Below are 238,219 nucleotides of genomic sequence, written 5' to 3'. Positions count from 1 at the left end.
TGAGCTATTCAAATTTTGCAGTTGTTTTAAAGGCATAATTAAGAAAGCAGTACTTACAAAGAAATCTAAAAGTTAAATTACTTGTTTGTGCCTGTGTTCATTGTTTATATGTGCAGTATGTTGTTTGTCTTTCAATGGAATTAGGTGACTGGAAGGAGATCATGATTTCTGTATTGGGTTACCTCTAAATCTTTCAAAGTATAGGAGTACCTAGGAGAGATTTATATGCCTCAACTGAGGATGCAGGCAGCAATCAAAAGACTCGTATGAGCCAGATTTGAGATTCACTACATCTCAAGGTTAAAACAGCATCGATTCATTTTCCCTTATATTCTTGTGGGAAATCTAAATCAGACTGCCAATAGCGCTTGCTGTTTGGAAGGTAACGATCATTTATTTCTGTTAATGCAGCTGTCTAATTTTTGTTGCTCCAAAGCAACTGTGAGAACCTGGTATTAAAGGCTGTTACCATCTATGCTTAACTTTTATTTGGCTTCAGGACGGCCTGTTATCTCAGTATGTGGTGTCTGTTCCCAAACGGCAGTGTATAGGACAGGACATTCCTGCCTTATTCAAAAAACATACTACGGCATTAGAGACTGAGAACACTATTTATACTGGGAACACCATATTCACTACTTGCATGAATAATTGAGGAGAAAAAGCTCAGGTTTTGGTTCAAGAGATAGTGATTTGGATATGGAATATAGGCAAATGCAGAAAATAGTGCCACTGAATGCCCTCGTTTCCTTATGACCATCAGAAATCATGCTGTTCCCTAATTCCATTCTTATCTTGAGTAAGTACACTTTTTACTGCATTTAGTAACATTAAGTAAAAAAAAAAAATCTGAACTTGTTTTCTGAGCTACAGATGATGTGTCTGCTTTTTATTGCAAATTAGTAATTCCGCCTAGGGATTCAGAATTACTTGATTCCTGTCTTTTATTGCTAGAATTTATCTATTGAACCCATAGATTTCAACTTACATGTATGTGGTCACTGCTATTTAAAAAGGGAGTGGGAGGAGGATTCATATTGTCTAGGAATATGAGGAGGACGGTGACTGTGCCTTGTAAGTGAAAATATGGGCTATTATTAAAATGTCCTATTCCAAAAATGGAATGTGATGTGTTTAAGGAACATCATGGTTATCATGGTTTATTAAAGACCACTTTCTTAAACGTGTGGTCAGTAAACAAAAGGATCCTTGAGTCTGTAAAACAAATGAATTAATGCTCTGTGGATGTTCTATTAAAAAAAAAAAAAAAGAAGAAGAAAAGAAAAACTGTGCGCCTACCTGAATGGAAGCCTGTTTACCTCTAGAAACTAGAGAGATTTTCCATCTTTCTAAAAGAACCCTTTTTTGTAGGGGTTAATGATGCACGCTTATTGTTACAGGTTTCATGCAAACCATCTCTTGGATGTTCACCACGAGAGCAGTATGACTTAGCTAGATTACTGAAGTAGTATATTAAAGAAAAACTTTTGTGCTCAAAAACATTTAAGGAATGAGAACAACCAGGTTTGCTCAGCTTTTTCTGTCCTGTGACTTACTCTGCGATGTTTTAGGGGTTTAGGTTATTGCCTAGTCACACAATTTTAGAATAGGTTTATTTTCACTCAAAAATGAAGGTGAAAAAAGTTACATATGGTAAATTTTTTCTCTCCCCCCCCCCCCCCCCCCCCCCCCCCCCCCGTTTTTTCCAATTTTTTTAGTTGAATGCTGAGGAACCGGGTGTGAAAGCACATCCTAACATACTCACCTGGGTTATCAGGGAGGAAACAGAGCAAGGTGCCCTGAGCAAACTGTTAGGCCAGAATGTCTTATTTTCTAGTAGCTGTGATGTAGCTAAAATCTGAATAGCTCTGCATAATACACTTTGCAAATATGTTATAGGTAAGTGCCATTTTTTTCCTTAGGCCTAATAAATATGTGAAATACTAGCTTAAAATATGTGCATTTACTTGCTTAGCCTAATTTATGATAACTGCTTCAGAACTAAATACAAAAAACATTTGTGCCAAAGAATGCACGTTTTTCAAGCTACAGAGTAGGGTGGGGAGGCTAGTACTGATGGTCAAAATACTTTGATCACTCATTAGTCCTTTCTTCTAGACGTGATCACTGTGGTACTAGAACCGCAAGCACAGTGAACAACGTGAATGCTTTTCTACCATGTGTGTTCTGGACTTTGTGCACTGTTTAGCAAGAACACCACTGTAGGTGCCAAACAATTCATGATCTTTAATAAACCCTAGCAGAGGAAACCTACTTTTACATTAGCAAACTTGTATCTAATGAGATAGAGAAACTCCCCTTTCCATACTTCTGTCCAATATATGTTGCAGGATAAGCAAACTTGTTGTGTTGTTTTATCAAAGGTGAGTGTGACCAGCTCCTGGATCACAATGAGGCAGCTTGAAGGAGAGTTTGATAGAATAGGAGATTGTAAATATTTATATACTTACTGTCTGTAAATATTTAAGAAGCCTTAAGGTCAAAATTTAGCAGCTTCTTGACTGTTTTGCTTTCTGAAATCCCAAAGAGAATTCATTCAAAGCAGGAGATCCTTGAGCTCTTTTCACTATACATACTTCTAACTGTCATAGTGGTTATCAAATGATCAGTTCAAAATCAAATGCGTTAAATACACATTTCAAAAATGACTGAAGACAACCAAAGCTAAGAATCTCAGATCTCCTATTCCCCACGTATTCTTTCAGCAAATAAAATGCAACTTAAAAAATGAGGAACTAGAACACAAGGCTCACCAAAAGAAACGAGCATGTTAACAGGTCAGTCACTCAACTGCCCTTCCTTAGATGAAATCGTAATAGCCAATAAGACTATGCAAAATTGTAGAGCCTAAGAATAATTTACTTTTTCAGCTATGCTTAACCTAAAATTAGTATTTTTTTGGAATCTTCTCTTCCAAACGTCCTCGCTTCAGTAAAAGTTTGACTTTGCAATATAGTTTTTACAGCACTTAATCTAGTTACTGCTTTGGAAGAAATAGTGTATGTTACTCATTTAGCAGCAGGAACCTATCATCTGGCACAAAGTATTTATGTAAAAATCTTACAATCCATCCCACAATTCCTTATGTGCTTTTCACATCTTCTCTTGTTGAATGAATTTATAAACAATGTGGAAGATGTCTCGAAGTCAAAACAGTCTTGAAATGACCTCTCCCTTAAATAGGTGAAGTTAAAATGCATAAATAATATATAGCATAGTTGTAGATATTCATTGCTGAGCATTTGTAAAGCACAACACCCTGCACAGCAGGATGGAAATTAGCTCTTAATGCTGTGTAGTTTTTCACAATCATTTGATTTCCTCTTCCTTCAAACTAGTTGTTCCATAGATTTTCATAACAATAAAATTCAGTTACTCTTAAAGTTTACAAAAAACTTGAGATTTTGAATGGAATTACAGAAAACTAGCCAGTAAATGGTTATGATGTAAGAGTTTTTTGACACTAAGGAAAAAAAAAGGGACTCTATGGAGAAATCAGAACATCACCATATACATGCTATACTGCTCCATACATGTCACATATGTTACTTCTGTTAGTTTCAATCTCTAACTTTTCTTTATAATGGTCTCCTCATTTCAGTTTGAGGCATGACACAATTTTGCAGAGCCTGTTACAACAATTTCTGCATTTCTCATTGAAGTAACAAAAATGTAATTCTTCAGCAGTCATCAGCAAACATAAAAGAAAGAAACTGCAACTCGATGTATTTTTTACTCTGCATGATCAGAGCATGATTTCACTCATCCCATTTAATTGAATTTCTGCTAAGTACAAGGGAAGCAAACACCCTTTTGAAATTCACAGCTAGATTTAATAATAAAAGCAGAAATTGAATTGGCAAATGTATGCCAAGAAAGCGATTTAAGATACCGCTAGCCGGGACCCCAGAAAACCAAAGGATTATAAATTAAAATGAGAAAATTCAGCTGAAGTAAGAAATATAATTTTCCTAATACAAAACACCTTAATACATTATGATGAGCTCTTATGTTTGCAGGGTAGTTCTGTTACTTCTGGTAGGATGCAAGTATCCAAGATGCATGCTGAGGTTTATAGCCTTTCAAACGAAGTGCTTTAGTTATCATTTCAAATGTGAAACCTAATAGGACAGTCATGTCACAAGCAAATAGTTGAAACTCTAGGAAGTTCATATGTTCACCAACTCATGTTAAGATATATGCCTTGAAAATCTAGATAGTTGCACTCTGATTTAGTCAAATATCTGTGCTAGTCCTTTTCATACCATCGTCCATATAGAGCAGCTGTCAATAGGCCAGAAGATGTTCTGGTTTTGCTTATGAAATAGTGGTTATTTTTCCAGCCCATGTGATCAGCAAAGTCCAAGGTAACACCAGATGTCAGCAGTAAAGGAAAGATATAAGGAGTACTCATATTTGCCCATAGCTGGAAATCTATCAAAGCAGTGGCATCTGTGACCTCCTGCCCACAAGTGCTGAACTGGAGACTGCTGCACTTTACTAATGCACAGGCCTGAACATAGTATGTGCCATGCACTGTATGAAGTCCATCAAAAACTCCTAAAGCATATAATTCATCGGTAAAAACAGCTCTCTGATAATTTAAGTAACAACAGAGGGTGTTGGCACAAACCTTGAGCTCTCCTTTGTTTTCCTGTACAGGAACAAAAGTAAAATTGTCATACATCATTTCTGCATAGAATAGGGGACATGACTCTTCATTTCCCTTTTCTGATACTCTGCAGGGGGCCTCATGTCCCTCCTTGTCGCAAACTTGATCATCCATAGAGGCACTTGTAAACACTGTGTATGAGTGACCTAAGTTCTCTCTGAACATTTTGTTACTCTCCAAATTTGTTTTGTTTTCTGGGGTAATCACAGGGATTTCTGCTACTATGAGTTTGCCACCATAACTTTCCATGTTGTGATAGATGAATGATTTGACTGGAGTGTATATACCACTCCCTGTCATGCCCAACGTAGGGTGGTGGATGTTAGCTGCTAAAATATTGATATTGAAAGCTGTTGCAAAAGCTTGTTGAAATTCTACAGCAGAGAGGAGTGGGAGCTGGTTCATCCAGGCAGTTGGATATACAATTTGTTTCACATTGTGTTGTCTGACAAGGTTCACTGCAGGCTTGAAGAAAAGTATATCGAAGCAAGTGAACATGCCAAACTTGCCAGCAAAAGGAGTATCAAAGAGAATATAGTCAGCCTCTGGAGGGGCATCAAAAGCATATTCAAAATACAGATTGTATTTGCGGTATGTAGCTACGAGCATACCATAGTCATTGAACACCACATTGGTATTGAACTGGTATCTTCCATCAGAGGGGCAGTGAGGATCAATATGCTCACAGGGTTGCTTAGTTCCTAAGTTTGCCACAAGGAATATTTTGTTCTTCAACGCCATGCAGCTTAACCGCTGAATAACCTGGATAGACAGTTAATGAAAACATAAGTGCTTCAGAATATGGAAGGGTAACTATTACTTAAGCAAATATGACATATTTATTACTTTTCAAATTATTTTCTACTGAACCCTATTTCAGCTTATCTCTGAAGTTTAAATATACTGCTCATTTTGTAGTGAAAGCTATTGAGACCAGCAGCATTCTAAATTAAAAAGTGTATTTCAGATACTGATTTCAAAATATCATTGGGTTTTACTTCTGGAAAAGTGGAAAAAAATACATATATAAACATACATATAAGGGTTTGTATTTTCAGAAACTTCTGATTGTTGTGAGAGCATCAGTGGCTGAAAAACAGTAGGTGAACTGAAAACTTTGACAAGACAGCGTAACTTATCTGTGTTTGAATTTAGAAAAGGAAATGTCAAATCGTGATCATTTGTACCTGTATTTGTTTTGTTACTGAAACTACATGTTTTATTCTAAATTAAAGAAGAAAAACAATGCAACTGATTAATAGTCATAACTTGTAGATGCAGAGCTACAAACCAATAGGTTTTGCTTAGTTACAGAAAAAAATACTAAAAGTTACAGCCTTTAGTGCTATTGCGATGTTTCTTCCAAGCTGTGGAAATCTGTACATTGATTATTATTCATTTTCTTTGAGGGTAAGGGTGCCCAGTACAATGCAGGACGGTGCAGCCATCGGGAGCTAACTCCAAACAGGTAAGTACGAATAACCTATTACAACTTAAGACATGTTGTTAAGGTTCATCCTCCAAGCTAAATAATGCTGCTAAGCAGCTAAGTCCTCAGGGAGAGACCCAAGCCTCCCTCAATTTTACTCTGCACTATGCCATCCAGATGTATCAGCTACCTGAACAGTCACACTGAAGGGAAGTTTTTGAATAGCTTTTTAGGATACGATGGAGTACCATTGCAGCTTAAAGTTATATTTTGTGTGAAAGTTGTATCTTTTATTTTCTATAGTTCTGCTGAAATGGGAAGTTGGCATAAGTAGTATAATGAAGGGGAATTAAAACATATTGCTGTTTTGTCATCTTTTAAAGAAAGCAGAAAAGGCATATTACCTTACAATAGTGTCTTAAGTTATTTTTTAAAAATCTTTCCATCCATGTATTCTATGTCTTGATATCAAGCTTGTCCAGGCTAAGTACAGTAAAACTCGAAGAACTCCGTACTGCAAACTTCAAATAGGATCTGAATGTCAAACTAAGTTCTTGATTCCTTGCACATGATCACTGGTAATAAAGATCCGTATGTCAAAGCAGGTCATCAGTTACACCTGAGATTCACATTTGCATGCCAATTCTGCCTTCTTGATAAACAATCACGCATATACGTACGTTCATTATATTGACTACTGTGGCCTTAATAAGAATAAATAGCTTGTGTTATTAAGGATAGTTATTTTCATTTCAGGTTCAGAAGAGTAGGTGAAAGTACTATTTTTGTAACTTGCAGACCACGCTTTCTGTGATCACACTTGAAATCTGTGGTAAATTGCCATCTAAATCCAGTAATTTCTACTGCATTACAGCAGGGCTCCTGAGCCAGTCTGGTTACTTGTGTTAGTGATTTTACATGCAGTCACAGAATCAGAATGTTCTGATGTCATTAAAAGAAGATACTAAAATTGAATAATGAGAGTGCATCAAAAAGGAAGATATTACTCTGTTATTTTATATAAAATAATGTTATTCAAAATAAAACTCCAAACTACTAGCAATGTATCTCATTAAATAGATATTACTATTATCTAAGCTTTGGGGTGGAGGAGATTTAGAAGCCTAGATAGCTCATAAAGTTAAATAAGTTTCTGTTCTTTCAGATATGTACCTAAAATCCTCCTCTGTGAAGAATGAAACCAGTATAAACTGAGAGTCCATGAAAACAGCATCTGACACTATGAATTGCTATATTTCTTGCTTAGTTCCCTTAAAAAGAGTTAGTCTTCCTACTTGCAGTACAAATCTAGTATTTACTACACCACTTCTCCACAGAAAATACTCCTCCATTTACCTCTGTGTCATTGAACAAATGTGGCTCTTTGCATGGATTCCATTTCACAGAATGTGAAGGCAGAAAAAGATCTAAGTAAGGATAAATAGATCTTCTGGTGAAGTTGAAGCCATGGATTCCATCCTCAGGAAAAACAATGATCTGTGCCCCCTGTATGTAAAAAAAATGGTATGTTTTATAGGGATAGTAAAAACAAACAAAAAAAACCCCTAAATGCTAGCAATGAACGAAAACAAAAGGGGATCTCCTTAAGTAAATTTTGGGGCTAATGAAAGTTAAGGATAACCCAAGTATGTTTTGACCTGAATGTTGTTTGAAAATTTCTTTTCTTCCTTTGACAGTGCAGTATTTATAACTACGTGCATCAGAAAAAGCTTATTTAACGTGACATATCTTTAGCATAAAAAAAAAAAAAGACCGTATTCTAAGGGCACTCAAGTAAAAGCAGCCTTCATCCAAATTCTTACCAGAAATATTCTCCATTATCCTGTGTCATAAGAATGCCACCATTCAGATTAAATTGTAATCATTCAAGTTAAAGAGTAGTGACGTTAAAATTTGTTTTAGCTGTCCAGTATTACCCAATTACCCAATTACCCAATGAACTGTGTCCAAGGTGCAGTAGAACTGTGCAGACTCACTTTGGTCAGAAAGGGTTTCCTCGCTTAAATTACATATAGTTGGATAGGGTACTGAGAGTACTGTTTTCAGAAACAGCTTGAATGTAGAAGCAAGTTGCATTCCAGCAGCCTGCCAGGGCTAGGCTGCTTCTATCTAAAGTTCATTGATGCCTATTCCTAAAAATATGGTGAATTTCTCTTAAATCAGGCATAGCATCAGCCACTCAAATTGCAGTAGGTTTCAAAAGTGTATCTGTGCCATGGCTTTCGGTAGTTTGTCATCTTGGATGCAGTGTTGCATAAAAATAGTTGTTATGCTTCTAGTCTGTGAGGCCCAATCACCTGACTTCTCAGAAAAATATCCACATTTTCAAATTACATAAAAATGGTAATTCTTCTATTCCAAAACAGCAGATTTGTAAACTTGTAAGTCAGTTCTCTGCATAAGGATGCTATGGCCTACTTTCTCTGACTAGCACTCTTTGTTTTTTCCTGCGGAGAGAAGGAAGCTATGCATATGAAAAACCAGAAATAATAGTCTGCCTCCTCTAAATATATTTAAACAGAGGACCATTCCATGAAGAAAGGAATGGAAAACTTCACTTCCACAAAGCTGTTAATGGTGGAACATTGGTTTCCAAAGTATTTAACCTCTTTCAGTTTTAGAAACATTCAGGAATTTCCATTGAGCGCACTGGAATAAAATCAAAAATAAAGACGGCTGTCTGTATGACAACTTTTCAATAAAAGCATTCCATTTAAGAAAACCAGATACTCAGACAAAAATAGAAAGTCAGTTTCTCCATACTAAATAACTACAGGCTTGTTATTCCAAGCTTCAAATAACCCATGTTGGGTAAGCTGCTACTTGGCCCGATTTTTTTCAAAGCTGCTGGCAAGTCAGAATGACTGAAAAAACAGACCCTATGTATGTATATAAATATGGCTTTAGTTGCCTGGGAACACAAATGTGGAAAATTATCCTCAAATAGCATTTACTCTATGTATACATAGAGCACAACTGCTACCAAGCTGCAACATACCTGTCCTGCAGCAGCCACTACTTGCTGTTCATAGATGTCTAGGTTTCTGCCCATTAGTTCCAATGCAGATTGTCGATCAACGAGAGCTGTCGGGTCAGGGCTCAGTATGGACTGGTGTTCATATACAGCAGCAACATAATGTCCCTCCCTCTTAACTCTGCCCGAGACAACCTGATAGCAAAAAAAGCAGACAGACAGCTTCCAGCACAGTTCCATCATGATGCATGCCATAAATCTGAAACAAACAAACAAGAAACAGAGAAGGAAAGTTGAACAACAAATTATGCCTAGCATTTAAATTTAAGATTACATGTGGATAGTAACTGAGACTTTCAGCTGTATTTGAACTGTGTTCTTTTTTAAATTTCTGAGCAAACACATGCATTATCATTTTTAAAACTTTCTCCAGTCTGTGTTGGTGCTTTAAATAACTGCCCTCCTTAAAAAACATTTATATGGATGTGTGTGTATGGATGTGTGTGTATATGCAGACACATATATATACATATATAGTGTGTTTGTGTATATATATGTGTACATGTGTGTATAGACATCTATATACACACACACTCTCTCTCTCTTCATATACACATATAGTTGCACTGATCTATTCTCCCTTTATAATTAACCTTATCATTCATTTATAGATGTATTGCACCATATATCTAAACACCTTTGAGAAAAATTAAAAGCAGCTCACAGATTTGCAGTTTCTCCCTATTTGGTGATGGGGGTATATTTATAGAGTAGTATTTTCTAGAATTACTTGGACACTGTATTGTCAAGTGGAAATGTATCTTATTTTATTGATATTGAAACAGATAATTGCCAGATAAGTTATACTAGATAATACTTATGCATTCATCTATTTTTCCACCATGGAAATGCCTCTCCTGATGGATTATGGATTCATTCTATTCCAACTCTATGTATGTAATAAATACCAACTAGTTTGTTTCACACCCTAAGATTTTTTTAAACTTCTATAAAAATGTAGACTGCAGTTCAGATCCACATTCTTCCTACGCAGTGCATATAGGTAAAAATACTTCCACAGTAATAATAATAAAACAAAAATCCATGGAAATTGCAAAAACTTTCATCACTGAGCTTTTCTTAGGTTTTCATTCTTCTCCTGTCTGGTTCTCCCCACATTACCCCAATAGCAGCCTTGAAAGGCAGTGGAACAGAACACATTAACTGTATTTATACTCCTACTATAAAGCTGTGCAACAGAAATAAATGAAGATTTAGTGAGTCTGGAAGGCTAGAATACTCTCTGCAAATAGGGTCCCCCTATAGACTTTTTGACTTCTCAAGATGGGAAAATATTTATGCAGAACAAGCATTGATTGACTCAATGTCTGTGCAATACTTATGAAACATGATAGAAATGCCATGTTCTTCAGAAATATTATTCAGATTAATAAATACACAATATAAGAAAACAATTTATTGCCATGTGTTACTAGGATCATTAAGAAATTACATTTTGATCAGTGAAGTTGAAAGAGGAAGCAAAAGGTACGCTGATACTATGTACTGATGGCCACAGTCTGCAAGTTCAGTCAGTGATTTTTGAGTTGTATTTGCTCTTTGGTAACTCTAATCCAAGAAAAAAAAATGTTCCAAAACTTTCTCAGTGACTTTCAATCTCTTTGTGACCTACAACTCCCTAAATTTTTCCAAAGTAAATATAGACCCTGAAGATACAGGTATGAAGAGCTTTTCCTAGCCTCCATTAGGAATGCAGAGGGAAGAAGAGATCAGTTCTAAACTAATCTCAGTTTTTTTTTTCATTCTATATATGAATGTAGTTTTCTGCCTCTAAAAGAATGTCTATGGCAAGTTAACGTGAAATCTCATTTCTTAAATTCCAGAATGAAAAGCAGCTAATATGCAATCCTCAATACTCCTGTCCTTGCTTTTCTCTAAGTGCCAACAGCTTGAGTATCTAACAATGAAAAAAAAAAAAAGTAAGTGTGAGGAATTCCATTTAAAAAGCTTTTGGTAAGTAATATCTTACTTTAAACCACTTGTTTGCTCACTTCAAATGCTACTTGCAACACTGGTCTGATAGCAACAGGATCCTGGGTAGGACAGAAAAACCCTGATTTTAGTGGCTCTGTTAGCCACTAGGGCAGAAGACTTGTTTGCTCAACCAAAAAATGATGTATGTAGCTATGTATCTCATTTACAAGAATTCAAGTGTAACTTAACTACTAAATGCCGCTAAGCTCAAACATATATTAATTTTCATTGAGCTTTAATGTACCTACGTTACCCAAAGCACAAATAAAAACAGAATAAAACATTATCATCTCTGTAAATAGTTACGTTAAACATACTCAATTTATATAAATATTTTTGAGAAGTGATGCACAATAAACTATTTTTGCTATTCTGCATGTTGAGGAAAATATTCAGTAGTTACAGAGCATGATTCGGTAATGTACATCAAGAACAGAAGATCCTATTTTGCCCTACGCAGCTTTCTAACTTTGCAAATGAAATCCAATCAGAATTCTGCTATGCAAAGATATATGCAATGCAAAGAATATAAAGCAATAGCGCAAGGGAGAAAAGAGGTGGGAAGTCTCTTACAGCTAAGAATGCCACTGAAAATAAACACGCAGTGTTGCATTTTACTGACAAAACTGTCATTTCTATTTCTGTCACCCTTCAGAGCCAAAAATGCCTATTTACGTTAGGAATGGATTCTAGACAGCCATTCCTCAGCAACGCTGTCAACTAGGATGTAACTAGAATTCTTCGTTACTAGTGAGAGAAAAGACTGAAGGGTTTCAGATCATTGGATGAATTTGTTACACATTAGAAAAGTATCTTTTTTGCCTTTTTAGTCAAACATACTAACATGCAAACTAATACTTAACAAGCTACTATAAAATGTTCTACTTTATAGACATTCTCAGAAAATCCCCATTTCTAACACATGGTTTATTTATTTTCAGCTTGCTGGAAGCATTCAAGAGCCTAACTTGAAACCCTTCCTCTTTCAGACGCAGGCTATACAACCTTACACAGCTGAAACTTATTTACGAAGCTAAAATAATCTAATAATTAAAATAATTTCTCCTCTAATCTCAGTACACTGGTCAAGAAAAGCATCCAAATGTTAATGTTTCAACAACTTTGGAAATTAAATCAAGACAAATTTGACAACTCTCAACATACATAAATGTATACATAAAGAGAAGCAATATGTATCTTGCTTACTAGCACTTTTATACTTAGAAGAATCCAATAGACTATAAAAAAAACCACGAGTAGAACAGCACTTCTCTATGTCCTCTTACAATTAACAGTAAATGGCTGTTAAGTTATATTAACATAAACACTACTGGCTACTAAACATTAAATTTGCTCTTAAATGGTAAAACAGTTAAAGTAGTCACTTTTATACTGAGCTATATCCATGAATTACATGATGTTGCTGCCAGTCATATTATATATAGTATGTATATAATGAATATATAACAAAGCAGCCTATCTACAGATCTAAAAATATAGTGAAATATTTTTTTCTCTGATCTTTCTGTCTACTCCTTTTTTATGATGGACTATATCCCATTACAGAATTTTACTACAGGAGTTTTAAGGTTTTTTTACCACCACAATCCTAGCTCCACGTAAACAGGTATTTTTACATTTCCATTTCTGAAAAATGTTTATTCTACATGTAATGCATTATATAACCTTGCTCTAGTTTCCTTCTATCCAGAGAAGCAATCCATTTGTAAAGTGTTAGCCATTCTAATACAAACAGCTTTAGAAAAAGTTTTGTACGTTTCACAAGATTACTGCCTGATGCTGTACAAGCATAACTGCACTCATCTAGCCCAATTTTAGCCATTCTTACGAAGGAACTACCGCCAACTGCCGTTTCCCGGCAAGTGCAAGCTCAGAGGGCGGAGAACGGGTATCGCCAGGAGAAACGGTGCACGCGATCCTTCGCTTAGGATCTGGTGAAGGAAGATGGTTGGAGTATCTATTTACAGTTCTCTCCTCACGTATGTAGGCGTCAGGTATGTTCACCTAAGAGCCGATATTCCGCTCCCCACCCGGCCGTACACCTCACGGCAGCGCAGCGCAGCGCAGCGCCGGCCTGGCCTTGCCTCCCCCCCCCCCCCCCCCCCCCCCGTTCCGAGCCAGGCCGCGCGAGCCGCCGCGACCGTTGGCACCGGCGCTTAACGGCCGCCCCCGCGCTGCGCTGCGCGGCGCCGCTCCTGCAGCGCCCCCTGGCGGCGGCTCCGCGGGGAGGCGGGCACGCACACCCCCGGCTCGGATTGGGTGCGCACTCTAGCCAATCGCAAGCAGCCGCAACCTTCGCCAGTTTCCCTTGCCGACTGAGCCAGAGGTGGAACATCCGCGGCCCTTAGGCCCGCCTCCTCCACCGCCTGATTGGCCAGGCGGCCTGCCTGTCAGCCGCGCCCGACCTTCGCTCTCCGAGCGGGCCGGGGCTGAGGGGTTTTGTTGCGCCCGCTTCTTTGCGGCCGGCTCCGGGGATCTGGGGCGGGCGGGCTGAGCAGAGCCGCAATGGCTGCCGGGAGCGGCGCGGAGGGAGAAGCCGTCAGCGGCGCCCAGCTCATCGCCGAGTCCCTAAAGGCACAAGTGAGAGCGCGGGGATGGGGACGGGGGGCTCCCTCGGGGAAGCGGGCAGGGCCCGGCGGAGCGCGCTCCGTGGCGTGGCGGGTAGCGGCGCGCGCCGCGGAGGACAGCGCCGCGGGTTCGGATCTGCGCCCTGACCCGTGAGGATCCCGACTCACCCTCGGCGCGAAGCGGGCGCGAAGGGCCTGGCGCGGGGGGCGGTCCCGCTGCCGCAGCCCAAGGGGCGGCCGTTACGCCGCAGGGGAGGCGCTTTGCTGTTGGCTTCGCCCGCCCGCCTGCGGCGTTTGGCCGTTAACAGCGAACGCGAGCGTGTTTGTGCCGCTGTGGGCGCGTTAAACTGACGGACCAGCGTTGTCGCGGAGCGGTGCTGACCGATCTGCCCCGCTTTCACCACTCGCGCGGTGGCTCCATGCGCTGCTTTTGCAGCTTCGCAGCTATCTGTTGTCTGTAAGTTTGAAACAGTGCAGAAATGAGCCTGGTGTAACCAAAAAGCCTTTGTATTTGGACTACGACACGCTAAAAGTTAGCTCAGTTACAACAAGAACGAACGTTGTTTATCAGCCTAGGTCTGGGCAAGTGTTGTACCATTCGTTTCTTAGGGCTTTTTGTGTGTTACCTCTTCGTGAAACCGTAAGAACATGAAACCCAATTAACAATTTTCAGAAGCAGCAAAGTTGAGATGGCCTGCAAGCTGTGAAGCTGCCGCAAAGGGCTGAGCTACGAACTCCGGTTGTATAAATTCCCCCAGTGGGTTTATTCAAATAAAATTCATCCAGTGGCTTCTGATAAGGAAGCAACCTGCATGGGATTTGTGGGTCTGAGTACTGAAGGAAGAACATCAGAATTTTCCAAAGGTGAATATTATTCCTTTAGCCTGAAGGTTGAGTCTTCCTTTGCTTGGAGCTGGGTAAGAGGAGATCTCAGGATATATTTCCTTAAAGCAAATTGTGTTTTCGCCTGCTCTGACGTTGAATTTCTAATGAACAGGTAACTTTACAAAGTTTGGAGCTTTACTTTTATATGAATATATAGGTTGTTAAGACTTTTAGGTTGCTTATGTAGTTAGTTTAGCCATATTTGATGTCTTTTTATTAAAGTTATGTTTTGGAAATAATTGTGATTTCTTTTGACAATTTTCTTTTCAGAATATTGAATATATGTTTGGCATTGTTGGTATTCCCATCACTGAAATCGCAATTGCAGCCCAAGCAATTGGAATAAAATATGTAGGAATGAGAAATGAACAAGCTGTAAGTATGTGTCTAGTTGGAGTAATCATCCTTTCTTTTTTTTCCTCTCTCTCTTTTTTTAGAATAGAAAAATGTCCAATTTACATTTTCTTACTAGAAAGAATGTAGTCTCTGCCAGGTAATTTCCAGTTATTATTTTGAAGACCCTGTAGAGAAATACTTAGAGTAATTATGGAATAAAGGAGAGTGTTGGTGGGTTGGCTTACAGGTTCTTTTCTTCTTTTCTTTGTCTTTCCATTTTCAAATGCCTTTCTCCTGTAATAAGGGAATTGCAACTTTTTTCATTCTTAGGTGCCCCTTTTCCCGTTCTCTAATACAGGAGAAGGCTGGGTGAAAATGGTGATGAGAAGAATGTGAGCAATGGCTGGGGTGGTGAGGGGATCAGTTTTATACGTTTCAAGTAATGTATTGGCTGATGTTACCACTCACTTTTTGTGCAGGCTCAGCCAGGATTTTTCCTTTCTCTGGCTATCTTTCCCAAGATATTTCTTTCTTAAATCTTTTTTTTAACTGTCACATCTTTTTACTAATGTCTTTTCTTCCAAAATGGCAATATTATTGTTCTGTCTCCAATTAGTAGTATTTTGATTCATTTTTTAGGGCTTTCTTAGCTATGAAGCTGGTTCTTTCCTTTTTGCTTAGAAACATGTTTAGCTCAGGAGTTGTTATCTAGTGGCCTTAAATGTTTAAACATCAAAACATGAGGATTTCTCTTCTTAGGGGAGTGGAATAAGATGAACAAAAATATATCCTGTGTTGTTTTTTTTTTTATTTTGTTTCTTGTTCTTGATGAAGGCATAGAGTTACTGCTTGGCAGATGAAAAAGCAAGAATGACCTTTGGTCTTTTACAGTATTTTCAAAATGCAATTAATATTCTTACACATCTCATAGTTTTAACTGTTGTGTTAAAATTCTAGTTGTGTGGTCTGACTGTGGAGGACATGTATACAGCTGCCTCCTTTATTGGTAAAGGCAGCTGTGTATGATCTAAAATATATGGAAAACACAAAGTGTTTTCCAGAGGTTGAGTTTCTGCCTCATTCTGGGCCAGGTGTAGCAAATGCCCATTTGCAGAATAAACTGCTTCACTAGAAGGAAGAGGTCAAAAAACTGGTAGTAATAGTAGGCTTTTAACTTCCTTTAGTTAATCTCTTGTGAATTAGAACACGGTAGAAATTTGCTACAAGTAATTTCACCCATATCCCATGTGCCCTTGCAAAAGAGAACAGTTCTGTTGCAACTGGGAGAGGTCTGTGTGTGCATCTGTGTATGTATATCAGGTAATTAGAGATCACTTTACTGGAATGTTAGCCTGGTAGTGCAGGTCAGTTTTAAACTTCAAACAAAACCTTTACTAGATTGATCTATTAACAATGTATATTGCTAACAGTTAGTTCTTAATCATAGTTAATTGTTACCGCTATATATTGAAAGCAGTGGCTGCGCCCCTTGTTGCTTCTAGTCTCCTGGGTGGTCATGCTCAAGAACTCTTGAATAGGGGCAGCTGGAACCAAAGTAGGTGACTTCTTTCTCCACCCCTCAATTTGAAGATCTTCTCTTTTTATAAGATGTTTCAGTCTCTAAATAGTTCATAGCCCTTGGCCTCTATGCCTAGACCATAGACTGTACAATATTGGATGGGTATTATTTTTCCAGGCTGAGATAAATGCTTTATTCTATTGTGCATCTGCTTTGAGGGATTTTTTTTTCTTGTTTAGCTGCTGCTTTTCTTAAAGCAAAAGCAATCTTTTCCCAACTCTCAAACTTGGATTTTTTCAGTGACCAGTAATTGACTGTCAGCACTGCTGATTGTTTTGGGGGCTCTGCTTTCAACCTGTGTCCATATTTTCAAGACCTATGCTGACTTGCCATGGTTAAACTGTGCATCACAACTAAACATACCTGATACCAAGTTCCTGTTCATACAGTAAGCTTTCCTAACAAGTTGAACACAAGCCTTACAGGCCAGGCCTGAAACATTTAGTGTAACTTACATTTAGTATAAGGCTGGAGGCCTTTTAGAATTGATGGCAGTAATATTTTTCATGGGCCACTGGATACAAAAATGCTTGAACAGTTTTTACTAATTATGCTGTATTAGTTTGCTTATGTTTGAGTTGAGCATCAGCTAATTTTAATTAAACCATGCTTAGTGTGGTTCTACTTTTATGGGAGCAACAGGTCTCTGCTTTGGCTGCAGTTCTCATCCAGTGCTCACATGAGTGATTGCAAGTTTTGAGTTCGGTGGCTACATCTGGGCTTCCTGCATTTTTTCTAATGTTGATTGTGGTTGTTAGCCTTTTATATGCCCAAGTCCTTCTTGCCTCTGGAGAGATAAGGATCTGAATCCAGCTCATCAACTGTGCTGTGGTCTTAACAAATGAGAGCCATTACTCACATTTTAGTGGAAGGGGAAGCAAGATTTGAAGGTGGGGAAAAAAAGTTAGGTACTTACTATTTGCAGTAAAATACTGACACAATTGTTTACGATATGCTCTAAATACAGATAGCACTAGTCACTTTACTTGTTTGCAGAATGAAGAAGTAAAGATTTTAATGGCAGTGATTGTACATGAACCAGAATTCCATGGGCTGCTTTATTCTGCCACTCAGTTTTAAAATGTTACTGCCATAGAAATTTGACACCATGCTTTAAGACCCATTAGCAAGATTTTTAGTAACACTGACTCCGAATATTATCACAGATAATGTGACTCCAAACATTCACACAGAAATGTCATCAAATTGTTACCTAATTCTTTAATATCAGTGACATTTTTCATCTCCATGTCAGAGACTTATGAAAAGGAGATTTTCTTCTTTCTCCCTCTCCCTCTCCTTCCCTCCCCCCCACTCCCTGTTTGTGTTGTTAACAATTCTCTCTATGCTGAAAAGCAAAGAAGGTGTGCTTATTAGTACTCTACTAAGCCCCACGTTTTTACCCTGTGACAGTTGATTTGTATCTGTAGGAGTCTGAGGATACTCAGGACCATTCCTCCTTCAGTATAACAGTGTATTATAGGTCTGTGTTTTCACTCAATTAAGCTGAGGTTGCTTAGCCAGCATGCTTTGTTACCTAGAACTAGTCATAGGTTTAAGAAGATGCACAGTAGCTTTGCAAGTTTCCTGAGGAGCTTCCGTGTTATTTGTTCCTCCTACTGCAGCAGTACTTACATAAAAATAAAAAACAAAATCCCAACTCTATTTCAGAATGAAAGAAGTAGGCTAGAAGGCTGAGCACTTACTTAAAAGTGGGTAGGCAAAATGGCATTTCCCCTTAAGCGTTAGAACTTGCTGGATTCAAGACAAAAGTGTGAGAGTAATAGAAAGGGAGTTGGCAATGTCACGTGTATGAATCCTTTGGAAACTCTTAGGTCAACTGTAAGTTTCTGTTCATCTTCTTGATTGCCTATTGTGTTGTTATCAGATATTTATTACATCCGAATGATGAATGTTACAACAAGGATAGTATAGAAACATACACTGTTGATAAGCTATGTTAATACATTTTTTAGATGTTGTATGTTATGAAAAACTATTTGAAATGCAGATTTTCTTAAAAATGTCATAGTAGCTAAAGCAAAGTACGGTATCAGAAATGAAGTGAGAAGTACTGTAGCAACTTAGCTTGTAAAAGACAATCCCAGATCTTTTAATACATCTTTCAAGTATGCAGTTCCATACCTAGTGATTGCCAGTTTTCTGTAGGTTGCCTTTCTATGTAAATCCCTCTTCCATGTTAGCCTAGAGGTCAACAGAAGATAAATATCTTATGTTATTCCATTCATTTTTATTTCCATTCTGGAGGGGGGGGGTGACTGGTTTTGTTTTGTTTTGTTTTAAATCATAAGTATTCCTGATGTAATACCTTGGAGCAACAGGAGCCTGAAATGGGGAGATGAATTTTAGGATTTTTCATACAAACCTTTCTGAACCCATATTATAATGCGGAGAGGGAAATGTGCTTCTACTTGAAAATAAGCTCTAATGAACAGTGAAAAATCTGTACCTACTTATTTTCTGTGGTATTGTTGAAAGTTGTTCATAACATATCATGGGTTTTATAACGATAATTGTATAATTAAATTCTGCAATATTTTCAATAGGCCTGTTATGCTGCCTCTGCTGTTGGATATTTGACTGGCAGGTACGTTTCAGGAACCTAGGAACATTATTCTGTTTTGATGCTTTTTTTTTTAATGCTAATTTGAAAATAATTGTTGCCACAATTATCAATATTTCTTAGAATCATAGAATCAGTAAGGTTGGAAGGGACCTCTGGAGATCGTCTAGTCCAATCTCCCCACTCAGCAGGGTCACCTACAGCATGTTAGACAGGGTTGCATCCAGGCGGGCCTTGAAGATCTCCAGAGAAGGAGACTCCACAACCTGTTCAGGCAACCTGGTCCAGTGCTCCGTCACTCTCACAGGGAAGAAATTCCCCCTCATGTGCAGGTGGAACTTCCTATGGTTCAATTTCTGCCCATTGCCTCTAGTCCTGTCACATGGGACAACTGAAAAGAATTTTTCCCTGTCCCCTTGACACCCTCCCTTCAGGTACTTGTACACATTGATCAGATTCCCCCCTCAGTCTTCTCCTCCCCAGGCTGAAGAGGCCCAGCTCTCGCAGCCGTTCTTCATAGGGCAGATGCTCCAGCCCTCTGATCATCTTTCTATTATTATGACTCAGGGCACAAACTAGGTTGATGTTTAAATACATAAAATGTTATCAATCTTGTTGCATTTATTTACTTTTCCCTTTTAATTTCTAAATAGTGATTTAACACTGTTGGTATGAAGGGTGGAAATGAAGCTACCATTGTCTGTTGCAACTTGGTGAACCTGCTGTACCTTAATCTTATCTGGGGATATTATTCAGCAAATACTTATTAATACAGGGACTGAGTACATGTCTTCAGTCTGCCCTATTCTCTTCCTCTTAGGAAGCATTGTGCGGCCTATGATTTGTGGGATGCGCTTGAGTATTTCATGGATCATTTTTTGAAGTCTGCCCCCTTGCAAATGCAGACCAAATGATGCAGATGATCCTTCCTTGTTCTGTCTTCTAGTATTGCACCTGTAATACAGTTCCGTAGTTTTTCTTCTTTCAAATAATCCTCTGCAGTGAAGCTGATTTTTCTGATACGCTATGTAAAGATTCTCTAAGCCTTCTAAGGAATATTCAGTAAAGATAATCTTCATCTTATCATCTAGGATAAGTGCTTCCACCTGCGAATGAAATTATAACACAGAAAATTTGCATTGAATCAGATGCATTTCTTCCTTTGTGAGCTTTCCTTTATGATAACTAGTGGTAAAGTGGAATAAAGAAAATTGAAAATGTAGGTAGCTTACCAAATTCCATATAAACTCTCGTTAATGGAGTAGAAGGAATAAAAGAAAAAAGGGGCTATATGATCACGAGTGGCACTTTACAACTGTTGACTTGCTTTTTCAGTAGGACTAATATAGTTAAATATAATTTCTGGTTACCTTGTCTTTTTTAGTCCTTCATACAAATCCCTTGTAGTTGATGCATTTTTACAAGATGAATAAAAATTTAATATTTTATACTTAGAGTACATCTTACTAATTTTTGTTGGTGATCTATTTGGTGTTCCATGTGCTTACTTTCCTTTTTTTTTCTTTCTGTTCTTTCTTTTTTTCTCTCTCTCTCTCTCTCTAGACCAGGAGTATGTCTTGTAGTCTCTGGTCCAGGTTTTCTACATGCCCTTGGTGGGATGGCAAATGCAAACATGAACTGCTGGTAATTTAACTACATTTTGTCTTTAAAATTCCAATAACTGTTTGCTGTTATTTGCTGCAGATGTTGACCTCTGCTGTATTTCAGATAGGACTTTTTTTCCTCTCTAGTAACTAATGAGAAATGAATTCTTTGTTTACCGTAAAAGTAATTTGACTTAGTTTTTTATATCCTTATGGATAAAATTCTTCTTTTTCTCATACCACATTATGCATATATTGGAAAATCTATCAGAATATCTAATTACATGGATACATTTAAAATGAAGGGGTTTTTTAGCCTGTAATGCTTTATTGATATTTGAAGTGTTCTAGTAGTTGGTCTAAATTTAAAAAGCTACTGTGCTTTTCAGTGACTGTTTTCGCTTTTATATGTGAACAAATTGACAACGTATTGTTAAAATCCATTCTTATTCCCCATACAGGCATTTTGAGAAGTAATTGGGCATTGAAATGATGACACAGAGTGATAGCATTTACTCCCACAAGCCTTCACTGACACAAAGCAACTTTAGCTGGCCTGCCATTAAAAGCTGTTCAAAGTACTGTATGACGTATTTGGGGTGGAAGCTCCAGTAATGTAACTACATGTGACTTGGAGCATTAGATTAGCAGTAGTTGATTAATGAGGGTTAAATAATGCAAGTTCCAACAAGTGAAGTCTCTCACTCTTCAGAAAAAAAGTTCTGATGTTCCAGCTGTTTTTTTAAAAAATGAGTTACTGGCTAAAATCTTGCTTTTCCTATATGACTTTGGATAAAACAGATTATGTGAAAATTTTGCTTTTAAACAGTCATGTATTTGGCTATAAGGGAAAAGCATTCACAGCACTTGCTTATTGATTTGCAGGGGATAGTTCCCTCCCCTCACAAACTTTTTTATCTGATAACTACCTGACTTTAGCTTTTTAAGTTTACCTGACATTAGCTTTCATAAACCTGTACTCTTGGCAGAAGGTGAGGGAATGACTTAACTGGTTTGGCAGATTTTACAATGTAATGAGAACAAGATTGGTTTTCACTGACCAACCCACAGTGTTTGACCAATCATTTTTTCATTAGTCCCATCAGGCTTGCATTTTGTCTGCTACACGCCAAAGGGAGAGAAGTGAGCATTCACAAAAGCTAAATTTAGCCTCATAATCTAATTTTCCTTGGCTTTTTAATTAGTCAGTGGAGAAGGAGGCATCTTCCAGTGGGTATTTGCGAATCCCAAACATGCTTTACTTTTGGCCAGTACTACCATGTAAGCAATGGTGCATACACTTCAGGGAAGAAGACTCCGTTGTTTTGTTTGTTTGTTTGTTTGTTTTTTGTTTTTCCCTGCCGAGTTAATTTTGCCTTTTATGGGTTTACTAATCTGTTTCACTAAGCAGCAGGATGCATACTTTGGCACACAATAAGGAGTATGGCAAGGAAGGGGAATGAGTAGCCTAAGGAAAAGTGAGAGAGAGGATCACTTCATTCAGGAGCAGCACTGACATACTGATGTTTAATGTGATGGTGAAAATACAGTACGTGCTGAGAGGTTTGGTTAGACCAATCTAATATGCTGTCTGTGACCAAAAAGAACGTAGGCCCTTACCAGCTCTGCTGCTTTCTCCTGCTCGTGCAGTCTTGCTGCTTCTCCTTGTGACAGGTCTGGGAACAGTCATGGCCAACTCATCATTCTGGCAAAAAGCTAACCCAGCAAAGGAAAGTAAATAATGTTGTGTTACATATGCGATATAAATCAGCTCGTGCTGCAGTCCGGCAAGCATCAGAACCTGGGCAAGGGGAAGTGGGCTGTACAGCTGGGAGCAGAAGCAGTGGGTTTTTTTGATTTTATTGCCTGAGCACAGGCTGGCTCAGTGGAGGAGATCTTATTTCGCACTGGAAGCTTATCACGGTGGGCTGTTGGACATGTAAGCCTAGCCACGTAGGTAGTTAGTGAAGCCTTGGTAAACTACATTTATGATGGCAAAACCATTCTGTTTTTCTTGTTAAAAATGACTTACAGTGCTGCCTTCTCGCCAGCACCGTTATGAGAGAAAGCTTTTGTATCTCAGTATGGTGGTGAGAATAGACCCCAGACAAGAGTTTGGGATAATAGGAAGATTTCAGTATAGTAACATGGTGAAATGCTGTTGTTTACCTGAGGTTACAGTTGAAATTTTTTCTCAGTGTATTAAAAGTTCTTCTGCAAGCACATAATGCTTGCTATTCTGATTAGTTTAATTTAAACTACTTGCAGTAATAAGCACTGCTGTTAATAAAGTGTAGAGTATTGTGCCTGTAGAACAGTATGATTATTTCATGGAGGGGAGAAATAGGGAGAAAATTCTTTGTGTTACAATTTATTATGCACACTTTCAAAGCAGAACCAAATCTTTCAAGGTACAGTTGTTGGGCTTGACTTTATTGAATAGAGCATTCTTTTTCATTGCATTTCAGTATTGGGTAGTATTTGTTTTGTTTTGTTAAATCATTTGAATGTAAAATTTGAAAAAGATAAGTGAAAGGGGCATAGAGTTCATCACTGTGAAACAGGCTGGTGATATATAGGTATTCATAGCATTTTGCTGAAGGGAGAGAAAAAAAATACTACTATCAGCAGAGTATACACCGAATGCACTTTCCATGAGATTTTTCACAGAAGTAAGACACAGACTGCAGTTCTGATGTCAATGTGTCAAAGGATTAAAACTGAGATTTTGATTTGTGGCAGAGAAATGGCTTGGTTTTGAAGCTTGAGTCTATATCCAGATATTCCCAAGGATTATGCTTTGAGTACACACTAGATGTTTCAGCATAACACATTTTACAGATAAATACATTCAAAGGAAAAACTGTATATAATGAGAAATTGCTTAAGAGAAAAAGCTTAGACATATTTTTCTGTCTAAAAAAACCCAGTGTTTGAATTTAGTGTGGATAAATAAGTAGATAAATAAGCCAAATTTCTGTTACTGATGGAGCATTTAGCAGTGGTTTTCATTCACTGTGGGAGGATAATCTAATGTGTTTTATGGAACTGATAATAAAAATACATGCGTAAGGAATGTATATCCTGTATTGTTAACCAGTACTGTTTATACATACGTATAAACTAATTTATGAACAGGATCACTCACAAGCATGTTAAATTGTTGTTTATCTCTTTGGTCTTCATATCTTCTGTAAAAATTGAATGCAGGGAGAAGTGCTGTAGAAAACTCGGCTAATTTGTGCTAAGTTCCAAATTGTGTACAAAGAAAGTCTAATCTTTCTGAAAAGACTGATTTCCTACTGTTTTCTAGCTCTAATGTTTGTGTACTTTATATTGTGTCTTATAAACAAGTGTCCTAGTACTTTTTAAATCGATGGAATACTGTCAGCTGTTGTTATTTCTCTCAAACCACACAGCCCGCTGTGTTATCACACTTTAATTAAAAATGTTAGGCGTATGATTGTTTTTTGAATTTTCATGCCACATGTGGATTTTCTTAAAATGACTGGACTGTCCTAAAGCTTGTGACCCAAAGGCTGTTAGGAAATCCACCAGCTGACAAACTGATACTTATCCATTCCTGTATGGTGTCAGTCACTTTCTATTCCCGTTGAGATCACTGGATGCTGAAAGTGTACGACATCCTAAGAGTCTATAAGCAGTACGTTTTAAGTAAGAGTTTACAGATGTAGGGGAGAAATTATTGCAATTAAATGTATATATTTTTTTAATGCTTTTCTAGGCCTTTGATTGTTATTGGAGGCTCTTCTGACAGGAATCAGGAAACTATGGGAGCTTTCCAAGAATTCCCACAGGTACACAGACATATAGTTTTCTTCAGAAAAATTTCAGGTAAATAATTAGTGATGTTTGTTTGTTAGTAGGAACAACAATCTCCACGCTAACATTTCCAAACAGCGCTTACAATACTGCTGATATGCTCCATCTACTGGTTTAAAATTGAAGCTGTGTAATGCAACCAATTATTTGGAACATATTTGTCTGCGCAGAGTCATGCTAGAATTCATACTTTATTTTAGGTTCTCAGCTGGTATAAATTGATGTTGCCTGTCTGTTCTGAGGTAGAAAAAAGCAAAGTAATCTTTCCAAGAAAATAAACACCCCTTTATGAAAAAAGTACTTAAAGCACTTATTCCATTGAGTACAGCTTTGACAGTTTCTACCAGCTGAGGAACTGCATTTTGCCCACTTCTTGTATGGCAATCTTTTTGTTTTCTTCATGCTGAAGTGAGACAGAAATGAGCAAAACCGTTTAATAAAACAATATACTGGTTATATGCATTTATTCATTTTAGGTTGAAGCTGGTAGGCTGTACAACAAATTAACTGTCCGTCCAAGCAGCCTAGAAATTATTCCTGCTGTTATTGAAAAGGTATGAAAAATAAGCAACAGAACACCAAGTAGTTGTCTTCCTTTGTGTGTGTGTTTTGTGATGGGGTTTTTTTGTTCCCCCCCCCCTTCCTATAGCTGTTGCTGTAACCAGTTTGATCCTGTAGATGTTAGTAGATGATAGCTGATTGAGTAAATCTAACAGCCAGCAAGATGTTTCCTGTGAGTTGTGTTATGGAACAGGTTAGAAGTAGATTTTGGTCCTGTCTTACTTTTAACTGCAGCATTTTTCTGTTAGCTTCAATAAAAGCTGGAGAGATTTTTTAAAAAAATGCTCTTCGGAGAGGTGCAAGAAGGAGGAATGCTTTATCATGAACTTCAGCTCTTTTACCTATGAAGTTCTATTCTGTGCTCTCGTTATGTGACAGTTTTTATAGGCAGTTTAGTGGGGTGGAAGGAGTGGAGAATGTTGGTGCATTTGGTTTTTTTTTGAGACAGAGTGGAAAAAAAGAAACACTGTCATCAGGTCTCTCCAGGAAGCGTTATAAAAGACTCATACTTCTGCTATGGCTACACTTCAGCCATATCAGCCTAAATTCTGCATCCAGCAATGCTGATCCAAAAGTGCAACTTAAGCAGAGTTATCTATTATCTACCTATAATAGAAGGGCTGAAATCAGAAGTAATAGAAGATGGAGGCAGAATAGAAGATAGAAATTCAGCATGAAAAGTTTGATTTAGTAATTCCAGATACAACAGCTGATAATGCAATAAGGAAAGAATTTATAGTCTAATACTGTGCATCCACTGGAATACTTCAGCTGCCTATAAGGGGAAATGTAAATGGCCATCAAAGCTTAAATTTGTTGATATAAACTAGTTCATGGGATTTTTCCCAGTGGTGGATCAGCAAGATGAAACAGTGTTCCTTCACTACAAACTGAAGAGTTTTCTTTGTTTTTTTTAAGTATAAACATTTTATTAACATCCTTCCAAACAATAGTTAAAACTGTGGTCGTTTGTTTTCTAGGCCGTAAGGACCAGCATATATGGTCGTCCAGGGTCCTGCTATATTGACATACCTGGGGATTTTGTAAGTCTTCAGGTGAATAAGAGCTCTGTCAAGTACGTGCAGGTTATATCCATTATTTTTCAAGTTGTTGAATAAAAGAAATTTTAGTTTTAAGTTACTTCTGAATTTTCTTTTACTGTTAAGCAAGAACAAGAGATTAAATTATCTGACATAAGGCTGAAGTGATAGTACTTGAAATCCAGCCTTTAGATGTAACTTTCCATCATAACATGTCATGTAGGTTATAGTTTGTAATGAAATGTGCAAAAACGAATGAAATACTGTGATGCTAATGCAATGATGCCACTCTAATTTCTGAGACAAGTCTACTTGTAACATTAGAGAGAATAAAAGATGAACTTGGAGTCTGTTTTAAAAAATAAACCCTGTTCTGATAAATGCTGTGAATAACATTGTGTGAAACAACTGTCTAGTTGTATGCTAAAGGACAGGTTTTATCTTTTGATGTTTCTCATTTTTAAAAAGCCTCTTCTATTTTTCTCGACTTCCAGGTACGTAGAATGCTGCCTTCCACCTCCCATCAGCATGGCTGAGCAATCTGCTGTATCCAAAGCAGTGTCTATCATTGCTCATTCTGAGCAGCCTCTGTTAATCATTGGCAAAGGTAGCGTACCTTGATGTAGCATTGAACTGTACGGATGTGGGACAAGAACAATCACCAAAGTGGTTTCTTTTCCCCATAAACATTAGCCATCTCCTTTTCACTTTCTATAAAACAGCTTCTTTAAAACTTGGTGTTAAAATGTACTCTATTTCTAGAATATTTTTATCTCCTGCATAAATGTTGCTTTTTTTGTCTAGACTAAGAGAAAAGTCTGTTGATTGAATGTGTGTGTTAATAGAAGAAATCACATAACCCTTGTCTTTAAGCATAGAGCAGGTTTCCACAGATCACTTCCAAAATTCCAAACAAATTCTTTCAAAATATGGAAGCGATATTGTCTGTGTTTTATCTGTCTAATGCTTTCTGGCACCTATAGCAAGAATCAAATTGTCTAATCAAACATCACTTTACCACGTGGACTTACTAAAAGTGCCAGACCACCAATAGAGGAGGATGTGAAGCCACACAGCAGGGATTGATGCTGTTACTGTTATTTTATGAATTTGAGATTGTATTCTGTCAGTGCATTTTATTCCTGAAGGAGGTGTTCCTAAAGATGAAAGATAATTATTCTTTCTGTGGTTCACTTTTTTTTTTTTTTTTTTTTTTTTTTTTTTCCTTTCTTGAGGAATGGTAGTTACTATGCCTTTTCTGTTAGAGAGAAAGGTTCACTAGGAACAGAATTAAAATAAACAACTTCAGTCAGGCCATTGTCCTGCAGACCTGACTGATTATGAATAAGTGGAAGGGAAATGGAAGGATGTGTATCTTGAAGAGGGAAATTCTGCATTTAACAGAGTGAAATGTTTGTGATAACATGGATCTTATCCTTGATTAGGTAGAAAGCAGATCAGGAGGGGTTTTTTTCCTCTCTGGCTTTTTATACATGAACAAAAGAGTATTCTGTGATATGGAAAGGTAGAAAACTCAAAAATACAAAAATAGATTTGCTGGTGCTAGCAACTAAGAAATGTATTTTCTTTAAATCTACTTAACAAAAGTACATATACTTTCCACCATATTTTGTTGCCAGATGGTTTTTGAAAGAAACAGAAGTTTATTTTTCAGAGTTCAAGACTCATTGCACAGAGGCCTGTCACTTACTCTAGAATTTCTGGGCAACTTTAATTCACCTGCCTTGTACTGAAGATAGCATCAGGGTAAATGTATACATAAACATATTATCTTCACCAGCTCTTCTCTGAACCTTCTTTTTTTTTCATTAAGGACTCATAATTAGACCAGTTTGGGCAGATTGTCATGGAGCATGCAATACAATGTCATGCAGAGGACAAGCAGAAAAGTATGTGAAGCAAAGGCCCTCTCTTGTTACTACCAGATAACCTTCTGCTCCAGAACAGAACTTCACCAAAAAAACCTGTCATTTAAAATGAGCAAAACATTATATTTTTCCCTATCCTGCCTCTTAGAAATGACTAGATAATTTCAGCTGAAGTCTTGAAATACCTTCTGTCAGAAATGTCAGAAATTTGAACTTAAATATTTAATATTTAGCATACTATATTTTGAGTTCTCCAGAATAAAAGTTGGTAGGCAGTTCATAACAGGAAGTAGTACTCTGTTTGCCAGTAATGTAGTCACTTAGGCTAACTGAAATTTAAGTGGGTGCACTAGGTTTCTGGGATCATATTTTTTTCTTGTTTTAGGCCTTAGTCCAGTAATGCTCTTAGCCATGCTTGTATTTTCAAATATATGAGTGTTTAAAAATCACTAAGACTGTTCACGTACTGAAGTGATGCAAATATGTAACTGCCATGTTGAAACATGAATTACAGGAGATCATAGTTTGAGTTAATATTAAACAGTCTATTTTGTTCCGTTCAGGTGCTGCTTATTCGTGTGCTGAAAACAATATCAGAAAGTTGGTGGACCTTTGTGGGCTGCCTTTTTTGCCTACACCAATGGCAAAAGGAGTAGTTCCTGATAACCATCCAAACTGCGTAGCTGCGGCAAGATCCATGTAAATATAAAGCGAGGCTTTTAATTCTAACATCTGGGAAAAAACTAGGAATTGTGGTGTTTTACAAATACCAGGGAAGACAAAACACATACAGCAAAAAGTTGTTTCAGCTGCATTTTACAGCTCAATTTAGAGCACTGAAGATGTTGCATGGAAAGAGACAACAAATACAAGTGGATTACTTCTGACATTGCTTAGAGTGCTGGCCAGGAAGATATTTTGTCTGAGAGATAATATTATAAAACTATGAAACCTATGGCAAGTAGATGTATCAACATTGTTACTGGGCATTTCATAACATGGAATACTACCGATAAACAGTTTATATTAAATATTTAACTTAGTGTATTAGACAAACTGTTAGCTTTTTCTTTTAATACCATAAATGGAAGCATAAAATGCAGCACTGTACTTCAAGTTAGGCCACCTGCTCCCTTATCCCTGTGGTGCTGGCAATGTACTGTCCTTTAATGGCAATCCATTTAAAAAGGAAAAGAAGACACCTCAAACTACATTGAAGGATTTGTTTAAAATGATGTTTATAAGAGCCTGTTTCTGGCTTATGGGAAAATTAATGTGAATGAACTTCTTAAGAGCCCCCATAGGTATGAGTATGTGCGAAATCCCCTTGCAGATGGAGCATTTGTGTACTTAGAGGTTAAAACATTGTTGAGCATCATAGCTTTATCACTGGTAAGCATGTCATTAAGAAGAAATGAAGAATGAAAGAATATACTAAATATTGTGTACCCAGCTGGAAGCTAAATTAACAGGAGCTAAACTGAGAGGTCCAAGACAATCTTTAATCTTGCCAGTGTTTCAGTCGTGAGTCTTTAACTTAAGCATCTTTATAGCATCTTGTTATTCTTCTGGAGTAATGGATCCTTTCCTAAACACAGTACATTAGTAAAATAGTAAAAAATTATTTTCTAGACCTCCAGAATTCAAGAATGGCTTGATGAATGACTGATATGAAAGAATTTGGGTTGTTGGAGCTAAGCAAACAGCTCAGAGGAAGAAAGAATTATTTGTATATTCCTTTTGCATTTGCTGTGACAATTAAGATTACTTCTAATTCTGAAAAACTATTAAATTTAACAATATTTTCTGCTCATCTGATTCTCTTATTTCCCTTTATTAGGGCATTACAGCATGCTGATGTAATCATATTACTTGGTGCCAGGTTGAACTGGATTTTGCACTTTGGCCTTCCACCAAGGTTTCGACAGGATGTAAAGGTTGTTCAGGTAAGTAGGAAAACCACCATCTCTTGAAGGAAGTCCTTTGTGTTCTAGCATTGCCTAGAATAATTAGTGATTTTAGTATCTGCTGTTTCAGGTAGAAATCGTGTGTGCATATGGACAGTGCAATACAATGTATATAGTTACAGTAGTTCTGAAGAAATCATTCTGAATTCTTCTTTTTGTTTGTTTTACTACTTTACTTTTTCTGAAAATGTTTACAGAATTGTTCCAGCTATCAAGGACTTGATGCTGCTATAATGAGGAGGGCAGATATTCTGTGTAGTTAACTAATACAGGATTAGATTTGTGATATGTATGTTCTCTGTAGAGTGCTGGAGTTCCATTGATCAGATTTTCTTGAAGTTGTGAAAGCCTTTATACTGTTTTACTGTTCTCTCAGCTGGACTTCCTGAAATAAAATAACCTTCAGATCCAGAGTCAGTCATTCTTATAAGAGTCTTATTAATATTAATGGGAAGAGAGAAAGAAAGTCTGTTTGACTAATTAATGTATTTGGCAATCTGCCAGCTCTTAGAAGGACAAGTTGTTAAATTGATTATCTTTAAAATTCCTCCCTCAGAGTCTATGATCCAAGAACAATAGTAGATTCAGTGTGCTGACTGGCCTGTTTTCAGTGAACTTAGTGTCAGCTTCCAAACTTCACATATATTCCAGAAGAATAACATAAATTTTTAAATGAGAATTCCTCCAATTTAATACTAACTCTGTATCATGCGTTAGTATTAAAATACTAATTCAGTTCACAGTCTGTGAGACCCAACCATAAAATAGAATTTCACATAACGTTAGAGGTCTCAAGTCAGTGATAAGGAAAATTGAGAAGTTCCCTCATTGCTCACCATCTGCTTTCTATTTTTTTCATGTAAGTCAAATTCTTACCATCAAATAACATTCACAAATTTTTCTCAATAAGAAAATAACTATTTTGCATAGTCTCTCAAAGTATACCCAGACCTAGGCTTTTATTTCTCATACAAATGTCACTAAAACTCACTACTTCCTTCTCCTTGTTGATCTAATATTACTCTATGCTGTGTGTAACAGCACAAAGGAAGCAGGTAGTCAGTTTTAAGAATATACATTAACTTTAACTAAAATGAATATATAACATAGGGGGGTTTTTTACGTTGAATAAAGTATTTCTTGATGACACTTCAGTGAAAAGCAGAGGAAGTTATCTATGCAGCCAAAATAAAGCATAAGGCATTATTAGAAAGTGTTTGTAACTACTTGAACTGAAAAAAAATTCCTTTTAATATCCGAGTTAATGGTGGTCTGTCTTTTTGAAATATAGATTGATATTTGTGCAGAAGAGCTGGGGAATAATGTGAAGCCAGCTGCAAGTTTATTAGGTGACATAAACACCGTGACTAAGCAGGTAATGTAATGTCAGGTGCCCTCCTGTTTTGACCTTGGTTTTCTCTGACTTACATAAAGAAAGTTACCAACTTCAAAAAACAAACAAAAAAAAACTCTTCAAGGAAAGACACTTTTCGGGCAGCTTAATCATGCTGTGCATCCAATATAGTCCCAGATTAAATGTTAAAGATTGTTTGGTGTTACTGTTATTTGGCTGGGATCTTTCTTGGTGCTCTTGATGTTTTTAGATATGTTGAAACAACATGCAATATTTTAATGCTTTCTAGCTTTTAGAAGAATTCAGCAAAAGACCATGGAAATATCCTTCTAGTTCACAGTGGTGGAAGAGACTAAGAGAGAAAATAATGAACAATGAAGAAAAATCAAAGGTAGTGTTACATTAAAGAAACAAGAGGAAGTTTTTTTCCCCTTAACAGATATTAACATTTAGTCAACTTCAGCGCTGGTCTGTTTCCAAATTCTTTACTTACTTAGAACATTCGTGTCACCCAGACTTGTAAATTCTATACCATTCTGGTATAGATTATATCTATATTCTGTGCTTTGTCTAAGTGTGTACTCTGTGGAAGCTTGGGACTGGGTTCACGGAACCTGTAGTAGAAGACCACATCCAGAGCTGCTATGCTACAGTCACTGACTCGTGAGCAATAGGCATGTAGTCTGAGTGGAAGTATAATCTGTATTAAAAGTAAATAGCTGTTAAGGCCAAAATCCCACACAGAGTTAGCAAATGCTTAATTTGTATAAACAAGTTAACTCAAATTCTGCAAGCTCAGATGTGTGTTTGCAAGATTGAAATCTAAAATAGATTTGTCCTAGGAGATGATGCTTTCTGAATTACCTCCCAGTACGCAAGCGACAACTCACTTAGGATAATTAACATTCAAACCAATGTTTGAATAAGTTCATGCCCTGCCCATCTCAGTTAAGCTGAGATATCAACAGTAGATTCCTGTTGATAATAGGCAAGCCAAGGGAGCTGATTGCTGACACAAGCAAGCCTCTGATAAATACTGAAAAATAGATAGGTACAATAAGATTGACCTTACTGGCTTCAAACATTGATGTAGTGCATAGTAGGCCAATTCTTCAACCTTAGTTAGGAGAGTGCATTTTAATTTCTGTAGTATTGTTTACATAGCTCAATTCTATACCTTATCTTAAATTATGTGCACAGGAGTTAGTAATATTTCTTATTTTTAAGGAATTAGAACTACAGAAATCGCTGCCTATGAATTATTATACTGTCTTCTATCACATCAGAGAGCTGATACCCAGGGACTGCATTTTGGTAAGTGAGGGAGCAAACACCATGGACATTGGACGCACTATGCTTCCGAACTATCATCCTCGTCAAAGGTGAGATATTTTCTTTGTTGTGCTGACCCAGTGGGCTAGATTTGTATGTAGAATGTTTTTACGTATCCAAGAAGTACAGTGGTACTTCTTTGTAATTATTTTTAATTCTTTTTAAAGAATTTAAATAAAATAAATGTTCTGTATGTTGTTGGCCCTTTAGTAGAGGGAAGGATTAAGTCAAGTTGTCCACTTTATACTAATGTCCAATATCATATTGAATTCTCTAATCTAGATGTTTGTGCTCAAAGTGAATGGTAAATACAAGTAAAAATGAGAAAAAGAATTTTTTGGAGTCTTACTGTGAAATCAACATTTTTATTTGAAATGTAACACCTGTATAGGGAGAACTGGAGATGAATCAACTCCTTCTGAAAATTAGATTTTATACTGAGGACTTGCATGCCTAAAATGTAGGCACCCAAATTTAGAAGTGCTGGTATGTTGCTGTATTAAAGCTAGACCACAAAGAATGATTATAAGTAGGAGTAGCTAAGTGCTGTTTCTTGACTGGGGAAAAAAGCAAGTTCTTTCAGCTGAGGCGAAACTTCTGATCTGACTGTGAAGCTTAGAGCCTTCTTATGAAAGTAACATTTACTGTCGTAAATAAACCTAAAATTTTTTTGTGAAGAATAAAACTTATTTCCAGTGAAGTTTGGAGAAGAGTTTTCTCTTTTTTCCTTTTTTAAATAAGAACACTGACATTAATGATTGTCTTTTCAGATAGCATTGTGTATATATGTGTATATATGAAAGCAAATTTGAAAAGTTAACCCTAGAATAATCTTGTTCTTTATGTACTTTTGTATCCATTATGTGCTTCTGACTGAAATGATTTAACTTAATTACAGCTTGCAATTTGATTTCAAAATTCGAACAGAAGACTAGAGTTTGAATAGTGTAATTTAACTGATGGCTTTCAGACTTCTAGTTAAATTTTCAGAAAATTAAATACAGAAGGATTTCATGTAGTCTGCCTATCTCTACAGTAATTGAATGTGGTTGAAATACTGTTACTATGCAGGCTAAAAGCACACTAGAATACTTCTTTCTTTATTGTAGTATTACTTGTGTAATAGAGTTCCTGCTAATAATGCTTTTATTTTAATTAGAGTTCAAGTATGTGTATCTCAATTAAAACATCTGCAATGTTGATCGAATGTTTGACTGAAAACGCAGCCTTTATAGGGAAGGAGCAAATACTATAATAATAATCATATGTACATTTGATATCTCTTTATACCAGTTTTTTTATGAATTGGTGTTTGTATGTGATGAATTCTTAAAGATAAGTCATCATGGATTGATTGAACTGTATAGTTTTTTTTCTTTACTTAAAGGAATAGCAATTCTATGTTTTCTCTTCCAGACTGGATGCAGGTACGTTTGGAACAATGGGAGTCGGGCTGGGTTTTGCTATAGCCGCTGCAATGGTGGCTAAAGATAGAACACCTGAGAAACGAGTAGTCTGCATAGAAGGAGATAGTGCTTTTGGATTTTCTGGCATGGAATTGGAAACTATTTGCAGGTAGTTGGGTTTTGTTTGAGAAAACCTTCTTTGTTTATTGCCATAATCAAGTTAACTGGAAGACCAGAGAGACTGTTGCTAGACAGGGTGTTCTTTAAAAACCTCATGGAAAACAAGCCAAAACGTACATGTAGTCATTTTACACATAGTCATAATAATTTACGCATAGTTAGTTGATATTAAAGGATTGTTTCCTCCAAACTCGAGAATAGCCCATCACAATGAGCAGGAAATTGAGCAAAGGGGGCAGGAGACCTGCATGGATGAGCAAGGAGCCTCCTGGCAAAACTGAGACACTAAAAGTGAGGTATCCAAAAGGTGGAAGCAGAGACAGATAACCTGAGAGGAATATAGGAATATTATCTGAGTATGCAGGGATGGGGCTAGGATGGGCCAAAGCCCATCTGGAGTTTAATCTTTCGAGAGATGTCAAGGACAACAAGGACTTCTATAAATACATCAGTAGCAAAAGAAAGACTAGGGGAAAAGGAAGACTAGGGGAAGTATGGGTCTGCTGCTGAATGGTGCAAGGGCCATGGTGAAAAGACTCAGGGAAGGCTGAGGTATTGAATGCCTCTTTGCCTTACTCTTTAACCTGAGTCCAGCCATCAGGAATCCAAGACCCTGCATACCAGGGAGAAAGTCTAGAGAAAGGAAGACACTCTGCTGGTGGCAGAGGATCAAGTTAAAGATCACTTAAGCAAACTGGACATACATGGTGCCTGAGAGTACAGCCACAAGTGCTGAGGGAAATGGCAGCTCTCCATCGTGTTGGAAAGATTATGGTGATCAGGAGACATGCCTGAGGACTGGAAGAAAGCAAATGTCACTCCGGTCTTCAAAAAGGTCGAGAAGCAGGACCCAGGGAACTACGGGCCAGTTAGCCTTACTTCGATCCCTAGGAAAGTGATGGAGCAGCTCGTCCTGGACGCTGTCTCTAAGCACATGAAGGGCAAGGAGATGATCAGGAGTAGTTAGCATGGATTCGCAAAGGGGAAATCATGCTTCATCAACCTGATAGCCTTCTATGATGGAATGATTGACTGGGTAAATGAGGGACAGCAGTAAGACTTTTGACAGTAAGGCTTTTGACACTGTCTCTCATACCATTCTCATATACAAGCTGATCAAGTGCAGGCTGGATAAGCAGACAGTGAGATTAATTGAAAACTGGCTGAAAAGCAGCACTCAGTGGGTTGTGTTCAGTGGAGCAGAGTCTAGTTGGTGGCAAGAACATAGTGGTGTCCCCCAGGGGTCAATACTGGGTCCCAACTTGTTCAATTTATTCATCAGTCACCTGGGTGAAGGGACAGAGTGCCTCCTTGGCAAATTTACAGATGATCCAAAACTGGAGGAGTGACTGATACACCAGAGGGCTGTGCTGCTATTCAGAGGGACCTCGACAGGCTGGACAGTTGGGCAGAGAGGAACCTCATGAGGTTCAACACAGGCAAGCGCAGGGTCCTTCATCTGGGGAGGAATAACCCCATGCACTAGTACAGGCTGAGGGCTGACCTGCTGGAATGCAGCTTTGAGGTCTTGGTAGACAAGTTGACCATGAGCCAGCAATGTGCCCATATGGCCAAGAAGGCCAATGGTATCCTGGGGTGCATTAGGAAGAACATTGCCAACAGGTTGAGGGAGGTGATCCTCCCCCTCTCCTGAGCCCTGGTGAGGCCATGTCTAGAATACCAAGTCTAGTGCTCAGTTCCCAGTGCAAGAGAGAAATGGAGATACTGGAGTGAGCCCAGCGAAGGGCTACTGAGATGACTGAGGGACTGGAGCATCTCTCATATGAGGAAAGGCTGAGAAAGCTGAGACTGTTCAGCCTGCAGAAGAGAAGGAGGGAGGATCTTATCAGTGTGTATTATCTCAAGGGAGATTGTGAAGAAGTCCAAGCTAGACACTTCTTGATGGAGCCCAGTGATAAGACAAGAGGCAAGGAGCACAAACTGAAACATGGGAAGTTTCGTCTAGATCTAAGGAAAAACTTTGTTACTGTGAGGGTGACTGAGCACTGAAACAAATTGTACAGATAGGGTGTGGAGACAAGGTCTATTCCTTGGAGATGATTAAAAGCTGTCAGACATGGCTCTGGGAGGCCTGCTGCAGGTGACCATGCTTGAGAAGAGAGTTTGTACTTAGTAGTCTCTAAAGGCCCCTTCCAATTTCAGCCATTCTACGATTCTGTGATTTTTCCTCTATCTACTGTTCTGACGTAATGTATTACCAGTGTTTCACATTTCCATCATGTTTCATGTGGAAGTGACTTTTTAAAGTCATGTTTTTTTATTATATTTTTAATGAGAAGTAAACCTTTATAACACCTTACAGAAAGGTGCAAGTATCTTAACTCTTTCAAATGTCTCTTTTTTGTAGATACAACTTGCCAGTCCTGATTATTGTAGTGAACAACAATGGGATTTACACTGGTTTGGATACAGATGCCTGGAAGGAAATATTAAAGTTTGGAGAGCCTGCAACATGGTGAGTGTCTTCAAAGTATGTTCTGTTAATTAAGGAAGAAGTAACCAAACTGATCATTCTGTGTACTGTTAATGTTTCCTGATCCAGATTAAGATTTGTCATGAAGTGAACTTAATCCTCAAATAAGTTCATATAAATGAGAAGTAGTTACCAAAGGCAACCAACCTATTTACAGGTTATTGTTTGCACAGCAGTATAGCAGAGAGATGACTCAACTAGTTTTGTCAGGTTCCTGCAGCACTACAGGCCCCACAGTTCAGGGTACATGGTGAGCTAAACTCCACAATGATGATAACCTAAAAATTACTTGGCTTATGTTGTCATTTTACAATGAGCTTCCGCTTTTGGTGGCAAGATCTGTGTATGAAGACAGCTTGGCTAAAGCCCTGCTCAAGAGTATCTACAGAACATGAAAGTCAATAGTGCAGTAAATCTGTAATGCTATAAACATAGCTTAAGCAGTATGGGAAACAAAGTTTTCCCAACGCAGAAGACTTTATCAGGCCAGCACAAGAATCATCTCATGCTTTCAAATCAGTGCTGAAATAATTAGAATTGGTCATCCTGGCAGTTCTTCAATGCCATTAGTCAGAGTTCTCCATTTTGTTACAGTGTACCGCCTGTTTCTCTCCTGCCAAATTCGCACTATGAGCAAATTATGTCTGCCTTTGGAGGTAAAGGATACTTTGTTAAAACACCAGAAGAACTGCAGAATGCTCTGAAAGCAAGTGTGGCTGACAAGCAAACACCTTCTCTTATAAATGTAATGATTGATCCACAGTCCGAGAGAAAGAAACAGGTATGTATCTGTTTTACTTTGCTTTTTCGCAAGCTTCATGTAGGCAAGCCTGTTAAATCCTCCTGAAGCATCACTAAAACTACTGAGAAGTCAGAGATGATTGTAAGGCAAAATTTTCTCTGCAAATATGGGAAGATAGGAGAACCAGTGCCTTTACTAGTGTAACACCACATGTTTTTCTTTTAGTTTTTCCACTAGCCCTTATTAATGCATAGTGTCTTTAATGACCATTACCAGAGTTGACAGTTGTTCTTTTCCTGATGGACCAAATAAGACAAAGAACATTTTTGTGAACAGTCTTTTATTTCCTGCAGATTCCATCTGGTAGTTAATGCATATTTGTATCCCATTTTTCCAGTCTTTGTCTGTTCTGACTTTGTTGTTGTTGCTGTTCGTTTGTTTTAGTTTTGTTCTTTTGTTTCTAGGAATTTCCCTGGCTGACTCGTTCTAACATGTAACGGAAGATGAAGAGAATGGTGATGCAAAGCAATGCATTAAGCAAAACTAAACTGGCTTCAGGGAGTGGAGCTGGTATAGCTGTATTTGATATAAACAGTGGGACAAATTAGGATTTATAACTTCATTTCAGCATTTACAGATTACTCTGATATCAGTGATTGTAAAATGAACAAGACACATTTGAATGTATACCAGGCTTCCTAGCAGATTGCACAGAAATATGGGTGATAAAATTGCTTACTTTTTCTTTCACTCAAAGTGCTACACATCAAGGTTTGTGAATTAAAGTCTTGGATCTTGTAGAAGAAGGAACAAAGCTGAGGAGTTTACACTTTTTTGAAACCATAATTTCTTGGCAATCTGTAATTACAGTAGCTTCATTTTTAATTAACCATCATGCTACTTGTTAGCTTAACCTTTAAGGACCAAAGGTATCTGACTGTGAGAGTGATTGGCTTCACTGTGCATTGAAGCCAGTTGGCAACACAATCACTTCATAATTTTAGGTTGCTTTCTCAATTGCTCTTCCATGAAAATGGCAGTATATCAAAAATGCAAACTTTCTGAATTTCTGTTGATTGCAGTAAGGTTTTTTTTTATGGTCTATTAACTGAGACTTGTACTTGCATGGAAAAAATACCTAAATTTTTGTATTTGAAGTTTTAATTTTTACAAAGACACTATCACCCCTGTAGACCGAAAATAGGACTGGCCTTAGTAATGAGTCTTCCAGGATTGATAGATTGTAAATCTTTATAATCAGAGGCTTGAAAAAAGTGTTAGGCTGGAGCTAAATGTTAGTTTGGTTGGCATCACAAAGCAACAGCCAGCCTTCAGGCTGTGTCTGGCTAACTGAGCAGCAAAGGTTCTTCCATATAATGCGTTTACTATGTAGAAACTTTGAAATCAGTAAGAGAACTTGCACTGACTGTGGTGCAGAACGGATGTAGATTGGCCTGAGGTGGTATCTGCTCCTGCATTTTCATCTGTCATTGCCTCTGACATTCTGACTTACAGCTCTGAACTTGAAAGCAAAGCAGCTCTTTCATCGCTTCTGTAGTAGCGTACAACAGCTACTTTTCAGTATAGTGCTAAGCAGGTTACTTTATATTTCTTGTTAAATACACTGGAAGGCTTTTTTATTGTTACGTGTGTTCAAGGGAAATTCTGGATCTGATTGATTGACCTGTTTTGTCAGTTATTTTGGTGATATTGAATGTGAATTGTGGAAGGCACTTGAAGGAGCCAAGGAAGAGAAGGATTGGGTCGGTAGGCGATCCTGGGCTGCAGTTAGGTTTGATGCAAAAAAAAATGGGCTTATGGGAGGTTCTTGCACTTGTGCCTGGGTCTGACAGGAGGCCATGGGTTACTATTAGGCAGGGGAGTGTCTCTGCACACTTGTACAGAAAGACAGTATCTGACATGAGCAAGAGTACTGTGGTCTGGTGGTAATGCTCCCCACGGTATGGGTTGGAGTTGCTATGTGGCAGTATGAATGCTTGAGCCATTAAAAGTAATATCTGTAGGAAGGGTAAGAAGTACAAAAAGATAAAACCCATATAATGGATTCAATTCACAAAGGAGTGCAAGACCATGGAGCTGGCAGTGTTTCTATGTTCTGTGGAGGTCCTCTGCAAGAAATCTAGAGTGAAATTACACATTGGATCCTCTCACAGATTTTACTTGTTTCATTCTTTTTCATTACAAACAAATGAATTTTAATATGTTGTAATGATTAAACACAATACATTCTAATGATAAAAAATGACTGTAAGAGATAATGTTGGTACTGACCACAGGGGAGATCATTTGCTTTGGTTAAACAAATGCAGAAATTCTTGTTTTATACTTGAAAATCAATAAAAAGTGATTCTCATCCTGTGTCTCCTTTAATTTGGATTTGTTATTTGTTGCATTTGGATTATGTTACCGTTTTGTCAGCTACTGGAAATGACTTGATACTGTGTTTGACACCGTGGAGATGGAGCTAAGAGTGTTGTTGAGCGGACAAAAACAGTATGAAAATCAAAACAGTTTCAGAGATTAGAAGAGACAGAAACAAGAAATGAGGAGTATTAAAAGGAGTAAAAAGTTACAGAGGTCAAAGATCTGGGGGGTGCTGACCCATATGACTAGCCAACTTGGTAATGTTTTCAAGGCCAAAGCACATAAATAAAGGTATTGTACAGTCTCACAAAACCAGTGTCAGGAGGAGGAAGATGATTGGGCTTCAGCTGAGGGAAGGCGTGGGAGACACGTTGGGTAGAATTTGCCAAGAAGCTGGTGTTTAAATATGGCATAGTTCTGAATCTTTACCTTAGGTTGGCTCTCAGGTAAGTAAAGAATATAGATAGATGGATAGATACAGATATAGATGATATGTAGAGATACCTATCATGGGTGACTTCCCTCAATGACTAGTTCAGTTTCCATGAAAGCTTTTCTTAGAGACCTGTTCGATTCAAGTGGTCGGGACACCTGGAGGTCGTGGCCAGCAGCACTTAGCATCTCCAGAGACAGGGCACCAGCATGCATGAAGAAGGTCAGATCCTGTGACCAGCAAGCTGTACAAGAAAAGCATTACAGAGGTGTTCAATGCCTGTTGCCTACTGCATAATTTAACTGTGAAACTGCAGCAGAAAGCAGCAGCCGAGACAAAATTGGCAGGTAATTGGAGATAAAATAATGAATAAAAAGTAGGATTTGATAGGTTTAGGTTAAAGTACTCACTATTTAAATCATTTTGTTTCATCTTTAGTCTGTCATATTTTCTGTAGGTTGTCTGCCCTATAAATATTGGGGAATATGTAAAGTATGCTTGCCTTCAGCTGTTGAAGGCCTTTCAGCATGCATCCATTTTGTTGAGGGTTCAGATGTGTAGTGGTCTTGATTACTTTTTTTTTTTTTAACATACATGTAAAAATACACTTAACCAGCAATGAATCTCCAGGCCTGTCACTCGCACCATCTTTGTACCCAAGAAACCAGCACACGCTGGCTGTAACCTATGTTAAAACTCGTGTTAATGCGCTGACTGACTTCTACCCTGACCGCATCATACCTTTGTATGTTAGAATCCCCACTGCAGCTCTTTGTACTGTGTAAGGGGCTTGTCTACTCCCAGTGTAGAATAGAGAAGAGCGCTCAGCACCCCATCCTTACTGATGCATTGAGATCAGATCAGGTATCATGAGCTGATCATGATGACATACAGGCAATATGAGTTTTACCTATTTACTTAGTTATCACTGAATACTGTGTAAACAAGAAACAGCTATTCTGAAGCCAACTTTTGTTGTTTCTTTTGATTATGTGATTGAAACCAGATGGACAAGACGTAGAGATCCTCAGAAAAGCAGACCCTTCTAGCTATTTATGGCACATGCTAATATAAATGAAAATGCTTTCAGTGTCTGTTCTTTCCAGGAATCTCAAGGCTGCCTGAAATAGTGCAGAAAGAAATAAGAGAGATTAATAGAATGACAACTTGCTTGCTTGAGTCAATACTCCAAGAAAGACTTTTTTTTTTTCTTTTTGGGGGGGGGTCTTCATGGGCGGGAGGCAGAGAGAATAGAAGTGCACAACTAAAAATTTTGTGTACAATAGTTTTATTCAGAATTACTTGACTTTTTCATTTGTGTCAACTCTAGCTTGTCTGAGCAATCCAACTAGGAAATAGTTGGGTAGTATTCTCAGGCAAATTCTGTCTAAACTAGATGCAGTGAAGAGATGCCTCTGAAGAAAATTCAAGTTACTGTATTTTGGAGTTGAAGAGATCCATTTGGGTTGTATAAATGACCAGGGGCACATGACGTTCAGCAACTTTCATGTGTTAGAAGTTCTAACTCCTTATGTAGCTGATGGGAGGTTTGCCTGTAGTTCATAATGATGATAATGTTTCCAAATGAGGAAGACAGTGAACACTCATCTAAGCCCTTTTACACCCAAAATCTACATAGCAATATACAGGGTTTTTTTGTGGTTTCTGCTTCCAGAAAACATTTGCTGTGTTTACATGTTTTTGTGCAGTGACTACCTATAGCTGTTGCAGCATGAAACTTAACATAACCCTCAAGCCTGCCTGAGGTCCCAAGTGGTCAGGCATTAAATTGTCCCTTCTGTTCTCTGTTGGGCGGCTGCAGGATATACATTTACTAGCTAATCTTGTTTGGATACCCCTGTATTACCTTGCAGTTGCAATGGTTTGACTGCAGTGTTGACATACCCTCAGGCATTTATCCAAGCTAGACTTCACAAAGTCTGGATAAAAGTTTCTCTCTGATGAAATCAGCACATTAAAGGTAAAAGAAAAAAAGTTGGCACTTCTGGGTTTGAAGAACTTATCATCTATCTCCTTGACACTGTGCATGTACCGCATTTAAAAGGACTTGGCTCTGTGAGCTAGTGGCAGACTTGCAGGTACACCTCAGTTTTCATTAAAAGCAGCACATTCTTGCTCCAGCAAGGAGACACGGCTGGAATTTAGGTGTGGAAGACCTCATTAGCTTTCTGCTCACTCTACAGAAGCTGTGATATTATTCAACTGCTCACAAAATAAAGAGAAAATATTTTGGGAAAAAAAAATAGTATTTCAGTCCTATCAGGAATTTTAAACTGCCATAGTTAAGTAACTAATGCTAGGTCTTATTCTGCACAGTTGAAATTAGTGAAATTAACTATGTTAATGAATTTAGTGCAAGCAGGAGCTGATCTTATTCAAAGTTTTCATCCCTCCGTGCTGAACTGGCACTTGGCAGAGATGTCTTAAATACAAATGACTGAACCTTCAAAAGTGGAACTTTTTATAAAGGAAACACTAACACAGCCTTAACTATAGCTGCCTAATTTTGCAAAGGGATCTTGGAAAGTGCATTTGTCTAGTTTGATTAGGCTCAGCTGTTATCCTCTATTTAGAAGACGGCAACCCTGGCATACCGGAATGATTAGGCAATGTGGAGTGCCCAACCATTCTGCATGCTGCCACAGCAACAGAGTGCTGCTGGACTTCAAAATTCAGAGCACCATAAAAAGGCAGGGCCTCTCTACTTATAAGGTGTGGTGCCAGAGAAGTCTCATTTATACTGCGGTGGGATTTCTGCTTGTTGTGTCACTGCCAGCACTTGTGGCCATCTATTTGCTAAAAACTCCCAAGTAAACTCAGCAACAAATTGCTACTTCTTCCTTCTGTGACTTACTTTACCTCTTCTCGTCTTTATAACCTTGGTGCTTTTGTCAAGCCTTTAGATAAACTGGTGAGTCCTCTGCTACTGCTCCCCAAGTGGCCAACAACTCTGTGGCTGGTTTTGCATTCTGCAAGACATAAGATCCTTAAATTTTCAGTGTTCAGAGGAATCTACGAAAGGGGAGAAAAAGAAGCTGTGAGAAGATGAGGTATTGCACTATTTTAAAGGCAAGGTGACTTCAAGCTTTTCAGGCACTGACTCAGCAAGGGACAAATGCACCTGCTTGATTTCAGTAACAGGAATGGTGGCTTTAGGGACTTAACTTACATGTCTGAGGTTACATTAATGATTAAGTGTTTTCCTAGATCAGTTGTGCTCTGGACACCTATCTGTCATGCATCCTCTACTAAAAGCTGCAGTGCTGATACTTAGGGATGTTCTCCTAGATATATACGTGCTGGTGTTCACTTACATTTTAGTGATGAATCAGGCTGTAGCGTATTAGAGAATCAGGTACAAGATGCTGCAGTGCAAGCATCCATGAAGCTCTCTGGACTAGAGTGAGCATTAAAACAATAATGTTAATATTCTTCTAGAAAAAATGTTCACAGAGAAAAAAAATTGCTTTGTGGTGTTTAATTGATTGTGCTTCTTGGTAGGCTAAATCACTTCAGTTAGGAGTCATGAGAGCCAATTACTGCCAGATATTCTTTTGTCCTATGCCTCCAGCAGCATCGCAGTGATACCAGTGCAAGCAGCGAGTTTTGCAGACATTTACTAATAGAAGTAAATAATAGCAAATAGACAATCCAAATGAAAATGAGATGAAAGAATTACCCTGAAGACTATTTCCATCCCCTCTAGAACTAAATATCAAGAACAGACAGGGTTATAGCTGTCTATGATTCACCAGCCTAGGAAGCTAATGGCTATTTATCCACTTAGCCACTAGCAGTAACTGTAGGTCTTAGCTGGGCAGCATTCCCATTCTCAAAGCTATTGTGCACATGGATTTCCATGGACTTCCTCTTTTTCTAATTGGAACTTTTTTCCATGAATAATTCTAGGATTTTGTGTGTTCGTCTAGGACTTATAATTATCTGGCAGTCCTGGATGCATCTCTTGCAGACTGCAAGTGTTTATTATGACTGTATCATATCCAAGAAGCATCAAGTGTCCTACACATGCCCTGTATGATGGTCTGCTCCTATGCACCAAATAGCCATCTGGTAGCTGTACATCTTTGGGAGCCATCACACTTTCTGCACGTTTTATCAACACATTCAGCAAGTCCACAGGATTCCTGCCCAAGTGGATTTTACAATATGTGCACCGTAGGATGTTTCCTGGAAGCATCGGCTTTCTACATGTCTACTGCGTATTTCTGCCTGGAAAATCTCAGCCAGAAGTATAGCAGCGCTACCATGGTACAAAATATTTTACAATCTCACAGCAAATGCTATATAATTTGCTGTCTGAAAGACAAGGCAGATGAAACAAACAGGAACAGGGAAGGAGAGTAATGTTATAAAGGTCAGTAGCTGAATTACTGTGTTTTAATTGTTTTACTTTGCTGTGCCTTTCAACATTAAAAGGTCACAGTAGAATTAGTTCTTCTGATAGCTTTGATGGAAATCACTTGGTGTTAACCCGTAATCTTTAATCATGTTTGTAATCCTTTTACACTCCAGTTTGTTCCATTTTAATTAATGGAAAAAAAAATCATGCATGAGGATTACCAATAGGAAAAGAAAAAGAAAGATGGAACCTTTGAAACAGGCCTAAAGATTCGAAGCTTGTGGCTGGATCTGAACTTTTTAAAAATGAGGTGAGAGCTGTTGGGCTGCTCTGGAAACAACTTACAAAAGGTGTAAAAAAAAATGAATCAACTTTCCTTGCCAGTTTTGCAATTCTTCAAATACGTAGTATAGAAAATAAATAGATGAGGCCCCTAACCTGGAGGCCGCTGCTGTTGTGCAATATTCAGCATCCAGGAAGTAGTTAATTTGCAAGGCCGGTTGCTTTTGGAAGTTGCTAGGCAACACTGTCCTGTCCTCAGGATGTGTCATCCAGAGGGTATGCTGAAGACCTGCAAGCACTGTCTTGTGTCGAACAGAGCGACTGCACCGTGACCTGATACTCTTGCTGGGTGACCAGTGTGGGTGGAGCTGTGAAATGCATTAGAACTTTCTTGTGTAGTCGGATTCAGTTCATCACAAAATTAGCGAGTCTTTTCCTAGTAAAGCTCCAAAATTAACTCTAAATAGATGAGCAGAAAAACCATGAAACCATTTTTTATGAAACCAGATTTTGTTTCTTTGCATCTGCAATCTTTTCTACTTCAGCAGCTGCCTTTGTACTTACAGAGAATACCTTCTTCCAAAGTAACATTGGCTGTATTGTCAGATTAAATCTAAACATTAGACATGACTGATGCATGCATGCAAACAACAGGTACTTTTGTTGTGAAAAACAATTGTTGCTGAATGACTAACAAGTTTTGCAAAGAAAACATAATTATAAAGGATCTTTTCCATCTCCTGCACTAATCAAGGGAACAGAGTTCTGTACTACTTTGCAGACATAATTTGTTATTGAATTATTGTATTAACATTGAGTTACTGTTTTGCCTTTGCCCCACTCAGCAGAAGAGCTTCCAGTCTTTTGAACTAGAAAGTCTTGATTATCCTTTTAATTAAAACTGTGTTCATGCAGGACCTTGAGATTGGTGATATTTTAAGTATATAAATTTTCCCTTGGGTTTTAAATGAGGGACTTGTCAGCCAAAAGTGGATAGAACTGGGAAGAAGCCTTCTTTTTAATACAGATTCATTACTTCTTCTGCAGAAAAGATAGGTTCATAAATTCTGTTTTCATGGTAGGATTGATCAGTAGGTTCTTCAGTCCATTTCTTCTAAGAGTTCAGATCTCAGCAGAAAAGGTCACGCAACAGCTATTAGAATGGGTAAACCGTTGAGATTTTTTTTTTCCTTGCATAAAAATTATTTGACTGTTGACATTTTCTTAGTTGTTGTGGTATCAATTCAGAATAGGATTTTTAAAAGCACAGTTAATTCCTGTAACAAAATGGTGGAGGTCCTTGTCTTTGAACATTAGACTTAAGATGACATTTGAGGTTCTGGGGTTCTGACTGTGGAACAGTTTTTTTTTGAAGTCAAATCCTTCCTACCGGAAATAGCGGAAAGACCTTCAGGAGGATTTGTTGGTGTTACCCAGTTATTGCTTTGACTAACTATTGAGTTGGTCGTACATTTTCAGAGGAATTTCCTTTGAACACAAATTGTTTTCCAGTTTCCATCTAGGCTTCTAATTTGGGAACAGTCCATTGCTTATAATCAGGTAACTGGACATTACATACTTTGGGCTTGCTGTGATGAACTTCCCGAAAACTATGCCTTTCTTTCAGAGTTGCAGCACGCTGAGAGAGCTACTGGCACTTATTAATCCATGATCATACTGGTTGAAGAAGTGGGCCAAGCTAACATCTTCCTTAAAAACAGTGAAATGCAAAAAAATTAACAGACAGTGGAATGAAGTAGATCAAACTAGATTAAAAAATAAATTCAGTTATACAAATTGTTGTGATACAGGAAAGAGATTTTAGAAAGCACTATTGTTGCATTAAGCATGTCCTCTAAGGATAAGGGTAGAAATGTCTGTCTTGCAAATAGTATAAGACAGATATGATTGTTCCTACCAGCTTGTTCTATTTAGAAAGTTATTTTTTATAATGTTTGAAATATATTGAAAGTAAAAGCCAGGACTGTTTGACTGGAATTGTGCAAATACATCACTCTGGCCTTTATTAATTGTTAAAATACTCAGTAGGTGTTAAGATGAGTGGGGACTTGTCGTTGTTATATCAGTGAATACTTTTGTCAAATGAAAAAATATCAATTCTATAATTAATCCAGAAGGTTTCCATGTTTGTCTTGGGAGGGAGAATAAATAGCGAGCAAAGAAAGCCATCTCCGTCTGGAAGGGAGGGAATAATGAAGGTTTTCACACAGAAGGAGTACCTTTATTTTCTAATGGAAACTGCTATCAAATTCCGAGCAGAAAGGCAATGTGTGAAGGACCCTTCTCAGACCTTCCCTAGTTCTGTACTAGTTTCTCTGTTAGCAGAAAATTATTTACAAAGCCTAATGGGACTAAGGCAGAGAAACACTGTGCTTTTGGGCAGGTGACAGAGGCGCGCATTGCTTTTCAGAAAATCGAAGGTTTGTTTTTTTTCCCACACTGCCGCGTGGTGTTGCCTGTCACCGCCCCCAGAGCCGACCGCGTTTCGGTCGCCCCGTGATGGCACACGTATTGTTTCAGCCACCTGTTGCCCCCTGTCAGAAAACTCTTTGCGTTTGTATGATGCCTGGCACTATCAGCGGCACTGTCGTTTGCATTTCAGTACTAAACAGTAGTTGGTTATGTCTGCTTCGTGGAGCCCTCGTGGCACCGCTCAGGCTGAGCTGCGCCGCGTGAGTGAATGCAAAGCGCTACTAGGTACAAACAGATGTTTGGTCACTGCTCATCTCTCTCATTAGGGCAATTAGGGACCTGTAGAAGATGATCAATCAGGGGTTTTATCTATCCCGACGGCAGTGTCTGGTTGCTTGTACGGAGGGACGCTGTTTATAGTCCACTTGATAATTTCTCTCTTTGCTGCTCTTTGTTATTATTCTCCAAAGTGCCATTTTGCTTCTGTTAACAAAAACAGAATCCCCCACGCTGCGTTTTGAACAGCCAGTGTCCACAATAGGGGCAAGCGATCCCGGGTAGGAGTTAAATATAACCGTGTCTAGTGTAAGGAGAAGATTTAATGGGAAATGGTTGGCATTCTTCCTTCCTAAAGGCACGGAGAGAAAGAGAGAGGGAGAGAGACGTACACACACACACGCGCACCCCCCGCACAGACGGGGAGGCAGAGAGGAAAGAGGAAGAGAGCAGGCAAGCCCAGGCGAGAGGAGAGGAGAGGCGGAGGGAGAGCCCCAGAGCAGACCTGCGTCTCGAGCTCGGGATTTCGCAGAGCGCGGCCAGCATGTTTGCCCCCAGCCCTGCCGCCTGGGGATTCTGCCTTCAGCTTGTCTTCTGCTTTGCTTTATCTCAGACTTCGTACGTTGACAGTGTCTTCTCAGTTTCAGCAGGTAAATCGCTTTAAGTCTTGTTACTTTTCTTCGGTTGGACCTGTCCTCTGCACTCCAATTCCTACGTTTTCCAGTGACTGGGAACACAGGAGAAAAAAAATATTTCTATTGCAGATCTTAGCAAAGGATTTTTATATTGCAGACCTAGACTGACACATGTTAGGAGATTTTTGTTGCATAGTTGTTTTCGCTTTTTGCTTTATTATTTCTGATTTTATACCTCTCCCTTCCTTTCCCTGTTAGAAATAATAGACAACATCCTCAGCTGCGCTGAAATGCTTTTTTTCCTGTTGGCTTCCGTGGTGCTGTGCTGATTTGTGCCGCTGGAGGATCTGGCCCAATTAGTATATTACTTACATGTCTGCATGGTTCTTTCTATTTTGGATGAGCTTAGGTAGATTACAGTAAAGGAAAGAAAATGAGTCTCAATGTATATCTGCTTCTATAAATAAAGTTCTGACCTCAATGAGTGCTGCCGGACTCCCGGCTGGACGTTAGCAGAATAAACATCATGCGCCCTGGCTATGCCACTAACAAATACTCAGATGACTGACATAGCAAGCAAGAGTCTACTGCATGGAAAATCCCTGCTAGGCTAAGGCAAAATGAATTAATTGACAGCTGAGCCAGGGCACTGGAAATCCCACTTAGTAGATTTTCTAGTTTAATCAGCAAGACTTTCCCCTAACCACGTTCTGTGGGAACGAAGGGGAAAGGTGACCAGAACTCTGACTCTCTTTCATAAACTTCCATCATTTTATGGCAAATTACTCTCCCCCACCTTCTTTCTGCTATTCTTTATCTGTCAGTAGAGACGCTTCTAACTAAAATCCTAGATTCCTTCAGTGGGATGGTTCAAGTGAGATTTATAGGTCTGGGTCTGCTATACCTTCCAATCCTTCCTATGTCTGTAATATCGAGAGAGTGACCAAAAGGCTGCAGATTTTAAGACTACATAAAATCAATCTCACAGATGGATTTAAAGATTCTCTCTCTCTCTCTCTCTAATTTCTGTGGTGACCACAGAGCCAGATGGATTTAAGGCACTTAGGAAGGAACTGTAATCAGCAGGCTTGCTTGCATGTGAAGATAGATTTCTCTACCAAATAACAATTGTATGAGTGATTTCTCCTAGGACATTAAAAAAAAAATTATGTGCATTATAATAGCACAATAATTATCGTATAATTATTAAAATTAAATAAATTAAATTTTAATTTAATTTAAAAATTTAAAATAATTATTTAATAATAAATATTAAAATAATTATTATAATAGCCAATTATACCTCTTCATTCCCAATGGTTTGACCAGCCCATTCATTTTAGGATATTCCTTTTCACATAATAAGGCTCTGATGGTCACAAGAGTAGCGCAAATATGCTTTGGGGAAAAGCCCTATAGCATTTAATAAGAATGCAACCATTAGAGTTCTGTAGCCATTTTAGGTAGCTTTAAGTTAACATCTAGATAACATCTAGAGAAGCCTAGTGTTTGAAGAAGTACATCATTTGAAAGACAATTTAATCCATTCTTTAGAACCTCTAGAAACAAATACTTTTCTACTAGAGTTCTATAGGATGCTAAAAGCATTTACATTCGTTATCATTTCTGTTCAGTCGGTTATGCTTTTTCCATGAGGTTAATATTAGCTAACGCTGAGATATGGCAGTCATCAAGATGCTATCTGCACTGGCATATTTCAAATTGCCTTGTATTAGCATGTAAGTTATTAGATCTGAAAAATTATTTTGAGAAGCTTTACATTTATTTGAAGCTAATAGATTCTGTTCAGATAAACAACATGTTCACATCTCCATCATTTACAGGGCCTGGGCTTTCTCTTGCAGCGAATTTCTCTTATGGAGCGTACTTGTTTGTCTAGAGAAGCCATTTAAACTGTTCTCTTTAAAAATACCAGTCCAACAATAAGTAAGTCCTTCCTCCTCTGAGGGGAAAATTCCTGCCTCTGCTGAAAACATAGTAGAAGAGGCAAATAGGAAGGAAAACTGCATGGGCTGCTGTTGTTCCCACCGCTGCTTTTGGGCAGGAGGGTATGTTTGTACCTCAACTGAGATTCCACTGTGCTAACAAGGAGGTAGGGAAACTACTCGAGGCCCAAACTCTGCCCCACCACGCAAGCTGAGGCAGAGCAGTGGTGGGGCACTGAGGCAGACCGGGTTGGGCGTCTTGTCGCTGCGGGTTTTGTTCTGCATGATGCCCCACACGGCTCTTTTCTGCCTAAGCCCCACAAAACCTGCCCACTGTCCTTTGTAACCAGAAAGCTCTTAGCAGGGCTTTTATTACAAACGTATTGCAGATGTTTGCTTGATGAGATGTGGGAAAATAACATCTAAGGGGTGATTCAGCCATATTGTCACAACTACATTAGGAGTTAGGCTGCATTAGGAGTTTTACTCTGGTGAGCTCTTATGTACCTGTGTGTCAAATACTGCTTGCTAATGGGATCAAGAGATTCTTTATTTTGTATGAAGTCATTTAATAAAATAAAATTCCTCAGTGGTTTAATTGCATTTGCATTTCACAAAATATCTTCTAGGGAAAAAGCAAAGTTCTCTATTTCCTGGTAGAAATCTCACAGTAGGTACAGAGGTACAGAGGCTGAATCAATTCCATTTAAGTTATCAGTTATTTTAATGGTTTCACAAATGTTCTTTTCTGTGGCTGTCAGCTTGGCTTATTATTTACATCTGGCACCAGGACTTAATTACACATTTAAAGAAGAGGTTTTAGCACTACACTTGCAAACTCTAAAACTAATCACATTCAACAGCAAGGATGTTACTAAGCAATGACTTTTATTCCCTACAGTTGTAAAAATACATCTGGCTATTTTCCAGATATGCCTAAAAAATTCTGATCTAAAAGTAGTTTTATTTCTGTCCTCACAGATCTTTCCATAGCAACAGGTCACAAATGAAAATGTTAGCAGGTCACAAGGCAATAACTAGAAAGTAGATATAAACAACCTGCAGAGGAAAAAATATTTCTTGATGATATACAATAGTTGGGGAAGGAATAATGATCAGGATCATTTTCTCTTTCTCTGCCAACTCCATCATTTAGTCCCACCAGCCTCAAGCAACATGGCATCACTATTCCTAGAAGTTTTTAAAATGTGGGGTCAGCATCAAACTGTCAGTTTTCCTGGTGCTGAAACATCATTTCTGGAGGAAATGTTTCAGGGAATGATATTACAACACATTCAAGCATGTGACCACGGTCCTGCATGGCAGCAGGGACCTCCGAGGGGTGTAACTCAAGGCTCTTGGAGACAGCAGGTTTGTTTTCAGGGCAACCTGTCATATCCCGTCCTGAAGATATCATATTTATGATGCCCTTTATTATTACTTTTCAGAGCTCTGCTATACTAAGGTTTCTGCACTGTCCACTTGAGCATGAGATCTGAGTGCCTTCACTACTGTAATTACCTACTGGAAAAAATAGGCATGAATTTTATATTCATTTTTAGTAGGGTTAAGTGGACCAAACTGCATCTGGTAAGAATGAGATTGAAACAAGCCTTCTGCTAAATTCAGATTGCAGAAAGACTCTCTACCTTTCCCCCTCTGTCCTTCCCTCCTTCTACTGACATGTACTGAATTTTTATGAGGTTTTACAGGGAAATGGGAAAGAACTTAAAACACCAGCAGCAGCTGGAGAAGAAAAACAGTATCTTAATACTTATTCAGACTCAAACTTCCTTTTATCTGTTGCATAAAAGAATCACTTGATTGAACTTTTTCCTGCAATCAATATTGATACGCAGCCCCATGGAATGAATACAGTTGACTAAACTAAGTTAAGGGAATGAAATGGGACTGTAACTTCTGAACATTACTGGCAGTATTGCTAACATTATTTTTCTCCATTGCCTATTTTACTCATTTTTTAAAGAAAACAAGCACCATGTTTCACTGGGTACCTGGCACAGCCTCTCCAAATCTGGAAGGTGCAGTGTTCTCCTATGACCAGATCTCATATCAGCTCAGCTTTCTTGTGGTCTAATGTTGTTGAAGCAGTAAGACCCATACCACAAATACAGGCGCAGTGACAGGGCATCTGAATTGTGCAGACAGGCAGCCAGCTTCGACGGGAAGCGGACGGCAGGGCACTTAACTGCTGCCTGGTGGCTTGGTCACCCCTCAGCAGAGGGGGAGACTGGGTTAGATGGGTGCTGGCAACCTGCAGCCGCAGTGCCTGGGGTCTGCCTGCGGCACGCAGGTCGTGTGCCTGAAGCTGTCCAAGTGCAGCGTGTCACTCCCAGTCCCGGGCACCCGGAAAGAACTTTTAGGCATGCTGAAGAATTTTAAAATTGTGAGCAAATGAACTATGTTTTGCAGTTTGATTCCATAGCACTGTAAGAATCAGGGTCCTGGTCCTACAAAGAAATTGTACATTTTTTGCAAAAGGCATATCTGACTCCATCAGCAATTTCTTCCTCTAATGAAACAACCTGTAAGAATGCTATATATTGTCAGAAAGGATAGCAGAGATGTCAGGTGCATACTTCTAGTCTCTAGGGAGAGTGATTGTAAACATTTATTTTTGTAAAATCACAAAGGAAAACAATGATAAGGGGAATAAGGAACAAGGAATAAGAAACAGGAATTAGAAACATAAACAGGAATTTAAAATTTAAAAGACCAGAAACAAAATTTGGAAGATTCTCAAAGACACAGCTAAAGGCTACTGGGAAAAGCCTGAAGGGTGACTAGCAAATAGAGGTGAATCTTTTGGGAAGCAAAAAGTTTAATCCAGATAAGGAAGCTTAGCTCTGTCCTGGAAAGTCAACATGGTCCCAGAAGGGTATCTAAGACCATGGATTAGAAGGTTTGTCATGGAACAGGCCCAAGCAGGAAACCTTGATCAGACTAACAATTCGTGATGGAAATGGAGCAGTGGCAAAGACTACAGCTTCATTATGAGAAGGAAATCAAAGTATCACTGACCACTTTCCTGCATAGGGAACTGGCTGGACAGAGGGTTTTGGACTGGACTTGACATTTAAAAGTTTTGTGTCTTGTGGCTCACAAGCCCAGAAGGAATGCAACAGATTCTATTAATGCAAAATCTCTTTAGCTTGAGAGAATAAAAATTTCATTGGAAAGGATAATTTGGCTATTTACACCTTACAGGCCAAGTGAATAGCTGGAACGCTAAACCAAAAAGAGGGCCGTCTAGTAGTTACCTTGAATGGCCTGATTGTAAGACGATAAAGACGGCAACTTTTGAACAGCCTTTGAAGAAAAGCTTGGACTGGTAGAAAAAAAAATAGTCTAGTAAGTTGTGTTTAGTATTGCATTTCAGGAAGTGGATCTTTAAAACAAAGAAGGTTGCGTGAAAGAAACATCCAATTTGAGTTTATCCTTAATTTCTCCCCCAATAAATACAGCCTGCAGTAATCCCAGGTTAGTTTACCTGCTCAGTTGAGTGTGATAGTACTCAGGAGTGAATTTGCTTTGGGATCCATAGACCCTCCCCCCTCCTTGTGACTTGTGGTGCAAGGCATGTGCTGAGACCCGTGAGAGCAGAGCAGCCAGGCCACGTGCAGCCCGTCCGCTGGCACCCTGCTTGCGCCCGGCTTGCTGCCGAGCGGGGCAGCCCAAGGGAAAACATGGCCCAAGCTGCAATAGGGAAGGAGGTCCTGTGAAATTTGCGGTAGATCAGTGAATAAACATCCATTTATATTGCAGGGTGAGGGACATGGAGAGGACACCAGAGCCCCTTGAGGAGGCTGTGGCCCTTGCAGTGGTGAATGGGAAGAGGAAGCAGCTGCTTGTGAGGGAGCTGGATGCCCCCGTATAAGTTTGGTTCTGTCTAACACACAAGAGGGCAAAGGACTTCTGACCTGCTTGTGTTACTGAACAGCAAGACACTCAGTTTGTCAAAAGAAGTTAATTGACTCTAATGCAAATGAAGGGAAAGTGTTCAGTGGGATGAGCTGGTTAGGGTGAATACCATGAATGCGAGTCTTTCACTCACTTGAGGAAATGCAGACAACTAGGTCAAAGGACCAGGTATTCCCTGCATTTGGTTTAATATGAAGGATCCAGCACCAGTTACCTGGTTGGCTTCATGTGAAGAGTTGATGAGGACAGAGGGATCCTGAAATGTAGAAGCCAGGTTTGGTTGCTGGTCCCCAAAATACAGGAAGCTTGCATTAAACCAGTGGTCAGGTCAGATTGCTTTCTGGAAAAATATTTATGTAGTAAGTGGCAAGGCAGGTGTCTAACTTCAGTCTGTGGAAGTCTTTCAATTTCTATCAACAATCCAAAACACCCTAAATTAGCTTAATCCCAATGTACTTGCAGGCAGTAGTGGACTTTAGGCCTCTGCCCCTATTACAGGCAGTTTATCTGAGGATTTGTCAATATTACCAAACCTCTAATAGTAAAGGAATTGCCTGTGACTTAGCATTTTAGGCTCCCTGTTTTTCAAAGCCCATTTCGTGTTGGACAGTGGGTGGTCTGTGCTGGCAGAGGAGCACCAAGAGAGCGATAGCAGGAATTGCAGCAGGAGATAAATTATTGTGTTACTGAAAATAAACTATATTAGTCCTGATTAAATCTACAGAAAAAATGTTATCAGTGCTTTTGCAGGAGGAAGTTTGAGATCAGGATGGGCCATGCAGCCTTTAACGCTTAATGCTAGAGTAGAGTGTGGTTGCAAAATCAGTTGGCAAATTCAACTGTAATGCAACACAGGATTCATTCAGCATATGTCTAGGAGAGCTGGCTGGGCACGCAGGGAAAGCTTGAAAATCACAGAATCACAGAATGGTCGAGGTTGGAAGGGACCCCTGGAAATTAAAGATTAAAATGATGCGTGGACTGTAAGGAAAAACAGTAAAACCATATATACCAAAATGTAGTAAAAGTTTATTCCAATGTCATAGCCTGCCTTGAAAATTGACAGACACATTCCTGGTGAACATCTGATGAATGACTTGTACATTTTCATTCAGTAAAATACAGGCAGAAGATAGATAGAGTCATATCATGTGCTTTTTCACTACCGTACATAAGGATCCCTCAGTGGCTGTGAAGGGTGTGTTTGTGAGGAGCATGTTGTTCCACCTACTTGGGCCTCTGAATCCCGGGAAAGGACAGGCAAGCTTTGCTGATAGTGGATTAGTACTTACATGAGGTGAAACTGAAGTACTACCAGAAATTCTTGTGGATTTTTTGTACCCCTTTTTTCCATCTGTGAGAGCTACCTGCAGATCAAGAAACTCTGAATTCAGAATGTTTTTAACACCACATACTGTTGAGATAAGAAAATAATTAGCTAATTTACCCTCTACCTTTGTAAAAAGTACCAAGGAGTATAGAAACAGCAAACCCAGGTCCTCTGGATGCTTCATAAAACACCAGTCAGAGAATATAAAATGTGCCTTAATGCTGCCTCAGACTAAGTAAGAACACCAAGAGGACCTACAAAATTTGGACTGTGGTGTAACCTTGAGGCCAGATTTGAAAGGACTCTCATCTTTTCCCCAGGGAAAATTGTATACTCTCAGATAAAATGAAAAGCTTATATGTTGTGTGGCACATAGGGAGTGTTAAAAGGTTCTCAGTTGGTTTCACAGTCTTAGGAGTATGACACTTACACATGAAGGAAGGAAATTTATGCTTTGCTTTGGATTTCTGCTTTGGATGAAAGGTGTGTTGAATGTGTCATAGATCAGTCCTAAGATTAAATGCAAAAAATAGTGTGGGAGGCTTACAGACCTATTTCATGCTGCAGCTTTGTAGGTAGGAGAGAACTGGGAAAGAACTTCTAGGAGGACTTGTATGAGGGAAAGATCAGAAATAGAAGGGAAAAACAAACTCAGCAGGAATTAACAGAAGCAAATTTAAATGTTTCGTTTCTTCCTCTCTGTGCTCTAAGGAATCATCTCTTTAATGGAAAGGAAATTGGGGAAATGCTTTCTGAATGCATGGGATAGTAATTGTGAAAAGGGAATTGGGATGAGAAGATGGAGAGAGAAAGACTGTAGCAGAGAGCTTGAACTCTGAGGGGAAAGAAAAAAAACAGCTGTTAACCATTTTTTTCCAGGAAGTGTGTATGCATAAATAAGTGTCCCTGAAAATCCACACAAATATAGAGAGAAGCTTTGTCTGTAGAAGCCAGGGCTATAATTTCTGTTTTCTTCTCCCTGGGGAAAGGAATCACTGGATTTTTTCAGCTTCTTGGAGTGACAAAAGTACAAGTTTTTACAGTATCATATCAGTACAGGGTTATTTTGTGTGAAAGGCAGGAAAATAAAGTCAACTGGATTGTGAATCTATTGAAAGAAGGGAAATATGAGGAATTAATTTCGTCCATGGTGTCAGGGTTTCAAGGTGGAATTCAGGCACATTTCTCTGAAGTCCCTCTGAGTGCACAGCAACGCCCACGTTACCTGTGACTGCTTGAACATGCTGTGGACCAACATCAAAGTCAAATATAGCTTTTGAGCCGTGCCAGCACCGACAAATTATGATCTTGCGATTGCAGAAACATGGCACTGATGTTTCTCTACCTTGTCGCTACTAATCTTACAGCCAAAGTAAGCGAGATCCGTGTGGCAGCAGATTACGTACAGGAGTCACCTTGTATTAATTAACCTTTAGGATTTCAGGCCTTGTAAGGCCTGTGTTTAGTTCTCCAGTTTTAATGCTCAGAGTATTTTGTAACTTTTTTTTGGAGTGAAAAGCCATTGTGTTTTATAACCCAGTTCATAAAATGACTGAGATAGGATACTGTGACTGAAACTCGGTTTCTGGATTTGTAATTGAGCCATTCATAACTTTAGAGGAGTTCCTTCTCAGTTTCTCATTCACTGCAGGAGAGCATGGAGTGTTTTTAACTTTATCTAGCAGTGTCTAGAGCTCTGGAGCTCTGCAGATGAAAGGCAATAGAAGCAAAATTGCAGAAAATAGCCCTGTTTGTGGTTGTTGTGATTTATAAGCCACGGCTTTATTTATAAATGTTTTATAATGCACTGAAGTGTTCCATCCTTCAACTTTTATTGGGACTTTTATGTTCTCATCAAACTGGAGTCCAAAGCCAATCCAAGCATATAGCCCTCTCTTTTCGTGTCCTGATTTCGGAATTTTTCTTACCTAATGAATCTGAAGGAAGAGCATATAATCTTTAGGCAGGTACATTGCCCTCATACATGCACATATACACACATTAAATTCCTGGAGTATTTGCATATAAGAAGTAAAATTCCTTTTTCTTGCTTATAGTTTTTACACGCACCTTAGCTTTGCTGAGCCTTGCCACTCCTGCAGTGTTTTCTAACACTAACCTGCAAAGCGGCAAATGCCCTCCAGCTCCGGCCACCCTGCAGAGGGCTCAAGTAGGGCCAGCTCCCGGGGAGCCAAGCTGGCAGCTGAATGTTAGGTGGGGATGGAGGACAGGACATTCCTCCTTTGGCCAGGCGAACACTGCAAGCCGCTGTCTAGGCAACCTGCCAGTGTTCGTGCTATTGTCAAGCTTTTTGGACAGCAGCTAATTTAAAAACCCTTTATTTATTTATTTATGATGACTGTTTCTGAGCATGAGCCAGCTGTTAAAGTATACCGAATTACTGCCCCAACTGGTAGCAACTTTGGGGGTTATAAATTGGGTTTCTGGCACAGTACATTTTCACATTTGTATTAGGTCATTTTGGCTGAACAGACTCCTGAAAGATTTTGGCTGAAATTTTCCATTTTCTATCAAAAGGATGGGGAAAAGATTTCTGCTCAGCTTTGATCTGTTCCATAAAGAATCTGAAGCCTCATTTCAAATAGGAGGAAACCAGAAGCTGGTAAGGGCTGTAGTGCCCTGTGTGCTTCATCATGCAGCTCTCACAGGAACCTCCTGGGTCACCAGAAGGGCTTCTACCTCCTTAGCACAGATGTCATCACATGAACTATAGCACTTGATATATTTACTTTATTTTTTAATATAAATACATTAAAATTAAATTACCTGGTGCATAGGACCACGAAACCTAAGTTCAAAAGATCATGGAGAGCTTCAGACTATTTGTTAATTTGCACATTGTTACAACTGTAATATTGGATCAAGAAGCTTCCTCGGGCACATTTTTAAAAAGCAAATACATGTGTTGCCAATCCTGGCTTTGGTGTTTTAAAGGAGGGATCTGAAACAGGAGAGGATAATAGTCGCCTTTGCTCTGTAAATAGAGGATTTTGATCTAGAGTTCTGAAAAGGCACTTTTTACAACAACTGTATAAACTTGAAAGGGAAAGAGTACGTTAGTCACCTTACAACAAATGTGTAGATTAATACCTGTGGCATGGTGCCATGCTTGCAGGAAGGGTCAGAGGCACCCGAATGAATGAAAATAATGCGGGGGAAAGTCTCCCTTTCAGATGGATGACCCCACGCTCATTGATGTGCAGGTCTGCCCAGGTTGTGTGTTATGAATTCCCACCATCCGGGTGGGAGAAGCACCGGGAGGGAGATGTCAGGTACCAGAGGTCCCCGCCGAGGCGCAGTGCGGGCAGGCTGGCAAAGCCGCTGCCTGGGTGAGAAGCCTTTGGATGGCAGCTTGGCAGCTAGTTGGGACATGCTGGGTGAATGTGGCTGCAAATAGTAAGGGGGAGGCATGTTAAATATTTCTCTTCCGTTGCACGTCCTTTTTTTTCTGACAGCGTGGTCAATCCAGCTAGCCTACACCTTTGTGATCTTAGGATAAAACTCCCTTTCATGATTTCCATGTCATTTTTTTTCTGCAGTGAGATCCTATAAACTGAACACTGAGTAGGAGGCAGCTCTTCCCTGTAGTACCTCCGCTGCAGCCGGAGCGTTCTGGTAGTGTTTCAGGTCAGCCCTAGGAGGGCAGGGGGAGCACCCCGACCCTTGTGTCGGGGGGACTCTGTGTGGGCAAAGGGGTCCCTCTAGCTCTGTGCTGGTGTGGTTCAGATAAGATTTTTCAACTTCTAGCTAAAGCCAGCAAAAAGCAGCCTGCAAGAAAAAAAAAAATAGTACAATAGCTTGTAGTGCAATAATAAATAGTGCAATAGCTTATCTAAAATATATTATTTTTGGAGCAATCATTATCGCTGTACTCACAGATTTATATAAACATTTCCTGGAATTATATTAACAAATAATCTGGACTGTAATAACAATTGAAATTTTAAAATGCTAAAGCATTTCTATTTTAAAGCCAACTATGTTAATTTTATGTTCTCTGTGTTCAAACACCACTTAGACAAGTCTTATAAGGACATTTTAATTTTGTCTTCCTTTGTTATTGAATACTTTCCTTGTTGCTAAAGATGTTGAAAGAGCAGTTTCCATACAAGATGTGCAAATGAGCTCGCTGTGTAGGCCGGGTCTTTACATTTCACAGAAAACTATGACAGTCCTATTCTTGGGCTGAGATTTTTTCCACTCATGGGGATGAGAGTATCATGAAGCTGTATATAGCAAACAAAATTAACCTGGAGCCTAATAATATATATGGTTCTTGCAGGGTACCTGTAAGCCTATCAAAGTAATCTTTTTGTAATAAAAAAACAAGCCAAAACTATAATAGTTTTACACCTTGGACCTATCACAGCTACAAAATCCATACTAATAAAAAGAAGTCCTTATAGGATGATTGTGTTATAGCATTCATACCTATAGTCGCATTTATATTTTGCTCCCTCTTCTGCTGTAGTCACCTCTTAGCATGGGAGGTCCTCAGGTCTAGGGCCAGCCTTTCTTATATATCTACTTTACAAATACATCTTCCAGAACATAACCATGTTTCATGATGGAGCTCTGAAATTTTAGCTACATACGTCCTTACGTAATTGATAACTGTATACTATAAAGTTATAGCAATAATTATATAACATTTGTTCTTGCCTCTGCATATGAGATCAGTATATGCTATCACCTTTTATAGAAACCTCAACTGTGGTTCAATCTTCCTGATAGTGTTACAGTGTTGGAATAGGACTATAAGGACTGTAATCAATTGCACTTTTGCTGTTCACTGTACTACCTATAGAGTTTTCACAATGAAAACTGCCTCAGGGAGTTTCAGACCTTGCTTCCAAAAAGGAAAATCCCAATATTATATAACCTATGACTTTATTTATGAAATATGAAGTATCCCATTAGAGCTTTATATGTACATCTGTATTTAATCTTCCTTTGCAAAATATTCAATGAATTTCATTTTCATCTGTTAAATATTTTTTAAAGTAGCAATACAATATAAACATTTTTCTACCATGGCAGACAGTGGTCTCGTAGCAATTATGTCATATTAGGGCAGATTTTGATTTCCTTATTCTTGATGAATGGTAATAATCCTATTGAAAGTTAACTAGCTCATGGACTAAGGTATTACCAAGAAAGCCTGATGATATTGGAATGTGGCCTAATATAATAAAATGGTCACATTTTATATGCTTTAAATTACAAATTGTCCATTGCTTTAATAATATGCAATTTAGTCAAATATAGTATGTTCAAATACAATCCTGAAATTAAGACAACCACAGCAGTATGTGCAGCTAAATTGAAGTGACTTCTTTACAGCTACGTAAAAGTGACTGAATTCAGCATAAGCCAGTACAGAACCTAACTGTACATTTTATTTTATTTTATTGCTTGTGCAAAGGGATACAGGAATTGGTCTTGTTAGTGTTTACTTTAAAGCTTTAAATGAAACAATATAATCTCTATTATAAAGTCTTCTACCTTTTTCCTTAGTTGAATCTTTCTGTTGAGTTTCAAACCCGGCAGGAAGCATTCAGGAAGACTCTTAATAATAGACCTTTTCAGACTTTACATGACTTGTCTCTCAGAGGAATCATCTCAAATAGTATTTTGAAGAAGAAGAAAAATCTGGATAATATAAACTACCTTTCAATTCTGCTGCCAGTAGGAATCTCAGTCAATTTTTGCTGAAGAGATGAAAGAAATACCACTTCATAAAAATATTCTTGTTAAGAAAAGTAGTTGAAATGAAGTTTATGAAATTCATTTCCTTGGACCTCGTGCCTGGCTTGTGTTTACAAAGTTTGATGTAATCTGGCACCAGTGGAACCAGCTGTAGCAGGTCTCTGTTCTCAGGTGACTGCCTACCAGAGCCATCTCTCCGACTTAATGAACAAATCTGTTACTGAGACAAGATGAAATAATGAAGCACCTGCTGTCTTGCTTCTTGGATAGCCACTTTGGTAGATCACATTCATGTGGACAGCTATTTTCTCTACAGCAGGACTGAGGGAAATACTGTCCTAAGTAATGGGGGACAGGTGAACTGGATAAAATATATTTACTGGGGAATTAAAAAAACAGAAATCTCTCTGTTTACCCAGGTAGGTAAAAGCACTAGCTGGAAGAAGTGAGTATATAACAGCGTGCCATGCTAACACTTCAAATGTGGAGATAAAGGAGAGATTTGGACAGAGAGCAAGTGCTTGTTCTCCTGTGCTCTGACTAGTCTCCACTGCTGAAGCACATGAGAAATAGTCCTGAGTGAGGGCTTAATATATTAAAATAGTCATATTTTATGACAAGGGCATGTAGCAAGCAGTAATGCAGAATGAGGCATGGTGGGAGTGGATTCACCCAGTGGCTATGAGCAGTAATTATACTGCCAGGTACCTCACACACGCTCCCCTTTTAGGCATATCAAACTACTAGTCAAATTTCAAAACAGAGTTGAGTTTTCCTTGGATTTGCTCATTTAACGAGATGGCTAAATGTAACCTTGGTAGGTGGTTTCCTCAGGAAAAGCAGGGATTGCATTACATGGTATAGTATGTGAAAGAAGAGACAGTCTTTGATTCAATGTATATCAACCCACAGTGCCTCAGAGGTTCATCTTAGCTTGAGATGTAAGTAATATCCTGCCTGCATTTGATTTGCACACAAATCTAGCAATTTTGCCAGGTTTGTCTTCTCATAAACTTAATTTGGAGATTTTCTATTAATATCAGATACTCTACCATGGGCTTTTCTTCCGACTGCATTTGGCTTCCTGCCACCCTGCGGTTCACAGACTTTCATTCTAGCTGCCAGTAACCAGAGCAAGAATCCAACAAACATAAATAAATAGTCACAATGCTTAGCAAAACCTTTGCAGAAGTCCCCCAGCCTAATTAGAGATCTATTTCCCAAAGAGTACGTAGATTCAGAAAGAAGACAATGTAAATGCATCATCTTCAGCTCTTTTCTATGATTCTTTGGTCACAGACGCTTATTTTGTTGATGGGAATTTTTCTCTTAAAAAGGGTAAATACATTGCAGAACACAGCTGATAGCAAGCCTTACCCATCAGTCCGTGGCAAAGCTCCCAGCTAAATCTAGGTTGACAAGTCTTTATTCAGCGATGATTCATAAATCAGAAGTAGGCAACCTGATTTCAATCTCATGGGGAATCTGAGCAAATGTGCTGTGGAGCAACTTCCCACACTGTTATTACCAAAGTGCCTGAACTGATTAAGTCCACCGGGAAGGCAAATGGGCGGAAGCATGGAGTGCTTCCTGCTTGCATGCTGTCTCTAATGGGAACTTAGAATATACTGTTTCTATATTCTTTTGGAACAGAAGAAATAGTTTAATGTAATTTGGAGTTCTCCTCCTCTTGAAAATACTCTTTGTTCAGCTCTCATTTTTAAGCCTCCTCTTCACTCTCCATTTACGTCCTTCATTTTGTTCCTACCATTTATCACCAGGCTTTTCCCTCATATCTTACTGTTGTCTTTCTAGCTTCTTTTTCCCTCCTCTATTCGTAGGGGGTTTTCTAACTTCTGTTCCTGTTCCCATACTCTTCTGTGATGAGGGCAGGAAGTGGGGAGGGAGGGGAGAGAGAGAGAGGAAGAATATATTTCAGTCTATTTTCTAGCATTGTCTACCTGAAGTTTTCTAAAATAAGCCTTTGTTGTAGACATGCTAAGGTCTTAAAACTGCATAGCCTTCCGCGTAAGAATGATCTTACGAACTTAAAAGACTACACAGATTCTTAAATTCCAGTTTGTACTGCCACGTCAGGATGGACACAGGATGTAGAAAAATCCCGTGGCGTGGAAGCCCATTTTATTCTGTAGGAGGTATTTGTGGTGTAGCAGACAATGGATGAGTGTTTGTATTGAACAGATCTCCCTTGTTTGGAACAGAAGAAACGACTCAGCCCCAGAGCGTGCTGCCTCCTCGGCCCCCCGCCACCGCCGCTGTTCCCACCACCGTACTTCAGGCACAGCTGGAGCACAGTGAGTATGGCCCCAGAGCCTTTCTCTTTTACCTTTTTGCAGATGACTTTTAATGCATGACAAAGTCTGAAGTACCTTGCTGGGCAGCGGCCGAAGCCGTCGCGTGGCAAGCCATCCAGCTGAGCGCTGGGGTGACCTCGCTCTGTCTGGGCTGAGTGACCACTCAGCCTCCCCCTCCGGGGCTGAAGGAAACGGATCAAGGAATGAGATGAGGCTGGGTTTGTTCAGACAGTTAATTCTGTTAACTTTAAATATTCTCTTTGCTCTGTTTTCAGGACTTTCTTAGAGTACGTAAATCCTGAAATAAAGAAAATGGAAATGAAATAAATCTAGAAAGGAACAGAAAGGCCATGCCCTACCCTACACAATTAACTTTTCCAGCATGTACCTTACACTTGGGTCCATTTTGCATTATATTTACCTTACACAGTAGAAGTGAAGATTCTGAAATCTTGCTGTGGATTGTCTTCCTGGCATTTTACTTTGCAGAAAAAAAATGTTTTTGAGTTGCTGATGTGGCCATTTCACACATAAACCTATGCACATGCCTGTTTTATATGATATGTATCCATGCACACTCGTTCATACATACATCATCCAGTATATAATGGGTTTATAATATATCAGTTTGCCCACTTCCATTTACTATGATGGATCTATTAATTCTGAGATATTTTCCGTTCGAAGATAAAGAATTTTTCTGCCTACTTAGTAATTCCTATTTCTTAATTCTCCTAGTCATTTATCATATGCAAATATTGTGATTATTGTTGGTGTTATGCGAGTAATGACTAGAAATACGTCTGACAAGAACAAACCCAGGGAAAAGTGTAGTATAAAAACCCTAGTTGTCTTCAGAGAGATTAGGACTGAGCTCAGGGTGCTGTTCTCACCAAACCAAAAAATAGTTGCCTTCCCCTTTCTCATCCTCTCTGCACCCTCTTCCTTCATTTCCACAGAAAGGACATCCAGCAACAAACTCTCCTTAGGAAATGCAGTGTACTCCTACAGGCCTTTCACCGAGGATGAGTTTGGGACCAGGACCCCAGAGATTCCCTCAAGCAGCCCAGAGAGTAATCTAGGCATAAAATGATCTTTGATATCATCTCACCATAAAAGCATAATATAATGCTAAATAGTTGCTAAGAGAGTGGCGACAATGTGAATGTATTACTATCAGTCTCTGATTTGGAGTTTATAGTTAGATTTTTTCTGGAAAATGGAGTTTTGTCTCAGTGTTTGTCTGCATTTCCAGGGGACGCTTCTTTAGTCACAGGACATAACTATGCCACTTTACTCCTGCAAGCCACTCCCTCAGCGTGGAATTCATCTCACCTAATTTAGAAGTCAAAAAATAAGATATTTAGTCCAAGTCTGAAGTCAGCGGGGAACTCTCCATTGATTTTCAAAGGAATCAGCTTTGATCTGCTGTCAATAAAGGTCTCCTGGTTAATACCTACTGGAGTGAAGTTCACTCTATATCTCTGCTGAGTGTAGTTTACATTATTAGAGCAAAGGTGCTATTTTTGGAGAGGAGTTGCTACTTGTAAAATGTGACTGAGCAAGCAGGTCAAGTCCAAGAATAGATCTGGGTCCCACGGTGGCTTAGAGGGGCATCCTATAGCCTGACCATGGCAAGCCTCTGGGACAGGATATTCTGTTGAAGTGATAATGTTTAAGCATCCGTGAAGATAACCTTGTGGCAAACCATAAGCTTCTTTTTAAGGAAGTGAATAAATTCTCTTCAGGCTATAGTGTTTGATGACTGTTTATTTCTCTGACTGGCTATGTATGCTACATGTTCACAGATAGATTTTATTTTATGCAGAAGCTGCTTGCCCTTGATGTGAAAGACTTCTGTCAAGAGCTCCAGATAACAGAGTCTTCCTCTATACCTGAATCATTTTGCCCCTCAGGGCCTCCTGGCCCCCAGGTAAGTGATACATTCCTAATTAAACCACATTTTACTCCCACTAGTTCTAAAGACCTTACAGCACTTTTAAACATGTTCCATAAATGCTTTTTGCCACTTGATAAACATCAAGGTATGGCTTAATTTTATCTTGATATGAGTATGCACAACTCGTGTGCACTATTTACTCCTGTATTCTCCTCCCTGCCTTGCATACTCCAGTCTGTTTCAAGTTTACTCTCAATTTTTATGGAGTTTTGCGGTGGGAAGCATCAGTGAAAAATCCCTTTGTTGGTTTCTTCTTTACTTTAGACTCTGCTGCCTTTTGTGTGAGGAGAAGGAGCCTGTGGAGTTTATACATAAGAAAGAGGTGCAATGAACCTGCAAGTCAGTGGAGTACATCCCTTGTGAGGCAAATGCCTCAATGCTGACCAGAGGCAAAAAGGGGCTTCACAGAGGGCAACAGGGTAGGATCCAGGAGATGCAGCATCTTGTAGCCTGACCTACAGTTTCTGCTTCTGACTAGCTACATGGCCTTGAACCAGTCCCTTTGAGCTCCCATTTCACTTTTCACCCTTTGTCTGTGTAGACTGTAAAGAGGGAGGTTAGAAGTCTTCTAAGGAAATGCTTTAGTTCTAGAGCAGTTGTTTTTGCAAATGTCTCCATATGTATTCTGGAGAATTACCACCCATTTGCCTTTTTGTTTCCATTCATTCCCTCCAAAGAAAAATCAAACTTTTAGGGAAAGATAATTCCAATTCCTCCCCAGCTCTCACTGTAGCCTGCTGGAGGCATAGACAGTGCATCTATGTGAAACTCCTGGTGCTTTGGGATAAGGGATCTTCTTCAAGGCTCTGGGTGCTATTACAATACAAATAACAGAGGCACAGGACTAATGTTGCAGCAGGCTCTCGCGGAGCGGAGCTGCCGCTGAGGCTTCTGGAAGCTGAGAAGTTAACAAGTACCCACACACCGTTTAAAAAGCAAGGACAGGACATCACAATAAAGGTTTGATTACGTGGTAAAGAGCTTAGCTTTAATTATTGAAACGACAATAATTATAAGATATTCATAATTAGTCTAAAATATGCAATCTGAAAACCATGAAGTCTTATTTTATGAGTTTTGACTTCAGTATTCTGCCCTTTTATCTTTGCTGAGACACAAGATGAAGCAGACTCATTTAGCATGTGAATTATGAAGGGCATAGAGACATGCAAATGGACATGATTGTCCTGTCTTGGATTGAGAAGAGTCTTCTCTATATTATGAAACAGTCCCGCAGTGCAGCAGGCAATGATCCAAAACTGCAATAAGTATGAAAGAAGCAGTAGTTATTTCATTTTTCACTGGATTGCCTTTTTTTAAAAAAATCATAGTATTATCTCTGATTAAATTGAAAAAACAGTAGTTTTCATTGTACTGTCTATAATGTCCTTTGTTATAAATATTAACCTTGCAACCAAATGATCTGTGATCCCTCCAAGAACATACTAAATATGTTGGGCTGACAGATTTTATCACAGTTGCAGACAGTAAGATTGGTAGAACATGGCTTTGGAATTTTTAATTACAAATTGTGGGAATGTGTTTTATAAAGGGACAAAGTTAGATTTGGCAGTCCTCTGGGTAGTACGTTTGTGATGATGGTCATGTGAAAAAAAATGCTGCTACTAAAAAAAAAAAAAATAAGAAGTACTCCTGAATTATTTTCTTCTATAACTTGCATGACTTTCATCGGAGTTGAACAAAACCTCTATTGTTAAGTCAGAGCTGAGTTTTAGCATTTTTTCATAAGGAAGAGAGTTACATTTGTAATGATACAACTCAAGAGTATAATTCCTCCTACATGTAACCTAAGGTAAAACGAAGGGAGTAAGATAAAGCCTGGCTCTGACTCCAATAGGATACATTCAAATTTACACTATTGAAAATCTAAAATAACTCTACTGACTAAAATAGCAGGAAATAATTCGCAATTGAGGGTACAGTTTGCTTCTCTATACATAAAATTTACATGATGTTTTGGATAATATAAGACAGCCAGGATCCAGTACTGGAGTGATTTGTATGGTGAGGCTAGTGCTCCTCTTATGAAGACTCAGGAAATTCCCCTTATTCGTATTAAAAAAAAAAAAAAAAAAAAAAAAAAAAGTCTGTGAACTGAAGCATTCAAAAAATAAAACTCTTTCTGATTTTTTCTGAGCTGAGATTCAAGGTCTCCCTGGAGTAAGAAGTCTCCTGAAAGGAGAATCACTTTCATTTGAGAAAGAGAAATATATTCATGGTTTTGGGCTTAAGGAGGCTTGTGAGGCCTAATCAATCACCACTTCAAAGGTGATTTTCTTGATCTGTTTTAACCATGGCTTCTAACTTATGTCATCCTTGTCTATTATTTATGTCCAGTTTCCCAAACTCACCTTAATTCCATTATAATTTCTGGAAAGTGAGAAAAGAGTTTCATAATATTTGCAGTTTGTTATTTTTGAAAGCCAGGATCTGTGCTACCTAGGAGGTGTAGATTCATATTTTCTGAACTCACCCACAGAAAACAGGTACTCTCAAATTCCCCTGAATAATTTCTGTTTGGGCCAGACTAAAACTGCAGGAGAGTGATACTAGCTCCAGAGGAATTCAGACTTTAGGCTAACTTGGGGATTTAACTAACCATTTAATGGTTTAGGATTTGTTTAAGCATGAGAAGGAAACAAAATTATTGAAAATTATTTTAGCTTTGTTTTCAAAACGCTTAAACAGCAGTAGTAATGGTAATTGTATTTCAGAGAACAGAATCTCGATTTTACAGTTATTACTCTGTGGAAAATGTCATTCATAAATGTAGAAAAATACACAAAGCAAGAAATGTTTGGGAGTGTTTTGCTATTTTTATGAAAAGGCAAATGAAACGTGATTTGGGAAAAGAATTTTCAAAATAATGTTCAGAGGTGGATTTTGGCATTTTGATCCCATTTTTCTGCAAAAAAAGTCAGTGGTACTGAGAAGTTCTCCACATGCCTATAAAATGTTGTAGGTGAGGTACGACCAGCCCCTAGCCTTCACAGCCACTTTCTCTGCCCAGGATAACGTATGGAAGAAGTGTTGTAACCAAGTGGGAAAGAAGTGGGGACAAGGACAGGAAAAGGGTTATGAAGTCTTATTCAGGATGCCAATAAATTCATTACAGCATTTTTTATATTTTTAGACAAAAGATTCAGGAGCAGTCACAATTCTCCGTGTAGTGCATTGCAGCCCATCCCATACATTTTATGACGTGTCCCTTATCCTCCCTTTAGCTGAGCTGGTCTCTGGTTCCTTTGCCAGTTGACACCATGTCTCCATGTCCCCACAGTCACTAATTCCTCAAGTTTCCAATAACTTATCAGCTTTCCTTTGCCCTCAGCTCTTTCTCTTGCTAGTTTTCGTTGTCTAGAAAATGACTTTTTATGTCAGTACAACTGTGCAGCCTGCCATCAGCAGTGACACAGCTCTAGCATTTAGATGCAACATGGAAACATCATGTCCAGGCACCTCGACCTCATGCGTTCACACCAGTCCCAGGAGACACATCTAGGTCCACGAGCCAAGGGAAGGCAACAGCCCACAATTTCTTCCCAAAATAATTTGATAACAACATTCACTTTTCTCCCTAGGGTCCACAAGGAATTCCTGGTATAATGGGACCAAAAGGGGAGAAAGTAAGTACCTGTTGTTAAGGAGTTTGGTATGTTTTTGATGGGACAAGGAAAGAGATAAGGGATTCACATTGTGGTTTTTTCTGCTCTGCTTGGTCAATGGCAGGCCTTAAGGATGTGTGGGGATTTGCATAAATTTGAACTGGATGCTGTGGATCAACTCGAGGCTAAAACTTAAAGCTTCATCTCCCACTGTTCATTTTCAAGCTTAAAATATTTTTTCTGGCTTTTCATGATAACTGCATATGTCTGCAGAGGGCGTTAAGGGAGCAGCTCAGAAGCACGAGTGAGTGGTTGTGCTGGTGCAACAGCCCCTGGAAACCCTGTCCCCCAGGGAGACGGGGGAAGCAGAGCTCGCCTGGGCAATGCACGCTGTACGGGTCAGGTAGCTATGAAAAGCAGTCTGCATGTTTAGTTACAGCCTGAGGCCTGCAAAGCATTTACTCCATAGGGAGGCTTAAACAGCTTTGTACCCAAAGTTGGGCATGTAATTAAATATATAAGGAAGTGCAGATCTAGAGCTAAGAACGCAGGAAAGGTTGAGGAGCTCTATTAGATCAGCCCTTCTCGTTTTGCCTTGGAAGCAAAGTCTTGGACACAGAGATATTTCCAGTTTTGCTTGTAAATGGGTTGGCTGATGAGCCGCTGTGCTTCATGTGTGTCTATGTAACTAACATATTCCTTTCTCCGACAGGGGGAGATTGGCAGGCCAGGAAGAAAGGTATGAAATAAGGTGCTGTCTCAGACACCAGTCTAATAAATAGCAACTGTAACTCAGAAAACAATTGAATAAAAATTAGCTAATGTTGAAGTTTAACCTGCTTGTACTGCTTCTACTGAAACTAGAGCTGTGAGATGGGGAGCTCAGGGCCCAGGGCTGGGAAGCTGGGCCTGGGGCTTTGGAGAGCCCTTGCAGATGGTCTAAATTTGATAAATTCCCTTGGAACGTATGGCTCTAAGCACAAAATTAAAAAAGAGCGGGAAATAACCTGAACTATAACTTTGTGGACAGGGGAAGCAGCATACAGGAGCTATCAAAAAAAGTGTGTTAAAAAAATCCAAGCAAAATCAAATTTTTTGCCTGTTCCAATGGCAAAACAAGGTTCAGCTGACTAGCCTAGAAGGAGGGATAATCATTAATGATTACACTTCCAGAGTTTTGGCACCGACACAATATGCTGACTATAATCCTATGCTGGGTGACATATGAGCCATGATATATTGCCAAAAGTATGTGTCCCTACGTGTGATGAAACAGAATATGTTGTCTCAGTGGCTAAGTGCTTCCATTTAATGTAATTAATTTTAAAAGAAGACAGAAATGCAGGATGAAATCAGAGATATGCAGGGGTTAGGTCACTAACCAGGAAAAGAAGTGCTGTTCTAATAATATACAAAAGATTTTAACAGCAAGCACAAATCAGTAATTCAAATTATTGTGAAATATACAAAGAAAAAGAGGTATTATTCTTTTAAACTAAATTGCAAATGTCCTACAGTAGACAAAAATATTCCCTGTATAAATTCAAATGTTCAAAACAGTAACATCACAGAGAGAGTACTCACGTACAAGAGAGTGCAAATCTACAACACTGGAATACTTACTTTTCTAACAAAAACTAGTAAGTCCCCAAAAGAGAAGTTGTCCAGATATACACTGGGAATAAAGCAGTATAATTAGAATCACAGAATCATAGACTCAGTAAGGTTGGAAGGTGCCTCTGGAGATCATCTAGTCCAACCTCCCTGCTCAGCAGGGTCACCTAGAGCATGTTAGTCAGGGTTGCATCCAGGTGGGCCTTGAAGATCTCCAGAGAAGGAGACTCCACCACCTCTCTGGGCAACCTGTTCCAGTGCTCTGTCACTCTCGCAGGGAAGAAATTCCCCCTCACGGTCAGGCAGAACTTCCTGTGGTTCAATTTCTGCCCATTGCCTCTTGTCCTGTCACACGGGACAACTGAAAAGAGTTTGTCCCCGTCCCCTTGACACCCTCCCTTCAGGTACTCGTACACATTGATGAGATCCCCCCTCAGTCTTCTCCTCCCCAGGCTGCAGAGGCCCAGCTCTCGCAGCCGTTCCTCATGGGGCAGATGCTCCAGCCCTCTGATCATCCTCGTAGCCCTACACTGGACTCTCTCCAGTAGCTCCATGTCTCTCTTGGACTGGGGAGCCCAGAACTGGACGCAGTACTGCTAAATTCCTGCTAAAAGCTGTGTGGTTTATGTGAGGCCACTCTTAGCCCCAAATATCATGATCAGATTTCTAGGGTCATATTGTTCAATAATATAAAGCAGCGTGTGTGGTACCTTAACCTGTACCAGTTTAGGATCTAGTCAAAGAATGATTTACAAACAGTAGTTAAAATAAATAAGTACCTATATATATACACACACACGCACACATATATATATATAGCTAGCTATGTAATTAAGTAGTTGATAAAGAGCTATACTATACTAGTATACTACTAGTATAGTAGGCTAGTATAGTATTACTAGTATAACTAGTAATGTAAGAATACTCATAATGAGAATAATAATAAATAAGAATATCTTAAAGTTTTGGTTCTGTTCTTAGTGTAAAGTGGATTCATGCTAACAATTATGTGGAGGTCTTTCTGACTTTGATTGTATTAAATGAGAGGACCTGGGTTTTTAGGATGATTATTTTGACTGCAGGTAGATTTCCTCTGCCTTTCATCTATTTATTTGAATAGCTATCACTTAATATTTCTAGGAATCCCTGTTTCCTCCAGTAGCATCAATAAAAACTTTATTGTAAATAGAATATTGTAAGTATTTCTTGTATTAAAAACAGTAAATAAGTATTTGCAGTTCTTTTTGTGGAAAGATTGTATTCCCCCCATTTCTTCTGATGGCAGTGGAGGCCTATGTTTTGGAATGATGTTAAATGAGTTTGTAGTTACTGTTGTTTTCCATTCAAGGGTAGACCAGGTCCCCCGGGCGTCCCTGGAATGCCAGGACCAACTGGATGGCCTGGACCAGTAGGACCCAAGGTAAGATTAAAACACTTTCATTCCCCCCAGAGAGTGGGTACAATTTTCTTTCAGGACCCACAGAGGATTAGGCAAATTCACAGAGGATAATCTAATAAATGTCATGATCTTAACACAAAAGTTGACTCAGAAAGTTTCTAAACTACTGTCTACTAGGATGCTGTAACAGGACAGGACATTCTGTGCTTGTCCTGTTTCTTATACTCCCATGCAAAGATCTGGCCAGTCTAGGTTAGGATGCTGCATCTTTGGCCTAACCCCACTAGCAGTTCTTATATTGATTAAAATACATCAAAGGAAAATTGAAAATCAAGTCTCATGAAGACTCATTGATAGCAACAGATGTCTTCCATACTCACAAGAATCAGTGTTTCCAGAACAGTCATTGTGTTCATGACTACTCTTTATGATTATCCTTTTACCTGAATGTGTTCTTCTTGGCAGTATAACTGTGTGTGTCCATGTGATCAAGGGAAAACACCATGGGAAGAGGATTAAGACTGTTTGGATACTGGTCAGATATTTTAAGCACAGTTCCATAGACTTACCCGATTGTCCCTATAAAAGTTTTACATGTAATACTGTCCTTACAACTTGCCATTGCTACTGCTGTAGGCTTGGCATCGGTGTCATATGAGCAAGCATTCATTTTGGTGGCTTTTCATAGTAAAAAGCAAAAGAAATAGCAGGACATGTTTTACTATAGCAGAGTGGTTGCTTCATCTGCATTTATTAGAAAGAAGTTACAGGACAGTCCTTTACTGAATATTATCTTATGCAAAAGGTATACAGGTCTTCACAGGAGCTAAAGTATATGAAATTTTTCCTGGGATATTTGATATAGCTGCTTATCTTCAATCCATTATTTGAACAGGCAAAAGGATTGCATATGATGTTTGCTTTGGAAACTGCATTTTCCAGCACATCTGTGATTCTTCATTTGCTCCATGAGGGTTGTGGCACCATCTCGGAGGGCATGATGCAGTAGCTCTTGCTGGAGAATGATAGTGGATGACTTCTGAATTCAAACCACTCCAGAAAAGCAGGCCTTTAATCTCATTACAACTACGTGAGATGAAGAACACCATATTGTAGTGTGTGGGAATGCAGGCAAGCAGTAGGAATATATGTACTGAAAAGGAGCCTGTGTTCACTTTAAGCCAGGAGATGGGAGTCAGTGCTCCCCTAAAAGCATCATATGCTGTGTTTTCCCACCATGGCAGCTGTGAGAGCAGAAGTAAGGCTTCCTACCTTGTTCCCTCGTGGTCTGAGTACAGAGCCATCAGAAAACTGGTTCACTTGCCTTTTCCTTACATAACTCCTAGTTTTATTTATGGAGTCTTCCCAGTTTTGTGCTGTTTTTTCTTCCTACTCTTCCACTTTTACCATCTCCTCTGATCCGCATCTCCTCTGCTCTTCTGATCTTTATATATGTCTGTTTCCTAGATGTCCATCCATGCTGGATGGAAGCCAGCAGGTGTCTGTGCTTGCTTCGCTAGATTGTGTCCTTCTTTCATTTCTCTTCCTCTGATTTTTCCAAACTCCCAATATCCATCTTCACTACACCAATTCTTTACATCATCTTGCTGTAAATCTCCAGTGAGCTGTGTTTTCTTCTCATTCCTATCTCCATGCTTTACATTTCTTCAGCTGGTTCTCTTTACTTGTCTACTCTTTCTTAGACTTAGTCTTAGTCAGTTCCCATCTCTTCTGCTTTGTTTCTTCAAGTCTTCTCTGAACTTCTGCCAAAGCAGCAGCCAATATGAAAATCCTGTTCACCACTAGGACAGCGAAAGCCAAAGGAGAAAGAGAGCCAACCATATTCTGCTGGATAAGGCTGCTGCATTTCTTCAGGAACTACTCCGTATTTCATCTTAGATAATTACTGGCAGCAGCCAGACAATTTGTTGCAAAACCTTTTGGTGATTTACTGGCTCCAAGCCACTGTAAAGCATACGGTGTCTCAGGTCAAATATGAGAGTAACCAGTATGTCACTCCAAGCCATAAGGCTTGCAACAAAATACCTTTCTTCTCTGTAACTCAGTGGAAGTGACATAGATACAGCAGGCAGAGGCTTCAAGTAGAAAAAGATGTACTGCTGCTAATTTGCTTGAATGCCCTTTAATAGCTTCTGGCAAAACTCAAGCACAAGTTAGAATCATAGTTACACACCCAAGAAAACGCAAATAGAAGGAAAAGTATCAGAGAACTTGGGCAGAATATAATTGCAATATAGACTTCTGCTATAGTGCTACACCAAGCATTGTAAAAGTCAGACTTGTCTCGTGTATTCAACACAAAACCATTGAACTATCAGACATTCAAATATGATCTCATCAGGGAGCCACAATCAATAACTCTCTTTATTGACCCCTTTAGGGTGAAAAGGGAGATTTGGGTGTGATGGGATTGCCAGGTACAAGAGGACCAATGGGCTCCAAGGTTTGTTAAACAAACGCTGCATTTTCAGACATCTGTTTCTAATGCTCTGCTGACAGCTGCTTCCCTCATGAATTTGTTAGAAAGCATTTATCAATATATATCTTTTTTAGTACAGCTAAAAAGATATGCTGTTCTTCGAGCAAGATTATGTTGTCTGTTTTGGCTTGGCTGTGTTCTTATCTTTTCATGAAAATGCTTTAGTGTAAGTTATTATAATGCATAAATTCTTTTTAAAAGCAAAACTCATATATAATTGTATCCTCCTAGAAACTGGAGCTCTTAATTATATCTGCTACATTAACTCATGACTCAAATGTTTTTCACTTACCTCATAAGATTGTGGAGATCCTTTTGGTCCTCTGTTAAAACTATACCTCTGTACTGATTGGATAGTAAGCACGATTTGGTCTGGATGTCCTACTATCTGCATTTGTCTATAGAACAGCTTCTGCCTTTGCAAATTGAGGCCACAATATTTTACAGAACTTCAAAAAATGTACAATTGCTTTATTCAAATAAAGCACTGAAAACAAGAAATGAGTACTGTAGTTTGCTGCATGTTTCTTAAAGAGAAATTTCACAGTAATCTTCACATTAGAAGCTGACTTAAATGTCTTTTAAGGATATCTTCTATAAAGGAAAAAATAAGAAGAGGAAAATTATTGCTAAAATATTTTTAGATTATTAGTTGTGGAGAGTAAGGCTTAATTCATGTTCAGTTACAATTTTATTCTCCTTGTTTAAATTTGACAAGCAATATCATACCTGCTGGCTTTACCTGGCTTTTTCATGTTGGCTTATTGGCTGAGTTGTCTTGCCTTTAATTCATATTTTGTAATTCAATTTCAGTGCACTCTTAGAAGCTATAAACATTTGTTTGCATTTAGAAGTTGATGAAGTTAATTATTTGTGTTTCACTTTTTCTTCACTTTTAAGAATATGAACTTGCTTCTTGGGTAATTCTGAAAATGTGGAGCATTAAAATATCTATCATTCCCTCTAGGGTTTTCCTGGAACTAGAGGAGAAAAGGTCAGTATGACAATAATAGAATAACATATAATTTCACAATTGTGAAACAATTGGGTAAACAAATTAACTCTAGAAATGAGATAGTTTTGATTGAGGGAAGTTTAAAGGTCCCATTAAAGAAAAATGAAAACAGGTATGGAGAAGGAGCACAATCTTGAGGCTTATGTTGGGATGCTAAAGGAGCAGGTCTTACATCCCGTCTTACTGTGAACAATTTACTACAGTGCACCTCCCTACAATTCCCTATCTGTAGAAATGGGATAATAATCCTTAATTATTGTTTTGGTTTATTTAGGCTGTACATTCTTTGGCACAGGGATAGTGTTTACTGTAGTGGCATACAGACGGACCTGAACTTGGATGAAGCCAGCAGAGGAAAAGAAAAGATCAAGTTTGGAAATATCATGCCCAAGAAAGCACAAATTTAGAGTAATTAGCCAGGGAGAGTGTGTACTTTCTTCTACTAGCCTTAATCTTGATTCTGTTGTAGTGTCAATGAAATTAATAAGAAAGCATTTTCGCGTATCTGCTTTTTACCATACTCTGAAGATATTCCAGTATGCTGCATGGTTCCAAATAATAGCTCATATAGGATAAACATTTGTTGTTTCCATGTGCAATGTAGTAACTAAGCCTTTATCACCCTGTTATCTCTCCCCAGGGGTCCAGAGGTGACACAGGTGACAAAGGAGTCAAAGGAGACCAGGTACTTTTTTCTTGTTTTCAAGATGACTCTGAGCTTAAGATAAATGAACACTTGAAGTATTTTTAAAAGGAAGAGGGGAGCCTGGAGGCATGTTCCTGGGATGGCCAAGCTGGCAAGGGGGGGAGGTGGCCCCATATGATGTGGGGCAGCCTCTCTGCACTTGTGACACCCAGTCCCAGGTCCCAGGCAACCTAAACCTGTGCAGTCCAGATCCATGAGAACTTTCCAAGATGTTTCTACTTGATGACATTATATTGCTGTGAAAAAGAAGTGAGATCAGTGACGTAGAGGTTCTGTTAACTCCAAAAGGGAAAGTAAATTCCTCTTGACATAAGTGAAGACATGTCATTCCCGGAGAAAGGCTTTGGTGGTTTTTCAGAAGACAGGGTGACATGCAGACAAAAGCACAACCAGTGTGCCATCCTCAGAGGAGATGAGGCAGATGGTGGAAGGCCACACAGGTGAGCACTGTTACTATACCAAGGGCTTTGCAGTAAAATTCCCTTGTAATACCTACGCACTATTACCCGCAGCACTGAATTACAACTCAGGGTTTTCACAGATATCTATAGATTGTACATGACACTTGTTTTTCTTCCTTAAAAGCCTAAACTAGTACTGCCAGTCTTTGTCAAAGATCACTCCACATATTTTAATGATTTTTTTTTCTCCTTTTCCTTTCTAGGGAGAAATAGGTTCCCCTGGAATGCTGGGTCAGAAAGTAAGTGCACAGGATGTATTAGCAAACTGTGTTAAGCACTGGCATAGGGTCAACAAATGGCTTCAGAAATGTCTTTCGCTATAGTTAGAAAGCATAAAAGCATTGAGACCTTGCTGTGGACTTGACCAATACTTCAGGCTTTTTATCTTAGGTAAAAAAAATATGTGATTTAGCTCAGTTTGATATTGTTATTTTCTCGTTTCCAGAACATTGGTTTGGAATTGTAATCTTTTTCCTATTTAACATATTCAAAATCTCCATTATAGATTAATGACTGGCCTAGTTGTTCTGACTTTATATACACAAAGCTAATAAACATTTCCTTTATGATACTCTCAATCAAAATGGTACTACTATAAATAGCAGTGGCAGTCCTGACCAGTTTAGATTTCACCATTATTCTGTACTAGAAAACCAGGATACTTCCAATCTCCCTCACACTTTGCGGCTTTTAGATATATTCCTGCACACTCTGGTGCTTTTCTGTGCATTCAACAAAAAAGCAATCATAATTCAAACTTTTATCTTGTTTTATGGATAGAATTTGTAAAGGAGGATCGTTTTATGGGATAATCATATCCTATCTCTGAAATTAGGCTAAGAAAATAATGATTGCTTCTCAGAAGGATAGGAGATCAGCAAATGAGCCACCTTTCTTCTTGGTAGATATTTTATTTCATAGATCTTAACAGCAAAGCGAACTGTTGTCAAAAGGATTAGACAATTTTTCTAGCCAGCTTCTCTCAATAACCCTAAGCCTTCTAGTATGCTTCTGATCTCTCCATTTAGCCTCCTCTTTAGTAAAAGGATTTTCAGGGAAATTTGGATAAATTGCAAGAGATATTTTTGATTTAGCCTTTATTTTTAAATATTGGATTATAATTGTGAGTTTCTCAGAAACAAACAGTGCCAGTATGATCTAGAGGAATCATATGAATTAAAGCACAGTCCATCTGCTATGTAGTATAAGGCACATATAACCAAGATAGTGTGCATTTTTGTACTTAACATCCTGCTTCCTTTTCTCCACACCCACAAAGGGCGAGATGGGCCCGAAGGGGCAATCTGGAGCACCAGGACACAGAGGACCTATAGGAAGACCAGGAAAACGAGGCAAACAAGTAGGACCTTTTCCTTGTAGTTTTCTCTTTCCTTGATTTGTGTAGTTGTGCTTTCTGTTCTGTAGCAGTGTCTTGTATTTTGTCACAGTGGGAGCAGGCAGAAGCATTGTAACCTTCTTGTGCATGCTCAGACTGCGTAGGAGTTAAAACCTAGATTTTAGGACTGGAACTCTGCCTGCAGCATTCAAATCCCTGGCCATACATCATTAGGAAAGTAGCATTTTCCCAAGACTGGTAACTAACTGGTTGAATCTAACTTGTGGAGACTCTGAACTCTCCCCTTTGAATCCTAAGCAACATTGAGTTATGTTCCTGTTCCCAGACAGTAGCTCCAACAAGGTGGTCTGTGATGACCCCGGAGTCAGCGTGAGGTGCAGCTCTCAGAGAGCGCAGGACACAGCGTGGAGTGCACGGAGCAGCTGCGGTGCTGTATGCACTGCACGTCCCTGGCCCTGCAGCTGGCTTGGGGAGCAGGACTGTTCAAATTCACAGGCTGCAATGGCAACATGAGGCTACCCAAAATTCATCACTTTTCAGCCTGTCCAGGAGACATCTTCAGCCCCCAATAGAATAGGTTCCTGAGATGAAAGAATAAAGGTTTGTAGGGAAACACTGGATTTCTGGGGCTCTGAATGAGGGAGGGAATTGAAGCAATTTTACTGAAGAATGGAGGATACTTCCTCGCTCACTCTTCACAGCTTTTAGATATATTCCTGCACACACTGATGCTTTTCTGTGCATGCTACAAAAAACAACCTCGTTACTGCAGCTCTAGGCAGATAGACAGATTTGGCCTCTTGCAGGGGACATGTCTTTGCCTATGTCCCCAGCTGTCCCTGAATTTTCTCCCTGGCTCACCATTATGGAGAACTGTACTACTTCTATTAAGAAGGACATCGTTTGTGTGTATCAGCAATAGCACCTTCTACACTAAAAATGACATACTGCAATGTGTCAAACTAATATGTGGTCTGCAGCAATGAAAGTCACTGGTCTATACTTCCAAACCTCAGTCCTTTAATACATTTCTTCTTTCTAACATACGCATTAAGTGTTCATGTAGTGTCCTTTTAGGTCCTGACCTCACAGCTTGGCCCAGCTTGAGGGCACTTTCTGTCCACATTATGCAATTTGGTTCAGTCAGGCTTTGCCCAGGCCCCAGGGATGATTTATACAGATCAGACTGCAGAGCTGCAAAGCCTTAGAGGTGACCAAAACATATTGCAAAGAATTAATGTACTAAAACATCCTCTCTGATTCTTCCTTTTCCTCTGTTAATACTGATACAAGATTGATTTGTCAGTCTGACTTATTTATACGACACTTCTCACCATCATACTGCATGCCAGGGACAGATTCGTCTTCTCTGAGAAAGGTCAGGATGAACACATAATGACTTGAAGGAATGGTAATCTTGTGAGGAATCTGATATGGAGGAGGACGATGACAAATGGCTCTTATTTAGGTTCAAAATAATTATGCTTGTGGAAATGACTTTTTAGAATTTCGGGTAAATTGTGCAGACTGTGAACTGTGTGTAAATTTTGTACTGACCTCTCTAACACAGCATTCTCCAAGAAGGCAGCAAGATTAGTGTAGTTACCGATTCAGGTGACCAAATATGCCTCTTCACTTGCATATTTCCTGGTGTAATTATTTTAAGCAATGGTATTGGGAAAAGTGGAGGGGAAGCACTCGCAAAGTCCAGCCTGATGCTAAGGAGACCAGCCATCGGGGCTCTGGACTGCCACCACTGAGGAGCCAATGACTGACAGTGAAGGAGTCTGCTTTGGCTACAGTGATGCTGGTTTTAATGTACACCAGAGCCTGTAGATGTGGTGGTTAATAGCCACAGCTGAAAGCACCTTAGCTGCAGTCTGATTGCATCTAGTATTGCAAAGGGAGGCACTCACCTGCTTCACTGTTGCTCTAATCTGCCCGCTGGCATCTGAACTGAAAGAACACCCAGCACGGGGAGAAATTAAAAATTGAATGTTAGGGAACCAATAATAAATCATCAAATATAAGGAATGTATGTATAGTATAAGTCTGCTAGGTGATCCAGTGCAAATATTTTTTGTCCTCGAATAAGCAGATTTTACAAGCTTATGTGTGCTCTCTAACATTTTTGCCAACAGTGTTCACCTATCCTGCCAAAAGGCATGTGCACAGATTGTCCTTCTATAGCACAAGGCATGGAGAAGACACAGTGCCTACAGATCAATTCCAACACTGGGCATATGCTTTATCCTTTCTTTTCTGAAAGGATTTCATATTTCATCTTAGAAGTTTTGTTTCATTACACAGTATCTTAATCAAAAAGTGGTCACATAAGACACTTCATAGTTTAAGGCAACAATCAGTGTGAGAAAGAAACTATGGTCTGGCCCTAAATTAGAATTTCCAAGCTCACACCTCAGGACACAAACCTCTTTCTGATGCTCTGAAAATGATTTCAGCATGATTTCTGTTTGAAAAATGTGTTTCCCTTTCTGTAAGAGGTGAACTAGCTATCTTTTTTCTTCTTTTTTAATCCCTCGAAAAACTTGAAAATGACATTTGAAAGCTCTGCTGGTCTGGTGGTTGCACTGAAGTGCTGCACTTCTGTAGTTGTTTGTTCAACTGAGACGATAGTTTCCATCAGCATGGAGCCATTTCCTGCGTCTTGATCCAGCTGACATCCCTAGATGAAAGCAGCTAAATTGGGAAGGTGTTACTTCCTCTTCCAGCTTGAGATATGACTTGATTATCCCATTGACTTCTTCAACTCTGCTCGGCCTCTGGGCCAGAGCCTCAGAGCCCTCACAGAGAGATAAAGTGCCCTCAGGAACTGATGCAAAGGAGCGAGTTAGGATTTCAGCATTGACCAGGTTAGGGCAGTAGATGATGTTACTTGGAAAGAAAAGGCAAAGGAGTATAAATATTGTCCATGGGAAAAGCTTCTCTGAGTGCAATGGGTGCATGTGAAAAGAAACAGGACAAAGGTATTTAATAGAAACCTCAGTCGTTGTTTAATCTGTCTGTGCTAAGCAGGAGAGCATTTAGCAATCATTCCTCCAAAACAAGAGATACAGAAGTCAGGTAGCTTTCAGTCCAAGTGGCATGGGATTTTCTCTGCCAGGTCTTTATTCAGTGGGAAAAGAGATTTCCCATAAACTTTTTCAGGGGCTACCAAACCTTGCTCTGCCAGTTTTATGTGCTCACATTGCATAATGTAAGACGCAATTAGCAATCAGCATCGTGGACATTCACATAAATCCTGGAGTGTTTTAATGGCACAGAGCTAACCTAATAGAATTAAACGAAGCAAATATTCAATTAGTTCTTTATGGACCATGGCAAAAATAACCTTCCTCTGTTAAATGGTGCATGTGACATCCAAATGTATTCATGGGATACAACGTATTGTGTAGCACTGAATTATTTTAGTGTATATTACTATGTACGCTTAATTACTCTGAAATTAGATCTGTAACAGCCCATCATTCACATGTGAGTGCACATTGACCTGGAATTATACTGTCTTCAAGGAATTCATCTCCTTTGGCATTTAAGGAAAGCTAACATAGCACAAATCATTTCTGTTATGCTAAAAAATATATGTTGTTACATAAAAAGCAAATTAGATATTTAAACTTCAAGCTGTATAGTACTCTTCTGAAATCTGAATCAGTTTTGTAAAACTGAGAAATCAAAGCCTCAGATAATATAAGAATAAGAAAATAAATACAGTTATTTTTAATGTGTGACAATATTAAGTTAAGGAGCAAAAGCAGGAAGGTGTTGAACAATTCCAAGATAAAGATTTCAAATGCCTAGGGTGATGGCTGCACAAACAAGCTCCCAAGAAGTTAACTGGGGAGCTGATTTTAAAGAATATTAGCCTTTCATGGCAACTGTATGTAAGCTCCTTTCCCATAGATAATTTACTGCATTCTGATTGAGTGGCCAGAGGGACATTGTTCATCAACATGCAGCTGAGCAGTTAACACGCACTAGCTTAAGCTTTGTGCAGCCAAGCCCTAGCTTACCTTGCAATGACTTATTAACATATTTGAGGGGATCGGAGATATCAAAGAGATACAGGAGTCTAGGTGCCTGAAGTACTTTTGAAAATAAAATGTCTGCCTCAAAGCATTAGGTTCAGAAGTATTAGATGCTTCTGAAAAAAATGCATCCTAAGCCTGGGAACCATCACCCTTGCTGACACTGTATTGACATTGCTCTTTTTAGAGATAAAAATGAATTAATTGCTTTCTGTCAGCCCTGCAAAGTCAAACTACGCTCTAGAAGTCAAAGCTACTTTCTTTCCGTGTTGTGTATTAACACAGCAACTGATGATTTTCAGGATCCACTATTTCAGCTCCACCAGCCCTTTCTCTCTGAGCTGCACTGCCTCCTAGATAACTACCAAGGATGAAAAGATTTCTTTAAAAAAAGGCCATTGAATGACTGAAGTCAGAGCAAGGTGGTCCCTGACTCCACACAGTGCAGATCTACTGGTACCGTTCACATTTTGGGGAACAGGAGCCCATTTTCTATCTCCGTGTGGAAGAGGACAGCACACCTCTCTGCAGGGTGATGGCTCTGGAGTCCATGCTATGCACTTGTTCCAGTTGGCAATTTTTTCTGCTGTCTTAAAAGGGAAGACACTACTGACTGGAGAGGGGGAGAGGTTGCACGTTATTAATAGCTTAACAAACAGTGTCTCTTCTCTTCTAGGGACAAAAGGGAGACATTGGACCTGTGGGAATCATGGGTCCACCTGGAAGGCCTGGTCCGTCAGGCCAGCCAGGCCCCCCTGGACCTTCCGGATCAGGTAAGCAGGGGATCAGGTAATTCTAGGCACTGTCCCTCCTCACCAGTCCCTCCTGACTGGTCACATCTGCCTGCATAGGCAGCAGGGCTTGCTTTGCTTCTCCACTTAGAGTGAGGAAATTTCTTCAAAAGGCAGGTCATTCAAACCTTGTCCATTGTAAGGGATTTTATACCTTACTTCGAAGCCTTCCTAATGGCTTTTGATGTTTCAAATAAAACTGAAACATGTGGTTCCTTGTGGGAATGTGTTGGATGAGGAGGATGAAAGGCTATCTGGCAGCCTTGGAGGAACTACTTAATCTTCATCATCAAAGGTCTGTTGCTTCTCCAGATACGCTAACTTAAAATGACAGATTGCTATTTCTAATCAGGCAAGATACACTCACCCTGAAAAGCTCCATAAAAGAAAAACAGATGAGACTCAAGTCCCAGTGACAGTGGGGGAAACAGGAAAGAGAAGGAAAGTGACAGGAGTTAGAGGGAAAGGGGGGGAGGAAAAAATTCTCTCCTTTTGCTAGATTTTGTAGATGTCTCTGTGCTCTTTGCTGATAACCATACAGCTTCAAAGCTGTGAGCGCACGTGAACTCTGGGCAGCTTTCATTCTCTTGGGAAGCTGAGTGTAGATGTGAAAGATGATATGCGACCTGTATTCAATGACTGTGTTTCAGAAAAGCCTTTTCCAATCTTACTATCTACTGAAGTATAACAGGAGTCTTGAAAAGAAATAAAAGCAAAGACAGTTGGGAACTATTCTTGTCTCAAATGGACACCAACTATTCTTACTGCAGCTGATCTTTTTATTTTATTTTATTTTATTTTTATTTCCCTTTTTCTTCCCTTGCTTACATCAGTGATCTCTTCCTCCTGGTGCTGTGGAAATGGTACATCTGAGGTCCTGGGGGCTACATCACAACTGCTCTTCATATATCTCATGTCTCTCGTTATGAAACATCTTTATCCTGAGTAAATTATCTAGAAAATTTTCAAAAGGGGTTGAATTTTCACCATGCCCATGGGAACGCAGCCAGATCTTGAGATTTCTTTTTAAAGGTTTTATTCCACCCCTGGAAAGTCTGTGTATCAGTCTTGTCAATCTCTTTACGCCAACATATAAATTCTTATTTTAAATGACCTTGCTGTAATGATATCATTGCTTGCAGTATTAGCATGATGGCGCATAATTCTAATTCTGCAGAGTACTGCATCCTTGACACTGTCTGAAAGTCAAAAAGCCATAGATTTTTTTATTTTTATTTTTTTATCTGTAACACTCCTGTGTTTCTTGCTGGATTTCCTTTACAGAACTCTCTGAAATAGTAGTGCTCAACTGACTGTATATATGCATAAGTCATATGCAGACATAATACAAAGACTGACGCTATCTAACACTTACTTACACTATACTCACTGCATAGATGCTGTAATTTACAAATGCATCGTGGCCTGGAGTTCTATATCTTCAACCATATTGACACTTATCTGGAGGTCATAAGCAAACAGCCAGTCTCTATAAAGTTGGTAGAAAAATTTTAGAAGCGATCTGAAGGAAAATGAATGTGATACAAGCTCTGGCTTTTCTCCTGAAGTGCTAGAATTGGTGGTTCTGATAATGAGTTCCTTCAGTTCTCAGTGGATTTGCTGGAAGATGTGTATTTCTGAAAATCCATGTAAGTGCATATTCACCTGACCAGTATTTTTTTCCACTAAGGGTGTGTTTATGTTTTGTATGGTAACTTCATCACATGGCAACCTGTTATTTTGCTTCCTAGGACAATTAGCAATAGGACCAAAAGGGGAAAGAGGACTTCCAGGGCCTCCAGGGAGATGTCTCTGCAGGTCCCCACAAAATGTGAATAGTCAACCATATGAGGAATCTGTGTTTGGACATAGTTATCCAAAAGTCCCTGCGGTAAGCAGATTTTCTAGGAGAGGATGACAACTGTTCTTACGTAGTTTTTGTAATAGGAGATATTATGTTTGCTAATATTTTGGATTTAACAAGGAAGTTGTCTGCTGGTGGGCAATGCATTATTTCCAAATAGTGGCAAAGTATGTCTGCCCAAAACCTTTGAGATCCAGCCAGTGCCATCCAACCAGTAACTGAGATGTTGAAATGCTACTATCTCAAACCAGTAAGTAGGGGGCACATTTTTAGAAATTTCTTTTTGAATCTGATGATGCTTTCCTCATCCTTACTATGCATACACAATCTGATCTTATTATTTCAGTCAATTTGGAATGTATTTCAGGTAGGCTGGTGAAGGAAGCATCTCTTTTTTTTTACTTATATTTTGTGTTTGCAAACACGATGATTACAGAATTGAGTATCAGGGTCAAGAGTATAGCATATACATATACAGCACTTTCTGCCAAAACACAGGCCCTCTACCTTGAACGAAAAAAGTCTCCATGAACCGTGGGAGTCAGACTTCTGAGCTCCTGTCTGTAGACATACACTTTACATAGCCCAATCCCTAGCCTTCATGAAAGTATTTTTATGAGCAGATTGGACAAAGTACTCTAAAGGAGAAGTCGCTGCTGACAAGTGATGTAGAAATTTTTCTCTCTGATTTCTTTGGGCTTTGTAAATACTGTTTCTGTACTTTTCCTTCAGCTGGGCCCTGCTTTATTATTCTCTGCACAGTAGCACTTAATCGGCAATGAAAATGCTGCCTTTCTGCTGCTGTGTACAAGCCGCCGTGCGTAGCCCTGCCGCACGGACCAGAGGAGTGCTGCGTGATGGCTCGTCTTTGAATGGCAACGCACCGCGGTTAACTTGCCTTTCTGCCACTTCTTCAGAAAGCCGCTGTTGTGCGTGAACCAGTGCGTACTCACAGCACTCTTCCTTAAACCGGGCTGGTCGTGCACTGGCGTGCGTGTGCTGCAAATCTTGTCAGCTTTGCTGCTCATCCCTGTGCACGTTACATTCCAAATAGCCCAGTTATTTCTAAAAACTTAAAGGTGACAGAAGAATGCACATGAAGTAAAGGTGCATCTCACATCCCACTGCACACTGTTGTAAAAACCTATCATATATTTCATGGCACGGAGAACACTTAGGACAAAGCGTAAGGCCTGCAATATTCTGTACAGGTCTTACAACCCCTTATACCTTCTTCCCCATCAGGCACTGTTTAATACTAGATCTTTAAAGACGGGGACAAAGGTGGTGTAACCACCTAAAATATAACTAACCCACAGGCATTTCTACGAACTCTCCTTTGGTGACGATCAAGTGCAATTTGTGTTGTCAGGAATAAAAGGATGACAAAGAGGTGGGGAAGCCACACAAATTTCTGCCCTCATCTTCTCTGAAAGCGAAGCGCTTGCTGAGCCGCACTCCCCATTTGCCTCTCTCTTTTGTTTTACTCACTCAAATTGCAAGAGCATGAGATTTACGTTGCTTTTTATCCCATTTAGATCTCCACATAGCAGCGCCGTAGTCTGCCTGGCACCACTTGGAGGCTGCTGTCAGGCTGCATGTGGAGAAGCCCCCGAGAAGGTGCTCCATGTCCCCACCCCGGGGTGCTGGAGTTCCCACTTTGCCAAAGCAGGATTGCAGCCAGCACTAAACACAGGAATTCACCCAGTTTCAACCACTCATTCCTACCGTAGCAGCTCCCCAGTGCAACCACCTACTCCTCAGCTTGCAAAGTCCTTGCACTGCCAGAGGAGCAGAAAGGCTAGGAAACAAAACTCTTTTTCTGACACTATAATTCATTCTGGTTTTTAGATCTTTTATGGTTTCCAAGACCAGTATCTGTAGTTTCAGAGAAGACAAATCTTCCATTGATTTCAACAGAAATTAGAGCTCTGAGGCTGGGACTTTAGCTACTGAGTGCAATTACAGAATCGGTTCTTTGTTGGCTTTTTATTTCTTTGCTTTCTTTCATTTAAGCTGAAGACGTTTTTATTCAATGCTTCTTTAATGATACTGGCCTTTGTCAGGGGCTCTGGGAATATTCTGCTATGTAAAAATTTCAGGGTAATTTGTTTTAAAAAAGGTAATTCTGTTAATGCTGGCGGGAATCAGGCTCAGGCAGTGTGTTACTAAATCCATTTTGCTCAGAAACATTCTATGTACTTTTTCTTAATTTAAAAATGGTTTTAATTTTACTAAAATTAATTTGATTAAATTGCTGAAACAATAGATTATTTCCTAATGCCCCTTACAGTCAATTTTAATGACTGAGACATTAGAAGAATTTGGGTAGAGAGAAGCTCGTCCTAAGTCTCTCTGTTCTGAGCTATTATTTTCTGTTTAACTGAAGACTTTGCTTTAGACTAAAGTGTATGCGTTTCAATGCCAATTAGGTCTAAACAAAGTATTAAAAGATAAGTGAGGGCTACACTGATCAATACAGTATTTATTTTATAGCCATGAACATACTTATAAAGTTATAGGCAAGCCCACAAAGAGCACTTATGCCTGTATGGATTTTGCAGTTGTTCCAGTAGCTAAACATTTGAGCATCTGAAATTTTTTGCAGTAATGATCATGCACAAGTATTTGCATGGTCATTCCCTGTGGCTGTGCGTTTTGAGATAAGGTCATTGAAGCCTTAATTAGGTCCTCAGGAAAGACCATTATCTCTTGAAAACTCATTTCTTTTTTACAATTCAAAAGAACCTTCTTACGGTCTAGCAGAACATGGACTAGCTTGTGATTGTGGTACCATTCTGCTTCTGCAAACAGCCAAACCATTTTTCTGTGCAATTATTTATGTAGTTGCAGATACAAATGTCAGCCAGCAAAGCTAGAGTCCATGACAAACCAAAACACTTCTGGAAAGGGTTACAAATCACCTGTTTTTCTGTGCCCCAGATTTTTGTGGTGAACAGTCAAGAAGAATTGGAGCGGTTAAAAACTGAAAATGCCTTAGCTTTTAGAAGAGATCAACGATCTTTGTATTTCAAGGATACCATTGGATGGCTCCCAATCCAGGTGAAAATATGACTGTGATCTGAGAAAACTTACGAGTGTATGTTTCATTTTTAAATACAGAACATACTTCTGAACTTAAGATATGATACAGAATCAATCAGACAAATGAAGAAAAAGCTCATTTTTTAGTACTGTCACAACAGTACTAAAACCTATGTAACTTTTTTGTTCACAGCAGTCTTAATTATTGAGGCATTAACTCATCTTTGCTCCAGGTTCTGCTAACCTCTCTGTGAACCGTGCTCCAGTAGTGAAGAAAATGAGGCTGTTTGGTGAATTGTGGTAGTAATGAGAGTCTTTGATTTAACACAAAATAAGGCAAAAATCATCAGGGTGCCAAGCTGTGAGAAAGTACAAATCCTGCAAATCAAAGCTTTATGCTTCCTAACTGCCTCAAGGGACTGAGCCAATCCCACTGTAATCAGCAGAAGAATCCTTGACAGCTTTAAATCAGGTTCTGCATAACCCCTATTAACCACCAAATAGCAGTATGAGAAAGCCTGGTTGCAGCAGAAGACCATTGATGTGATTCCCCTGTATAGAAACTGCCTAAAAGGGGTCTTAACTTCATGCGGGAGAGGAATCTAAACCAAAACTGCTTTTCTGAACAGCTGCTAAACTTTTCAAAACCTTTTGGCTGGCTCTGCACCCCAGAGCTGCCTGTGGCCAAGTGATGGGCCGTGGTCACCCATCAGTGTGGCAGTGCTTGCGTTTTGGGAATAAGTCACCTGCAGGAAAGCTGCATGGGCTGGATCCGCCTGGGCAGGTGTCACCCAGGCGGCTGGCGGTGCCACCCCATTAACTGCCGTATGTTTATTTGGCCAGCTCACCCCTTTCTACCCTGTGGGTTACCCCTTAGAGGATGGTGGCACCTGTGGAGACGGCATAGTGCAGGCTGGGGAAGAGTGCGATGACGGCAATGCGGTCGTGACCGACGACTGCATAGGTAAGTTATGGCTCCCTGAGAGCGTTCATTTTCCTCTGACAGTGTGGAAGGTGACGTTAGTTATTGCCACAAGGTGCCCAGCCACGGACATCGCACAAGCGTTGCACACCGTACAGGAGAGCTTGGGGGCGGCTTGTGATTTGCAAGCTGAGTGCAGACACTGAGAGAGGGAGGCACCATGGCTGTAGTGTGCTTTTGCCACTTCATTTCTTCCCCAGAGAGCACCAATCTCTACTCTCTGTAGCAGACACCTAAGAGGGTTAGTACTTTCTTACCAGTTTTAGCAAATGGACTGTTATCACCTTGCAGAACAAGTATCAGCCATCACTGAAAGGAGCAAATTTTCTTTTTCATTTATATATCCTGCATTTTTTTAGCCTAGCTTTCTAAGGAAATGGGAGGTGTGTAGACACACTGTATCCCACCGGTCAGTCACCAGCCTTCCCCTTAAGCCGTTGGAATCCCTAGCCAACATCGTGTTTGAAAACAAGAGATTTCAAAGGCAGTTCGGTTTCAACAGGTATAGAGAGCGAGCCATACAGATAAACGCCCCCTCTAGGCTTGCCCGACCACGAGCAATCCAGTAAGACAGAGCAACCTCTCAAGCTCCAAGAGTGAGAAAATAACTCAGTTAAAAATTTGCAGTTAACCATGATCTCATGGATTCTCTTGCAGGAAAGCCCTTTAGTTCCGCTCATCAGTAGCGCTTGCATAACTGTATGTTACGCGTCTGGAAGCCCATCATACCCCGTCCTATGCACTGGGCAGATCTGCAAGGGAATAGAGGCCTTGCAGTAGGTAAACTTCTGACACTGATGTAGCCTGACCTGAAGAGCTGTAACTGAATTATTCAGCAATGAGCACACGGTCATCGTTGTGCTCCTATGCACCCGTGTGCCTCTGCCAGTCATTCTCTTTTCAAAAAAAGTGGGTTTAATTGTACGGGAGGCTCGTTCTTAGAAGCAGCAATTTCTGATAAACAGATCATTGGTGTAATTAATGAATCTTTTGTGAGATTTCTAAGATGAACGCATGGTTAATAAATGACCTGCTAAACGAATTTGTTCTCAACTTACAAAGTCATACTCAAGAAGTTGGGGACATCAAAAGGAAAGTCCAGCTGTTGAAATACAGTCCACAAATTACTGCAGCCTAGGCTCCAGTCACCATGAAAAAATATCTCAGGCCTCACTCACACTGAAGACAGTAAGAATCAGTGAGAAAAAACACCTTTTTTTGCAATCATTACATGCTTGCTTTTATTTTATTTTTTTGATGGAAAGGCAATAGGTCTGCATAATCCTGTTTGTACATGAGAACTCACTTGCAGTAGACATATACTGGATACTACACAATGTTAGGTAAAGATCCAGGCTGAGATGTTCAAACTGCTTAATGATTTTGAAGTGGTAGGTTTTTTCTTTTTCTTTTTTTTTTTTTTTTTTTGAAAACGTGACCTCTACAAATCACTTATGTTAACTTTATTTTATTCCTTTGATTTCCTTCTGTATTAATTATCTAAAGTAGTAGTAATCATTGTAATTATTGTTGTTGTATAGTCTACATTATATAGTAATTATTTATATATTTAATATATACTATACATATATGTATAGTAATTATTTATAGCATTTCTTTTCTTTGTCACGCAAATAAGTCTAAAGAAAGAATATTCTTTGTAGTGAGGGTCTTGCGTTTCCTAAGACAGAGGTCTTTATCGGATGCCTCTACCCAATGCCTTATTTTATGCTCTAGCCCCACTTGTGTTAAGAAGATCTTTCTTTCTGTATTCTTAACTAGAATGTCGCCGTGCTTACTGTGGTGATGGCTACAGACACGAGGGGGTTGAAGACTGTGATGGGAAGGATTTTGGATATTTAACATGTAAAACATATCTCCCTGGGTATGTATGAACCTATCTTTTACCTCACTGTTAGCATTAAAAGAGAATATATTACCCAAGTAAAGCTTGTTCAACTGGGGCCAGTGAAGAGAGTGAGGGAAAGAAAAACTGTCAGATTCTTTCTGTATATTATTGACCTTATGGGCTAAATGTCAGTTCTCCATTATATGCACATGATTCCTGTTGTGCTAAATGAATGAAGATCATATGGGCATGTATTTGACCATTATTTGCAAAGATTTCCTCATTTTGGGAATGTTAACATTACATTAATGTCCATTCATAACATACCAAGAATAGGAAAGATGACTGAATGAAAAAAAAAAAAACATAGATCAATCTCCTTTTGCCCTTACCCTTAATGGGCACTCCAGGGGCATCTTTGTTTTGAATCAACCATACCAATCTTTCCAAAGACCAGGAAATTCACTCAGCAACAGATGGAAAGCCATACATGTGCTTAGCAGTGTCTTTCTGTAAAGCATCTGCTTATTGTTGAGTTGCCTTCTCTGCGTTCGTTTGAATAGCTTCCTCCGGTCAGCATTTTGCCTCCAACAGCAGTACCTCTATTTAACTGTCAGGTATTGTTACTGGCTAACAGGAAACATTTAATTTGCAAATGAAATTATGTATAGAATCCTCATCATTCATGAAAGAATAATGTGCTAATTGACAAGAATAAGAAACCACAGGACATCTTTGCAAGTCAGGAGCGGTGCTAATCCTTCTATTGCAACTGTTGGAGCAGTCCTGGTGCAAGAGATGACTAAACGAGACTAGCAAACCTGACAACCTGAAATGTTTTTAAAGGATCTTGTCTTCAAGAGAGTGTTGAGCTATGTGCCTGTAAAAAAGGTTTTATTTTTCAAAGTCCAAAGATAGATGCCAAAAATGAGTCCTGCAAAAACTAGAAATTCTTCTATATTTCATTTTCCACAAATAATCAGGTCTTGAAGAACAACTGAAATCCTTTATTTTTGTGTGTGCAGCCTGCTGATTATCTGCTTAAAGAAAAGACAAGCTGTGACTCGTCAGTACAGTGAGAAAAATATGTGAGCCTGGCAGTAGAGGAGGAGTTTTGTCCCAAAGCAGCCTCTTCTCCAGTGACTCTGCTAAAACTGTTTTTCCCATATTCTACTCTTTCCAGTGCCAGAATCTCCCCCTCCTATCTCACCCACCTTTTCTTCAAATTTGTGTTGATTTTCTGAGAATGTGGGTTATTTGAGGACATATTTTAAAGGAGCCATGTTTTTGGATTATCTAATAGATGCATTATTCACTTGTACATATGGTAACAATAAAAACTGATCAAAATTGCTTTTTTTATAACATCTCTGGTCAAGTCTTCAGTACATAGAATCACTGCAGCTCAGCTTAAGTCAGTGGAAAGATAAAAAAGATCTCTGTTTTTCCTTATTTTGCAATTTTCCCCATACACACACACATTATAAGTAAAACTTCTATCTAATGTTTTTATTTCACTAAGTATTCTTTCAATGGTGGGCATGTGGCACTATCATTATTTCACATGTGTGTAAAATAAATCAAAGGGAAGGCAAAATCACATCTACTGAAGCTATTGGAAGTTACTGGGGAATGCTTAATTCAGATCCTCAAATATTTAGTTACACAATCCCTGTGGATTTACCATAGAAGTTACAGGAATTAAATGCTTACCAAAATCTCAGTGTCAGGAACCTGGTGATCACCCGAAGAATTTATAGCTGCCTGGAGCTCATGTTGAGGCCTCCTCCATGTACCCTGGCCAACCTTCAGGTTCCTCTCACCAGGGATTTCTTTTTTAATTGACATTAATGGGAATTAGGATTTGCTGACAAAGGGGAGCACAGTAGAGCACTACTGGAAATTGTTCCTGTGTTTTGATTGCGAAATGTCACTGCACTTGGCACTTTCTGGTGCAATATCTTACATGAATTGCCTTGATTCCTGCAAAGTATTACATCCAGCAGCTATATTCACCATGTGAACTACAGCATATTTTGGAACTGATATTTTTCTCTTTCATTTTAGGTCTTACGGAAAATTACGATGCACTTCGTACTGCTACATTGACTCTACACAGTGTCGATATTTCACATGAGGGGAGCGCAGGGGTGGGTAGCATCCCACGCGTAACAGGGACACTAGGTGCTACACTCTCACTCTCTATCCAAGAAGGACTGAGACAAGAAGAAAAAAAAACAAACATGTCATGCTGCTGATGGCCATTTTGAAATGTTTTTCTTTTTTTAAATTAAGCCAAATCAGAGATAAGTAGGACCACTGCATCCTGTCTTAATAGAAAAATGTCAAATAGTGTTTGCCAGTAAGACTTTCACATGGCTATGTGTGGGAACCTGCTCTCTATCATAGATGCAACATTAAACTACTGGAAACCAAATTTCACTAGCCAGGAATATTGTGTAAAGACAACATTACCTCGACTTAGCACTGTTAGACCTAAATGTAAATTCTTCAGGGTTTTTGTTTTTAAACCTTATCAGCATAAACACAATGCATATCTTGGATGCGGTGTTTATAGAGACTCTTTACTCTTTTATTACAATGTGAACTTTTTAAGTGCTGTATCCTTGTGAGTTATGATTTCGGTGCCGTTGAGGCTAACTCTGCACCCTCATGGGTAGAGCAAGCTGATGCCGTTCAGAAAGTGCTTTAAAGGGCAGCAAATCAGGCAAAGAACCTTTGCCTTCGGGCTAAGAAGTTTGGCTCTGTGTGTCTGTGCACATGCAGGAGTGACACCGTCCCAGGAGGCCTAAAATCGAAGAACACAAAGGCTGAACTGGGCAAATAAACTGTGAAATAGCCAAGGAGCTCTCTCTTCTTGGAGGAATCGGACTGGAAGGGAGGTCAAAATGCGAACATCGCTTGCTTTTCCACCGTTGTCAGGCTGACTGTATCTTATGTGATACCAGGAGGACTTCAGGTTAGCTGTTTCCCTGATTATCTACCTGAAATCACAACATGACCATGTACACATTGATTTTTCACCCCAGTTTCTGCACTGGAAGCTATTATTTTTTGTTTTCTTCCCCTTGTCCACCTGATCTTTGTCATTCAGGCATCCAGTTATATTCTGTCCTTGCTGCACGTGTGCTGACCTCCCTCTGTACCGCTGTCTGTTTCTGCTGTCTTGTCCAGAGTATTGCTGAGTGCACATTCTTGGGGGTTTTATCTCTACAAAGCAAATCTCGGAGTAGTGTGTCTGAGGATGCTCATTCAGTCTGTATGCTGTATAATGTACATATATTTTTGTTTTTCAGAAAGTTTGGTCAAATATATTAGCTCTGATAGGAGTCAGGGTGATTATATACTTATTTACTAGCACGCATTAAAAAGTAAATTTCACGTGGGAAGCGTATTAAATGTTATGTGCAAAAGAGTTTATTATAGAAGAAAATGCTACAAAGATGTGTGAAATTCAGGTTTAAAAGCCTTAAATGGAGGTGTTATTTTCATACAGGCCACTGTTTTCTGCTTTGCAATAGATGCTGTACATGAATATTTGAAATGCATGAGTTATATGTAACAGTGACAGCACTGTAACAGCTGCACTTAGATGGTTACTTCTATAAAGGTTAAATAAAGGTGGATGCTATATTATAATGATAATGCATTAAAGCAACCAATAAATACATATAACTTTTACCCTCTGTATAGAAGACTTTAACTCTGCATGTCCAAAGCGATACTGGAAATTACCAATTCAAAAACAAAAGCTAAAAACACGGTTAGCATACCTAGGGTACTTTTCGTGGCTCTCTTACCTGTTTATGCTGTGTAAAGCCAAGCCAAGCCACCAATGTTTCTAGTCCAGCTCAGCAATGACAGGAACAATTTTTCTTCTTATTACTCTTTTTTTGCTCTTAAGCAGAGCTATTAATAAATGTTCAAGGAACTGGTAGGGCAAGGAATCTATCATAAGCTTTGGAAATTTGTGCTCTGGAATAACTGCCTTTTGACTGCCTGTGTTCGTGCAAGGCTCATGTGTGCAGGTATCCCCACCTGCACACAGGCACGGCCCGTGCAAGGGCCACGTGTGCAGCTGCAGGAGGCTGACGCCGGCGCCGGGAAGCAGCAGTGGAGCTCCGGCTCCCGGGAATGCCACCGTGTCCACGAGTCCCGGTGGGGCACCTCGAGCAGCCTGTGCATGCTGCTGCCGCCTTGTGCTTCAGGCTTCCGCCGAACAGCTCTCCCAGGTCTCTGGTTTATCTAAGACTGCGTCCTTGTTTTTCTAACTCTACTATCCTTTGAAAAATGCTATGGCACCCATGTTCCTGATGGTCCTCAGAGAGTGCTTCAGTCCTACCCCTTTCCCCTACAAATTCATTGCATTCTCCAAGGGGTCCATTTCTCCTTCTAGCCCTCCAGAAAGGAGTCTTCAAGAAATTTGATAATCCCAGTGGCCTTTCACTGTCAGTTTTGTATCATTTTTAAAAGGACTCACCTTGAAAAATATTGAAGTTGCAAAGCCAGGTACACAGATGCTGGGAAACATGAAAAGAGGCTGTGATCACTTTCTAAAAATTATAGTGTGCTGCACAAACTCACAAGCGTGTGTGTCAGTCTGGTCAGAGACATTTACAAAGCATGAATTTTAAATGCACTTTATTAATACAGCACAAACATTTAAGCCTCTTAACAAAAAAGAAAGGAAGGCAAGCTATAAAACAGAAGAGATATAAGACATTTACTCTTGTTACTGTGTTGTTCCCCTCAGCTAACAAAGCATGAGAAAGACCTCTGGGAAGATATTAAGTATATGTGATTTAACAACCTGCAAAAATAATTTTAAAAAAAGGAAAAAGGAAAAAAACACTTCCTCCTTATTTCTAATCTACCTGCTTTATAATTAATTGGGAATTCTTCAGCTGGCTGGTGCCTGCTCTGCTATAAATTAGGCTCCTTCTTTGTCTGAGGGTCTTAACAGATTACACTAGATATGGTTCAAAAGTTAACTGAGGTATCTCAGTTCCTTGGCCATTTACAGCAGCAAATGCTTGTAGGAAAGTTTTCTAACGATGAGCCTGCAGCTGCAGATTAATAAAAAATCAGTATGAGCTTGTATCATGCACCGTATTAACTACACTTTAAAAATCCAGCTTGCACTTAATATGTTGTTGAATGTCTGTAGTTATCTACAACATGTATTAATAGCTCATGTTAATAAATCAAACAGCCTTAGTTCTGGTATTTGCTTACTTTCCTTTGTTTCATTTTGTGTTTTATAACATTTTAAAATATTATTACCTAGTTCAAAACGTTGGGGAGGAAAAAGAACATGTTGGCTTCTAACTTGGATCCTCCTCCGGAGACGAGCCGGGGCGGAAAGAAGAGTTCCCGCTGGAGCTAAGGAGAGTTAAGCAGGGTCAGGAGAGGCGAGGGGCTACGCGGGGAAAGGCGGAAGAGGCTGAGGAAGAGCTGCGGGGACGTGCCGGCTCGCGGAGGAGCACCGGGCCGAGGGGGCTCGGGTGGCGGAGCAGGGAAGGGTGGCAGAGCCTCGGAGGGCGGTGCGGGGCGCGCTCCTCTCCGGCCGCGTGGGCTGTCCTGCCTCTCCCCGCCGTCCAAGCCCGGCTCGCTCCGGCCCGCGTCGCTGTCACCCGTTTCGGTCGGGATGCGGCACCCTCCCGGCCAGAGGACCGGCGGCGGTGCCCGGCGGGCGTTCGCTCCTAGCCGTACGGCATCGAGACTTCAGAAACAGGCCTGTGCGCGGCGGCAGCAGACGGTGAGTCTGCTCTGTACGCCTGGGGTGGGCAACAGGCTCCTGGCTTCCTAAATCCTTATCATTTCTCGCCTCATCAAAGCGAACAAACCGTAGCTGCCAGCTACAGATGCTTGCCCGTAAATCTGACCACGCAGCTCTCCTCCGTGCCTTCTTCTCACGGTTTCTAACCAGGAAGGATATCACCTTTCACCCCCTCCTTGCTGCACAGGCGCTGTGGTTTTTTTCTGCCTGTTTTTCAGACACTCAGGGGATGCCTTTCTGCACGTCACCGCCCCGTGGTCACCGTTCCTGCCTCCTTAAAAGCCGTGGTTCAGCGAGACGCTAGCGTGAGTGTCTCTAAACCGGCGGCGAGCAATTCCCCTTTCCTCCCAGCTGCCGGGGACCGGGGGCTCAGCGCTCTCCGCTGCACCGGGAGTCCCCCAGAGCCAGCGCCGGCTGTTGGTGAGTGATAACAGCAGCAGCTCCCGGGTGAGCAGCTTCGGAGGACGGGTCAATAACTCTGGCACTCTGCTGCCACATGCAATCAGTTGCTGCAATGCAGAGTGTGTATTAATAAAAAAAAACAACCAAACGAACAAAAAAATCCCAGATCAAAATAAAGCCAGGAGAGAGAGAGAGAGAGAGAGAGAGCTGTACTGTGCCGTGATTCTTCGATGATGCTCTAGGGTAGCACCAATCTGCAGGCAAGGCAATGTGGCAAGAAGTTTTTTAAGAGTTGTTGGAAAAAAAATGTTTTAATTCATACAGGACAAGGCAGAAGAGTGCATTTTTGTAGCAGACTTCCAGGTCTTCCTACAGCATGCAAATATTGACAGCTTTTGCCTAAGGAAATTCCGGGTTTCAGTTCCCTGGAAACCTTTCTCTTAAATGGAAAGCACCGAGCAGTGAGTTACTGAACTCCCTGCCATAGGTAAAGATGAAGTGAAGCCAAGAAACACTGAATGTAAAATTTGGCTCATGACTCCGGTTCAGCCTCGCGGGTGCATATTGATCCGGCTGGGGACTGTGCACCTCATGGACTGCCTGGTGCCGCCAGCCCGAGCTAGAGGGAAAAAGGGACAAAGTTTAAGCAAACGAGCCGTTGGGGGCCCTTATTTACCATGGTCAGTGAAAAAACCATATTACCACAGTCAGTTTTGCTCAGCACCGTGGTCCTTGCTGCAGCCCAGCGGTTCTCTGCGCTGGGGGCTGGTGTCGCTCCGCTCCACACCGGCCAGAGCGAAGCCTGACGGCGTCCTCTGATTGCATTTGTAATTACAGGGCCATTCAAGAGACTGGACCTGAACCACTGCAGCAGAGGAAAGGGTTGCCAGCCCAAATTATATTAGAGGAATGTACTCCTGCTGGAAATTGCATTAGCGGCTACTTCCTCCACCCCAGCCCCCAATCAAAACTTGGAGATTAAAAAGCTCTGCGTTATGGCCCCATCCTTCCGGGGCTTTTAACTCAGGTGGACAGCCGCCTGCGCGTTTTACGTCGGGTGCGCTTCGGGTGGTTGTGTTTCGGCTGGTCGCCCATCGCCGCCGGCGCTGGGGCCCCCCGCAGCGGCACCGCCGGGGAGACCGCTGCGCCGCGGGGCCCCCCGCGTCCTCCCGCCCGACCCGGGCGCCCACGGGGCACTGTTGCTGGGTTTAAAGGGGACGATCATCAGTTAGGGGCTCCAGCGCATCCAGGCGAAGGAGCATAAACCATCCGGGCGCAGCAGCGGTTTTTACGTTGCTGCTTTGCCGTCATTCTGCCAGGGATTAGTTAAAAACCAACCCCCAAAGCAGCAGCGAGGGCCCAGCGTGGTGGAGCTGGTCATCGCGCTGGTGTTAGCAATCGTGGCGACCGGTGCCAAAGGCTGCAGGGTGGATTAGAGCACCGAAGCGCCGCACCTTCGCTGCCTGCCGGCTGCGGGCTTCGCGTCCAGCTGGCTGACACCGAGCCGTTACACCGACCCAAAGGCATTAAATATGTGCTGCCTACCCCACGCTGCCCTAGGCTTTGATGAGACATGATGCTGTGGAGCTTTCTGGGTGCAGAGCGGGCCAGGGGTGCAGAGTGGGGCAGGGGTGCAGACCACCTCCAGAAATCCCTGCACGTAGGTCTCCTTCCCACTTGGCAGCCCTGGGGGGGAAGGAGATCTGCTGGATCTGCCCAGGCACTGCTGGGCCTCACGTGACTAGAAAAAAAAACAGACTAAATACTGCAAAAGCAGTAATGGGGGAGGTAGTTTGCTGGCCCTACATCACGACAGGTTTATCACATTTTATAACCTTGCACTTTTACATCAACAGCTGCTTAGCAGCGTGTTGTAGCCTCCTCACCCCCGGAGGCACCGTCGGTAAAGCAGCGCCCAGCTGAAGTCCTGGAGGGGAGACCTGAGCTGCAACGGGCAGCAGGCACCTTGCAGCGAGGGCCCCGGAGCAGAAACCCAGCAGAAATGCTGCCTCTTTTGCAGTGGCACCATTCAGCCTTGAATCAAGGAACCCGAAAGGTCCCCAAAGGCCGTTAGTGACCCATCAGCCGCTGGGTTTTTGCAACGCTGCTTGACGCAGCGGCTGGGGCTGCTGCTACGTTCGGGGGGTTATTTTTCCCCCTCCTTGCCTGGAGGACCCATGCCCAGATTGCCCGGTCTGTTTGGCAAAGCAGGTCAACGCACGAAGATTTAAGGCTTTGCAATGTCTGTAGCGTGAGCTCCTCTCGGAGGAGGAAGGAATCCCCTCCAGACGCCTGCCACGCGGCTCCGGGACACCGCCGCCGCCGGGAAGGACGCGGGCTTGACAGCGCTGATTTACTGGGGTGCCCAGACATGTCCGCGGTTTACTTAGGGACATCTGCGCTGGCGGCTTTCCAGACCCTCTCTGCCTTTACCCAAACTTTGAAGCCCGCAATAAAAGTTATTTAATGCAGGATGGCAATGGTGCATGTCAAAAAAAAAAAAAAAAAAGACATTGCAGCAATGTTCCCATTTTTAATAAAAAAGACCAGTAATAAATAGTTATTTTTGAACAGTTATGTTCATGCAGGAAAAGCCTGCCTGTATTTGCTGTTGAGCGTCTGCACCAAAAAGTCTTATTCTTCTTGTAGTGGGAAGCAAAACTCCTTTTGAGAGGGTCTGTGGCCCAAAAAAACCCACTAAGATGGCCAGGTGACTCTTCCTCCTGCCCTGGGAACAGCTACATGCTCACAGACCGTTTAGAGAATACAAGGAAACGAGGATGGCTTAAGAAAATGCTGATTACTCCATATTTAATTCCTCTAGGCGAAGCAGAAGAGCACCGGCGGCGAGTTGGAGCCCCCGCGGAGCGACCGCTCCAGCCGCGGTCGGGAGCATCACGCCGGACCGGACCGCGGGCTCGCGGGAGCTGCGTCCTGCGAGGGGGAGGTTATAATTTATTTATTTATTTTGCCCAGCTCTCCCGCTGCTGGGGCGCAGGTGGCCTTCAGGCAGAGCTTTTTCTTTTTCGTCGCGCGGTTTCGGGGCAGCTCGATCGCCGCGGGGGCGAAGCGGGGCGGCTGCAAGGCCCCCGGCCGCCTACCAGCTGTTAAAGCCAAAAAGCGAGTGGAAAACGATGACCTATAGGAAACTATGTGCGGCACGTCTGCTCTCCGAAGCCTACCGATGAGCTGACGATACCAACACTGGAAACAGATGCTAAATTAATTGGAAATTATTTTGGCAGAAAGCCACAGCCCGAGTGGTAGTTCTGGCATAAAGACAAATCGATGCAAAACACATTTATGAATCTCAGCTATGCCTGATTTTTGAGAAAACAGTGGCCTGTTCTGCCTTCGGCAGAGCTGCAGGCGTTTGCCCGGGCCCCACACGACCGCGTCTTTCTGCAGGCGGCGAGGTAACCGCTCCAGCGCCGCCGCCGGCCCCAGGACCGGCCCCGGGCGGAGGCAGCGTCTCGCCGGAGGGGCGGCCGCGTCCCCACTTCCAGCTCCTCCTGCAGAGACCCGCCAAAACCGTCCCCCGGTTTTGCAAGCCAGAGCAAAGTCGCCTGGGCTGGGAAAGGGCTCGGGGCTCAGAGGAACCTGCAAACGCCTCTTTCCCTCGCCTGTGACCTCGAGGCTTGTGCCCACGCTGCTGATTACTGCCGAAGCCTAGAAACAGCCCCATCATGGGGTGAGAAAGGAAACGGGAAGCTTTCGCAGGGCACTGTATTTTCTTCAATCGTAACGCAAAAAATCTGTGCTAAAGAAAGAAGAAGTATCTGTTCATTAAGAAATATACTTGGGTCAATGTACTAAAATATTATGAAGAAGGTACAAAAGCTCTTGGACGTCCAGATGGACAGACAGACGTGTAACCTGGCTGCACTAATGCCTGAAAGCATCTGGTGTAGCACAGCTTTTCCTGCCCTTCCTTTTCTCAGGCCTAATACTTGTGCTTGGCACTTACCCTACCAGTCCTCCAAACAACAGAAAAAAACTTCTCTCCTCAGGGCTGTGATGAGGGGAAGCACATGAAATTGGTGTTTTCCTCTAGGGATGGGGACAAGGGACAGGAATTCAGCAGAGCACCACCGAAGCCTGTGACCTTTATTGACAAGCAGCCCAACTAGCTCCACCAGAGCTTTAGCTGGGGCAAAGCTCTTCCTCCTGCTCTTTCTGCCCTTCATCCGAGCCTATTGCAAAGGCAACAGATCTGCTTTTTGGAAACCAGTGGAAGTTGCTGTGAAGAGCTATTTGCCTTGCAGATATCTTTTTGTGCATGTGATTTCTATTAGCGCACTGCTGCTGGCCTGGATCAGGCTATTTATGACAGCAGAACATTTCACGGAGACGACCAAAATGACTCACGCCAGCAGCCAGCACCTCTGCGCGGACGCAGACCTCCTCGCCACGTCTCCTGTCTGTGCCCTGCTTTCCTTTGCTTGGGGCAGGCTCAGCTATTTTAATTTTAAAAATAGGACACTGCAGAACCCAGTGCTAAATAAATGCTGCAGCTCAGGGTTAGAAGATGGGCTTTGAGGCATTAGCCAAAGTCCTGGCAGATATGAGGCAGATTTGTGGACACTGGGATGTGATGAACCTAGGTCACATCCCCTCCTCCTCCTCTCCCTCCGGCCGCACAATGCCGATGGAGAGCAACCGTCCACAGAGTTGCAGTGTGCACAGGGGTTTCCTGGAGGAGGAGGAGGAGGAGGGGAGTGGAGCAAATTGCTGTTTCTCAGACAAAAGTGGACACTTGCTCCTTCATTCAGTGTGTTTAGTGCATGCCTGAAACTCATTGCATGAACTGAAAAACTCATTTTTCTGCTAGAACATTATCTTGTAGTCTCAAATGAGAAATGGGAACAGTTTGTTTAAATGCTTTATGCAAAGTGAAGTTTTGATAGACCTAGTACCATTTTTAGCATCCGTCTCTTTATACATCCTCTTGATTTTGGTGTGAAGAGCTAGGGCAGTCCAGTACAACATAAAATAGCGTAGATGCCAATGCCTGTCAACACCATAAGCACTGACTGCACGCAGCACTGAGGACTGCGCCCAGTAGCAGCCCCATCTAACTGCAAGAGGTAGCAGTGATGAAACAACCTTGCACCCGGCCAGCCGCCACCTCCCTAGCACGGCTTTGCTTTGCCTTTCTCCTTCTGCAGGCCTGTAATTGCCCATTGCCATTTAAATGCTTCCCATGATTCAGTCTCATCTTCTGTTCCCCAGCTCAGGAAATTTCTCAGGAACTTCAGAGATCTCCAAGTGGATGCAGCCATTTACCAGAGGGTCTGAGCACTGCTCCGGGGAGGCAATCAGGTACCACAGATCTGCCTTCCCGCTGACGCAGAACACCCACAATCAGAAAGTGGTTCTAGTCTTAATATTCTTCATCTGCAGCTCAAGACGACTATGACTTGGAAGACTTGACAAACTCCTGCAGGGGCCAGAGGCATGGAAGATATGCAAGTCCAGCCAAACCAAACCAAAAAACAACCCTCCCCTCCAAAATAATACATGTAATTTTTAAATACTAATTTCTCTCATTCCCAGATTGGCTTTTGTAACTATAGCCTTCATGTACTTGGATTGGCCAAGGACTCACAACTGTGTGTCAGACGCAGCTTTTATTCTCAAAATCAAAACAGACTCCACATGTTCAAACATTCTTCGTACAAAGATACATACACGAGGTTTCCATTAACCAGAAACATACCGTTTCCGACTGTTCACACAGTACTTGGAACAGCCATCAGTCTTAAAAGAGAGCTTTAAGCCCTCTATTTAGTAAAAGAAACAAAATTCATGCAAGGAAGAAGTGAGATTTTAAAACATGCTTATTTAAAATAAGTTTATTATAGTGAAATAATATAAAAGTCTGACAAAGATCTCAAGAATACTCCAAAAAAGAAAAAAAAAGGAAAAAGAAAAAAAGACAGATGCAGTAGAATGAGAGATGATGCAAACTGGAAACTCCAAAATATTTCGAATCTGAACTGCTTACAATAATGAAGTTTGCGCAATGCTTACAAATACAAGAGGTGATTTGGGGGACATGAACAAGGCTCAGAACAAAGTAAATTTAAGGTGGAGGCCAATATACCTTCTCTTTGTCTCAAATGTGTTGATCCAAGTAAGGCTCACTATAAGCCCAGCTTAACATTAATAAAACAAATGCCCAAAATTAGCTTAAAAAATGGAAAAAGGGGAAACAACAAAAGCAAGTTACTCTGGTTGTTTAGTCAGTATATTCTGGAATGCAATTTACTTGCTAAGCTTCATTCTAAGTAGACATACATCTCAAACTTCCAAGACTGTTTTAAGTAAGGGTATCAAAGAATAATTTTTGGACTCCTGAACACTGCAATGCAAAATAAAGTAAGCAAGTTTAGTACTAGTGCTTAGTACAGAAATCAGGATATGGAAATGAAAAAGTTTCATATATAACAACTTCAGCACATCTGGTGTATTCCCAATGGGGATACGATAACAAGAAAGGGACACAAAAAAATGCTAGTTGAGGGCCACATTTTGCACACTAGTGAGATAGGTGAGTGTGTGTTCAAGTGAAACATGTGTAGGTGTGCATGCATCAAAGGGCACAGTCACTTCAGGGCCTGATTCAGGGAAGCACCCAAGTATGTGCTTTACTTTTCACTGTAGGATTGCACACGTGTGCCTTCTTAGCTGGAACTGAGATATGGGCCAAGACATCTGCTGAAGCCCGTGTGCTTTCCTGAATAAAGGAAAAACTAAATAATGGTTAGTGGAGGGATATGGTTTATTATCATGGCAGTGCTTAAAGGCTTGTGTGAACTGTGGGCAGGACCAGCTACTCTATGTGCTTGCTCAGAGCCAGTAAGCGTGCTCTGCTGCCCCTCTGTGCAAGGGCAATTTTGTATTACCTGGAGCACGTAGGAGGGCAAAGCTTGCAATGCTTGTTCACTAAGGAGCCACAAGAGGGTGGCAAAAATGCACAAACACAGGATTTCTCCTGTGGTTTTTTTTTTTTTTTTTTTTTTCTCTCTCTCAGTATTCTACAGGCAAGAGAAGAGAAATAAGCCCATTACTGTGCTTTCACTAGTAAGCAGAACTGCCAACTCTTAAGTATCCAAAATTAAATTTTATTGGTGAAATGAAAACTTAAAAGTAAAATAGTTTTCTTGGCAAAATATGCCAAACCAGAGAGCAACTTTAAAGGAAAGCAGCATGTTGTCCATCTGGCTGTATGTTTGGTCGCCTGCCACAGAACTCAAGTCTGCTTTTCCAAGTTTACATTTTTTATTACTTGTGAACCCCTGCTTTAGGGCTCTTAAGAAGACTTCGACTTGACAGCAGCAGCTCCAGCAGCAAACAGGTTGAACACATCAGGGAAAAAGGAAAGACAGTCTGACAGGAACATGCTGATGCTCTCCTCTAGTGGCTAAAAGGCATTTTAGGGTTCTCTAACCCTAGGGTTCTTTTTTGCAGAAACTGAATTGAAAATAGGGGGGGCAGGGGAGAAAGGGCGGTGGGATCCAGCATATGGACATAAGCAATACTTCTCTATAATGGTCCACATCCCTTGGTCAAGCAAGGTACAACACAGCTGGAACATATTTGGGGCAAACTTTTTATATGTCCAGCCAAGCAAGTGACAACTTTCAAACTATGAAAGATATTTAAAGCAAATTACCATAGCTAAACCTTGATGATGCTTTACAAAATCTTGTAAGTGAAGGTACATGACCCTTAAGTGCATTTATTAAAGGGAGATCAATATTATAATAGTATCAATACAGGATGTTTCAATGACTCATTATGTTACAAATGTAATGTCACAAAACTTCACTATGCATCTGAGTATGGTGTCTTAAAAATAGCAGAGGGGGCTCCAGAGCATAGATTTTTTTTAAAAAAAAATATCTAAAATAAATAAAATAAATAACAGCCTCCCACTGCTACACAGCATTCTACCAAAGTCATTGAGGAGCTCTGCTCTAATGCCAACGGCACTGTATTATGAAGATATGTCTATGATCCTTATTACAATATGCTGACAGCCATTATTCAGTACTAGGTAGTACTTCTATCAGATTGCTTTGGGATTTACCACATCTCAACAAGGATGCACACTGCATGGACTTGCCACTGTCGCATGCTGTACCAGAGCTCTACACTCAGCTATATTAGTTTCACAAAAAGCAGCCTTACTCCCCTGTGTAAGGCTGTGATTATTCTTATTTTGCCACGGCTAAGTAAAATCCCTGAGAATATGCAACTGTTAGACACTGAAGAAAACAGCTGAAAGCATTTCTAAAAGAAAGGGGTGCAAAACTTCAGATGGGTGCAGTTTAAGAATCAAAGCAGTTTGTTCAAAGTACACTGAGCAAGGGTGCTATTATCTGAGAGCCATATGGATGCCTACCAGTATGCAGGTCAGTTCTTAACTATCAGTCAAGAAAAAAAAAAAAGAAAAAAAGAAAGAGGAAAAAAGTGCCACACACACACACCACAATTATACCTCCTCTCTAATTCTGAATTTAAGGGTTAGGAGTTAGTTGCTTTGATCTCTGTAATGATTAAAATCAAAGACAGTTCTGTTTGCCAAACTGACACCACAAAGAAAAACTAATGAATTGTCTAGCAGAGTATTTGTTTATGTTTGGCAATCTGCTCTTCTGTATCTTTACCAGTGGTGTAATACAGACTTCAGCTCTGCAATATGCTATATAGGTTTCTTTCTTGGTGGTAATTTGACTGGAAAAAGAGCATTCATAAATACTAAAAATGTGCTCACTGCAAGAGCAGTGCATAATGGAATAAGTTGTGAAAGCAAAGAGCTATCAAAACTGAGACCTTGCCCAGTTCCATCTTTGCAAGTCCCTATTTGAAAAGCACACAGGGGCCTCCTGAAGCCACTGTCTCATAAGAAAATTCTTAAGCACCAACTCCAAAATTCAGGAAGACTGATTTTACGCAGGAGGAGTAAGACCAGAAAGGCTTACAGAATACGCAGAACATCACATAGTGCTCTCTACTTGTTGCAAGCGAGAGGAGTAGCAGGAGTTAGTAACTTCTGAAGCTAACAGCCTAATGAAGCTGTTAAGTTTCTTATTTAAGAAATAAAGCTTCTTTACTTTTTGCATCAAGCTTTGGTTTGACACACTACTATCAAACTAGTGGTTCTCTTGCTAGTAAAAAAGGAAAAAAAACACACACACAAAACCCACACCCACGCAAAACAAACTCACACCCTCCAAGTCCATAAGTGCTGGATACTTCCTGCTACTGCCAAAGCTTAGAGTAAAAGAGATGTTGATATTCATCATGCTCTCACAATTAGTTTCTACAGAAGAGGGATCCTTCTCTGTCCTCCTCCTACCACAACTGAGATCAATGTGGAAATGTGGTCTCGATTATTTCCTCAGAGCATCCAGCTGAGAACTATTCTAGTTTACCACATATTAGCTGAAAACCCCAAGGAAACCACACAAAGTTGGTTGTTCTAATGTAAGTGCAGTTTCTCAGCATTCATGCTCAAGAGAAGCAGACAGGCAGATCACAAAGGCTCTCTACTTCATTTTTAGCACTGGAACTGGTGAAATAATTTAATAGAGTTTGGCCAAAACTTTTAACTTTACCTTTAGACATAAATACCACTATTTTAACGTACTGATTTTAAACAAACAAATCCTGTGTCCTTCTGATTACTGCTGGAGCATGTAGGAACTACAGGTAGCCAGCAGCTCTAAGAGGAGATGTTGGGAGATGGAGAGGGAAAAAGAGTCACGCTATTCAATCACAGCTAATTACAGTTCTGGTATTTTGCTTTATTCACCAAGTGTGATGTTTGGTCTTCTCTTCTATAATCCTCTTTTTAAAGCTAGCAATGGTAGATTGTATAGAAAGGACCAAGTATTAAGCGTGCAGAGAGGCTTCTGACACTGCATCAGCAGGAAAGCAGTCCTGTAGCACATTCATTTTACTTTGGATCCACATGGGTTTTGGTCTTGCAAAAGCCAGTATTTCTTTGCAGAAGGCAACACAAACTATTCTCTTATATCGATGAAGATTTGCTCCCTTCCAAGTACCTAACTAGCAGGCTTCTCTCCTGTACATGACAAACTCAATCCTTAGAACTGCTGCTTTTAAAAAGAGTCCTTTCAGCCAGTGACATGGTAAAGGGCAAAATTCCCAACTTGTGCTGAAGGCTAGTATTAGGTCTTAATTATTTACTGCCAGTTCAAGGTATAAGTGAATCTTTCTGTAGTGACATAGGCCTTTGGATTGCTTTGTGCATCTATATCAGCAAAAGAGTGGCGGGGGGGGAGGAAGAATAGTCTTATTACACAGTTTTGGAACTAAAGGCTTGTAATTTACCAAATGCATAATGACTGAGTGACACATTATATCTTTCCCCAAGCATTACTCATTTCATACCCACTTTCATGAAGCCTCTGCCCATAATGCCAGCTTAGGAAGGATTTCAAGAAAAAACTGCCTTATAAACTGCTAGCTGTATTCAATTTAAAAAGGCAAATATGTCTTCATGTGCAATTGATTTTAAAAGCCCTAACCTCAAAACCAACCCATTCATCCCCAACCCTCCCAAAACCCAGAATGATGGACATGATTTTCTACTGCACCATGGCGTGCTGAGTGCAATTGAGACTTAGAAACCTTTGAAACCATTACCCTGACTACAGACACGATCAACAACAGAGCAGACTGTCAGCTGCTGCAGACGCATGCAGCACCACTGAAATGAGCTGGGCTGCACCAGCAGCACCAGTGCTGAGGAAACAGCATCCATCGCTCACAGCCTTCCTTCCACAGCCCTGAGGGCATCTCTCCATCCTCTGCCACAAGTAACAGAAGGCACAGCAGTCTCCCCCACGCTGTGGCATGAGCTACGTCAGTAGGAGCATTGCTACAGGATCCCCGCAGGGGAAGCTTTGCGTAGGATTGTCCCAGTGGCAGGAGCCGAAAGAAAGGACATGGCACACTGGCAGCTGTGCAGGGAATGCAGTGTGCTATCCACTTTCAAAGGATGGCTCCTGGGAAGCTCAGAGCACCAGCCACATGCGCTTGAGGTAAAGATCTCTAAAGTTTAGGGAGGTGCACTGAACAGCAAAAGCACTTCCACCCAAAATAAGTCAAAAAAATAAGCTGGCATTTAACTGCCGCTTCTCTTCTGCTACCAGGGTGACAGTAACTCTCATTACTTCTGTCCTCCTACACAGCTAATACACAGTGGTAGGGAGACGAGCGTCACCGCACAAGCTGGCACGTGGCACGGCACAGCCAAGGCCAGCAGTGTCGGCTAGTGTGGACTGTGCTGCTGCATGCACAGTTCCTGTGTGAAATGTGGGAGCAAAGGCCAAGTTCTGCTCCGCTACTATTATGAAGGGAAGAGAAAAGAAGGAACAAAGCAGTAGAGAGGCAGAACTATTCAGTCAAAAGCATTCATCAGGGACACAGCTATGACCCTAAGAGAAATAGTACCTTTGCATTTAAACATAAACAAGCATAAAAAACCATACACACAAACATTCATACATACCCTTCCCCAAAAAGTACTCATACCCTTCCCAATAGAAGGGATACAATGAACAGAAATGTTCAAAAACAAAACACTTTGTTAACAGACACAGTCCCTGAAGTTTTAAGACAGTGTCTTGCTGTCATACCACCTCATCTGACTCCAAACCATGTACTTCATAGAGAGTGTCCAAGATATTTAGCTGCTTTTCCATGGCTGGTAAGTAGATGTTGAGGTCCCTCTGCATCCCTTTATAAAATGTTTCTTCTTGAGCATCACACTCCTCTATAGACAGTGCTGCCACAAAGTCTTCATATGTTGGAGCCGCCCTTAAAGCTAACTGGGAGAGGAGACAAAGTCTTCAGATTTGTAAAAAAGAGAACAGGAAAAGAAATCCAGACAGAGCCATGAAAAAACTTCTAGATGGCCCTCTTCGCACTTTGATTACTTAAGTGTTAATGCTTCAATTTATTTGCATGTGCGTGCGTAAGTTAAGATTTAACTGATAAGGAGGCCACAGTATTTATTATCTCTACGTAGATGCACAGTTTAAGACTTAGTCCTGATTTTTAGAAAATATCTGTACAGCATATTTTGTACAAACAAAGAGCAAACATTAAAAAAGTATTAAATACAAAACCCAAATAAAGTAAAATTTGTTGTGAGAGCTCCCAACCTAGTCTCATGCTCAAACCCTCTTTAGAAAGCTCTCCCTAACATTCCTGCTTCTCCCAGTCAGAGTCTGTCACAGTCACTTGGCCAAGACTTTTCCTACAGTTTCAGGGATAACTTCCAGGGACAGACACAAGGGGCAGCTGCCAGCTTGGACAAAAAATAAACTATTTCCTCTAGCCAATATACTCTAGGTCACTCTAGCTTTTCTTAAATGCCGTCATCCAAAGAGGAAGTCATCTTCAAAAGAGCAACCCAAAAACTCCACATCTTCACTTAATAGTTCTCTTTGAATATGACAGTATTTTAAGTTCTTACAAAAGATTTGCAACGCTTTTGCAAAAGAAATAATGGAAACTATGCACAAAAAAGCAACTCATGTTTTGGCTCCAGAAAAAACAGATTCCACCCTTGAAGTCCAATACTAAACATAACAGTAGCCACAATCCTCACCCTCAAGATAAGGTCTGACAAAAGCAATCTCTTCATTTCAAAGCTTACAATTTTAATGGAGCTTATTAAATAAATACAACATAGCATCACATTAACAAGATCCCTAGTATCCAAGAGAATTACTTACCGCAAAGACCCCGCGTACAACCCATCCGTGGTGTTGCCGTAATGTCTTCCCATAAGCATTGTCTTAAAAGGAAGGAGAGAAAAAAGAAAAAAAAAAAAAAAAAGAGAGGGATATACGTATGGTAGTTTTAAGTTTGCATCACAACAGAAAATCAGAACTTAGAAACTACTAGTTAAGCATATATTCTTGATTTTGGACACAAATAATGGCTCTTTTTGAGCGTCATTTATATGACTGAAAGGAAGGAGAAAAGGAGATGACAGAATTAGGATTTCTGGGTTGGGGGTCTCAGCTCTGCTGTCAAATCTCAAAGAAGTCATCCATAGCTAATAACTTGTTTGAACAGACAGGAGGGAAATGTAATTTGTATTCAACTAGCTTTTCCTCATGGCTGATTTCTTCCACACTCTAGGTCAGTTCAGTGCAACTCTGGAAAAATATTACAGAGGGTGAAACTATGCTGCAAGTTGACAGTTAGCCAGTCTCAATCCAGACAGTCAGATCAGACATTAAACAAGGTCTCTTCACACAGGAGGGCAAAGTTTTAACCCCTTATAAAAGAAAGTATCAGACCCTTAATAAAATAATCCTCAATAAGTCTCTTGCAAGTGCTCCTGAACATAGCCCTTGTTATATTCTCAGACAGTCCCAATAAGTTATGCCACCTGCATAGCCTTTTCTTCAAAAGCATGGCAATTAGATGAATCTTTGCCTGGCATTAAACTAAGATTGACCAGTAATCTGCCTGAAGACCATGATTTTCAAAAAATAAAATAAAATAAAATGCATTCTGAGGGCTAGCTGCATTAGTAATTACAGGAGAAAACCCAGGTTCAAAAAAAAAAAAAAAAAAAAAAAAAGAAGAAGAAAATGGCCAAGTATGTAAATTCAGAGATATATGAAGAATAAAGCTGGAACTTACTCAGAGCTGTTTGGATATTCTTTTCTCCATTCTTCACTTCAGTTAAAAATCCTTTCAAGAACTTTAAGCCTCTGTCATGATGAGCCCACAAAGTAAAAACGAAACCACGTTTATAACCAAATAAACCCCTCAGTTTGCAATGCAATTTTGGGTGCTTCATAGTTTCAGTATCTTAGAGGGACATTCCGCAGCCAACCAACCCAGCTGAACTCCCACTGCTTATAGAACTTGGAATTAAATAGATATTCTTCATCTGTATATAGAAACACAGGCTAGGAGAGAGGCTGGAGGAGGTAGCTAAGGAAAAAGGCTTTGATAAGAGAATAGTGCTGTTACCTGAAACCTTCTGCCTGATGCACTGGTCCAGTAGGAACAGTCACTTAGTGTGATCTGTTCATCACTTCTGTGGGCGATGGGGAGGGAAAGGTTGTCTGTGATGGCTTTCTCAGGCCTTTTGGCAAAGCAACAGTGACAGAACTACAGACTACAGTAAATCTGATCCTAGTCCTTTAGACTGATGGAACTTGTGAAAGTGACTAGTTTGCTCTATAAATACAAGCCTGCGCTGGTGAAAGAACCTTCACTACACCTTTACTGTTTACAGCCTAAATAAATAGGAGGTTGTTACCTTTTCAGCCACAAGAGAGCCTCTGTAGCAGAGTTTCTAACTTGTGCTACGCCTGCGTTCACTTCGTGAAGCACTATCTTCTGAAGGGTATCAAACTCTTCTTTGTTGGTTATAAATTTCTGGTTTATTTTCTGGAGAAAAATAAGAGGAAAGGCTTTATGCTTTTAAGATCAAACAATGCCCTGTACCATACAAACCAGCTATTTACCAGGATTCTTCCTTGGCTAGACTGAACATGCAGTGTTAGAGAGCACAGAGCCACCAAACAAACCCCAAACCCGAAGACTTCGTGCCTACCATGCTACATTACCACCATGTAAGACAATCATAAGAAAGTGGCTTAGTCCACAGTTTATGCAGAATCTGCCATTTACATCTGACAATGTGCTTTAGGTAGTTCATGTGTTATCCTACATACAGGTAGAAAAGTGTTAACTCATTCTGCACAGAGTGAAGAGCCATCATCCCAGAGCTCCAAATACAAGCAAGACCATCTTTCGACAACAGCTAAACTGCACACTCTCAATTACACTTAGCAGTCATCAGCATGTTTACATTTCTTAATTTATTCCAAAGTTTGTTATATACAACTCCTAATTGCACAAGTAGCACTTCAAGCTTTTGCGGATTTTGAGCTGGAAAAAATTTCAAAATGGGAACCTCAGCTACAGGATCTACTCCAACCTACAGCCCCTGAGGAGCTGGCTGTTAGTGAACTTATTTGCTCTGACTTGGTTGAGAAAGGGCACTTTTTTCTCATTTGTTCTCCAGTTTAAAGTCAATACTGATACCATTCCATCATGGCTTATAATCCTGTCAGATCAGAATCAAAGTCGTATTCATTAGCTATAACAGACTTCTTACTTGGCAGTCAAACAAATTTCATTTAAAAAATTTCACTGTGGAAAGAAGTTGGATTTATTAAACACTGCATGTGCTCTAAGAGCAGAATTAGGTACATCTCAGCATTCTGATCTGACAGAGAACAACATTAACAAATATTAAAAAGGCCTTCCAGTATTGATTCCTGCAACAAAAATTTTTGAGTTCTGGTATCTAAGCTAGATGTTCCAAAAATGTTATGATCATCTGTTTGGACTCATGCTGGCTAAATGGAGTTCTGTTTAAGGTCAGTGTTAAAAATTAGCTATTACCTTGATGTTACCTACAAAGTCCATTTTAACAGGAGCAAAAACAGTTGGTCCCAGCTTGTCTGGAAAGAAAGAAGGCCACATTTTAAAATCATGCCTTTTCCCACTTTCTGTGTGTTAGTAACAACTTATTTCATTTACTCTTACCAATCTTTCTAAATAGTAGGAGAATACTAGAACAACAACATAAATTTAAGTCTTTCTTCAGTTATAGAACCAAGACCCTCCATCTGGTGCAAGAGTTAAAATATACTAATTTGGGGAGGCTTTAAAGGGACCCACGACATCCACTGTCAGATTCAGAGGCCAAGCAGACGGGGGATTGCACTACCTGAAGATTAAAGTCTTTGGAAAAATCAAATAGCCCCAATAGACAGTATAGCTGATGCTATTATCAACTGTACTATACACAAGGCATTCTACACTGTTCTCTTGAGGAGAGGAAATTACCGTTCCAGACGTACTCACAGATTTCCAGAGAGCTTATACAAGGGTCCCAGCTAAATGAGACTGAATTATCTATAAAAGGCTTGAATAAGAAACACCTTCTGGTACCAGTCATATTGATTTGGCTAACGAACTATTTTTACACTATACCACTTCAGTGAAGAAATGAATTCTCCAAACTAACTATTCCACCATTTCTCCAAGCTGGCGGCAGCCAAAAGGAATTGAACATACGCAAACTGTGAAAAGGAGCTGCTTACCCAGAACGGGCACAATTGCATAACATGACTCCAGAAACTCCTCTGTTGGTATGCCCTCCTCCTCACGGAGTTCAATGTCGCTAAACCTGGGACCCAGGACAAGCAGGAAAGATGTTTTTACTGTAAGAACCTCTTTACACAACTCCTAAAGACAAAATTGCATTCCATGCTCAATTTATTTGAATGGAGGTATAAATTTATAGACATGGAGCCACCAATATGGCTTTTATTTCAGTACATTAAACAACTACAGAAAATTTATTTGTGGTATGCAGTCAAGGACTGTCATCACAAACCACAAAAAACAACCCCCAATATAGAGATATTTTAGAATAGCTCAAACTCACTAACAGTCATGATTTCGGAACTTCACTTATTGTCTGCAGTTACATTTGCAGAGAAACAATTGGCTAAATCTCCAAATTGGAGGAGTACAGGGAATCATTCAAAGTTGAGTTTAGTGAGTGCTCTCTAACCACTCTGCACAACTGATTTCACAAAGTGTATTTTCTTCCATTACTGTGCTCTAAATAGTCCTATTAAATAATCCCAGTAGATACAGCTTTGCAGACAGAACAGACTTAATTTTGGATCAATTAATGGCTTAACATGAAGTCTGAATATCCTTGTAATTTAAATCTGCAACATGTACTACCTATTGCTCATGACACTGAAGAAAGTAGGAAAATCTTTTCCATTTCTGTCTTCCTCGCATGATAAAGTCAATCCACATATAGAATCTGTTTCTGACTGCAGCAACTTGTGGGCACCAAAGCCTTCTACAGCTTGCAGTTCACTCTCTCCATCTTCTTTAATACCTTACATTTATAGAAAACAGAAAAAAAAAAGCACACTCATATACTCATGTTACTACTGTTCTGTGCATCTATATGAAGAAAGACACATCTGGAACATGCAAGTTCAAAAGCTTTCTCTGCCAGCACCATGACACTCGCCACACTTCCTCTGCTGTTGGCTGCTTAGACAGTATCTAAACAACTTTCCTCATCTTTTTTTTTTTTTTTTTTTTTTGCATCAGACAAATCAGATGGCAGCTGCCAACACAAGTGAGACCACACATCCTCGGTGAGGACAGCATTATGAGAAGAGCTTCAGAGGGGAAGTGGTTAGGTACAGTGAGGGAAGCAGACCTATCTCCCTGAAAAAAGGGGCTTGTTTTGCATGGTTATAAGTGCCAATTTCTGGAATAATGGCCAGGCAAAGGAGAATACTGTTTGAAAATGATATAGTCCATTCAACAGAAGGAAGAATGGAGATCATGTTACTTGTAAAGACTTGATTTTAATTTCAGCAGCCCTTAACAATGTAATCACAGTGGACAGAATTTAATGCCAAATGAATCCAATAGAATTTTACTGAAGCCACACACAAATCCAAGTTTCATGTCTTGCTGAAGTAATGGGAAGAAATAAGGTACTTTCTAAAGTGTTCTTAATTGTGGGAGAAAGGGGCTAGTTTTCCATAGATATTTGCCACAGCAATTATGAGCAACTACAAGGTCAAGCCCTCTCAGACAGCAAAACAAAACTTCTGTGCTCCCCTTCTGATAAGGCAGCCATATGTGCTAGCACAGGTGTTAACAGAGAGCATCAGGAATGAAGTGTTTAGCCACTGAGCAAGAATAGCCCAAGCTCTGCCAAACTGCATTGCCACTTATGTCAATCAGCATCCAGAAGAGCCTCCTCTTGTTCAAGAAAGAACTTTAATCTCCCTCTCCATTCAGAACTAAGTTAGCTATCAACAAGGGCAGGAGCTATGCTAAGACAACCTGACAGCAGGCAGATATCAGATTAAATTAGGTTAGTCTTGTACTAACATCCCCTCTCCTGGGAAGCAAGGTATCAGCACTCATAGGCTTCCTCCAATTATTATTAAAGAGTAACAATCTCAAATAAAACACAGTACATACATTCACCTGCCAAATCCTCTTCTATGTGGTCTTCAACCAGAACATCACTACTCCCCTCATTTGTTTCCAAGTTTAAATGTGCCAGGCTACTAATAAGGGTTTGCTCTTGATGGTTAAATTCTGCTTTTACAGAACCATTTTCACAGGGGTTCAATTCCATCTGCCTAAAGGAAGGAAGGAAAAGAATAACGATTAGTGTATACAGCATTGCTTGGTAAGAATCTCCATGTGAAAATACACAAACAAAAAAAATAGTTACCAGAATTCTAGGATCCCACAGGCTGCTGAGCAAACTAACTCGTCTAAAATAATAGAAGGAACCAGTAGGTTTAACAAATAGGATATATATCAATGATTCGACCCCCATTCATGGATTATTGAATATATTCACAATGATTTTAAAGAGTCAAAAAATACAGTTGATTACAAAAAAAAAGGGAAGTTAGACACCTGTTGTAGCTAAAACAAAAGCCCCTCAAGAGTGCTTTTATATATACACACACTTGCCATTTCCTCCACAAATTACAGTTTGCTCTCTAGCAATTATTTTATGAGCATATAGAGTGGAACCAAAGATACAGGAAAGCAGAGTGAAGTGGGAGAGAGATGACTGGTGAGTCACCAGGAGGTCAAAGTGATAGTGAAGGAGAAGGAAAATAAAAGGAAAATGGCAGAGAAAGGAAAGACATGAGGCAAATATGAGGCTTTTGCTGTGTCTTTTTCCAAGTCTGTAGCACAGAGCAATACAGTTTTGCCCATATCAAATACTGGTAATATCAGAGAGAAAAACATGGAAGGAACAGACACTACCAAAAGCAAATTAGAAAGAGATTGACAATAAATATTTTTATTATACCTTTCTGTCGAGGTGTGACTAGACAAGACCGAATGTTTTATCTGTAAGATGAAGAAGAAAAATATTCTTTAAACTAAGAGCAGTCTATCAGGTTTCTTAAACTTCACATTTTGTAAAATCCAAACTAGAGTCAGAGAAAGAACTAAGCATATGCTGGCTACCTGTCCGAACTAGAGGTTGCATGAAGACAAACAAAAATGTGCTACATGGTTACAGCATTAAAATATTATTAAAAGATATTTCTTTCAGAGGCTAGTTAGCTAGCAAGTGCCAAGGAGACTCCACATAGCACGTGTACAAAGCTAAGGCAAAGATGGTCGGAAGTACCAAATACATTACATCTCTTATTTCAGAGGGGAAAAAACAAAAAATGAGTAAATAAAGAGACTTTATCAAGAAATACAAGGCCAGATTCCAGGTGAGGTGGAGTAAACTCATTTCACAGACACAGTGAAGCATCCACCTTCCTGCATACACCTTGATCTGCTGTTTACTAGAGTTACATCTGCAGCTGTGGTTCCAGCTGCAGGTTCCGGGTTCCAAGGATCTGAGAAAATGCCCTTGCCACTGAAAAGATAATCTCACCAGCTCCTGTCGGCATACTATGACAAATATGATACTACAATAACTTAAGATCATAATTACTGCTATGAGCTCCTATAACGGATCAGCTTGCCACACAGCCAGGCTATTTTGAAACATCAGTGTCTGCAGCTGCATCAGCCCCTAAAAGTTACTGACTAACAACTTTCACCTATCATTAAAAGTTAGGGATTAGTCACTGCTCATCAAAAAAGCCAAACAAACAAAGCCCTACATCACTTGCAGGCCAGAGCATGCCTAGTGGAAGACTGCTAGCTACCACATGGGTAAATTTCATTCTCAACTTCCACAAGTTCTGCTCTAAAACAAGGCTTCCTACTTTCTGTGCCAAGACTTAGAGAAGAGGATACAGGCCTTATTTGATCTGAAAACTGCTAAAGGTGGGGATCCAGGTGGAGTCCAATGTAATAACTCAGAAGTAAAGGCGGTATTTGCAATCTGCATACATTCTTCAAGCGTCTTCAGGAAGGTGTCACATGTTGATTTCAACAGAGCTCCCATATCAATACCACTCTGTGGGAAGAAACCAATTAGAAGACATTGACTCACTACAAAAGATTTGCTTGCAGTATCCATCATCAAAGCAGCCCACTATTGCTACAGTCATATTTCCTTTTTCACTTGAATTAAAATGCAAAGTGTCAGAGAACTGGCATCACATACTACTGGGACTACGCCCTCTCATAGCATTACTGCTCTTGCTGGCCTCTCACTACAAGAAGCTCGGTTCATTTGCATTTTAACAGCAATGTCTGTTTGTGTTCCTTATCTCCAGTGTTAAAAGTATATTAAATACAAGCCTTGGTGTATCCAACAGTGGCATTCGAGAAGACACTATTGACAAGAGAAATGAAGAGTAAGCAAGTGAAATGAATACAGGGATCTGAAAATACAGTAAGTTCAAAAAACTCCACGAGCAAAATATTCCTGTAACCAAAGTATATTGCAAACAGAATAAAGTAGCACTTGTCGCAAAACTCTTCATCTCTCCAAAGTGTAGTTATTGATGCCAAAATGCTTTCATCAATAAACTCTTAGAGTTAAATAGCTGCAAGATGAGAGAAAGTGAATTTTCCCCTGTATCAGTGAACTATGAGCTGGATAAACACCACATTACAGGTTTGTTGCTGACATTCGTAAGCTACAAGTTCTAACAAAGCCTTTTAGTCATTTATACACAACATTGTTGACACTACCACAGTCTACACTACCACAGTAATACACTGTAGTTTGTCAGGTATTTTTAGAGACAGTTTGGACATGCAGATGATCAACCTTCAGGTATTCTTGGCTGCCTGTTCTGCACTTGAGGATAGGTCTCCTTCTGGAGACATCCTGGACCTCCCACACCTTCTTTCGCACAGGCTTCTCTAGGAAGCTATGGGCCTCCCTCTTCACACACCTGCTCCCAAATCAAGAGGCAGATCATTAACAGTAGGAGACCCTTCTTACATGAGGCTTCTTTGCTCAGAAAAATTTGTAAAACAAATTTGTTTTCTCTTCAGGTTTGAAATTGTAACTTTTTATTGAAGATGCTAACAAAGCAGTTCTTCCTCTCAATTTTGCTTGAGGTCTGTGTTATCTCTTGACCTTTCAAAGTTTTTAGTTCAGAACAAGATTCCCCGTCCCTCGCCCCCGCCAAGCCAGAAGCAGAATTTTAATGATTCTGAACTGCAATCTAATTGGGGGCAGGCAAACATGCACTCCTGCCAAGCTATCTCATTACAAAAGATTGGGTTTTTTTTGCCTTTTTGATCCACTATATGCAGCTGATCTACACTGAAATAGAAGAAATCGATAGGTTACCTTAGGGTCATCTCACTGCTTACTACCCAACACAGAGAAAGTTATTTGCTACCTTCCTTTATAACAATCCAGTATTACTTCATTGAACAAGAACTGTTGTGGAGGTACGCTATTTCCCACATGACCTCAGCTGAAAGATAGCACAATACTAAGTAGCTATGAATAGTTATTGCATTGGCTAATCAGGAGTTCAGAACACTTAAGACTTTGCAGAACTGGTTTACATTAACCAAAAAAAAAAAGCTGTACCTCTGGTTCTGATACACCAGAAATGCTGGCTTCCTTAGTTTTATGCACTTGCTGAACAAGGAGGTTACAGTACAGTCTAAGCTCAGACATTTTAGTTTTCAAGGCTTCCGTATTTTCAGTGAATTCTAAAAATGAAACAAAAAAAGTTAAATTTCTGATTTTGGAGAGCTGCTGAAACAGTATTATCCAGTCTAATTCAATCAATACTTCTCCATTTCAAAACATTTTCTCAGATCAAAATATAGAGACTTCATCTAGTTTGGCCATTAATTCCACTTGTGACAGATGAAAACACGCTCTTTTTTTTTTTCTGTCACAGACAGAACAGCACGTTCCAGCTAGGCTTTTCCAAAAGTTAAAATACAATGTAAAAACTTAGAACAAAGAGTAGTAAGTACAGTACACTTGACCTCAACAAGCCTTTTTAATAGAACTGAACTGTAACATGTAGTATTTTTTGTTTTCAGTAAATCTAAGGTACAATTACACTGAATTAGAGGCCTGAGGTTCTTGGTTGAAAATACAGGAAAGAAAAGACAGGTCCTTTCTGACAAAAATTTAACATATATTATAGAATTATAGAATAGTTGAGGTTGGAAAGGGCCTCTCTAGATCCTCTCATCCAACCTCCCTGTTCACAACAGGGTCAGCTAGAAGAGTTTGCTCCAGGATTGTGTGTAGTTGGGTTCTGAGTATTGCCAAGGATGGAGGAGGTTGTGGAGTCTCCTTCTCTGGAGATCTTCAAGGCCCGCCTGGATGCAACCCTGTCTAACACGCTCTAGGTGACCCTGCTGAGCGGGGGTTGGACTAGATGATCTCCAGAGGTCCCTTCCAACCTTACTGATTCTGTGATTCTATGGAGACTCTACAACCTCCCTGGGCAACCTGTTCCAATGTTCAACTACCCTCACAGTACAAAGTTTTCTCATGTTTAAAAAGAATTTCTTGTATTTCAGTTTGTGCTCAGTGCCTCTTGTCCATTCACAGGATACCACTAAGAGTTTGACTCCATCTTCTTTTTATTCTCCCACCAGATATTTATACAGTGATATTATCCCTCAGAGCCTTCCCTTCTCCAGGCTAAACAATCCAAGTTCTCTCAGGCTTTCCCCATATATTAAATGCTCCAGTCCCTTAATCACCTTAGTGGCCCTTTACTGGCCTTGTTCCAGTATGTCCAAATCTTTCTTGTGCTGAGAGGCCCAGAACTGGGCACAGTACTCCAGACACATCATGACTAACAGTCAATCTGAATTAGAGTTTCAGAATTATTAATATCAAGAAATAAATTTGTATTTTAACAAGACTAATATAATTTAGTTCTGTAACCACATCAGTAGCTTTTCACTCTGTACTACTACATGTCAACTCATAGATATAATTTTGTTCTGCATCTTTGTGATTTCATATAGGCATTGTGGATCAGATCTGCATTTTATTTAGGACCCTACACTATCATCTCCTGCGGAGAGTCATTTTGAACTGGCATTTGCACAGCCTAGTGAAGACGCATACTACAGCTAGCAGAAGAGAAACTATTCCTCACCTCAGGGAAAGTCAAGAGGAACACTCTCCCCCAAGCACTTGCTGAGGATCACCCATTATCATTTTCTCTTTACCATCTTCCATGTAGCCATTGTGTTGAGGTTGCACCTGGCTAAGGCATAAGGCCTCACAGTGTGACTCAAAAATAACACCAAGTTTGTAAGCAAGAGCACTTTTCTTTGTAAAAGTGGAGATTGTTGGTAAAAGTCCAGAGAGAGATAAATTAATATTTATGGCTTGACCATAATTAAATTTCACTTTATGAAGACTAGTATGCACATTTAACATCAATAGCAAACACTTATTTTAATTGCAAAGGGGTCTTTGAAGAGCACAGACAGCCCAGTTAGAATACAGAAGGAAAAGGTTTGAGAAACTGGAAAGCTAAGCAGGAACAAGGCACTAGTATGAGGCAGAAGGTCAGCAGATAGAGGGGTGGAGGGGACTTAACTCCACAAAAACAGAAACAGTCTGCATCCCAGGAACCCATAGCCTAGAGCTAGTCACTCCTTGTACACAGGAAGGCTATCAGCCCACAGTTCTCCAGTGATTTATACATAGCATATTTTAAAAGAAAAGGTAAAGTTTTCAAATCCCTGCATTGAGAATTAATGGTTGAGATTTTTAGCTAGAGTCCTCGTGGCTTGGTTTTAGTGGCACTGAAGACCTGCAGCACAGGTTAGATACAGTTCAAGTACAGATTCTGTCATCCTTGTATGCACATCCTAGGGTAAGGATGGGAAAATAAAAAGTAAACAGTATGCAAGCAGCAAAAGCAAGTTCTTGCCTTTTTCCTTCTGTGTCCTGCTGTCTGTCAGACAGGCTTTGGCAGTTCCTAATGCAACCAGCCACTTTTGTCTCTCAACTGCATTTCTTGCCTTCAGATAGAAGTATTGCTCCCCTGGGATGATCAGGTCCATTCGGGTGTTATCTGCTGGATGAACTGGAGGCAACACAGATTTCAGGCCAGACCTCTCCTAGTAAGCATGGCACATATTGCCTCTCCCTCAGACCATCCCAGCCCAAATGAATATCCCAACAAATATGTACATGAAGTCAAATAATAACAGAAGAGCAGGAATCTATACTTCCAAACTTCCCCTACTGCCATTCTGCAACCCTTCAGTTGAGTTAGTGAATAGACAGGGCACACATGCCTAACAGCTGTGGGACAAAAAGCTATGAAAGGCAATTTTGTGGATAGTACAACACCATCTGTGACTCTTTACAGAAAGGGCATTCTCTTTTAGCAAGCCTTTCTTTCAGTTTCCCTGCCCAAAATTGAACCTCAAAGTCATGGCAAGCCAATCATTAGGTGTAAACTTTGTGCCTAGGAAGTCAGTTGAAGCTGTGCACCCTTTTACCACGGATAAAGAAAAATAATGACATACTTCCATGTAGAATATCCATTACATTAGAGGCTTGCAGTTCTTGTAACATTTTCAAAATACTATAGAATAAAAACTGGCATATAGATCAAGTTACTGAGTTCCTACAAATACAGAAGAAAGAAATCAAGACATCAGATAGCTCTTGTGACATGAAGTCTCATCCCAATGTAACATATACTTATTGGACAAAATTTATTCAGTGTGCTACTGTATCTTAATTACCTTGAATTTCACACACAGCCATTTGGATGCTTCCCTTACAACCCTTCCAGGCATCTTCCTGAGAATCATAATAGGACAAGATACCACCACAGAGAAGAAACCATCGAGGTTGCCAGCCTGAAAAACAAAGTTGTACTTCTCAGTTACTTCTGTCCCAGGAATTCCAACATTTCTATAATTCAAGAATCACCATAAATAAGACCCCCACCAAAGATTCAAGAGTAATTCATTCAGAAAAAGGAATCTGTTTGAATAGGCAAGATTCTGTGGACAGTCCTGGATGTCACATACCACAACCCCTGCTTGCTGGTAAATACACGTCTTATGCAGCTTGTTGGTCTCAGAGGCTCTCAGCTAAGCCTTGGCAATACGTTCCCAAGATGCCATATGTCATGTTCAGTAGTTTTGCTAACATTTTATCACTGGCTCTCTTTTCCAAAACCAACTTTTCAGTCCACTACCCCTCAATTCCTCCTATCGCTCACCAATCACCTCTTCACTCTTTTCAAAAGCCAACACAGTGGTCTCATCTTACATGTCTTTTCCTGCAACCAAAAGACTGGTTAAATTATATTGAGAAACAAAGGTCAAGAGATTAAGTCAAGGGGAAAAAAAAGGAACAGGAAGGGATGTGTTGATCTTTAAACACTATCTTTCAACTAAAAACTTCTAAATAGCTCTTGAAACTCCCATGCTGCCTGGAGAGGGAGAGAGGGAAAGAAAAGTCTTTAATAAATAATTTGTACTTCTGGATCCCTTCCCAGAGAATAACCAAAACCTCAGGCTAAACAAAAAAGCAACAACATTGCCCTGGCCTCCAGCACAATAGTGCTGGATACTGCTTTTGCTCATCCTGCTGCCCCGCGTCAGAACTAAAACACATCTTTCGTTCTCTTCTTTTGAAAGCACTCCTTCGACATGAAAAACATACAAATGAACGAAACATGACAGCTGGCATTTACATCTCACAAAAGAAGAGCTCATTAACATAAGAAGAAATAAGACAGTAGTGTTCACTGGAGGAAATCTACTTTCGGTACTGAGCTGCAACAAGTTTCCCTGGTCAGGCCCAGTGGAATTGAGATACCTGATTTCCAGCACTGGGCTGGAAAACTGTCTCTTGGGAACAGACAGGAACCACCCCACCCGAAAAAAAAAAAAAAAAAAGAGCTAGTGGTTTAAGCTACACCAGCCACAACTCAATTCAACTTTGTAAAACCCTAAATCCACATGCAAATAGCAGGAGTTTGGTTCATTTTTGTTTACAAGCAATACTACAGCACCAGGGCCAACATGCTCCAATTGATTACTGAACCTTAGAGGTGGCAGAAAAACAAACAGAAATCCTTCCCCCCAACACTTCTAAAATACTCAAATATTACAAAAACTATTATAAAATGTTAAAATGTTCTCAAAAAAGAAAAAGAGAACAAAAAAGAGAAATTAAAAATTTGCATTTTCTTCGTCTTTTCACCAAAATAACAAAACGATCCTAAAAGTCCTTAGCAATATGAGAAACCTGCAAAAGAAGAAAGGGGAGGATGGAGTGCTTGTTCTTCAGAGAGGAGCTGTTAATTATTTCAGCCAGTCAGCGGCACAGAACCAACCTCCGAACAACGCGCAGCCCCACAGTGAATACACGCGACTAACTCGGCCCAGAGGTCCTGCTGCTGCACCCCAAGGTTTCAGCAGTGGCTCTAGGGCTTGCAGCAGCAGCTGACCCTCAACAAAATTACGTCCTGTCAATCAGAGGCTGCGCAATTGATTAACCAACACACAGAACTCTGCCTCCAACATGCTGCAGACTGGTTAAAAATACGCTGTGACTCAATATAGTTTGTTGATGGCTTTTTAGTTTTGTTTTGTTTTTTGTTTTGGGGGTAGGGGTTTTTTGAGAGTGAAGAGAGAAAGCAGCAATTATCTGTCTTGCTTTGCAGAACTCCTCCTCATTAGGTGAGTGCTAAACAGACAACGACATGCAATTGTTAACTAAGATGCCATATATTTTCAGAACAGAATTTATTACTCTAATAAAAATACATTTTTTTTTCTTAAATAAACCCATAAAAGCAACAGCAAGGTTCTGTCAGAAGATGCACTGACCACCTGGTCCTCAATGGCACTGACTCAGCAGCCATGGAAGGTTATCCTAAACAACTAGCTAAAAATAACACACGGTTGACAAATCACGGACACCGCAACAGGGAGGTAATCTTCAATTATAGGAGCTCCACATTTGCAGACAAGCAAAGAGCAGACAAAAAAAATCCAAAGCAACAAAAAGTCACTCCATGAACACAAATTTCAGGCTTACTCTGTTTTATTCTCTCTCCATTAACTCTCCTAGGAAAACTGCAAAGTGCGGGCCTAAGCATTCAGACTATCTGATAGAAAGTTAAAGCTGAATCCTTTAAGACCTTAAAGATGATAGCAAAGACATTTTTGAAGAAAAAATTTACTATGCTTATTTACACTGTTAGTGCACAGGGCAGGACAAAACATAGCTCATACTTCTACAGCTTGTCTCAGCCTCATAGTCATTAACAGTAAAAATTGACCTTGTTGGCAGAAAAAACTGATAAAACACAAGCCACATGAGAAGTGATAATAGCTTAAGGGACAAGTCATAGGAGACTGAATGAAGACATACAGACAACCTACCAGACCTTGGTTAAGGTCCTAATAGATATTGCACCCTTGTGTGAAACTTAAAATTAGTACCTGGAAGACCCGAGATTTTCCATCACATGAAACATGTGCCTAACGAGTCTGCGCCTGCTAAGGATTCAGCATTTCTTTGTAAGTTCCCACAAACTGAAAGATCCGCCTAACCCCATTGCTACACTTCAGGAAGCCTGGATGCAATTATCACTGAGCAAACTTGACATTTCGTGATAACATCGTTGAAATCTGGACATAATTCAAACTTTAATGTTGCAACTCAGGCTCCAGAAAGCATTGGTTCCAAAGTGCCAAGCCCCAAGGGAGTGGGGGTGGGAGGTGGAACTGGAAGGCAAGTCGATCATGTCAGACATCCACAAAGTCAACCCATCTGGGAGAATTACACACTCAAGTAGTCAAACTGACGACCTGGAAAACAAGCTGCAATTAAGAGATGCCAGTTTCAGTTGCATTTCTAAAAGGCACAAAGGCAAGACTTCCAGGTTTTTATTATTGGTTGTCTCCCACTAGATCAGGCAATACTTTTTGCTTCTGAATTTCTTGAGCTTCAACATAAATCTTCAGAAAAGTTGGCGTGTTAGTCTTTGGATTTCTTTGACCTTAATTCAGGTATTAAGTGTGGATGGGAAAAAAAACAGCAGAACTTCTATATTATGGCAACATGCTCCTAACAGAAGGACTTAAAGCCACCGTCGTATCCCTGCTGCTAATATCACTGACCAGCCGTAAGATTTTATTGCTGCCCATAACACAGCTGCAGAACAGGCAGGAGCAGCTCCTCACCCTTCTTTGCAAAGTTGGGGAGGAGAAGCCTGCAGCAGCCTCTCTGACAGTCAGAGACATCTCACAGCAAGCACGAGCAATATCCATCCTTTCATATCACCTCAGATCAACTAAAACTGAGCTACATCTTCAACATACCACCGCCTTCCACCACCTTTATCTCCAAAACCAAAGAGCGGATGAATTACTGCTTCCGCCCAGCACTGTGTCCAAGATTAGGAGCTGCGTGAAAGCTGCACGAAACTTGGTTCTAACAAGACCAAGGCAGTGCTGGTTACTGCAAAAAGCAAGAGAAAAAAACAGCACATATCCTCCTCCAGTTATCAGGGCTGACTTAAGTCCATGAACATCATGACGTTTGCATCTTTGTTAAAACACAACCTGCTCCTGATTTTTTTTTTTTTTTTTTTAAGGTAGCAGATGTAACCCAATACACACCACCTTACCCTTACATAACTTACTGCTGGAACATTGCACTCTCTTTATAACAGCAGGCATTTTGTGTATGGAAGTCAAATTTTCCAGTTAGAGGATGCATCTCTAATGGCTAAAACACAGGATCAAGTCAAGAGATCCTATTTTCAGCTTAGAAGGAAGACTGCTGAACTGCCCTGGCTCATGCTGAAAAACTTAGTTTTGCACTGAGTTTCCCTGTGTATCTACATAACACAGATATTTCATACCAGTCCGAAAGGTACACTGTTGGGCTTAATGCCTGTCTGTATGGATGTGCCTATGGAATTAAGGCCATAGAAGTCTCCAGATTGCAAAAGGACAAAATAATAGCTTTCAAAATCTCAATTTGCTTCCCAGTGTTACACATCCACACACTGAATCTTAGTATTCAGTTCTTGAAAATCAATTATGTATACCTTTCATGAGACTCAGTTTGATTCATTTTGTTGTACATTTAATGTTGTCAGTCATCAGTGTTCTTACTGAGGAACAAGCTGTGTTTAGCACAGAAATATCTAGCAAAGACCAAACTTGAAGCTTTTTTGATACTGTGATATTTTTGGAGGGCAATGGAGGCAAGAGTTCAGTAATTCAGGTCACTGTTCAAGATGCACTAATTTCAGGCCACTGTGTGCAACAAAACATTCAACTCTTAAGAGTTTCTACGGATTTTCCTCCTCTATTTATAATGCTGAGCCCAAGCAAACTAGCAGCTCCTACCTTTGATCTGCAGTGTGGTTACCAGGCTATACTGAGTCAATGAAACAAATTCAAACACACACAGCGGCATCTCTTTACCATCACTCCGCCACACCTTTTGATGCTGTTCTACCCAACTATTTCCTGTAATTGACTTATTTATTTTGGTATAGGAGTGTAAAGACAGAATGCAGAGGCACTGGTACTGCAGCATAGCTGGTAGAAAACTCTGCACAGCTATGTAGGCTACACAGCATTGCTCCAGCACCCTCCCCTACCCAAGGAGAGAGAAGACATCGTTTCCAATTCCTGCAGCCTCATCAAACTTGCTCTGTTACTTAAGTCCAAAAAGGTTAGACAAAAGAGATTGCTGCATTTAAAAAAAATAGCAGAGGAGGAAAGAGGTGAGAATGAAGGTCAAACCACACACACATAATTATGTAAAATCCAAAAAGAGCAAACTGACTTGTCACGGAAGGAACCTGGGTGAGAAGCACAGCCAGGCCTGGGTGAGACTCCACAGTCTATCTAAGCCCACATCCAGTCTCAGGGCAGATATTATCAGGAATACTGGCCAGATCACAGCTCTAGAGACAACAAAAACCTCAGCTGTATAGGTCAGCTCTCAAAAAGCCAGCCTTCACTTTTGTATCATCAAAACCTGGACTAGACTGAGAGAGCTAAAAAGAAGAAAATGATAAACAAGAGCTTTTTAAAAATCGAATATTTGCCAAAGTGCAAAGCTTTCAATGACAGCTTCCTTTTCTGGAAACAAAGGATCTTATTTTCAGAGCTGGAAATCAACTACGAGTATTCATGTTTCCCATTCCAAAAGATCAGATTTCTTAAATTCAGCTCCTGAAATACAGTCAGTCTAAGCAGTATTAGCATGTGCATCCAGAATAAATCTATAAAACCTAATGTTTTTCCTTTAGTCTCCTCCAAGCTTGTTAAGGAATTCTGAATCATTAGGGACAAGAGTAATTTAAAGCACTATATGCAGCCTGAGATTTACTGCTTGGTGTGGGCTCTTGGCATTTTAAATAAATTGAAAGGAACTCAGAGCACAACAATAACATGGCAATGAATGATTCATGAAGGAAGATGGGAAGAACTAACACTGGTATGTGGTATGATGCAGTATAACTAGTGATGGCATGACCACGAGGGTCTAACACTTTAAGGAAGATGAATGAAGCTAGGGTTAGAGTTACTCAGCACTATTGAAAAAGGACATATTTAAATATCAGGAAAGGCTTAGCTTTCTGACAAGAAGTCAAAGCCGTTTCACTGATTATTCAGAGCATACTAGGCAGATCAGTGAACTCTCTTGGTATTTTTCCATTTCTAATGACTAAGCCACCTTTAATCCCCAAGCCAAGACCTGACACAGTCCTTCCTTCTGGAGTGCAGCCGGATCCCTGCTTGTGGCCGGTTAGTGCAGGTAAACTTTGTCTTACGCTGAAGATCTGAACTTAATTGAGTTTCAGTAGAAGGGGAAAACAAATAGAAAAAAACAACAACAAACTCTGGAAGTGCTTAATTGTTGAACACAAATCAAGGTGTTCCCCAACTCCATTCTTTTTTCTCTATGGGTAAGTGATAATATATTCATTCTATAAAACTGAGAAAAATCAAACTCTCAGATTATTTTTACAAGGTAATCTCCAAAGACTAGAGATTTTTTTTTCTTAATTAGAAAGTAAGTTTAACAAAACAGCTCAAGTTTAGCAGGAACATGTCAGGGACAGTTCCCAAACAGCAAAGAGCAGCCTTTGCATGCAACTCACCTCAAATCTCTCCCTTTCCCTGTTCTGCAGTTAACATCCCCCAGTTTGAAAATGGTCATATTACAACATTACAATTAGCCATCAGCTTTGATACTGCCCATGCCAGAACGCTTCATGCTCAGCAAGGACCACAGGCTGCCACAACTGACCGCAGAGGAAACGGAAAGATCCAGGCCAATGTGCTGGTCTCCCAGGCTGCTTACTACAGTGAACAGCACCAAAAGGAGAGCTACAGCACCTTTCTCCTTGCTATAAACCCAATCCTATCCTTCACAACCATTCACCAAGCAACACTTACATTAGATAGAGTGTTTTGGCAAAGGATAAAACACAGTAACTTCTAGAGATCAAACTACATGCTTTGTCTGCGGGCTCAGCTGCGGCTATCAAACTTGCATATCTTCGCTATTTAAGATGCCCAGCTCTTGGTGGTCTGAGAACACATTAATTGAAGTTTGCAAAGGCATCATATATTCACCCAAGTAAAAAATGTGCTATCTCAATTACTACTTCAGAGTTAATCCTGTTTGCAGAGTTTCTGTTCCCTCATGGTTTTAACCAATTCAGTGGGGGAAAGCGTAGGCAAGAGCAGTCTCAGAACACATTTATTGCAAACACAAGATCCCAGGCAGATGCTCACAGGCTAGGCCTCTGAGCAAGCATATTGAATCCAAGGCTGCCATACCTGGCTTGAACTTAAAAAGAAAACCCTTTATCTGGGAGTTCACTATCTGGTGGCCATTGTATCAGAGCAAAGAAAGCTTCTTTAAATTCAGAGAGAGGCAGCTTTGGGACACCTGCATGCAGAAACTACAGCATGAGCACAGAATCAATGCCAAGGTGGCAGGGACCCACCTACACAGAACAGAGCCCTGCTCTATCTCAGTACGAAGGTAAAGTCATCTTTGCCTACCTGAAAAAGAGAAATAACACTAACACAATTTATCCTAATCTATATAAAGCAAGGAAGTATATTTATTATTAAACAAGGTAACTTGTTTGAGCAGTAAGGCAAGCTAATCTACCTTGAAGCTGTTTGCAATCAAGCTGAGCTTTCTGGCCTTTGCCCATGGACAGCCCAACTCATTTTCCACACCTGAAGGTTTCTTGCTGCCAATAACTCCACAAGGTACGGAGCAGAACCAGCTCCATGCCCCATGGCAGTGGGGAAATACGGCGATGTGAACTTTGCCTCTCATGATACTGATGACAGCATATGTTGTAAGAAATGATCCTCAGGGAAGACTCAGTTGACTCCTCTTAAGGCAGTAAAAGAAGACGTTTTCCCTTACAGTGGTTTTAGATCTGTTCCTCTGGCAGCTGTCTTGTCTACTCTGATTATGTGAAATAAAGATGTGTTCCTTATTACAGGGAGGAAATGCCCTAAGACACCTGTTGCACACATTTACATCCCCGTAGTATTATTAACATAGAAGTACACACTGACATACAGAGAAGACTCCTATTTTACCAATTTTTACATATATCATTTACACCAATTTACTTAACCTCATGCAAGAGCAAGCATAATGGTGACAGAATACAGACAGAAGTAACTGTTGTGGATGATCTACTAAACCCTTATACTACCTCTGGTTTCTGTTTCATCCAGCAGTCCCACCTGGTTTCATCCTATAGTTCTTTGTTACTGATAGCATAAACACATATTCTAACACTTCATTTTTTTTCTGCATTATTGCACAAACATACAACCTAATGGCTTTAGGGCAGGAAGTCCTTCACATTCTTATTCATTATATGCCAAAAGAAAGTGCACATAAGCATAGTTAGCTTACAGAGTTTTACTGCTCTTGAACACAAAAGACAGGGCTCCTATAGACTAAGGATTAATCCTGTAAAGGAGGACAGAGAAGGCACTTCTCAGAGAGGAAAAAAAAAAAAAAAAAAAAAAAAACTTATTTGGTTTTCAGTTGTGGTATGTCTCATGCATCCGAGGAAAAGAGATTCTTTCATTCTGCACCAATTTGACGAGAAGTTTGCACTGCGTCTTCCTTCTTTATGAAAGGTGACTTGGCTGAAAGTACATTTCAAGGAGCACTGAATGCTTTTTCAAAATGAAAAAAGTTAAATTTTGATGATACCTGCAGTTTTCTGGTTCTTTGTCAGAGTACTGCCATCAAAACAGAGGACAAGTCCAGCAGATCCTAGCACATCCACACACAGGCACAAATGCCTCAGTGCCAAATGCCACCAAGTAATCTAAATAAGTACCAGGTTACTCCCCCACACACACTTCCCAGATATCATAGCACAAAACCAAGTATAAATGTTCTAAATATGTCCCAGCACCAAGGCAATGCAAAGTAAAACAAACACCTAAAACTTTGTATCAGCTGGACCAGGGACATTACTGCTACAGGGAAACACTAGTAACACTGCCTGAGTTACGCAATTCAAATAGCAGTGCCAAGAGTGGCTGCTCCCACTCCCACAAAGGCCACAAATAAAGCCTCTCCTGAAAAAAAACAAACAAACAAAAAAAAAACCCACTATTTACTGAAACCTGACAACTTGATATCCTGTCCTCCAAACAGCTGTTATCTAAAGGGGGAAGAAACTGTAGCAACCTTCTACTGCACTAGTAAATCCAGCCTCATGCATCACTCCTTCCCCCCTATCCCCCTGCCCCAGTCACATGAATTCACCACCCACCTGTACTCCAGCTTAGTTTTTGCCTTTTTTCCCTTTAATCTTAATACCCAACACTTTTCCTACTAAAAAGACAGATACAGCTGATCCAACTTCTCTGAAACAAACTCAGACCATAAAGCGCCGCTCTTAAACATACTACAGAGGAAGATTTCCAACACGCAATGTCAAGGTCATGCTTATTTTTCTGACCATCAGGATCCCAGATTGTTTCAACACACCACAGAGACATTTACCCTAGGAATATCCCACACATGGAGAACTACAAGAACTACTCCAGACTCCCTGGCATTCAGCAATCCAAACCCCAAAGTAACACATTTACATCCCCATAGTATTACTACTAGGCCTTTTCAGCCTCAGCAAAGTTTCTGACACCCCCACATTTAACTAACACAGAGGAAAGGGTGACCATGCACAGCTGCTCTTAGTCTGCTACAGAAGTCAAGCACCTCAAGGCACAGGAGCACTGGAAAAACAGCCAGTCCAGGCCTGGAGCTAGTAGGACAGCCCCTGTATTTTTTGTGTTTTCATCCAAATCCCCCATGTGTGACTTAAAGTTGATATGTCTTGTTCTGAGAGGTCCAGGATTTTTCCTAACATTTACACTTCCAGAAACAGTTCAATAAAAGGCAACAAAACCTTAAGTTTCATAGAGATGCACTAAAAGAGAAGTTTGCTGGTGAATAAAACCTATGTGCAGCTAAAACAAACAAACAAACAAACAAAAAAAAAAAAAAACCAACCAGTAAACCCAGTGGATGTACAAGAACCACCAAAATTAAAGCTACTCTCCACAAAGGGACTAAACGAGTCCTGGCATTCTCCAATACCGGATCATGGCTCTCCCTGAGAGTTCTGTCATACAGCTAGGGAGAAAATAAGCAAATAAATAAATAGAAATCAGGAAGCATCGGAGCCAGTCCCCACCTCACAGCTGAGGCTTGGTTATAGCATTTCAGTAGTGAAAAGGTACCATTGTTCCAGCAGGGCAGCGCTGGTCGGGATTCAGTAAGTGTATATATATATATAAAGATATATATAAAAATAGAAATGTGAATATATAAGCATATTAATTTTAACTTTGCAAAATATTACCCTATGTTTTCCGCTAAGGGAAAGTGTCCTCCCCCCCCCCCCCCCCCCCCGCCGCGGGCAGGCTGAGGACGGGTGGCAACTCACCACTCAGATAGTTGGTCCACTTGTACAGCACCCCCTCCATGGCGGCGGCGGCGGGCCCCCGCCCCCATGCAGCGCGGCCGGGCCCCGGGCAGCGCCGCGCCGCGCCGCCCCGCAGCGGAGTCACGCCGCCGGCCGCCGGCCGCCGCCCCCCGCTATGGCCCCGCCGCCGCCGCCGCCCCGCCGCCGCCGGCACCCAGGGCCATAGCGGGGCGCCACCCGCCCTCCTTGGCCCCGGCCCCCGCCGCCGAGCCGGCCCCCCACCGCCACGCTCCTGACGCAGCACCCGCGGCGCTGCCGCTCCGAAGAATGGCTTCGCGGCGCTACGGAAGCGCAGAAAGGTTCTGAGAATCGCAACCCACGTGATCAACAAGAGAAAGAGGGAGGCGCCGTAACCCGCCCAAAGCAGGTGGCCTTGCACAGCCAATAGAAGTGCTCGGTCCCTGGGGGCGCTGCCCAATCGGCGGCCGGCAGGAGCCGGCTCTATTGTGCGAGGGCTCCACGGGGTTCCCCGGATCGCTAACGTTCGCTTCCTGGAGCGCCGAGGCCCGCCCACCTCCTCCAGGAGGCGGCTCCGCGAGAGCCTCCGCTGCCGATTGGTCACAGCGAGGGACAGACAAGCGCACAACCCAATGGGAGGCTGCTGCTGCTGGGCTCGCTCTGAGGTAAGCCAATCAGAGGGCGCACTCTACCCCCGGTCCTGCCCCCTTAGAAGCCGGGAGCCGCCAGCTGTGAGGGCCTGTGCCACGTCTGCTGGGCGGGCGCGAGGGGGCTGCGCGCGGGGCAGGGCGCTGTTGCGGAGAGCCGTTACGGCCGTTACCGGGGCGGGATGGCTGGCCGGCGGCGGTGAGGCGGGCGGGGGCCCGGCTGTGGGGCAGCGATGGCGGCGCTGCGAGCGGCGCTGCTCGGCGCGATGCTGGGCTGCGCGGCCGCGGCGCTGATCCCCGCGGCCGACGTGAAGGTGGAGGTGCTGCAGAAGCCGTTCCTCTGCCACAGGAGGACCAAGTGGGGGGACATGATGCTGGTGCACTACGAGGGCTTCCTGGAGAGGGATGGCTCCATGTTTCACTCCACGTAAGTACCTAGCCCTGGGAGCCTGGCCTTCGAGCTGGGGGAGGCTTGCCCTCAAACATGTATCTATCTGTTTTAAAGCGGCCGGCGCCTTCTATCAGTGTTTCTTCAGTCTGGGCTTACACGCAGTGGCCTGCAACCTAACTGCAAAACGGTGGCCTGCGATATTGTCCTGCGAGGAATGCTATGTTGAAGGCGGTTTTTTTTAATAAAAATGTTTATTTGCTATGTTTTATTTTTAAAATAAAAAAACATAATTAAGTTCATATGTGTGCAGAGATTATGAGGAAAATAAAAGCAATGCATGCACGTTCAAAATTTATCCTCGTTTTTCATTTGTTAGTAAATTAACACGGTGAATTAACATTTAGCTTCTGTTTTCTGGTTAGTCCTTGAAAGTAGATTATATTTTTTTACAGGAAGGAGATGTTAGACACTGTCTTCTACGGTTTAGATACAGGTTTTGGTATGATTTGAGTGGTTTATTAGGTGCACAATTTGTGCTGTGCACAGATCTCTTTCTAATTTCTAAGGAAAACTTTTAGAGGAGACCTCTGCCTCTAGTTCAGAAAAAAAAATCCTTCTGGTGCTGATAGAACAGTGATACCTTTTCACTACTGAAATGGCATATTCTTCACCTGCCCCAGACCAGACAAATCAACATACCAGGACAACTGTAAAGTAAGTAGGAATAAGAATCAGAAGTTCAAAGGAGTTTAAGAGTCTGCAAAGACTTGCTAATGTTGCCTTTCCTGTAAAACATCAATGAAGTGCTAATAGTGGGAGACAGCAAAATGCTCAAGTATGTGACTAGACTGTGTCTGAAGTATGCTTTTGTGGAAAACATACGGAAAGGGCTGTGTTTTGCATGTTCACTCTTTTGTAGACAATTTAAACTAAAACCTCACTAATTTTCTCTTGTAGCTAACCTGCCTCTCTAAAAGGAATTCTAGTGACATTCTAAGTTGTTGCTGCTAACTTCTGTAAGTGCTCTTTTTTCTTGTTAAGCACCTTTCTTGCATGGCTGGTAAGTGGAGCTTTTTGACTGTAGTTAAAATTCTGTGCCTTCCAGCATAGTGGAGATAGTCCTTGTGTACTACCTGGATAAACAAGAAAAAGGGGGATGATCTGTCTATTTTAAAATTAAGCATTTTGCATGTATCTATTTCTATTCTAAACTGTCTGTTGTGTAGACATTTTTTCCCCTAATGATTGTTTTCAAAAGAGATGTTACTGATGCTTCTAAGCATGGGACAGGGTAAACTGTAGATGCAACCAAGTCTTAGAAACTAGTTTTTAATTTGCAGTTTACCAAGGAATGAACACAGCCTTGAATGTATGTGTTAAGTAGGAATGCTTCTGTAGTCTGATCAGTTACGAAGTGAAAATCAATGATCAGGAAAATGAGAGTGGGGATCTAGGTGGCTCATTGTTGTCATAAACAGCCTGTATATGCTGTTATTACATTATTACTTATCTCTGTGCTGTGAATATCTTCTGTCTACTCCACGCAGCTGTTATGGTGCTTGTTTTTCAAAGACTAAGTGTTGTATTCCATTCTCTTCTAGCCACAAGCATAACAATGGTCAGCCTATGTGGTTTACACTTGGCATAAGGGAAGCTATCAAAGGCTGGGACAAAGGTTTGAAAGACATGTGTGTGGGAGAGAAGCGAAAGCTAACTATTCCACCATCCCTTGCTTATGGAAAAGAGGGAAAAGGTAAAACACCTGAAGTCCTCTCCTTACTTTAATCTATTCTTATCCATGTATTTTACTGTTACTGTCTTTAGTCTAAGAGGTTAGCAAGTTCTTAAGCTTTCCGGCTGAGTTGCACTAAATAAGAGAAGTTGATACAGGTACTCTTTCTCACAAACATTTTTTTGCAGAAATATCCATTAAGTGGTTGGGTGGTGAATGCAGGAAAAAAAACCTAGAACTGATGATGGCTACTGTGCTGCATGTACTGAGCTTCTTTTCTGTTAGAGCTATACCCAACAGTGCTCTGCTTTAGGTAACTGTTGACTTCTTGGCTGCTGCATCGGTGTCTGCGGTAATACTTCATGAATGCACATATACAGGCTTCATTCTTGTTTGTGGGTTTTTAGAACCTAGAGAAACTCCCTTTGCTGCTACCCATCCTCTCATGTCCTTAATCATACAGTGAAAAGTTACCATTTATTTCTCCATGAGGGGAATTTAATCCTTTCCCTCTTTTAGGTATTCTCAGTTTAAGCAGTGCCTGTTATCTACAATAACTAATCCATAATGCGGGCTACGTGGGGAGTCATACTGACATCTACTGAAAGTGGTTTGTGTCTTGTTTAATACTTAGTAGTAGTGTTTTCTCAAACTGTCTACTGCTAACAGTGTGCGTTTGTGTTTTTTTCCTCTCAGACACTTCCAGATCCCTCTCTTAATGGGAGGGTCAGATCTGGAATTAGTAGTCAAATGAGTGACAGTTTGAATAACATGGCAAGGTTACTTTGCTCTGTGAGATTTGTTTTGGAGTGGGCTTTTTGTTTGTTTGTTTTTTGAAGTGATTATTAAGAATATTTTGTAATGATAAAAGTGGTCAGAAATGACCTAAGGTAATGCAAGGTTTTAAAGCAGAAAGGATAAATGCTTCAGGATATACAATTCTGACTGGTATGTCCTCTCCCATTAACCTGAAACTGTTTTAGGGATGAGAATGTCTGCTTCCTCTGGTAAGTAGGAAGGAACATAGGTTAAGTAGTGGCAGTGTACTCTATATGCTCTTTTCTTGGAATTATCCTTTTTTAAAAAAAATTTTTTTTCTAGAAGCCTTAGTTTGGAGTTCAAGAGATAATATTAGAAGTAATTTTGTATTAGAAGTAATTTTATTTCCGGCAGAGAACAGGAAACTTTTGGTGGCCAGTTGCCTGTGTGTTGGGTGTAGCTGTACGTTTTACCACAAAAATATATAAAATGCTGCAGTGATCACCTAGTAACATAACGTTAGAGAATCAGTTGCATAGACTTATATGCAAAGCACTACAGTTAGTCTTCAAAGACTTGCAAGCATCACATGTGTTTAATGCAGAAAGGTTGAAAGAGTGAACACTGCTGGCTGCCTAAGAAATTACTTGCTTTAGGAAAGTCTTGAAGTATTTGTCTGAATGTTGCTGTTTTTGAGTGATGCCCTGGAAGACAGAGGTATTTAATTTTCTCCATACTTCCTCAGAACACACATGATTTTACAAACCTGCATCCTGATGCCTTGATTGCTGACTGACTGCAGTGATGAATCAGATGCCTTATTCTGCAACCCTTAGAAATATTATCTGAGTGCCAGACCCTGAGCATGTTGCTGTGGGCTATATTTCCAGAAGTATCTGCTTATTTTTTCATGCTGTAAATCTACAAACTTGCCTGTTGCTGCAGTTCAGGGTATTTTTAACACCACAGCTCCAAAATTGTATATGAAGATTAGTTCTTATGCCCATCTTTTCAAGGTGTAGGAATATTTTTGAAGTGCCAGATAATAAAGAATTATATTTTTTGCTTCTGTTCAGCCTCTGAATATGGGGAGGCAAGTGATGTGCGAAAAGGTCTATGGTAGTAGCTTCAGTCATTAATATGAAGGGATATCGCACTGTTGTAAAAGCCAGTGCATGATAAACTGAAATCACTTGGTGAGCGGGAAAGCAGCCCGAAGAGAGCTACATGATACAGACAGCATTCCTGCCTGTTTGTTGTTTTCCATTGAAAGAGGTTTTTCTCCAGTAGCAGTATACCAGATGCAAAGGGTCAAATGGCAGTGGCAAGGAATTTGGGTACTGGGGAGATGAGGTTGTTTCAAGAGGACTGAATTCTCCCTTCTTCTTACTGCTCTATCACTTGTGGCTGTGTGATGTAGTAGTGGCCTACAGGCTGTCTTTGGTGACTTTAACTCTGGCTGTGATGAACAGATCCCAGAACCTTGCATCGTAAACCTGTGACAGTGCTTGCGTAATACGGGTTTGCATCAACCCATAGCAGTCTCTGTCAAAACTAGTCACATCTAAAATTGCATATGTGCTGTAGGGGCTGCCTGAAGTCTAGGCTACAATTTGAAGTAGTCACGCTGCTCACTGTTATGGATATCTGTCCTCAGTGGTTCAAATAGCAAATAGGATTAGAAGAACTTTGCTTGGAGGCATACAGCTGTTGTATGACACTGAATGCGTAATTGTTTTTAACTTGTCTCCATGTTTAATGTTTTGGGCAGGAAAAATTCCACCTGAGAGCACACTGATATTCAACATTGACTTGTTGGAAATTAGGAATGGACCAAGATCTCATGAGTCATTCCAAGAGATGGATCTTAATGATGATTGGAAACTATCCAAGCAAGAGGTGAGTGGGTTACTTTCCTTGCTAACAAACCTACAGGGTGAGATAGTGAAAAGGGGAAGATAAGCTAAACTTTATCCTGTTATGGAAATATCTAAATGCTTAGAGCCAGATTTTAGCACTAGGTGAAGTGTCAAGTGGCATCTTAACATATACAAGCTGTAATTACCTCTGCCCTTTGGTCACTCTTGTTCAGGCAACACTTACTATCCACAGAGCAGCACTTAAGGCAATTATTTATTGGGTAATGCACAGAATTATGAGGTAGCTGGAACTAAGGAGCATTAGGCTAACTATTAATATGCTTGCTGTGAATGATAAGACATCCAAGAAGTCTTTGCTGGACAGTTAGAGTGGGATGGAGTGGGATGAGCCTAGCAGTTGCCACCTTCCAATTTTCTCCATCTCCCTCTTCCTCACTCATTTTTTCAATCAAGTACACTAAAGCTATGACAACTTATTTGCTAGTTGTATTGCCTCTTATTACTAAAGACACTTTCATTACTGAACAGGGCTACATAATCAAACAAGTATTATTTTGAAAATGACCTAGGGAGGAAGGTGTCTATCTTATAATACTACCACCCACTTTGTGGCCCTCTCTTACACTACAGAGAAGTAATTCTTTCATAAGCCTACCAAATATTAACTCAACCTTTGTGTAACAGGTGAAAATTTATTTGAAGAAAGAATTTGAAAAGCATGGAGCAGTGGTAAATGACACCCAGCATGATGCTTTGGTTGAAGACATATTTGATAAAGAAGATGAAGACAGTGATGGATTTATATCTGCAAGGGAATTCACATATAAGCATGATGAGCTGTAGAAAAATGTGGCATAATTTCTTATGATGCAAAAATGGCAGTGACTTGGAGAATATCTGGTTCTCTCCTTGATTCATTATTTTCGAGCTGACAGTTGCTGTTGGCAAAGAAACATTCTTTTTTATATGAAAGAATTTGTTATGTATAAATGTTTAAACTATTTTGAAGTATGAAAATGTACCTCCTCTCATGCAGCAGATGTGTATGTGAATTTTTTTAACTTTTGTATTAACTTATTTTTCAGAAATGAAACAAACTTCCCAGATATCACACACTTTGAAAATCAAAATCCAGAGTTCAGTGTCTTTTTGTGTGTGTGTGTGTGTGTGAATATGTGTATGAATATATGTATGTATGTTAAAGTCATTTTCAGTGAGTCCTTAATGCATAACTTCCTGGCTGTAGCTTAATTTCTTGGCCTTGTTCCTTGTGTAAGTCAGTGCTTGAAAAGCAATGTACTGATTTCACTTTTTTTCTGAAGATTTTTGGAAAGACGTACTAGAAAGCATCAGCATCTGCTTCTTCAGCTTAGCAACCAATTCAAAGCTGTACAGAAAGAGCAACTCTTCTGTACTGATTTTGCTCTTCTAAAGGGAGAGCATTACCAACCATAGCAATAATTGTGTATTTTTAAAATGATGGAGTTAAGTAGGAGTTGAAATTTCATCTTTCGTTTGTTTTTATTTTTTTCCCTCTGTGTCAGTAACATTCTAGGAAATGTATGTAATCTAAAAAATAGCAAGTTGTGCTGCAGTGCAAAGGTGATGTTCTTTTTTTTTTCAGTGTTTGTTTGGAAACTTGGAGCTTGCATTCATACAGAAAAACTACACCTTTCTCCTCAAGTTCTGAACGAGATCTTTAAGATAAAATGTTGCAAATGTATAGCTCTTCTCAGCTGCAGAGGAGCAAGAGGTATGATGACAGAAAGATAAACCTGGCCCTGGAAAACCCCTTGCATTGGCCTGCCGCTTTGTTATTGAGTTGCAGAACTTGTCTGTCCTTGCTTCTTTGCAGTATTTTCGCAGATAGTATACAAACCAACTTTTAAGTAATAAAATTACTTTCTAGCAAAATATGCAAGGTATAAAAATATTATGGTGCTATTTCTGGAGGGGTAGAGAGTATGAAGATTTCAACTCTTTTTGTGTGTGTGTTTTGAGCTGCGCCTGGAATGGAAGAAAAAGCAGACAGGAACCCATGGATAATGGCTAAATGGGAGGGCAAAGCTTCCCTGCAGAAGGAATTGGATAGCCTGTTTTGGTGTCTCTGACAAAAGGGCCTCTGAAGACTGTGTTTTTGCGTGAAAGGCATTGCTTAAGGCAATAGAGGGACACAGGGCAAATGCAGTTGTGTGAAATGGGGATTAGTGCAATGCACTAATACTGGAGAATTGCCAAGTGAGACTACAAAGTTCTCAACATCGATGAGCAAATTGATTCCATGCCCTCTAGTGGTGCAAGCAAGTATTAGAAAACTATTTTATTAGTTCAGCTTCATGTGGACAGAGCATTAAGAACTGGCTAAAGATTGCTGTCTCTTCTGACAGCAGTCAGTAGTGAATGTTTGGGAGAACAAAGTAAAAATGAGCTTGAGTGTGTAGCAGGCTTTTTGGGTGTAGGGCTTTTTGCATTTTTTTTTTTTTGAGGACGGAGGTTGTTAAGTAGCTATTGCTTTGTGACTTGTGGCCTGTTTAATATTATGGACAATTATGGACGCATGTTTTTGTTTCAAGAGCCTTTATATTTTTGAAACTATCTCATTTTCTCGAGTCCTTTCATACTTTTGCTTCCATAATGTTCTCTGGCAGTGAGTTTCACTGTAGAACTGTGTATGAAAATACTTCCCCCTTGATTTTTAAGCTTCTTGCCTGTCTTGACTCTTATATTACAAAAATAATGAACAATCATTTCTTATTTACCTCTGCTTACAAATCATGGTTTTATTTCTCCCATTTCCCATCGCTTACTGAGATGGAGTTTGCCTGACTTCAGCTGTCCCAAGGCTGTGTATTCATTTTTGTACTGGGTGTCTTGCTTTCTGATACAGCCCTCAGAGCATGAACCTACTCTAAGGACCCCGAGTAAGATTCATTCCATTTGTATTGTTCATGTTATATCACGATAGATGCCTCATCAAAAAGTGATGCCTATCTTTTTTCCTTTAACTGCATGGGGGAGCCTAGATAGTTAGCATAGCCTTAGCTAAGGAGGACTGCTAGGATAAGAAGTTGTTGTTAAAGCAATTTTGTTTAGTATGTGGGAACTGGCAGGTACCTGACCAAACAAAACAAGTACTGTTGGGTGTATGCCTCTTGGGAGAGAGGAGTTGAGGCTTGAACTGGGTTTGTCAGGGTTTTAGATCAATTTGCAGTATTTAGCAACCCTGTTTGAGCATCTGGCTCAAATGAAATAAAACTTGGCCCTGATCTCCTGGCCAAATATTTAAATAGGATCATTTATATTGGTATAAATAGGTAAATAAGGAGTCCCACTGTATGTGTAGAGTAAGAGCTAAGTGTCATTTCTGTTTTATTAAAAGAGTTAGTGGATATTGTGAAACAAAATGATGTATTGTCTTATTTCTACTCAAAATTTTAAAGCATTTTATAAAAATAACTTTCAATAAACTTGTACAAGTTGATTTATTAATGTCAGCAGTATATTAAAGCTGTGGCACAAAGATGCTTACCTGGTGCACTGTGTGTAGACTTAGAGTAGGTGAGTGGGCAGGGTTTTTTTCTTAGCACTTTTCTTGGTAGCTGTGTTAAATTTCTGAAATTGAACTAAAAATTGTTTTCACAAGTGCAGAATCTCTAGCAGACCTGAGAAGCAACTTCAGCTCTACTACCACTTGCTATCATCAAAATCTATAAAGATGATGGGATTTCTTGGGTAGAAATAGCACCTGCCTGTCTTGCCCTTGATTGCATCTGCTGTTAATCCATGGGGGAAACAGCTGCACTGTCAGCAGGAGCTGTCTGTCTACCTGCTACAGAGCGGAGGCAGGCAGCTGCCTGCCCATGGAGGAGGAGGAGCACTGGCACTTCGGTGCCGCTTGGCAACACTTCTCAAGCTTGGGTGTAAAATGTGCATTTCCCATGAAAATTTCTCAAATGAACCCACACCTGATGCAAAATGCAGCACTTGAAAAAGTGACAATGGTTCAAAACAGTGATACGAGCATCTACAGGATCATTCCTTTTACAATGTATAGCCTGCTTCAAGTATTCCTTATTGTTTTGTGGTTATATAGGAAGAAACATGCTGATGCTCTTTAGAACTGCAGCCTGTCATTCAGAGCTGCTACCTACCAATTACAGTGGGAGTTGCTGCCTTCTGTAAGTGCAGGAACAGCATTCAGAGCTCATTTTATCTGAAAATTTTTGATACGCAATGCAGCGACACAAGATAGCTTTTGGCAATGCATCAGGAATGTTGCTTATAGTCTGAAATGTTTTTTAAAGCTTTCTTCTTGGAGATCAACTGACAAGGCAAACAGTGCTGAAATTTGAAATTAAAAAAAAAAAAAAAAGTCACGTTATTGGGTCTTGAGTCTTTCTCTGCTTCTCAGTACCTTCTCTCATTGTGCTGTCAGCAACATTCCCAGTATAGACTTGTTTTGCTGAGCGCTGTGTATGAATGACAAGGTCATAAAATTGCAGTGTTAAGTACATATCAAACAAGCTGCTACCATAGTTTTGTTGTTTGTGACATTTAGAACCTAAATGACCCATGGCATGTTTCCAGAGCACTTTGGTATAAAAATATGTTGTTCAAATCTGCCTTCAAATTACAATTGTCTTTGCTGTGCGTGCTGCCCTGGCCCAGAGTCTCTGTTATTAGAGACAAGAAGGTCTATCCCTTGATCCAGAGATCCTAGTTTCAGATGGCAGGTGACTATCAGCATAATGGAGAGTTTGTTGCCCCAGGATGTTCTGAGTAAAGGGGTAAATCTGGGGGAAAGACAGTAACAGACAATGGAAGCACACAGGGCAGCGCGAGAATCACAAAGGATGAACACTGCGAATTATAAGGCTGGATATTGATCTGACTTTGATTAGAATCACTATTTCAGCCAGTTCGTATGTGGATTTTATGCTTATTACCAGAGTTTAAATTTGGACTTCCAAGGTCCATGAAGGAGTAGTCAGAATAGGTAAATTTTGTTTTTAAGTAACAGTGAAAGTCATCAGACCAAAGTCAGGTGAGGAACTTCATATATTTTCATCAGAGTCATTTCTGGTAACAGAAAAAAAAAAGACAGAAAAAAATGCTTATGTTTGTATAAACCTGGATAATTTTATCCTCCCCTGAAAGTTAATCATGATGCTTACCATTCTGTGCCCTAGTTTTCTCCTGGTACCTAGAAAAAACAGCTCCTTGAAAAAATGATAGTCTTTCCTTAGTATCCTGCTACTATTTTTGTATTCGTGCTTGAGTATGTCAACAGTTTCACTGAAGAAATGCTAACTAAGAACTCAGTAGGAAGCTCTGTATCTGTTACAGGAACAGGAACCTTCATTATCAGCTCTTGCTGAAGGGCATTCAGGCAGGAGCCTCCTCAGCTTCACCTTTTCCTTTCTGGGAGCCTCCGCTCCAAAGGCAGACTGGTTTAGCTGCAGGTTCCACCAGTTGGCAGCCTTGTGGTATTTCTGCCTCTCTAAATGATGTAAAATGTTTACAGCTTAGTTTATCTGAGAAATCTACTTCTAAAAGACATGGCAGTTTGAAACATCAACATATTTGATGATAATTTTGCATGAGGTTTCTGAAGGCTGTGTTCCTGATGGAGGGCTAGGAGTGGTTCAGCTGGGTAGGACCTTCACTGGAGAAACACTAAAACCTCTGTTGGTTTATTTTTACAAGCTTTTTGGCTTGTTAATTATTTTTTTAATCTGTTATTGACACATTATGGATGTAGGAGCAATTCCAGGTATATGATCTCCTTATTGCTTAGCTTTCTTTGTCTCCCCTCTTGCAATGCAGCTACAAGGGCTGTACTGAGCTGTGTAAGTGGCAACAGGGAGAAATTGTGTCCTGGAGCTTTTACTGTCCTTGTGCACAGTTGGAAGCATTGTACGTGACCACTAGCACATGTTATTTTTTTCTTTGCTTGTAACTTCTATGCCAGTCTATCAGGCAAATAACAATGAACAAAGCAACTTTTAAAATATTAGGATCTGACTGCTGAAAATCAGTGCAGGCAACTCTTCCGGGCTCCCTAAATCCCAGTTATGTTTTCCTCTGGTTTAAAAATTCTATGAGGTTGATGCTAACTATCGTTAAAAGCTGCTCTTCATATTAGATTGAATGCTTCTAGTTTTTGGTTGTGTGATGGCCTGCTTAAGGAGATTAAATGACACAAGATAATTGATTCCTCATCTGACATTCAGACTGAAAGCATTAAATCAATCCCATCCTCTTATATTTTACTGTCACTGAAATTTCTTTAAAGCAGTTGATTATTCCTTTTCTAACAACTTCCCTGAAAGATGAACAAGGAATACCTATTTTCTTTTGTGTTTTGGCCTGCTGTCCCTCTGGGAATCAATGACGCAGCTTAGCTCTGGTCTCTTTAATTCATCAGGATATGTTTTTAAAGATCAAGTTTTCATTCCTTATATCCATAGCAAAATATTATTAATGACCCAATATCCATCTCTGGATATGGAATTATATGGCTATAGCTAACAGACTAATAGGGGCATAAAGAAAATACTGATCCGCTGGATTTTGCTCTTAGCAAGACCTTTTTTTGCTCTGACCTTGATACTTGCTTAGAAAGATAAGGCTAGTGATGTTCCTTTTAACAGAAGGTGAGAGTCTACATTTGGATGTGCTATTCCAGCCCTCGCAGAAGCCCACGCTGCCGTGTCCTCGTTGCTCTTGTTGCTGTTACTAATTAGGTTAAAGCCTGTTGTCTAAGGTGGCTGCAGGGACATCCGCGACGCGGGCTTGCACTCTGAAATAACCCCATCGCTCTGCAGAGCTGAGTCTGAAGCCAAGCTCCCGGACGTGCAGCGCTCCTCTTGCAGCCGGCGGATGGGCACGAACTCCAAGGCGAGCCCCTGCGGAGCAGAGCCAGCCTGCGCTCCTGTTCGTTTCGTGGCAGATACCCTTATCGCTAACGCGGGCCGAGCCTGCCGCTGCGGCACCGTTTCACAGCCGGGCCTGGCCGTTCGCACGGCGGTGGGGCTGTGCGGAGGCATGCCCAGCTGCAGGACCCAAAGTGATACGGGAATTAATAAGCTTCTGGTGACTCCGAACCGTCGCACCTTGCTCCTTGAGCAGGCAGCTCTGGGAGGGCGACGCAGAGACAAGCCAGTCCCTCCGGACGCTTTGGATCTTTTTGTTATTGTTGCTATTTCTTTGTTAACATGTGTATACCAGGAATAGCAGACAACCAATGTGAAATGTTCCGCATAGTTTGAAGAGCTATGTTATTTTTTTCCCACCTCCTATTAACATTTATGTAACTTTGGGCTTTTATAAGAAGGAAACAGTCATGGAAACTTTTTAATATATTTTTTTCCTATCATTTCAAAAGTGATAGAACCAAATAGGCTTTCTTGTTTTACTTAAATACTTCAAGCCAAAATGAAATATTACTGTTACCAGACATCACTTCCAACCTGTAGGTATCTACTACTTTTGTGTATGAGAAAAGTGACTTAATCATTGAGGGCTTTTTGGAGTCAGGACATTTTATCTTAACGAAAATAAACCTTGGGCGGCTTTTTTAAAAAATTATTTTTAAGCCCCCTGAAAAGCAGAACAATTACGTAACAGAAAATGCTGCAGCAAAAGCATATCTAGCCAAGGGAGGACATGCTACAGCCAACAGTCCCCAGCATATGATGCGTGTGAGAGGGAAAAAAGCTTGCTGACACCTGCATGACTCAAGTGTACTCAGCAGACCTGTTGCTGTGGTAACTAATCAGAAGACTATAACCTCCTTTGAATGAGTGCCATCTATACTGCACCAGATGGCCGATAAATCACAGAGTGGCATTTTCTGTCTCTTGTATCGCTGTCCAATCTTTTCATCTCTAGGTGCCGTGAATTAATTTGCAGCAATTTACACGTGGATTATTCAGACATGACACTAGAATAGGACAGAAATAGGCTTCAGGTGTGCCATCACCTTAACAGATGCCTGCACCACCTGTATAACACCACAACTATTTTTTGTTCTATGCCTTAATGTTTAAGCTGTCGTGATTTTATGAAGAATACTAAGCTGAGAAAAACACTATGCTTAAGTTTTGATACAACTTCTTTAAGAATAACAATATAGAAGTTGCATTACTTAAAAATATATGATGCTTAGACCACAGCTGATTCAGACCCCCCTTCCAGTTCACTAGTCGGTTACAAACATTTCTGCACAGGGAGCATCAGAGCAATCATAGTATATGTGAAGATAAACAGGATCGTTGAATAACAAAAGAATACTGTTGTCCTTGTATTTTCTGATTCTTCTTTACCAGTACTGGTTTATTTTCTCAGGATGACAAATTTCCTTCTTCCACCCATCTTCACTATTATTATTATGAATCTTAATCAATCTTATTGTCAACTGCTTTAGCCTCTCTGTGACAAATGCTCCTCTAATATATTGAAAAAGCTCCAGACACACAGGTTTTATGAGCCAATAATAAAAAAGTCCTATAATACCTTTTACTGCTATGAAAATAAACATGTTCTCACCGATTGTAGTATTATGAGCTACAGCAAAGAAAACTATAAAAATGATGAAGATAAAATAACAGATTGATGCTTTTTGCTAAATCCTGCCATTACACCAGAAAAGGCAGCCTTTGTGAATGGTAATGCAATAGCTTGGTTGAGTGGTTCAGTGCTGGGTCTGATAGGTTTCCAGTCATCGAGGGTCTAGCACTGTGCCCAAGGTCCTTGGAGCACGCTCTTTTCTTCTATCCACGTGACACTGGTTAAGCCGTTGTGTTCTGTTATGTCATTTTATATAATAGAGAAATGAATTACTGTGGTGTGTGAGTAAGAGTCTGACATTTAAGCCTGCCATTGTGCCTGCAATGACATCTTACGTACAGCTGCAGCCTGTTCGCATTTGCATAGATTAATCTTCAATGGTATAATTGGATAAAGAGGCTGCAGCTAGGGTTTCTTTTCTCTTCATCGTTTGGAGTATTCACTGAGCCTAGCAGGTGACATCTTTATTTCACATCAGAATATTGCACCTGCCACCCTCTATCTTTCTTTATTATGGACGAAGCCCTCTCTGGTGTGGCAGAAGTACTCTTCTGCTCTGCTGTCCTAACTACAAAAAAAACATATATGATTATTATCCTAGGGGCTTGCAGGGTTTTCCAGTGATATACAGGGTGAACTCCTCTGTATTTGAGAAATTTTTGCTCCTGTAACACGTCTTAAGTTTAGCAGAATGCCCTTATGAGTATAGGCTCAGAATCCTGAATTAGAAGCAACCAGCTAAATTTGTTCTGTACGGTTCCAATTCATCTGATTTTTATGTGCTCTGAATCAGTGTTCCATCAGAGAGCAGAATAGGCCTAAGAAGATGGCTTGAAATATTAAAAAAGAATACCAACAGGAGTTTTTTTTTAATTATTATTATTTTTGGCCATACAACCATTTCACAAACATCTATCATGATTTTTTTTAATATGATTTCAAAAAATTGACTTTTTTATTCTGTGCATTAAGCTGACACCTATCCCTCCAAACACTATTTTCTGAGAAAATTAGTCCTAGAGATTGTATCCCTATGTGCTACTCTCTCTGAATTACAGAGGGAAGTATTTTGGAAATGATGGATCAAAGAGATTAGCGCTGCAGCATCTAGAGGATATGGGACTCTCATTCTGCTGAATAGGCTTTGGTCTCTAAGGACTTTTTTCAAAGAAAAATAAAAATACAAATACAAACTATGTGTTTCTATGTTTGCCTTCGGTTTCTTCCTTTCGTACAGGAAACATCAAGTATTTTGACTTTCTGTTCTCTAGAGATGTGTTCTTCCTACTTTCCTTTTCTGACTTTGCATCCTGCTAGGAACCCATCTTTTGCAAGAAAAAGAACCCATGTTTTGTATAGTCATAAACTCTGCTGTCATGTTATTAAAGAAAAAGAGCAAATAATCAATAGGTTATAACTTTGTCCGAAATATAATAATTATATATTTTCTATCTACATAGCAATTTCCATTCAAAGATTCCAAAGATGCAGCTGCGAGTAAATGCTCACCCTGTGTCATTTATGAGGTGGTTTAATTGCCATAAAGTTACAAGATTTATCCAAAGCCAGGCAGCAAGGTTATGGCAAAACGACATACGCCTGAGGTCCCTTGATTCCCAGGACCCTGCTCCAGCCGCTCGTCCTTGCTGCTTTCCACAGGTCGTGGCAGCTTGCAGAGTGTAAGCATCGAATATTTCTGCTTAAGCAGCCTGCAGTCATTCTGTAGACAGCCTAATTATTCTTAGGTAGATTATATTCAGCCATAATCATCTCTAGCGTAATTAGGAGAACAGACTTAGTCATCTAAGTGAGCATGATAGGGGTAATGTAAGTGGTGTGTTATAGGATACCATTTTAAAACCCTTTTAAAACTGCACCTGCTCTTTTCATCAGCTATTTTTTCAATTTTAAGAAGCAAGCTGTATATGACGTGGTTCAAACTGGGTGTAATTCCAGAGCAAGGAGTTTGGCCTGTTATGTTTGACTTGTCTCCATTTGACTGGTATAAACTTCCCAGCTTTTCAATATCGATTCAAGTCACTCTTTTAGTCGGATATTTTCAGCAGGAGATATCCAGCCTTTTTTTCTCCTATTCTTTTGATTGCAAAACATCCTTAACTCTGATAACAGTACAGGAAATCAAAGGTCTTGTCTAAAACACATAGCAGAAGATCCTGGAACACCGGGGGCTCCGTGATGCCCCTGCTTTTGGATCAGAAGCGCTGGCCTGAGTGCCGACTTTGAGGCCAGCCCTTGCCCGGGCTGCTGGCATGCCCCCGGAAAGGTGCAAAGCGTTGCAATGTTTCGCATCTGCCCACTGCACGTCGGACTGGGAACAGCAAATTGATTTTCCCTGCTGGTCACCGAATGAAGTTGCAAATTCCGGTCTGCTGCTAGGTTTGAGGAGAGCAGGGTCCGAAGCCCGTCCACGACTCCCAGGCCTGCGCGGACCTGCGGACCCTCCGCCGCCCGCCGCGGTGAGCGGAGGCTTCTCGGGACGTGGGCCTGGGCTTGTTCCTTCTTCTCCTGCCGCGTCCCACGCTAAGCGAGAGTTACTCGTCCATAAGCGCTGCGGTGTCTTCGATGCCGTCATCCCCCCCTCCCCGCCATCCCCTCGCCCCCCCCCACCCGCCGCTGGCGGAGGGACACGCGGGTCCGGGGTCGCATCACCGCCGCGCTCTCCGCCGCGGCACCGGCCGGGACTCGCCGCGCGGAGCTGTTCGGCGGCGGCTGCGCCTGCTCCCGCCGCCAGGGGCCGCCGCCGCCGCCAGAGCGCAGCGCTGTGAGGAGCGGAGCGGAGCGGAGCGGAGCGGGAGGCGCCGTGAGGTACGGAGCGGCGCGGCGCGGCGCGGGTCTACGGCACGGAGCCGGGCAGGGCAGGGCAGGGCAGGGCGGCTTCTCCCCTCTGCCCTTGCCCCGGCGGCCAGGCCGGCCCCGCTGCGCTGCGCTGCGCTGGCGGCGGTGAGGGGCGGCGGTGAGGGGCGGCGGGGCTGCCCGGCCTCGCCTCGGCTTCCCCGCGGCCGAGCCGCCGGGCCGGGGGCCGCGGCGCAGCGCGGAGCCGGTCCGGTCCCCGGGCGCCGCGGCGATGCCCGGGCGGCGCCGCGCATCGGCGGCGGGAGGCTGCGCGCACCTGCGGCGGCGGCTACCGCGCCGCGCAACATGGCGGCCTGGGGCCGGGGGCGGCGGGGCCGCGCGTCCCCGCGGCGGCGGCAGCGCTGCTCCCCGGGGCCTCGCCCCGGCCGCTTGCGCGGGCTCCTCCCCCCCCCTTCTCCTCCTCCGCCGCCCGTTTTGAAGGTGCCTTTTCCTGCCCTCACCTTGAAATCGAGGGGGGCGATGGTTTAGTCACTTTTGTGCGAGTCTGCAAAGCTTTATTCGCGGTGCTGTAATTATCCTAGAGACGATGCTTGACCTGACCCGGCTTTTTAAGGCATTTTCTGCGGTATTTATAGTAAGGGGAAGAACGGTCACGTTATGCCAGCTTCTCAAGCAGGATGTAGCTCTGCCGGGTCCCCGATCTTATAAGGGTATAAATCTGTTCTCGTGCAAAATTTCCGTAGAGGTAGCCGTGAGGGAAGCTGTCCACGCCTCTGAGCTGTGAGACATCAGATTTAGTAATCTTGGGCAAGTAGCTGTGTCGCAGTGGACTTGGTAAATGCAGCGATGTACACCGTTTTTGTTAAATTCTCTCAGTTTCAGAGCTAATAAATGTGTGAAGTCAGGGGAAATAGAGTAACTGACTCGGTTAATTGTACGCTGTTACCATTTAGGCTGTTGGTATAAAATCTGATTTAGAACTAGGGAATTAAAACACTTCTAAGCATGCTGTTTCCTTCAAAACATGCGCACAAAACCCTCTTAACCAGCTGACCAAACCTCAGAACAAACTCTGTCGTATGCATTTAGGATCTTGATCCCCATGAATGTAGGGCTTTCACCATAAGGTGAATCAACTCTGAAGTTATATTGATCCAGTCATATTGTTATGATTTTGAAATTTAGTTTAGATTCCAGAACTCACACAGACAGTCTGAAAAGATAGATGTTAAACTGAGGTAGAAGCTGTGGATGGAATACCTCTATTGATACAAACATTTTTTTGCTCCCAAAAAAGTATTTCTGATGCTCAGAGTTTGAGATTTCTGTGACACTTGTAACTTTTTTACTGATAAAATAGGACGTCATAGGCGCCATTTGTTTGCTCTTGCTGAGTTTGGTATTTTTTGTCAAGAGCTACTGAATTTGGCTATCCACCCTCTCTTAGACGTAGTCAGAGGTGTATGCTTCACACAACTTGTGTTTGGGAAAGTGTGCTAGTTATATTAGAAGCTTCCCATAAGAATTGCTTTATCGAATATGGACATGAAGATCTGTGAAGCTGGATGTCGCCTCTGTAGCGTATTGGCTTTCTCTTTCTGTAAGCTGGGCAGAACCAGAAGCTACACAGAATTGTTATTCCTGCCTCTCTGTAAGCTGTTGAAATGTCCAGTTTCTGACACAAAGTGTTACACTGAATGGTAATATTAACAAACTCTGTTGCTAGTATTGCAACACTTGCTGTTGTTTGGGGTTGTTTCTTAAACAGTCTTCCAACCGGATACTTTGATTTTGTTAAGATGTTGATGTTGCTAATTTGAAATGACTACCCTGTCACTGTGCATTAGCCACTTATGTGTGGAGGTCGACAGTCTTGCCTGTGCAGTGATCGGGACCTAACTGAACAGCAGAACTGAACAGCACTGGCTCTTTATAAAGAGGGGAAGATACTTTCCTGAATACTCAGCAGCAGTTGACTACTAGTCATTACACAGTTGTATGCTCTTTATATGCTGGCAGCTCCACACTAGGGTCTCTGCATCAGTGACGAAAACAGAAAACCTAAGCAGGAATACAGGTATAGAGAGTGTTAAAAATAGCACCTTAGACTGGAGTCTAGAATAACTGCTACGACAGAAATAGTGTTCTGTCTGCTTGGAGACTTATTAACTTAAAATTACTTAATTACTTAAAAGTACATTGACATCAGCTGAGTGAAAAGTCTGTATAAATAATGAATTTCTCCTTGTATGCACAGTCTGTGATGGAAATGAGATTGAAATCTGTTATATTCTGGATGACTGAACCTAATTTGTTTTTAAATAGAACTAGTTTTCATTAGCATCACTTGGATTACATGAGGCAAGAAATAAGATTCTATTTTCTTATGAAAGATATCTACTTTGAAAGGTCAGTTGAGGGTGTATTAAACACTTAAAATAGAACTAGTTGGTTAGAGACTGTAAACTTTCATAACAGCTGAATTCTTACTATTTTATAAGATTTTTAAATGCTAAAGATTTCTATTGTGCTCATTTCGTGTCCAGTATCTAATTTTCTAGATAGATTTAAGAAGTCTGGCAGCTGTTGTCAGAAAGGTTTCAATTTTTTTCCACATACAACAAGAGAAATATTTTCTAATCCTTCCAGACCTATGATGAATTTTTACAGTGAAATGATTGAAGGGAGCATACTGTGTAGAAAAGGTTTGAAATGCAGCTAGGCTTTACGCATGTGTAGGGACTTGCTACTATCTGTAAATCATAAGTAAAAGTAAAGTTACTGGAAAAAAATGGCTGTCACAAGTCTCTTATAAGAAACTTGATTTTGCTTATTTCATCCAAAATTCATCCTTCTGTAATTTCTGGTAAGTTTTCAGCAAAGTAGGAAGTGAAATAGAAAAGAGAATGAACTTTCTCAGTTCTAGCTAAAGAAAAGATCTCTTCAGCTGTGAGATCTTAAGTTAAATGTAAAAGAGCTTTTAAGATTTGATTTTACATTTTCATAGTCCACTTCTTTTAGCTTATTGCCATGAGAAAGGAGTTAGCAGCTGGAGGAAGATTACTTGTTGTTCCCATTGACTGCCATCCTGATAAAAGCCAACTGATAAACTGACAGTTCTTCCTTCCTGGAGGCTTTTTTCTTCTTTTCCTTTTTTTAGGGGGGGGGGAGACATTGAACTTGGTTTGCTAAGTTTCAGTATCTAGTGACCCCTTTTGGACTACTCGTCTCAGGTATAGCTAGAGGGACAGGCAATCAAAGCTGAGTCGCATTTTTACAGGATGCGGCACCTCCATCAGGTGGTCAATAAGTTTCACTCCCTGGGTAGGTGGGGAAAGAGTCAGTTTGACTAAGATCTCTTCATGAGCTGTCCAAATCATAGGAATGCACAGATCTGGCACAGTTTTGTGCTCTATCCTCAGGAATGCACTCTACTTCTCTAATTTCTTAATAAATGCAACCTTCCTTCCTTCTGGTAAATCATGCTTTAGAATTGCCCAGATTTTCAGTTTGAAAAATAACCTTACAGTGCCTCCTACGATGTGAACAATAATATTATTGTGCCTTTTAAAATGTCATCTTTGCTCTGTGCCTGCAGCCAAATGAATTTTGTTTTCCGTTTTTGTTTTTGGAAACATTGCTTTGCTTTGCTGCAGGATGTAGTGGTCACATATCTGCAATTTGTGTATAAGACACTAGATTTGTAAATGGAAATAAGCTCCTGTCTCAGGCACATGAAATAATTTAATCCGAAGATTAAAGAATATGTTCAAAACTAGCAAGTAGATGCTAAACAAAGTGTTCGTGATTGATCTGAGCTTTCTCCTGCCACTCTGTAAAACCAGGAAAGAGTTAAGAGGATATATTGCACCCCCTATTCAACATATTCTTCCTTTCCTGATGAGACAGCCTTAGTAAGCTGAACCCAAATCTGAGGACCCTTGCTCAGATACTGCTTCTCACTTTTTCATTGTAAATGTTTCTTGCAGAATAGGTCACTTGTCCTTTCTGGTAGTGATAAAAACAGATCTGTTAAAATCTTTAAACATTACTGAAATACTTTGGAAGCATTAAAACAGCTGGGTTTCTGCTTTGTAAAAAGCCAAAATATAATGAGAAAAAGTTAAACATTTATATACAGAAACAGGTTGTATGTCTTCCTAAAAACTTTAATGTACTCTTTGGAGTTTAAGAGCAGCTCAAACCCTTTTGCAATGTAAAAATTACAGAAAAAGCTGTTGTCACCTGAACGCACTCAAAGTTACTCAGTTTGGAGTTCAGCAGCCTCTGTACTTCAGGTATCTAAAGCAGGTTTTGCAGACCAGCTTTAATTTGAAGGAAGTATAGAAGTGAAGATGGAAAAGTTAGGATATCTGGTCAGTAAAACTATTGTTCTGATGAAACTGCTGTGGAAGGCTGAGGTGAAATCAGTGTTAAAGCTCCCATCCTTGTTCTCGTGGATGCCTACATTGGCTTGGAAACATAATGTTGATTATCACCAGGGATAGCAACAATGGAGTATCTAGGACGGTCAGGAATGTGTTTGGAAAACTGGGGGAGGTTTAGTCTTCACTCTGTGACAATGCCTTGGTTATGTCTGTGCTTTGCTCATAAATTAGCTGTTATGTTTGGGTTATGATCTAAATCTAATCTTTTGAGTAGTTTTTCTTCTAAGGAATCCCAATGTATTTATATGTTCTTACCTGTCCAGGGTACACTGGAAGGGAAGATGAACATATTTGTTCATTTCTGGGGAGGGGGAATGCAGTGGTAAGAACTGCAAAATGATTGCAGTAGGCATCTGCGTTGAATGCTATTTTAATAAGCAATAATCTCCCTACCTTTTCCTTTTGCAAGCGTTATGTGTCACAAGTCATCCTGAATGGAGAAAAATTGTTAGATACGGCAATATATATAACACAAGTTACAGTGGTGCTGTAGGCCTGAAACTGTACATTTTAAAATAAATATGTTGTCATTATAAACACTTAGAATGTTTGTGCTACCCTACAGGCATTTTAAAGAATATTCACATTAGCCTGCATAAACAAATAAACTGCAATCAATTAACTTTAAGTAAGAACAGCAATGCAGACAAACCACAGAGGAAATAAAGTGCAATTAGTGTTTCAGTTTCTCTCTGATTTGAACAGATAAAGTGACAGATAGCTTTTGCCATAAGTGTGCTATATCTTTGTTCTGTTTCCCATTACACCATTATCCTCCCTCAGGGATCCCTCAAACATGTTTTCTCTTTTCTTTTTATAAATTTTCAACTGCATGGGAGTGATGAGACTATTTAAAATTCTCCTGTCTCTGCACTTGTCTGAGTCAGCAGAATGCCTACATCTAGGTAATGCGTTCCTGAACAGCTCCAGTGCAGAATATCCTCTTTCTATCCATTGGGACAGTCATCTTGGCTTTTCTGCTGTTCTTTATGCTTTCACAATGCTTAAGTAAAAAATGTCTTAACATCACAATAATTTATATTATTAAACACAGATAAGCCTACTCTGAGTTGGCCTGTTTTTCACTGTCGTTGCACAGTCAACTGAAAAATAAAGTGAACGTGTTTTTTTAGCCATAACAAGTATTGGTAAACTGAATCATTCTCTAACACATACAGTTACTAATTCGGTAAACACTGTTTGTTTTTGTTCTTGCTTTGTTTACTCTCTTTTCCTTTTTTAGGATGGCTACAGCTCCCCCAAGTTACTGTTTTGTAGCTTTTCCCCCACGTGCAAAAGATGGGCTGGTGGTGTTTGGAAAAAACTCTGCACGGCCTAGGGATGAAGTGCAAGAGGTGGTCTACTTTGCGGCTGCAAATCATGATCCAGGAAGTAAAGTCGAGGTAAGGTTTAATTGTTGCATTCAAACTATGACAAGTGACTATCACTGCAAGAAATGATGGCTGTCTTGTTTTCTTGTTGGATTGTGGTGTCCTTGTTCCCTTTATTCAAAGTGGTCTTGAGTTGGGAGAAGGCAAGGTTTTTGAAAGTCCCTACAGTGAAGCTCAAAGCGAGTGATCTGTACTTTCTCCAGCAGGCAGCCTGAACTGCTCAGATCTCAGGTATTTGCAAGTGTAGGCCAGAGACTGTCTTTTCCTTTTAAGGGAAAAATCTGCTGGTTAACTGCAAGTAGAAGCAACTTTTTCGAAAGTTGATTGTTTTAAGTGTTAGTTTTCTTGTTGGTGGTTGTTCTTTGACAGTTGTAATAGGGCCTGACTCTGCTAGGCCTGTTGCAAACCAGATTGCAAGCTCTTTGAGGCACAGATTCATTGCTATCAAATAAAGAAAAGAGAGGAGAAAAACAAGACCGTGGGATTTTTAAGCCAAATATAATTCTTGTATAGTTGGTCATGGTGATGTGGCCTCTAGCTGAGGCACCTGCATCATGCTCATTTTGAGTGCTGTAGCTTCTCTCTGAATCCAAACTGGATGCAGAGTCCTAAAGTTGGACTCTGATGCCATGGATGCAAGTTCAGAGAGACCCTACTGGAAGTCATGTTAATTATAATCTGTTACTGCAGCTGCATTTTAATGACAGGAGAAATGAAAGGATAAACAGATGTGGAAGGGTGAACAAAGGGATAAGTCAGGTGAGAAGACAGGAAGTGTTTAGTGACAGTGGAACGAGAAGACTGAACCTGTGGAATGAAAGTGGAGAGTTGATGTGAGTAGCTGTTTGAGCAGAAGATTCAGAGCCCAGCAAGCACTGTTGGTATTTAGAGAGATTTTTGAGGCTCCAGATTCTTACTCCTTCTGGCAACAGGGAAAGCAGGAATTTGAATTCAAATTCAGGCCCTCCATTCGGCCTCCTCCCTTCCCTGTGGCCATGCAGGAGGCTGAGGGCACCAGCTAGTCCACACCAGGCTGATATCTCTCCTCCATAGAGATCCTTTTTGGAAGAGATCCTAAGGCCAGTTTTTCCCTGTCCCCCAAGTAAGACCACTTTTGAATTTCAGAGGACCTAATGCTGTTCCTCTTTTGAACAATTAACACACTCAAACATTCAAACTGCTACTGACATGTGGTACAAACTGGGCATTATTAAATGGTTTAATCTTGAATATAAAGAAATCCCCTCCCTGTGTCCAAAAGCACTAACTGCTGTTAACTGCAGTGCTGCGTCAGTAGCACTGCAGTAGACCTGTGCTTATATGCAGAACACAACTGTGACAGTGAGAAGACAAGAAAACTTAAAAGCAGTTTTTTAAAGCTTCTCTTCACTGAAGATGAAAATGAAAAAAACCATACTTGCTAATATGGAAGAAGAATTTCTAGCAGCTGCTCTTGAGTCTTTGTAGCCTCAAAGGAGAATGCTTTGTAAGAGCTTAATGTTGGAACATTTGATTCTTTTGGTCTTTTTGCCCCATTCTTTGATAAGATTATCATGATTTGTTGTAGGGTGAGCTGAGCCATATACAATGTGTTGTGAACCCCTTTCTCACCTCAGGATTCACCGGTTTAGAGTCTTATACAGAATTCAGTCATAAACTGGACTCTTGCTTTTCCAGGACTTTTGGAAATGTGATAGCCTTTGCTATCAGGCTTCACTCTGTTTTTTTTTTTTTCTTTTTTTTCTTTTTTTCTTTTTTTGATGGAGGTAAGGTTTGTTGCAGTGAGGTGAAGATCTATTATTACAGGGGACTGGAATGGGTTAACATCTTAATTTTTCTTGTTTTTTTAAGTAGGTGCGTACTTTGGCTTCTGCCCAGTGTATCTACCACATAACTCTGCATTAGATAGCTTGAGGTTTCACATGTACAGTGGTGTAAAAAAAAAAAAAAGTCTTCACCTAAACTCTTACTGTTTCTCCAGTATAAAAACATCTTCAGTTGCTCTGGGATTAGTGCAAACAATCTCTTATCACTGCATCTTCCTCACCTTTTTCATTCAGCATTAAGTTCTGTCAGAATAACTTGGTTAAAACAAGCTATTGATTTTGATTGTTTTATTGGATCTAAAGGCTGTCTTGCGTAGCCCTGTAGCTGCTTTCCTTCAGAGAGATTTAAGCATAGATTTACTTGACAGTTTTTCTTTAAAGTTCAAGCTGTTTTACACCTTAATATTTGTAGAGTTCAGTCACAAAAACGTTTCTAGCAAATATCCATGTTGGAGAAATGGGATTTTCTTTAGAAACTACCTTTTTTTTGTTTTCTTTTCTTTTCTTCTTCTTTTTTTTTTTTTTTAACTGGCCACTTCAAGGTCTTTCAAAAAGCACTTAAGAATTTCAAAAAGCCCCTTTATGCCTTTATGTAGAAACTGTGAATAACCCAAAACATCAAGACAGATTCTAGAACTAAATTTTCAGGCTGCTAGATTTGCCTGTAAACTTCACTGTTTTATAAATTTAAGGATACTAGTTAGTGAGAATAGCTTCTGTATTGCAATTTAAAGCATACTAGGTAATCATGACAGCAGAATAGAAATAAGATCTCATTTTTGTCATTAATTAGCTGAACTGTATGCTTCTGTCTCCTATTATAGGAACCCGTCTAGCATGCTGCTTTGTCTTAGGGCAAAGACATACTTAGCTATGTATATGCAGAGCTTGTGCACAGCTTATTAATTCCCTGTGTACCCAGTGTTAATGTGTTAACCCTAGAAGTTAAGCAGAGTTCTTTTAAACAAGCTTACTTAGCTGTGAGTGTTTGTTAGCTGATATGGGAGAGGAGGAATGTCAAAGCTTCTAGATGCCTTTGACTTACTCGGAAATATTACTTTGTTCTATGAATGAATCATTGGCAATTTTCATAAATTTTGTATTTTTTGCCACAACTTTCCTTCTTGCATTTTATAAAAATGAAACTAAGTAGGTCTAAGAAAATGAAATGTACCAAAACCCCAAAATATATTTAACTGTTTTCATGCTACTGTTTTTTCCAAGTCAATAAACCTTTGCTTCTCTAACTAGACTTTCTATATCCCCTCATCCATCCTCTCCTTTTTAACAAATGAACAGCTTTTCTCTCCATTGCATAATGTGGCTTTGTATTGACTTTTTTCTATAATACCTGATCCTTTACCTTCACTGGGTAATGATGGTGGGCTTATTTTTCATTATAGTCTGTTCTTTGCAGGTAATATAATCCAATGTGTATTGATCTGGATTGCTTTTCCATGACTCCATCTCTCATGTTCTGAAGTCGCATTAAATGGTGCTTTTGAACACACTTATAACACAGATCGTTTTCTAAGGCTCGCTCAGGAAGTCTGTATCTTATTCATGCTCGGTGCTGCTTGTGTTTGGAAATGTGATAATGCACAATGCAACCAAAAATGCTGGAGTAGTTTGGCCAGGTTATTGCCTTAAAGGAATCTGGCAGGCTATGCAAAATAGCTGCCAGCCAGTTTGTGGTAAGGCACTGAACAAGGAAGAGGGGCATTCGGCGAATACTGCAAGTCATTTTAAGCTTGATCATTGTGGCACAACCTACTAGACAGTAACCCTGCAGCTAACTCATCAACATAATTCCTTCTCTTTGTGTCAGCAGGTTCCCAAGACCCCGAACAATAGGGCTTTTCATTAAGATCATTCTGTGTGTGTCTGTGCGCATCTGTGACGACTTCCTCAAAAGTTCTTGTTTTGCATTGTAATTTTGCAGTGGCAGACACTGGTCAACATTCTTGCTTGATGTAATGGTCATTCTTATAAATACATGTGCACAGGCAAAATACTGTTCCCTTAAGCATAAATAGGTCCCTTTTTCTGAATTCCTCTACCAAAAGTAAATGTATGAATCCCCCCCCATACTGATTTTTAGTGTTTTTTCACAGAAGGAAAGAATTCTTGCTGTTTGAAAATCTTGAGTGTTAAGATGCAGGCCTGTGCCTTATTGTTAAGGTATATTTACTGATTAGATTTCTCTTGTCATCTGGTAGCCTGCTGCTGAATTGTCTTTGCTCAATTTTCTAATTTGTTTTTGTTTTAGATCAAACTCCATTTCTTCTAATCTGACCCTTTTATCTGTGATTTGAAAACAGTTGTGATTGCTACAGGACAGAGCTGTAAAAACTCTTTATCTTGATAGCACTCAACTTCTTAAGAGGAAATGGGGTTGGGAAAGAAGAAAGGATAGTCTATAACAAAGCTCACAGCACTGTTCTATCAAATTGTGGAATATGCCAAGATTTTCTAACATCTTGGTGTTAAATACTCTACTAGGCTTGAAGCCTGCCCTGTGTCAGGGAAGAGGGAGTTTGTGTCCTCTAAAACTTCATGGGAGTCATGCCTTAAAGATTCTTTTGTTTTGTTTTGTCTACTTTTAATATTTTTTTGGAAAAGGATGCAATCCTTTTTTTTTTTTTTTTTTTTTTTTTTAACTTGCTCTGAATTTTCAGAGGACCAGTAAGATCTTTGCTGTGCTTTGCTCTGAGCCCTGCAGATGTGCAAACTCAAGCCTAAGTCTAGGGCCTCTGTTGTTGTAATAAAGATAAAACGCTTGGAAAGTAGGCTTTGACTGTATTAAAGTTGGCTGCATCTCACCTGAAGATGTCTTAATTCTAGTAATTTGTAATGTAATCAGCAGGCATCATTTAAATTATACAGTTCTGATACACTTTGATTCTCTCATGCCAGCTGTTCGGGTTATCTGGATTATATCTGGGATTAAAGTGTTCAGAATCTGGTAACAAAAGTCAAGTAGCAGCTGAAACTGTACTGAGAACTTGCTCTTTGGGAGGCCTCCAAATTAGATTGGCAGCATTGCAGTTATGTTACCAGAGCCCTGAACATGGCCCTGGGCACCCCTGTGCCATGCAGGGCACCTCCTGGGGTAAGTCCTGGATGGCTGGAACACTTGAAACAGAGCAAGATCTGGGCCCATGATGAAGCTTTTCATTTATCCCAGTAAAAGTCTGTAGTTTGAAGGCTTATATTTGAGACGCAGATGAGAGGCGAAAAAAGTGAATTCCTAAACTGAGACCTGATAACTGGCTGCGTGAGCTGCCCATCTCATGGCACAGCCAGACACCTGTTTCAGCTAACCTTTCGACTTCACACAGAGATAGAGGAGAGGCAGGGTGCAGGCAGAGAGTGACTAACAAAAGAGAGAAAGTGGATGCTGCCTTCAGCAGAGTCTGTTGCTTGGCTAATGTGAGCTTTTTCTCTGTTCTGCTCCATTGCAGGTCACTGGCCTTTAAGCTATTCTGTTTGACTTTGACTTGTAACACAGTGCACAAGCCAGCAGCAATTCGGAGGTAGATACCATAGCCTCTTGGCTGTTTTTGACTCCTCAGAACCTATGTTTTTACTGTTGGAGTGCTGCTGCTTTGCTCCCTTCTGTTACCAAAGCAGAACTGTTTAACTTGAACTACAGATTTTTACTTTAACTTTTTTCTCTTTTAATCTGGGACAGAGTGAAAGAGGAGGGGGCATGGTGGAATTGTTTGTGTTTTGTTTTACCTTTTTTCTTTTCTTTTTTTTTTTTTTTTTTTGAAAAAAGCTATTATATCTCAGTACAGTCTCAGGAGACTGATAGATTTTTAACTTACAAAAACAAAAGAGAGAAATTCTTGATTACTAAATCAGTTCTGGCATACTGTATCTCCAGAGAGTGCTCTTTGCCTTGAGTGCCTTGCTGCATTCACTGGTATTTTTTTGTTGTTGTTGTTTAAAGACTTTTATATTACATGTTGTTGAGTTCATTTCCATAGCTTGGCTCACATGCCTAAGGGTCCTTAATAGCTTGGTAGAGTAATCCAGAGTGTCATTCTGCTGTTTGGCAGGGGAATAGTTCAGCTTTTTCTAGCCTCTCAGATTCTTTTCTAGAATAAAATCCACCTATCATCTTTAGTTACTGCCATTGCAAAATGGTAGTTTCAGAGATCAGAGGCTTAGAGATTCAACTTTTGCAGTTATTGTTTGCGATGAATAGAAACTGGTAGGAGCAATATGCAGTACTGTTTCAGTACTCTTGTTGCTTACAGAAGTTTGTCAAGGGTACTAGGGCCTTCATAAAGAGGGAAAAACTATTCCTAATATAAATAGGTAAAAGGTTCTTTTCTGTGGCAGAAGTGGTTTTTGTTCTGTATCTGTAGACTTTCACTACACCAACAGTAGTAGTTGATACACCTGGCAACCTGAGGGTAGAGGTGTTACTCTGGAGTGTGTCTTTGAAGGCTGGCAACCTGAGCAAAACTCCTCTGGAGAGAGGTATGATCACCATTCTACCTTGACTGTGCACCTACTAGAACTAGAGCTGATTACTTTAAAGGTACAGCAGTCTCCTCTACTTTCGATCATAGTGTCTCTGGCACAACAGTATCACTGCTAGTAGGGAACAGCATCTCACTAGGGTGCTTAATGGGATGTTATAAAGTCCATGTGCCTACCATTGCATGCTGGTAGTGCTGCTCAGTGCATAAACAGGCAGTGGTAGCAGCATCAGCTTGCCCTATCTTTTGCCTTGCATGCTGCTGCTTGCATACTTCTTTTTCAGCAGTCAGTTATTTCCCACTCATGTGTGCTCTGTTGAGGGTTTTTTTTTGTGTGTAAATAAGCAGCAAAAGAAGTATCTGTAAACTGCACTCTCTCAGGGTCATCCAAAGGAGATGGCCTTGAAAGGCTTTCTGAAACAACAAACAATATTTTAACTTTCCAATCCTTCACTTCAAGTGTGGGAATGCCCATGTAGCCTGTATCATCCAAAGAACTGCCTGCCCAGCCAGCTCCAACCAGACCATCAGTCATAGCCTAAAGACTATGGAGGCAGCATGCTGCAAGGCTGCCTCATTCTATTTTGCCACCCCACTTGTGGACAAGAGGGTTGAAATCAGCAACAATGCAACTTCTTTAATTGCAATTTCTCTAATTACTGTGACAATACAGAAACTTTGTCAATTTTCAAACATAATGTGATGCTGCAGTGCTTGAGCTAGTTAAGCAAAGAGTTAATACTGAAAAGGAGCATGGATCTGATGAGGTGGTGGTGAGGGAGTATCTCTTCCATAATCTATAATCTTAAGGCCTTTTTTCAAAGATCACTTCTTTCTAAAGCATTCTCTGACTGTTGTCTTTGTTTTTCAGGGCTGAAGCTTGTGATTTCACTGATATTTCATAATGACCTGGCTGACAGTGCTAGGGATCAAGCTGTTGTAGCCTGAATACAGTAGAAGCTGCACAATAGTTGCTTTTCGTTAATGAAAGAAGAAATCTCTTGTGTTATGTCTGTCTTCTCTGTTTTTGGAATACCTCCAACAGAGATGCATGACCTAGCTAGGGGGGAAGGTACATTTGTGCTTTGTACTATATTTAGAACTGCCTTGATGAGATTCTTTCCTTGATACCGTAAGTGAAAAAAAGTCATTAGTTTCCAGCCTGTCTCAATTCTCTTTAAAGATGTCTCTTCTCATCTCTTGCATGAGAAGTCTCTGCTCTTTACTTCTGTATTTCCTGATCTGCAATTACCATCACAGGGCATCGTGCCAGTTATGCCACTTTCAGGACTGGAGTTCTAGCAAATCAATTGAGTTTGACGCTTCACTCACCAACGGCCATTGCCACCAAATGTATGTTCTCACATTTTTAACATTTATACTGTAACGGAAATATTAGTGTTAGGAAACCCTGATGTGGAGGGCTTCAGGAATTTTAAAGACAGAATTGGCAGCAGGCAGGATCACAGTAGTACCTGCTGTCTGTTTGATTTGTCATTGCCTAGGTTGGCAAAACTCTCACTAGAACAGGATGCTATGCCACTGCGCTGGAAGGATTTGCCAAATTAGTAGGGCACAGGAGGAGGGACAAGGAGTTGTGATTTGTGCTTTTTTTTGGAATCACGCCTTCATTCGAGCTCCAAATTCTAGCAATCTAGTGGCCAGCAAGCTTTTAGCTGGACAGTGTTGTATTTCACCTGTTATTTTCTTTGGGTCTGGCTGCTAAGCGTGTGTTTTGATACCTGTGGGATAGATAGCAGTGGTTTGCTGCACTGCAAATCTGATGACCAGCTTCAGTATCAAATTGCCTTTAGAGCTGCTGTGTCTTGAATCCAGGTGGACAGCCATATTTCTGTACTTCCTGCCTCTTATTCCTAGCGTTAAGACACTTACGTATGGCAAATTGTTTTCTGACTTTGTTTTAAGACCAAGAGGATTGGAGATAAGAAGGGTTCTTAAGTTTAAAATGAGCAGTATTGTTAGTTCACATCAGGATCCTAGTTTATTGAAAAACACATACCTATTACTAAGAGATATTAACTAGATACCTGTCTTACGGTAGCAGTTATATTGACTGCCTGCTTTCCTGCTTACTGGAGTAAACAATTTTAATGTGAAAGTAAAACATCTTCAGGGATTTTTCATTATTTTCAATAACCAAGGCAAAGGATGGGTGAGCAAATACCAAATTTATGATAATTTTGCAATGCTGTGTCATCCACTGGCAGATTGACATAGTTTTCTGTTATTTAGTTCTTCTAAGACAACTTATATAAATAAAACGTGAACATTGTGCACATAGATTATTGTATGGAAGCTGAAAACAATAATACGGAAATATGTCCCGTGTTTGGTTATTGTTGGATTAGGGAACAAGAAGAGCCAATGTAGAAGGTGACAGCTGTATTGCATCAGTTTGCTACTTCACCAGCTCCCCACTGTGCCCAGCAGATCGTCTCTGTTACGGACAGAAATGTGTCCATAAATGAAAGAGGTGCGTAAGGAAGTCTCAGGATTCCTGCAGTCAGGTTTCTGATTACACAGTTATAAAGCAAAGACATTTCTTGCAGAATATTCTGGATCCTTTAAGCATACAATTTCCTATTTCATGTTCCTTGGTTGCTCCTGTTGACAATAAAATCTTTATAAGAGATTTTGGCCCTGGTATTTGGTGGCAAGGATAGCCGGAATGTGATGTTTTTGCAGAGAAAAAGCTTTCAGCTTTTCTTTTTTTCTTTTTTTAAGTCTACTTATTCCATTATTTTTCTTTCTAGAAAAGCAGAGCTCCAGTGCAGTAACTAAAACAAGTGCAAGCTGTTATAACAGGGCTATTGAGTTGGAGAATGCCATGCAAGTGCAGGTTGATGAAGTACTGAAATCTCCTTTGAGATTTTTGCTGTCTTTTGCTGAGTTGAGAAGGTACATACGCAGTGCAGCACTGCAGGATGGCTCCTGCTTGCTGACCACATGTGAGATGCAGGGAGACTTGTGCTGTGCTTGTGTTGGTATCTCCCTGGCTACACACCTGTGTTGTTACATGTGCCTGTCATGTCTTCACATGGCTTATGGGAAGGGGCTTGGCCTGGCCCCTTGCCTACTACTATAGTTCCGTGTCCTCCTTTGCATATGCAAGAGATAAACTCTCTCTCTTCATTCACACATGCACATTAAGTGCTTTCTCAAACAGCAGTGACCTGTAGCTCTGAAAAAATTTGCACAGAATGTCAAAAACAAGATTTGTTTCCTGGCAGCTTGAATGGAGAATGGGAAGTTCTGATCAGATGACTGTGCTGGCATGGCTTGGTTTGAAAATAAAACAAAGGGTTTACTGTATATGATGATTATTATTAGGTGGATCTCGGTTCCTGACTAGTGTCAGGTGTTTCTGCACCTCAGTAGATGGGAGCACTGTCTCTATGAAATCATAGTGTATTGCTATATAAGCAATTTTGTTTCTGGCTTGGACAAATATTAGAGGTTTTTTCCAACAGATAGAGTAGATAATTTCCTGCTAGAGTCATTGCTTAAGCCAAAAATCAAAGTTAAGTACATAGTAAAAAGAAAAAGGGGAGCATGTCCCTAACCTACTTTTAATTCATTAGAACAGAATAGTTGTTCTCACTTTAACTGAGCCATGCATCTGCTGTGAGAAATTATCCCCTTATAGATTGCCAGCAGTTTAGCCTGTTCACACACAATTCCTTATGAAGGTGGCAAACTCATTGCTTTGTATCCTTTCATGGTTAGGGAGTAGAGGACTCTAAAAACATCATCTTTGAATAAAGACAATTCATCATACATTTTAATGTGTAGTAGATTAACTATTACTATAGAATTGTTGCTCAAGACTGGAGGCTTAAGAAGATACTCTGTGTAATCTTTAGAGGGGAAATGCTGGTTAGAAAAAGACAGCTTCTTGCTGCTGGTAATCCTGGACTGATTCCTTTGGCTTTAGTGTTGAATATAGACACAGCATTTACTGGTGTGGCAAGCAGCTTTCAGTTTACAGGTACATTCTTCTCATCCTGCTGCACTCTGATAGGTCTGACCAAATACTCCTCCAGAAAAATGTTGCAAATTACTTCCTGCGTGCAAGATGTTGCACCAGGTATGCTAGCCACTAAGAGTTGTTTCATAAATACTACCATCGGTTTTGGTTGCCTCAAATGAAAATTCTGTGGAGTTTAGTCCTTGAAGAACTTAATATGACTTCAAGATTAAAATGTGAAGCATACTACTTTGACTTGTACAGCCCAACGACCTAGCAATGGATCAAGCTCTCTTCTGTGCTGTCTGGGAAAACAGTGCTTATTTTTGAGTCTTCAGGCAAAAGAAAAGAAAATATGTGAAAGATAATGAATGGGTCCTTTCTTCCTTGCCTTTTCAATGATTTCTGTGCAGCTTTCTTCTGCATTTTTGTGCTGTCAGAATATATCCACAGACGTCTGAGTACAGTAGGCCATTTAAAATAGCAAAAACATCAGTTTTAAGCAAAAACAATACCAATGTTTTTCTTTTTGTGAGCGTTTATCAAGGCATTGCACTGAACCCTTTCAAGTCCTGATTTCTCCTTCTACTAACACCAGGTCTGGTCAGCTGCAGGGGAGACAGTAGAGGAGAGGAGGAGGAGGCCTTTTATGTACTTTATCCAGTTATTGTTGTCATGACATGTACTGAATAAAGTGCCCAAGACTGTACCTAGGTGAGATGCTAGAATTGTTTGGTGTTGTTTCCATGCACAAAACAACTGATGTTTATTGGAAACAGTACGATCTACCTACTGCTATTTTCTACTGTGTCTCTAGTGCTTGGGTTCTGCACAACTCTCTGAAGCCTGTAACTGTCAAAACAGATGTGTTCTCCCAGGCTTTCTGCAGCATAGAGACATAAAGGTCAGAATGTGACAGTTAAATATTGTTTTTTAAAATTCCCCACTATCTTATACTGAAGCTTCTATTCAAGATGTTTGTGTCCTGTCTGTGTGTTGAAGTTTTGAATTACTTTAGTCACAGCATTAAATGAAGTTTTTGCAATTCATTTGCTTTTTCTCTTCCTACTCTCCCTTCCCTCAATGTAGTGCACATATATTGAGATTGAGCAGGTGCCGAAGACTCATGCTGTTGTGCTGAGCAGGCCTTCCTGGCTTTGGGGAGCAGAAATGGGAGCTAATGAACATGGAGTCTGCGTAGCTAATGAAGCCGTTGTGACCAGAGAACCAGCTTCTGAATCTGAAGCCTTGCTTGGAATGGATCTTGTCAGGTTGGTGGCTTGCTGAGTTGTGACCAGCTTTTAAACACTAAAGGTTTAGATGATGATGATACTGGGTAACAGTTTTGGTGCTGGCATTAAGAGGTTTTCAAACAATATAAGCAGTGGACTTGTCTAGGCAGGACACGAGGCACAGCTGAGTTAACGTTTTAAAGTACTTGGAATTTGAAGTTGGCTACCCAGAATGTGCTGCTTCAGTCTAAAGTGAGCTCAGTAAACCTACCCTGTCTATGTACCCTACGGTCTAGCACTCTCTATTTTGACAGAGGAGAGAAATGATGATATAATATATTGTTAGTAAGGAACTGCTAACTAATTTGTAGCACCAGATTGCTGGTGTGCCCTACTCTCCCCTCCTTTAAAACAGCCTGCTCCAACCTAAAAAGCTCATTATGGGCCTTTATCCAAGTGTGGGCATAAACAAGCTACTGTTGCCTTACTTCAGCCCATGCATTCCAATAGTTTGCTATTGCCCTTATTTAACTGCTGGCAAACAAACTCCTGGAAGCTTGCTTAGTGGAGGCTGGCTGCCTGAAAGGCTTGCGCTGCGTTATAAGTCTCAGCCTGCATGCTGAGCTTGCAATGAAGAGAATTCAAAGGAGGGGATGGGGAAAAGATGAAAATGAAAGAACAAGAGGACATGGTGCAAACTCACCACAAAGGGAAGGGGAACAAAGGAACTCACTTTACTTTAAAGGGATAAAGAGATAGTTATTATTTAACCAAATCAATTTCAGACAAGCAAATTGAGCCTACTGAAATTTGCCATAAGGTACTTCATGAGCAAGCTGAACAGTTTCAGAACCATTCTTATTTTTGTTAAGAACTAGTAAAAAATGGAGGAGTCTCTGGATGACTAGAAAAGGTTAAGTATGGTGGCTGTCCTTGAAAGATTGGGGGAAAAAAACTTGGGGTCATAGACCAGCTTAACCTCAGTTCCTCGGAGGACAAGAAAAACCCACTTAAATATGAAAGAGAGAACATAATTGCAGTGCTCTCTGTTAGTCAAGAAAAATCATGCCAAATCATTCTATTTTCCTACTGTAATGAGATAACAACAATTTTTATGGATAAAGGATAGGATAGATATCTTGACTTGTAGGAGGCCATTAAAACCTTAGAAGATGTTCTCATGAGCAAGATGGGAAGCATGGGTAGATGAAATTCCTGTTAGGTGAATAGCTGCCTGAAACTGTGAATGTAAAAGTTCTCCGACTCTAGTGAAATCTCTGCAGAGATGCAGTATCTAGTTCCAGTTGCCACAAATCAAGAGGAATGTGTACTAGCTGGAGAGAATGCCGTGAAAATTGGGAAGTATGATCACAGACCTAGAGAATCTGATCCATCAGAAAAGCACGAAGGAGTTGGGGTTATGTTTCTCTTTGGTATTTTCCTTAAACTCTGTACACTGATAGTATCTACAGAGAAGCTGTACATGGATGGACTAGTGAATTTAATTGTATTGAAGGAGACAATAGATTGGGGAGTTTATTTAAGAAAATGTAAGACAAGCTTTTCTCAGGAAGAAGGATGTATAAGGTGACTTCCCATGCCCCTCTACTACTGTTCTCCTGGAATTTTAACAAATCATCGTTTTAGATGAAACATTCTGCTTGTTTTAGTCACGACTATTATAGACTCAAAATACCGGTTAACAAGCAAGTAGATGTGTCATCCAGCAGCTCTAGAGGCACCCACACTAGCAAATCTGGAGATACCCAAATAAGGAGAAACTGGTCATGAGCAACCTTTGAGTTACCTGTGGGTATTATTCTCCCTCCCCACCATCTTATCTGCAGAACAAATTGTATCTTAAAGGTGGTGAGTGCTTCAGGCAAGGAGGACTACAGAGACATGTTGCAGAGTACCATATGGTTCCAGCCAAAGTGATTCTCTCTCACTGTGAATACGTGGCCAGTTGCTTTAAACTTACCTGTATTGGATGACCTTATAAAATAGAGTTCTGCAGGTGGCTAAGAAGAGGCACAGCTGGTGCCAGCGGCCTCATTGCAGTCTGTATGATTGATTTTCTACTTGATAGCTCTATCACTCAGGATTTATTGAAGGAAAATAAATGCAGGAGCTTCAAACCTGCATAAACCTGCATAAACCTGCTTCAAAATGCACACCCTTGGTGGCCAGACTTTGTTCACACCTATGTGTTTGTCAGACTTCTGCATCTATAGGTCAGATCTTAGTTGAAGGATTAACAGTAACACTTTGTGTGGGCATGTATGTCTTCAGCTGTTTGGAAAAGAAACTGAAAGCTTCATGCTTTGAAAAATGTTCTTCAGAACAGGCATAAGTGTCTGTTCAGGAGTGTCATTCAGATTGTAGAGTGTTAGTTTTACTTGGGTGCTGAGGCTCCCCTAAGACTTTGCTTCTACATTCTCTTGAAAGTGATTGATCTTTTCATTGGGGTAAAATTCTTGTCTCTCTGAGCCTGTCGACAGCTTGTCTGAAATTGTCACTTTTAAGTTAGGATTTAAAATCCAGCCAAGATAGGCAAAGACTGTAGGTGGGTGTTTTGAGAGCACGTTCTGTTGAATAGGCCAGAGGCATCTAGCAGTATGGCAAAATAATTCTGAAGTCAGCATGTTCTGCTGTTGAAATGAGAAATTGAAAATTCATCTTGCAAACTCACGGACAAAACTTTGTTTTCCTTAAAGACCGTGATGGACAGGTGTGTATATATATAAAGGTATATTTCATGAAGTTCTTAGCTTGTTTAGTAACTGCTGACTTAATGACTAGCAACAGTACGCTACCTAATATGCTGCTGTACCTGAGAAGTAATTAGGTATCTACAGATCATTAGCTTAATAGCAGATCACAGCACTGTGTGCCAAACATGGTTCGGAATGATTTGGAAGAAATGGATGAAGACTGTGTGACTGACTTGAGGGAATGAAGGTAGAAGTTGTTCCTATTTTGTACAGGCTGGTCTCCATCCTGGTTTAAGTCAAGAATATGCAGCTAGTCACAGCAGATAGGAAACTGGAAAAAAAACAACACAAATTTCTTTCTTTCTTTTTCTTCCCTGTTCTAGGCATAGATTCAAAACCTGGCTTTAAAAGCTGCACCAGCGTGGCTATGTTAGTTAGTTTATTGGAGTGTTATTCAGGTGTTTTTTCTAATGTGGCTGCAGTTTTTTTGTGGGTGGGGGGCCACAGTACCCCTGTAAGGCATCTGTTTATTTAGGGAAGTACGTTCATGTGAAAAGAGGGTGTACTGTTTTGCCTATGCTAGTACAGTTAGAACAATGTTATCATACAGAAGATATAAATGAAGAAAGCTGTTCAATATGCCCTTATAAACTGAGAATCCTCTCTTGAAAAGTGATTTTAACAATTTCTTTCCTTAGGTCAAAACTAAACATTGTAGAATGTTGTTGTCATGTATGTTACTTCATTTGGAAAGGCTGCACTTGTAACTGAGGATTGAAGTGGGAAAGCTTAAGAAAATACTATTTTGAAAAGATTATAATATGATCTTATACTTTATTGGAAGTGCTGAGGTAGTGAATTGTACTGAGTCACTGAAATTTTCTTAATGAATAATTCAAGATATCCTACCTGAGAGTGAAAACTTTTCCTCCAGTGGCCCTTGCAGAGTACTCTGAAATACGTTGGTGGGAAGGTTGTGCTGCAGCTACCCAGGACGTGGATGTCAAGACAGTTGGCAAGAATTATAACTTCATGGAGATGAGCTGTGTAGCTGCTGTGCAGAGTGGTTTTTTTTTCCCCCCACCATGTCTGAGTGTTTATTTTCTGCCCTTTGTGACTGACAGACAAGAGCACCCAAGCAAAAGCAAAGTCTAAGTCATTTACATTTTACATTTAGACTGTAATTCCTGGGACACCAATGTCAGTCTTCCTTCTGTGGAGCTATATACAAATGTAGCAATTGTTGAATTTCTTACCTTTCAAGACTTCTACAGGCTGCTTTCATCGTTAAACGCATACAACTAATGACAAGCACAGAGGTGATGCAACTCAGTGCTCTTTCCTCCCTTAGGAAATGGGAAGTTGTTTTAATAAGATGATATGCTATTGTTTGAAATACAAATACTGCATTTCCTAATTATCAATAGTTGCATTTTGGAAATCATTTGCATGGGATAATTTACAGGTCTGATTTGGACTCTTCTGGTTAGTGTTTTCATCATCAATATAGATCTGGCCGCAAGGTGCCTCAAGAGATTTTCATTCCATTTCTTCAAGGCAGAATCCAGTCGCTCTCTATAGCTTTGTCAAATCTGCTCTTGTACATCTATTTTCTTTCTCCTAAAACACCCTTGATTTGTTTATATTTCATTTTAAATCATGTTCTTTTCAAAATGTGGTCCTTCCTTGTTCAGACAAAAGCAATATCTTTAACTGAGCCACAAATCTCATAAAGTACAGTGCCCAAGACTGGATTTCAGCTGAGTCGGTGAGCAGAGCAGAATATTCAAATTTCTTGGAGGTTATGCTTCTGTTTGTTAATTATGTATGTATAACGACTAGTATGGTGCCTGTTTTCTTTCTTTTTTCTTTTTCTTTTTTTTTTTCCTGTCATGGGATGCCGTGACACTGATCTAGGTTTACCTTCTGATAGATGACAACTTCTATATCTTTTCCAAAAGAGATTCAGGTGATTTTAGGTCATTTATTAACAGCCTTGGTGAAAACACTGAATGGCAAACCAAAAATGCTTGAAGAGTCTGCTTATATTCTTCCATTTTGACATATACTAATGTTCTTTGGATCCTGCTTCTGCTCTTTGGACGTAGGTAGTTGGTTGGTTGTTTTTTCCTAATCAATTTTGCACCTACTATGTATTCTGATCTATTTTACACTTCCCTAGCTTGATTAGGAAGATGTCAGTAAGCTTGCCAAAATAGAAAATTGTGGATCCTTCCTTGTTGACGTATCCTGTCATTTTGTTTTAGCAAGAGATTAGATGAATTTGAGACTTGTTTCTAATAAATCCATGTCAGCTGTTGTTCTTTTGCTGTGCTGTTACTTTCGTTATTTGTTCCCACATCCCCTTCGCCCTCCTTTGTTCCTCTGAATAGAACTAAGTCATCTAGCTGAATGTTGTTTTGATTTCTCTCTCCTTTTAAAAGTGGGTCTCATGTTTATTGTATGTAAGACTGTTGATTCCTCAGAAGTAAAGAAAGCTAGATTGAATTTCAGAGGAAGAAAAGTCTTAATTGAAATAACTGAAACAAATAAGCTGGGGAATACCAGGATCCTCATCATTAGAAATTTAAAGTGGAAATTTAGGCAAATCACTATTGGATGATGTATAAATATAACTGATATTTAGTATAACTAAGTGACTCATGGTCCACTTCTGAAAGCAGAACAATTCATAGTACTTCAATATGGTATTCTGGTGACAGAACAACAAAATTACACATTGTAAAATGTGGCCTGATAACACAGTGAGTGAAGAAAGGCTTTACCTGTCTTAAGCCAGTGACAGCCTTTGCACTTGCATTAGAAATGTGTATATATAAGAGGTGGCACTGCTTATGGAAGCTACAACCATGGCGCGGTTGCAGCATCAGATAATATGCTATAGAGTAGGCCTGTGAGGCCACACAACTTTTTTTTAGAGATGATATATATGAGAGTAAACTCATCAGCTCTCTTCTAATAGCAAAGATAATGCCAGTGTTTAATCCTGAGGGCAGAGTCTTAGCATGTACCTTTTTTTCCTGTGTTTAGTTGGAAAACTGCAGTATGATGTGTTAGTCATGTATGGTTGTGTTCTTAGGCTGACTTCAGTGTTCCTCAGTTGCACTGAAGATCCAGGCCATGTATCCAATTATTTACTAAGGCCTGGAAATCTTCTGGGAAGTGGAGTCCTTACTCCAAGTATTCCATGCTAGAAGCTAAATAGGACTTTCTTGAAACATAGAAAAGTGGTCTAGTTCATTCTTTTCCAGCAATGTGATTCTCTGGAAAGTGAGAGTAAACACCAGCTAGCATAACTACCAGATGTTTATAACCCCGTAAGTCAACATTGCTTGATGGATTGTTGAATTTGGAATGTCTTCATTAATTAAATATAAACATGCCCCAAATTTGTATTTAATTGATGTCAATTTTCTTGATGAAAAGATTAAATAAGACCTCTCATCTATTGCAGTTAGTATTTTTTTTTCTAGTAGATAATTACTTGATTTTCTATGCAGTTTATGTATGCTTATTTGTGTGTCTATATATACGTGTGTGTGTATATATCTATGTTATATGCAAACTTTTATATTACACATAAGAAATGTTAGACTTTTATTCTGAGCTGATTCTGTATCTGAATGAAGTCGTCTTAGCATCTGCAATTTTATTTTTGTACCTGTTTCAAGCTATTCAGATTCTGTTTGGCAAATAACATATATTTTTGGATGTGGGGGAAGGAAACTTCTGCAGGAAGACTGAAGTGTGCCTATGCACAAATACCTCTGTCTACAGTACACAATAAGCACTGTGTTATGTCTTGGATTGGTTTCTGCATTGTGTGTAACATACATTTAGTTTTCAAAGCATGATGAGCAATTAAGTATTTGAGTATTGAAAAAGAAGTTGTAGATAGCTGCTAACACTGAACATTACCAGAAAGAAGAAGGGAAGAAATATCAATTTTTAGTTTTCCAATCTTCTGTATAGAAGAGGTAAGCTTATGTAGTGGTTATTTTAAAGGCCTTTGAAATTTGTCCTTCAAATTCATTCTGTCTGAGAGGGATAAATAGAACACTGCACTCTTAAAACATGGACTAGGTCATTCATCAGCAATTGCACTTCAAAAAAATTAAATACCAGCTGTGATAGGCCTAAGGATGAAGAAATCAATGTAGGAAAATAATATTTTATTTGGTTTGTTTCAAGTTTTTATCTTGTAGTTCTATCAACTCATTAAAGCAAGGATTTTTATGTCTGTCAAACTTGGCATGTTGGTATTTTAAAACCAGATCAGTGTTGCTGTCTAAAATTAGTAACCCATGAAGACCTCACTGTAACATCTCAATCTGGATCTCTGTTCTACCCTTTTCTACTAGACTTGGCCTAGAAAGAGGAGCAACAGCTAAAGAAGCATTGGATGTAATTGTTGCTTTGTTAGAGGAGCATGGACAAGGTGGAAATTATTACGAAGATGGGAATTCTTGCCATACTTTCCAAAGTGCATTTCTGATTGTGGACAGAAAAGAAGCATGGATACTAGAGACTTCTGGGAAGTATTGGGCAGCGGAAAAAATCACAGGTTAGTTTATGACTCACAGCAGGCCTCTTTATAATTACAGCTATTTATAATAAAAGGGCAAGCTAGCTATATACAATCATATGATTGGCCTTAAGTCATGGAGTTTAAATAAGTGACTAACTTGTGCAATTATATGGAGAATACTGAGTAAATCGTCAGTTTTAGCCTTCTTTTGTTTTTGTACTGCTCCTTGTTTTTTAAGTGTTGATTTAACTTAGTATCTTCTATGAAGCTGGTCAGTATGTTACCTGTATACATAAGCTAGGTAATAATCATTGTGCTTGAATTTTTATCTTTGGTAACTAGAACTGGAAATTTGGAATGTGTCAAGCATCTTTCAGTGGAAATAATTCACAAATTGTTACTTGCAAATCTAAAATATTAATAGCAAAGATTGCACATAGATAAAATTGAACTGGCTGGTGCTTTATTGCAACAGAGGTAGGCCCCCCCACCCCCATTTCTTATCCAGTATTGGAAAACAACACTTTTATACTCTTAAAACTTGTAGGTGGTTTCTCTTTCTGTATGCATGAAGCCAGAGCTGTCAAACTTGTTTAGCTATACATAGACTTCTAGTATTCACTGGCTTGATAGCTGAACTTACTTAAAACTTTACCAGCAAATATGTGCTGCTTTAATATAATATGCTTTAATATATATTTAATGTAATCTGGTTACTGCTTTTAGTTTTCAAGGAAACTATTTTTCAGAAGAGTTGGATTTGTTTTTAAAACAATTGCATTTGAATACATTGGAAATAGTTTAAGAGGATTTTTATTATCTATACTGTGAGCTATAACACATCCATTCAATTCTATTTTCATTTCCCCTTTATTCAAAGTAGGAGACAACAGACGAGGGGAGGTGGGGTGCTTAACTCCTTGATTATACCAAAGCAAGGGAATAACACCAGGCTCTGTAATGTTGTGTAATGGCTTATTGTCAGTTCACGCTATCAAATGTGAAAATATAAAGCTTGTATTTTTGGGATAGCTGCAAGATGGAGGAGATATTCCCTCACAAATAGATATCCAAGATTAATAATATTGTCCTGATGAAACTCAAATTCTGGGAAATCAATAATGTCAGCAATACATAACCACATCCTTCTTCCCAGCAAATAAATTCTTGCCTTTATCTACTTCCTACAGCTTTTTGAAATGATACTACAGCATTATCCTCTCTCTCTCTCTCGCTCTTTTTTTTTTTTTTTTTTTTTTTTTTTTTTTACCTGTATGTTTTTCTTTGGGAGTCCCCCTTGAGTAGCAGATCAAATTGGTTGCATCCTGCAGGAGACGGAAACTAAGGTTGCCAGGAGGGAAGGGAATGGGTTTTTGGCTATGTACGAACTCTAAATTTAATACTTTATGTTCAAAATGTTCCTGTTGCATCCATAAGCATGGCTCTTAAGCTTGCAAATGAGTGCCTAAACACATTTAGGGAAAATGTGGGAAACAGGGAAAATGTGCCATTCCCCAGCAGTATAAAAACAATTTTTTCCCCTGACCCTGTTATCAGAGCTTTTTAATAATATTATAGCAGTAATTCTGTAAAGCTTAAGGTGAATGAAAATCAAGCAGCTTTTTTTTATTGTAATTTAAAGACAAACACTTTTACTGTTGTTCTTCCTAATCTGAAAAGAGAAATTTATTTTCTTTTGCTTGATAAATTCCTTTTTTTGGGGGGAGAGAGGGTAGCGAGCAGAAACATGAAATATCAATTTACCTATGTTGTTAAATGTAATATTTAAAAACTTGCTAGGAGTGCCTTCCCTAGCTTGATATGAACACAAATATTCCTGTCACTCAAGTAAGAAAAATTCTCTGAAAGGTGTGCTGTCCAAAAGTGTGAATCAGAACAAATTGTCAGTGACCTATTATAAGTCAGAACTGAATGATAACAGTAATTCTTTTGCAGACTGATGCACAGGACTTTGTAGCATGGGTTTCTGCTCGTTATTTAAATTGCATTCATGGGGTGCTAGAAAGGCAAGTTTATTTCTGTGGAAGGCAGTATTGATAACTTTTGCAAATACTGGTTTTGTTTCTGTTTAAGAAAATGTGCCAAATTCCAGAATCTGGTTTTATTTTAGTTTGCAGATTTACTTTATCAGCTCTTTTCCTGGCTTCTGATGCATGTACTTTCTTCTCTGAGGAATATCTACAGCAGCCACTGTTAGTCATACTGTGGATGTATGTATATAAGCACTGCAGTAGTTTTGGGAAAAGGAAATCAAGACCTTTATTAAAGGTTGCTTACTATTTATTTTTACTTCATGTCATTTTTTACCATTTATAGAATCAGTGAAACAATCTATATTATTTCACATGAAACATTTTTAGTTTAACCATGCTTTATCCCCAGTAGATTAAAAATTAACTTCTTGAACTTAAGGCTATATTTTGCTGTTTATAGCTAGAACTGTTTCTCAATTGGTAAGCTTAAATAGCTTTTGAAGTAGCTTCCAAATTAAATCTTCAATTTTGGGGCAAAGAATATTCATTAATCTAGATGCAGCTATGTTGGAATGTATTTTGAAATCAACTCAGACTTAAAGCCTTTTGGTGGTGCTGCCTTTGGATGGACTTAAGAAAATATCGTTAGAGAAAAGATTAGGCTTGTGTGCCCTTAACATTGTAACTATATCCTCTGGCAGTTAGAAATTTCTATTACTTTAGAATCAGACTGTATGAGGCGTGGAGCGATCATGAAACTGCTATATTGACTAAATGGCACTATTAATCACAAGGCAGTGTAAATGACTAAATGTGGCACAGAGAATTGAGCTGCAAAACCTGCAGTTACTGATTACTCTGTGTATGAGTAGTTACCCAGTCATGCTAAATGTACATCCTAACCAGTGATTTAATGTATTTCCTAATTGCAATTATTTTGTCCTTCTAGCTTCTCCCAGAAAAACTGTATTAATGATCTCTTGTGATATGTGGCTGTTTCTATAGAGGGTGTGAAATGCATTTGCAATCAGCTTTCATTAACTACAAAAATTGATGCTGAGCATCCTGAGCTGAGGAATTACGTGAGAAGTCAAGGCTGGTGGAATGGAGACACAGATTTCAATTTTTCTGAAGTATTCTCTCTTGCTGATGACCATTTAGCCTGCTGTTCTGGCAGGGAGAGCCTAGAAAAGCAAGGTGGTAAGTGTGAATCATTCTGTGTGCGCGATGGGGATTGTAGTGACTATCTCCTTTCTGGAACTCAGGCACTCTGTGCAGAACTACAAGTGGTTGAGAGTAGCTCTATATGTAAACCATGTAGAAAGGAAGACCAGAGCTAATGGCTGTCCCTAGACTTGCCTCAATTTAGGGTGAAGCCATTAATCTCTAACAAGGTCAAGGTTCTAAAACAGGATTACAGTTCTAAAATTACTGTTATTCTGGTATGCATGATGTGCCATGCATGTGTGCTTTAGTGTAATTATACGGGCTCGTATCGGAAAATATGGCCTCATACATGAAATATGTTTGGTTAAGGAAGAGAAATGCTAGTGACTTCATTTTTCATTATCAAGCAGAACAGAGTTATGAGAGAAGATAACGGGCCAATTGCCTTCAGTCAAAGGAAGGGTTTACTTCCAGACCAAAGTTCACTAATGACTTAAGAGCACTGCATCTGGCCAAAATAGCTCTGAAATGACTGCAGCTTGCAGCAGTGCATGACTAACACACATCTGCTCTTTCATGTGTGAAGAATGGTACAAATTATTTCATTTTCTTAAAGACTTCAAGTAAAGATGTGTATTTACTAAATGGTTAGCATTTTCACATATTAGCAAATGTCAAGGAGAGTCCAGTGGTGAAATGTTTACTGTAATACAGACTTCCTATTAAGGCTAAAATTGGGCTGTGGTTTGAGTCTGAGGGTCAGAAACAGTAATTCTGAAGAGGACCATAACTGAAAGGTCTTAATAAACCTAGGTTGTAGTACTAAAACTCCATAGGACTACTTCAAACATGATTATGGCTACAAATCTCTCAGATCGGCTGGGCTATTCCATATCCCTTGGTGGCCTGAGGCACCCACACTTGGAAGGGTTGGTCAGCTCAGGGTTTGAGGAACTGCTAGGGAAGAGGCCCTTGACAAGGAATTAGTACAAGGAAACATGTAGGCACGTGGGGAGAAAGTTATGATAGGACACGTGCAGGAAATAGCAGGAGAGCAGGGAATTCTCATAGACAGCAGTTTGAAGAAAACCCTCAGCGTGCAAGTCTGCCGCTGTAAGATCATGTTCACATGAGACAATGTCTCACAGCTTTGAGAGAGAGCTAATGGTAATAGATGAGAAGTGGGAGATCAGAGCGCTGCCTGCTGCCATGCTGCCTGGACTTGGCTAGAGGTAGCTTCTTCAGGAGAAGTGGGTGTTTTATGAAGTGATGTGTTTACAGAGATCACAGAAGCAGTATTACAGACATGATGGCCTTCTATCTGAAAGATATCTTTTTAATGAGATTGCTCCCTATCTAGCCATTGAAATGCCTAAGTCTTCATACTGTTCTCTTTTACTAGCTAGGCAAGTTAATTCTGGGCTTACACTGTTTAAATAAAAACTGTTAATTGGATTTGTGACATGCTCATGCTGAGTGTCATTGCTCTTAGTAGGCCTACAAAGCCCATTCAAGTTAAAATCTTTCCCTGGGGTCTGAGCCATTGAACATTCAGCAGTTTTTTTTCCTCTCCTCATATAGGTCACATTTCTGCACAAACTATGATTGATGTCTTGCGTGATAAGGACAGTGGTGTCTGTGTGGACTCTGAATCTTTCCTTACTACAGCTAGCATAGTGTCTGTTCTGCCTCAGGACCCTAGTTCTCCGTGTATTCATTACTTTACTGGCACACCAGACCCTTCAAGGTAAGCCACAGCATTGGCGAGTCTCCTGGGTACAGAGTAGATGATGGGTTGAAAGTTATTAAACAAATCCTGTTATCAGAATTGAATAAAAGAGAAGTTTCTCTGCAGTCCTTTCTGTTTTCCAGAGGCCTTTTGAATCGTGCCAACAGGGTTGTCTCTAGTCTAGAAAACTGTAAGCTCTGGGAACCCATAGAGTTGCTCCCAGTACTAGCCAAACCTAGAATTATGGTAGCACAAAGGTATTTTGAAAAACAGTTACAGTCACTTCCAAGTAGCTACTAGGGAGCTACTGTTTGCATGACATTTCCTTTCCTGACAGCCCAAGACAGGATCTTTCCCTTGATGCATGCCTTATTTTAAAAGAGCTTTCGTAGACTGGAACCACTTTCTGCTGCCGAAGGAGGTCTTTGCTGCCTCTTGTAGCAGTCACCTTAGCTTGAGAGACGAAGGGATGTATTAGGGGGTGCAAGGTCAAGAGAAGATGTGGCCAGTGGACAGATAACACCAGTGTCTTAACAAAGAGGCTTAACAGTCTAACTTCCATGCCAGGCAGACATGATTAGAAAGACATCACTTTCTATTGCATCCCATTAAACTCAGACAACACCAAATTGTGCCCAACAAATGTTTTCTAGGGACACTAGTCTGGTTTCTTGGGTTGAAAATGTGCTATGATTGTGTAACCTGCAGCTCACAGAGGCCATATTGCTGTATGATTGAGAGGACTCTTGAGCTTTAAAGCCTCCGCTATGAAAAGACCAAGTGTAGGAGTCCACTGGTTCTATACCAGAGATTGCAGCCTGAGACTTCTCTGCTGTTTTTTCTGTTGAAATAGAAACCATTTCTTTTTCAGAGCTGTTTACTACTTGTGAAGAGATCTATGGATTATTTCACATTAAAAGATTTCTAATACAGGATTTGGGGCAGTCGGAGGGGAGGAGGAGGAAAGAACTTTAGCTAAGGATTTGTGGATAGCAGCTATTAGGAATCATTAGCAGAGCCTTCTGACAAGGCAGACTAACCCTGAACACAGCCCTCTCAAATACCCTGCCTGTCATCTTCTATCTACCCTTTTGAGTCTCTAGTTTTATTTTTTTCAAATTATGGGATGTGTTTGTAGATCTTGCCTGAATATAGATGAAGTAGAAATTTTGAGTGAACATGGGAAAAAATGAAAGCTACTTTGGCTGATTTTTGGTGAAAAAGTGTGCATTCCATCCAGTTGGTCTGTGGTTAAGTCTATATCTGCTTTGCCATTTCAACTTGCTCAGTGTGCTAGCTTTGGTCATCAAAAAAGGGATTTGCAATAGAAGCAAGTCCTTTTAGTGTAACATCTCAATTTAAAAAAAAATAGGCCCGGGGAGGGAGAGGGGTTAAGTTTTGCTCAAGGAGTTAAAGGACATTTAAATTACTTTGAATTGTGCTTATAATTTAAAAAACAATGAGCTTCTGTAAACTTCAAGGTTTTTCATTCTTTAAAGTGAAATGAAGACAACTCAAAGAAATTCTGAATTACAGTCCTTTCACTTAGTTGCCAGATAATATTATGCAGCTCTTGTTTTCTAGATCCAGATGTTCTTGCTCTGTCAGTACGTAATAAATACAGAATAAAAGTACTGGAACTACAAGATGTTAGCAAAAAAAAAGCACAAGCATCCAATGTACAGGGTGTTTCCGGATTAATGTGACACTTCATTTATTTTTGTCAGGAAATGTTTTTTCTTTTTTGTGCATTGAATGAGATCCTTGTTGGGGGAAGAGAGGGAAGTCAATGGAAATTCTTTAATTTGCGTCTGGCCTAAAGGCCAGTCAGTGACGCCTTGATGAAAAGATATCTTTCTGCCGTCAGATTAAAATCTGAAAAGTAATAATTTGAAAACAAGACAACACTTTGTATTGGCCTTTTTTTCAAGTCACCTTATTTTTGCTCACTAGGCTATAAGTGCATAACAGTTTGATTAATGTTTAGGACACTAGAATTTAAAAAGGCAGTATAAATCTAATAGCTAACATACACTTCCTAACAAATGCACTGCACTGCCTACTGTTTGTGTATTTATAGTATATGTTAGTGCTTCAAGCGCATGTTCTAACCAGAAATGCGGTCAGTGGTGTGCAATCTGACGGCCCTTAAAATCCCCGTGTTACTAACCTGCAATTTTAAATGGATGCCACTGGAGCTGAAGGAGAAATTTGGACTGCTGCCTGAAGTCACGGCATTTAGAATAACTGCAGCTTAGGGAGGACTATACTCGAGTCTGCGGCTGCCTGCCAGTTGGGTTCTTGTTGAAACAATAAGGTTGTGGACCATTTCAGTTACCTCTTTTGGACAGGTGGGTGTAAAATTTGAGCAAGTGAAGTGCCAAACTAGTAAAGAGGGAAGCTAGGTAGCCTCTAGAGGCTCTAGGTAGCCTTGTATGAGAAAAGAATGTTAATGAAGGAAAAAATTTGCTATTCCCAGATACACCAAGTATGTATTTTAATGGAGCGACAATTTCCATTGCTTTATGATGCCTTCTCCTGAAAGCAGGAAAAGAGATAAGAGAATTCATGGGCCAGATCATCAAAGAATTAATTATCTTGTGCTTTAACCAGAATCCACCTGGCATTCACAGAAATTAAACTAAACCACTCACAGTTTTTAAGGAGATATGCCACTTGCATTGAGGTAAAGAGGTTATGGTGAGAAGGACGTGGTGATCTTGAACAGCTGACAGTCATTCCTGAGACTGATAGCAGTACGATGCATCAGGTGCTGCTGAGTGCTGCGGCAGTCAGTCATCCCCAAAGGACTTCCTGCCCACCTTGCGTAGGGAACTCGAATCTGGTGGGAGGGAAAAAAAAACAAAGAAAAAAAAACTTACTTGAGGCCTTTCTTGCTTAATTTTATGCTCTAATGCATTAAAAAGGCATTATTTTAACTGCAGATAGTGACTCATGCTAACTCTTAGTCAGCAAAGCTTCCTGACAGTGATGGTAGCTGCAATGAATCTGCTGACTGTGTGCAGGCAGTGGTTGTTAATCATGCTTTGCAGAAGTCTCACACTTCTGGCAGCTTTTTTACTGCAGAATGTAGGGTGCTGTATCGATGTATATCTAAAAGGAAGGCAGCTTCCACATGCATTTGGGAAGACTCTCCTCTCAGGTTCTCAAGAATAAAATCTTTGATTCCCCTTGCCCCTTGGAAGATGCGATCTTCCCTATAGCTTAGAACCAAATTGCCATCTGAATTCTGCTTCTGAGTTCAGATCCAAGCTCAGTGTTGAAGTTACTTGGGAAGTGTCACGATGGTGATAGCTGTGTCTTTATTCTTTCCTTGACATAAGCCTCTTTAATGCTGCTGGTTTATACACCAAATCTTCTGATACTGAGCAGGCTATGTAATCTTCTCTGTGCCACACAAGCATGTGTATGTGATTTTTAAATTCCTGTCTTTGAGTGATTTATGTTGGCAAAGAACTGGCATAGAGACTTCAGCTGTAGGGACGCAAAGAAGCTTGGAGGTGCATGAGCTTCTGGACTCCTAAGATTTTTTAGTAGTCCATGGGAATTATATCTGGGAGGGAGAAGGGGAGATGACAGTGCAAACAGAGGAGAAAAAATGATGTGGGGCTGAACATTGAGACTTGCACAACACACAAACTTGGAAAGTACAATGCTAAAGAAGTAGTGGAAGTAGCATGAAGGAGAGTAAAGAAGCCTATAGATTAAAAAAAAAAATGCAATACAATAATTGGCAGGCATAGTTCATGTTTATTTTGCTTGTGGCCAGTACCAACTTGCTAACCGTGTTCGTGCTGCTTAGCATTTTCTATGCTGTTCTCTGTGTTGTTTTAAAATACGCTAGGTTGAAGAGTTGGATAATGTACAGAAAATCTCTCTGATTACTGCAAGCAGTAATTCCCATTTCTTTCAGGTCCATATTTAAACCCTTTATTTTTGTTGATGATGTCAAATTAGTACCAAAAGTGCAGTCTCCTTCTTTTGGTGGTGACGATCCCGCTAAAAAAATACCTCGATTCCAGGAAAAACCTGACCGCAGGCATGAATTGTACAAGGCACATGAATGGGCCCGATCTGTCCTTGAGAACGATCAGGTAAGACTGTGGGACCTGGAACATTTTATAATCTTGTGGAGATTTTCCTAAACCTATCTATATAAGATTTGATCAAAAAGAAACAAAAGTTTTGAATGGTTTCATGACCTTGATTCTTACTAGTAACATTTTCCATTAAAACACTTACAGATCTCATTTAAGGAAATAAATGTAGATTACTAGCTTTATAATTTACTTTAAGGTCACTCATTGAAAAAGAAAGATGCATCCTGGTTAATGTTTTTCCATACTGCTGTAATCCAAAAAGAGTTCTCTGAATATTCTTAGAATTCTTGTGGGTTCATCCGAAATGATGCCTTCTGAAGGGGAAAAGATTCTACATAGTTTTTTTCAGTTATCCTGTGAACATTGCTCTGCTCCATGACTTTCCAAAAGTGAAAAGTCATAAACTAATAAGCTGATTAACTTGTACATATGTGTGGCAGCAGGAGGAGAGATGGGAAAGCTGCAGGACTTCCTTACAAATTCCAGCACATTGTTCAATACCCATTGTGCACCAAGTCTTTCTAGCTTGGTTTTTGAACGCTGGATCCTAGTCCAATGTGGGATATGGAATAACTTGCACATCACAATTTTTGTAAGTCTTAGTTCAGTGTGTACATTTTTATTACTTTGTGAAAATTTAAATGCCGTACAAGAAAAGGACATTTTTCAATGTCATGCAACAAGTACCTGAAAACCTTCTAGCACAAAATTCTTCAGTGGTGAACACTTATGGATGCTTTGTGAGTCAAAATCAGCTTGTGATTCACTTCACTCATGGAAATAAACAAAAGCAAGAAATGGATTATTTGGTCTGCACAGCTTTTCCAACTGATATATAACTTCAGCTGTCATAGTATAAGGAGTCCAGTAACTGTTCTTTTACAGTTCCAATTACAGTTGCAGCAGTAAACTGAATAACTGATGATTAAATTGAGTATCTTTCCTTAAAAAAGAAGAAAAAAATTAAGTAGAATATGTTAGCAGTCACTATAATATTTTAATTCTAATTATGTCAGGATGAAGGCTTGGGTATCCTAACCACGCACTCTAACTTTACTGCTCTTGGACTTGTGTACTTTTCATCCAAAACATTTTGTGATGTGGCTTAGTTTAAGATAATGGCATCACAGAATTTTTATGCCCTCCTCCTTAAAAAAAAAAAAAAACTTCAGTTTTTTTATTTGAAATACTAAATACTTTTTGTTCTCTTCAATAATGCCTAGGAATATGGGAAGGAGGAAGTAAAACAGAGGGAGAAAACATGCAGGACAAGCCAGTCATGCTAATATTAGTATTTCAGGCAAGCTGAGCTATCACAGCACTCTTGATTTCCTGCAGAATTCCTGTTGAACAGTGTTGACTCTGCGTGTTTGCGCAGGTCAGAAATTTGCTGAGATCATAACACCATTCAGACTTGTCCATTAGTGATCTAGGAAACTATGGTAACCTCTGCTAGCAAGACTTTAATTGAAATGCGGTTGTGGGTAGATGTAGTTTTAATTGTCTAGAATAGTTCAGTTCAAAAACTGTCACCTCTATGGTAACATTGAGTCAATGGGCATCTGTTTCCCATAGCGTTTGTGAGTTTGTATGAGATGCTGACTCAGGGAAACCTAGTAGGGAATCTCTGCAAGGGACATTTTAGCTGGTAGGCTTTTCTCTATTAAAACAAAAAGCATCACAGTGTGGCACCAAAACTGACGCCAGAAAGGGAATTGTAGTTTTAGCCAGGCTTTATGCTATAAAAACTGGCTAGCTGAGAATCTAAAGCTTAGCTTAGGTTCCCTGATCTTTTTGCAGAAATGCCAGTTTGAAATCCTGGAGAGCTCAGAGAGAGCTCAGAGCCATCGTTTATTCTAAACCTCATGTTTCTGAAATTCAATTTTGAAAGCTGCAAACAAAACAAACTGCACTTCTCCATTAAAACATCCCCCCCCCCCCTCGCCCCTCCGAGAAATTAAGACTTTAAATTCTGGATAAAGCAAAATGGTACTTTCTTCAGGAGTAGATTTCCTACCCAGAAACATGGAGAGAAGTAAGTCAGAATGACACACACAACCTTCCGTATTATCTGGAGTTTTGCTGCTGTTACATTAAACATCGTTTCAAATCTAATCATTATCTTTCAGATAAAGATGGTGATCTGAGCGATACATGTGTACATCCTATGAGATGTACAATCTTCAGGACTTCTAATCTTCACAAATAGTTCTGTTTGCTGGTTTGCTAGCTTTACTACTTTCTCATGTGTATAATTCTTATACCCTTTTCTGCTCTCTCTCTTTCTCTTGTTCTTTCTTCTCTGCTTTAAACATGGGAACTGCTTCTTTGTTATTGCTCCTAATATACAGAATATCAGCACTGTTGCTCTTGGCCTCTGACTGTCCAAAAAACTATTGGTAGAAATAGTGCATATTCAAAAAGGCTTTTTTCCCTCTCAACTTTAAAAAAAAGATTTCAAACATTCCCCATAATAAAAATGAATAGTAAGAATGTTTAATGGGCTAATTTAATGGTTAATTCAGTTTGGTCATCATCTGCCTTTAGGATAAAGGTCAGAAGCTGATGAGGATTATGTTAGACCTTGAAAAACAAGGCTTGGAAGCGATGGAAGATATCCTTACTCGTACAGAGATTCTGGATGCTGCTGAAGTAGTGGATCTTTTCTATGACTGTGTTGACACAGAACTCAAGTTCTTCAAATGAAGTAAGCAAACATTTTAATTCTTTAGGTACTGAGTTTCTGGTACCAACAGGTATCAGTGAATGCAAGATGTTGGATCTAATTCTGGGCATCCTCTCCCTATTTTACACCAAACAAACGGTCTGTAGGATCAGGTCCCAAGCAACCTTTCTCCATCAGTGCATCTCACTGGATTGTCTCAAAAGTCCCTTTCCCCTATGTATTGCAGGCAATGTTTTTGTTTTCAATTTCACTGTTGCTTGGAATCTATTTTAAACCAGTATTATCTCGTTTCAGCCACAGTGGATACTGTTAGCCTTTTCACAGGAAGACTGCAAAGTTCTTCAAGCCTTGAAAGACAAGTCTTCACACTTATGAATTTGCAGGAAAAAAGCATTTCTAAAGGAAAAAATATTCCTTAATAGCTGTATCTGATTAACAAATTGCTTTTCTTTGTCCAATCATGTGGTGTTTCTGTTTGTGTGTATGTATATAGTGAAAGGAGAAAGTTACTGACTGGTCCAGTTACTGTGTGCATGCTGGCTAATTTAGTACAGAATGTTTAAATATGTATGTTGGGCAACCAATTAAAGCAAAGATTAACTTCATCAGGATAACTGCCATATCGTCATTGAACGCAAACTTTTTTCTCTACGGCTCAGGACTAGGCTTGTGGCAAATCTAACATGCATTGTATTTTTCTCTTCTTGATAAATCATACAAAGAATGGTAGAGTTGAAATCCCTGTTTTAAAGGGGCTAGGAGGTAAGTCCTGGTTCTTAAACTTGCTGTACTGCCCTTGTACTGCATCATCTTGATTGTACTGACTCAGCATCTGACATTATGCCTGTAAAAATGACCAGAATTAGGTCCCCTGGCGGAGATTTTGCCTTTACCTGCTCCCAACTTGACGTAGCAGCTTGTGTGTTTGTAACATAGCTGGATACTGCTGGGTGTGGTGGGCTGAGCCGGCCGGGACAGGGAAGGCAACTGCCTATAACCGACTGACTCCTAAGGCACAGTTAATAAGGTACCATTTATATATGAACTACACTGCTGGAACACTTTGAGCGAACAGATGCTGGGTGTTGGTCTATACCTGACTACTGTGTCCCTGTTTTTGTCTTGGTACTGCTCAACGGTTCCTCGCCATCTCAGCGGGGAGCGTACGTGGCTGAGGAGTATGTTGAGTGCCAGTGAGTTAATGATGAATGTGTCTGCAGCTGGGTAGGAGTAGAATTGGCTGTCTGACTTCGCTTCCTTATCTCCAGCGCAGTTCTGCAGCATGCTTTCCTTTCTTGACAGACTGACTGACAGACTTGATTTTTTTGTGTTTTTCTTTTTCCAGAAGTGAAATGGGCAAATACTTTAAGAATGAAACTGAGAAACACTGGGTCCTGTGTCATATTCTTTTTTTTTTTTTAAGGGGAGGAGGAACAGACAAGAAGTCCATGCTTTTAATAGGTAGAAACTAGCACATGGAGTTCAAATCTGTCATTGTTCAGGAATGGGGATGGTGACAAACCACAGACTTTTAAGGAGGTAAAAGGGCCTCTAGAAGGCAACAACATCTCAACTTGAAACTGTGAGGGAGCTGTGCATCAGGGAAATGCAAGTACTGTGGTATTGTCATACAGAATTCTCACACTTTTTTTTATAAAGTTGTTCTGTTCAGACTCATTATTTCAGTATTGCCTTATATGACAATACAGACAGTTGGAAAATAAAGTATTGAGCCTGTTCACTTGCAGAAATAAACATGAAGATATTTTATTCTTGATGACCTGCTTAATTGTGTTCTCGCACATGGTCCCATCTCTCTACTGCAGGAACAGCTGTAGTGGGCCCTATCTGTCTTAACAATTTCAGCTTTCATGCCTAGGTATTCTGAAACTGGAGCCAAAGGAAGGGGAAAATAGGCAAATAAACCCTAAAATTTAACTTCTCTTCCTAGCCAGAATAGTGACTGCAAGGAGCACTCTACATTTAGGAGGGGATCATCCTGGATGAAAAAAGCTGAAAGAGCAGTGTGCTTTTGCTACCTGTTTACAGTTAAGTAAATGGGTTTCCCATGAAATTATCTTGCAGAATGAAAGGGTGCTCTGAAAGAAAATAGTCCTAATCAGCATTTAACATGTAAGTTAAACTTCAAAGCTGCTTCCCTAGTTGTTGCTTGCTCTTGCTCAGCATCGCCATAGGAGAAGCTGGGTAGCTGTGAACAGGAGAGAACAGGGATAAAAATGATTGTCCCTGCCAGAGGACAGATTAGGAGACATCATTTCACACTGCTCTTCTGCACAGTTCAGCCTTCCAACCTTTGGGAGCTGGAGAGAGGCGAAATGTAATAGGAGGGTGTTCCAGCTAACAACAACATGTATCTTATTTGCCTAGTTCTTAAGAGTAGAAATGAAAAAAACCAAACATCTGCAATCAGCTTGTGGGAACTTGTCCTTATTGGGAACTGTTCATATGACAAAAACAAAATTTTGGCCCAATGATCAGGCAGTGAGTTTCCAGCAGTAAGTTGTTCTTGCTTCAGTTGTATAGTGCATTTTAAAAAACAAACAAACAAACAAACAAAAAAAAAAACAGTGGGCTACAGCAACATGCTTCAGTGTAATCACTAGTCTTGTAAGTCTGAGAAAATCAGAGCTATCTCCATGGCCTGAAACTTCTTCTGGTCTTGAGCGTGGCAAATGCACTGGGTACACAGTGGGATCAACTCCCATGGGGTTACAGCTAGTGTGAGCCTGTATACCCAGGTACTAGGAGCTTCTGAAGTTTCAGTGGATCTTCAGCAATGGGGATAAATAACACTTCACTACATTGTATAAGCATTTTAAACACAAATGTGCACAGGTTTTCCAGTTTAATCTCTAAAAGGCATTGTTTGCATCTAAAATACCTCTAATCATAATAAAAACAGGAGTAAAATTTTTCTTCCTTTAATGTTCAGACCATCTGCCAGAAGATACCTGAACAGCTTTAAAATCCTTATAAAGGTAGTTGTTATTACACAGCTGTGTACAAGTTTGAAATACAGATAAGAACCAGCAATATTCATTCTTAATAGTACTTTAACAAAATAAGCTTCAGTGCAATATTAAACTTTAGCAGTTGTTTAAGAGAAGCAGTATATGTGCTGACCCCTGCTTATTATCACATTTCATGCATACTGATCAACTATAATACTGGTGGAAGAAAGTACTGGTTAAAGCATCACTATTTTTTTTTTAACATGAAGAACAGCCAGGTATCATGATAGGCTAGAAAAAAGATGAATAACACTGCAGAGTCCTATGAGTGGAAGAGCTTCAAAAACTTTTTTTACCCTTACATCATCACCACACCATGAGCATGCATAAGGGTAGAATGCATAAGAGTCGGCGCATAGCTGAGCTGTTGCAAGGATTAAGAGAAAAGCAGAGAGGTGTAAGGATGCAGTTACCTCTCTCTCCCAAATACTGCTGTTGAAAGACATGGCAATGGAGAAGGATCTTTACCTGTTGCCAATGTTTATTACAGCTGCTGACAAAAGGAATTTAAATTATGAAAGCAGTATCTTAACCTTAAATAGCCTGACTTACTTAGTATCAGGCTCATCCTGACATTATTCACACTCTGAACTACCTAGGGAAAACTATAAGGAAATATTTTGCTGGAAACAGACAGCTGATATCCAGATCTGAATAGTGGTGATCCAAAGACCTCACCACTAGCTGCCCATTAAAAGTGGAAGCTCGAATCTTGTTCTCTGCTAGGCTGTTAATTTCTCAACCAACCAACTCTATTCAAAGGAACAACAATCCACAAAGTGGATTCCTTGTTCCATGTGTTGTTTTGGACAATGAATCCTCATTGCTGCTCAGTATGAGTGAACACTAGTAGCTTCACTTGCTTTTCTAAAATGTGGGTGTTGTGCATCTTAGTTAGGCTCCAAAGGGCTTTTTCTCCTTGTTGGGTAAAAACGGCTTGTCACATTCATGGTTAATATCCTATCCACCTTGACAGTAGCAAAAGACATGTGCCCTTAAACACATACTTCAGGGCATGTGTATTCACATACACGCACCCCCGATTCCCCTTTTTTTTTGCTTCCAGTAGAACTTTATCCAGTTTGGAAAAGTTCTATTGTCTTTGTCAATTCCATAACCACTCTGCCTGGTTGGGCTTCTTCAGTCATGTTCACTGTCCTGTAAGGCTGTGTGATCAGTAGGAGGTAGGCTCAAGAACAGCTGCAACCCAATATCATCTCCTTCCTCTTTGTGCTCAGTGAGAAAAGGATTGTGGGCCCATCTGTTGATGAAGGTGCCATTCTGCTGCAATTTGAGGATAGGCAGAATACAAGAAACAGAAATATGCAAAGAGACTAAAGGTATCACATTAATTTTTGATAGTTCACTGAAAAACAGCTGAAAAATAACTTCAGAGGATTTCTAAAATAAAAAGTGATGATGGGAGAGGGATGAACAACAGCCATTTAATGCAAAAAGTATACTTGAGGTATCATGTCAGCCATGATTAAAATGAGAATTGTTTGAACACTACAAAGAATTTAAAGCGTTAGGATGCTCTGCTTAAAAAAAATCCACATACATACAATAATTAAAAGCCTATGCTAACATTCCTGTGGTGCATAGGCTAGTTTAAAAGTGTCATTTAAACTTCTCTTCCAGTTTATAGAAATGTTAACACTGCAGCACTTGCAATTCAAATATCTCTGTCATTGTAAAAGGCACCCCCTTGTGTTTCATATATTATCTTGATCTTCTCCATTTTTAATACCAAGCCAAAGCGCATCAGAAGACGCTTCTCATCTCACATGTGTTCTTAATGGAAGATTTTTAGAAGGATCTGTAAATAGATAGGACAGGTTTAATCAGAGGAAATAATAAATACATATTTTGGATACAAACTTTGGATGTAGTTCCACAGCAGTTAAACAATCAAGTAAGGAATACTGCATTTATCTCCTCCTGCTCTTGAACCATATATATTGCACACGCTTTGTAGCCCTTTAGTAAAAAGTCTTTGATCAGATCATCTTGCTATACAGTCATAACAGTACAAGTGGAAGGACAGGAGGTGGAACCACAGCAGCTGATTTAGACTGACTTAAGCTGCTATGAAAAGCAGTGCAAAGTACATTGACAGGGAAGAACTTAATGAAGAGCTGATGATAAATAGTTGAGCTAGTAATAAAGAAAATATGGGGTTTTATAAAAAGCAGAATATAGGCATGAGATCTTCAGGCACCTTCAAAAGCCAGTTTTCAAAGCTGTAAGTGTGAACTTCTGCTCTTCCGGCAGTGCCTGATACTAAGTTTCTAAGCTAAGCACAAACAAAGCAAGCTTCTGTCATTCCCTGCTGCAGAGGTTCAGGTACTGAGCGCCTTTGCTATTCCAGCGTGTAAAAACCATGCTTAGGATTTCAATCAAAACATGTGATGGAACACGTGGATCAAATATAAAATTTTCTATAGGTATAACCTATTTATTTAGCGATTTCACAAGTTTATGAATAGAAACCAACTCACTGGAGTTTATATTACGTTGTTTTCAACTTCAAGGCACTCCGTAACTTAATGCAAAGAATATAATTAAATCACATGTAAACCTGCTTCATCTTATTTCTTCATACTAATATTTTAAAATGAAAAACACTATTACTGAATCTGGTCTTCACTACCACTGTAACAAATCCCCATTTTCTTCATATACAGTTAGCAACTAGTAGCAACCTATTGTTCATATTAATACTGATCTGCACTCTTTATTTTCACTCCCTGTTTTTAATGCTATTGGATATGTATTAGACCTGATGTTTACACACTTACCTCTAGCTATCTTGCTGGGATAAATTTTCTGAAATGGCTTGAATTCATCAGGTGGGGGGAAATCTTCCACAGAATGGAAGGTAAATTTAGATTCAAAGTCATCTGGGAAGTTTCAGAGAAACATTAGTCATTTGTAAGTGGTTATTAAAAAAATATTTGCCACAAGTAATTTCATTTCAAAATGCTGAAGAATTTTCCCTTGCATTTCATAGTGGCTCACTCCACATAAGCAAACTGGAAAGGTACTTTTCTGGCTTGAATTGCACACACCATCTTGGTACTAACTAAAGTAAAGCTGGCTACTGTTACAGTTTTCTACACTGATGGTGTTGTGGTTGATTTATGTATTTTTAGGTCATTTTAAGGAATTTGTTATAAACAAGAATGAACAGTCAATTCACCAGACCCAAAAGCAGTTCTTAACAGTTTACATTCTACAAGATTGAAGCTATTAAACATCCATGAATGTTTTTAAGAATAGTCATGTAAGCACACTATAGAAATTTTTCACCATCTTAAAGAAATTTGCCTGTAGTGTGTACCCTTCCTGTCTTTTGGATAGTTCAAGACATTTATGCAAAAACTTTAACATTCTCTCATTGTACAGGGCTGCACAAAGTGTTTCTGTGTGTCTAGTTATGCTACACTGTTCTTGTCACAAGAAAGAGTTGAGTTTTTAGTGGGACTGAGACACAAACTTTTGTACTAAAATCATTCAACTAATACTAAAAGATCTCATTTAGATAATATTACCAATGATATGCATATTTCCATTTTTAAGGTGTGAATAAGGGTCATGAACTGTTGTCCAGGCTAAGACTCCAGACTTGCTTGTAAGTTCAGTTGTTGGTGATCTTGCTGGTGGCTGTGGAGGGGTCATTAGCTTCCCAGCACCAGTTCCTTAAAAAGAAGAAGCAGAGCAGCACAAAAAGACCATCACAACTTAGCAAAACTAATGGTAAGCTTTGCACAAATACTAGCAGTGTAGAAGGAATGCAGCATTTCATGCAGAGTTACCTACAATACCTACTGTAGGGTACTGCTGGTTGCCAAGCCTGGCCATGGCTTTATAGCATCAACCTGGGCTGGTGGGGAGAATTTGATCTGACTCAAGTGTGCTGTGTCTAGTTCTGGGGAAAGCCTGACAGTCTGAAATTTGTTTTTGTCTCTTCTGGAGGAGAGCATTTTTCAACTTTCACATGAACATAATTCTTTCAGAAAAATTGCTAGGTAGTTATCTCTAAAACAAAAACATTTCATGGCACTGTGGCAGCTACTCAGTGGAGTTACCACTATTCTTATGCATTTCACTCAGCAGCTGCAAGAGCCTTTAAAGTTTACATCTTCAGTGCTGCCCTACCACATGAACTGCCTAAGAGCAGGGGAGCCCAGTTAGCTCCCTCAAAGCTGCTTTTCCCCCCTACATAGCCAACAGAAAGGCAAACATCCATCAGGAACAGCCAGTTTGACAAAATAATAGTTCATTAGGCAATCCTTGAGCATCATTAATCACCATCTCTAAGCCCCTGATCTCCTGTACTTACATGGCCTTTCCCATTGCTGTCAAAGGGAAACAATAATCTTTCTCTCGACATGTGGCTGCTAAGATGCAGGGTACAGAACATACTCTTATGTTCCTTATTAAGTAGCTGTCTGTATTTCTCAAACCCACACAGATCTAGACTCTGACAATAAAGATGAAGATAATAAAAAATATTATCTTTATTACACAAGAGAAGTCCCAGAAAGTTCCTTTTACCATCTGCTCAAAGAAAGGCCAGCTAACATCCCTACATATCCCTACTTCCCAAGCAATGCAAGAGGCCTTTGGCCTTACCAGCTTGATCACAGCAGGCACTGGCCACCGCTCTTTGCTGAAAGGCAGAGGATTGCCTGCCTATGGCCCAGCAGTCCCAAAATGTTGCTTTTGCTTATGAAGCACGTTGCTTCCAAGAAACACAGATTAAACAGTAAGAACAGCTTGAGGTCTAGTGCGCTCATGCTCCCACTTACAGATACTCCTCCCACGTGATGGATTTCACCCTGCTGCTCCATGTACTCTTCACCCCCCACTCCTGCAGGCTCTCCCACTCTCACTGCAATTCCCCCCACTAGTCCAAGGTAGATTAAAGCCTCACTTCAAACACTGCTCCTACCTCCGCCTCGGCCTGGTCTCTTCTTCCTGGTCTCCACCACCACCACTGGCTGAGGGAGGGTGGGGGTGGGAGGAAGAGGGAGTGACTGAATATGAGGCTTATGCAAGTGCGACAGCAAGTGTGGAGACTTGGGGGGCAGTGGAGGGGGCACGTCACCACTGCTCATAGCACTGTTAAAGGCCGGGGAGGGCGGGAAGGAGAGCCGGCTTGGGGTCTGGGAATGCGTGGTGGGCAGAGGGGGCGGCAGCGGGGGCGGTGTGGGCAGCGGATAATCTCTTATTTCAGGTAGAGGGGAAGGGAGAGCAGAGAAGTCAGTTGTCCTGCCTGGAAATCCACAGGGGGGCACGGAGGGCAAGGGAGGAGGGGGCGGAGGTGGGTGCGAAGTGGCTGCTTGAAGCTTCCCGGGTTTGTCAGCCTGCGGAGGAGGGGGCGGCGGCGTGGGGCCGGGCACTATCCCCTTGCAAGGCCTTTCCGCTGGAGGGGGGAGAGGTGGTGGAGGAGGGAAAGTGAGGGAAGGTTTGCTGGCAGCAGGAGGCGGTGGAGGAGGAGCAGGCAGGCCGGGCCGGGCCGCGGCGGCCCGCAAGCTGCCGGGTGGCTCTGGCAGGGCAGCTGTCTTTGGACCATCCGACAGATGCGCCGGGTTACTGCCCGCCTTGGCCGCGCTGTTTGGTGGGGCTGCAGTCTTGGGAGGCGCTGCTCGGATCCCAGGAAGCTGTCCAACCCTCCCAGCTGAAAAACAGGTATTACACATTGCAAAATGGCATCAGGACTTCACTCCAAGTCATCAGACAAAACAGCTCTAAAAGTAAACTCTTCATCTTCATCTCCCCGGCACCTCCCCGTGCTAAGTCTGCTCTCAAAACAGCACGCGTCCAACAGGGGCACTGGGCTCGGGAGGCGATGTGGCACTCGGGACAGTGGAGCCGCTTCTGTGCTTAACTGTTCAGCAGCCTGCAGAGATACCTGGCTCCCGTCACTGCCCGTCAGCTACCCTCAAGTAAAAGCAAGGTGAAACATTTTAGGCAGAAGGTGCTTTCCTTTGTATCCACCCACCTGCCACTAGTATGGCCAGCTGAACGTGGAAGGATAATCTACTTGGAGGACGCAAAAACCAGTGAAAAGGCCTCTAAGAGTACAAGCAGATTGACACACATCAACATAGATATTTGCGTCTTTAAAATTAAGCACATGCTTAAGGTTAAAAATCACACAAACATTACCTGAATTATCTGTCAAATGGATAAAAGTTTTTGAAGTACTAAGGCACTAAAACAGTGCCTAAAAGGCTTTCAAGAAGGCAAAGGTTCAATTATTATTTCCTTTTAAACAGCAAACACACACAGACTCTTGACACCTTACATATTGTACATGCCTATATAAATGTCAAGGATTTTCCAGAAAACAAAATCTCAAAAAGGCAATTCATTCTATATTCACATATAATCCTGGTATGCTGCTAGTTTAAGAGCAGAGCAACCCAAAGTAACCACTGCAGATGAAGCTATGCAAGCAAGCCCAATCACAAGCAGTGTTGAGCATCTCAGGCTTGTCTTCCAGAAAAGAAACACAAAGAAGAGCCAAGTTCTGCATTTCCCTGCAAACATCTACTACGCTCCGTGTTGTCTGAACTGGTACCAACTGTCCTTGTCAAGTGACAGCTACCTTATTTTTCAGGTCAACAAATTACCTTGCTGGATCATGACTGTACTTTATAAAATCCAGAGGGAGGAGGAATCATGAATATAGATCTTTAAAGTAGCACACAAACATGTAACACCATAGGAATAAACACTAATGATGGGAAAGAAGTGTGACTTCTTGGCATTTGTGTTGAAGCTCATAAGCTCAGATTTCAATGCTCTATTTGAGGCACAATTAAAAGTTTACATTAAACTAATGTAAAAAGTCTCCATTAAAACTGTGTGAAGTCTACTAAATTTCTTTCTTACCTACAGTACAGATAGCTTATTATCCAAAATTTAAGAAAGAAGGCACTTGAGATCTAGAAAGATGATTTCCAAACTACATTATTAATTCATCCTTCTATGGGTACAAGATTAATCAAAGCTTAAGAAACACAACAACAACAACAAAAAAACACAAGCCAAAACTAAAGCTATTGCAAAAGTACTTTTATTGCAAATCCTAGTTCTCTCTCTCTCTTTTTTTTTTTTTTAATAGAGAAGAAGCCCTTACCTGGCATGTCTCTCTGGCCTGCTGGTCTGAGAACAGGAAAGCCACCAGCAAATAAGCCCCCCAGAGGATGCTGAGAACCACCTTTGTTAATGGCTGAATTAACTCCATCTCTGTTACTTCCTTTGGATTCTATTATAAAAAGAGGATATATCAGAAAGCCATTTCATCCTTGCTCTCAGACTACTATGACTTAGCATATAATAATACAGCATTAACAAACATAGCCAAGACCAGACTTTTTCCTCTTCAAACTGACTCAGCAAGAAAGTTAATTGTTGCTGCAATAAACTGCCATTACTCTGACCAACACCTTGGAGCACAGCACCTTCTGGTGCTTTCTAATCTCACATCAATGATAGCATCAGCAAGAAGTTGTGTTAGACTACATTTGAAAATGGTCTTCTCTCAGGTGCTTATGCAATTCCAAAAATCAGCAGGCAGTGACAAAGTATACAAATTGTTAAAAACCGCTACTGTTTTTGTTTGAGAATCTCCTTCACTGACTGCAAAGCAATGCAGAGCAAAGCAATGGAGATCAACAGGAAAAGGCTAGGTAAAACATTTGTCAAGATTTAGTTGATCAAACTAGTCAAGAACTTTCTAACCCTATCTTTCTGTCATTAGGTCAGCTCACCTAAGCTCTGTTCATTTGTGGATCAGATGTATATTACTATACATGTTTTTTCCCCTCTACCTCTACCCCCAAGATACTTCCTTTAGCATTATTTCACTAGGGAAAAAAAAAGAGCTATCATTAGCAAGGTGCCTGTAAAACATTTTGGGTGAGAACAAACATTAATAAAATAATAATAATAAAAAAAAACACTCTAGCAAATTCTATAATTTCTAACAAGTCAATTTTCTCCCTAATTTTAAGTGATGGGTAATTTGATAAAACATGTATTCCTAAGAGACTTATGTCAAGGTATTCTTGTTTTAAAGGAATTAAACTTAATGCTTCTGAATTTGGCATCTTTTATTCTTGATATCTAGTAAAGAACAAGTCTTCTGCCTATGCCAACAATTCTCTGTTAAAACATTTATTTCATTGAGAAAATCTCATGGGTTTCATCATTCATGGACTCTTCTGAACAAGGAATATTGGTTAAGATGATATCCCATTATGGACTTATTCTGAATTGTTACTAGCTCTTTTATCTCCAAGTGGGATGTAAGATCAGAAAATTAAACTCTCCCTCTGTACTTTCTAAAGTAACATGAAGATGCTGACCTTTGATGAACTTCAAGCCTGCCCTTCGTGTTGAAAATAGCCCAGCTGACTTCCACAACTGAGACTTCAGCAAAGCTCACCCAGAGACCCTTCCCACAACTACACACTTACTTTCAATCTGTGGTGCACTTCGGTCATTGATTTGAGTTACTTTCCTTAAGCGAGTCCCTTGCTGGATATCAGCTAACAACGCACTTCGTGCTTTTTGCTCTTCCTTTTGCAATTTTGGTAGTTCTGAACTTGTCTGTTGAAGATAAGAGCATTAGACAGCAGGCACAGATGAAAATAAATGCTGAGAAGGACGCATAAATGAACCTGGGAGAGAAAATTTGAAACAAACCATCCCTGGCAGCTGTCATTTTAAAACCTTTAGATGCAATCAACAAGAACAACTTCAGTCGTATAAGAGGCAGGAAACCTGAAAGTTTAAAAATAACACCAATCTACTACTAGTTGCGTTAGCATTATTAAAAAAAAAAAAAAAATAGGAGAATTAATGAAATGCTTAAATGAAATCTGACCTACTGCTTGGCCAGCTATGCTTTTTGAACAACTAGGTCTCTCCCCTACAACTCTAGCTCTGCCTGCCTAGATCTTTAGTTCTTTCCATTCTATTTACAGTGCTTTATGACAAAGATTTTATATGTCAGCTCAGAACAAAAATCTTTCTGCTTTACCATTTGTTCTTACAGAAAAACCCCCCTGCTAACTACATACTGCATTTATATTTGAATGTTACCATTATGTATTTTAGACTGTCACAGTGTTTGGGGGGCTAAGCAGACTGTTTTAGAACAATACAATGATATTGATAGCTTTTCTAGCCTAGCTAAGGTCTACAAATGGAAAGACAGGTTTAAAGATCTGTAAATATATATATATATATATATACACATATATATGTATATATATGTATATATATGTTTACTCCTTAGTATTCTCTTATTTTATCAGGTTTCTTATTATAAAAAAAAATCAGAAGTATATTCAGCTTTCAAAAGTTTTGCTTATCTTGAAGCACATAAAATCTAGCAAAGCTGTTACTTCCAAACCTATCATGTGGCTAACAGAATGGTCTAACAGCAGCCAGACAATCTTGACATCGCAGGCGCAAGATGTTGCATGTTTCCATATTTACGGCAAATTCTTATAGGTTACTTAATTGTCCTAAAAAGAACAAATTGCAGGAATGTTCCTATAAGCCTTAATTTCAGCATCATAGTCACAAAGTAGAACAGTAAGTAGAATAACACTATCATACTTTAAAGCAACAAAAAACCCAAGCTGCTAATAGCATTCTGAAAGCAAACCAGAAACTTGAAAATACTTACCAGCTGCTGAATTAATAAAATGTCTAACCTGCTAATCTTAGATGAAAAATTATACTGTTAAGATATCCCTTGTGGTTATTTTTGTACTAGGTTAGAAAAAACCACAAAAACCTCCAAAAAAAACCAAAATCAATTTGCGCAGATCCACTAGATGGCACTCCAGATTGTTACTAATGCCAGCTGCATTCCTGACATGTGATGTAAAAACTCTGAATTACAATCTTGTGACTGACACTGTAACCATGTTATTTAAGAAAATAATACAAAAAAAACCATGCTGTTACATAGTTTCCTAATTTTTGAAACAGTGCTACCTGCCTTTGTGCTTTACAGACAGCAAATATGAATTCCCATTATCACAGCTCTGAAATGTTGCATGGTATAAGCCACTTTAGACTAAGTACTAGCCAGAACCTATTTTCATTCACATTTTCTTTAAGTTCATAATACTTACTGTGAAAAATGGAAATACCATACTGGGAGCAAGGGTAACCTCCCTTCTCATAAAAGCCTTTTACCAGTATCTAGAACCTCTTGTCTCTATTCCCACGCATGAGTTTCCCGTAGCATGACAATCAGGATCTGATCAAGACTTGTGTTTAAATTTAGACGTGGCAGCTGTATTTTTGTTTCTGGGTTCAAGTGTCCGTATATTATGCCAGCTGTCCACTTTATCTCCCCAGGCTATTTTTCTGAGCAGGTAGGATGTTGGAATGTAAAAATTTTTAACATGCAAACAGCTTTTAGACTAAAGTACGCCATTTGTGTCAGTTTATATTTGCAAGTGACATTTGACTTGCAGACCTTCAGTCTAACAGGAGGAAGATATTAATTTGTTCATGATTTTTAACGTAAAAAGAGAAAATACTCTATTCTGCAAACCCAAAATGCAGTGAAATAAGTAGCCATCACCTTAAGACAGATCCCCTTACTTCAAATACAACTCCATTCCGTGCCCCAGCTGTTTCTTCTTTCTCCTAGTGTATGTAAGAGATACAATCTGCCGTGCCCAGCCTGGTGGACTCAGGTGATTGATTAGCTGCTGAGCAGCTTGATACGGATTCTCTTTTTCCATTACAAAGTCAAGATGGTCTGGGGTGTAATGTTGCCTGGTTGCACGAGTCAGAGCTCCTACGGATTTCTAGCTTACCGCCTGCGCTTTCCAGGCCTGTGACAATTTACACCAAGAATCCTCTCACCAGGTAAGTATCTCACCAGCTCATTTGCTGGTGTCCTGCCGTTGCAAATTCACACCTTTACCATACTGCTTTGCAATGCACAGTCATAAGGGAACTCTCCTTCCTTTGATTAATCTAGGATTCATACTCATGTTATATACTTGCAATCCATAGCACAAAAACAGGTAACAACCAAGATGTGCATCAAGAAAAAATTAAAAAGAGGAATTCTTATGGAGGTCAACTCTAATCATAGGAAAGAGGTGCATTTAAGAAGGAAGACAAATATATTTTGACTCACAGAGGAAAAATAGCTATACAACAAAGAATGTAATTCTTGGAGAACTTTCCTCTCCCCCCATCATTAAGGCAGTGGCATTTATTTACAGGAAAAGAAACACCTCAGTCTTTCACTGAAAGTCAAAAGAGAAGCAGAGAAGAACGTGAAGATCTCTCTCTCTCTTTTTTTTTTTTTTATCAGATGCCAGAACTGCCTAAGGTATTACACAGTGAAACTGAATTCCGTATTTTATTCCATACATACCAATTACATGAATTGGAAAGGAAACAGTCAGTTCACTTTCCTAACTAATTACATTATTCTGCTACTATTTCAAACATAAAGAATGGCATATTTAATACATACTTTAGAATAGAATGGAATAAATCACACATGTAAATAGCCTGAAAATAAAACAAACACTTGCTTTTCCATATTATCTATTTCATATTCACTATTTTTATCTTCAGTGTCCTAAAATTACACTCTCAGCTATGCCATTCAGTAAAGTACAGGCTGAATGTTTTGGTTACATAACAGATCTCCAATGCACTTGTCAATATGAAATACCATCAAATCACAAAATTTGGAATGATATTCTAGTGTGTCAATCATCAATGACCTGAAATAAACATTTCAAAATTTGCAGGTGATAATGAAAACTGGCAGGAGGATGGATAAGGAGAGATTGGAATCACTGCAACTTGAGGCCGCTTAAAAAACAAAAACTAAACAAATAAACCGAAACACATTCCCTTGACACTGGAGGAAAAAAATAATACACACATGATATACATGCCAAATACTTAGCTGAAAATTACTGGATGAAAAATTCAGGCCATACCTCTGAAATGAAATCCTGCATCCAGAGTGCCACAAGTCTCAATGTATCTACCAGTGGCCTCTAGCAACAGGAGGGGGCAAGCAAGTCAGCCTGACCTTCCAGCACTGTGCTCTGGCAAAGAGGAATAGCACACTCCTCGAATGTATATTGTCTTTACAGAAGAACAATTGGAATAACAATTTAAGTTCTTGTTTCCAGATCTGCAAAATTATGTCAAAAACTGGAGGTGCACGGAATAGAGCCAAAACAAGATTCAGAAAACTGGAGCCAACAGTTCAGATCTGAGATGCTCAATCTGATCAGTTAGCCCTGAAGAAGGCAGAAGGCTGATCTGATCACAGAATATACAAATCTTTATAGGGCAGCATGGTAAGGACTGAAAGTCTGTTAACTGAGCAGAAAGACATTTTGTAAATTAATGTAAAATGCAGCCAGGCAAGTTCCAATTGGCAAGCAGGTAAATAAGTAAGGAGCAAAGGTGATTATGCCTTGCAGCAAACACTGAGGATAGCAAAAATTACCTATTTCCTGGTTTTCAAATGAAGTTTGGAGCCTTTCTGGAAGAGATGGTGTGAAGCACAAAACTCTTTACATGACGTATACAGACCACGTAAGGCTTAGGCCTCAACTAATTTCTATCTTAATACCCTAAACTGAGCTATATATCTGACAGAAATTCAGAGCTGAGAGGCTTTGTTAAAGAAAATGGAGTAAAGTCCATGACAGCGAGCTCCATTTCTGGGGACATTACTGCTGTGGTATTTGCATAACCTTGGGAAAGTCACTTTATGTCTTGCAAAATTGATATGAGCACTGATCTACCCTCTGGACTACTCTAGTATTTGAAATATTTAAGAAGTACACATGCTCAGATTCTAAAATGATGTAAGTGCAGAAGGCAACATGCATTTTTAAAAAGTTCATGACAATACTAATTATAAGGAAGAACCGTATTATTATGTTTCAGATTTTAAAGAGCAGCCCTGTACACAGAAAAAGGGAAATTCTCCATACTACACATAGGTAGTTCAGGTCCATGGGGATGCCTGAATAGTCTGGGTAGATATGTCTACTCTGATTTTTAAACAAGTCCTTTTTTGAATTTACTGGGTAATTCAGGGTAGTGTAAATTTTCATAAACATGACAGTTGCAGCAAAAAATGTACCCCATGCCTTCTGGACAATCCAGTGTCTAGGCAGCCATGGACCTTTGTTTCAGAATAAACTCACCAACTGATGGGAAAAGAGGATCCAGTACCCTAACACTGTAACAGGTAGGAGCCATAAATAACAAAATAAGACATGATTCCACCCAAAGACACTCTACATATCCTCTTTTACTTGATCACTTTTTACTGCTAAAGTAACAAATTGTATCATCATTGTAGATTCCTTTTCCTGGTCACTTTTATAGTTAATAATGTAAGCAGAGCTGTGTAGAAAAATTGCTTATTTATTTGAACTAGTTGGTTAACATGAAATACTTAAAAGAAAGAGGAAGTCAAAATGTATTTGGTTTATGCCCAAAAATAACTATTCTGTCAGCTGTATGATGACAGAATTAAAAACAAATCAATCATTTAATTTGACAAGCAGTATCTTATTACGGACATGTAAGAAAATCAGTGGAAACAAAAGATTCACTGCATACAATTAATGAAGATGGTACCTGCCAGAAAGTGTGTAAAATCAGCACAAGGACTGGTGCATCCCTGGTTCCATTTCCTTCTTTACAAGAGGGAATTTGAACCCAAAACGGCAGAGGTGCTGAGGAGATCTATCTTCTGCTGGCAATTTCATTTATTTCTGTGAATCAGTGTCAATCTTCTGTTCCTCTCTCCCACCCCTAATTTTTTCCCCTAAACAAAAGAGGAATTTGATGCAGAGATCAAGAACAGATATTGGCATATCCAGTGAATATTCTACTAAAAGAAGAGTTTAATGGCACTCTAAGAAATTCTTGCTCTTTGCCCCCTCCCTCCCTTTTTTTGGGTGCCGTTCTCAGCCAAACCTGTGCAGACACAGGCTGAAGGGGGAGAACCTTCACCAATGCAGCCTACAACACCTCAGTTTTTACTCTTTGTATAGCAGGTAAGAAATGGGAAGGAGCTGGATAATGAAAGACCATCAGAAAGGCCTAGGACTGGGGATGTTGGATCGTTACAACAGACATTCATGGAAAGGAACTTCCTGGGCCAGCACTGACCTTCCCTGGCATCCAACCGGACCCAACTCACAGACCAAACTTAAACCAACAAATACAACAACTTTGAGGGAAATCAATGAAATTTCTGCTCCTAAAAGAAAAGGTAAGCCTACAAACATAGCAACGGATAATTAATACCAGTGTATAAAACAACAGGCATGATGAAAAGAGCAATAGCTGGGTAGGCAATGCAGTCAGTGCCATGACAGTGCTGAGTCTGGCTGAGAAGATGGTTCCTCAAACAGCGGGGAACAACTAAAACTCCAGGAGCCCGCCTGGTGCAAAGGATGAGCTTCAACAACTGGAAGAGGGCACAAACTCAAATATTATTCCTGTACTAACAGCGACTGGAATCCTGGTGTAGAGAAATATGGTCTGTTCAGGGAAGATGACAAGAAAGATAAAGCTAGCTGTGTAACGCTGCATGTGCAGCATGTCGGAGAGGGTGAGAACAAGTATCAAGAGGAAAATACAATTTTTGGGGGGGTCAGTAAATCATTTTGAGGAAGGATGATCAGTGTTGTCACTGCCCATATGGCACAGCAAGCCTCCCTTAGTGGGAGAGGTGACAGCTGGGTGCCCATCCAGACATACAACTACCACTCCCCTGGAGGAAAGGTAAGCGCAGGACAGGGACTCGCAACAGTTTTAAATGGCAGAGACTGAGCGACTACCTTGCAGGAAAGGTACAAGAACATGCTAAAATACCCTTCTGGCAACACTAATGATGAAAAAAAGTTGACCAGGAACAAGAGAGACCTGTTAATGAGCAACTTACTCTGTTACTTCTTTCCACTGAACCACAAGATGCTGGCCCCTAAATATAAGGAGATCCCTGTAAGTATCAGCACGACGTATTTAAACTAGTTCAACTTTTAAAAGACTGCAGCCTTTTAAAAAACATGACAAAAAAAATATTGACAGTAAGATGCCAAAACATTTAAACAAACTACAATATCAAAATTTTAATTCAACAAATGAGGTTGTTTAGAACAAGGCAGAAAATTGAAGATGACCAGAAGTCTCAGTGTAAGCCCAGCCAGTATGTCTCCATGACATAGCATAGGATTCTAGAAGTCACTTATGGTTTAGTAGTCCAACATGAAACCTGAAACACCAGAGGAGCTTGTTTTCAAGATCAATCCACTATTACTAGATTACAATTACGCTAGGAATTCATCATTTTAAACTTGCAGCAGAAGCAGTTTGCCCAGCAGGCAGGAGCATTGTTTTTACAGAGAATTCTCAAACTGGCACCTTGAGTGTCTCCTGGGAATGTGCTGAGGAATGCAATTGCAATGAAAACAGAGTTTATTAAAAAATAAAATAAATCTCATTTTCAGAAAGCAAAAAATGAAGCAATGAAGCAAAATAGAGAAAAAAATTCTTGCATTTGCTTTAAATATGTATCAGGTGTGGTTTCACTCAGGCACTGTCAAAAACAAAATAATCAAAGCAAAAACCCTTTCCGGCTTAAGGAAAAATCCAACAAGTCTCAACAACCAAAGCCTACGACTTCCTGAGTAAGAAAAGTATTTTAAACTCTTTGCTTATAAAGAAGTTTGTAAGATCTGATATGAGTGAGTTCCAGTTCATCTATTCACGATAGAGCCCCGACTTCTGATTTAAAGCTTTTCAATGATGGGAAACCTCACCACCGTGCGAGACTCCACCTGCACATCAATCACGAGATCAGAGCTGCTTCTTGGATTTCTGCCCTGTAGCATAGGAGGAGAGTTGTTAATTCTTGGCTCTTGGCTGACCTGGGTAAACACTGCAATTTTGCAGCCTTCTAGAAAAACTGAGCTTCAAACACTCCTCATGCAAGAGGTCACTATCCAGCCAACACTTTTTCGGAGGGAACCCAAATGAGGGGACCTGCCAAATCGCTTCCTGGCAACTAATGAGCGCATTGTTTCAGGAGAATGAGAGCACCAGCGTTTCATGATTTCATCTACACTCAGCTAAATTATTAGCTGTGATCTCAGCATTTGTTGCACAAAGCTCTGTAATCTGAATCTACTAGGTTTAAAAGGTCAGCGAGCAATGTGTGTACCTAGATAGGCTGTGTCCACACTCAACTCCTTCCTCAAACGCTACCAAGGCAAGCGCTGGGCAAACATCATAACAGATCTGTTTCCAGCATTCTGCCACTGCCTAATGTTGGCATGAGCAGGTCTAAATCATGAGGTGTCTTAATGGCAGTAGATGTCAGTTCTACCTATTTGAAAAGTATCAGGAGAGGCAATGGCAGACAACAAAACATAAAAAATAGCATACAGGAATTATTCTCTTCTACAGCTTTATCCCAGTATTCATTTAATCACTACCAGCAATGAATACTATTACACCAAATAAAAATGCTCCTCACTTTATGTTAGCATCATTTGATCAATGTAAAATCTTACATATTTAAAGGTTAGATTAGTCTGCTACAAACATAATAACCAGCTTATTAGCAGAGTGTACTTAAAATTTTCCAGTGTGGGTTGCTAAATTTTTGCATCTATACACACAAATGCCACAGAATCAATATGATGATTTATACCTGCTGAGCTATTTAGCTTTTCAGTGCATATTTAACTTCCTGGCACCCATGTTCTGAACGCAAATTTTGGCAGTTCTTTCATTAAAAAAAGAGGAAAAGAAAAGTAAATATGCAGTAACATAAGCCACTAAAATGGAGGCAATGTAAAATCTGAACTATTATGAAGTGTTCCTCAGCAATTCAGAAAGATCACAAGTCAGACAACAGTACTCTGGGACTGGCTTCAAAAATTATTTTGAATTTCATCTTCTGGTTTCTTTTGGAATCCATATCCTCAGATTTTTCTCTGCACCATAAAAAGAAAACCTCATATAAATAAGAAAGTATCAGGTCTTGGGATTATAAAGCTCAAAATAATGCAATGGGAGGTGGTGACACTACCTCTGTTTATTCTTTCTCTACTATAGCAGGGTCCCTGGCATGACAAGAGCTATTATGAGTAGTGATAACAAAATATTCAACAACTTGAGACCACCTATGTATATCACAATTTAATCCAACTCTATTCTAAGAATAGTATGTCACCTACCCTAGTTCTGAAATACCTTTTAGTATCAATGCAAAGTTACGGTCAGGTTAAGACAGAAACTAAAATTTCTTGCAATGTCACATTCCAGTCATGTAAATACGACTCACTCAAGCATTGCTGTAATTCTGAGTTTTGTTTTAATTAAAAGATTGCAATATTAATGTACCAAAGACATTCAACATGTAGCCATGCATATACTACAGAAGGGCTAGTGATATTACAGGGCAATGATGCCTTGTGAAGAGAATGGCAAACCAACCTATTAGCCAGCTCACTGCAGCTACACTGCTTCTAGTGTCTGGTCGATCATTTACAGCTAGCTGTGGTACCTCTGTGAACACACTGCAATTTCCATACTTTTATCCATTAAATATAGAAAAGTATACATGAATCATGCAGATGAATATGTAGACAGCCAGAATAAGAAAAATAAAGTTGAATGCTTTCTATTCCATTCAGACATCAAATACAACACAGGCCAGTATGGAAAAAACTGAAACAGAACTCATTGCCTAAACACATGAAGGGTAGTGACTTAAGGGATCCCAGGCAAGTAAAGCATTTAGGAGGATTAGCGCATGTGAATAAACGTGGTACATGTCCCTGTACCCGTCCCACAGAAACGCGCTCAGCAATGCTACCGTAGTACTTATGTCTTCTTTGTGCTATTGCTTATTGCTTCCCCACCTTTCACAGCTTGTACACATCCTTTTGTATTTGTTGATTACAAACGCAGAAGGCTGCAGCAGCAGCACTTCAAGATGCCTTAACTATGCAAGTCCACATTTTCCACTATCTGAAAATAAAGTCAATAAACCATACAAGGCACATTTTTTCTACCTAATTGCTCCTCACTTTTTCATGAGAGCAAACTGATTCGAGATGTGATATATTATTAAAAGGCTATAAATCCATTTCCTTTGTTTTGCCTGAAACAAAGCATTCTCACACGTTTCAAATATACCTTGTCCAGCACTTTGCACAGTCTGTATGCTGGCTTGTTACCAACAAGATTACCAAGCCCGCACTTCTCTTGCTCTGGTATGCTTCCACCAAGCAGCAATAAATATTATGATTTAATATCTCCTGAATGAGAGACTTCATGACAAAGTATTAAATATCATCTTACTCACAGCTCATATAAAATTTTAACAAACACATTCCTAAATATTTTGGAACTGGCACTATGCACCGTTTTGTTAAGCTTTCAGTGTTATGTTTGTACATCTAGTGGTCTGAATGAAAACTGGAGAAAAGACCTTCATTTTTACAATAAATAATTAACGAGTGTGCCAAAATTTATGTATACACACATATATATACACACATTCTTTTTCTGATTATATTTGGTAGGACCAAATCAATTAACATAAATCATCATTCTCTTCAGCCAAGTTGTTTTTACATACGTCATTATTTTTAGGAGCATTATTTTCTAGAAGTAAAAACAACTCCCACACAACTTCAGACAAGCATGGTAGTTCTCTGAATGTCTTGGAAAGGATGGGGGAAACAGCTCAACAAAGTTTTTACTCTGATAACTCCATGAAGGAGAAAAAATCCCATCTCCTCAAGGAAAATCACCAGCTGGTGCTTTCCTTAACATCAGAAAGCCTCTTTTTAAATTATGCATTTATCAGTGTTATACAATGAGGAATTGTTCCTCTGAGTTTTCATTGTATGTATAAAAAGAGTAACAAACTCAGTAAACACTGACATATGTTCATCTACAACAGAAATTTCCCATTTTAAAAGCATGCAGTGGACCATTAAAATCAATCCACGCACTAGTTTAGTGTTCAGCATTACTTCAAGTTTCACATTTCTCTCACTAAAGTACACACATTCCTTTCTTCTCCAGCTCTCCTAGGTTTTAGCATGCCAACAGGCAAATCAACTCCTGGTGCTGCTCTGCTGGCTTTACTCATTTGATCTATTCTATGTTTTGGGGTTAATTTCTACCCTAAGAGTTTATTAACAATAACAACTCTAAGGAGAACAGAAATATTTTCTTAAACTCCACAAACATATGAATCATTAAACAAACACCTTTGAATAAGACACAACCCAGCAGGCCTGCTACACATACTTACATCCTTCACTATTAATATTTAAATATGTGATGACTGAACATAATATTAGGAATTCACACCTATAGACAAAGGCAGCATAGCAATGGGCAGCATCCACTGCACTTAAAAGCGAACATGGTTTATCAAAACAAAATTATCTCTGGTTCCTCTCTTGTCTTGTTCTCTTTAGGAGAGAAACTTTCTAATCACTCTCAGTGGTGTTACCTGCTTCTGGAAATATGACACCCGAAATTAACTAGAATGTCTTATGCATCAGACTAAAAGCAAAAGGGGTAAAAGAAATGGAGGTGGAATAAAAGAGAGTCTTTCAGGAATAGAGAGAGTAAAAATCAAACTCCTACATGATGCACCTTTATCCATAAAACCAAAAGAGCTTTAGGACAAAAATCATAACATCTTCTTTCTGGGTTTCATTTATTGGAGATAGAGGGGAAGAGAAGTAGTGAAAAGACGTTAATTCTATAAGCCAGTGCTACAATATGTTGGGGCACAATTTTATTCTGTCTACTCATCCCTCTCATCTATCTCTGACTCCCTGCCAATGGCAGGCATTTGAAGACATGCTTAATTAATCCAAATAGTTATATTTACATTTTGACTCAGCTACCTACATCTGCTTTTGCAGATATCCTACCATTCCCTGCAGAAAAATCCACTTGATTTTCTTTTAAATATGCTCTAACAATCGGTAGCTTTTCAGCTGTTGAGCACAGGTGGCTCCTACCATGTCTTGAATACCATCTACAAATCATTTTAGTATCGCTCTGCAACTTTTGCAAGAAATAACTAAAATTCAGTACAAATACTTACAGAATATCTTCAAGTTCAAAACGTTTGAAAATAATCAATTATTTCCTACACTTTTTTCTGCTGTAAGAGGGAATTAATAGTGAAAAAAAAAATCAAGTGCCAACAATGCTTAGGACTTCAATGAAGTAAGATCATTCGCAACCATGGCTCATAATATTCACTGAAAAAGATGTGCAGAAAAAAAACAAGTAATGTAGTGACTATGTCTGCTAATAGACTTCCTATAATAAAAGTAAGTCGACAGCACAGTGGTTACCCACGTAATTAGAAAAGTAAGACAAGTCTATGGTACCCATCAATGACGCCGCACAAAACAACAGGATTCTAAAACTTCACCCTACACACAAACATTTCTTTTTTAATACAAGCCAAATCAGCTAAACTAGTGGACTGTCTGCATTTCAGTACAGTAATTATAACGTAGCTTTTATTTGCTAACATTTAAATATTACTTTGGTTTAACTATATCAGTATAAAAGAAAAAAAATCATAGTGCTCTTTATATTAGAACATCTTTGAGCGTTGATCAATTAAAACTTATTTGTTTTGAAGGTTTGTTCAAAGCTACACCCCCACTTTAATTTTTATTCTTCCATCCTCCAATTGTAAATGTAGCAGCTGCAACAACAGCTGGACAGTTCAGCAACTGTAAGACAGATGCCAAGTTCTAGAAAATAGCTTCCTAACAAAAGAATCTGGGGTCTGTAGCAAGTTGTAATGGATTCCCCAATTAGAAGATTTAATGCTGCAACTTAGCACCAACTGGATATCTGACTCAAACCTACACTGTTCTTTTTCTGAACTTATCAGGCAGATTACAGATCCTCTTAAAGTTAGGTCCCTCTCTGATTTAGTTTTGACACTGAAAAGTCCTTTCACTCTTAAAGGAAAACAATGTTCTGTCACATTATTTACTAAGTCTTTATGTTGTCTCACTTGCTCTTTCAGTGTCAATACTTTCATTAAAAGGCTGGCCTTAATACCAGATTATTTCTAAAAAACATTTGGTTGGTATTTCATCTCCTGACCCTAACTCTAACTGACCTTAAATTCTTACTTGCAGAAGATGGCATTAATAAAAGAATGACCTAACTAAAATATGGAAATACAGTATAAGACTGCATCAAAACCCTGTCAGTCTAGTTTTTTTAGTTATTAGAAAAAGAAGGGAGGAGACAAAACCCCGAACTTGTTTATACTCATCGTTAGGGTCTTCTTAGCTTCCTGATGTCACTTACAACCAGTGTATGTTAGAGGAGTCTAAAAACATCTCTAGATATTTACTGACCTGAAGGTATTAGAATAAGAACACTTGCAACTTCTGTTGACTTTTATTGCAGTTATGGGCAATAATCTGCTCACGGAAATCAGCCCACTTATTTCAGTTATTATTTCTAACCACAGGCTGTATACCAACCCAGAAGAGCAGCTATTTGAAAATACTGGTCATGGTGCTCAAAGTTAAAATAAAGTGATAATAAGAACTGAGCACTGCTGATTTCACATATTGTCCTTGCTTTCTTCCTCTTCGTCTACACAGTGCATGCAGAATTTTACAAAATGGTTCAATCTGCAAAGTAGCAAAAGAAACATGCTTGGAAATCTTCCTTGAAGAAGATAATGTAAGAACATTATCAAATAAAATCAACAGATCTTCACAGGAACAAAACAGACACAGATGCCAGAGAATGTAATAGAGAAATAAAAAAATAAAGAAAGAAAGGAAGAAGAAGAAGAAGAAGAAAGGAAAAAAACTTTGGAAGTACTTCTAAAGTACTAGGTACTGTTTTCCTAGAGATTCAACATACACCACAAATAATTAGAGCAGCAACAGAAAAATAAATAAGGACAAATTCTGGGTTTTGAATATAACCACGGCAGGCTCCACCATTTCAAAAATGGTCCAAGAACAGTGATGTAGAAACAGGCTATGAACAAATGATTGCAGTATACAAGAAAGGGCTTAAACATGTTTCATTGAGGATACTGTAATTAACTATGAAGGTATGAAAATGTAACACCCCAAAACTCCACTCAGAGCATCCTCCTCTTGTTGCAAACGTGCTGGCAGGGCACGTGTTCTACTTGATGACACAAAGATTACTGATCTCTTACAGCAGTAATTGTTCCAGCACATGTATAAAAGCATACTGTGCTGTAACCCCAGGAAGATGGCATGTGCTAGAAAAGAGAAACACCTACAGCTGAAACACAGCGAGTCTCAATACAAGCTGTAGGAAAGAGAATGGAAAATTAACACTTACCACCTGCGTATTACCAGTACAAAAATAAGTGCCCTGTGACCCTAAAGGTTTTCACAAATGCTGAATTCCCACCCACATGCACTTTCATTAACAGAAGAACAAAACTCAGCAAAACAAGCATCAGAACCAGACATTTGCTACCAACATCCACCCCAAAGCTCTGGGGGCACTGTGCCAGCTACTATAGGTAAGATTTTGCAACTAAAGATGAAAAGTTAGTCTTACCAGAGGTGGTGGTGGAGGAGGCCCTCCAGAAGGTGGTGGTGGTGGAGGAGGAGGAGGTGGTGGCGGCGGCGGTGGTGGCGGTACAGGCATCGGTTAGATTTATAGCTTCCCACAGTTATGAAAAAATATAGTCAAACTCTATGCCCTTGAGGGGAAGAAAGGAAGGAAAAAGAAAAGGGGGGGGGGAAAGAATTTGTTTATATAGTGTAAGCTGAAAATCAGCCAAATTGCTAGCTGTTGGCAGACTGAAGACTTTTGTAGCACACTGCTTCTAAAACTACAGTACCAACAGCCTCATTATAGTTATCTGATGATAACATTCATCTGAAGAGCAAACTCAAATATCTGGACAAGTTCAATGAATCCCAAATGGATAGATGCCAACCTGTCCAGCCTTAACTATTAGGCCTTGCTTTAACTTAGCTCACAGCCCTGAAGTGCAATTCTGCAGAGAACAAATCATAATAAACCAAATAGAGATGCTCCTGCTGGGACAAAAACTCCATTGACTTTCAACCAGAGCTTTGCCGCTCTAAGGACAGATCAGGGAACTTTCTAAGGATCACTGGATTTGCTCCAATGTAGAAAAAAAAGGACAATATTAAATAATAAATGAAGAAGTAATTCTACAGATTAAAGTTGCATCAAGGATAGTACTATTACCAAAGGACAGCACATAAAAATCAGACTTTTCAAGTATTTGAGTCAGTTATGCCATTTTTACTGTCATTCCTAAATGTTAACTTTTCACACTTCTTTAGCAGCACACTGACAAAAAGAGACATGTCTTTCAGCAAAAGGGAAAGGTAGTAGTTTACAAACAGGAACCAGTGCATATCAACATTGACAACTTGTGTAAACGCATCTAAAACAATATTAACCATTAGATCACATTATTTTCACATCATATCACGTTATGAACCCAAACCCACAGTTTGGGTTCAGGACTGAGATTTTAATTGACTGCAGTTCACGTTTTGAGTATGAGGCTCCTATTAGCTGTACTTCAGGAACATCACAGATGGTCAGCCAAACTTTTTTTCCTACTATCTATTAAGAGAATTGGATTCTAAGTGAATTTAGCTGAACTGCATTATTTCAAGAAAGATTCAATTTTACTCAGCTTTAGCATTATATTTAGGCAGAGGATAATTATAGAAACACTAAACTGGACATATTTAAATATATATGAATAGCTATTCAAGCTGTAAAGCAGCAATCCAAACTCCTACTATCCATTCCACGTGATAACTAAAAGAAAATAAGCATCATTAACAACAATTTAAAATGGAACTGCAGGAATCAATGACAGACTAACACACACGTAATAATAAATCCTAACCTTCAGGTCAAAGAACCTAGCCCCTGCCCTCTCCCTCTCACCAACATGCATACACTTTTCTTTTTCTTCATTAAGAAGCACAAGGTATATTCCACAATATTCTGTCTTTTTAATACATGAGCTTAATGATGTTGCTGGTTCCATCTCCTTTTGCAGCTCATATATTAATAAAGGAAGGGAACTGATTTCAGCACTAAGGATGGTTAAGTGAAATGTGGAAGGAAAAAAAAAACCAACCAGACTGCACTTTGATAAAATGCATTAGGCAGCAGCTCTGTAAGTTGTGGAAAGTAAGTCAGGGTGAAAGACCAGAAACAGAAAAGTCTAGGCAAGGATGCAAGCTGCGTGTGGCAACAGACTTCAACAGCCACAGAAGAATAACATAAAATACAGAGGAACAGGCTTCAGAAAGCCAGCAGTGCAGCCCTTCCAACTCTTTGTAGAGCATTTCACCTACACTTGTTTATCTTGTTCTTAAAATCCTCCAGTGAAGGAGATGCCATATCCCAGACTGCCCATTTCAGATACCTCTACTGTTGGGAAAGTTTTCTGCATAGTTGAACATAAATCTCTGATTCACTTTGGACAGAAACAAGAATTAATATACAGAACTGGTTATCTCCTTTTTCTTTGCAGTGGTCTGTAACATTGATAGCTTATACTTCTCCCTTCAGTCATCTCTTCTTTATGCTAAATAGCTCCAATCTTTAAAACTTCATTTGCAAGTGATATTTTCCAGACCTCTGATCATTTCTGCTGCCCTCCTCTGAATGCCTTCCAATTACTTTTGTTGAGATGAAAGAGCCAAATGAGACACACAACTCCAGCTAACATCTCAAAAATGCCAAGTAAAACAGATGGGACACTTCATGTGTCTCCTAAGTTATATACCGTTTTATCTCCCACAAAATGACAGGACAGCACTGACCCATTTTCATCTCTAATCCTGAAACGTTGCATCCCCTTGCAGCTTCAAGTCATCTGCAAAGTTAACAAGCAACCCCTTATTTCATCAGTAAAACTGCAAATTAAAATATTAATTAGTGCCAAGGACAGCCCTCTGTAAGCCATATTTGATAATTATTTTTATTTTGATACTGACTCTTGGATAAATGCTCCGAACACAACTTTACATGCAGTTTTATATCTATCCTGTCATGACCCTCTCTTTAGACTCTTCACAATGTCATGTGAGGCTGTCAAAAGCCCTACAACACAGCAAAATATGACACCTACTGTTTCTTCCCTGTCTGTAGCCTTTTTGACTTACTAGGAAATTGCAATGATTTGACACATTTCTTCTTTATATGTCTGTGTTGATCATCATTTGTGTTGATCATCATTTGTTTCCCTAAGTCCTCCAAACATTAGAAGTATTTTCATCATTTTTGTATTCTTCTAGAAACTGATGTTATATTGAAAGGATGAAAATTCCCAGGCCCTATTCACCTTTGTTTCTAAAAGCAGATATGCTATTTACCCTTTTCCAATTGCTTAAAACCAGAAAGTCAAGGACTTTAAGAATCATCTGTGTAAGCAGGAGGCATGAGACAGTTAAATCTAGAGACTTCAGGAGAGAGGACAAGACAGAAATGTGGCAAGTCCTTAAGTGGACAATGAGCTGTTTTGTTACAGAGGGATAGATCAGAAGGGACAATGAAGTTATAAGCTAGGTGCAGCCTTTTCCGATTCCCAGCAAGTGTAGCTGAACAACATCCAGGCAATATCTGAGTATTTTCCTCCTGCTGTATCTTGTACAATTCTTTACCAGAGACCAATCAAAAATTAAATCTGCAGAGCATCTGCAACATTTGCTTTCACCCTCGAGAATGCCATGCAAAGGACTAGTACACCAAAGCACTCCGAATCTGCAACAGAATTGGTTACAGTCATTTTAATAACGGCTTAATGAAGCTTTCCAAGGAAGTCTCCACCATTTCACTCCCACTGTTGTCCTGTGCAAAAAGCTATTCTCAGAAGACATCTCTTTTCCTCAATTAAGTCATTCAAAAACATGGACATAAGGAGAATGAGTCTTTCCTGCTAATAATATGTTTTGGAATAGTTTCTTCCTACTCTATAATACAAGCCTTTTGTCTTCATTAAGCATTTAGACTGGGAAATATTCTCTTCGTCAAATTAAAAAAATTACAACCCACGCTTCTGTGGCAGACCATGTGCATGGCAGCAGGAGGTAAAGCACTTTGGAGGCGAGCAGCAGTGGGAGAAAGGAAATTAGAATCAGAGCTTGGTATTTAGAAGTCATAACTTGAAACAGAATCAGATGACTTTTCTAGCTGTCTCAGCAGGCCAAACGCCAGTACCAACTTCTCCAAACAAAAGCAGTCTAAGTCCCAGGACCAGAAACTGTACAGCCATCAGTGCATAGGATGTGTTATTATTCACTTTGTGGTGTATCCCATTCACCCGACCTGAATGCTCTTGTCCAACGACACAGAAGAATGCATTTGGGGGGCTACAGCCCACTATTCTTGGATGAAATATTGGAGATCTCCTATAGCTGTCCTCCCATGCTGTTCCAAATCTTTTTCAAATGAAGTATCCACCCTTCCAGAAAATTCTGCCTATGCACCTTGATGTCCTGACCTTTGCAAGCTTTTGTGCACACAGATAGACTGACACTTCTTTGGTACCGGTACTGCTACACTCTGAAGGTGATAACATCCCATATCTACACAGTGAAGAAGATATTTGCACAGAACAGATCTATTTGTTCAAGCAGGCTTTGGAAGAAGTCGTCGTCTTATTCACACGAGCAAATATTGGTGGTAAAGAAAGATCACATGCAGATAAAGGCAGGCAGCTTCTAACAGCAAAGTAAACAATAAAAACCTACAATAAAAACAAGGCTCTTAAAATTTAGTGAAAACTGTATGAGTTACACATGTTAACGGGATTGTTGTATATTACAACTTGTATTACTGTATCTATCTTACTTGTATGTAGTTTATATTTAAAGAAAATTATTCAGAAGACTTCAACATTTCCATATATTGGGATACTTACTTGGAGGGCTCTATTCCTTGGCTAAAGGATGTATTTCATTTACCTTTTCCCCCTGCCAGCATCCTAGTTAAAATATGGACACTATTTTCAGACAATAGCTTCAGAACATGCCTGGGTTATGAACTTGTTTATTATGAGAGAGTAAATTCTGAATTTATTACTAAATAAATTCTGAAGAAAAACAATGAGTAGCATGTTGATTAGTTCTAAAGTCTGTTAACAGTCATACAAGAGAGAAACTCCAAAAAGTATCCTTAAGGCATATGTGCCTTTTTTCCCCTTGACTCCAAGCAGCTTCTATATCTGTTTTAGTAGCATTACTTAGCATTTGCAAAATGCTCCTCCCCCTACTAAAGATTTTATTCAAAATAATAAAAATTAACAGATTAAGGTAAATATGCTGCATGAGTGCACCCTCTTCTTTCTTTATCACATTGCCACTCCAATTTGGATTGTGAGGAAACCTTGTCTTAAATATACATATTTGTAATTGGAAGGTCTGAACAATCCTCGGGCCACAAAAACAAAAAGATAAGGGTATTCGAGGTAGAAAAGCTGGCAATAAGCAAAGGGGAGCAGCGATGTGTGTTCAGCTAGGTTTTCTCAGGTAAAAACTAATGTTAAATTTCCATTGATTTCCACGTCACAGAACAGAATCAGACAAAGCAACTGCAGAATGCATTGAAGGAAAAAAAAAAAGAAAAGAAAAAGGAAAATCCCAAACCCTGCCTTTTCTAGTCCACCATCCTGCCAAAACAAGGTTGTACTTTTTTTTAGTGTTTTCTGACATCTAATTTTAGGTGTCCCAAATAATGTGGCTTGTATTATTTCCCTTGAGAAGCTCTTTCACAGTCAGATAGCTCCCATTGTTCAAATCGCCTGACATTCAGCCTAATTTCTCCTTTTCTTAATTTGATCCCACTTGCGCTCCAGTACAGATGATTGCTTTGTGCCAAGCAAAATAGTTCCTCCTCCCACCCCTGACTACAAGCCTTGTGAGATATCTGTAGAATTATAACTCTAAACTACCAATTACACTTTTTGAGTGGTTTTAATTTTTCACAAGTCATCCCACCACTCACTGAACATTTTTATTGCTCTCTCAATACTATTTGCTGTATTTTGTCCACCCAATAATGGCAACTCTAAAACTGAAGGGTAATTTGAGGTGTCATCACACAGACTGTTCCTTCCTTGCTTCTGCTGACTGGGTTTGCTTGACTAACAGCTAAGCTTAAGCAAGAGCCACAGTGCAGTTTTTAATATGGAAATTAGGCACTAAATATTTCAAGGACCAAATAAAGTCTTCACCCAAATTTACGTTTTGAAATGCTAGACAAGGCAGATTAGATGCAGATATTTCTTCTTTATTGACTGCTCCCTCAGCCTTGTGGAAGATTCACCTGTGATAGACTGGGAATGTCTGCCTAGGCTTTTGTCTAGATTTGGGCTCACCCTGCTCTCACCCAACCACCTAGATGTACACAAGGTCTGATACAAAATCCTCCAAAAGCTCCGTTTCTGAAGGGTCACTGTCAGACTGCTGGGCCTGTTAGCCCAGTAGGACGAAGTCCTATTGGGGGCACAGAGCCACCTTAAGCAACAACAGCAGCTGGCCAATCTCCTGCTACCCTGAAACCCAGCAGAACCACCACGGGTCTATCTAAAAAGGCTAGGTTGAAATACCTTCCCCCATCATGAAAGGGCAAATAACAGCTGTACCTTCAGTTTGGAAATATGACTAGAAGAGGACAGAAGGAAAAAGCCACAATTATTTAAATGCACATAGTACGTAGTATAAAATTATTTCTTAACAAGTAGAAATTTTTTTTAATGACTACAGCCATTCGGTCTTTAGGTTGCATGTCATTAAGATATAACAACACAGTTGGAACTGAAAATTCAGCTGCATTAATCAATTCAGAGAAAGGACTGCAAAATAACCTTTTTGTTATTACTGGTTTAACAATCACCCCAACCCCTTCATTCTGAGCCAGGTAATTCAGTTTTGCAGAAACTTACAGATTTTTGCTTCATAATCAGTTATTTTGCAGGCATCATGAAGGCTTACCTAAATTTTTTGTTGATTAAACCTAAAATATTTTGTTGATTAAAAACTGAAGAAAAAATGTAGACCATTAAATCTGTTCCTAACTTCTGAACAACTTTTAGACAATCAGATATAATTTCTCCTTTAAATATACTGTCCTGAGTTCTACTTTTTAAGTCTTTGTATTTTAACAGAAAACTAGAAGAATTTTTAAAGTACATAGGCAAAACAGCATTAATAAGCATCTGCTCAACTTCCATGATCTCAAAAGTAGACAGTAAGATTAACTGTGCCTGCACTCGTTCCTGCCAAACATTGCTGGAGAACAGCTGAAATCACTGGTACAAGCACAATATAAATGTTTCAAATACACTATCACAGCTGTAGAGACAGGAAAGTGAAAAAAAAGCAGATAAAAATATACATACATTACACAGACAGATTAACTTCTCTATCACTATGGGTAAGAGAAAATAAAAAGAAGAAATACCTTATGTCTACTATAGTATTAACCTGAAGTTGAAGAGTCTGAAGAGAATTGAGGAATACTACAAGCAATTACTGTTTGAACAAAGATACAACTTTGCAAAAGGAAACAATTTATATGAAGTATTTCCTTTAAATACACTATATTGTGCACACAAACACTGACATGGCTTATTTCGCAGCCAGACATACCAGCAACAGCAAATTTGATATAACGTCTTTAGCAAAGTTAATCATTGGCCTGAGCTAAATGAAGCTCAGTTGAAGTTCAAGGTCACTGCCACTTTCTGAAGATGATGGTTTACTTTTTTACTCTTCAAGTGTTGCAGTATGAACAGCACTTGAGCTCTCTTCAAAGAGGCAAGCTTATGTTTCAAGTTACACTTTAAAGTTTTGCAATCTCTGCAGAGAAGCAAATTGCATGTTTTCAAAAATTCCTATAATATAAAAAGTGATAGTTGAAAAGTATACTTATACAAAAAAAGTTCCTAACAAATTCCTTGATCAATTCCCCTACCAGAAGAAAGCTTTGCTTTCCAGTTAAGTAGCTAGTATTAAACAGTAACAAAACAAAAAATACCAAACAAAGTAGTATTCAAAATATGTCTTGTCTCACATATATTTGCTATACATAGCTTAACAGAAGTCTGCGTTCAAATGCCAATCAAGAGGAAAAAATTTGCAAACACGGACATCAGATACCTACAGGACTCACAACATTCTTGTCTCAAGCCATTCCACAGGTTTCACTTTCAGCCACATGATGTTTCATTTAAGTTCCTACTTCAAATGTTCTCAATGTTCCATCTTAGAAATATAAATTTATAGAAACCTTCATCCATGCCACATCAGGCTGAGATCTAAAGAACAGTCTGAAACTCTTACTGCAATGAAAAATAACCTTGGTAATTCAATACAAGTCACTTTTCCCTACCACAGTATCAGTATCATGCCCCAGCATGCGGTTGTGGTCCCTTTATGCTGTAAAGATAACCATCTTTCATAAGCGATGTAAGATGCTATGGTCTGGTAACCTCTAGGAATAAAGTGCCAGGGAAGCCCTCATCCAAATAAATAACGGGAAATTTTTATCCTGCTTTTCAGTGAAGCTGCAGCTTCATTTCCCTCCCTAATCCTCTTCCAAAAGTAAGAATTATAGCCCTTATGTTCTGACTATGTCAGTGTCCTCATATATGCTTACTTTTCCACTCTGATCCATTAATCTTACTGAAACTGTTGCTCCATTTCAATGGCATTATTCATCATTTCATCTTAGCTGCTCATACAGCAGGATAAGGCTTCCGTTCTTACACGTAAAAGACATCTACATAACCTATGTTATTAAGGAAGACTAGATATATTACCATCATATTGCATTTTTATTTTACCTAATTCAGTGTTCTGAAATAAATAAAATGCAAAGTTTATACTTTTATTGCTCCTGAAGTACCAGAGCTGAGAAATTCATAAAACTCCCCATGTGCATAAATGCATAAATATTCCTTCCTATACAGAAAATTATTGGCTATTTTAAAGACAATAGGCAAAGTATCTAGCTCACAGCTTTCCTCCATTTTCTCAGGCCACAAATTTCAGTCTGTACAAAGAGCAACAAATTGCAAAGATACTTGCAACTTAATTCCCTAAAAACACCCAGACAAAGAGTGTTTTGACTTGTAGGTCCAATTCTGAATTCCTAGTAAAACAAAGTGCTCAGAGGAAACAATGTGAGATTTATTAAATTGAAGATTCAGCCCTTTAAGTTAGACTCCAGTCACAATTTTGGGGGAAAATCACTATACTCAAGGGTGGACGATGTGACTTATATCTACACATACACATAGAGATGTTACAAAAAACTGGGAGCAGGTAACCTCAGTAACCAATAGACACTAGGAAACCAAAAATATTCAACTTATTTTGCTGCCTATTAGAGAAGAAAATAATTCTAATGATTAATTGGCAATAGATGATCATTTGAACTTTCATTATCAGAGATGATAAAGGAGCATAAAGGAGCTAAGTGGTTTTCTAGAGTTTTCCTGTTTTGAACAAATAGCTTAGTTTACATAGCACCACTGTAATATCAGAACAAACTCCCAAGCATATTCCCACAGCAGCCAATATTTTCTACTGTCAGATCAAACAGGGGGGAAGGGGAGAACTCATTTATACCAAGATTAACTCTAGTGTCAAGTTTTATGTTTGTTTTGGTCCCAAGCTTTCACTTTTCTCAGTCTAGATTTGGCTTCCTCTTTTTTCATTTCCCTATGTGAAAATGTCTCTGCTTTTCTACTGCTTTACTAGCCTTTTCATTCCCCTTCCCCATTTTCTTCCTTTATTTCTCTCTCTGTTCTTTTCATCATTCACCTCACCTGGTGCCTGTTGCTGCTGCCAGCCAAGGCAAATGGAGACAACTCATTAAAAAAGCTAGGGTCACCTGTGGTGGGAAAAGACACCCCACACATGGAGCTAAAGCATGTGACTCTGCAGGACCATACCAAGAAATTATTAGCACAGATTATTAGACTGAGAAAAATAGAAGAAATGTAGAATCAGGCTGATTCTGGATGTGGCTGTGGTATGGCTGTGGGGAAGAAAGACAGACAGACAGAGTGATTCTAAGTACCATGAAATATACCCTAACTGGAGAAGATAAGCAGTGCAATGTGCAAGGCCTCATCTGACAGACTGAGTCCAGGATTGCAACATTGAAAAGTAACAGGTAAATTGGTCTGGCCAGAGGAAAGCAGCAAAGTAACTACATAATACCTGTTTTACAGCTATACTGGGCCTTTGCAGATCCTGGTACAGCTGGTTTAGAGCAAGCTCAGATATTTCCACATGGCAATGCATCATTTATCCTACTGTTAGGTCAATGTAAGCTCATGATCACTTGATCCAAGAATACTTTCCACAATCTGCTTTTGTATAACTTCATTGCTACTTAGTCATTTCAATGCCAAAAAAAATCTCCTTTCATTCTGCATGAAATGCCTTGTTGGGCCCCACTGCTCAGTACACTACAGAGACAGTCCATCCCCTCCATTAATATACTAATTTAAGGACTAATCCATCTCAACTAATTTTTGCTAAATTTTCTATCATTTTCAATAGGAGTGGAGTCAGATTTTTAGGGTATAATTCTGAAAATACTTAAGTAAATACAGCTGCAGTAAAAAAGTAACATTGCTAATATCGACTAAGCTGTTTGTGCTTGCACAACTGATCAACTGAACTTTCTGCTTAAATTCTAGGCAGAATTTGATGAAGCTTTTACAGTGGCTGACACATCCCCAAAAGAAGAAAACACTCCCCCGAAATTATTAAAGAAACACCCTGCTCTACTATGTAAGCCTATCTTACCTTTTCTGTTCCTCATGATTTTCTTTACTTTTGTTCAACTAATTCAGCAGACCAATGGATTTTGTACAAAGATACTATTTCTTCAGCATACACCAAAAGTATATATGGACAAAAGACAAAAAAAGACTTGGACAAAAGCCCCAAACCAGCCAGAACCACTTTATATACAGTTAGCAGTGTTGGCGTATCTGCATTTTTTCACTGCACAAGACTATGTCACTTAGGAAAGAAACAACATAATACCTTTTAAACAAGAGAGGATATAAAGGAGGAACAAAAGAGTCCAAATATTTCCATCGTGATCTGGTGTCATATTCTGTTCTCCTCTTTTTTCTTTTTTTCTCCTTTTTTGGTTATTTATAATGACGTGGAGACAACATGATATAGTACCTAAAAACAAAGTTAAACGGTGCAGCAGTCATTTATAGACCTGCATAAAGCAAGCATGAAAAGGACTGACAGAGAAGAGTTATTAACTCAGTAAGCTTCACCATTCGTCTAGAAGGAAGGATTTTACCCCTATCTTACAAATCAAGCAAAAGCACTGTAATTTTATCAAGACAGACATTGCATTGCCGACAAGTTAAAGAGGGCATAGCATATTCATTACATCAAAGCTGCAGAGTGAAAACAGGAGGCAGTTTTCTTGGACATTTGTAAAAGCAGTGTAAAGACTGAGCAAGTGCTTCCAGGCTGAACTTTCTCTTTTTGTAAGTTTAGTGAACCACACCTTGGGTCCAGTTTTCCTTTACTTTTTGCCTTGTATTATCATCTATACTCTAGCCATAGTACGGCTGTTCTGTTGCTCACCTCTGCCCAGGCTAGCTACAAAAATCATACCTTTCTCATACAGAAGAGTTAGATATCTATTTGGAACAGTGGTAAATGATGACACAGGGTCAAGGCAAAGAAGATCAAGCTCCCCATGCAGGATTCTATTTAAGAGATAGATATTTCTGAGAGTCTAAAGGAAATCCGCTTCAGCTGTTGTCTGAGTCACTAAGGCATGAAAACACACTTTTCACACCTTGAGAAAATTCTTTGGCTGTTTCACATTCTCCCAAAGAAATCTAAAGGAGACTTTACAGCTGTCATGTACATAATACCGAATGACTCCACTTGAAGATACTCACATGTCAAATTAAGTTGGCCATACTCAAAAGTATAAAACTTGGTCTAAAAATGCACTCTTTTTTCTCTCTGATTTTCAAGTCCTATGGCATTTTTTTTCTGTTTGCAAATATAGCACATTATGGTTCATTCTGGCTATAAAGCATGGCAGCCACTGGCCAATCCTGATACAGAATGACCACAGACGAAAAAACAATTGTAAAGTCCCATTAAGGTTCCATTACCATCAACTTACTTTCAGAAAGCTTCAGTCTTTAAGATAGATTAAGTATTCAGTTTAAGAGCACAGACTAATTAAGGAAGCTCTTTAAGAATAACTGTAAAGGTGTTCCAGAACACCTATTTTCAGAGGACAATGTATTTCCAAAAATACTGACCTTATCAACTAAAAAATGATTTTCTTTGAAGTATAAAGAGCATTTATTAGCTTTTATGCTAAGTTTTGTTAAGATAAGACATTCAACAACATTGTCAATTTTTATGAAATGATTACTGACAGAAGATGATATTATTTATTGATTTACTGTTAAAAAAAAAAAAATCCAAGTACCTAATTTCTGCAAATTCACATTTAGTAGTTCACTTAAATATACATGTAGTCTCCCCTGCTATGGTCCTTCCTGACATGGTATTGCAACAACAGAAACTGAGATGGGCTAGATACTCACCCTTTGGTTCCAGATATTTACATTTTATTTATTTATTTGTTTAATTTACATTATCTTTTGGAAGCACCACTAGGGATGGAGAGGGAGAAGAAAAGGTAGCAGATGCTTTTTATTCTACTATAGGATTTGACAAATACAGTCATATGTGGCTTTTTCCAGTGCTGTACAAGGACAGAACCAGAATCTCAATTGCATCTCAGTCATTTTCAGGAGCAGAACCAAACCAGCAATGAGTTTACTATCGCACCTAATAAATTAACCATTGCACCTGTCCCTAGGTTACCAAAGTCAATACGCAAAGGCTTCAAACTGTTTATATACCCTGTCTTCACAAAATGCATATATCTGATTTTTTTTAATTCAAATTTCATACTGACATTGCAAGCTGGTACAGGCATTGTACCTTTGTGTAGTTTTGTATGCCCCTTAGCATACTGGAGCCTCAATTTTAATAACAGGCTGTAGATAATACTGAAAAATGTTTAATAACTTTGTTACTGTAACATCAAAAAAGGTTGTATGTCAGTTGCTAAGCCTTCTTCCTTCAAGGGATCTTCTGCAGGAGGAAAATCCACTCCTACAGAATTTCTTGCAGGTTAAAGAGTCTAAGTCAGTCACATTTTGTTATCACTCTCTAAAGCAAAACATCCAAAGCACTCTATCTGCAAAATAAAACACACATACAGAGTCTTTTTTAAGGGTCCCACACCAAGCTTCTCGTACCCTGCCTTGTCCGTGGAATGCGGCAGCTGACGGCAGAGCAGGCTGCATCCTTCCACCTCACACTGGGCAAGGTCCCTAAGAGCTGCGGGCGGCAGCAGAGCCCACACACACCAGCCACAACACTGTTTTGGGCCACAAGTACATATGGTGAACAGGAACCATCCTCGCTCACACATACCTAGCAACCATACCAGCTTGGACTGTCATCACAGAATAAACTTCTGTAACTCCCCTATCTTCTCTGCAGCCTGCCCTTTCAAGTAGGAAATGAAAGGAAATTAACTGAAGACTTTAACAAAAATTATGCAAGCACGTATTTTTAGATAAACATGAGTTTGTGCTCAGTATATAGATGGAGAAGTTTAAAATACTGATTGCATCAGCAGGCAGTTTAGCAATTCCACTCATGCAACATACATGATAATATGTATCACTGTCAGGAACATAATTTCAGAAGTATTTCACAGGTTACATCAACAAAAGCACTTGGAAATTTTAGCCCATAAATCAAGACTGTCTGAAGATAGTTCTATGCTAAAACCTTCAATCCTTATTTTGTATCTCAGTGTCTTCCAAATCAAGTCTATTTTGCTACCTTTCATCTCACTTAATAATATTCCATTTTCAATAACAAACCAAAAAAAGCACGTTGGCCTGGATGTGTCCTTCCTGTAATATCTGAAATCCTTAACTTTAGCTATGCAAACACACACTTCTCCATTCCTCCCTGCACTGGCAGAGAGGCAAACTATGCCATAATCTACCACTCTTATGCTTTTGTAAACTCTAAGCTTATCCCAATATTAATAAGAAGATTCTTACCAACCTTTAACAACATACTTTCCCTGTAGATCAGTATTTGTGCAAACTGACTGATGCAGAAGAGACAAGCTTTTAGCCTAGCTTTTAACCAGGTTAATTAATATTAAATAATAATAAAGATCATTTCCAACAATTCTCCAGCAATCCCCCTGAAATACGTACATAAGCATTCAGTATACTGCAGCTTGTACAGTTACTCAAATCCAGTTTTCCTCAGGCAATCTACTTCAGCACATCTATTTCAAGGGCAACAACTAGAAAAAGTTCTTCCTCCCCTTCACTATGCGAAGGCAGCCTATTTTTCTTTACTTGAGAGGGGAGGGGGAAAAAAAAAGAAAAAAAAAGAAAGAAACCAAAGCCGGTACTAAACAAAACCTGTAACCAACATGCAATCATGCTGCTTGCTCCGCCGCGGGGAGTAACCTCATCCCGAAGGCTGCGACTTCCCCAGTCCCCGGCGAAGGGTCCCGGCGCTGGAGCCGCGCGAAGGACGAGGTGGGACCCGGCGGTGCCCGGCAGCCGCTCCGGGGCCGGTTAAAACCCGGCAGCAAGTTTGTCCGCGGAGCTGTTTTGGCCTGTGCGGCCCGGGGGGAGGCGGACAGGTCTTCGGGCCGTCTCGGGAGCCCCTGGAAGACGGCGGCCCCCTCGGAGCCTCCCCGCCCGCAGCCACCTCCCGGGCTCGCTGGCCGCACCCCGCGCCTCCACCCCAGCCCCCCGCCTCGCCGCCACCTCCCGCCGCCGCCGCGCTCCTCTCGCTGGCCGCGGCGGCGCGGAGACACCGGCCGCCGCTGCCCCCCCCCGCCGCGGCAGCGCCCCTCCCGGCACTCACCTGCTCGGCGGCGGCGGTGTCGGCGCGGGCCGCCGCGCTCCGCCCCGGGCAGAGGGCGCCAGGTAGGGAGGGCGGCGCGGCCGCCTCCCCGCGGGGGACGCGGCGGTTGGCGGGGAAGCGGGGGGAGGGCGCCCGCGGCTCCTCGGCAGGAAAAGGCGCCGGGCGAGGGCGGGGGAGAGAACCTTAAGGTCTAGGGAGAAGCGTGTCCCGATCCGCGCGGCGGGAATAAGAAACAATAATATATTTTCAAAGTAATAATAATCATAATAAAAAAAAAAAAAAACACGCAGGAGACAAACTGGACGGGGGAGCGCGGAGGAAAGGTGAGATCCGGCTGGATCCGGCCGGGTTTGGCGCGAAGGGCCCGGCCGCCCGCTAACGGCCGCCCGCTAACGGCCACTCGCTAACGGCCACTCGCTAACGGCCGCCTGCCGACGGGCGCGGGGGTCGCGCGGCGCCAGTGCCGAGGTCGGGGGTTTCCTCCGGCGAGTGAAGCCTGCGCCACGCTGCTCCCCTCGTCACCCCCTTTTCGTTCATCCTCCCCTCCGTGTCCTTCAAGCACGGGGCAGCTTAATGCGAGAAAGGAGAGACATCCTGCTGCAGCCTAGCACACCGTTGCGTAGATGGGTATCTCGGTTGTTTTTAAAAACCCACGTGGAAATACAAGTGTTACCCAGTGGCACAGAGACAGGCTAATGCCTGTCCTGCTGCAAAACGCCACCTGTGTGCCAAACAGCTTCTGCCCAACAGCCTCCCCAGGGCCTGCACTTGGAGCCTCCTACACTTCCTTGCTCCCCATTGCCATATCTCAAATTGTGCACCATCGCTATACACAAAAATCTTGTTTTGTTCTGAATTTTTCAAGGCAATTTCCAGAGAGAAGTACTACGGCATCACGGTGGCAGAGCCTTCCTTGTTTCTCAGGGTGAGAGGAACTTCCTGCTGTGTGACCTCCCCACTAACCTGAAGGAATCAGGCACCTGACTTCTGCCGTGTAACAAGCTTTTTAAGAACGAGGACAACACTTTGTGGCTGCAGTTAAATACTATAAAAATCTTAGCACAGAGTCTTGTTTCACTGGTGGCCTTCTGACGGTACTTCCAGATGTCTGAGAAGCACGTTTTTCTCTGGATTTCTCTGGACACCCTCATTAGCTGTAGAAATTCCGAATGTTGTCCTGCTTGATTATAAACAGATGAAGGAAAATGAATGTCACTGTGATCAGGGCAATGGAAATATCAGCCTCTGAGACTGATGAAAAGTCATTCACAGCCTATGGCACTGTGTGCTCATTGTGCCTGAGGCTTGAAAATGTGTGCTCCAGACCTCTCTTCTCATGCTGTCCTGCAGGTTTGATTAATTTGAAAACATCTTCCTGATATCTTGTCAAATCAAGTAATTTTCAGTCCCAAATATCTGCCCCAATTGCTTCCACAGTGGTCAGGGAGCTCTAAACCCGTTTCCTGCTGGTCACTAGTTTGAACTTCAAAACACAAAACAAAACCACAATAGCCATAGGTAGAGTGCCAGAAAAAAAAAAAAAAAAAAAAAAAAAAAAAAAAAAAGCCTTTACTTTAAAAAATATACTTAATGTCAAATTTGAAAATAACTTATGCCAGTCTGCAATACCATGACATCGTTCTTTAGCTTTGATTAGAAGTAATTTTTCTGAGCTTTTGACACCTTCATTATTCCTGCAACTTAATCTCGCCTGAGATTTGATTTTAGGTTACTAATTCTGAAATGGACTTCTTTCACCTCTGGTTCAGTTTAAAAGGGAACTTTAGAGAAACAAGCAGCAATAGAACACAGAAAAAGATGGGGTTTTTTGTGTTCCTATGTCTTTTATGACTAATTCCCAGTTACTTTCATGTCCCAGCTAGATCCGAGTAATGAGAACAGAATTTGCAGTGCAACAGTGACCACTTCTACCTATGCAGCTGGACTGAGCTGATGCCGAGTTTATGCACTAGTCTATTCTGTAACAATCAACTTTATCCACAATACATAGTTTATGTTTAGTAAACAGAAGTATTTATACTTGTCACTTGGCAGTAGTAGCCAACTACAGAAGCTACTGCTCATTAGGTTTTATTAGAGAAGAATGCTGAGGAGCTGCATGCCAAAGAATTTTAAATTTTTTTTCTGTTTTGTCACCAAGAGGCATCATCAATGAAAATAGAAAAAGTGCTCACTTTCCAATGTTGTATCAGAATGTTGTATTGAGGGGCAGTACTTTTGAAGCACACAGTGGTATTGGAGGGAGTCAAAAGCTTCTACACAAACTGCAAGGAGTTTTGCTAAGACGAAAGCAGTGAAACCTCCATTTTTCTCTGCTTCCCCAAATGAAATCCTCCTCCTTCTCACAGCTGCATCTAAGAGCCCAGAAGAGGCAATTCAGCAGAAACAAAACTGACCCATGATTATGATATAGCATATGCCTTTCCTAGATTTTATTATCTACCAATTTATGATTATTTAAAGTGTTTCAAACATTTCAATTTTTTAAATTAAAAACACGTTAATTGTTTTAAACACTATCAAACATAAGTGTCTGAAAATGATATGTTTTACAAACATAAATATAGGTTTATTTTTGGTACATTCCATCTGCGTAAACGTTTTAAAATTATTTTGTATATTGAAATTATATTTTCACTCTCAAGAAATTCATTTTTACATGGATCAAAAGCCGTATCCATTTCTCTATGAAAGTATACCTTTTACACCTGTCCTAGTCCAAAGCTACTGGTATGACTTTCACTATGGTTCCTTTGTATCACCTTAAAACTTTAAGACTTACTTCAGGTTTAGCTATGCATTGGGAACATGTCTCGCAGGTAGATCTATGGAGTGTTTTCTGGGTGGCTGCACTGAGCAATATAGCAGCCCCACTCTGTCATCTCGTTGTTCTAACCCGATCAGCTGCTATAGCCGGTATTTTTCACCTACTTTTCCTTCCCTTGCTGTACCTTGTGCTGTTGAATCCCAGTTTATATTTACAGCCTTGACAGCCTAAATGAGAAATTCAATGAGAAATACCCTTCCATTTCTGGTCCTAGCCAGTCTGTGGAAAAACAAATTCATTATAAGCCTGTAATTTCTAAGAAACCGCTAATGTCTAGTCTAACAAAAGTACAAACAAATGGCAGGATAAACCTAACCTAAAACTGGAAGAAGCTGAACCTCTGTACTGAGGATAAGAGAGAGTGTGCATGATCATTAGAGAGATGAGAATGGCCTCTGGTAACTTACTCCGGAGGACTCCTTCCATTCCTAGCTTATTCAATACTGGATGATAATTATTCTTAGCAAATATATTGTTGACCATTTCTTCTGCCTTTCAGACAAGAACATTCATAAAGTTCATGACTTTATTGTCATCTTCAAGATCCCCCAAAATCCCACACAAGAAAATGAAAAATACCTGAAATAAATAAAACCATTTGAGAAAATATAAGAATATCCCATACAGAGGAAGAAGTACCAGATGTTCTATTTTGGGGCATTATTGCTCATTTTGAGTAGGAATATCTGAGATTCATCACTGGTGTATGTCAACATAAATATTTACCAAAGAAAGTTCTCAGAAAAATTATCACATTATTTCATCTATTCGTGTTCGAATGAAAAGAGTTCTGCTAGACAGTTACTAGAATAATTTTCCAGATTACTGATTCTTTAATTTTTAGCTATTAAGAGATCTGTAGTACAAATGAAGGTGAGACTCCTGCGCATACTGATATCCTCAATCTCACTTTAGACTAGACCACCATATTGCACTGTGGGGACAAACCTGGAGCAGTGTCAACTCAGTCTCAACACAGGCCAAAAAAAATCTCCCAAAGGCCCAAAGTAAGCAGGCTGGCAGCTTGCCTAAACTGAGCTTTGTGCTGCTGTGGAGCTACTGCTAGCTGCACCCAACCAAGGTAGCGTAAAACAAACTCATTTTTCCTACAGGACCTGCATATGTAGACTCCTGAGAAGAGCTGACGTTCCAGCTCTAGGCCAATGTTTGGTCACACAAGCAAGGGTTTCGGGAGGCTTCTTGTTGCTGATTGGCTGACACAGACTGAAAAATCAGGTTTGATGCCTGTTATGAAAACCTTCTGTTAAAAAAAATCTTATAACCACATATTTTTGCCTATACATTTGTACATTACTTAACAGTTAAAATAGTTAAAGGGGAAATGAAACAAAAGATGTACAAGCATAGTCAGAGAAAATGTGGTTTCTATTTGTCTTAGGCTTTGTTGTGTCATTTTAATTACTTAGAAGATTCTAATATATAAATTTGTTCTTTAATGTATTTAACTATTTACCTAATGTAGTTAAAATGCACATGTGTCTGGAAGTTATTTTGCAGTATTCTGTCAACTTTGCCTAATCCGCAGGGTAAGTTCTGAAATAAGTTAATATCTGATATATTCCTTCTCACAAGCTTATTTATGCTAGTGTAGTATGTCTTGATCAATGGTAAAGTCTTACCTAAAATCTAGGAGAAATGCAGATTTTTTCTCAGATTAATATTAGAAAAAGCTGAAAAATTCTTAGTCCCATACTGTGTTTGTACCTTTGTATTTTAAATAAAAAGCACAAGTAAAGTTTGCTAGAAAGCATTGAACATAAGCAAAAAATCATTTTACCTTAAGGCAAAAAAATTACTATAAACTTTGGAGAGGGTTAAATACATCTGTCAGAAAACAGAGAGTGATTTGTATTTGTCATTATTCATGCAGACTTTTTACAGACATGATAAAAATACCTACAGCTCTAGGCATTTGTGCATAACTTGAAAAATAGTTTTCACATAAAAATGCATGAAACTTAGAGGCTTTAAGAGCAGAAATAATGTCATTTTTTGTGTTTAGCTTTCATTTTGATTACATTTTTGAACAGCTTTCGACACTTCAAAGTTCTGTACCATGATCGTCTCAGCCGTTGTGTGATAACCTGGTTAGCACCAGTTCCATGATTAACAGACAATCACACCACTAATATGCTGATCTTTTCCTTACTCTATCTATACAAATTCCATGGTTTTGTTTCCTTAGAGAATAGATAAGAACTCAAAACCTGAATTTTACTCTAATACATTTTAGTAAAAAATTCCCAAAAGTGTCTACTTTCCCTGCTACAGAGGAACAGAGCCATGTTTATGAATGTAGTTTAGACCATAACAATACCGAGGAAAGCTGTAGAGAAATAATTAGTAGAGGTGATTTCCCTAGAGGAGAATATTGGAGTTTACTTTTGTTCTGTATTTTTAATCCAAATCCTAAATTCTTTCTCCTGGTCTTGTTGAGTAAGCTGTTCACTAAGTTCATTAGAAATGATGTCCTGAGTACATTCAGGTTCATAGTAAATAATTAGTACCTAATGTCAATTCCTTCCACTAATTGTATTTCTTTTGCTTATTTCTCTTTGTGTTGTGGGATGTCTTTAAAAGTATCTCTTAATGATAAAGCTTTGGACTTTCTTCAGTGCCTAGTTCTGCCATTCATTTCTGCATGACCTCTGGTAAAGTACTTAATCGCTCTTAATAGCATGACTGGAACAAAAATGCATTCATTAATATTTGTGAAGCTGCCAGATACTATGCTGTTGCAAGCATTTATAGTACCTTAAAAATTATAATTGCACTATCCAGCTGGTTAATGTTTATTCAGTTACTGAACAGCTAAACAAAAAGCAGAGCGGTAGACCTACTGTTTTCTCTCCATCAGTATTGAATTTTAAAGGAATTTTTCCATGTTAAAGCTATAGAATTAGACAGTAGATAAAATACCATTAATAGGCCTCTTTAGAGAATAATGAGCTGAAAGCATGCCTGGTGCTATTCTGCAATTAGGGTGAAAAGTGAAATACCGAGAGAATCAGAATACTATTTTCAAATCTCACTTTTCAGAGTATAACCTTTTCATCCCCACCAGGGGGAGTGTACTCAAAGATAATAATTAGTAGGCACAAATAGCGTTTTTGAAAATTACAGTTTCCTCTGCCACCTTCTTGAAATAGAAAAGTACTTTGTAATCTTTGCAAGCAATTTTTTTTCTTTCTGAAATTCCTTTTGCCTCAGCTATCACATTCTGGCAGAGAAGCAGCATGAGTGTTTTTCTACATCTTGGGTTTTGAACGTATTTTGAATACTTTTTTCAAGCATTGATGTCAAGTACAAGATTTAGCTGAGAGCTTATCTAGAAGAGAATGCTGAACAGCAAATAAAAATCTCCTACGTAATGGCAGGCACCGCTATAAACATTGCACATGCAGCTTAAATATTAGCAAATTCAAAGCACAGTGTGAGTATTTATCTATATATCTAGGCTACAAGTGCTCCAGTATTCTACTGGTCCTGATGGTAACGCAAGTCTAACTGACAATTCTCAACATGTTATTGTACTTTCCTTACCCTCTGCCTCTGGATTCCCCCTGTTTGTCCAGTTCATCACTGGTCGAGACTGTAATACTGTTTGACTCTGCAGTCCTTAAAAGCGTGCTCATATAGAGGGATCTGGCTACATGGTTGGATAGAAAAAGATGAGTGGGAAGCAAGTCTCATGATTTATTTGCATAAGCAAATTTGCAGCTTTTGCGTGTGGCAATATTATTGCAAACACTGCAGATTTCCTTTGAAATAATCATTTGGCCCTTATGTCTAAAGAAGGAGATAGCTTCATTTAAACTCAAGATTTAAACATACTGTTAGCCCATAAAATCCTATTCTGTGTCTGTCATTCTTCTCTTTGAAATTCATATCTCTCCAAGCCTATGAGACCACTTGAGGTACTTCACACTCATTACAGTGATCTGAAGAAGGGAGTGCCCTCTGCTGCACTATATGCAGGTATGATTTTCAATCAAATTGTTAAAGGGTGAAGGTTGTCAATATTCTCAGGAGCAATTACTGATGTTATCAGTACTGGCATCAAGATTGTTTTTGTCCCAAGTCACTTTATTATATTCAGTCATTCAATGAGATAAAATTCAATAATAATTTAGTGTCCTGGAGTTCTTCCAAGCAAAGAATTTCTTCTTTGTACATACAAAGCAAATGGTAGAGATTGTGGTGTGACATTCAACTACTATTAGTAGCCACGATAGGACAGGGCTGAGGAAAAGATTATAATGGATAATTTCAGAAGGATGATTGGTGAGGGGGGAATAACTGAAAATCACTGAGAGTAGAATACAGGTCTTGTAAGTGAGAAAGTGAGTAATCACAAACCTCGAGGCAATTTTAAAGGTGGGAACAGTGCAGAGAGGCTATTTCAGCTGGCTTTTATGCCTTATAGGAAAGGCATTACACCAGCAAAAGAGAGTGTGTCACATTGGTGAGAAGTGCAGAAGAAACAAGCCTGCTGAGCACCAGACTGCAGAGATGATGTTGGTCAGGAGTCTGGCCTGATTAGGACATTTCTAGATATTCGGAGGAGGAACAGGACTATCTTGCCTTGCATTTGAAGATGCCATAATGGGAATAACTGTTGGGAAGAAGACTGTGAGAAGATGGAGGCAATTAGATAAGCAGATGGTAGGAAATAATAGCTTCCATTTGTGATTTTAACTGCTTATCTTTCTTGATCCATAATTCTATCCCTTTCAGACTGGACTGTCAATGTACTGAGGCAACAGAAGAATGGAAACGAGAAAATATAGCAAGTATCTGTGAACAAAATATTTCTGTATCCCAAACCAATTTTCACTTTATTGTGCAGAAAGTTAGCACAGAGAGCAGGGAGATCAGTATAGAATACTGTGTTGTGTGATTTATTTCATAAGCCCCTTCAGAAAGTCTTCAGAAAAGGTGTTCAAGGCTTCAAATGTGTGGCAGGAATGGCATCAATTTTACTGAAATTTTGATCTCACTACATATAAACATTTTTTTTTCAGAATAAAACTTGACAAGATATTGGCAGTGTGCATCAAAAGCACAGGACTATTCTCCTCTTCACTCCCTTTCTCCTATCTTTTTTTTTTTCCTTTTCCTTTCTCTTTTTTTCTCTTTTTTCTTCCTCTTTTTTCTTTCTGTTTTTTTCTATTTATGGCAAACTGACATGATCATTTCTGTGAGTTGGTGGTGTTCCCATGGAAACAGCCTTGATTTGATGATATCACTGCAAGTTGCTGCTGTTAATCTGTTATGTTCTAATTAAAATAAAATCTTCCTAGATAAATTGCATTTAAATCTTCAGACATTTTTCTAGGTAATTGGACTGGTATAATCTCCATTTTTCTTTCAACCATATCCGTGTGTGGGCCAAAAGAGTAATAATGAACAAGACACTATTCTTTTTGAAGCAATCTTTTTGTCTCAATGCACCAGTGTTCATTAAACCCAAGTGGGCTTTTACAGCTAATAATAGTAGTTATAAGTGGCTGTAAGTGATTTGTGGAGTAAGAGCTGTAACTATTGCATGCCACTGAGGAGTTGCTTCTTCTATTCAATTTGTAATACTTTGCAATAACAATTGTTTTTGTTTCAGGATCTCAATGCACTCTCTGCTATTATGACTTAAAGTACTAAGGACTTCTGCATTAAAAGTCAAATGTTTAAGTGTTTGGGATAAAACTCTCCAGGGAATGAGTTTGATTGCCATACAGTAACTGTCCTGAAAGCATTGTTAAAGGCATGCTGCATCAGAAAAGCTCTTCTACATCTTGTTTGCATCCCCTTCCTTTGTACAGTATATAAAGAATTTAACTGCAAACTTTTCTAGATTCTGAGATGAACGTAAAATTGAGGGATTTTTCTCATTGTGAAGTGTGCAGTATTGGAGGATGGCAGGTCAAACAGAATTTGGTTATTTAAGCAGCTGGATTCCTCTGAGTTTCTGTGAGTTTGAGACAGACACCAACTACAGTTCTTATTAAAGCAGACAAAGATGCCTCGCCTTCTTTGGTAAGAGAAAACTGCTGTTGTGGGATTTGTTACCATCCCTGTTTAAGGACGCAAAGAGGAAGTAACTCATCTCTCTTTCTCTGGTTTCTCCACCAGTGGGAAACTAACATATATAGCCAAAAGCATTAGTATTTCTTGGTAAAGGGCAACATGGTTAACACTGCAACTTTCATCTTTTTCATGGAAAAATAAGATTAATAACAGTCTTTTGCAGAGGAGAGGGTAATGTGTAAAAATTGTATAAAAGTCTCTTAGATGGGAAACCAGGGAACAGGAGATAGGAACTTATTTTTCACTTTCTCTACTAAAAAATTGCCATTCACTTTCATTTGGGGCAGGTTTAGCTTGGTTGTTTAGAGCATGGTGCTGCTAATGTCAAGGTCATGGGTTCAATCCCTGTATGGGACTATCCTGAGGGGTGGACTAGATGATCTCCAGAGGTCCCTTCCAACCTTACCATTAATAAACTATGGTTCAGTTTATTATTGTGCTCTGTCATTATTTGTTTGATCAAGTCACTCTGTCCATACCCAGATAAAATCTCATAAAGAAAATTTACTTGAACATGAGGTAAAGTAGGGCTTAATGATGAACATGTTCTTAGAAGTTACTTAGAGATTAAAAGCATCAGATTCAAGATAATCTTTTTATTCTTTTAGTGTCTTGATTGTATCAGAGTGAGGGAAAGTTGATTGAGGTTCCTGGATATTACAACAGTAATATCTAAAAACAAACAGTAAAAATGACAAGAACACTTATTCCCTTAGAAAGTATTGCCATATCCAGAACTGTCCAACCTGTTCATTTCACAAGTATGACATGCACTCTAACTAAAAAGCTAAATGAATACATAAACAACATAACCAAAGATTAAATCATTTCTAATTGAGTTTCCAAGGTTAGCAAAACCACACTGTGCAAAGGAACAGCTCAGCACTAATCAGGCTGATTATTCCAGCATTTAGTGCGAGTGGGCTGCAGAACAGGGAAATCTTCTCATGAAGTCACCCAGATAGACTGCAGTTTCCTTTTCCTCTAGAAAACTTGGTAGAAGGGCAGGTGCCAAACTCCACAGGTGCTCTGCAAAAAACAAACCCTTTGTAGCACATTTCACCAATCAAATTAATCTAAACACAAAGGGTAAAATGAAAAACAAGCCCCACAGAAAACAAGCCAATGGCACATTACCGGCAATCAGCCAACACCTCTAGATTGTAATGGTTGCCAAGTCTGCTCCAGCCAACAGTAAAGTCACTAACAAAACATGCTTTAAGTGTTTCCAAGCAGCAAGGTCACCGTGTCTTCACTGGTTATGCCACTTTCTTTTTACCCAGCAGGCAGCTGTTCTGTCTTAACGGCTAATTTCTGCCTTTTCTTTTCCTTCTAGCACTCCCCGGCCTATTGTACACTATACTCTTTGCCACATTGGGGCCAGTTGTGGAGTCTCCACTAAAAAAGGAGGACTCTTGCTGTCAGAGTCACTGAATTCAGATGTTTCACGCCAAGTAGTGACTACCACACCTCCTGCTTTTGTTATACTTAATCTATTTTCCACAGACCTCCTTCTCTACCCATCTTTGGGGTCATCTATGTCTCTCTTTCATTACAATTTATGATAGACTGCCCACTGGCTTAGTTTCATTCTAGAATTTCCAGATTTTTTGTTTAGTATTTGAAGGAAGTATAGAAAAAAATCATTTGAATTTGACTAGAAATCTTTACTCTAACTGTGAGTTCACAAAAATCTTGTAAATTAAACAAAGCTTTTTTGGAGGGTGGTACATTTTTGTGTGAATTTAAGGAAAGTACATACAGTTTGGAAAGAAAGAGATTTATTGGGCAAAAATGATGTCAGTACACTTATATCAGAGTCAGCTCAAGGCACCTCAACAGCACCAGCAAAACTGAAATTTTGCTATCTGGAGAGAGAGGGACTGAGCTCTGGGTTCTTCCTACCACAGGAATGGAGGGAGAAAGATGAAGGACAGAGCTATGATGAAGAGCTGAGAGCACTGTTCAGGAAAGCCAGACTTGCTGCTGCCAGAGAAATGGGTGAAGATGGTAACTGCTTATTCTGAAGTGGCTCATTCCCTATCCTAAGCAATATCCTCAGTTAGTTTTCAGGCTGTGGCCTTGACAAGGCAGGAAGCAGGACTATGGATTCCTGCCACCTATAGAGATCTCTATCTGTGCTTATATAGCTGACCTAGATACGTATCCAGCTTTTGCTTAGGATACAGAAAAATCTGTGTTCACAACCCTTCCTTGCCCTATCTGGAGCAAGGAATTACATCCAAATCTTTGATATTTTCAGAGAGAACCTTGATGCTTTGACTCTAGAAAGAATTTGAATCTCTCCTCTTGAAACTGTACAATTTATTTAACTCCATTCATTGGAACTGGGATTGGAAATCACAGAGGAGTATCTTGCATAGCACAGTTGCTCACTTTCTAGCCTGAAGAACATTCGAGAGGGTAAATGAGCCACTTCTGCAGGAAAGGCTGTGATAAAGCAGGCTGTAATATCACAAACTACCGACTGCAGCACTCATCTAGGTAGAAGGAGGGTGATTCAAGTAAGAGATGAGGTTGGAAAACCATCTCCTACCAGGTGATAGAGTAAGAAAGGGACTTTACTTTGTGCATGATTACTCAGTCTATTATAAATCTATCATCAATTTGAAAAGGCAGAATAAGTCATATATTTGTTTCTGAAATCCCCTTTCATTGAGATTTTATTGAAACTATTTGCAAGTGAATTTGTTAGTAGTTTTGGCTTCCCCAAAATAACGTTGCTTGTCTCATATATGATTTTGGAAAATACTTCATTCAGCTCTGCTGTAGGTCTTCTAGAAGATCTCAGTATCTTTTCCAGCTTCAGCAGTTGATTCCATGGATAAAAGACAGTTTTATTGCTATAATAGCATCGGAATTTTCTGTCTCCTATGAATTTATCCATTTGTCATGCTATGTCAAGCTAACCTATCCCTTTTTGCATTTAGAAATGCTCATTTTCTTCTCACTAGAAATTCTTCACATTTCCATATCTTTGACACTAAACCTGGACTTTTTTCCTGGTTCCCAAAACACAAAATTATTCTTGGTTCTCACTGAAATTCCAGTTTTTCCATTCTGCTGTTCACCTGTTTCAGCATACTACTGAAATTTATGTTTTTGATTTTACAGTATTTTAACTGGAATATATTTTCATGTTATCAGCTCCCAGTCCTAATGTAGCAGTTCTCTTTCTATATATCACGGTACTGCAAGCTTCAGGTGTTGCAGAAACTTGAACTGAAACTACAGAAGACAGAGGGAAGCAATTTTCCATTAATTATTGGATAAAATGTTCTTTTCCTTTCCTAGTTCTTAAAATTCTGCATGCTTTTACTGAACTTTGCCAGTCTCCTCCAGTATCCATCTATTCAGTGGCTGTTTCTGCAGTCTTAAGGCTCACAGATGTGACTGAGTTATGGGAACGTAAGAAGTTACTGCACAGTAGCTAAGGCATGGCAACTGCCCTGTGTGCAGGCTTAGCCCACAGCAAATGCAGTGTAATGTGAGTTATCTTAAACCTCTTTCATGATGGGCTTATCTCTCCTATGTACTTTCCTGGGAGGCTGCTGGGTATCATTATTCCAGTTGCACTGATTTTTCTGTTTGGGCTCTCTATCCCCCTGTCCTGAAAGAAATTAAATCACCTCCTGCTACTATTTTAACCTTTAAAATCTTTGCTTTTTTACTTCACTTTAAGAAACTATTACTGCAGAGACTTTAATGAAGATAAGAAGAAAGATGCTTTTTTGTGGATGTCTGTACTAAAGATTACAGACTGGTTAAAGGAAGGTTTTCAGTACAAGAGAAAAAAAGAACAAGCTTGAACGTAAGCAAGTCTGTACACAAAG

General features: G+C 39.8%; 7 protein-coding genes across 15 annotated transcripts; 4 read left to right on the top strand and 3 right to left on the bottom strand.

Moving 5' to 3' along the window:
* Positions 1 to 3,747: 3,747 nt before the first annotated feature.
* On the bottom strand, positions 3,748 to 14,067 carry BTD (biotinidase). The gene is made up of 4 exons (XM_062569281.1): positions 13,929 to 14,067; positions 9,142 to 9,376; positions 7,479 to 7,628; positions 3,748 to 5,455 (listed from the first exon to the last, which is right to left on the bottom strand). The coding sequence occupies exons 2-4, from the start codon at positions 9,370 to 9,372 to the stop codon at positions 4,271 to 4,273; spliced, it is 1,566 nt and encodes a 521-aa protein (XP_062425265.1). The 5' UTR covers positions 9,373 to 9,376; positions 13,929 to 14,067; the 3' UTR covers positions 3,748 to 4,270.
* Positions 13,617 to 39,924, top strand: HACL1 (2-hydroxyacyl-CoA lyase 1). 4 transcript variants are annotated; one of them, XM_062569277.1, is made up of 17 exons: positions 13,617 to 13,773; positions 14,916 to 15,020; positions 19,128 to 19,168; positions 20,708 to 20,788; positions 24,494 to 24,566; positions 25,068 to 25,145; positions 26,133 to 26,227; positions 26,687 to 26,799; positions 28,645 to 28,780; positions 29,922 to 30,027; positions 31,340 to 31,423; positions 31,692 to 31,793; positions 32,630 to 32,784; positions 34,151 to 34,309; positions 36,689 to 36,796; positions 37,409 to 37,595; positions 38,021 to 39,924. In XM_062569277.1, exons 1-17 carry the CDS (start codon positions 13,699 to 13,701, stop codon positions 38,051 to 38,053), a joined length of 1,731 nt encoding a protein of 576 aa, XP_062425261.1. In that variant the 5' UTR covers positions 13,617 to 13,698; the 3' UTR covers positions 38,054 to 39,924. The 4 variants fall into 4 exon arrangements, with proteins under 4 accessions (XP_062425261.1, XP_062425262.1, XP_062425264.1 ...); XM_062569278.1 differs by lacking the exon at positions 34,151 to 34,309; XM_062569279.1 differs by lacking the exons at positions 13,617 to 13,773; positions 19,128 to 19,168 and having other exon boundaries at positions 14,942 to 15,020.
* An 8,283-nt stretch (positions 39,925 to 48,207) lies between these two features.
* COLQ (collagen like tail subunit of asymmetric acetylcholinesterase) lies at positions 48,208 to 94,538 on the top strand. The gene is made up of 17 exons (XM_062567828.1): positions 48,208 to 48,396; positions 63,532 to 63,644; positions 65,476 to 65,577; positions 69,207 to 69,251; positions 69,943 to 69,969; positions 72,193 to 72,264; positions 74,645 to 74,707; positions 75,711 to 75,737; positions 76,399 to 76,443; positions 77,129 to 77,164; positions 78,205 to 78,285; positions 83,008 to 83,104; positions 84,874 to 85,013; positions 87,930 to 88,049; positions 88,875 to 88,995; positions 90,796 to 90,898; positions 92,930 to 94,538. The coding sequence occupies exons 1-17, from the start codon at positions 48,291 to 48,293 to the stop codon at positions 92,997 to 92,999; spliced, it is 1,368 nt and encodes a 455-aa protein (XP_062423812.1). The 5' UTR covers positions 48,208 to 48,290; the 3' UTR covers positions 93,000 to 94,538.
* Positions 94,539 to 102,681: 8,143 nt separating this feature from the next.
* On the bottom strand, positions 102,682 to 132,184 carry PLEKHA8 (pleckstrin homology domain containing A8). Of its 2 annotated transcripts, none has more exons than XM_062569270.1 (14): positions 132,116 to 132,184; positions 121,854 to 121,970; positions 121,028 to 121,183; positions 118,696 to 118,820; positions 116,995 to 117,153; positions 116,038 to 116,078; positions 115,182 to 115,345; positions 113,907 to 114,069; positions 113,252 to 113,337; positions 112,548 to 112,606; positions 111,394 to 111,524; positions 110,766 to 110,836; positions 109,844 to 109,905; positions 102,682 to 108,931 (listed from the first exon to the last, which is right to left on the bottom strand). In XM_062569270.1, exons 1-14 carry the CDS (start codon positions 132,153 to 132,155, stop codon positions 108,734 to 108,736), a joined length of 1,572 nt encoding a protein of 523 aa, XP_062425254.1. In that variant the 5' UTR covers positions 132,156 to 132,184; the 3' UTR covers positions 102,682 to 108,733. The 2 variants fall into 2 exon arrangements, with proteins under 2 accessions (XP_062425254.1, XP_062425255.1); XM_062569271.1 differs by having other exon boundaries at positions 108,878 to 108,927.
* Positions 132,185 to 132,841: 657 nt separating this feature from the next.
* On the top strand, positions 132,842 to 138,651 carry FKBP14 (FKBP prolyl isomerase 14). Its single transcript, XM_062569269.1, has 4 exons — positions 132,842 to 133,186; positions 134,752 to 134,903; positions 137,413 to 137,540; positions 138,206 to 138,651. Exons 1-4 carry the CDS (start codon positions 132,993 to 132,995, stop codon positions 138,362 to 138,364), a joined length of 633 nt encoding a protein of 210 aa, XP_062425253.1. The 5' UTR covers positions 132,842 to 132,992; the 3' UTR covers positions 138,365 to 138,651.
* Positions 138,652 to 148,868: 10,217 nt separating this feature from the next.
* On the top strand, positions 148,869 to 185,849 carry SCRN1 (secernin 1). Of its 2 annotated transcripts, none has more exons than XM_062569267.1 (9): positions 148,869 to 148,918; positions 154,598 to 154,757; positions 166,142 to 166,323; positions 173,381 to 173,583; positions 176,547 to 176,741; positions 178,290 to 178,455; positions 182,372 to 182,552; positions 185,106 to 185,265; positions 185,539 to 185,849. In XM_062569267.1, the coding sequence occupies exons 2-8, from the start codon at positions 154,599 to 154,601 to the stop codon at positions 185,262 to 185,264; spliced, it is 1,245 nt and encodes a 414-aa protein (XP_062425251.1). In that variant the 5' UTR covers positions 148,869 to 148,918; position 154,598; the 3' UTR covers position 185,265; positions 185,539 to 185,849. The 2 variants fall into 2 exon arrangements, with proteins under 2 accessions (XP_062425251.1, XP_062425252.1); XM_062569268.1 differs by lacking the exon at positions 148,869 to 148,918 and adding an exon at positions 148,976 to 149,053.
* On the bottom strand, positions 181,218 to 225,455 carry WIPF3 (WAS/WASL interacting protein family member 3). 4 transcript variants are annotated; one of them, XM_062569264.1, is made up of 8 exons: positions 225,413 to 225,455; positions 210,969 to 211,113; positions 196,772 to 196,904; positions 195,430 to 195,558; positions 193,234 to 193,962; positions 191,831 to 191,977; positions 191,078 to 191,179; positions 181,218 to 181,279 (listed from the first exon to the last, which is right to left on the bottom strand). In XM_062569264.1, exons 2-8 carry the CDS (start codon positions 211,056 to 211,058, stop codon positions 181,230 to 181,232), a joined length of 1,380 nt encoding a protein of 459 aa, XP_062425248.1. In that variant the 5' UTR covers positions 211,059 to 211,113; positions 225,413 to 225,455; the 3' UTR covers positions 181,218 to 181,229. The 4 variants fall into 4 exon arrangements, with proteins under 4 accessions (XP_062425248.1, XP_062425249.1, XP_062425247.1 ...); XM_062569265.1 differs by lacking the exon at positions 225,413 to 225,455 and adding an exon at positions 224,970 to 225,006; XM_062569263.1 differs by lacking the exon at positions 225,413 to 225,455 and adding an exon at positions 221,483 to 221,575.
* Between the last annotated feature and the right edge of the window lie 12,764 nt (positions 225,456 to 238,219).

This window comes from Rhea pennata, chromosome 2, assembly GCF_028389875.1.
Source record: "Rhea pennata isolate bPtePen1 chromosome 2, bPtePen1.pri, whole genome shotgun sequence".
In the NCBI taxonomy this organism is placed as follows: Eukaryota; Metazoa; Chordata; class Aves; order Rheiformes; family Rheidae; genus Rhea; species Rhea pennata.
The sequence above is the reverse complement of the archived record's forward strand: the minus strand, read 5'-3'. Positions and strand labels throughout refer to the sequence as shown.

Excerpts from the sequence above, each read along its gene's own strand:
- BTD (XM_062569281.1), bottom strand. The coding sequence starts at position 9,372 with ATGGCATGCATCATGATGGAACTGTGCTGGAAGCTGTCTGTCTGCTTT. Across the intron at positions 7,629-9,141 it reads TAGTGGCTGCTGCAGGACAG|GGGGCACAGATCATTGTTTT; the intron begins GTATGTTGCAGC and ends TTTTACATACAG. Across the intron at positions 5,456-7,478 it reads ATTTGTTCAATGACACAGAG|GTTATTCAGCGGTTAAGCTG; the intron begins GTAAATGGAGGA and ends CTGTCTATCCAG.
- HACL1 (XM_062569277.1), top strand. The coding sequence starts at position 13,699 with ATGGCTGCCGGGAGCGGCGCGGAGGGAGAAGCCGTCAGCGGCGCCCAG. Across the intron at positions 31,424-31,691 it reads TAAACACCGTGACTAAGCAG|CTTTTAGAAGAATTCAGCAA; the intron begins GTAATGTAATGT and ends AATGCTTTCTAG. Across the intron at positions 37,596-38,020 it reads AGTCCGAGAGAAAGAAACAG|GAATTTCCCTGGCTGACTCG; the intron begins GTATGTATCTGT and ends TTTTGTTTCTAG.
- COLQ (XM_062567828.1), top strand. The coding sequence starts at position 48,291 with ATGTTTGCCCCCAGCCCTGCCGCCTGGGGATTCTGCCTTCAGCTTGTC. Across the intron at positions 74,708-75,710 it reads GAGGACCAATGGGCTCCAAG|GGTTTTCCTGGAACTAGAGG; the intron begins GTTTGTTAAACA and ends CATTCCCTCTAG. Across the intron at positions 77,165-78,204 it reads CTGGAATGCTGGGTCAGAAA|GGCGAGATGGGCCCGAAGGG; the intron begins GTAAGTGCACAG and ends ACACCCACAAAG.
- PLEKHA8 (XM_062569270.1), bottom strand. The coding sequence starts at position 132,155 with ATGGAGGGGGTGCTGTACAAGTGGACCAACTATCTGAGTG. Across the intron at positions 117,154-118,695 it reads CTGGTGTATCAGAACCAGAG|AGTGGTATTGATATGGGAGC; the intron begins GTACAGCTTTTT and ends TTCTTCCCACAG. Across the intron at positions 110,837-111,393 it reads GCTCTCTTGTGGCTGAAAAG|AGGCTTAAAGTTCTTGAAAG; the intron begins GTAACAACCTCC and ends TCATCATGACAG.
- FKBP14 (XM_062569269.1), top strand. The coding sequence starts at position 132,993 with ATGGCGGCGCTGCGAGCGGCGCTGCTCGGCGCGATGCTGGGCTGCGCG. Across the intron at positions 133,187-134,751 it reads GGCTCCATGTTTCACTCCAC|CCACAAGCATAACAATGGTC; the intron begins GTAAGTACCTAG and ends ATTCTCTTCTAG. Across the intron at positions 137,541-138,205 it reads GGAAACTATCCAAGCAAGAG|GTGAAAATTTATTTGAAGAA; the intron begins GTGAGTGGGTTA and ends TTTGTGTAACAG.
- SCRN1 (XM_062569267.1), top strand. The coding sequence starts at position 154,599 with ATGGCTACAGCTCCCCCAAGTTACTGTTTTGTAGCTTTTCCCCCACGT. Across the intron at positions 154,758-166,141 it reads ATCCAGGAAGTAAAGTCGAG|TGCACATATATTGAGATTGA; the intron begins GTAAGGTTTAAT and ends CCCTCAATGTAG. Across the intron at positions 178,456-182,371 it reads GGCACACCAGACCCTTCAAG|GTCCATATTTAAACCCTTTA; the intron begins GTAAGCCACAGC and ends CATTTCTTTCAG.
- WIPF3 (XM_062569264.1), bottom strand. The coding sequence starts at position 211,058 with ATGCCTGTACCGCCACCACCGCCGCCGCCACCACCTCCTCCTCCTCCA. Across the intron at positions 196,905-210,968 it reads CTCCTCCACCACCACCTCTG|ACAAGTTCAGAACTACCAAA; the intron begins GTAAGACTAACT and ends TATCTTCAACAG. Across the intron at positions 195,559-196,771 it reads AAGTGCACCACAGATTGAAA|AATCCAAAGGAAGTAACAGA; the intron begins GTAAGTGTGTAG and ends TTTTTATAATAG.